This window comes from Pelophylax lessonae, assembly GCF_965119305.1.
Source record: "Pelophylax lessonae genome assembly, chromosome: 7".
NCBI classification, from domain to species: domain Eukaryota; kingdom Metazoa; phylum Chordata; class Amphibia; order Anura; family Ranidae; genus Pelophylax; species Pelophylax lessonae.
In genome coordinates this window covers 276,995,655-277,284,012 of record NC_138774.1, presented here as the reverse complement: position 1 = coordinate 277,284,012, position 288,358 = coordinate 276,995,655, and the positions used below count along the sequence as shown (strand labels likewise).

The 288,358-nt window shown below is 45.7% G+C and overlaps 2 protein-coding genes across 2 annotated transcripts in view; both read right to left on the bottom strand.

Annotated features, from left to right (window-relative positions):
• The window catches only part of HMCN2 (hemicentin 2), a 377,259-nt gene extending 348,403 nt beyond the window's left edge, over positions 1 to 28,856 (bottom strand). The window contains exon 1 of the mRNA XM_082263033.1: positions 28,527 to 28,856. Coding sequence (XP_082119159.1) covers positions 28,527 to 28,761 — 235 coding nt within the window. The 5' untranslated portion in view covers positions 28,762 to 28,856. The remainder of the gene's footprint in view (positions 1 to 28,526) is intronic.
• An 86,777-nt stretch (positions 28,857 to 115,633) lies between these two features.
• NCS1 (neuronal calcium sensor 1) lies at positions 115,634 to 283,212 on the bottom strand. The gene is made up of 8 exons (XM_082263105.1): positions 282,918 to 283,212; positions 209,406 to 209,430; positions 155,072 to 155,210; positions 151,579 to 151,657; positions 142,143 to 142,231; positions 138,256 to 138,333; positions 135,427 to 135,547; positions 115,634 to 116,326 (listed from the first exon to the last, which is right to left on the bottom strand). Exons 1-7 carry the CDS (start codon positions 282,979 to 282,981, stop codon positions 135,449 to 135,451), a joined length of 573 nt encoding a protein of 190 aa, XP_082119231.1. The 5' UTR covers positions 282,982 to 283,212; the 3' UTR covers positions 115,634 to 116,326; positions 135,427 to 135,448.
• Positions 283,213 to 288,358: the final 5,146 nt, after the last annotated feature.

The following is a 288,358-nucleotide window of genomic DNA, read 5'->3' as shown; positions in this document are numbered from 1 at the left end:
TTGCTGTCTAGGGGCCTGTTCTGTGAGAGCCATCCCTTCAAACTAGTGAAGTCAGGGGATGGGTGCCAGCTAAAGAGGATACTGGTTAGTTTCCTGAAGAGTCAGTGGTTCATTGAGTCTTCTGCCAGAGCAAGGAAAGGACTTTTCCTTCCATACAAATGCTGTAGGGTTCAGCAGAGGGTCTGCTGTTTAGTTCAACCAAGAGAGGCCAAGTGAGAGTTGTCCTCCTCTGTGCATAGTTAAAGTTGAAGTATCCCACTAATCCCTTCCCCTATCCAAGTTCTACCAATAAATACAAAAATCTTAAACTGGTCATTGGATAATGAGCGGAAGAGTGTGCGGGTGGTCATGTGAAAATACCCAAGTGTCTGACTGCAGGATAATCAGAGGGAGGCCCAGAGAAGATTATATTCAGCAGCCCCCTACGGGGCCGGGCAACATACAGAAAGCCTAATGTTAAAAAAAAAAAATGGCAGTACTAAGAAATTTCCCATATCCACCAATTACATTCATACTTGTCTTGAAAGTCTGAATATGATTTGCATGAGAGGAAACAGAGAAAGTTCTACAGCAAAAACTATGGGAAGTATATTCCCAGCAACCATGTGAGGTTCTTCCTGAATCCTGGCTACAGTGAATTAAAGAACTTTTATGTAGGTTATTGTAGGTCATGAGTTATTCTGACATAACCATAGTTAACTAGAAAAAAAAATTGTAGCTCATTTCTTGCTTTTACTTGTGGCGTGTAATGGCTTTTTACAGTTATGTTCACGCAGGTACCGGAAGCAGAAGCACATCCAGGACCTGTTACTTCTGTGGGGGTTCCACTCAGCTTTCAGGTTCTAATCAGTGGGCCCTGTGGATAAAGCTAGACTAATCAACTGACTGTGGAAACTTCACACTAGACCTCATGCAACTTGGATTCTGTGCCTCTGCACTCTTCCTCCAACCTCTGTGGACTTCATTTCCAAAAGAAATGCAATGTTTTCCACAGTCAGTGATGATTTGGAGGACCTGTGTCATCTGCTGGTGTTGGTCCACTGTATTTTATCAAGTCCATAGCCAGCACAGCCGAGCCCTCTACCAGGAAACTCTAGAGCACTTCATGTTCCCTCTGCTGACCAGCTTTATGGAGATGCTGATTTCATTTTCCAGCAGGACTTGGCACCGCCCACACTGCCAAAACTACCAATACCTGGTCACATGATCATGGTACCACTGTGCTTGATTGGCCAGCAAACTCGCCTGACCTAAACACCATAGAGAATCTGTGGGGTGTTGTCAAGAGAAAGATGAGAGACACCAGACCCAACAATGCAGATGAGCTAAAGGCCAAAACTACCAATATCTGGTCACATGATCATGGTACCACTGTGCTTGATTGGCCAGCAAACTTGCCTGACCTAAACCCCATAGAGAATCTGTGGGATATTGTCAAGAGGAAGATGAGAGACACCAAACCCAACAATGCAGATGAGCTAAAGGCCAAAACTACCAATATCTGGTCACATGATCATGGGATCACTGTACTTGATTGGCCAGCAAACTTGCCTGACCTAAACCCCACCAGAGCCAACAATGCAGATGAGCTGAAGGGCGCTATCAAAGCAACCTGGGCTTCCATAACACCTCAGCAGTGCCACAGGCTGATCGCCTCCGTGCCACGCTGCATTGATGCAGTAATTCATGCAAAAGGAGCCCCGACTGAGTATTGAGTGCTTCCTATACTGTGCATGGACATACAGTAAAACCTTGGCTTGAGAGTAACCTGGTCTGAGAGCGTTTTGCAAGACAAGCAATATTTATTAATACATTTTCACTTGATAAACAAGCGATGTCTTGATATTCAAGTAGCATCATGTCACAACTGAGTATACTGTAAAAGAGAAGAGAGGCGCCTCTAAGTGTAGCAATATGGTTACATTTAATGAAGGTTCAATATTTAGCAACTCACATGGTTGATAATTAAAACAGGCACATCTAAGTATGCAGGCATCCAGGGTAAAGCTGTCCACATCGACTATCCTCTCTTCCACGCTGCACTCCACAAGCGAGTCAACCCTCACTTTCAGATCTCTCTACTGCAGGGTAGTCTTCCTGGTCACGACTGACAGCAATGAGAGCCGGCTGTGCGGAGGACGGTCTATGTGGACAGCTTACTCCGGATGCCTGAATACTTAGCTGTGCCTCTTTTAATCATCAACCATGTGAGTTGCTAAATGTTGAACCTTCATTAAATGGAACCATATTGCTACACTTAGAGGCACCTCTCTTCTCTTTTATACTCTGTAGCTCCTGCTGGATTTTGCTTCTAATCCCCTTGTGGAGGCGCTATTTGTGGATGGACATTTTATGGTTACACAACCTATCACATTGCTATAATCTTTTTATATGGACTATAAACTGAAGGATTTATGAATAAATGGTTGTGGAACGAATCATCTGAGTTTCCATTATTTCTTATGGGGAAATTTGCTTTGATATACGAGTGCTTTGGATTACAAGCATGTTTCCAGAACGAATTAGGCTCGCAATCCAAGGTTTTACTGTACTTTTCAGTAAGCCAACATTTCTGTATTAAAAATCTTTTTTTTTTTTTTAATGGTCCTATGTAATATTCTAATTTTCTGAGATACTGAATTTTCACTAGCTGTAAGCCATAATCATCAAAATTCAAAGAAAGAAATGCTTGAAATATATCACTCTGTGTGTAACATACAGGGGAGGACTGGGCAGGGGGACAATTGCCCCCTGGGCTGCTCTGATACCCTGTAAAAAAGCTGCACTGCTTCTGCCACAGACATGCCTAAATGATTCCTGGTGAAGAGAAGTAAAAAGTCCCCACTGCTGACCTACTGAGTGCAGGATGAAGACAAGGACAGAGCGCAGCCCCCCAAGAATAAATGGTGTAAACTGTGTCTGAGCAGAAGCCGGTTCCATGCCCTATTGGAGACTCTCCTCCGGCCAGCCCCAACCGAGCTGTCCCAGCTCCCCCCAACTGCCCCCTGCTGGCCAGGTTGGGAACCCGCATTTGCAAAAAACAACCAAATGACCAGGCGCTCCTGGGGTGCCTGTTAAGTAAAGGATGGGAAACGGCCAGTAAGCCACCAGGGAAGTCGCTATGCTGCCAGCCCATGTAGCATGGGATAAATGCTGGAGCAGGGAAAAACACATATGATGGCAGCGCATAGGGACAACCCAAGTGAAGACAAGAGAGATGTCCAATACAAAATGGTTCAGTTTATTGATATAAAAACAGGAGGGCGTAATCACCAATGTGCATACATCACCCTGGGTCAGGAGTCAGGCGTGGGCACCGTCAACATGGATGACTGGATGGCCAAACGCCAAATGCCACTGTGTGCTGTGATGGAGATCCTACCCGGAAACCAGCCGGCGCGAGGATGAGCCGTCTCCGCTCTGCTACAATGCAATGACGATAACCGGAAAGACGTCACTCGCCTAGCAGGAACCAGGGTGGAACGCAATCTTGCAGTGACTACGCGTTTTCACGCGCATGCGCTTTGTCAAGAAACCCAAATTCGGCCTGTGGGTAGAGAGTACCTGGAGCGGAGCTTCAGCCTGGAATGGGAGTCAGAAGGAGGCTGGGAAGAGGGAGAGTGGGGTCGAGTCGCTGCACCATGGGTCTCTTGATTGTACTTGCCCCCTGGGCCGAAAGTTGCCTCTCAGCCCCTGGTAACATATCTATATAAAATATATTCCACTATTTGAATTGAATTACGGGAATAAATAAACTTTTTGAGGATATTCTAATTTTATGACTTGCACCTGTATAAGATAGGGGTGGACTTAGCACTAAAGATGATCGAACTTTTGAAAAGTTTGGTTCGACCAGAACACCAGAACTTCCCGAAAGTTCGGCCCGGATTTAAGAACCCCATTGAAATCAATGGGACCTGAACTTCGGTAATCAAAAAACACCATTTTGAAGCCCTAAAACCCAATAAATGTCCCTAAAAAGTGCCTAGGGTAATGGGTCATGCCCCAGGGACTATTAATCACACATAAAAAAGTTCTTAAAAATTGTCATTTTTGATAGAGAGCCAATTATTGAAAAAATTATTGAAAAAAAAAATAAGAGATTTCTTTGGATTTAGTGTCTGGGGGGTCTAAAAAGTGTACCTGTGAAGTTTCAGCTCTGTAGCATGTCCAGAACCAGAAAAAAAAAGAATTGCAGTAGAGCAGGATAGTGGCTTCGCTATTTTCACACTCGGCTTTTTGTTGCAGGCGTTTATAGGGCTTTTTTGTGGACTTGTTTGGAGGCAGGCATGACATCTGAACTTCTGTGTAGGGGTATATATACACACACACATGTATGTATATATACACATACACATATATAGGTGTGAAAGTAGCAGAACCCTATGCCAGCGCTAATGAAATTATTAGCAGGCATAGGACTTCGCTCCTATTACTTCACTTATTTAATAAAAAATAAAAAAAATTACTTTTGAGTGGATTGACCCTTTAAGAAACCTTGTACAACCCTTGACAACAAAAAGAATGATTCTTCGTATCAGGACATAGCTATAGCTAAAGAACAGAGAATCTCAGGAAACCACCAGGCTGGTTTAGGATTATACAGGAGCCCCACGGCCTCCCTGTACATTCACTGTCTTTCTTCCGGCCTACTATTTGGTCTGTGTCGTTTTTCATGTTTTAAACATATGGTTCAATTATTCCCAACATTGAGAATGGATTAATGTAATTATATTCCCAGCTGGATGGAGACATATACAGCTGCCATCAGCATGTTTCACTTTCATGGAAAAGAATTACAATGGGCTGTCTTAGAAGAGCGAAGGCGCACACACGGGACCTTGTTGTGTAACAGTAGTCCTGTACGCGGTCACACAGTGAAACATGGACTTCAGTCGCCCCCCCACTAAATGGTGATACCAAATGAAAGTGTTCATTCACTCCTTCACAGGGGGCAAATGTTCTGCTAAGGAATTCATCAATAAAAATGAGAGGAAATGTGGGGAAATAATAAACGACAGAATGGGAGGTGGATCCATGAAAGTCTCGTAGAACAAGTCATAGAAACTAAAGTTACAAAAAAAATCTTATATTGTAGGAAATCCCCGGCAGCTATTTACTTTTATGAGGCAATTGACCAGACCAGCACATCACAGATACACTATATTACCAAAAGTATTGGGACGCCTGCCTTTACACACACATGAACTTTAATGGCATCTCAGTCTTAAGCTGGATACACACTATACAACTTTTGTTGGTAGATTTCCATTAGATTTCCCTTCAACTATATAGTGCAAGGGCCTGCCTGATTGCATACAAATTGAAAGTGTTTAGGTCTGACCTCATATTATATGGTTTTGGTAAATCTAAAGGAAAAAATCTAAAGAAAATTGTATAGTGTGTATCCAGCCTTAGTCGTAGGGTTCAATATTGAGTTGGCCCAACCTTTGCAGCTATAACAGCTTTAACTCTTCGGGGAAAGCTGTCCACAAGGTTTAGGAGTGTGTCTATGGGAATGTTTGACCATTCTTGTGAGGTCAGACACTGATTTTGGACGAGAAGGTCTGGCTCGCAGTCTCCACGCTAATTCATCCCAAAGGTGTTCTATCAGGTTGAGGTCAGGCCAGTCAAGTTCCTCCACACCAAACTCGCTCATCCATGTCTTTATGGACCTTGCTTTGTGCACTGGTGCACAGTCATGTTGGAACAGGAAGGGGCCATCCCCAAACTGTTCCTACAAAGTTGGGAGAATAAAATGGTCCAAAATGTCTTGGAATGCTGACACCTTAGGAGTGTTTGTAGTGTGTGTGTGTATATATATATATATATATATATATATATATATATATATATATATATATATATATACACATAGTTACATTGTTAGTGAGGTTGAAAAAAGACATCAGTCCATCCAGTTCAACCTATGATGTGTGTGTGTGTTTGCTGTTAACCGTACATTGTATACCCCTGTATGTTGTACATTGTATACCCCTGTATGTTGTACATTGTATACCCCTGTATGTTGTGGTCTTTAAGGTGCCCATCTAATAGTTTTTTGAAACTATCGATGCTCCCTGCTGATACCACTGCTTGTGGTAGAGAATTCCACATCCTTACTGTTCTTACAGTGAAGAACCCCCTACGTATTTTAAGGTTAAACCGCCTTTCCTCTAGTTTTAGTGAGTGGCCACGTGTCTTATTGTATTCCCTTTCTCTGAATAGTTTGTTCCTTATTGTGAGGTCAAGAACAGACAGGAAGTTCTATGTAGAATGATAAAGCGAGGAGACAGCAGAGGAGTGCCTGAAGGAGTTTCTTTGGGGAACCCAATCTGGTCGCCAGTGGGAGGAAGTGTTTGGATGTGATCGGTCCTTCCCTGCCACAGACTTCACTTTACTTTGGGTGTGTTTTGACCCTGTGGGGTCTATCAAGTCGGTAAGAGTACCTTATTATACTGTTCGGTGGTGGACTTTCCTGTTTGCACCCCTCCATATCTACGGTTTATGTGGACTCCGTCATTGCACTTGGGACTTGTTTTTTCCTTTTTATCAGCATTATTTGTGTATTTGGATTAGCGCGACACCATCTCATACCATATATAGTTAGATAGTAGTTGAGGTTGAATAAAGACAATAGTCCATCCAGTTCAACCTGTGTAGGTGTGTGTGACCGTAATCATCTCTCATACCCCTGAATGTACTGATCCTTGAGATGTACGTCCAAGAGTCTTTTGAAAGCAACCATACTTCCCGCAGAAACCACCTCTTGTGGTAGAGAATTGCACAATCTTGTAGCCCTAACAGTAAAGAACCCCCCACGTTGCCTGAGGTTAAAACGCTTCTCCTCTAATCGCATTGTATGCCCTTGAGTCCTCATGCAATCCTTTCGACTGAATAGCTTTTTTTCTATGCTGAGATCACCATTGAGGTATTTATAAATTGCTATCATGTCCCCTCTAAGGCGTCTCTTCTCCAGGGAGAATAAATCAAGCTATTGCAGACGCTCTTCATAATTAAGGTCCTCCAATCCCCTAATCAGTTTAGTTGCCCTTCTCTGGGCTCTCTCCAGCTCCAACACATCCCTCCTGAGGACTGGTGACCAGAACTGGACAGAATACTCCAGATGTGGTCGGACCAGAGTTTTATAAAGTGGAAGGATTATAGTCTTATCTCTGGAATACATCCCTTTCTTTATGCATGCTAATATTCTGCCGGCTTTGGCAGCTGCAGCTTGACATTGCATGCTATATAGAATGATTATATCCTTGTATGGCTACCTACCCTCTCTCTTTTTTAGAGTGAATTGCCATATATATCTTCTGGACAATCTGTAGCATTCTATAGAAGGACCTGTACCATACCTAGACCACCCGCTGCTATTTGCATATTCTTTGTAAAACAACCACCCTCCTACTGACACCGTGCTGAGAATAAAAGATAAACTTTTTCTTTCTTCCTTCATTATCATGGGAAATTATCACTGTGGGACTTTATTTACATATGTATACCCTCTTTAAACATATAGGTTGAAAGACCAGATTTACCTTACATATCCCCCCCACCTCCATATGGCTTGGGCTATGAACACATGCTGACCCGCCGCTGTATTAAAACATCCTGTTGAGGATTATCTTTGTTGTCCTACAATAAATGTCTCACCATTGGCAAGAACGATTTTTCATGAATCCATGCTGATTACTACTAACAATACCGTTTTCATTACTAAAGTCTTGTATATGGTCTCTTAACCACTTTACGACCGCCCACATTGACACTACTGCGGCACAGTGGCACGATCCCGTCCAGCGACGTAGACCTACGTCGCTGGACTCCTCCCGCTGTAGGGGGCGCTCGCGCGCCGCCGGAGGCGCACTCCCGCTGTTTTCAGTCACAGCGGGAGTCAGGCCAGGGGAGGAGCGGCGGCGATCGCCGCTGCTCTTCCCCGATCGTCTGGGAATCGAGTTTGGAGATCCGCCCGCCTGTGTAAACAGAGCGGGCGGATCTCCTAAGTGACAGGCAGGGTCAGATTGCAGGGTTCAGCATAGCTGAAGATGCGATCTGTCCCTGTGTCACTCAGTCACCTCCCCCCACACACGTCAGTAAGCACCAGGCATACATTAACCCCTCCCTCTCCAATAAAATTAACCCCTTCCCTGCCAGTGTCATTTTTACAGTAACAGTGCATATTTATAGCACTGATTACTGTACCCCCAAAAATGTCAGTCAAGGGTCCGATCTGTCCGCCGCAATGTCGTAGTCCCGCAAAAAAATCGCAGATCGCCGCCATTACTCGTTAAAAAAAAACACCAAAAATGACATAAATCTTTCCCTTAGTTAGTAAACGCAATAACTTTTGTGTAAACCGATGAAAATACGCTTATTGTGATTTTTGTTTACCAAACATAGGTAGTAGAAAACAAATTGGCAAAAAATTTAAAAAAATTTAGATTTTTACATTTTTTTGGGGGGAATTTCATATAAAAAAATGTTAAAAATATTGTTATTTTTTCAAAATAAACGCTCTTTTTTTGTTTATAGCGCAAAAAGTAAAAATCGCACAGGTGATCAAATACCACCAAAAGAAAGCTCTTTGTTTGCACGACCGCGCAATTGTCAGTTAAAGTCACACAGCGCCGAATCGCAAAAAGTGGCCTGGACGTAAGACAGCAAAATCCTCCGGTAGTAAAGTGGTTAACATCTCCTCCAAAATCTTGCAGACTACTGATGTTAGGCTGACCGGCCTATAGTTACCCAGGATATATCTCTGCCCTTTTTTAAATATTGGTACCACGTTGGCTTTTTTCCAATCAGCTGGCACCACACCGACCATGTTTATAGCACAAAAAACAAAAATTGCACAGGTGATCAAATACCACCACAAGAAAGCTCTATTTGTGGGGAAAAAAGGACATCAATTTTATTTGGGTACTGCGTCTCATGACCGCGCAATTGTCCGTTAAAGTAACGCAGTGCCGAATCGCAAAAAATGGCCTGGTCATTAAGGGGGCAAAACCTTCCGGTCCAGAAGTGGTTAAAGACTCTTCCATTTCCCCCACGTTACAGAGTTTGGGTCGGTTGATTGGCTGCCTAGCCATTTACGATGCATTTCGAAATGGAGAAAGTCACATTCTTTCCATACCCTTAAGCTCCAGACATTTCATCTCTCAGGTGAGTGAATGGAGTAGCGGTGCTGCAAATAGTGAGGGTGCCAAACCAACCATATGGAGACCGGCAGTTAATGGAACCTTTACCCTTGAACCTTTACCCTGCATGAGCTAAGCGCAGGTTCACTTTGATGGTACATAAAACCCTGGGATCGGAGTTCACTTTCTAATGCACTGGTCTACATTTGGGTTTCGGCGTGCTTCACACACATTCCCTGTGTGCCATGGGTGTCATACCTGACATTCATACCTTGCTGTATTCACGACTGTTGGAACATGTAGGGTCCTGTAAATCATCTTAATGCTAATAACCCTGCAGTCCATTGATAGAAAATATTGTGTCCAAAACTTTACCACTGTGTGTCAGTCTGTGACATGTTCAGTGCATCCGGAAAGTATTCTCTGCACTTCACTTTTTCCACACTTTGTTATGTTACAGTATTATTCCAAAACGGATTAAAATCATTCTTTTCCTCAAAATTCTACAAACAATACCCCATCATGAAATCTTGAAAGAAGTTGGTTTAAAATCTTTGCAAATTTTCTAAAAATAATAAAAGGAAAAAATCCCATGTACATAAGTATTCACAGCCTTTGCCATGACACTTAAAATTGAGCTCAGGTGCATCCTGTTTCCACCGATCATCCTTGAGAAGTGTCTACAACCTGATTGGAGTCCACCTGTGGTAAATTCATTTGATTGGACAGGATTTGGAAAGTCACACACAAACCTGTCTATATTTGTTACAGTTAACAGTGCATGTCAGAGCACAAACCACGCCATGAAGTCCAAGGAATTGTCTGTAGAGGCACAGATCTAGGGAAGGCTACAGAAAATTTTCTGCAGCATTGGAGGTTTCAATCAGCACAGTGGCCTCCATCATACGTAAATGGAAGAAGTTAGGAACCACCAGGACTCTTCCTAGACTGGGCCGCCAGCCAAACTCCCAATCAGCACGGTGGCCTCCATCATCCGTAAATGGAAGAAGTTTGGAACCACCAGGACTCTTCCTAGAATGGGCCGCCAGCCAAACTCCCAATCAGCACAGTGGCCTCCATCATCCGTAAATGGAAGAAGTTTGGAAGCTTCAGGACTCTTCCTAGAGCAGGCCGCCAGCCAAACTCCCAATCAGCATAGTGGCCTCCATCATCCGTAAATGGAAGAAGTTTGGATGCTTCAGGACTCTTCCTAGAGCGGGCCGCCCGGCCAAACTGAGCAATCAAGGGAGAAGGCCCTTAGTCAGAGAGGTGACCAAGAACCCGATGGTTAATCTGACAGAGCTCCAGCATTTCTCTGTGGAGAGAGGAAAACCTTCCGGAAGAACAACCATCTCTGCAGCACTTCACCAATCAGGCCTGTATGGTATTGTGGCCAGACAGAAGCCACTCCTCAGTAAAAGGCACATGACAGCTAACCTGGAGTTTGCCAAAAGGCACCTGAAGGACTCTCAAATCATGAGAAACAAAATTCTCTGGTCTGATGAAACAAAGATTGAATTAATTGGCCTGAATGGCAAGCGTCATATCTGGGGGAAGCCAGGCACCTCTTATCACCTGGCCAATACCATCCCAACAGTGAAGCATGGTGGTGGCAGCATCATGCTGTGGGGATGCTTTTCAGAGGCAGGAACTGGGAGACTAGACAGGATCGAAGGAAAGATGAATGCAGCAATGTACAGAGACATCCTTGATGAAAACCTGCTCCAGAGCACTCTGGACCTCAGACTGGGGTGAAGGTTCATCTTCGACAGGACAACGACCCTAAGCACACAGCCAAGATAACAAAGCAGTGGCTACCAGACAACTCCGTGAATGTTCTTGAGTGGCCCAGCCAGAGCCCAGTCTTGAACCTATTTGAACATCTCTGGGGAGATCTAAAAATGGCTGAGCACCGACGTTCCCCATCCAGCCTGATGGAGCTTGAGAGGTCCTGCAAAGAAGAATGGGAGAAACTGCCCACAAATAGGTGTGCCAAGCTTGTAGCATCATACTCAAAAAGACTTGAGGCTGTAATTGGTGCCAAAGGTGCTTCAAAAAAGGATTGGGCAAAGACTGTAAATACTTATGAACATGTGCAAGCGCTGTAAATATTTTCCGGATGCACTGTATGGACGGATTACCGTGGGTTCAAAATCTTGCCAACTGAATTCACCTAGACATAACTCTAGGACACAGTATGGCCATCTCTTCATGACAAGTCAACTAAATGGCTAAAATGTCTCCATATGAACCCTGTGACCCCAAAACGAAGAAGGACCTTCGTAGTAAAGCCTTGCTTCACCTTGGTATTTTCCAAACACTATCAGCTATGCACAAGAGGAATTTCTTATCGCCTGGGTCTGGTTTTTAAAAACTGAATTTATAGCCTAGTGCTTCAGCAGTAAATGTAAAAAGCTGGAGGTCAGGAGACCTTGCTATCTCAGCTGTTCCTGGAAAAACTCCTACAACACAGGCCAGGTGTTAAATTATAATGATAGCATCTACAGCTTGCATACTGCCAGGTTTACGGCGTGCTCAGGCCTCCATATGCTGTAGAGTGACATTTCTATTCCAAATACGGCCAGCATTTGCCACGAAAACCCTGTAGTCATTGTGATGGCGTCTTCATATTCCAATTACTTTTTTACTCCTGTATTTTTATGAGTAGTTACATTTTTAAACTTATACTGGGGTTTGATTACAATGACTTCACAAAAGGAAATTTCTTATTACCATGGACCAAACCATTTTAAGATACAGCATATGGCCCGAAGGTCACTGAGTTGGGATCCTGCCACATTTCTACAAGATATGAAGGGGATTTTGAATGATTGAGTTAGTTTCTACCATATTCAATATGGTACCCTGCAGGAGTCCTACCTTCCGTGGCCTGTAAAACAAGCACAACTACGACCAGGGGCAGACTGGCAACTTTCGGCCCAGGGGGCAAGTACAAACCAGAGGCCCATGGTGCAGCAACTCGGCCCTCCTCCCACTTTCCCTCTTCCCGTTGTCCTCCTGACCCCCATTCCAGGCTAAAGTCCTGCTCCAGGTACTCTCTACTCACCGGCTGAATCCGAGTTCCCAACCTGGCCAGCAGGGGGCGGTTGGTGGGGGGGGGGAGCTAGGACAGCTCAGTTGGGGCTGGGAGGAGAGTCTCCAGTGGGGCATGGAACCGGCCTCTGCTCAGACCCAGTTTACACCATCCATGCTGGTGGGAGGGAGGTCTGCGCTCTGTCCTTGTCTTCAACCCGCACTCAGTAGGTCAGTGGTGGGGACTTTTTACTCCTCTCCACCAGGGATCCTTTAGGCATGTCTGTGGCAGAAGCAGTGCAGCCTTTTTAAAGGACATCAGAGCGGCCCAGGGGGAAACTGGCCCCCTGCCCCCTGGCCCAGTCTTCACCCTAACCACTTAAGCCCCGGAAGATTTTACCCCCTTCCTGACCAGGCCCTATTTTGCGATTCGGCACTGCATTAATTTAACGGACAATTGCGCGGTCGTGCGACGCTGTACCCAAATGAAATTGACATCCTTTTTCCCCACAAATAGAGCTTTCTTTTGGTGGTATTTGATCACCTGTGCGATTTTTACTTTTTGCGCTACAAACAAAAAAAGAGCGTAAATTTTGAAAAATACCAATATTTTTCAAATTTTTTTATATGAAATTCCCCCAAAAAAATGTAAAAATCAAAATTTAACATTTTAGGCCAATTTGTTTTCTGCTACCTATGTTCGGTAAAAATAAATCGCAATAAGCGTATTTTGATTGGTTTGCGCAAAAGTTATTGCATTTACTAACTAAGGGAAAGATTTTTGTCATTTTTATTGTTTTTTTTTCAACGAGTAATGGCGGCGATCTGCGATTTTTTTTGCGGGACTGCGACATTGCGGCAGACAGATCGGACCCTTGACTGACATTTTTGACACTTTTGGGGGTACCAGTGACATTACTACAGTAATCAGTGCTATACATATGCACTGTTACTGTAAGAATGACACTGGCAGGGAAGGGGTTAACTTTATTGGTGATGCAGGGGTTAAGTGTGTCCCTAGGGGCGTGCTTCTTACTGTAAAGGGGTGTGGCTAGTGATGTAACCACAGAGACATACGATCCTACATAGCAGGATCGTATGATCTCTGCAGTTAGATCAGGGAGAATGACAGACGGCTTTGTTTACATCAGCCGCCTGCCTTTCTCCCTCTCCACGGGGAGATCGCGAGTGACCGGCGGACATCGGGTCTGCCGGTCACACGCGCGAACTTGTTAGGGAACTAGCAGGGGCGGGAGCTCGCCCCCTACAGGCTCACAGGCTGTAGTCCTACATCACTTTGCCTGTACGGGGCTGACCGCCGCCGTAAATAGTCGTGCGGCGGTCGGCAAGCGGTTAACAGTAAAGCTGCATTGTCGAGCACAGATAAAGATGCATTCATGGGCACAGGTGAAGTTGCATTTTCGAGCACAGATAAAGCTGCATTCATGGGCACAGGTGAAGCTGCATTGTCGAGCACAGATGAAGCTGCATTCATGGGCACGGGCGAAGCTGCATTCATGGGCACATGTGAAGCTGCATTGTCGAGCACAGATAAAGCTGCATTCATGGGCACAGGTGAAGCTGCATTCATGGGCACAGGTGAAGCTGCATTGTCGGGCACAGGTGAAGCTGCATTCATGGGCACAGGTGAAGCTGCATTAACAGGCTCAGGTAAAGCTACATTGTCGGGCACAGATAAAGCTGCATTGATGGGCACAGGTGAAGCTGCATTGATGGGCACAGGGGAACCTGCATTAACAGGCTCAGGTAAAGCTGCATTGAGGGGCACAGGTGAAGCTGCATTGACGGGCACAGGTGAAGCTGCATTGACGGGCACAGGTAAAGCTGCATTGACGGGCACAGGTAAAGCTGCATTGACGGGCACAGGTGAAGAAGCATTGACGGGCACAGGTGAAGCAGCATTGACGGCCATGGGTGAAACTGCACTGAGGGGTACGGGTGAGGTTGCATTGACGTGCACGGGTAAGGTTGCATTGACGTGCACGGGTGAGGCTGCATTGATGGGCATGGGTGAGACTGCATTGATGGGCACTGGTGATGGTACATTGATGGGCACAGGGGAGGCTGTATTGATGGGCACAGGGGAGGCTGTATTGATGGGCACTGGTGATGGTACATTGATGGGCACAGGGGAGGCTGCATTGATGGGCACAGGGGAGGCTGTATTGATGGGCACTGTTGAGGTTTCACTGATGGGCACTGTTGAGGCCGCACTGATAAGCTTTATTAATGATGCTGCACTGATGGTCACTGATAGGTTGCATTGATGGGCACTGATGAGGCTGCACTAATGGGCACTGAAAACGTTGCTATTAATATTTATTTTTGTAACTTCTACATTAATGCAAAAACATTTAACAGTGTAATTGTATGAGATAATTTATGAGGGTTTGTTGAGGGTTTGTTTAGGGGCGGAATTAGGGGCGGGGCAGGGTAGGAGTTGGGTGGGGCAACTGGTGGGGAGTAACCCTTAAGGCCTGGCTAATAGCTCAGGACTTTCAATTTTGAGCCCTGTTATAGTGCAGCCCTCCCCAGGAATCAGAGTAGGTCTTATTTTCAGGGTAGGTCTTATTTTTGGAGAAACACAGTAGTTTCCACTGGAAGCACGTGTGGCAAGGTGACCTCACAGGATAATACTTGAAGGACAGGGACAAAGTGCTGTCTCTCCCTTACCATGGGGGGACTGGGCCAGGGGGGCAGGGAGGTGATTGCCCTCCAGGCCGCTCTGATGCCTCGTAAAAAAGGCCACTTGCTCCTCACAGCTTGCACCACTGCAGACAGGCATGACACCCGCCGGCCACCGCTACTCTGTGTTGTACTTGCAGAGCTGCAGCAGAGCGGTGCAAGTATGCTGTGTGAGCTTCTGCACCTGGCACAGTGATCTCCGCCCGACAGGAGCTTCCTCGTCCCGGCGTGACGTCATTCAGAGGCCGGGAGGCTGGAAGAAAGAACAGAGTGCTGCTGCTGCGACCTGCGAGGAACCAGTGAAGCCCTGTGCAACAATGCAAATGAAGTTGCAGAGGGTAATAACCTGTCCTTACCCAAGGCACTGTTGTGTCAGTGTCTTAGCTGTGTGAACTGGCTCCAGGGATTAACCCTTTGGGGAGGGAGGGGTTAATATACAATGCTTTTTTGTAATATGCATCATGGCGGGGGTTAATGTACTGCCGCTGATGCAATAGTGACCAGTGGCAGTTAAGTAACCCCTTTGTGCTGCATCAGTGGCATCATCAGTGTTAATTAACCCCTTTGTGCTTCATTAGTGGCAGTGGCACCAGTGGCAGTGTTAATAAACCCCTTTATAGTGCAGCATGAAATGGTTTCTAAACAATGACACTGGTGCCACTAATGCAGCACAAAGGGGGTTAATAACTGCCACTGGTCACTAATGCCTAAGTGGCCAGTGGTGTATTTTATTTTTGTGCTGTCCTAGGCAAGACTAAAATCAAGCATCCCCCCATCTAAATTTGTCCCATCCCAGCCGCAGTATACTGTTCTTGTCTCAGGGTCTGAAGAGGAAGCCACAGCTGTTCACAGAGAACGGCTGCACCTTCCTCATCAGACCCTGAGACATGAGGGGAGACGATGGGGTCAGTGGGACATAGGATGGAGTCAGCAGGGCAGAGGATGTGGCGGCACTGATGAGGCTGCATTGATGGGCACTAATCAGGCTGAGCTGATGGGCACTGGTGAGGCTGCATTGATGGGCACTGATAAGGCTGCATTGATGGGCACTGGTGAGGCTGAATTGATGGGCACTGGTGAGGCTGCATTGATGGGCACTGGTGAGGCTGCATTGATGGGCACTGGTGAGGCTGCATTGATGGGCACTGATCAGGCTGCATTGATGGGCACTGTTTTGGCTGCACTGGTGAGGACTGGTGAGGCTGCATTGACGGGCACTGGTGAGGCTACATTGATGAGTGAGACTGAATCGATAGGCACTGATCAGGCTGCATTGATGGGCACTGAACAGGTTGCATTGATGGGCACTGATCAGGATGCATTGATGGGCACTGATCAGGCTGCATTAATGGGCACCGGTGAGACTGAATTGATGGGCACTGATCAGGTTGCATTGATGGGCACTGGGTAAGGCTGCATTGACGGGCACTGGTGAGGCTGCATTGATGCATTATTTTCATTAAACCTCCTTTGTTGCTATTAACATTAAATTATATTACCACATTGTATCATATTTGTCTTGATTCACAACATCAATATCCATTATAAAACCAGGTGGGCATGGATAGTGAACTGATTCGGTGGTTCAATGGGCCACTTGACTGGACTTGCCCCCCCCCCCCCCCCCCCCAGGCCTAAGGCTGCCAGCCCACCCCTGCCAGGGTCACCAGGTATTACACAAATAAAAGCTGTAGATTTAAGAAGGTTGAAAATATCTTTGAAACGAGCCAATGGGCTGGGGCAGTCAATAGGCTGGGGCAGTCATTGGGCTGGGGCAGTCAATGGGATGGGGCAGTCAATGGGCTGGGGGCAGTCAATGGGCTGGGGGCAGTCATTGGGCTGGGGGCAGTCATTGGGCTGGGGGCAGTCATTGGGCTGGGGGCAGTCAATGGGCTGGGGGCAGTCATTGGGCTGCGGGCAGTCAATGGGCTGGGGCAGTCACTGGGCTGGGGGCAGTCATTGGGCTGGGGCAGTCATTGGGCTGGGGGCAGTCATTGGGCTGGGGCAGTCATTGGGCTGGGGCAGTCATTGGGCTGGGGGCGGACATTGGGCTGGGGCAGTCAATGGGCTGGGGGCAGTCAATGGGCTGGGGGCAGTCAATGGGCTAAAGCAGTCAATGGGCTAAAGCAGTCAATGGGCTGGGGCAGTCAATGGGCTGAGGCAGTCAATGGACTGGGACAGTCAAAGGACTGGGGCAGTCAATGGGTACCAGCCAGTGATGTGTATTCCAATGAATGATCTAGAGTCAATATTGTGTCCTCTCAGCTGTGACACTTAGATGCAGGCATTGTTCAAACACCAGCATCATCCAGATCACACAGATAAAGAGCCTGACCCACAGCTTATTCAAAGAATAGGTGTCAAAGGAACAAACACTGGGTGACAAAGCACACACACAATGAATGGGACGCTTTTGATCTCTACAAAGTGGATCACACTGAGATGATAGAAGCCGGAAAAGAGCCTCGTGTTCCTCCATTTGTGAACACAGATCTGGCCGTGTTACTCATTACCTATGGGGGAAGACATGTGTGTCTTTGTAATAATTCGTGATGATTGGTCTAATTGCGTTTAAAGCAGATCGGCATCTTTATAGAGAACAAGGCAGTAAAACAATCATGTTTGTAAATAGGAAGGCTTATCTATTTTCTTTATTTTTGATTGTTGAGCATCCTAAGCTGCCAGCTGGCCATACATGTCTATTTCCCTTGCACAATCTTCCTTAGATTTATGTTAAAACTAATAGTGCAAGGGCCCACCTGATTGGATACAATTGAAAGTTGTTTAGTTTGTTTGACCTCGTATTAAGTCCCGGGTCACATTATAGCGATGTCAGACATTGCATGTGGTTTGGAGTGGGGATCAACCGATTATCGGCAAAGGGGTGATATATCGGAATTGGCCCCGGAGGTTACCGATATTTCGGAAAAGTGCTGTACCGGAGTGATGCCTGCAGCTAGAGGCATCACCCCGGTGCCGGCGTCCATAGCCGACGGTCGGCTGTCTTGTAATGACAACCGATGCGGCTGAGAAGCCGCTCAGCTGTCATTACAAGGAGCGGGAGGGGACGTCGTCCCATCCCCCCCCCCCCCCCCCCGCCGCCGCCGCTGCTTTCCGCCCACCGGGACGGAATTTCTAATCCCCTTGTGGGGGCGCCGTTTGTGGATGGACATTTTATGGTTACACATCCTATCCCATTGCTATAATCTTTTTATACGGACTATAAACTGAAGAATTTATTAATTCTTTGTTGTGGAACGAATCATCAGAGTTTCCATGATTTCTTATGGGGAAATTTGCTTTGATATAAGAATGCTTTGGATTACAAGCATGTTTCCGGAACAAATTATGCTCGCAATCCAAGGTTTTACTGCATATGGTTTTTGGTATATCTTAATCGCTTGTCGACCGTTTACATTGCTGCTACTGCAGCAGAGCAGCTAGGCTGGGTCTAGCAACGTAGACCTGGACTCCTCCCTCCCTCAGTGGCGCGCGCGCGCAGCCGGAGGCTCACTCCCGCTGTATTCAGACACAGTGGGAGTCGGGCCAGGGGAGGAGATGCGGTGATCACCGCCGCTCTTCCCCGATCGTCGGGGAAAGACTGAGGAAATTCGCCCGCTTGTGTAAACAAAGCAGGCGGATCTCCTATTACATATAGTAGGTGAGGTTGAATAAAGACAATAGTCCATCCAGTTCAACCTGTGTAGGTGTGTGTGACCGTAATCATCTCTCATACCCCTGAATGTTCGGATCCTTGAGATGTACGTCTAAGAGTCTTTTGAAAGCCTCCATACTTCCCGCAGAAACCACCTCTTGTGGTAGAGAATTCCACAATCTTGTAGCCCTAACAGTAAAGAATCCCCCTCGTTGCCTGAGGTTAAAACGCTTCTCCTCTAATCAGACAGTCACAGATTACAGGATTCAGCATAGCTAAACCTGCAATCTGTGTCTGTGTCACACAAACCCCTCCCCCCACACAAGTCAGTAAGCATGAGATACACATTTAACGCCATGATCACCAACAGTGTTAACCCCTTCCCTGCCAGTGTTATTAGTACAGTAACAGTGCATATTTACAGCAATGATTGCTGTAGTAATGTCACTGGTCCCCCCAAAAGTGTCAAAAATGTCAGTTAGGGGTCCGATCTGTCCGCAGTCCCACAAAAAAAAAAAAAATCGCAGATCGCCGCCATTACTAGTAAAAAAATAAAAATAAACAATAAAAATGACAAATCTTTCCCGTAGTTAGTAAACGCGATAACTTTTGCGCAAACCAATCAAAATACGCTTAGTGATTTTTTTTTTACCAAAAATATGTAGCAGAAAACAAATTGGCCTGAAATGTTAAAAAATGTTGATTTGTAATTTTTTTTTTTTTTGGGGGGGGGGGGGGGTGTTATATATCAGAATGTGAAAAATATTGTTTTTTTTTTTTTTTTCAAAATTGTCGCTCTTTTTTTTCAAAAATGAAAAATTGCACAGGTGATCAAATACCACCAAAAGAAAGCTCTATTTGTGGGGGAAAAAAAGGATGGAAATTTAATTTGGATACAGCGTCGCACGACCGCGCAATTGTCCGTTAAATTAATGCAGTGCCGAATCGCAAAATATAGCCTGGTCAGGAATGGGGGTAAAAACTTCCGGTCTTAAAGTGGTTAAAAATACGCTCATTGAAAATTTTTTTTTTTTTGTCAAAGACATGTAGCTAAATACATTTTGGCCTAAATATATGACAAAAATTTAATATATTGGATATTTTTTAACTGTCGAAAAAGTAGAAAAATGTAAATTTTTTTCGCAAAATTTTTGCTCTTTTTTTATTATTATCGCAAAAAATGAAAAGTGCAGAGGTGATCAAATACATAGAAACATAGAAACATAGAATGTGTCGGCAGATAAGAACCATTTGGCCCATCTAGTCGGCCCAATATATCTGAATCCTATGAATAGTCCCTGGCCCTATCTTATATGAAGGATAGCCTTATGCCTATCCCATGCATGCTTAAACTCCTTCACTGTATTTGCAGCTACCACTTCTGCAGGAAGGTTATTCCATGCATCCACTACTCTCAGTAAAGTAATACTTCCTCATATTACTTTTAAACCTTTGCCCCTCTAATTTAAAACGGTGTCCTCTTGTGGTAGTTTTTCTTCTTTTAAATATGCTCTCCTCCTTTACCGAGTTGATTCCCTTTATGTATTTAAAAGTTTCTATCATATCCCCTCTGTCTCTTCTTTCTTCCAAGCTATACATGTTAAGGTCCTTTAACCTTTCCTGGTAAGTTTTTTCCTGCAATCCATGTACTAGTTTAGTAGCTCTTCTCTGAACTCTCTCTAGAGTATCTATATCCTTCTGGAGATATGGCCTCCAGTACTGCGCACAATACTCCAAGTGAGGTCTCACCAGTGTTCTGTACAGCGGCATAAGCACTTCTCTCTTTCTACTGCTTATACCTCTCCCTATACATCCAAGCATTCTGCTGGCATTTCGTGCTGCTCCATTACATTGTCTTCCCACCTTTAAGTCTTCTGAAATAATTACTCCTAAATCCCTTTCCTCAGATACTGAGGTCAGGACTGTGTCAAATATTCTATATTCTGCCCTTGGGTTTTTACGCCCCAGGTGCATTATCTTGCACTTATCCACATTAAATTTCAGTTGCCAGAGTTCTGACCATTCTTCTAGTTTTCCTAAATCCTTTTCCATTTGGCGTTTCCCTCCAGGAACATCAACCCTGTTACATATCTTTGTGTCATCAGCAAAAAGACAAACCTTACCATCGAGGCCTTTTGCAATATCACTTATGAAGATATTAAACAAAATTGGTCCCAGTACAGATCCGAGGTACCCCACTGGTAACATGAACTTGTTCTGAATGTTCTCCATTGACTACAACCCTCTGTTGTCTGTCATCCGCCACTGCCTAATCCACTCAACAATATGGGAGTCCATGCTCAATGACTGCAGTTTATTGATAAGTCTTCTATGTGGGACAGTGTCAAAAGCCTTACTAAAATCTAGATATGCAATGTCTACTGCACCTCCACCGTCTATTATTTTAGTCACCCAGTCGAAAAAATCTATAAGATTTGTTTGACATGATCTCCCTGAAGTAAACCCATGTTGTTTTTCATCTTGCAATCCATGGGATTTAAGATGTTCCACAATCCTATCCTTTAATAGGGTTTCCATTAATTTGCCTACTATTGATGTCAGACTCACTGGTCTATAGTTGCTCGATTCCTCCCTACTACCCTTCTTGTGAATGGGCAAATACCACCAAAAGAAAGCTCTGTTTGTGGGAAAAAAAGGACGTAAATTTCGTTTGGGTACGGCGATGCATGACCGCGCAATTGTCAGTTAAAGTTGCGCAGTGCCAAGTTAAAAAAAAGTGGCCTGGACGTTAAGCAGGAAAATCCTCCGGGGTTAAAGTGGTTAATGAAAAGTGAACATGTATGGCCATCCCTAAAGTATCTCCGCACTCAGCAGGAAATCCTGACACTTTTTTTTGTTGTCATGCAGACAGCTGTGGACGCACCCTCATTGCAGCAGCAAAAGCTGAGCCTTTATGGGTACTTCAAAGGCCTGTGCAAGCCAAACATAACACAATACACAATGACAGCTGTGTGCAGAACTGATCTTCATCTTCAATGTAAAGAGGGGTTCATTGAGGCCTTTGTTCAGACCAGCAGCCAGCCCAATGAAAAGCGATCGGCGGTGGATTGCTTTTCAGAGGTAAGTTGAGAAGCAGCCTCAGAAGGTGATATGTTGCCACCGCACCTGTCTGTTTTAACCCTGAGATATTATTATTATACAGGATTTTTATAGCCCCAACAGTTTACACAGCACTTTACAATATAAAAGGGGAGACAATACAATAAAATACAAAAGGGTTGCAAGAGGGAAGAGCAGCGCCGGGACAACGCCATACATTGAAACACTGGCAGCTAGATGTGGATTAAGAAGAATTTTAAGCATGTATACACGCATGCACTTTTATGGTCCTGTACACAGCATAGCTCCCAACTGTCCCTGATTTTGAGGGACTGTCCTGGATTTTGGGGGACTGTCCCAGATTTTGAGTGACTGTAACAGATTTTGGGGGACTGTCCCAGTTTTGAGGGACTGTCCCGGATTTTGGGGGACTGACCTGGATTTTGGGGGACTGTCCCGGATTTTGGGGGACTGTCCCGGTTTTGAGGGACTGTCCCGGATTTTGGGGGACTGTCCCAGATTTTGAGGGACTGTCCCGGATTCTGGGGGACTGTCCCGGTTTTGAGGGACTGTCCTGGATTTTGGGGGACTGTCCTGGATTTTGGGGGACTGTTCTGGATCTTGGGGGACTGTCCCTGATTTGGAGCTCTGTCCCACTTTCCTCCTCATTTGTCCCTCATTTTGGTCTGATCTATATAGTTGTATATAAAATGCACTTTTTATCTTTCAAAAAGTGTTTCCCAGCGCTAAACCTTTTATCCAATTTCTATATTGCTGCATTTGTAAATGTCAAAAGCCAATAAAAAGAATAATAGTGGTTAAAAAAAAAAGCATTTAACAAATTTTTTAAAATATAGTTCTCCTTTAGGAGGGCGTGGCCGGGGGTGTGTCCAATGCCTACATACTTTTGCTAATTGGTGTCCCTCGTTCCCATCCCAAAAAGTTGGGAGGTATGCGTATATGGAACATAAATTGCGCTTCAGGATCTTCCAGCAAGGTCCTCCAAATATACATCAGTAATTAGGCAGCCATATTTTGATCATGCATTATGTAAAATGCGAGGAAAACATTCAGAATAGGGACTTTCCAAGGGACCAAAAGCATCAACCACATAGAAGTACATTACACTTAAGGACCAGGCCTATTTCTGACACTTGTTTAAAAGTTAAAAATCAGTATTTTTTGCTACGAGATTACTTAGAACCCCTAAACATTATATATATATATTTTTTTAGCAAAGATCCCAGAGAATAAAATGGAGATGGATTCAATACTTTATGTCACACCGTATTTGCGCAGCCGTCTTACAAACGCAATTTGTTTGAAAAAAATACACTTTTTGAATTAAAAAATAACTTTGTAAAGTTAGCCAATTTTTTTCTATAATGTGAAAGATAATGTTACGCCGAGTGAATAGATACCCAACATGTCATGCTTCCAAACTGTGCACGCTCGTGGAATGGCGACAAACACTGGTACTTAAAAATCCCCATATGCGACACTTTAAAAGATTCTACAGATTACCAGTTTAGAGTTACAGAGTATGTCTGGGGCTCAAATTATTGCTCTCGCTCTAAGGATCGCGGCGATACCTCACATGTGTGGTTTTGAACACCGTTTTCATAGGGTTTCAGCCAGTCACCCACCACAAGGTGCCAGGCAGCCAGTCACAGACAGGGTGCCAGACAGCCAGCCACAGGCACTGTACCAGCCAGCCGCCAACAGGCCCTGTATCAGCCAGCCACCCACAGCCCCTGTGCCAGCCAGCCACCCACCACAGGGTGACAGACAGCCAGCCACCCACAGACAGGGTGCCAGAAAGCCATCCAGAGGCACTGTACCAGCCGCTCACAGGCCCTGTATCAGCCAGCCACCCACCACAGGGTGCTAGACAGTCAGCCACCTACCACAGGGTGCCAGCCAGCCACCTACCACAGGGTGCCAGACAGCCACCACAGGGTGCCAGACAGCCAGCCACCTATCACAGGGTGCCAGACAGCCAGCCACCTATCACAGGGTGCCAGACAGCCAGCCACCTACCACAGGGTGCCAGCCAGCCAGCACAGGGTGCCAGCCAGCCAGCCAGCCAGCCACCACAGGGTGCCAGACAGCCAGCCACCTACCACAGGGTGCCAGACAGCCAGCCACCTACCACAGGGTGCCAGACAGCCAGCCACCTACCACAGGGTGCCAGCCAGCACAGGGTGCCAGCCAGCCAGCCACCACAGGGTGCCAGACAGCCAGCCACCTACCACAGGGTGCCAGCCAGCCAGCCACCTACCACAGGGTGCCAGCCAGCCAGCCACCACAGGGTGCCAGACAGCAAGCCACCTATTACAGGGTGCCAGCCAGCCAGCCACCTACCACAGGGTGCCAGCCAGCCACCACAGGGTGCCAGACAGCCAGCCACCTACCACAGGGTGCCAGCCAGCCACTTTATCACTTTTTTTGTACCAGCATTAGGAATGCAAATGTGCCTTTTATTTTTTTATTTTTTTTGTCTTTTAAAAGTTATTTATTTATTTTTTTAGCTTTTTTATGTGGTTCTTGATTAAATAATATACAGATGTGTAAAGTGTGCAAGAATGTATATATGCCTATAACAGGCTCCCCTGATAGCACTTCACTGCCGGAGATTAGTGGGGGGGGGGGGTGATAACATCAATTAGTTCTACTTGCATTGGTATCTTTTTTTTTTTTTTGTTTTTTTTTTTTTGGAAATATATATTTCAAGTTCTGTTTATTTTTTTTTTTTTTTTTGTACTAGCATTGGGAATGCAAATGTGCCTTTTTTTTGTCTTTTAAAAGTCTTTTATTTTTTTAGCTTTTTTATGTGGTTCTTGATTAAATAATATACAGATGTGTAGTCACGTGTGCAAGAATGTATATATGCCTATAACCGGCTCCCCTGATAGCACTTCACTGCTGGAGATTAGTGGGGGGGGGGGGGGTGGCATTTTTTGGCAACAAATATCCCTTTATTCGGCCATAAAAAAAACACATTAGCGAATTAACCCTTTGACAGCCATCGCCAACCCCCAACCACAAAGATTGGCTAAGCGATCGAAAAAAAAAAAAAAAAAAAAGTTAAATAAACTTTAAAAAACTGCCGTAGATTTGTGAGGGGGGGGGGGGCGTATTTAATGGCAACAAATATCCCTTTATTCGGCCAAATAAAACCACATTAGCGAATTAACCCTTTGACAGCCATCGCCGAACCCCAACCACAAAGATGGGCTGAGCAATCCAAAAAGACAAAAAAAAAAGTTGAATAAACTTTATAAAACTACCGTGGGGGGGGGGGGGGTGGCATTTTATGGCAACAAATATCCCTTTATTCAGCCAAATAAAACCACATCAGCTAATTAACTCTTTGACAGCCATCGCCAACCCCCAACCACAAAAATGGGCTGAGCGATCCAAAAGAAAAAAAAAAAGTTGAATAAACTTTATAAAACTGCCGTAGATTAGGGAGATTAGGGGGGGGGGGTGGCATTTTTTGGCAACAAATATCCCTTTATTCGGCCAAATAAAACCACAATAGCGAATTAACTCTTTGACTGCCATCGTCGACCCCCAACCACAAAGATTGGCTGAACGATCCAAAAGGAAAAAAAAAAAGTTGAATAAACTTTATAAAACTGACATAGATTAGTGGGGGGGGGGTGGGGGTGGCATTTTATGGCAACAAATATCCCTTTATTGGGCCAAATAAAACCACATTAACGAATTAACTCTTTGACAGCCATCTCCGACCCCCCCAACCACAAAGATGGGATGAGCGATCCAAAAAAAAAAAGTTGCATAAACTTTAGAAAGTTTGAAAAACACTAAATGACAATATTTTCAGTACCAATTTTTAGGAAGAGATGTTTGTCACTGGAATGTAAATAGAATGCGAGTTCATAGGTCCAAGGACTTTAGCCCTTTGTTAAAGCTGAATACACACTATACAATTTTCTTTAGATTTTTTCCTTTAGACTTACCAAAAACCATATAATATGAGGTCACACCTAAAACACTTTCAATTTGTATTCAATCAGACAGACCCTTGCAGTGCCAGGACAAGGTCATCCAGCAAAGATGCCAAACTGCGCCCCTCTCCTTCCCTTAGGGTTAGGGTCAGAGCGTCCACATCCCTGCAATAAACTATTGCGCCCCCCTCCTGCCCACCCCTTGTCCCGGCCCTGGGCCCTTGCACTACATAATTAAAGGTAAATCTAAAGGAAATCCAACAACAAAAGTTGTATAGTGTGTATTCAGCTTTAATGAGGGGGAAGTCTGGGCTTAAAGGACATGACTATGGATGTGACGCTCACAGGTTGTAAATCAGGCGACACACGAAAAAAATAAGCTTTTCATTGGAATAGTATTAGCTAACCCAAGAGCTTGCAATCTAATGCTAGCCGGGCACTCTGGGACTTGTAGTTCCACAACTGTCTTTTTTCTCAAGCCTGGTCTATAAATAAATAAATAAATAAGATTTTCATTGGAATAGTATTTGCTAACCCAAGAGCTTGCAATCTAAAAAAAAGCAAAGCTTTTCATTGGAATAGTATTAGCTAACCCAAGAGCTTGCAATCTAATGCTAGCCGGGGACTCTGGGACTTGTAGTTCCACAACTGTCTTTTTTCCCCAAGCCTGGTCTATAAATAAATAAAAAAGCTTTTCATTGGAATAGTACTAGCTAACCCAAGAGCTTGCAATCTAATGCTAGCCGGGCACTCTGGGACTTGTAGTTCCACAACTGTCTTTTTTCTCAAGCCTGGTCTATAAATAAATGAAAAAAAAAGCTTTTTATTGGAATAGTATTAGCTAACCCAAGAGCTTGCAATCTAATGCTAGCTGGGCACTCTGGGACTTGTAGTTCCACAACTGTCTTTTTTCTCAAGCCTGGTCTATAAATAAATAAATAAAAAAGCTTTTCATTGGAATTGTATTAGCTAACCCAAGAGCTTGCAATCTAATGCTACCTGGGCACTCTGGGACTTGTAGTTCCACAACTGTCTTTTTTGCCAAGCCTGGTCTATAAATAAATAAAAAAAGCTTTTCATTGGAATAGTATTAGCTAACCCAAGGGCTTGCAATCAAAAAAAAAAAAAAAAAAATGCTTTTCATTGGAATAGTATTAGCTAACCCAAGAGCTTGCAATCGAATGCTAGCCGGGCACTCTGGGACTTGTAGTTCCACAACTGTCTTTTTTCTCAAGCCTGGTCTATAAATAAATAAATAAAAAAGCTTTTCATTGGAATTGTATTAGCTAACCCAAGAGCTTGCAATCTAATGCTACCTGGGCACTCTGGGACTTGTAGTTCCACAACTGTCTTTTTTGCCAAGCCTGGTCTATAAATAAATAAAAAAGCTTTTCATTGGAATAGTATTAGCTAACCCAAGAGCTTGCAATCGAATGCTAGCCGGGCACTCTGGGACTTGTAGTCCCACAACTGTCTTTTTTCCCCAAGCCTGGTCTATAAATAAATAAAAAAGCTTTTCATTGGAATTGTATTAGCTAACCCAAGAGCTTGCAATCTAAGAAAAAAAAAGCTTTTCATTGGAATAGTATTAGCTAACCCAAGAGCTTGCAATCGAATGCTAGCTGGGCACTCTGGGACTTGTAGTCTCACAACTGTATTTTTTCTAAAGCCTGGTCTATAAATAAATAAAAAAGCTTTTCATTGGAATATTTTTAGCTAACCCAAGAGCTTGCAATCTAATGCTAGCCGGGCACTCTGGGACTTGTAGTTCCCCAACTGTCTTTTTTCTAAAGCCTGGTCTATAAATAAATAAATAAAAAAGCTTTTCATTGGACTAGTATTAGCTAACCCAAGAGCTTGCAATCTAATGCTAGCTGGGCACTCTGGGACTTGTAGTCCCACAACTGTCTTTTTTCTCAAGCCTGGTCTATAAATAAATGAATAAAAAAGCTTTTCATTGGAATAGTATTAGCTAACCCAAGAGCTTGCAATCTAAGAAAAAAAAAAAAGCTTTTCATTGGAATAGTATTTGCTAACCCAAGAGCTTGCAATCTAATGCTAGCCGGGCACTCTGGGACTTGTAGTTCCACAACTGTCTTTTTTCTAAAGCCTGGTCTATAAATAAATAAAAAAGCTTTTCTTTGGAATAGTATTAGCTAACCCAAGAGCTTGCAATCTAAGAAAAAAAAAAAGCTTTTCATTGGAATAGTATTAGCTAACTCAAGAGCTTGCAATCTAAAAAAAAAAAGCTTTTCATTGGAATAGTATTAGCTAACCCAAGAGCTTGCAATCTAATGCTAGCCGGGCACTCTGGGACTTGTAGTTCCACAACTGTCTTTTTTTTCTCAAGCCTGGTCTACAAGCCCCTCTTTCTTACCGCCCTTGCACTACATAGTTGAAGGTAAATCTAAAGGAAATCTAACAACAAAAGTTGTATAGTGTGTATCCAGCCTTAATGAGGGGGAAGTCTGGGCTTAAAGGATATGACCTATATGTATGTGACTGCTCACAGGTCGTAAATCAGGCAACACACGGTAAAAAAAAACAAAAACTTTTCATTGGAATAGTATTCACTAACCCAAGAGCTTGCAATCTAAAAAAAAAAGTTTTTTTCATTAGAATAGTATTTGCTAACCCAAGAGCTTGCAACCTAAGAAAAAAAAAAAGCTTTTCATTGAAATAGTATTATCTAACCCAAGAGCTTGCAATCCAATGCTAGCCGGGCACTCTGGGACTTGTAGTTCCACAATGGTCACTTTCTCAAGCCTGGTCTACAAGCCCCTCTTTCCTATCGGCAGCGCCGGGACAAGGTCATCCAGCGCCCAGGGCAAAGATGCCAAACTGCACCCCCCCCCCCCCTCCTTCCCTGAGGGTTAGGGTCAGAGCGCCCCACATCCCTGCAATAAACCATTGCGCCCCCTCCTGCCCACCCCTTGTCCCGGCCCTGCTTACCTGGATCGTGAAAAGGGACCAGAACATAGCTGCTGATGGCTTTGGTCCTTCGGGTCAAGGTGCGCTCCAGGATGCGGTTGGCGCCTTCGATCACCTGTCTGAGGTCATCGTACATGGAGCCAGTGACGTCAAACACGAAGGCGAGGGACGGGGCGTCAATATCCTGGGCTTCGCTGTAGCCCACCTGGGCCAGCAGAAGAGGAAGCAGTAAAAGGCTCAGGTCCTTTGTAGCCATTCCCAAAAAAAAAAGAAGTGATGGGCAGAGGTGGTGGAGGAGACAAGGTGGGGGGCTCTCAGCAGCCTGCTCTCCTTATCTGTACTCAGGATGGGCTATTGCTGAGGCTGCAGCATACATGTCCCCTGTGCTCCTGCCTGTCCAATGCTTCCACTTGCAGCCTCGGCTAAGGCTTTATAGCAGAAACCTGCCCCCACTCCTTCTCACAAAGTTTTGGGAGGAGAAGGCTCTGCCCCTCACAGCAAACAAAGAGAGCCCTCCCTGCCTCCTGCACAGCACTGGCCCAGGATAAGCCAAGTCTCTGGATACCTGAGAGGGGAGGAAAGGAGAGAGGGGGGTGCCTATCTGAACAGGGAACCCTCCCCATCCGAAAGGAGCATCCCTCAGCCAAAGCTTATACACATTATCCAATAAGGCAAAGACCGGCGATGATCTACAAAGCCCATGAACCCACAACCAAGGCTTGCCAACTCTCCAGATGGCCATACAGCACTAGACCAGGATAAGCCCAGTCTCTGGATACCTGAGAGGGGAGGAAAGGGGGGGGGGGCGACCCCCTCCCCATCTGAATAGGGAACCCTCCCCATCCGAAAGGAGCATCCCTCAGCCAAAGCTCATACACATTATCCAATAAGGCAGGGGTGGGGAACCTACGTCCCGGGGGCCATATGCGGCCCTCGAAGTCATTTGGTCCAGCCCCCCATGCAGCGGAGTCTGTGTCTCTCAGCTGATCTGTCAGAATGGAGCCAATGCTTCCTGTATAGTTCCGGTGTAACGTGAGAATTACCTACCCCGTGAGAAAAACCTACCCCTCGTCACTTCCTCCCAGGAACAGCTGAGCAGCGCAGCAGTGCGCATGCTCACAGCCCCGGATACCTAATGGAAGAGCTGAGGATCAGACTAGTGCGCATGCGCACTAGTCTGAAACGATCTCGGTGTCCGTTAAAAAAACCTACCGACGCGGCGGTGACATAAAATAGCTGTGCTGCACTATGAGTCATCTCCGTTCCTGTCCCGGTCACTTCCCTGATCTTGGCTAGTAAATATAAAAGCGGCTGGCGGCTCCGTGATTTATCTTTTCATACACCCGCCGCCGCTTTTATATTTAGTAGCCGAGAGCAGGGAAGTGACCGGGACAGGAGCGGAGATGACTCATAGTGCAGCACAGCTGTTTTAATGTAACTGCTCGCGTTACACAGACTGCCGTGAACCGGAAGTGACGGGGGTAGGTTTTTCTCACGGGTAGGTAATTCTCACGGAACACCGGCTCCGTTCTGACAGTCTGAGTGAGTCACAGGCGGAGTGATATCAAATGCACTCCGCCTGTGACCAATACAGGAAACATCGCCTCTTCCTCCAGTGCAGCGCCGCTGCTAGCCAGCATTTACCACCAGCAGCACACACAGCAGTACCAGCCAGAACCAGCAGTACTAGACAGAGCCAGCAGTACCAGCCAGAGCCAGCAGTACTCACAGCAGTACCAGCCAGAGCCAGCAGTACTCACAGCAGTACCAGCCAGAGCCAGCAGTACTCACAGCAGTATAAGCCAGAGCCAGCAGTACCCACAGTAGTACCAGCCAGTGCCAGTAGTACCCACAGCAGTACCAGCCAGCAGTACCCACAACAGTACCAGCCAGCAGTACCTACAGCAATACCAGCCAGCAGTACCAGCCTGAGCCAGCAGTACCAGCCAGCAGTACCCACAGCACAGTACCAGCCAGCAGTACCCAAGGCAGTACCTACAGCACAGTACCAGCCTGAATCAGCAATACCCACAGCAGTACCAGCCTGAGCCAGCAGTACCAGCCAGCAGTACCCACAGCACAGTACAAGCCAGCAGTACCAGCCAGCTGTACCCACCAGCAGTACCAGCCAGCTATACCCACCAGCATTACCCGCCAGCGGTTCTTTTCAAAGCTTACCACCATAAAGTCGACTGCGCTCCAGATTGACCGACGCAAACCTGGAAAACCAGTTGCGAGTAGCAACATCATCAATACCAGCTAACATCACACACCTCACCAAAGAGAAGTAGTTGCAGCCATCACATTAGGGGGTGAGTTAATAACATTTTTGACCAAATATAACAGGCACATTTTTAAGTTGATCATTTTGTACGGCCCCCGAATGATTTTATAAATACCCAAATGGCCCTTGGCAGAAAAAAGGTTCCCCACCCCTGCAATAAGGCAAAGACCGGCGATGATCTACAAAGCCCATGAACCCACAGCCAAGGCTTGCCAACTCTCCAGAAGGCCATATGGCACTAGCCCAGGATAAGCCAAGTTTCTGGATACCTGAGAGGGGAGGAAAGGGGGGGCGACCCCCTCCCCATCTGAACAGGGAACCCTCCCCATCCGAATGGAGCATCCCTCAGCCAAAGCTCATACACATTATCCAATAAGGCAAAGACCGGCGATGATCTACAAAGTCCATGAACCCACAACCAAGGCTTGCCAACTCTCCAGATGGCCATACAGCACTAGACCAGGATAAGCCCAGTCTCTGGATACCTGAGAGGAGAGGAAAGGGGGGGGGCGACCCCCTCCCCATCTGAATAGGGAACCCTCCCCATCCGAATAGAGCATCCCTCAGCCAAAGCTCATACACATTATCCAATAAGGCAAAGACCGGTGATGATCTACAAAGCCCATGAACCCACAACCAAGTCTTGCCAACTCTCCAGATGGCCATACACAGTACAATCTGATTGTACAGTCTACTAAGTTCAGGTTAAAGCGTACTAAAGTATATATAATGCATGATACATACACTATATTACCAAAAGTATTGGGACGCCTGCCTTTACACGGACATGAAATTTAATGGAATCCCAGTCTTAGTTCGTAGGGTTCAATGTTGAGTTGGCCCACCCTTTGCAGCTATAACAACTTCAACTCTTCTGGGAAGGCTGTCCACAAGGTTTAGGAGTGTATCTATGGGAATGTTTGACCTTTCTTCCAGAAGTGCATTTGTGAGGTCAGGCACTGATGTTGGATAAGAAGGCCTGGCTTGCAGTCTCCGCTCTAAGTCATCTCACAGGTGTTCTATCGGGTTGAGGTCAGGACTCTGTGCAGGCCAGTCAAGTGCCTCCACCTCAAACTCACTCATCTATTTCTTTATGGACCTTGATTTGTGCACTGGTTCGCAGTTGAGGTCAGGACTCTGTGGAGGTCAGGACGTGGAGGTTAGGACTCTGAGGAGGTCAGGACTCTGGGGAGGTCAGGACATGGAGGTTAGGACTCTGTGGAGGTCAGGACTCTGTGGATGCCAGGACTCTGTGGATGCCAGGACTCTGTGGATGCCAGGACTCTGTGGATGCCAGGACTCTGTGGAGGTCAGGACTCTGTGGAGGTCAGGACTCTGTGGAGGTCAGGACTCTGTGGAGGTCAGGACTCTGTGGAGGTCAGGACTAATAAACAACAGAATGGGAGGTAGATCCATGGAAGTCTCGTAGAACAAGTCATAGAAATGAAAGTGACAAATAAATCTTATATAGTAGGAAATCCCCGGCAGCACTTACGAGAACTATTTTCTTTTATGAGGCAATTGACCAGACCAGCACATCACAGATACACTATATTACCAAAAGTATTGGGACGCCTGCCTTAACACACACATGAACTTTAATGGCATCCCAGTCTTAGTCCGTAGGGTTCAACATGGAGTTGGCCCACCCTTTGCAGCTATAACAGCTTCGACTCTTCTGGGAAGGCCGTCCACAAGGTTTAGGAGTGTGTCTATGGGAATGTTTGACCATTCTTTGATAAGCGCATTTCTGAGGTCAGGCACTGATGTGGACAAGAAGGCCTGGCTCACAGTCTCTGCTCTAATTCATCCCAAAGGTGTTCTATCGGGTCGAGGTCAGGACTCTGTGCCGGCCAGTCAAGTTCCTCCACCCCAAACTCGCTCATCCATGACTTTATGGACCTTGCTTTGTGCACTGGTCCAAATAATTTGGTGGAGGGGGGATTATGGTGTGGGGGGTGTTTTTCAGGGGTTGGGCTTGGCCCCTTAGTTCCAGTGAAGGGAACTCTTAAGGCATCAGCATACCAAGAAATTTTGGACAATTTCATGCTCCCAACTTTGTGGGAAGAGTTTGGGGATGGCCCCCTCCTGTTCCAACATGACTGTGCACCAGTGTACAAAGCAAGGTCCATAAAGACATGGATGAGCGAGTTTGGGGTGGAGGAACTTGACTGGCCTGCACAGAGTCCCGACCTCAACCAAATAGAACACCTTTGGGATGAATTAGAGTGGAGACTGCGAGTTTGGGGTGGAGGAACTTGACTGGCCTGCACATCTGAAAATGTAAAGAGTAATGCCCCGTACACACGCGTCGAAAATCGGCAGAGAATTTTCGTCCGAAGACCGATCTGCCGATTTTCGGCTTGTTAGTATGATGCTTCCGACAACCGACTCCGACTTTTCGGCCAAAAAAAATCTGGTGTGCTGGCTATGGTGTGGGGAAAAATCTTATGAGCAAGACTGGGCATGCTCAGACAAGAAAGAACACAAAGAAAGCAAACCAACACATGACATCACTTCTGTTGGGCGAGAAAATTCGTGTGCAGTCTAGGCACATTCCAACCAACAAAACACCACTCTGGACAAAAGATGGATGATCGGTTGGCCGATAATCGTTGTGTGTGTACTAGGCTTAAGGCACAACTGCAACCTACCATGACATGGCCGGGCAAGGAGCGAATTAATCAGAGAAGCAGCAAGAGATGAGTGAGCTTGGGGTGGAGAAACTTGACTGGCCTGCACAAAGTCCTGACCGCAACGCCATTGAACACCTTTGGGATGAATTAGAGTGCAGACTACGAGCCAGGCCTTCTCGTCCACAATAGTGCCTGACCTCACAAATGCACTTCTGAAACAATGGTCAAACATTCCCATAGACACACTCCTAAACCTTGTGGACAGCCTTCCCAGAAGAGTTGAAGCTGCTATAGCTGCAAAGGGTGGGCCAACTCAATATTGAACCCTACAGATTAAGACTGGGATGCCATTAAAGTCCATAAGCATCTAAAGGCAGGCGTCCCAATACTTTTGGTAATATGGTGTATATTTTCCTTGATTGTAGTGAAGCATGATGAGATGGATGGTGGCTTACAGAACATACATTTTACAGACCTACAAAACACTATTAAAAACCACACTGATGTGCGTGTAAAGGCAGACGTCCCAGTGCTTTTGGTAATAATGTGTAGTTAGGTTGAAAAAAAGATACAAGTCCATCTAGTTCTACCAATAAAATAAGAAAAATTAAAAAAAAATCATACAATCCCATATACAGTGCATCCGGAAAGTATTCACAGCGCTTCACTTTTTCCACATTTTGTTATGTCTTGTTATGTTTGTTATGTTAGTTATGTTCATGTTTGTTATGTTAGTTATGTTCATGTTTGTAATGCTATGCCTTATTCCAAAATGGATTAAAGCGGTAGTATACCGCTTTTTGACACTTTTAACTACAGGTAAGCCTATAATAGGGCTTACCTGTAGGTACAATTAATATCTCCTAAATCGGCATGGTTTAGGAGATATTTGCACTGCATGCAGCCGCGCATGCGCTCTGAAGGTCCAGCGGACCTATAGCTTTCCATGCCGGGAGCTTGCCTGAAAATTACTCCCGCGCGCATGCGCGGGAGTGAAGTCATTGCGGCTCTGGCCAATCACAGCGCCGGAGCCGCTGAACCCGGAAGAGACGCCGAGGGATCATGTCAGCTCCCACAGCGGTGTCCGGGGGTCCGTGTCTGGGCTTCGTTCTAAGGTAAGTAATACATAATCAGCTAGTATGCGATGCATACTAGCTCATTATGCCTTTGTCTTGCAGGTTTTTTTTTTCAGGTTTACAACCGCTTTAAATTCATTATTTTCCTCGAAATTCTACAAACAATACAGCATAATGACAAGGTGAAAGAAGTTTGTTTGAAATCTTTGCAAATTTATTTAATAAATTGTAAACCTCAAGAACAAAAAAACCCGTAAGGCCTCTTGCACACGATACATTTCAGCATCTCCTTTTCAGCCTTAATTTTTGTCTTATTGAAAAGCGCGCATTTGTGAGTATTTTTGCGCATTTTCGCGCATATGCATTCCTGTAAATTCGTGCCTCTGAATATGCAAATTTTTTTTCAGATCAACAGTATTATCGTGTGCGTTCATTTGATCGAATTTGCGCGCAAATGCGCGCATTAGGCGTAAATTACTGTCCAAAAATGCAGATTTTTCTATTTTGTTCTTACTGAAGAATACGCGTCTGTGTGCATAGGCACATTAGAATGAATGGGCTCTATTTTAGCTCATAACAAAAAAAAAAAGCTGTACTGAGCATTTTTAAGCTGCAGTGTGCAAGGGGCCTAAGACAAAGGTATAATGAGCATGTATCGCATACTAAGTAAAAAATATATGAGGACTGCTTTGTCTTTTGGGGTATACCTCAACATAAATATTGAAATATTCAAGTGAAACAATGTTTCTAAAACGTGTCAATATATCACCCAATGAAACAATAAATACAAAACAAACACAAAATCTCTATACACCATTCTGAAAATGTGTGAAATACTTATTAGGCTGCATTCACATGTCAGCGTGTGATCGCGGGCAGAACCGCCGCGGTTCCGCCCGCGATTCGGAGATTTATTGCAAATCGCGGGACGCCTAGCGTTGCCCGTTGATTTGCAATAGCCCCCCAAATGCCGAGCGATGTTGCCGCGATTTACGCCCGCCGAATCGCGGCAACATCGCGCAAACAAAATCGCGGGAAGCAATACGCTCCAAAAAAGTACAAGAGCTTCTTTGGAGCGTATTGCGTCCCGCGATTTTGTTTGCGCGATGTTGCCGCGATTCGGCGGGCGTAAATCGCGGCAACATCGCTCGGCGTTTGGGGGGCTATTGCAAATCAACGGGCAACGCTAGGCGTCCCGCGATTTGCAATAAATCTCCGAATCGCGGGCGGAACCGCGGCGGTTCTGCCCGCGATCATACGCTGACATGTGAATGCAGCCTTAGTGATAAAACCTAATTAAAGGTTAACCACTTCTGGACTGGAAGGATTTGCCCCCTTAATGACCAGGGCATTTTTTGCGATACGGCACTACGTTACTTTAACTGACAATTGCGCGGCCGTGCGATGCTGTACCCAAATACAATTGATGACCTTTTTTTCCTCACAAATAGAGCTTTCTTATGGTGGTATTTGATCACCAGTGCGATTTTTTTTTTTTTTTTTGCGATATAAACAAAAAAAGAGCGACAATTCTAAAAAAAAAAAAAAAAACAATATATTTTTCACTTTCTGCTATATAACATTCCCAATAAAAAATCCAATTTTTTCATCCAATTTGTATTCTGATACATATTTTTGGTAAAAAAAAAACAAAAAAACAATAAGTGTATTTTGATGGGTTTATTGCGTCTACAAACTAGGGGAAAGATTTATGTCATTTTTATTTATTTATATTTTTTTTACTAGTAATGGTGGCGATCTGCGATTTTTAGCAGGACAGATCGGACCCCTGACTGACATTTTTGACACTTTTGGGGGTACCAGTGACATTACTACAGTAATCAGTAATCAGTGCTAAAATTATGCACTGTTTCTGTAATAATGACACTAGCAGGGAAGGGGTTAACCTAGTGGGTGATCAAGGGGTTAAATGTAAGCCTAGGGGGGTGTTTTTTAAATGTGGGGGGATGGGCTTGTCACATAAACATAGAGACCTGTGATCCTATATAGAAGGATCACGGGCGCTCTGTGATCATTTCAGAGAGAAGAATGGTCGGTTGTGTTTACAACAGTTGACCGATGTTCTCTCTCAGCGGGGAGCGATTGCAGGTGGTCGCTGGCCCCGTGCATCGGCATCTCGTTGCCTAGTGGGGTGGGAGCGGGCGCTTGCCCCCTAGCGCCACGCGCACTACTGATGTAGTGTATCTGATGTAAAATCTGCACATACACTATTAGATTTTATTAGTTTTGCGGACTGGACAGAAAAAAAAAAGAATATATATCGAACAGATTCCTCCATCCATGTTATTGTATTCCTACTGCCTGCTCCGTGCTTTGACATTTCTTATATAGGCAAGCGGGGGCACCTGGTTATATCACCTGCTGGCACCGCCCCCTTCTGACGTCACGTGACCATTCGCCCATCCCTACTAGTAAGGCTTATTGTACCCAAGTTGATCCATCAATTGACTTGGGTACAACCACCCTGTCAGATTTTTTTACATTTGATTACAGTTATAGCCGCCAGCAGTTATCATTGTGTTGTGCTAGCCGGGAGCACTCTCCATGCCCCCCCCCATCGGCAGAACACAATAGTGCTGTGGGAGGCATTCCCCTATCAACACTGACAGGGTTGATGGGCATAGGCGTGCGCAGTGGGTGTGCGGGGTGTGCTTGGGCACACCCTAATAACCCTGTGAAGCGCAGATTCCCCCTGCTGATATTTCATCAAAGCCCCCCAACGGGGCTTCTAAAAAAAAAATGGACGAAAATAAAAATCTACTAACACTTTCCACTACCCTACTGATGCCAACCTCTGCCCTACTGACAAGTCCACTGCCCTACTGATGCCAACCTCTGCCCTACTGACAAGTCCACTGCCCTACTGACACAAACCTCTGCCCTACTGACAAGTCCACTGCCCTACTGATGCCAACCTCTGCCCTTCTGACAAGTCCACTGCCCTGCTGACACCAACCTCTGCCCTACTGACACCAACCTCTGCCCTACTGACAAGTCCACTGCCCTACTGATGCCAACTTCTGCCCTACTGACATCAACCTCTGCCCTACTGACAAGTCCACTGCCCTACTGATGCCAACATCTGCCCTACTGACAAGTCCACTGCCCTACTGATGCCAACATCTGCCCTACTGACACCAACCTCTGCTCTACTGACAAGTCCACTGCCCTACTGATGCCAACCTCTGCCCTACTGACAAGTCCACTGCCCTACTGATGCCAACCTCTGCCCTACTGACAAGTCCACTGCCCTACTGATGCCAACCTCTGCCCTACTGACAAGTCCACTGCCCTACTGATGCCAGCCAACCTCTGCCCTACTGACAAGTCCACTGCCCTACTGAGACCAACCTCTGCCCTACTGACAAGTCCACTGCCCTGCTGACACCAACCTCTGCCCTACTGACAAGTCCACTGCCCTACTGATGCCAACCTCTGCCCTACTGACACCAACCTCTGCCCTACTGACAAGTCTACTGCTCTACTGACACCAACCTCTGCCCTACTGACAAGTCCACTGCTCTACTGACACCATCCACTGCCCTGCTAACACCATCCATGTTTAATATATTTGGGGTGCACACCCTAATGCAATAGGCTGCGCACACCTATGTTGATGGGGGAATCAAGTGATTTTCTTTCCTCCCACCCGTGGTAGAAGAAGAGAAAATCATCTATGGGCTGCTTTAGTGTGTCTATCAATTACTGAACAGCAGGGGGAATGGTAAAGTTTGCCTTTTTCAGTAAATAGCCATTTCTACCTCCCTTTTGGTGCCTGGTCATGTGACCACGTTCAGCCGCACGCACAGCAGGGAAGGTAAGCATATGCTTTCTTCTTTACATGTCAGGGACTTTTTTGTGTTAATTAAGGGTAGCTTTAAAGTGATTGCGAACCCTCACTGTGTAAAATAACTCATTCAGTTTAAAATAGAAATGAAAGCCATAACATTTGTGTATAGATATTAAAAAAAAAGAAACATAACTTTTTTCTTGTAAGTGATCACATTCCCTCTGTTCTCCGCTGCATAAGAGCTAGGGGAGGAGAAACGGCAGCACACTGAGCTTCCCAGTGAAAATCTGTGCAGGGAAGGGAGTGTCAGGACAAGTCTGATCGTTGGGAGCAGAGCAGGGGTGTCAAACTCAACTTCATCAAGGGCCACATCAGCATTATGTTTGCCCTCTAATACTAGATGTCCACAGTACCCCGACCCCTTTACATCAGATGTCAAGAGCCCCCCCCCCCCCAACCTTCCTTACATCACAGTGCACCCCCTTACCTTGTGTTGCTGCTGGGAAGAAGCTGGGGGCAGAGCTGGGAAGCAGAAAGTTCAGGGTCTGGAGGAGGCCCACAAGAGGGCTGGAGCTCTACTGCAGCTCTAGAAAAGATGCGAGGGCCACATGAATTTGCATGGAGGGCCAGATTCAGCCCACGGGCCTTCTGTTTGACACATGTGGATTAGAGCATACTAAATTCCCAGGCCAGCTAGAGAACGGACCACGCTGTGCTCTCCTCCTTAGTGTGGTCAGTTTTTAAAGCAGAGGGACTGGCAGGTACACCAGGAATTTCACACTCAGGAAGTAATACAAAGAGAAGAGGATATAGCGCTCACTTGCTGGATTTTCATTTAACTTTATATTATGGAGGAGCTGGAACACACAAAGGAGGGCAAGAACACCCCAAAATTCCAGGTGAGCAGGGAAATTGAGGTTGGGAATTATGGAAGGGAGCATCCAGGAGCTCATTAAATCAGTGAGCTGAACCCAAGGGGCAATCATCTGCAGGCGTGGCTTTCCCTACCCCAAGGCCACACGTACACCGATCAGCTATAACATTAGGACCAATGACAGGTAAAGGGACTATCTCGTAAAAAAGGCATCTGGAAATTGGTGGGATATATTAGGCAGCAAGTGAACATGTTGTCCATGAAGTTGATGTTGGGAAAGCAGACAAAAATAGGCATCGCAGTTTGTTGTGTATGGGGCTGTGAAGCCCATGGTGACCCGTGTCCACAGCCTAAAGCTTCTACAATGGTCACATGAACATCAGAACTGGTCTACGGAGCAATGGAAGAAGGGGGCCTTGTGTGATGAATCGCGTTTTCTTTTATATCATGTGGATGGCCAGGTGCGTGTGCGTCACTTACCTGGGGAATAGATGGCACCAGGATGCGGTATAAGAAGGAAAGTCGGCAGAGGCAGTGTGATGTTTTGGGCAATGTTCTGCTGGTAAACCTTGGGTCCTGCCATTCATGTGGATGTTACTTTGGTGGTCCATGCCTCAATGGGCCAGGGCTGTTTTAGCAAAAGGGGGTCATACTCAAAATTAGGTGGGCGGTCATAATGGTATGGCTTATCGGTGTATATACACGCCCCTGAGGAGCAGGGAATGCCCCAGCCGCTGATGACTGGCCCATCAGGGGGCAGCCCCCTGATGGGCTCACACGCGGTGGTTTAAGTTCTAGTGCAAACACGCCTAAGCTCATCACTAGTTTTTTATTTAACCTTCAAATTTTTACATTGTTCCATAAGCCCATCAGGCCCACCCATAGCTAAAATATTACTTTAGGACCGCCTTTCTCAACCTTTTCAACACATAAGAACCCTAGAAATAAATTTCTGGTCTCAGGGAACCCCTGCTAAATATTAAAAATCTACAACTCATGATACATTAGGGTGACAGTCAGTGGGAAGAATGCTCATTATTCTTGTCATCATTGGGAAGAATTATCCTCTTACAGATAGCTAAAAAGATGAATGGTGTCAGTGGGAACTTATCTGAGAGGCAGAAATTGGTCATTGCTCAAGCAACCCCTGGCAACCTCTGAAGGAACCCTGGTTAATAAACCCTGCTATAAAGTATTGCTTTTCTGGTATAGAACTCTAGAGGTTACACATAGTTACATAGTAGTTGAGATTGAATAAAGACAATAGTCTATCCAGTTCAGCCTGTGTAGGTGTGTGTGGATGTAATCCTCTCTCATACCCCTGAATGTTCTGATCCTTGAGATGTACGTCTAAGAGTCTTTTGAAAGCTACCATACTTCCCGCAGAAACCACCTCTTGTGGTAGAGAATTCCACAATCTTGTAGCCCTAACAGTAAAGAACCCCCTGCGTTGCCTGAGGTTAAAACCCTTCTCCTCTAATCGCATTGTATGTCCTCGAGTCCTCATGCAATCCTTGTGACTGAATAGCTTTTTTTCTATGCTGAGATCACCATTGAGGTATTTATAAATTGCTATCATGTCCCCTCTAAGGCGTCTCTTCTCCAGGGAGAATAAATCAAGCAATTACAGACGCTCTTCATAATTAAGGTCCTCCAATCCCCTAATTAGTTTAGTTGCCCTTCTCTGGACTCTCTCCAGCTCCAACACATCTCTCCTGAGGACTGGCGACCAGAACTGGACAGAATACTCCAGATGTGGTCGGACCAGAGTTTTATAAAGTGGAAGGATTATAGACTTATCTCTGGAATACATCCCTTTCTTTATGCATGCTAATATTCTGCCGGCTTTGGCAGCTGCCGCTTGACATCGCATGCTATTGCATAATCTATCATCAACCAAGACTCCCAGATCTTTCTCCATTTTTGATTCCCCCAAAGGTTCCCCTCCTAAAGTGTATTGTGCTTTTATGTTTTTAGTCCCCAAGTGCAAAACCTTACACTTCTCCACGTTAAACCTCATTTGCCATGTCGTTGCCCACTCCGTTATTTTGTCCAGGTCATTCTGTAGGATATCTGCCTCATGCTGTGCATTTATTGCCCTGCCCAATTTTGTCTCATCTGCAAAAACTGATATAGAACTACCGTATATACTCGAGTATAAGCCAAGATTTTCAGCATGTCTTTTCATGCTGAAAATGTCCACCTCGGCTTATACACGAGTCACTGTCTTTTTAAAAATGGCGCTGCCCGGCGCCGACGTGTCACCGCACGTGTACGGGCTTTCCCGAGCATCGGCGGCGCATTCGCGGTGACGTATTGGCGCCAGGCGGTGCGATTTTTAAATCAAAGGCGCCTCACCAAAAGGTAAGTGAGACTCCTCCGCAGCCCCTGCATTTCCTCATACAGTGCTGTGGGCATGGTACAGGACATTCTCCTGTACCATGCCCGCAGCAATGCATCTCCTGTGCCATGCCTGTACATACTGTGCCATGCCTATACCTACTGTGTCATGCCTGTACCTACTGTGCCATGCCTGTACATACTGTGCCATGTCGTTACCTACTGTGCCATGCCTATACCTACTGTGCCATGCCTATACCTACTGTGCCATGCCTGTACCTACTGTGCCATGCCTATACCATCACCTGTTCTATGCCTATACCATCTCCTGTACCATGACCTGTGCCATGCCTGTACCATGACCTGTGCCATGCCTATACCATCACCTGTGCCATGCCTGTACCATGACCTGTGCCATGCCCATACCATCACCTGTTCTATGCCTATACCATCTCCTGTACCATGACCTGTGCCATGCCTGTACCATGACCTGTGCCATGCCTATACCATCACCTGTGCCATGCCTGTACCATGACCTGTGCCATGCCTATACCATCACCTGTGCCATGCCTATACCATCACCTGTGCCATGCCTGTACCATCACCTGTGCCATGCCTGTACCATCACCTGTGCCATGCCTATACCATCACCTGTGCCATGCCTGTACCATCACCTGTGCCATGCCTGTACCATCACCTGTGCCATGCCTGTATCATCACCTGTGCCATGACCCGTGCCATGCCTTACCATGACCTGTGCAATGCCTATACCATGACCTGTGCCATCTCCTGTACCATGCCCGCAGCCCCTGTTTTGTGTCTCGTGGTGGTCCAGTTGGGTCCAGTAGTTGCTGCATTTCCCACCCTAGGCTTATACTCGAGTCAATCAGTTTTCCCACTTTTTTGTGGTAAAATTAGGGGCCTCGGCTTATATTCGGGTCGACTTATACTTGAGTATATACGGTACTGATCCCGTCCTCAATGTAAATTGAACAAGGTGGTCCCAGGACTGAGCCTTGGGGGACCGCACAGGTTCTTCACAGGTATAGCCCTCAGGAGGAACCCTGGTTGAGAAAACCTGCTTTAGGGTATTTTTTCACAATTATTTTTCCACATGGTCTATTTATACCAGCATTTAAATATATGCAGCAAGTTCACTTAAAATTTAAAATATCATGAACAATTTTTTTAGTGTTTGAAATAAATTATACCAGTCTATATCTTTCGTAAATGAGGGGTAGCTGTAGAGGAAAGAGGAGAAGAGGAATTGGGTGGGCAATCCCTCTAAAAGACAACAACTCTTTCCTGCCGGAGACTCGCTATTTCATTTTTCCAACAAAAGCCCACATACAGCACAGGATAAATAAAAATTCCACCCAGCACAAATCGCCTTTCTGGGGAATTACTCGTGACACGTAAAAGATAGGTAGATTAGGCCTTGAAATGTGTGGTTTAGTGCACGGTTACTGGGCATATGCCAGCCTGTAATCTGGAGATGAAAGCCATAAACCACTAAGCTTTGATGTGGAGTGTCTGCATTATAGACACGGCAGCTCTTAAATGTGATGAGATTTACGTATGTACACATATGATGTCCTGTACTACAAGCTTTACCAGAGGGAAACCTGACATATGGTTATGAATCAGTGTGGTTTTTAATAGTGTTTTGTAGGTCTGTAAAATGTATGTTCTGTAAGCCACCATCCATCTCATCATGCTTCACTACAATCAAGGAAAACATACACTATATTAACCACTTAAGCCCCGGAGGATTTGGCTGCTCAAAGACCAGGGCCTATTTTGCGATTCGGCACTGCGTGATTTTAACGGACAATTGCGCGGTCGTGCGACGCTGTACCCAAATTAAATTGACGTCCTTTTTTCCCCACAAACAGAGCTTTCTTTTGGTGGTATTTGATCACCTGTGTGATTTTTACTTTTTGCTCTATAAACAAAAAAAGAGCAACAATTTTGCAAAAATAACAATATTTTTCACATTTTTTTTATATGAAATTCCCCAAAATAAAATGTAAAAATCAAAATTTTTTAACATTTTAGGCCAATTTATTTTTCGCTACATATTTTTGGTGAAAAAAATTGCAAAAAGCGTATTTTGATTGATTTGCGCAAAAGTTATTGCGTTTACTAACTACGGGAAAGATTTTTGTCATTTTTATTGTTTTTTTTTTAACTAATAATGGCGGCGATCTGCAATTTTTTTTGCGGGAATGTGACTTTGCGGCGGACAGATCGGACCCTTGACTGACATTTTTGACACTTTTGGGGGTACCAGTGACATTACTACAGTAATCAGTGCTATACATATGCACTGTTACTGTAAAAATGACACTGGCAGGGAAGTGGTTAACTTTATTAGAGAGCAAGGGGTTAAGTGTGTCCCTAGGGGCGTGCTTCTAACTGTAAAGGGGCGTGGGTTTTGATGTAACTACAGAGACATACGATCCTACATAGCAGGATCATATGATCTCTGCAGTTACACCAGGGAGAATGACAGGCGGCTTTGTTTACATTAGCCGCCTGTCTTTCTCCGTCTCCAGCGGGAGATCGCGAGGGACCGGCGGTCATCGGGGATGGCCGTGAACGAGCGGGGGTGGGAGCGCGCCTCCGGCGGCGCGCGCTCGCTATCTATTGGCTCGCAGGCGAGTGACGTACCCGTACATCACTTTGCCTGCACTGGGCTGACCGCCGCAGTATATGTACTTGCGGCGGTCAGCAATTGGTTAGCAAAAGTTTTGGGGCGCCTGCCTTTAGACGCTTATGAACTCTAATGGCGTTTTAGTCCGTAGGGTTCAATACTGAGTTGGCCCACCCTTTGCAGCTATAACAGCTTCAACTCTTCTGGGAAGGCTGTCCACAAGGTTTAGGAGTGTCTCTATGGCAATGTTTGACCATTCTTACAGAAGTGCATTGGTGAGGTCAGGCAATGATGTTGGACGAGAAGGCCTGGCTCACAGTCTGCACTCTAAATCCATATCAACAGTATCCCATACTGACTGTTTTGCCATGGTCCTAAAGAAAGCATGACAACATTTGAAATGCATTTACCTTTTTATAGTGCAAATAGTGCCCCAATGTAGAAAGTATTGTATTTGATGGTTATGTAACAATAAATTGTGATATACAACATATATACCAAACAATTCCATTTTAGTTATATGTGAAATATCACATAATTGTTGTATTAATATAGAATAGAATATAATATGAATTATATATTTTCAATTTTGGTTGGCTTTATGAGTTTCCTACTGCTTTATTTTTAAGCCCCATGTACAGTCAGGTCCATAAATATTGGGACATTGACACAATTGTAATCTTTTTGGCTCTATACACCACCACAATGGATTTGAAATGAAACAAACATGATGTGCTTTAACTGCAGACTTTCAGCTTTAAATTTGAGGGTATTTACATCCAAATCAGGTGAACGGTGTAGGAATTACAACAGTTTGTATTTGTGCCTCCCACTTTTTAAGGGACCAAAAGTAATGGGACAATTGGCTGCTCAGCTGTTCCATGACCAGGTGTGTGTTATTCCCTCATTATCCCATTTACAAGAAGCAGATAAAGGTCCAGAGTTCATTTCAAGTGTGCTATTTGCATTTGGAATCTGTTGCTGTCAACTCTCAATATGAGATCCAAAGAGCTGTCACTATCAGTGAAGCAAACTATCATTAGGCTGAAAAAAACAAAACAAACCCATCAGAGAGATAGCAAAAACATTAGGTGTGGCCAAATCAACTGTTTGGAACATCCTTAAAAAGAAAGAACGCACCGGTGAGCTCAGCAACACCAAAAGACCCGGAAGACCACGGAAAACAACTGTGGTGGATGACCGAAGAATTCTTTCCCTGGTGAAGAAAACACCCTTCACAACAGTTGGCCAGATCAGGAACACTCTCCAGGAGGTAGTTGTATGTGTGTCAGATCAGGAACACTCTCCAGGAGGTAGGTGTATGTGTGTCAGATCAAGAACACTCTCCAGGAGGTAGGTGTATGTGTGTCAAAGTCAACAATCAAGAGAAGACTTCACCAGAGTGAATACAGAGGGTTCACCACAAGATGTAAACCATTGGTGAGCCTCAAAAACAGGAAGGCCAGATTAGAGTTTGCCAAACAACATCTAAAAAAGCCTTCACAGTTCTGGAACAACATCCTATGGACAGATGAGACCAAGATCAACTTGTACCAGAGTGATGGGAAGAGAAGAGTATGGAGAAGGAAAGGAGCTGCTCATGATCCAAAGCATACCACCTCATCAGTGAAACATGGTGGTGGTAGTGTCATGGCGTGGGCATGTATGGCTGCCAATGGAACTGGTTCTCTTGTATTTATTGATGATATGACTGCTGACAAAAGCGGCAGGATGAATTCTGAAGTGTTTCGGGCAATATTATCTGCTCATATTCAGCCAAATGCTTCAGAACTCATTGGACAGCGCTTCACAGCGCAGATGGACAATGACCCGAAGCATACTGCGAAAGCAACCAAAGAGTTTTTTGAGGGAAAGAAGTGGAATGTTATGCAATGGCCAAGTCAATCACCTGACCTGAATCCGATTGAGCATGCATTTCACTTGCTGAAGACAAAACTGAAGGGAAATGCCCCAAGAACAAGCAGGAACTGAAGACAGTTGCAGTAGAGGCCAGGCAGAGCATCACCAGGGATGAAACCCAGCGTCTGGTGATGTCTATGCGTCCCAGACTTCAGGCTGTAATTGACTGCAAAGGATTTGCAACCAAGTATTAAAAAGTGAAAGTTTGATTTATGATTGTTAATCTGTTCCATTACTTTTGGTCCCTTAAAAAGTGGGAGGCACATATACAAACTGTTGTAATTCCTACACCGTTCACCTGATTTGGATGTAAATACCCTCAAATTAAAGCTGAAAGTCTGCAGTTAAAGCACATCTTGTTTGCTTCATTTCAAATCCATTGTGGTGGTGTATAGAGCCAAAAAGATTAGAATTGTGTCGATGTCCCAATATTTATGGACATGACTGTATAACTGGAATAACATCATTTGTTACTTGGGATGCACACATTAAGGAATGGTAAATACTGTATATCAATACCTCCAGTATTTGAATGTTCCTGGCCAAATATTGTATGTTCTGTGCTACTATCACACAATCGTTATAGCTACAGTGCACAAAATGAGTTTAATAAACATTTACTGTATCTGCAACTGTTACACAGCTGTGAAAAAATAGTGTTTTTTTGGTGTTGCGGTGCCCAAAAACCGTAATTCCCAAAGAAAAAAAAGATTCTGCAGTGAACAGGATGGACTGTTTTAAACAAAATTGACAGCATTTGCAACTGTGAATCTGCTGAAAAACTTGTGCCACATTAAAATATGTTTTGCAAAAAATAGCAGCTATTGCACTATTGTGGACAGTAAAGACATGCCCGGAGCTTGAAGGAAATGATAAGCATAGGGCATACATGACAGGGTGGATGGAAAACCAGGCAGTAGGGGTTAAATTAATTGTTGGGATGTGAGAGGTCAAGACTCTTATCTTATTGCCAGAGCAGACCAGGTGATAGGAAGGAGCAGGAGAGAGAGTATTTGGAGGGGAGGAGTTGGAGGGGCTTCACTTGCAGACTGGAGATCATAGGAGAATAGTCCCTCCCACCCACCTTGGTGATGCCATTTTCTGTCGCTCTGCTAAAGAGGTTGGACGTTGGTGGTTGGAGTCCTTGACATGGTGTCGAACGATAAAATGGTGGGACCCGTCTCAGGTATGGAGTCCTATGGTTAGTCTGGTTCAGTCTAGACAAGGGGTCTTCAAACTATGGCCCTCCAATTGTTCAGGAACTACAATTCCCATCATGCCTAGTCATGTCTGTGAATGTCAGAGTTTTACAATGCCTCATGGGATGTGTAGTTCCGCAACAGCTGGAGGGCCGTATTTTGAGGATCCCTGGTCTAGACCGACCTGGTAGTGTAAAGTGGTAGGGGCCTGTGGTCTGTTAGGATAGTCCTCGAGGCAGTGTTTTGCGGCTGGGGACAGAACCTAACTTAATAGTACCACAGACTCCGAAGTTGGGGGAGATGATATCGTCAAGGATCTGCAACCATTCTTTGATCTGGATTGGTTTGACTGTTTTATGTTTTTCTGTTATTTATGGTTTTGTTTAATAAAAGGTCGAACTGGCCATTTAATCCCAATGCTGAGTTAGTGTTGTCATTTAAAAGGTAAAGGGCGGTGGTGTTAGGTACTGATCCAGGTACTGATCCAGGTAATATGGTTAAACAAGGGAGATCTGAACTACCCTAGTCATGTAGGGTAATGTAGTAGGCCTAGAACTTTGGCAGGAGTTTCTAACAGTGGCAAATATTGGGATATACTAATGGTGGCTGGGTGTGTTTATAGTAACCAGACATGACAATGGTGGCAGCATGTGAAATATTTTTATGGCCTGCAAGGGAAAAAAGGTGCAGCTTTGGATGCAGCAAAAAATAAATAAAAAAAATTGGAGGGCGGCAAGATCCCCCCAAATATTTAATCTGCTGCATCTGTAGCAGGCAATTGGTAGCTGCTGTTGATCAAAGACTGATTCAATTTCACAAACGTCAGCTGGTCAACGGTGTCCGTGGACCAAAGCACTCTTTTGTCCATCGCAAAGCCCAGCAGCATACTAGGCAAGCTCTGGCCAGTGGTCTATCCTCGTGACCCAGTAGTCTAGGGGGTCATCTATTCAGAGGGTCTCTAATTCTACTCTTCATCTGTGATGCAGCTGCTGCTGATAGGATTGGGCACTGAGGACTGAAACACATTTTTTTTTTTTGCATCGCTCAAGCAGCCACCTTCACCTTTGTAACATGGATCAAGGAGGGTTGCCAAATGGTAATGGTCCCATTCCACACCACAAATCCTAGGGTCCTTTTGCAGGCTCTGGGGCATGATATAATTCATATGTCACAAATTACAGGAGGTGAAGGAACCCAAGTCCTTGTGGTTGCTGAGGAGGATGCCTACCTTCCCCCAACCATGTACAGGGTTTGGGAGGCATGAAACCCACCCCTAGAAGATTTCCCAAAGTGATCTTCAGCCTAATGTCCTCATGGCAATCATCCTTCTCCTCTTGTGCCTGCTGTGGCCTCATAGGGACAGTGTCTGGATAGAGCAGGCTCTGAGATGCAAGAAGTCCTCTTCTTCCACCTGCTGCTCTTAATTGAGTGCCCTGTCCATGACGCCATGCAGTGTGTGCTCCAGCAGTAACACAACTGGTATCGCTGATGCTTGCATCATCACAGCCCATCATTCTTGTTGTCTCCTCAAATGGTGATGATACAATGCATGCATTCTTTATTAGCATACAGTGCTGTGGGGAAAAAAACCCAGCTCCCCTGAGACTGTTCTCGTACTAAAATCTCACAGGTACTCATTGATGGCCCTCTGCTGCATGTGCAGCCAATGCTGCATGGCCAAAGAGGAGTTTCACCTGGTGGGAAGATCACAGATCAGGCGGTTTGTGGACAGATGGAATTCCTGCTGAACTTCTCCCAGCCTAACACTGGCTAGGTAGGACCACCTGAAATTGCTACTACTATCTCTTCTGGTCTTCCTCAGAAGATCTTGTAACCTTGGGTACCTATCCAGCACTGCTGCACCACCAGATTGAAGACATGTGCCAGGCAAGGCACTCTTTCAAATTCCCCTGACAGGGGTCAGACAGCAGGTTAGTGCAGTTATCAGTCACCACCTTTCCTGGCACAAGTTGACCTGGGTTAACCACTTCTGGTCCTGCAGAGCTGAAAAGAACATCTGCCCCAGTGTGGCACCTGCCCCCTAGGTTTACCAGCTTCAGCACTGCATGGCATCTTTTAGCCTGACCTGTAGACTAGCCTCATTAAACACCTAAGGGGGACTGGTGGACCAGAGGATGACTCAGCAGAAGAGGGCATTGAGGAGGATGAGGAGGTGGAGGGAACAGTTCTGGCACCATCACCACCAGCTGTAAGGACACAAGGCAGCTTTACAAGCTCAAGTGGTGTGCCCTGTTCTACACTCTTCCCGGCTACCAGCACCCAATGGGCCAGGAATATTATATAGCTCCCCTGCCCATACTTTCTGGATCACGTGGCTCTTTCTGATGACCATGCGGTTAAGCAACATGAAATCATTGCCATTCATGTGAACAGGAGGGATGGCCTTACAAAGAAATGGCGGCTGGGAACCTGCCACTGCGGTAGAGCTCAGCCTGCAAATTCCGAAAAAGGGGCAGAATCTAAAGCCAGGAATTTAAGGAACTAGGCATGGGGATATTTTTCTTTTATTTTTTGCTCAAGCAGCTGGAGCTAGCGAAACTTGCCTACTAAGTGCTACAGCTGTCACCCTTGACACGATGGAGGCAGAGATTTCAAATAACAATGGTAAGGTCTTCTGCACATTCGCTGAAAAAAGTCCATGCAGGTGAGCCATGAGAAGCAGGGAACAATAGTGCCCTACATCCCAGAAGCTCTGCCATCTGGTTGAACGGGATGGCTTCTCCCTGCCTCCCTGGGGTTGTATGTCTCCTTCACATTCCTTCTCTGCACTATTGGGCACTCGTATGGTCAGATACCTAATCCCCCCTCCTTATCGCTGGAACCAACTTGGCATCATGCTGTGGCTGTGGGAACGTGACTAGGGTACAAAAGATGCTTTGCCCAGACTGCTTGACCACCACTCTACTGACCACTATAATAGATTAACCAGACATGACACGAACTGGAGTTTTAATGGCCATTTCAGCCTTTTATTAACCAAATATAAATAAACATATTAAACATATCAACATATGAACATACAAAGAGTATTCAAGGGGCTCCAAGGTCCTTGTGGGCATGCACTTTAAGTACCTGCATATATCACCATTTTAGGCCTCCAGGCGCAGAAACACCGACTTGAAGACCAACCAATATCGCAGGTACCCCCAGCTAGAATAATGGGAGCCATACCCAAGACGGGTCCCAACAAATGTACCTTTTTGCCTCTAATCATAACACATCCAGGTGACTCGCGCCCCCGCCAGCTTCTATGACAAATGTACCCAGAACCTGTAACCCACAAAATAAACAAAAGACCAAAACAATATTAAAAAAGACCTTAACTAAGGGAGGTAGGGTGGTAAGATATCCCTTTAGGGCCCTCCTCCGACTGAACCCCTCCCAAATCCTTTCCAGGTTCCCAACTCCTAAAGCCCCACCTGCTTCATCTTTTCTACCAATCCAGGGAGTATCCCCTCTCAATTACTTTTGTTCTCACCATGACTCCTCCTATGCCCAAACCCCTTTTAGCCCAGTCATGTAGGTCCTGCGTCTAGGCTTCTTTCTTCTACTCCGGGCCTAACTTCACTACCAATTGTTTCTCCCAGCATGGTGTCCCTTCAGCAGTCTCCTCTGACAGTTGACAGGGCAATGGCAAGAGTAGCTGTGGATAAAGCAGAAGAGGGTGCTTTGGCAGCTGCAGTGGACTGTGAGTTAGTCTGGACGTGAGTGACAGGGGAGAATAATGATGGCTTGGTTTGTCACTCATCTACCTCCTCAGCATGCCCTGGCTCTATAGCACACATGCCCAGCACAAAAAAAAGGCAAATGTGCCCTGTCTGCAGATGATGCACCACTTCCACAACAATAGCTCCCAACTGTCCCTGATTTTGAGGGACTGTCCCTGATTTAGGACAAAGTCCCTCTGTCCCTCCTCATTTGTCCCTCATTTTGGTCTGATCTATATAGTTGTATATAAAAATGCACTATTTATTTTTCAAAAAGTTTTTTTCCAGTGGTAAACCTTTCATTCAGTTTCTAAATTGCTGCATTTTTAAAATTCAAAAGCCAGTATAAAGGAAAAGTAGTGGTAAAGGGAAATAAAATCACTTGTTGGTTTAACTAAGCATTTTTGTTGGTATAATTCTCCTTTATGGGCATAAGGCAGGGTGTGTGTCCTATGCCTAAATACTTTTGTTAATAGGTGTCCCTTGTTCCCATCTCAAAAAGTTTGGAGGTCTGCCCCAACCACCGCTCCGGCTGCCCTCTTATAGATGCACCGAAAGCCTTTGCCTCTAGGCCTGCCAGACATAATGGTGATAATGGGTGGGGGGGGGGGGGTGGCACTTGGGTTCATGGTAGACTATGGTGGGGGAGTGATGCTTGGATGCACTGTAGACTGTGGTGGGGGAGTGGTGCCCGGGTGCACTGTAGACAGGTGGGGGAGTGGTGCTTGGGTGCACTGTAGACTGTGGTGGGGGAGTGGTGCCCGGGTGCACTGTAGGTGCTAATAGGTGTCCCTTGATCCCATCTCAAAAAGTTTGGAGGTCTGCCACAACCACCGCTCCGGCTGCCCTCTTATAGATGCACAGAAAGCCTCTCCCTCTAGGCCTGCCATACATAATGGTAATAATGGGGGGGGGGGGGTGGCACTTGGGTGCACTGTAGACTGTGGTGGGGGAGTGGTGCCCGGGTGCACTGTAGACTGTGGTGGGGGAGTGGTGCCCAGGTGCACTGTAGACTGTGGTGGAGTGGTGCCTGGGTGCACTGTAGACTGTGGTGGAGGAGTGGTACCCGGGTACACTGTAGACTGTGGTGGTGGAGTGGTGCCCGGGTGCACTGTAGACTGTGGTGGGGGAGTGGTGTCCGGGTGCACTGTAGACTGTGGTGGGGGAGTGGTGCCCGGGTGCACTGTAGACTGTGGTGGGGGAGTGGTGTCTGGGTGCACTGTAGACTGTGGTGGGGGAGTGGTGCCCGGGTGCACTGTAGACTGTGGTGGGGGAGTGGTGTCTGGGTGCACTGTAGACTGTGGTTGGGGAGTGGTGCCCGGGTGCACTGTAGACTGTGGTTGGGGAGTGGTGCCCGGGTGCACTGTAGACTGTGGTTGGGGAGTGGTGCCCGGGTGCACTGTAGACTGTGGTGGGAGAGTGGTGCCTGGGTGCAATGTAGACTGGTGGGGGAGTGGTGCCCGGGTGCACTGTAGACAGTGGTGGGGGAGTGGTGCCGGGTGCACTGTAGACTGTGGTGGGGGAATGGTGCCCGGGTGCACTGTAGACAGTGGTGGGGGAATGGTGCCTGGGTGCACTGTAGACTGTGGTGGGGGAGTGGTGCCCGGGTGCACTGTAGACTGTGGTGGGGGAGTGGTGCCCGGGTGCACTGTAGACTGTGGTGGGGGAATGGTGCCTGGGTGCACTGTAGACTGTGGTGGAGGAGTGGTGCCTGGGTGCACTGTAGACTGTGGTCGGGGAGTGGTGCCTAGGTGCACTGTAGACTATGGTGGGGGAGTGGTGCTTGGATGCACTGTAGACTGGTGGGGAAGTGGTGCCCGGGTGCACTGTAGACTGTGGTGGGGGAGTGGTGCCCAGGTGCACTGTAGACTGTGGTGGGGGAGTGGTGCCCGGGTGCACTGTAGACTGTGGTGGAGGAGTGTTGCCCGGGTGCACTGTAGACTGTGGTGGGGGAATGGTGCCCGGGTGCACTGTAGACAGTGGTGGGGGAATGGTGCCTGGGTGCACTGTAGACTGTGGTGGGGGAGTGGTGCCCGGGTGCACTGTAGACTGTGGTGGGGGAGTGGTGCCCGGGTGCACTGTAGACTGTGGTGGGGGAATGGTGCCTGGGTGCACTGTAGACTGTGGTGGGGGAGTGGTGCCCGGGTGCACTGTAGACTGTGGTGGGGGAGTGGTGCCCGGGTGCACTGTAGACTGTGGTGGGGGAATGGTGCCTGGGTGCACTGTAGACTGTGGTGGAGGAGTGGTGCCTGGGTGCACTGTAGACTGTGGTCGGGGAGTGGTGCCTAGGTGCACTGTAGACTATGGTGGGGGAGTGGTGCTTGGATGCACTGTAGACTGGTGGGGAAGTGGTGCCCGGGTGCACTGTAGACTGTGGTGGGGGAGTGGTGCCCAGGTGCACTGTAGACTGTGGTGGGGGAGTGGTGCCCGGGTGCACTGTAGACTGTGGTGGAGGAGTGTTGCCCGGGTGCACTGTAGACTGTGGTAGGGGAGTGGTGCCTGGGTGCACTGTAGACTGGTGGGGGAGTGGTGCCCGGTGCACTGTAGACTGTGGTGATTTGATGAACTAAACAGCACTTCAATAATCTGCAGATCTCTGCAAAAACAACCACCTGTTGTGGTGACTGCGTCCGATTCAAGCCAAGTCATCTAAGTCTGCTGGTACATCTCATACTACCCTCTTCATAAATTGACAGACAATGCTGCTGTCCAAAAGGGGTTTCCATTTCTCCTCCATCTAGGAGGAGACATTCCAAGACAGGAAGTGTATTACTAGCTGGTCACTAGGTGATAATAAATGGAGGAAGAACCTAATAAAAAAGTATGTATCCCCCACATTAACGGATTGATAAAGTGACACTTTAGGGGATTGGAGGACCTTAATTATGAAGAGCGTCTGCAATCTCTTGATTTATTCTCCCTGGAGAAGAGACGCCTGAGAGGGGATATGATAGCAATTTATAAATATCTCAATGGTGGTCTCAGCACAGAAAAAAAGCTATTCAGTCGAAAGGATTGCATGAGGACTAGAGGACATACGATGCGATTAGAGGAGAAGCGTTTTAACCTCAGGCAACGCAGGGGGTTCTTTACTGTTAGGGCTGCAGGATTGTGGAATTCTCTACCACAAGAGGTGGTTTCTGCGGGAAGTATGGTGGCTTTAAAAAGACTCTTAGATGTACATCTCAAGGATCAGAACATTCAGGGGTATGAGAGATGATTACAGCCACACACACCTACACAGGCTGAACTGGATGGACTATTGTCTTTATTCAACCTCACCTACTATGTAACCTACTATGACACTAAACTCTAGTTGAAAAAAATGTATGTTTTTAAAATCTATATTCTTATGCCTTCTATTGCTCTTAGGTTCCTCTAAGGCCCCTTTCACACAAACGTTCTGCTTGGGTCCGCCTGTCTGTTTTTCAGGTGGACCCGATTGGACCATCCATTGCTCTCTATGGAGTAGCAGATATGTATTCACTGTATACATCAGGCCAAAATGAAGAAGAGAAAGAAAAAAAAAAATTTTTTAGCAAAGACTCTGGAGAATAAAATGGCGGTCATTGCAATATTTTTTGTAACGCGGTATTTGTGCAGCGGTCTTTCAAACGCCATTTTTTTTGTTGAAAAATTACGAAAAATCACATTTCACTGCATTTGAAAAAAAAAAAACTAAACAGTAAAGCTAGCCCTTTTTTTTTTGTACATTGTGAAAGATGATTTCACGCTGAGTAAATAGATACCCAACATGTTACGGTTTAAAATTGCGCACACCCGTGGAATGGCGACAAACTACGGTCAATAAAAATCTCCATAAGCGACGTTTTAAATTTTTTTAACAGTTACCAGTTTAGAGTTGTAGTGTAGTTTTTTTTTCTTTAATTATTGCTCACGCTCTGGCGATCGCGGCGATACCTCACATGTGTGGTTTGAACAGCGATTTCATTCGCGCCGCGACTTTCATATACGTTTTCTTTCGTGCGCGAGCTCACGGTGACAGCTAAAATTTTTACTTTTTTTTCCTGTTTATTTTATTTATTTTTTTTAACACAGGTTTTTTACCTTACGTATGCGTTTTCTTTTGTGCACTCAATTTTTTTCCCTATTTTATTTTTAGTACGGTTTTAAAAAAAAAAATCTGATCACTTTTATTGCGGTCACAAGCAATGTAAACATCCCTTGTGACAGCAATATGCAGTGACAGGTACTCTTTATGGAGGGATCGGGGGTCTTAAAGACCTCAAACCCCTCCACTACACTTCCACGTATTCAAAACGCCGAAAACGGCATTTTTGAATACATTCACTTTTTGGAACTGCCGCCTTTAGCAGCCGAGTAACCCGGATGTGACATAATGGACGCCGCCTCCGGGTTACGTCATCGGAGACCCAATCAAAGCCACATCTGGCTCAGATCGGGACTCCATCCAGCAGGCGGACGTGCCGGCTGGTTGCTTGGGTCTCCCGGTGGGACAGGAGACCTGGGTAGAGGTAAAAAAAGTAAAGTGCAAACAACCTCCCACCAAAGAAAAGCAGCACAGCAAACGATCCTGCCACTGGAACACAAAAAAGTAGTCCTAAAGAGGACTGTTGGAAATCACAGTGAATGCAGATGGGCTCATTAACAAATAGCCACACAACCTGCAATCCACTGAGAGGTATCAAATATAAAGCATAGAATATTATGCTAAAAACTAGTATAAAATTTCCCTAACCAACAGCAGCTCCTTAAACACTCCACCATCTATCCCTCCCTAAACTCCCAACACAATGACAAGGGGCTGCTGGGAAAGCAGCCTTTTATAACGTGTGGGTTGGTCAATGCCATCATTGGCTAACCTATAGCACCTGATCACCGCTGGATGGCCAGCTTTGGTCTATAGACATCCTTAAGCTGGATACACACTATACAATGGTCTTTAGATTTACCAAAACCATATAATATGAAGTCAAACCTAAACACTTTTCTATTTGTATACAATCTGGCAGGCCCTTGAACTACATAGAAAAGGTAAATCTAAAGGAAATTGAACAAGAAAATTGTATAATATTTGCTTAACACAGACAAATATATATTTCCAGTCTGGAAATCAATATAAAGATAGGAGCTGTTCTTATTGGTAAAACATCGGAGCCCCCCATGATTATTTCCTCTACATCGGAGCCCCCCATGATTATTTCCTCTACATCGGAGCACCCCATGATTATTTCCTCTACATCGGAGCCCCCCATGATTATTTCCTCTACATCGGAGCCCACCATGATTACTTCCTCTACATCGGAGCCCCCCATGATTATTTCCTCTACATCGGAGCCCCCCATGATTATTTCCTCTACATCGGAGCCCCCCATGATTATTTCCTCTACATCGGAGCCCACCATGATTACTTCCTCTACATCGGAGCCCCCCATGATTATTTCCTCTACATCGGAGCCCCCCATAATTATTTCCTCTACATCGGAGCCCCCATGATTACTTCCTCTACATCGGAGCCCCCCATGATTATTTTCTCTACATCGGAGCCCCCCATGATTACTTCCTCTACATCAGAGCCCCCCATGATTATTTCCTCTACATCGGAGCCCCCCATGATTATTTCCTCTATATCGGAGCGCCCCATGATTATTTCCTCTACATCGGAGCCCCCCATGATTACTTCCTCTACATCGGAGCCCCCCATGATTACTTCCTCTACATCGGAGCCCCCCATGATTACTTCCTCTACATCGGAGCCCCCCATGATTATTTTCTCTACATCGGAGCCCCCCATGATTACTTCCTCTACATCAGAGCCCCCCATGATTATTTCCTCTACATCGGAGCCCCCCATAATTATTTCCTTTACATTGGAGCCCCCCATGATTACTTCCTCTACATCGGAGCCCCCCATGATTACTTCCTCTACATCGGAGCCCCCCATGATTATTTCCTCTACATCGGAGCCCCCCATGATTACTTCCTCTACATCGGAGCCCCCCATGATTACTTCCTCTACATCGGAGCCCCCCATGATTACTTCCTCTACATCAGGGCCCCCCATGATTACTTCCTCTACATCGGAGCCCCCCATGATTATTTCCTCTATATCGGAGCCCCCCATGATTACTTCCTCTACATCGGAGCCCCTCATGATTACTTCCTCTACATCGGAGCCCCCCATGATTATTTCCTCTACATCGGAGCCCCCCATGATTATTTCCTCTACATCGGAGCCCCCCATGATTATTTCCTCTATATCGGAGCCCCCCATGATTACTTCCTCTACATCGGAGCCCCCCATGATTACTTCCTCTACATCGGAGCCCCCCATGATTATTTCCTCTACATCGGAGCCCCCCATGATTACTTCCTCTACATCGGAGCCCCCCATGATTATTTCCTCTACATCGGAGCCCCCCGTGATTACTTCCTCTACATCAGCAGACACACAGATGTGAAACATGCTCTTTGTAGAGAAAATTTGGGTTTTTAACATTGAGTCCCAGTTCACACTTCTGCGATCTGGGAACGCTGCGAATATGCAGCGTGTTCCCGCATCGCATCCGCACCCCTGGCAGTTCACACTGCAATATGCGATACATAGGGGGTGTCAATTGAAAGTTAACGACACCCCCAGTTGAGATTGCACATCGCAGTGCGATCTGCAAGTTCGCACAGAATCGGATCGCGCTAGTGTGAGCCACCATGCGATCTGATTCTGCTGCGGATAAAAAAAAGGGTCATGTGCGTGTTGGGTGCGATTGCGGTGCGAATTCAGCCATACAAACTATATGGCTGAATTTGCACAGACATCGCATGTAATTTAGGAGCAGTGTGCTCTGAATTACATGCGCTCTCTGTGATCGCACTAACGTGAACCGGCCCTTAGGGCTCTTTCACACAACCCGTCTGTCGGACGGACTCCGTTTATCTCAGCGGGGGATCGATCCGCCGATCCCCCGCTGAGCAGGAGGATGACCGCTGTGTCTCCGCACTGTGTGTGGAGACAAAGCTGTCAGTTCCCCATGCATCTCTATGGGGAGGAAATCGGATGGGAACGGACCATCGGTCCGTTCTCATCCGATCCGATCCGCTGGACGGATGGAAAATAGCGTTTTCATCCATCCAGATTTGACGGATCGGATGTCAGCGGACATGTCTCCGCTGACATCCGATGCCCCATAGGGATGCATGGGGGGACCGTTTAGATCCCCCAAAAAAACAGACAGGCGGATCTGAACGGTCCACCTGTGTGAAAGAGCCCTTAGGCCCCTTTCACCCACTCCATCCGTCGGACAGACAAATCTGAACGGTCCGCTTGTGTGAAAGAGCCCTTAGGCCCCTTTCACACACTCCGTCCGTCCATTTTTCTTAGCGGGGGATCAATCCGCCGATCCCCCGCTGAGCAGGAGGATGACAGCTGTTCTCTGCGCTGTGTGAGGAGACACAGCTGTCAGTTCCCCATACATCTCTATGGGGGAATCGGATGGGAACGGACCATCCGTCCGTTGTCATCCGATCCCATCCGATGCACTGGATGGATGGAAAATAGGGTTTCCATCCATCCAGATTTGACGGATCGGATCGGATGTCAGCCAGACATGTCTCCGCTGACATCCACTGCCCTATAGGAATGCATGGGGGGACCGTTCAGATCTCAAAAAAACGGACAGGCGGATCTGAACGGTCCGCCTTTGTGAAAGGGCCCTTAGGCCCCTTTCACACACTCCGTCCGTCAGACAGACTCTGTTTATCTCAGCGGGGGATCGATCCGCCGATCCCCCGCTGAGCAGGAGAATGACAGCTGTGTCTCTGCGCTGTGTGACACAACTGTCAGAGCCCCATACATCTCTATGGGGGAATCGGATGGGAATGGACCGTCGGTCTGTTCTCATCCGATCCCATCCTATCCGCTGGACAGATGAAAAATAGGATTTCCATCCGTCCAGGTTTGATGGATCGGATGTCAGTGGACATGTCTCCCCTGACATCCGATCCCCCATAGAGATGCATGGGGGGACCTTTCAGATCCGCCAAAAAAACGGACAGGCGGATCTGAACGGTCCGCCTGTGTGAAAGGGGCCTTAGGAAAATCTTTAATTGCAATAATGAGTCCTGGTCCTTACAGGTGCTTGTAATTAGTCATTAACCCCTACATGATTATTGCAGCTGATGCTAGAGTTGGTAACATCGTCTGCACTTGGAGTCTTTGCTATTCACAAAATTGTCTGAATACTCAATGTATTTATGGGTCTTTTCACACGAACGATCCAATCAGATCCGCTTTTCAGTTTTTTAGGCGGACCTGATTGGATCCTCCATGCATCCCTATGGGGCAGCGGATGTCAGTGGTGACATGTCTGCTGACACCCGCTGCCATCCGATCCGATCCTGTCCGTGAAATCTGGATGCATGGAAACCCTATTTTCCATCCGTCTGGAGGATCGGATGAGAATGGACAGGCGGTCCGCTCTCATCCGATTCCACCATAGAGGACAGCGGAGATCTGACACCTCCCTCTCCGCACAGTGAGCGGGAGATGGAGCTGTCATCCGCCTGCTCAGCGGGGATCGGCGGATCGATCCCTGCTGAGCAGAGAACGGACCGCACCGGACAGCGGACCGTGTGAAAGGACCCTGAGTCCCCGTTCACACTGGGGCGATCTGTGAGGCGACCTGGTCGCCTCACAGGTTGCCGTAGGTCGCCTTCCATAGGGAAGCTGCGGACCCGTTCTAATAGGAGCGACACAAGTCGCTCCGACTTAGAAAAAGGGTCCGGAGCTTCTTTGGGGCGACCGCTCTGAGGTCGCGGCGCGCTGCTCGCACCGCGACCTCGGAGGTCGCCCCCCCAAGTCGGATCGCCCCTATGTGAACGGGGACTAAAGGTTTCTGTTTACTCTGTTACGGACTGCCCAACGCAGATATACTGGGGCAGGGCGGCCCTCCTGCGCTAAATCACGTACCGTTGCACCCCCCAAGTTTTAGGTTACGCAAAATGCAGGGTGCAAATCCATGCAGTTCCATTTGGCTGCGTTTTTTTTTTTTTTTAACCAGTTCTGGACTGGAAGGATTTGTCCCCTTAATGACCAGACCATTTTTTGCGATTCGGCACTGCGTTATTTTAACGGAAAATTGCGCGGTGGTGGGACGCTGTACCCAAATACAATTGATGTCCTTTTTTTCCCACAAACAGAGCTTTCTTTTGGTGGTATTTGATCACCTGTGCGAATTTTATTTCTTGCGCTATAAACAAAAAAAGAACGACAATTCTGAAAAAACAAAAAAAAACAATATTTTTCACATTCAGCTATATAACATTCCCAAAAAAAAAAAAAAATTAAAAATCAAAATTGTTTTCATCCTTTTAGGCCAATTTGTATTCTGCTAAATATTTTTGGTAAAAAAAAAATCCCCAATAATCATATTTTGATTGGTTTGCGCAAAAGTTATCGCGTCTACTAACTAGGGGAAATAATTTATGTCATTTTTATTTTATTTATTGTTTGCTAGTAATTAATCTGCGATTTTTAGCGGGACTGCGACATTGCGGCGGACAGATCGGACCCCTGATTGACATTTTTACACTTTTGGGGGGACCAGTGACATTACTACAGTAATCAGTGCTAAAACTATGCACTGTTACTGTACAAATGACACTGGCAGGGAAGGGGTTAACCTAACGGGTGATCAAGGGGTTAAATGTAAGCCTATGGGGTGTTTTCTAACTGTGGGGGGATGGGCTTGTGAAATGATCATAGAGACCTGTGATCCTATATAGAAGGATCACAGGGCACTCTGTGATCATTTCAGAGAGAAGAACGGTCGGCTGTGTTTACAACAGCTGACCGTCTTTCTCTGTCAGCTGGGAGCGATCGTGGGTGCCCGGCGGCAATTGTGCCCGCCGGCCCCATTCATCGGCATCCCCGCTGCCTAGCAGGAAAGGAGCGCGCCGCTGGTGGCACACTCTCGCCCCCCCCCCCCCCCCCCCAGCACCATGCGCGCGACCGAGGTAGAGAGGCTGCCTGCCGCAGTAAATCTGAGGTGGGCGGTCTTAATGTGGTTAAATGAGGTTGGGGAACTTTCTCCCCACGCTTTGCACAGGTACTGCAGCCTGTTCAAATAAAAGGGCTGCTATGCCCCCACAAGCACATCTGGATGGACCACCAACAGTGTGAACCAGAGGCATAACTAGAACCTTCAGGGCCCCGGTGCAAGAAACCATGAAGGGCCCCCCAGATCCCTAGTCTGGGGCCCTTCCCTTCAAGCCTGGGGCTCTTCCCACTGATCCTAGGGCCCTATACTCTTGTTGAGGGGCCCTTTATTATGGTCCTGCAGTGGGCCCCCTTCCTGCCATCTTGGGGCCTCCCCACAGTGGTGGAATGCCAGGGCTCTGTCACAAGTGTGACATTTGCGATCCTGGAAGTTCACCCACTGGTGTCAGTAGTTTTTATTTTTTGGTATTTTAATTCTATTATTTTTTTATCATTTTAATTCATTTTTTTTTACAATGTCACTGACTATGACTCTGTCCATTCAGAAAAGTAAGGAGCTGGTAAATTACATATTTACCGACCCCTTCCTGGTTCTCTATTGTGACACATCCCCTGCAGCAGCTGGCAGGAGAGGGGAGGGAGCACAGTGGGGGGGGGGGGGGCAGGAAAGCACCTTGCTTGCATCTGTCTCCTGCAACTTTGCTGCAAGCAGGGGCAGTCTGGCAATTACTGGAACCAATCCCCAGTATTGGTCTCACAGCATGCAGGGGATTGGTTCCAGTAATTGCCTCCCTGTGCACACCCACACCTGCCTGTGTCTCCCCCCCCCCCCCCCACAGTGCTGCTGGCTTCACTGCTTTCCTTCCCAGTGGCAGTTGCTTGCACACAATAACAGTGGCGGCTGGTGCTCCATATGCCGGGGGGGCGGCAGACAGACCACACCATACCCCCCCCCCGGACCACACCAGCTCCAGCCCGCACACCTAATCCCCCCCCCCCCCCCCGGTCGCCGGCTCACTCACCCAGAGTAGGCAGCGGCGGCTTTCCCCTCAGTAGTCTCCTCCGTGGGCTTCCCCTGCTTCTCCTCCCTCCTCCTCCTTAGCCAATAGCATGGCTTCTCCTTTCGGCCAATCGGGAAACGGATCTCAGGACCCGCTTCCTGATTGGCCAGGAGAATCAGTGTGGCAATAGCGAATATTCATTCGCTATTGTCACACAACTGGGTTGGCTCAGGGCCCCGAGCCCACCCTTTTTTGAAGCCTATTAGAGCCTCTGGCTCTAATCACGTGCTTCAAAAAAAAAAAAAAAAACCCATTGGAATCCATGCGTCCGGCGCCCTGCATGTAGATGACGCATAAATGGACGGGCAGCCACTGCACAATAGGATCCTTCAGGATGGAGAACAGGGAAAGGGTCCAGTAAATGTCACAATTACCAGCCCCATCTTTTTCTGAATGAACACAATGAGTGATCTGTACTGATCGCTCAATGTGTTCATTCATAACTGAAGCATAGTAAACTGTTTTTTTTTTGGGGGGGGGGGTGGTCTGTCGAGTTGGCTGTATGGGGCCCCGTGGTTTCCAACAGCAACCCAGACTAGTTTGAACCATTTGTCTCCATTCAGTACATCCAGCAGCTTATCCCTTCCATAGACTTTATTTTTTTCTATACCACTCATACGGCCGCATACTGTTCTACCATTCATCCTGCACATGTGTAATGCATGTTCCTGGTTAGTGAGCCTTTCTACCAGCTTGTATTTATTACACACTGGAATTATGTGGAGGAATTGCAGTAAATAGATGTTTTTGCTCCCTATTTGTCCCATTATGTGAAATTAGCACTTTTATTAGTACTGTCAGCTAAACCCTTTTAAAAAATAAATGGCATTCCACGGATTTCCTAAAAAGCTGAACTCCAGGCAAACAGCCAAATACACGGATAAAACACATATAAAGGAACTGATTTACCTGCAATAGGATTGGTATTTTTACCCCTTCAGCCCTGGAAGATTTACCCCCCCCCCCCCTTTCTCGACCAGGCCATTGTTTTGCAATACGGCACTGCATTGCTTTACCTGACAATTGCGCAGTCGTGCAACACTGGACCCAAACAAAATTGATGTCCTTTTTTTTTTTTCTCCACAAATAAAGCTTTCTTTTGGTGGTATTTGATCACCTCTGCGGTTTTGATTTTTTTTGCGCTATAAACAAAACCAACAATTTTGCAAAAAAAAAACAATGTTTTTTAATTTCTGACATAAAACATTCCCCCCCCAAAAAAAATGTAAAAAAATCGAATTTCTTTATCAATTTAGGTATTCTGCTACATGTTTTTGGTAAAAAAAAAAAAAAAAAAAACAAACAATCCCAACAAGCGCATATTGAGTGACAATTCTGAAAAATAAAAAATATTTTTCAATTTCTGCTATATAACATGTCCAATAAAAAAATGTAAAAATCTATTTTTTTTTTCATCAATTTAGGCCATTATGTATTCTGCTACATGTTTTTGGTAAAAAAAAAAAACATCCCAATAAGCGCATATTAAGCGACAATTCGGAAAAATAAAAATAAAAAATATTTTTCAATTTCTGCTATATAACATGTCCAATAAAAAAAATGTAAAAATCTAATTTTTTTTCATCAATTTAGGCCATTATGTATTTTGCTACATGTTTTTGGTAAAAAAAAAAAAAAAAAAAAACAATTCCAATAAGCGCATATTGAGCGACAATTCTGAAAAAAAAAAAAAAATACTTTTCAATTTCTGCTATATAACATTTCCAATAAAAAAAAAAAAATGTAAAAATCAAATTATTTCATCAATTTAGGCCATTATGTATTCTGCTACATATTTTTAGTAAAAAAAACAATCCCAATAAGCGTCTACAAACTATGGGATAAATTTATGGACATTATTTTTTAATTTTCTACATGTTTTTGGTAAAAAAAATCAATCCCAATAAGCGCATATTAAGCGACAATTCGGAAAAATAAAAAATATTTTTCACTTTCTGCTATATAACATTTCCAATAAAGAAAATGTAAAAATATAATTTTTTCATCATTTTAGGCCTATTTGTATTCTGCTACATGTTTTTGGTAAAAAAAGAAAAAAAAAATCCCAACAAGCGAATATTGAGCGACAATTCTGAAAAATAAAAAATATTTTTCAATTTCTGCTATATAACATGTCCAATAAAAATAAAATATAAAAATCTAATTTTTTCATCAATTTAGGCCATTATGTATTCTGCTACATGTTTTTGGTAAAAAAAAAAAAAGGCAATCCCAATAAGCGCATATTGAGCGACAATTCTGAAAAATAAAACATATTTTTCAATTTCTGCTATATAACATGTCCAATAAAAAAATGTAAAAATCTATTTTTTTCATCATTTTAGGCCATTATGTATTCTGTTACATGTTCTTGGTTAAAAAAAAAAAAAAAAATCCTAATAAGCGCATATTGAGCGACAATTCTGAAAAAAAATATATATATATATAATTCACTTTCTGCTATATAACATGTCCAATAGAAAAAAAATTAAAAATCTAACTTTTTCATCATTTTAGGCCAATTTGTATTCTGCTACATGTTTTTGGTAAAAAAAGAAATAAAAAATTCCCAACAAGCGCATATTGAGCGACAATTCTGAAAAATAAAAAATATTTTTCAATTTCTGCTATATAACATGTCCAATAAAAAAATGTAAAAATCATTTTTTTTCATCATTTTAGGCCATTATGTATTTTGTTAATATTGAGCGACAAATCTGAAAAAAAAAAAAAAAAAAAAATATATATATATATATATATATATATATATATATTTCATTTTCTGCTATATAACATTTCCAATAAAAAAAAGAAAAATGTAAAAATCTAATTTTTTCATCAATTTAGGCCATTATGTATTCTGTTACATGTTCTTGGTTAAAAAAAAAAAAAATCCTAATAAGCGCATATTGAGCGACAATTCTGAAAAAAAATATATATATATATATATTTCACTTTCTGCTATATAACATGTCCAATAAAAAAAAAAAATGTAAAAATCTATTTTTTTCATCATTTTAGGCCATTATGTATTCTGCTACATGTTTTTGGTAAAAAAAAAAAAGGCAATCCCAATAAGCCCATATTGAGCGACAATTCTGAAAAATAAAAAATATATTTCACTTTCTGCTATATAACATGTCCAATAAAAAAAAAAAATGTAAAAATCTAATTTTTTCATCAATTTAGGCCATTATGTATTCTGTTACATGTTCTTGGTTAAAAAAAAAAAAAAAAATCCTAATAAGCGCATATTGAGCGACAATTCTGAAAAAAAAAATATATATATATATTTCACTTTCTGCTATATAACATGTCCAATAAAAATAAAATATAAAAATCAAATTTTTTCATCAATTTAGGCCATTATGTATTCTGCTACATGTTTTTGGTAAAAAAAAAAAAAAAAAAAGGCAATCCCAATAAGCCCATATTGAGCGACAATTCTGAAAAATAAAAAATATTTTTCAATTTCTGCTATATAACATGTCCAATAAAAAAATGTAAAAATCAATTTTTTTCATCATTTTAGGCCATTATGTATTTTGTTACATGTTTTTGGTAAAAAAAAAGTCCTAATAAGCGCATATTGAGCGACAAATCTGAAAAAAAAAAAAAAAATATATATATATATATATATATATATATATATATATATATATATATATATATATATATATATATATTTCACTTTCTGCTATATAACATTTCCAATAAAAAAAAGAAAAATGTAAAAATCTAATTTTTTCATCAATTTAGGCCATTATGTATTCTGTTACATGTTCTTGGTTAAAAAAAAAAAAAAAAACCTAATAAGCGCATATTGAGCGACAATTCTGAAAAAAAATATATATATATATATTTTTCACTTTCTGCTATATAACATGTCCAATAAAAAAAAAAATTAAAAATCTAACTTTTTCATCATTTTAGGCCAATTTGTATTCTGCTATATGTTTTTAGTAAAAAAAAAAAATCCCAATAAGTGTATATTGATTGGTTTGCGCAAAAGTTATCGCGCCTACAAACAATGGGATAGATACATGGACTTTATTTTTTTCTTTTTTTACTAGTATTGGCGGCGATCAGCGATTTTTAGCGGGACTGTGACATTGCAGCAGACAAATCTGACCTTGAGTGACACTTTTTGGGGATCAGTGACACCAATACAGTGATCAGTGCTAAAAAAAAAACAAATGCACTGTCACTGTACTAATGACACTAGCAGGGAAGGGGTTAACATCAGGGGCGATCAAAGAGCTAAATGTGCTCTTAGGGAGTGCTTTCTAAGGGTCCTTTCACACAGGCGGACCGTTCAGATTTTTTGGCGGATCTGAACGGTCACCCCATGCATGTCTATGGGGCATCAGATGTCAGCGGAGACATGTCCGCTGACATCCGATCCATCAAATATGGATGGATGGAAACCCTATTTTCCATCCGTCCAGCGGATCGGATGGGATTGGATGAGAACGGATAGGCGGTCCGTTCCCATCCGATTCCCCCATAGAGATGCATAGGGACCTGACAGCTCCTTCTCCGCACACAGCACTGGGAACAGCTGTCACCCTCCTGCATGGACCTGTCAGAGTCCTATGGGACTTCTATGGGAGGAGTCACTGTACTAATGACACTAATGAGGGGTTAACAGCAGGGGTGATCAAAGCGTTAGATGTGTTCCCTGGGAGTGCTTGCTAACTGTGTGTGTGGGGGGGGGGGTGATTTGACTGGGGGAAGACAGAGATCCGTGTTCCTTCTTAGTAGAAACACAAGATTCCTCTGAAAGAACGGCGGTCTGCCTTGTTTACATAGGCAGACCGCCGTTCTGCCAGCCTTGGGGACGATCGCAGGGTGTCGGCGGACATCGGGCCTGCCGGACCTGCTGATTGGCATCTGCTGTGTCCAATCACAGCGAGAGTGGGTCGCCAGCGGCGCGTGTACGGGTCGCCAATGGCACGTATATATGCGCTGCAGACCTGCAGGTAAAGATCACATACAGGTACGTGATTTTGCACTTAAGAGCCGCCCTGCTGCAGTATATGTACGTGGGGTGGTCCTTAGGTGGTTAAAAGGTAATTCCACTTTTGTGGGGAAAAAAATAGCAAATAAAGAAAAAATTAATACAATGTATACAATTGTGACACAAGTCATATTGTAATTGAATGTTATTAAAAATTTCCTTTCCTTTTCAATCTGCAGCCACTGTAATTTTCTGAAAATGCAATGCAATATGGCCGCCTGGAGGTGTTCTGTGATCTGTTCTTAGTGATCGACCGATATCGGTTTTTCGTTGCCGATACCGATATTTTGGGCAATCCATATCGGTATTGGCTGATATGCGCCGATATTTTTGTACATTTAAAAAAAAAAAATGTATTTTATTTTTTTTTCTTGACAGGTACTCTTGTGGAGGGATCTGGGGGTCTAAAATACCCCAAACCCCTCCTCTGCACTTAAAAGCATTCAAAATGCCAAGTTTGGCTGAATGCTGTAATTTTTTTTAATCTGGCGCCGAGTACCTGGAAGTTGTGCTGAGAGGGTTCTAAGAGTGGTGGTTTAGGGGGATTTGTGTAGGGAGGGGGGAGAAGATTTGTGCTAGAAGGGTAAATTTGAAGGGGGGCTAAGAGTGGTGGTTTAGGGGAGTTTGTGTAGGGGGGGGGGGAGATTTGAGATAGGAGGAAGGGATTTGTGCTTGGAGGGAGTAATTTTTAAGTGAGGGGGAGAAGATGTGCACTAGAAGGGGACATTTTAGGGGTAGAGGATAAAGTAAGGGTGAATTTTTTTTTTTTGGTGGGTGGAGCATTTGAGTTTGGGGGATGGGGGGCAAAGGTTTGTGCTGAAAGGGGGGATTTCAGAAGGGGGGCATATTTGTACTGGGAGGAGAGGGAATTTATGCTTAGGGGTAAGCATGCAGATTAATGCTCAGTGTTTTTTGGGTGGGGGGGGGGGGGGATTTTTGCTGACATATAATGCACAGTTTGGCATGTTCCCCCTGGGCTCTAGATGGCCTTATCCCGGTATTGGGTGTAGGGGGGAGGGTGTTGGGTTGCACACTATGACCTTGTCCTGGTATTGGGTGTAGGGGGTATGGGGGGTATTGGGTTGCACACTATGACCTTGTCCCGGTATTGGGTGTTCGGGTGGGGGGGGTGTTGGGTCGCACACTATGACCTTGTCCCAGTATTGGGTGTGGGGGGGATGTTGGGTTGCACACTATGACCTTGTCCCGGTATTGGGTGTGGGGGGGGGGGGGGATGTTGGGTTGCACACTATGACCTTGTCCCGGTATTGGGTGTAGGAGGGGGGGGGGTGTTGGGTTGCACACTATTACCTTGTCCCGCTATTGGGAGTAAGGGGGGGGGGGGTGTTGGGTTGCACACTATGACCTTGTCCCGGTATTGGGTGTGGGGGGGGGGGGATGTTGGGTTGCACACTATGACCTTGTCTCGGTATTGGGTATAGGGGGGGTGTTGGGTTGCACACTATTACCTTGTCCCGCTATTGGGTGTAAGGGGGGGGGGGGTGTTGGGTTGCACACTATGACCTTGTCCCGGTATTGGGTGTAGGGGGGGGGATGTTGGGTTGCACACTATGACCTTGTCTCGGTATTGGGTGTAGGGGGGGGGGATGTTGGGTTGCACACTATGACCTTGTCTCGGTATTGGGTATAGGGGGGGTGTTGGGTTGCACACTATTACCTTGTCCCGCTATTGGGTGTAAGGGGGGGGGGTGTTGGGTTGCACACTATGACCTTGTCCCGGTATTGGGTGTAGGGGGGGGGGATGTTGGGTTGCACACTATGACCTTGTCTCGGTATTGGGTGTAGGGGGGGGGGGGATGTTGGGTTGCACACTATGACCTTGTCCCGGTATTGGGTGTGGGGGGGTGTTGGGTTGCACACTATGACCTTGTCCAGGTATTGGGTGTAGGGGGGGGGGTGTTGGGTTGCACACTATGACCTTGTCCCGGTATTGGGTGTGGGTGTGGGGGTGTTGGGTTGCACACTATGACCTTGTCCCGGTATTGGGTGTAGGGGGGGTATTGGGTTGCACACTAAGACCTTGTCCAAGTATTGAGTGTACAGGGGGGGGGGGGGGTGTTGGGTTGCACACTATGACCATGTCCCGGTATTGGGTGTAGGGGGGGTATTGGGTTGCACACTAAGACCTTGTCCCAGTATTGAGTGTACGGGGGGGTGTTGGGTTGCACACTATGACCTTGTCCCGGTATTGTGTGTAGGGGGTAGGGGGGGTATTGGATTGCGAACTATGACCTTGTCCCGGTATTGGGTGTACAGGTGGGGGGGGGGGGAGTGTTGGGTTGCACACTGAGCATAATGCACCCCTAAACCCTGCCCTCTGTACCTAATATAATGCACTCCTTAACTCTGCATGTAGTGCACTCCTGAACTCAGCACTCTGTATGTATGGTAGTGCACCCCAGATACAACTGGCCCTTTGAGGGTAATCATACTGCTTATGTGGCCCCCTGATTTTGACACCCCCTGATCTATGGCCTTGGAAGTTCCTACATACAGATGACCTCCAACAACCCACCTTTCCATATCTGTAAGGAGACTTTACAAGTTGACTTCATACGTATGGTATGGAGGAAGTATGGCAGCCTCCATTGGGTGACGTCAGGCTGCTGATTGTCCATACTGGCTCAATGTTACACATGGAAGGGATTCATCATGAAAATTCCTAAAATAGTAAGATTAATAAAAATAAACTTCCACTTTATCTTGTTATTCTTGCCCTGTAAGACTTTCCAGCAGATATTTGGCAGCTTGGTCTCTGGTTCCCCCCGTGCGATATCCAAACATAAAGCACACACAGTGCTAGGCAGACAAAACATGAAGATATTTCATTTATCGCAGTCCTGGAGAGCACCGAGACACCAAAAACTGCTTTAACCTTTCAGCCCCGTTTAGTCCGGTGCGACTTCTCATGCAGTTTGACGGTTTCACCACTTCTGGACCGGAAGGATTTTCCCCCTTAATGACCAGGCCATTTTTTGCGATTCCGTACTGCGTTACTTTAACTGGCAACTGCGTGGACATACGACGCTGTACCCAAATAAAATTGATGTCCTTTTTCCCCCACAAATAGATCTTTCTTTTGGTGGAATTTGATCACCTGTGAGATTTTTATTTTTTGCGCTATAAACAAAAAAAAAGAGCGACAATTCTGGAAAAAAATTTTTTTATAATTTTAGGCCAATTTGTATTCTGCTACATTTGTTTGGTAAAAAAAAATCTCAATAAGTGTATATTGATTGGTTTGCGCAAAAGTTATCGCGTCTACAAATTCCCTCCCCTCAATCCCCTTGTGGTGCCCCCCCCCCCCCCCTTCCCATCACCTCTCATGATACCACAGTGCCCACCCCTCTCATGATACCTGCCCACCCCTTGTCCGGGCCCTGCCTACCAGAGTATCTTTGGAGGAAACCAGAGTACCCTCAACACACCTAGCGAGAGAACATGCAAACTCCAAGTAGTGCTGTAGTTGGGATTCGAACCAATGACCCTAGTGCTGTGAGCTGGAAGTACTAATCACTAAGGCCTAGTTCACACCTACAGTAACTCACAAAAGTGAGTACACCCCTCACATTTCTGTAAATATTTTATTCTATCTTTCCATGTGACAACACTGAAGAAATGACACTTTGCTACAATGTAAAGTAGTGAGTGTACAGCTTGTATAACAGTGTACATTTACTGTCCCCTCAAAATAACTCAACACACAGCCATTAATGTCTAAACCGCTGGCAGCAAAAGTGTGCACACCCCTAAGTGACAATTGGGCCAAAAGTGTCAATATTTTGTGTGGGCACCATTATTTTCCAGCACTGCCTTAACCCTCTTGGGCATGGAGTTCACCAGAGCTTCACAGGTTGCCACTGGAGTCCTCTTCCACTCCTCCATGATGACATCACAGAGCTGGTGGATGTTAGAGACCTTGCGCTCCTCCACCTTCTGTTTGAGGATACCCCACAAATGTTCAATAGGGTTTAGGTCTGGAGACATGCTTGGCCAGTCCATCACCTTTACCCTCAGCTTATTTAGCAAGGCAGTGGTCGTCTTGGGGTCATTATCATGTTGGAATACTGCCCTGCAGCCCAGTCTCCAAAGAGAGGGGATCATGCTCTGCTTCAGTATATCACAGTACATGTTGGCATTCATGGTTCCCTCAATGAACTGTAGCTCCCCAGCGCCGGCAGCACTCATGTAGCCCCAGATCATGACACTCCCACCACCCTGCTTGACTGTAGGCAAGACACACTTGTCTTTGTACTCCTCACCTGGTCATGGGCGTAGGAACCGGGGGGGACGGGGGGGGGGACACATCCCCCCCAGGAAATAATGCGGGGGGGGACGGATATGGTGAAATCCCCCCCAGTTTAGCAGTGGCGCGTCCGAGCGCAGTACAATTGAATGTCCCGCGCTCGGACCGCGCAGCCGCAGACGTGGCGGCCAGGGAGCAGCAGTGCGCCCCGACCCGCCCATTCTGTGACAATAGCGAATGAGAATTCGCTATTGTCACACGGATCCTCCTCCCGGCCAATCAGGGAGCGGGTCCTCCCGCTTCCTGATTGGCCGAAAGGCAAACATGGTGCCATTGGACGAGGAGGAGGCGCCGCGGGAGGACTGAAGACTCGGAGGCGCGGGGAGCCGGGGACTGAAGAGAAGCTGCGAGAGAGGTAAGTGCGGGGGATCGCTGGCACTCTGCAATCATTGGGGGCAATGTGTGGCTGGCACTCTGCAATCATTGGGGGCAATGTGTGGCTGGCACTCTGCAATCATTGGGGGCAATGCTGTGGCTGGCACTCTGCAATCATTGGGGGCAATGTGTGGCTGGCACTCTGCAATCATTGGGGGCAATGTGTGGCTGGCACTCTGCAATCATTGGGGGCAATGCTGTGGCTGGCACTCTGCAATCATTGGGGGCAATGCTGTGGCTGGCACTCTGCAATCATTGGGGGCAATGTGTGGCTGGCACTCTGCAATCATTGGGGGCAATGCTGTGGCTGGCACTCTGCAATCATTGGGGGCAATGTGTGGCTGGCACTCTGCAATCATTGGGGGCAATGTGTGGCTGGCACTCTGCAATCATTGGGGGCAATGTGTGGCTGGCACTCTGCAATCATTGGGGGCAATGCTGTGGCTGGCACTCTGCAATCATTGGGGGCAATTCTGTGGCTGGCACTCTGCAATCATTGGTGGCAATGCTGTGGCTGGCACTCTGCAATCATTGGGGGCAATGCTGTGGCTGGCACTCTGCAATCATTGGGGGCAATGCTGTGGCTGGCACTCTGCAATCATTAGGGGCAATGCTGTGGCTGGCACTCTGCAATCATTGGGGGTAATGCTGTGGCTGGCACTCTGCAATCATTGGGGGCAATGCTGTGGCTGGCACTCTGCAATAATTAGGGGCAATTCTGTGGCTGGCACTCTGCAATCATTAGGGGCAATGCTGTGGCTGGCACTCTGCAATCATTAGGGGCAATGCTGTGGCTGGCACTCTGCAATCATTGAGGGCAATGCTGTGGCTGGCACTCTGCAATCATTAGGGGCAATGCTGTGGCTGGCACTCTGCAATCATTAGGGGCAATGCTGTGGCTGGCACTCTGCAATCATTAGGGGCAATGCTGTGGCTGGCACTCTGCAATCATTAGGGGCAATGTGTGGCTGGCTCTATTGCGGCCGTGTGTGCCGTGAAACGCGTTAACCTTGGATTACCTGTTCCCTGCACTGTGTCTGTCTACCCATGATTTTGAAGAATAAAGGGATCTTATTGCTTTCATTCACCTGAGTGCGGTTCCACTACTTCTCTTGCATCAATCCGGATGACGGGTCTTACCAGCACCAGGCTGGACTGATACACCTGAGCGGCTTTCCCTTTCTCAAATTACGCTGGCACTCTGCAATCATTGGGGGCAATGCTGTGGCTGGCACTCTGCAATCATTAGGGGCAATGCTGTGGCTGGCACTCTGCAATCATTGGGGGTCCTGTCCTGTCCTTGGGGGTCCTTTCCTGTTCCTTGGGGGGTCCTGTCCTGTCCTTGGGGGTCCTGTTCCTTTGGGGGGTCCTGTCTTATCCTGAGGGGTCCTTTCCTGTCTTTGGGGGGTCCTGTCTTGCCCTGGGGGGTCCTGTTCTGTCCTACAAACACAGGCTGGCAGGCGGGTGGAGGGGGGCATGCACAGCGGAGTGGCATCATGCACGACGTCTCACCAGCATAGGGAGAGTGCGCGGCGCGCACCAAGCACCCAGCCTAGGCGGCCAGGCCTAAAGCGCATGCGGGAGTGGCGTCACATGGACAGTACTGACTGACTACCTAGCAGTCTGTCCACTGTGTGTCGGGGACCGGGACCGGACAGTGAGGAGGTTCCGGCGGCAGCGCAAGGCAAGGCACTGGCAGCAAGCATATGCCAGCCCAGCTTGCTGGCCAAGCAGCAGCACCAGCACTAAATTTTATTAATGCCATGGGATTAATTTGGGGGTTCATTTTTATTAATGCCAGGTGGGTTAATTTTTATTAATGCTATGTGGGTTAATTTTTATTAATGCTATGTGGGTTATGTGGGATATAATAAACAAATTCGATGAATTAATTGTATTGCACGCACACACACACACACACACTCTCTCTCTCGCAGTTTACTGAAAAAGCATATACCTGGCGAGTAAAAATGCTGTCCCCCCCAGATTTGTGTGGATTCCTACACCCTTGCACCTGGTTGCCGTCTACACACGCTTGACACCATCTGAAGCAAATAAGTTTATCTTGGTCTCATCAGACCACAGTACATGGTTCCAGTAATCCATGTCCTTAGTCTGCTTGTCTTCAGCAAACTGTTTGCGGGCTTTCTTGTGCATTATCTTTAGAAGAGGTTTCCTTCTGGGATGACAGCCATGCAGACCATTTTGATGCAGTGTGCGGCGTATGGTCTGAGCACTGACAGGCTGACCCCCCACCCTTTCAAACTCCACAGAAATGCTGGCAGCACTCATACATTTATTTCCCAAAGACAACCTCTGGATATGACGCTGAGCACGTGCACTCAACTTCTTTGGTCGAGCATGGTGAGGCCTGTTCTGAGGGGAACCTGTCCTGTTAAACCGCTGTATGGTCTTGGCCACCGTGCTGCAGCTCAGTTTCAGGGTCTTGGCAATATTCTTACAGCCTAGGCCATCTTTATGTAGAGCAGGGGTAGCAAACTCAATTTAATCGAGGGCCAAATCAGCAATACAATTGCCCTCAAAAGGGCCGGTTGTATCTGTAGGACTAGATGTTCAGAGCATCCCATACCCTTACATAATACGTCAGGAGTCTCCCCACCATCAGATGTTGAGTCCCCCACCCTCCCTTACATTACAGTGCACCCCCCTTATCTTGTGCTGCTGCTGGGAAGAAGCTCGAGGCATTACTGGAAAGCAGAAAGCTCAGGGTCTGGAGGAGGGCTGGAGCTCTCCTGCAGGTGCAGGAGAGGTGCAAGGGCCATTTGAAATGGCCCGGATTCGGCCCGCGGGCCTTGTGTTTGACACATGTGATGTAGAGCAACAATTCTTTTTCACATCCTTAGAGAGTTCTTTGTCATGAGGTGCCATGTTGAACTTCCAGTGACCAGTATGAGAGAGTGAGAGCGATAACACCAAATTTAACACACCTGCTCCCCATTCACACCTGAGACCTTGTAACACTAATGAGTCACGTGACACCGGGGAGGGAAAATGGCTAATTGGGCCCAATTTGGACATTTTAACATAGGGGTGTACTCACTTTTGTTGCATTAGTGACTGTGTGTTGAGTTCCAGGACAAGGTCATCCAGCGCCCAGGGCAAGGATGCCAAACTGCGCCCCCCATTCCCTTGGGGTTAGGGTCAAGGCACCCCCCCCTCATCCCTGCAATAAACCATTGCGCCTAGGGCAACCGCTCCTCCTGCCCAGCGCCCAGGGCAACCGCTCCTCCTGCCCACCCCTTGTCCCGGTACTCACGTGAGATACTGTATATTAATATTGTACAGGACACTGGGAATGTGTCCTGGATGGCAGCTACATTTCCCTGACATGAGTTGTGGTCCCTTTAATGGGGTCAGTTGCAGGGCTTTTGTGGTACTCAGGGGTTAAGTCCCAGGTGAGGGAGGCTTGAAAGGCAGCAGAGGGAAATCAGCACCTGAGTCAAGGAAGTGAGTGGGAGAGAGACAGAGACTCACAAGCTGTGTATTGAGTGGAAGCTCTCAGACAAGCTGAGCCATGGGCTGCTAACATTCCCCCTGTGTGGCCTGCCTGGCACCCTGACTTTGGAGGAGCCTGACCCCTGTATGGGACCAAAGACTAGCGGTGAGCCTGCTGCTTTATTTCCAATACCAGCATTTGGACTGTTTATTTACTTTGGCTGAAGTAAGCTGCCTTTTGTTTTGCTGGGAATCAAATCAATGAACTGTTTTGCTTTTACCAAACTGGCTGGCGGTCATTCCAGATCTACCCCAGGCAGGGCCGCCATCAGGGGGGTACAGCCCTTACAGATGTAGGGGGCCTGGGTGTCCTGAAGGGCCCAGTCCTGAGGGATGCCCAGGCTCCAAGTTGACACCTCCCCTTTTTTCCTTTCCTCCCCTACACTGGTAACTAGTCCCGCCTCTTGCTGGTGCCACCCACTGCATTGGCTCCTGACTCCCAGCCTCCCGCTAGCCGCCACTGTCAAAATTATTGGTTGCTAGGATCGCCTGGCATCCTAGCATTCAATCATGAGCATTAACAGGCCCAGGCAAAGAAAAAGGATGTAACTTGGTGGTCAGGCCCAGGGGGCCCAGGCCTAAAGCTGTGTAAGGGGCCCCTACATTTCTGATGGCTGCCCTGACCCCAGGTTACAATATATATGTGTGGCACAATTCCCAGCCGTTTTGCTGGATATGGGTCCCCCTGGGTTACCCCTAGTAACAACAGCACATTTAAGCATGTTCTCCAAGTGTGATCACTGAGACATTGACCAGTCCAGTATCTTTGGGTTTTTTTGTATTTATTTGGTAACTTGGATGGGAGAAGGGATGAGTGGGATACTCCTGGAACTAAACTAGGCACACTAGGAGGAGACACTTGAATATTGCGGTTTGGTGCTGGCTGAATGCACATCAACGCTGACTTGACACTGGTTAACGCTGGCCAGATGCCTTTTAACCACTTGCTGACTGCCGCACGACTATATAGTGCGGCGGTCAGCCTCTCCTGGGCAAAGTGAGGTATGGGTACGTCACTGGCCCACGGGCCTCTAGGGGGCGAGCGCTCACCGCCGGGGGCGCGCTCCCGCCCCCGCTCGTTCCCTGACATCCCCGCACGTGTGACCGGCGGCTCCGATGTCCCCCGGCCACTCGCGATCTCCTGCTGGAGAGGGAGAAAGACAGACGGCTGATCTAAACACAGCCGCCTGTCATTCTCCCTTAGATCATCACTGAGGCTATGCGATCCTGCTATGTAGGATCGTATGTCTCTGTGAGGATCTAACAAGCCACGCCCCCTGACAGTTAGAATCACGCGCCTAGGGACACACTTAACCCCTTGATCACCAATAAAGTTAACCCCCTTCCCTGCCAGTGTCCTTTTTACAGTAACAGTGCATATGTATAGCACTGATTACTGTAGTAATGTCACTGGTACCCCCAAAAAAGTGTCAAAAATGTCAGTCAGGGGTTACTATTTGTCCGCCGCAATGTCGCAGTCCCACAAAAAAAAAAATCGCAGATTGCCGCCATTACTAGTTAAAAAAAAAACAATAAAAATGACATAAATCTTTCCCGTAGTTAGTAAACGCAATAACTTTTGGGCAAACCAATCAAAATAGGCTTATTGTGATGTTTTTTTTTTTTTTACCAAAAATATGTAGCAGAAAACAAATTGGCCTAAAATTTTAAATTTTGATTTTTACATTTTTTTTTTTTTGAGAATTTCATATAAAAAAATGTGAAAAATATTGTTATTTTTTCAAAATTGTCGCTCTTTTTTTGTTTATAGCGCAAAAAGTAAAAATCGCACAGGTGATCAAATACCACCAAAAGAAAGCTCTGTTTGTGGGAAAAAAAGGACGTCAATTTCATTTGGGTACAGCATCGCACGACAGCGCAATTGTCCGTTACAGTCACGCAGTGCCGAATCTCAAAATAGGGTCTGGTCTTTGAGCAGCCAAATCCTCCGGGGCTAAAGTGGTTAACGCTGACTGCTTTTCCGACTAAGAGTCCTCTTTAAGCTCCCCTAAGAACTCCTGCTAAGGTAGCTACTTGAATACACTGCTGCACTGCTGAACACTTCAGGGCCCGCACCGGCGCCCTCTTTCTCTCTCTAATCTTCAGGGCTTAGACACTGGCACCCCCTTTCTAAGCCACCACTACTGGCTAGCTGGCTCCCGAATCCCTTTGACCTTCTGGAGTGGCCCCCTCTCTCAGGCAGACCCCTGGGCAGTTTCGAGTACTCACAATTTTTCCAGGAAACTTCTGCCCAGCAGCTCCACTCGTTCAAAAGCACTCTGGATCCTTCCTGTAGCCCAGCTCAGCCTCTGGTCCTCTAGAGCAGTGGTCCTCAACTCCGGTCCTCGGGGCCCACTAACAGGCCAGGTTTGCAAGAGAACTAAATTACATCACATTTGCTGCTCAGTGATTGCAGTATTTTAGTCTGCATCTCCCCAAGGTAATACTTAAAATATGGCCTGTTAGTGGCCCCCCCGAGGACCGAGTTGAGGACAACTGCTCTAGACCCGACTGCACAGGACACCCTCACTTGCTCCGACAGGAGGAGAGACAGCCGTCAGCCTTCTCCTGGGACTCTGCTTCCAGCCAAAGACCCGTTGTCGCATGCTCCCCTCAGGCTTATACCCAGTCCCAGGTGCATTGCGGCAAACTCCGCCCACTGAGGCAGATATAAGCCCCGGTGTGCTTTTGGCCAGGTTTCCTCCACTGTCCAACAAGAGCCCTCATTGGATACAGTGGGGAGACTCCCCAGACCACACAACAGCCTAACTGACTGATCAGGCCCCCCCTGATAGACAGACAGGGCCACATATATGTTTTTTACCTAGCACCTACCTAGGAGGGTGCTACATATGTAAGCACCAAGTGTCAGAAATAGGCTTAAACCTTAAGTGGTTAATTGCCCACAGTGGGTTCACTGCAATCAAAAAGCAAACACAAGGGCGCACAGGCCTATCGTATTATTCTCCATAAAAGGCTTTATTAAATACAGAAATAAAAATACTCCCAAATGAGTTCTTGGGAAGTGCAAATCACAATACTGAGTTGCCGTCAGCGTCAGAAACGGAAGATGTACCGTCCTCAGTGGCTTGAAATGGGTTACGTGTTTCGAGGCTTAGCCTCTTCCTCAGAGCATCTTCCGTTTCTGACGCTGACGGCAATTCAGTATTGTGATATGCATTTATCAAGAACTCGTTTGTGAGTATTTTTGTTTCTGTATTTAATAAAGCCTTTTATGTATGGAGGATAATGCGCTAGGCCTTGTGTTTGTTTTATGATTGCAGTGATCTCAGGTCAACCTGGTCTTGAAGGGGCTACAAGGCTGAAGCATTTAGGAGAAGCCAAGTGTACAGTCGCTGGTAGCCTCATGTGTGTGGCTGAAGCTGGTCAGAAGGTCACTTCCCTCATCGTTGTTTCCCTCTGGTATCGGATAAATGCTGGCGTTGTAATGATGCCACGGGGATGATGTTTCATATTTTCTAGGAATGCCCGCTGGTCAAACCATTTTAGCAAGCGGTGGCCGGCGTCATCAAACAGCTTACTAACGTGGACATGGCGGATGATCCTGCGGCGTGTCTGCTGCACCTCACCCAATGGCTCGTTAAAGAATACAAGTCCTCTCTGACTATCCAGCTCTTAAAGTGGAGTTCCGGGCCTCAAAATCAAAAAAATCGATTTTGGGCCATCCGCTTGCTAAGGGCCATCTGAAAAAGAAATGGATGCTCCCAATTTTTTTTTTTTTTTTTGGTCACTTACCTTGATATTGAAAAAAATATACTCACCTTCCTTCCACTTCCTCCCTCGGCAGCCGCGGCCCGCGCCGTCACTTCCGGCTTGCGATGACTCTCCCAGGAGCCTCCCAGGAGTCAATGCGCCTGCACCGGCCCCACTCGTCACTTCCGGTGCAAGCGCAGCATTCCCTGCTAAACAGCTTCTGGGCATGCCCAGAAGTTGTGCAAAGATGCCACGCCTGCACCAGAAGTGACGAGAGGGGCCGGTGCAGTGCATTGTGGGACTCCGACACGCTGGCTTCAGCTGCCCACACCTGAGATGGCAGCGCTGGAGAAGACCTAAGTATTTCTTCCTACAAGTGCGACCCGGGACAGTTCAGAGTATCCATTGTGGAATGTACTAGCCCTGACTGTCCCGGGGGTATTTTTATCTAAATTTGACCCTCGAGGCCGGAACTCCACTTTAAATGCTGCCAAGGCCTGCATACCCCTCTGCTGGAGATCACCTGATGAGCCCACGAGATGCGTACCCATACGTCACTTTGCCTGGCCAGGGCTGACCGCCGCAGTATATGCACTTGCGGCGGTCGGCAACCTGTTAATAACATTCAATTACAATATGATTTGTGTCACAATTGTATACGCTATATTGTTTTTTCTTTATTTGCTGATTTTTTTTCCCTACGAAAGTGGAGTTAGTCCCAGTTCCCACTGGGGCAACTTGTCAAGCGACTTAGCCGCCTGACAAGTCACGCTCCATTCAGTCCATTGGAACCGTTCTAATCGTAGCAACTCAAGTCGCTCAGACTTAGAAAAAGGTTCCTGCACTACTTGGGGGCGACTTGCATTGACTTCTATTAGAGAAGTAGTTTGCAAGCCACGCTGAGGTCCCGCTACACGGGGTGGCTTCAGAGTCGGGCAACTTTGAAGCCCCCCCCCCCCGTGTGAACCCAGCCTAACCCTTTAAATCCCCTTTCTTCCCCATTCTTTTGACTTCAGCAAGTCTTCTTCGCCACATCTAGATGCCTAAATGCATTGAGTTGCTGCCATGTGATTGGCTGATTATCAATTTGTGTTACCAAGCAATTGAACGGGTGTTACCTAATAAAGTGGCCGGTAAGTGCATTTTATTACTTTTTAACAAAATTGGGCACAAAAAAATTACAGAGTCACTTATGTAAAAATATTTTCTGCCTGGTAGAAAATCAAAACAGAAATCAAACCTAAAATGTGGTTTGTTGGCTCCTTGAAGCTTCAAACATTTGTCTGCGACTTTGTATGATATTTGGCTTTGGTCATGTTTCAGTCAGTCATTTTGTCAGTACACATCTGTTTGTGTTAATTGCCTTGTCCCTCCCATATTCTTTGCTCTGTCATTATTCAATGATTGCTTTTTCGCTTTTTGGCGCACTGTTTTAGAATAAATTATAACGCAGCAGAAGAAGTAGGACATGTAGTAGAAAGCACAGCCTTTGTTCAACAGTGTCCTTCATCTACAGCAGGGCTGGGGAACCTTTTTTGTGCCAAGGTACATTTGGGTATTTATAAAATCATTCAGGGCCGTAAATTATCAACCTAAAAATTAGCCTGTTATATTTGGTCAAACATTTAATTAATGCAACTGCTTCTATTTGGTGAGGTGTGTGATGTTAGCTTGCTACTCGCAACTGGTTTTCCAGATTTGCATCAGTCAGTCTGGAGCGCAGTCAAATTTTTGTGGTGGTAAGTTTTGAAAAGAACTGCTGGCGGGTACTGCTGGTGGGTACAGCTGGCTGGTACTGCTGGCGGGTACTGCTGGCTCTGGCTGGTACTGCTGTGGGTACTGCTGGCTCTGGCTGGTACTGTTGTGAGTACTGCTGGCTCTGGCTGGTACCGCTGGTTCTGACTGGTACTGCTGTGGGTACTGCTGGCTCTGGCTGGTACTGCTGTGGGTACTGCTGGCTCTGGCTGGTACTGTTGTGGGTACTGCTGGCTCTGCCTTGTACTGTTGTGGGTACTGCTGGCTCTGGCTGGTACTGTTGTGAGTACTGCTGGCTCTGGCTGGTACCGCTGTGGGTACTGCTGGTTCTGGCTGGTACTGCTGGCTCTGGCTGGTATACTGCTTTGAGTACTGCTGGCTCTGACTGGTACTGCTGGTTCTGCTATGAGTACTGCTGGTTCTTGCTGGTACTGCTGTGAGTAATGCTGGTACTGCTGTGAGTACTGCCGGCTCTGACTGGTACTGCTGCGAGTACTGCTGTCTCTAGCTGGTACTGCTGGTTCTGGCTGGTACTGCTGTGAGTACTGCTGGAGGGAAATGCTGGCTAGGAGAAGTGTAGCAGCGCCACGCTGGAGGAAGAGGTGATGTTTCTTGTATTGGTCACAGGCAGAGTGCATTTGATATCACTCCGTCTGTGACTCACTCAGACTGTCATAACGGAGCAGGAACTATACAGGAAGCATCGGCTCCGTTCTGACAGATCAGCTGAGAGAGACACAGACTCCGCTGCATGGGGGGCCGGACCAAATTACTTTGCGAGCCGCATACGGCCCCCGAACCATAGGTTCCCCACCTCTGATTTATAGGGTATTACACACCCGGCAAATGCACTTAGCAGTGAAATGTCTCCCATTAACAAGAACTAGCAAATAGTTGAAGTACTTTCATCGGGGCTCTAAGGAATTGAAATTTAATTATTAATTATTATAATTATTAATTTAATTGAAAAGGGGGGATAGATACTAAAGGGATAACTAATTCAGAGAGAAATTCCTCTTATGGCCTGTACGCACGATCCAAAAATCCATCCAATGTGAAAATTGGAAAAATTGGAAAATTGGAAAATCATCCATTTTTCTTTGCATGCTAATCGCATATCGAAAATGAAGAGTTTACTAAAGTTACTAAAATTCTCGTACGAATGGATAAAAATTCAGAAGTAACGTAATCCGTTGTAGTGTATTTGTTTTCGAAGGACAACTATACTGATGAACCTGTTTCGGACCGCCCGCCGCAGATATACTGCGGCAGGCAGCCCCTCCTGCCCTACGTCTGTTGCGCGCCTGCTGCTAGGGGGCAAGCGTGCGCCGCCACCGTTCTCCTGCCTCCACTCGGAGGATTAACCTTTTCCAGGACCGCCCGCCGCAGATATACTGTGGCAGGCAGCCCCTCCTGCCCTACGTCTGTTGTGTGCCTGCTGCTAGGGGGCAAGCGTGCGCCGCCGCCGTGCTCCTGCCTCCACTCGGAGGATTAACCTGTTGCGGACCGCCCGCCGCAGATATACTGAGGCAGGCAGCCCCTCCTGCCCTACGTCTGTTGCGCGCCTGCTGCTAGGGGGCAAGCGTGCGCCGCCACCGTTCTCCTGCCTCCACTCGGAGGATTAACCTTTTCCAGGACCGCCCGCTGCAGATATACTGCGGCAGGCAGCCCCTCCTGCCCTACATCTGTTGCGCGCCTGCTGCGGCCGTGCTGCTGCCTCCACTTAGCAGTGGGGACTCCGATGCACCCACGATCGCTACCCGCTGAGAGAGAAGGACAGTCAGCTGTTGTAAACCCAGCTGACCGTCCTTCTCCCTGGAATGATCACAGAGCGCCTGTGATCCTTCTATATAGGATCACAGGTCTCTATGATCATTTCAAAAGCCCATCCCCCATACAGTTAGAAACACTCCCCTAGGCCAACATTTAACCCCTTGCCTGCTAGTGTCATTATTACAGTAACAGTTCATATTATTTTTAGCACTGATTACTGTAGTAATGTCACTGGTCACCCCAAAAGTGTCAAAAATGTCAGTCAGGGGTCCGATCTGTCCGGCGCAATGTCACGGTCCCGCAAAAAAATCGCAGATCGCCGCCATTATTAGAAAAAAAGAAAAACAATAAAAATGACAGAATAACTTTTGCGCAAGCCAATCAACATAAGCTTATTGCGTTTTTTTTTTTTTTTTACCAAAAATATGTAGCAGAAAACAAATTGGCCTAAAATGTTGAAGAAAAAAATTTGATTTTTTATTTTTTTTTGGGGGGGGGGGGGGAATGTTATATAGCAGAATGTGAAAAATATTGTTTTTTTTTTTTTCTATCAAGTTCTGGCCGAAAAAAGGCAGCAAATATGGAGCATAGATTTACAGTATATATATATATATATATATACACCCTTGTGCATGAGACCTTAATAAGTATCTGTAAATTCCTGCTTTTCTCAATTGAATCAGAGGACTAAAATTGGCTAACGCAGAACAGATCTGACAATTATTAATAATCTAACAATAATTAATTCTGTTCAGTCCTGGCCATGGGTTCACCTAGATGCCTCGAGTGTGAGTAATGCAATTATCTCATTGTCTTAGGATGAGAACATCATTTAGCGGTGACGGAGAATCCTTTCCTAAATCAAAGGCTTGTAGGCTCCTGCCCCTGGGCTCTTTAAATAAAACCGCTCTCCTGCCATGAGGAATTAGTCACACAATCTAAGGTGGGTTCAAAAGATGATCTCCTGAAACACTCCAGTTTTCTAGAGTCCCTCCTTTCCTCTGCAAGTAGCTGAACTCAAACATCAAACGGTATGTTGCAAACAGCAGCAGTAACACGGCTCTGTAGGATGTCAGACAGTCCTTCGGAAACCACAGAACAAATTAATCCCATGTACTGTACATGTGGTAAAGCTGAACTGCTAATGTAAACCAGGACATGTTACCATTTCCAGTTTTGGATAGAGCAAGGAAAGGTTAAATCCCCTGCCAGGTTTATTTCCTTGACATGTCCCCACTGGGGAGATTTCCTCTTAATTCCTGTGCAGAAACACAACAGGAAGTGAGATAAAATCTTTCCAAAGTAGAGGAATTACCCCCCCCCCCATTAGATGGTGGTCACTGAAACGGCATCCTAAAATTTCCCCCTCCTGTTTTGGAGATGTAGCAATACCCCCGTAAGGACTGCTGGATATGGACTCTGTGGCCTCCCCTGGTTACCAACACACGGTTATGGTCATGTAGTAGTGGTCGACCGATATCGGTTTTTCGTTGCCGATACCGATATTTTGGCCATTGCATATCGGTATCGGCCGATATTTTTGTACATTTAAATTTTTTTTTTTTTTTATCACTTGACAGGTACTCTTGTGGAGGGATCTGGGGGTCTAAAAGACCCCAGACCCCTCCTCTGCAAATTTGGCTGTTTTGAATGCTGTGATTTTTTTTAATCTGGCGCCAAGTACCTGGAAGTGGTGTCATGACATCACTTCCGGGTTTTTACATGGAGACCCGATCAGAGCCGAATGAGGCTTTGATCAGGTCTTCGGTGGCCATGCAGGCTGGTTGCCCGGGTCTCCCGGTGGGACAGGAGATCCGGGCGAGCTACAGAAGGTGGCAGGAGGGGGGGCGTCCCCTCCCGCTCCTTGTAATGACAGCTGTGCAGGCTGGTTGCCCTGGTCTCCCGGTGGGACGGGAGACCCAGGCGAGCCGCGGAAGGTGGAAGGAGGGGGGGCGTCCACTCCCGCTCCTTGTAATGACAGCCGATCGGCTTCTCAACCGCATCAGTTGTCATTACAAGACAGCCGACCGTCGGCTATGGATGCCGGTACCGGGGTGATGCCTCTAGCTACCCCTAGCTTTACCGAAATATCAGCAATATCGGCTACCTTGGTGGCCAATTCCGATATATCAGGGAAAGCGCAGATCGGCCCTCGATATATCGGCTTTGCCGATAATCGCTCAATCACTATTATGTAGCCCTGCCCCCTAGGGAGCAGCTGAGATTGGATTCCCCTGGGTTACCCATAGCAATAGTCTGTTAAACGTATAACTTTAAGTCCTTGGCTCAGTCAATGAACAGTCCAGGGGATTTGGTTTTTTGTGCTTTATTAGGAACTGGGATGGGAGAAGGGATGAGTGGGATACTCCACTATGCACAAATCCTGAGGACAACTAGCTGTTGTGTGTGCGGCAAGGCTGCTGCTTCACCTTGCCCCTGAAGTGAAGATAAAGAATGTGAACTCGGTTTTAGGTTATTCTTCAGGGTCTAACTTGGCACCCCCTTTCTCACTTGCTGTGTGTGCTAGCTCCTGTCTCTCACCGAAGTGGTCCCCTTCCTGGGCAGACCCCTGGCAAGCTCCCTGGTACTCACGGACACTGTTTTTCCTCAGGTTGCTCTGCTACTTCCCCCACCGTCAGTATCCTCTGGACCTCCTGGCTCAGCACCACAATTCTGGTCCACTAGGCCGACCGCATGTGACCACTTTCCACATTGACAGTAGGAGAGACAGACGTCACCGTCCTTCTGGGACCTGGCTTCCCGCCCAAAGACACCCTGTCACATGTGCCCTTGGCTTTTATGACCTATCCCAAGATGTACCACTCTTGTGCCAACCAACTTGGCTAACCACAAAAGCCTGTGTGTCACTGGCTGGGTTTCCTCCACTGTCCAACAGGCTCCCCTATTTGGATACAGTGGGGAAACAAATCACCCACTGGACATATGCAACAGGCATAACTACAGATCAGACTCTCCTGATAAGCAGACAGAGCAAAACTATGCATTTCCTAGCACCTATCTAGGAGGGTGCTACAGTTAAATAAAGCTCTTGGATCCCTCCTTGCTCCTGTTGGCTCTTGACAGAAATAAACAGACTAGGAGTGTTGGTTTTTTGTGGTTTATTGGTATTTGGGACAGGAGAAGGGAATAGTGGGATACTCCAATTTAACTATTCACAACATTTGAGGACTTCGATCTTCAAATCTCTGTTGATAGACATGGAACAGCCAGGCTGTTCACCCTGCCACTGGGATGAATGGGGTTCAGTCTCTTGTTTAATTTACTCTCTCAACAAGGAGACTTGATGGACGATCACCAACAAGGAGACTTGATGGACGATCACCAACAAGGAGACTTGATGGACGATCACCAACAAGGAGACTTGATGGACGATCACCAACAAGGAGACTTGATGGACGATCACCAACAAGGAGACTTGATGGACGATCACCAACAAGGAGACTTGATGGACGATCACCTATCTTCAGGACACTCTCTCTAGCACCCTCTTCCTGCTGACACCCGTCCACGGACTCTCCTATGAGCCGGGTTGGCCCCCCTCAGGTCAGGCCCCTTGACACGTACGTTCTGTAATCACTGTACTGCAGAAACAGGACCTCCAGTGTCAACCCTCTCAGTCCCCTTCCCTGGACCTCTGGGTTTAGCTCCTATCGACCACTCCTCCGGTCCCCAGGGCTACCTCCGTAGACCGCATGGCACCTCTACAGAGGAGGAGGCAGCCGCCCCCTCCCTCCGGGACTCCGCTCTCCAATGAAAGATCCCAAGCACATGTGCTCCTGGCTTTTATACAGTATCCCAACATGCACTGGGACAGCCTGCCTTCTGCCAATCATCAGGACTGCATCAAAAGCCTACGCATTTGTCAGGTTTCCTCCCACTGTCCAACATGGACCAGTGTCAAACACTCTCTAGACTGAATGAATCTCATACTGAGCACCATGAGCAGACCTCACTAACAGATCCTGCTCTCTGGTAGGCAGAGAACAATATAGATTTTCCTGCAGCCCCTCTGGTAAGCAGACAGAGCTCAAAACTATACTTTCTCACTAGCACCTACCTAGGAGGGTGCTACACTGTATACCATATACCATATTCCAGGAGGGTGCTACATTGTATACCATATTCCAGGAGGGTGCTACATTGTATACCATATACCATATTCCATATACCATAGTAACATCTGACAAAATGATCTAAAAGCACTGAAGCAGCAGAAATTGTGAAAATTAATGTTTGTGTCATTCTCAAAACCTTTGGCCCATGGCTGTAATATGAGATCACTTACACAGCGGAAAATTTAAAACGGTTTACTGAGGCCAAAGATTTGACTTTTTAAACTTCTCTACTTCTGACTAATCTGGCCTGCAGGTACAATGCATCCACTTCAAACTGCGTAGGCCAATTTAGGAAACACCTAATGGACCGTTTCCTCACACCTGATAAGCCTGCCTTCCAGCTCTGCTGCTGCTTCTCTCCTATTACAAAGATTTGCAGAGATCCCAGCTATTCCTAGTTTTTAGGGACAGGATTTGGTGGAAAATCCCTGATTTATTTGAACATTAGGCAACTTTATATAAATTAATTTTGTTCTTAGGATATAAAGCTGGCCATACGCATCGTGTGAGGTTTGGGCTACTCAGTATTCCCCGGGATCACGTCAGAGATTGGGTTCGGTCCAATCCCATTACCTATTTTTAACTTATCCCTCGGTTGAATAGGGGGTAGGTGGTGGTTGGCTTTGACTTGGAAGGTCTGCTACACAGCTATGATTAATGCTTCACTGGCCGAAACGCGTCGGTAAGATTTTAGTCGTTATAAAAAATATATACTGTGTGTATGTGTGTAATAAATAAATGGTATCCAAATGCTTTTTCATGGTATTATGTGTGGCTGAACTCAGACGGTAGTGACGGACAATATATAAAATGTCCTTAAAGCGGAGTTCCGCCCCCCCCCCCCTCCAAAAATTAAAAGTCAGCAGCTACACATACTGTACACATACTGTAGCTGCTGACTTTTAATATTAGGACACTTACCTGTCCTGGAGTCCAGCGATGTCGGCAACAAAGCCGATGTTTCCATCAGCTGTCGGGTGCTGCCGCCGCCATTGCTGGTAAGGGAACCCGGCAGTGAAGCCTTTGCGGCTTTGCGGCAAATCTTTTTTTTTTTTTTTTTTTTTAGTTTTGAATGGAGTGGAGAGGGACTAGAACACCTGTCAGTTTTTATTGCTGTCTGTGCCCCCCCGTTCAGGATACCCATCCCCCCCAAAAAAAGAAAAATTGTCCTATTTACTATCATCAATCATCATTGAAAGTAAAGGTAAAATAAATTTCAAAATTCCTCAGAAAAATAATAAGAGGGGAAATCTTCCAATGTTGACACTAGTTCAGGTGACCTGGGGGTCCCAAAATAATTCCCTTCATTTGCAGAGATTTCCTCTCACTTCCTGTTTGGCTATGAGACAGGAAGTGAAGGGAAATCTCCACAATGGGACACAGATGCACTAGACATAGATGGCAAAAACAATCATCTGACAGCGGTTATAACCCCCTTTTGCTCTATCCAAATGAAGCAAAAAGTTTTGCCTATAGTTCGAATTTAATAGTCCAGGCCTAAATAATCCAACTCCTTTTAACGACCAAATCCCGCCCCCTTCAGCAAGGCTAAAAAATGTAACACAAAGGATATATAGATCAATGTAATATGTGATCTTATTTTAGAAATAAATACAATAATTCTCACTGAAAAAAAAATTTCTATACAATTTTATGACAAAAAAATTGAATTCCTGAGTTAAACTGTAACTCCACTTTTGTTGAGAAAAAAAACATTCCCCTCTGGGTGATCAATGTACATTGCAAGGATTTTACCAAACTTTGTTGCAGATTCCTAACTTTTGTTATTCTGAAGAAATCATTGTTTGTTCCTCTGTGCTGAGTGGGTCTAATGGGAGTGGTTTCATAATTATCAATCAGCTGTGGCAGCTGCGGGGCTCTAATGAGGGAAGCTGCTGGGCCTGCATCCCTTTAGATGTGTTCCTATTGGGAGTATCTCACCAAAAATGAAATTTTTGTTGCAGGGGATGCCAGAAATCTGACTTGTATCTTAGGCAGACTTCTGGGAAAATCAGTGAGCCAATCACACAAGCAGGAAATGATGTTTCTGGGGGTGTGGTCAGTATACATTCTGTGTACAGAACACCTCCAGGCGGCCATATTGCATTACATTTTTAGGGTGCCTTGAGGTTTCTTCAGGGGTGCCTCAGCAAAATTGCTGCAAAATTATATACAAGCCAGCGTGTGGATGAAACCTGCCTTTTATTGCACAAAGCCACAGGTTTTCATTCTACACCATTACTTCCTTCTAGCTGCCAGCGACCAATGGCATCAACAGTTGCTAAGGAGGATGTCAGTCGCCTGCATAGCATCCTTGTTTGGCCCTCCCTTGTCTCTCTCCATATGTTTTGGGATCCCATTAGCTGAGTGATGAAGAAAAACTGAGGAAGAAGAGGAACATTGGAATACTAGTCAGTACTAGTTTGCACCTCAAACAAGTGGATTTGGGGGGGCAGCAAAACCCACACCCCCCGTGGGACGGCCAGCCGGCATACAAATCCACCCCCCCTAGGACAGACGGGATTCTCCTCCAGCCGGCCGTGCGTCTCCTCCCTCTTCCTGGCCAATGGCCAGTAAAATCACTTCTCTTTTCAGCCAATCGGAAAAAGGGTCTCACGACCTGAGTGGCTTCCTGAGTGGCTGGGAGGAGAATCAGTGTGATAATAGCAAATATTCATTTGCTATTGTCATACAACTGGGTGGGCTCAGGGTGCAGTGCTCTGTGCCCTGAGCCCACCCTTTTTTGAAGCCTATTAATCACGTGCTTCAAAAAAAAAACCCATTGGAATCCATGTGTCCGGCACCCTGCATGTAGATTAGGGGGCCGGATGCATGGATGGGGGGGGGGGGCGCCTGCGCCCCCAATGGACGGGCCGCCACTGCCTCCAACGTTGGGTATCCTACGTGTGGGGATGTTGCTGCATTATGTAAAACTATTAGAGTAGTTTTTACATTTTAGAATGGGGTGCCTCAAGAATGTCCATCGTTTTAAAGGATGCTTCGAGACTGTACCCAATTTTGGAGGGTGCCTCAAGATTGTCAATAATTTTACAGGGTGCCTTGACTGAAAAAAGGTTGAGAAACACTGGTATAGAGCCATTATGACAAAGGGACAGTGGACTTGAACCCTGTAGAGCACATATGTCAGACACAAGGCCCACGGGCCGAATCTGGCCCTCCAGGCCATTTCATGTGGCCCTTGCACCTCTCCAGCCCTTCTTTGGGCCTCCTCCAGACCCTGAACTTTCTGCTTCCCAGCTCTGCCCCCAGCTTCTTCCCAGCAGCAACATAAGTTAAAGGGGTGCACTTTGATGTAAGGGAGGGTGGAGGGGCACTCTTGACATCTGAGGGGGTTGGGATACTCTGGATGTCTAGTATTACAGATACAACCGGCCCTTGAGGGCAATCATAACGCTTATGCGACCCTCGATGAAGTTGAGTTTGACACCCCTGCTGTAGAGGAAGAGTGACATCCTGTGGTTAATCCTGAAATAGGTCAGAATGACAGGCTGCAAAAAGTTAAATTAGAACTCCAGAAAGTGCACAAAAGTTATTTCTAGTAATAGGAACTGTTTGTACTTCTTTTGAAAGAAATGTCCGCAGACCAACTTTTGGAGTTTGGGCAACAAAAGCCTCCGAGTGGCACTGATATGGGAGTTGCTTTTCCTGACTCGATCGGCTCCAGGGTTAGTCTATAGGGCTAGAATGGAACCACAACACTGCCTTGGTTTTTAACCACTTAAGCCCCGGAAGGTTTTACCCCCTTCCTGACCAGGCCCTATTTTGCGATTCGGCACTGCGTGATTTTAACGGACAATTGCACGGTCGTGCGACGCTGTACCCAAATGAAATTGACGTCCTTTTTTTTCCCCACAAACAGAGATTTCTTTTGGTGGTATTTGATCACCTGTGCGATTTTTACTTTTTGCGCTATAAACAAAAAAAGAGCGTAAATTTTGAAAAAATAACAATATTTTTCACTTTTTTTATATGAAATTCCCCCTCCCCAAAAAAAAGTAAAAATCAAAATTTTTTAACATTTTAGGCCAATTTGTTTTCTGCTACATATGTTTGGTAAAAAAAAATCGCAATAAGCGTATTTTGATTGGTTTGCGCATAAGTTATTGCGTCTACTAACTAAGGGAAAGATTTTTGTCATTTTAATTGTTTTTTTTTTTAACAAGTAATGGCGGCGATCTGCGATTTTTTTTTTTTTTTTTTTTTTGCGGGACTGCGACATTGCAGCAGACAGATCAGACCCCTAACTGACATTTTTGACACTTTTGGGGGTACCAGTGACATTACTACAGTAATCAGTGCTATAAATATGCACTGTTACTGTAAAAATGACACTGGCAGGGAAGGGGTTAACTTTATTGGTGATGCAGGGGTTAAGTGTGTCCCTAGGGGCGTGCCTCTAACTGTAAAGGGGTGTGGCTAGTGATGTAACCACAGAGATCATACGATCCTACATAGCAGGATCGTATGATCTCTGCAGTTACATCAGGGAGAATGACAGGCGGCTTTGTCTACATTAGCCGCCTGCCTTTCTCCCTCTCCACGGGGAGATCGCGAGTGACTGGTGGACATCGAGTCAACCGGTCACATGCGCGGACTTGTTAGGGAACGAGCTGGGGCAGGAGCGTGCCTCCGGCGGCGCGCGCTTGCTCCCTACAGGCTCACAGGCTAGCGACGTAGTCCTACGTCACTTTGTCTGTACGGGGCTGACTGCCGCCGCAAATAGTCGTGCGGCGGTTGGCAAGTGGTTAATCAGCCCATATTTGTCTCTCCGACAGCAACAAAAGCCTCTTGGAGACATCAACAGCTATATGGGAGCTGCCACTGCCAGGGCAGGGTTTCAGTCACTGGAGCCTGTAGGCCAGGGATCCTCAAACTACGACCCTCCAGCTTTTGCAGAACTACACATTCCACGAGGCATTGTAAACTCTGACATTCACAGACATGACTAGGCATGATGGGAATTGTAGTTCCTGAACAACTGGAGGGCCGTCGTTTGAAGACCCCTGCTGTAGGCACTCAAATTAAAAGGACAACTGTACTTTACCCCTAAACTCCCCTAATCCAGCCTCGCATCTTAGCTGACCTTCAGTGACACCCTTCACCCCAACTTGTTGCTTACCTCTGCCCTTGCTTTCTTTGGTGCCTTCACATTGAGCCCTCCTAGACTTGTATGGGACCATCCTTGAAAGCAGCTCCAGAGTCCAGAACGGCCCTAGGTACATATAAGGGGGCTCGTTGTGCCAACTTGCCAGTGTAGAAGAGGAATTTTTTGCCAAAGGCAAGGTAAACCTTGCAAGGACACAGCTCAGGTAAGAATCTGGGGTGGGGGGTGTAGGTACATGTTAGTTCAGGATAGGTTGGAGGTGGATTAGGGGTGTTTAGTATTAAATGGCCCCCCTTTCTAGCCCTGTTATCTAAGCGGAGCTGACTTCCCCCTGCAGGTTCTTGCCTACCTCCTTTGACAGCAGCACTCTCCTCTGTTGTCTACTGCTGGCCTGCAGAAGCTTGCATACTAATGTCCCATGGACTTGAATAGGGTTGCTCCTGCAGGGATTCGTTTCCAGCCAACATCTGCTACTAGATGTTCTTCCTTAAGCCTCGTACACACGCAACGAATTTCCGCCGACCGGTCGTCCTTCTTTTGTCCAGAGTGGTGTCTGTTGGATGGAATGTGCTCTAGACTGCACACAAATTTTCCCGCACGACAGAATTCTACTTCAGAAGTGATGTCATGTGTTGGATTGCTTTCTTTGTGTTCTTTCATCTCTGAGCATGCCCAGTCTTGCTCATAAGATTTTTCCCCATCCAAATCTGTACTAATGAGACGAAAATCGGACGTGTTTTGATGGTCGACAAAAATTTTATAGCCTGCACACCAGGATTTCTTCGGCCGAAAAGTCGGAGTCGGTTATCGGAAGCATCATACTAACAAGCCGAAAATCGGCAGATCGGTCGTCGGACGAAAATTCGCGGCCGAATTTCCACTTGTGTGTACGAGGCTTTATTCAATTCCTGGGAGAAGACTGTCCAGGCCAACATCAGGGGCATCTATTTGTACAAGAAATTGACTGAAATTGGGGGTCGTGAACACCGGTTCCTTAAAGATGAACTTTATCTGTAACAATTTGATAACAATTGGTTCTAAAGGCCGAAGGTTTTATACATTTATGCTTTCTGTGAGAATCTGTGAGGATCCACACCATATTGACAAAAGTATTGGGCCACCCCTCCAAATCATTTGATGGAGGGGGGATATGGTGTGGGGTTGTTTTTCTGGGGTTGGGCTTGGCCCCTTAGTTCCAGTGAAGGGAGTAAAGGAGTGTGTCTATGAGAATGTTTGACCGTTCTTCCAGAAGCGCATTTGTGAGGTCAGGCAGTAAATGTTGAATGAGAAGGTCTGGGTTGCACTCTCCACTCAAATTCATCCAAAAGGTGTTCTATCTGGTTGAGGTCAGGACTCGACTCCTCTGGGAAGGCTGTCCACAAGGTTTAGGAGTGTGTCTATGGGAATGTTTCACCGTTCTTCCAGAAGTACATTTGTGAGGCCAGGCACTGATGTTTCACAGTCTGTGCTCTAATTCATCCCAAAGGTGTTCTATCGGGTTGAGGTCAGGACTCTGTGCAGGCCAGTCAAGTTCCTCCACCCCAAACTCTCTCATCCATGTCTTTATGGACCTTGCTTTGTGCACTGGTCCAAATCATTTGGTGGAGGGGGGATAAGGGTGTGGGGTTGCTTTTCAGGGATTAGATTTGGTCCCTTATTTCCAGTGAAAGGAACTCTTAAGGCATCAGCATACCAAGACATTTTGGACAATTTCATGCTCCCAACTTTGTGGGAACAGTTCGGGGATGGTCCCTTCCTGTTCCAACATGACTGTGCACCAGTGCTCAAAGCAAGGTCCATAAAGACATGGATGAGCGAGTTTGGGGGGGAGGAGCTTGTCTGGCCTCCAGAGTCCTGACCTCAACCCGATAGAACAGTGCTCCCCAACCTTTTTTATTGCCGCGGACCGGTCAGCGTTTGATAATTTTTCCGTGGCCCGCTGAGGGGGCGTCAATGCAGAGTGCCACAGCGTGCCCCCAATCAGTGCAGAGTGCCACAGCGTGCCCCCAATCAGTGCAGAGTGCCACAGCGTGCCCCCAATCAGTTCAGAGTGCCACAGCGTGCCCCCAATCAATGCAGGGTGCCACAGCGTGCCCCCAATCAGTGCAGAGTGCCACAGCATGCCCCCAATCAGTGCAGAGTGCCACAGCGTGCCCCCAATCAATGCACAGTGCCACAGCGTGCCCCCAATCAGTGCAGAGTGCCACAGCGTGCCCCCAATCAATGCAGAGTGCCACAGCGTGCCCCCAATCAATGCAGAGTGCCACAGCGTGCCCCCAATCAATGCACAGTGTCCAGCGTGCCCCCAATCAATGCACAGTGTCCAGCGTGCCCCCAATCAATGCACAGTGACCAGTCCTCCTTCTCCTCCTTGGCCAATGGCATGGGTTCGCCTTTTTGGCCAATCAGGAAACGGGTCTCGGACCTGCTTCCTGATTGGCCAGGAGGAGGATCCGTGTGACAATAGCGAATATTCATTCGCTATTGTCACACAAATGGGTGGGCTCAGGGCGCACTGCTCTGCGCCCCCGGGTCCACCCTTTTCTGAATTTTTTTTCTAAAATGCAAATATTGTAATGTTCTTTGGGCAGACCGGTACCATTTGATCCACGGACCGATACCGGTCCGCGGCCCGAGGGTTGGAGATCACTACGATAGAACACCATTGGGATGAATTAGATGGAGACTGTGAAGCCAGACCTTCTCATTCAACATCAGTGCCTGACCTCACAAATGTGCTTCTGGAAGAATGGTCAAACATTCCCATAGACACACTCAAACTTTGTGGACAGCCTTCCCAGAAGAGTTGAAGCTGTTATAGCCAATATTGCACCCTACGGGCTAAGACTGGGATGCCATTAAAGTTAATGTGTGTGTAAAGGCAGGCGTCCCAATACTTTTGGCAGAATAGTGTATATTGATTTACCTTTAGCTGCCACAGATGGGATCGCTATGTTAAAAAGAATATTCTGCATTCCTAAAGTTAAAGGGGTAAAATAATATATAGCCACATTTTTTTTTAACAGAATTTCTTTTATATTTAATAAAAATGCAAATTCACAGCAGGAAGACCTCAGGTCGATACATCAAAGAGATTTTTTGCATGCTTATCCCGTACTCCTATGCATTACCTCGGAAGTGACACGGAGTTCACGCCGCTGTGCGTACGGTACGCACAGTAGGTATAAATACACGCACCTAGCGGGCATAGATTGGGCTTTGTTTGTAAAAACTGTAAGAAATTAAAACTTAGGGCTTGTCTATCGCTAACCAGTTCAGAAAGATAACTAGGGGTAGTGCTAGGCTTTTCCAGGCTTCTACTTTAATATGAGGCCTAAAATTTTTACTGTCTTGGCTACAGTAGAGTAAAGTAGAAAATGTCAAATTTTCGCAAAATTTTTGCTCTTTTTTTATTAATATCGCCAAAAATAAAAAGCGCAGAGGTGATCAAATACCACCAAAAGAAAGCTCTGTTTGTGAGAAAAAAAGGACGTAAATTTAGTTTGGGTACGGCGTCGCATGACTGCGCAATTGTCAGTTAAAGTCACGCAGTGCGAAGTTGAAAAAAGTGGCCTGGTCATTGAGCAGCCAAATCTTCCGGGGGTTAAAGTGGTTAATGCTACTGTGCCTGACCTCACGGTACCGACGTAAATACACGGTGGGCGGTCCGTAAGTGGTTAACCCCTTCACTCAAAATATGCTCCTGTATTGGATTGTACTGTAACAGTATTGTAAAGTGCTGCGCAAACTGTTGGCGCTATATAAATCCTGTATAATAATTATATGCAGCCTTTGCTTCAAGGGGTCGTACCGGGGTGATGCCTGCAGCTCTTTCCTTGAGATCCCCGGGCGAGTGACTGGCGGCTCTGATGTCCACCGGCCACTCGCGATCTCCCGCTGGAGAGGGAGAAAGGCGGGCGGCTGATGTAAACACAGCCGCCTGTCATTCTCCCTGGTGTAACTGCAGAGATCATACGGTCCTGCTATGTAGGATCGTATGTCTCTGCGGTTACATCACAAGCCACGCCCCCCACAGTTAGAATCACGCCCCTAGGGATATATTTAACCCACTGATCACCAATAAAGTTAACCCCTTCCCTGCCAGTGTAATTTTTACAGTAACAGTGCATATGTATAGCACTGATTACTGCAGTAATGTCACTGGTACCCCCAAAAGTGTCAAAAATGTCAATCAGGGGTCCGATCTCTCCTCCGCAATGTCGCAGTCCCGCAAAAAAAAAAAAAAAGCAGATCACCGCCATTACTTGTAAAAAAAAAAAAAAAATAAACAATAAAAATGACAAATCTTTCCCGTAGTCAGTAAACGCAATATCTTTTGCGCAAACCAATCAAAATACGCTTATTGTGATTTTTTTTTTTTTGTACCAAAAATATGTAGCAGAAAACAAATTGGCCTAAAATGTTAAAAAATTTTTGATTTTTACATTTTTTTGGGGAATTTCATATAAAAAAAAATGTGAAAAATATTGTTGTTTTTGCAAAATTGTCGCTCTTTTTTTGTTTATAGCGCATGATCAAAAAATCGCACAGGTGATCAAATACCCCCAAAAGAAAGCTCTGTTTGTGGGGAAAAAAAGGACGTCAAATTCGTTTGAGTACAGCGTCGCACGACCGCGCAATTGTCCGTTAAAGTCACGCAGCGCCGAATCACAAAATAGGCCCTGGTCAGGAAGGGGGTAAAATCTTCCGGGGCTTAAGTGGTTAAAGAGGACCTGTCCTGCTTATTTATATTACAAGGGGTGTTTATATTTTTTCAAAAAAAGTGTTTGATTAAAAATATTGCAACGATCTCCATTTTATTCTCTAGGGGTCTCTGCTAAAAAAAAAAAAATGTTTGGGTATTCTAAGCAATTTTCTAGCAAAAAAAAAAACAAAACAGATTTTAACTTGTAAACAACAAGTGTCAGAAAAAGGCCCGGTCCAGAAGTAGTTATGAAGGCTCTCAAAGGGAAACATTGGCATGTCATGCGACTTGCGTCGGATCCCATGTCACACCAGTGTGAACTGGGCCTGAGGTGTTAAGCTGGATACACACTATACAATTTTCCTTTAGATTTACCAAAACCATACAATATGAGGTCACACCTTAACACTTTCAATTTGTATGCAATCAGGCAGGCCCTTGCACTACATAGTTGAAGGTAAATCTAAAGGAAATCTACCAACAAAAGTTGTATAGTGTGTGTACAGCCCTAGACTTGATACTACACCATGGTTTCCTCACCTGTGTTTCCCTCAGTATAGCATCCAATGGCGCTCACCTGTGACTATCCACTTCAGCGAGGAGCAACCATCTTTACTTCTCTGACCTCGGGCCTTAGTCCAGCACATTACAGGAAGCCAAGCAAAACACACACTGAGGCAGAAGCATCATTACCCTTGGCGGCCATTTTGAATGTTGAAATGCGAACGATATTTACATTGTCGACCAGCCAAGGGTTAAAGTTGGCTCAGTCTTCATACAAGGCCTTCTATCATTGTGAGATAGCGCGTCTGACGTACCATTCGCATAGTTATCTGCAGGAAACGATGCCGTACATTCACCTCCCACCATAACATCTGACAGGACTGCAGTCATGTAACCTGGACATTAGATTCTGAGTGTCTTATTTATTCTCCACAGAAAAAGAAAAATGGTGGGTTTAGTTTTGGCAGCGCTCCACTAGGAAACGTTTACGGCTTCTACAAGATACTCCTAATGACTCCTCCGCCTCACATACTTGCTGCTGGGGTAACTCCCGTAAGGCTTGCAGGCGGCTGCTGGGCCTGGAGGATTACAATTTACCATAAATCCCAAATCTAGACAAGAGTCGTTCCATCCAGACGAATTCTGTTTTATATACAGTACATTGGTGTAAAAACACAGCCCTTTCTGTAGGCCCCAGTCACTATAGTTACATAGTTAGTCATGGCTCTTTCTGTAGGCCCCAGTCACTATAGTTACATAGTTAGTCATGGCCCTTTCTGTAGGCCCCAGTCACTATAGTTACGTAGTTAGTCATGGCCCTTTCTGTAGGCCCCAGTCACTATAGTTACATAGTTAGTCATGGCCCTTTCTGTAGGCCCCAGTCACTATAGTTACATAGTTAGTCATAGTTACATAATTGGTCATAGTTAGTCATGGCCCTTTCTGTAGGCCCCAGTCACTATAGTTACATAGTTACTCATGGCTCTTTCTGTAGGCCCCAGTCACTATAGTTACTCATGGCTCTTTCTGTAGGCCCCAGTCACTATAGTTACATAGTTAGTCATAGCCCTTTCTGTAGGCCCCAGTCACTATAGTTACATAGTTAGTCATAGCCCTTTCTGAAGGCCCTAGTTACATAGTTAGTCATGGCCCTTTCTGTAGGCCCTAGTTACATAAATAGTCATGGCCCTTTCTTTAGGCCCTAGTTACATAGTTAGTCATGGCCCTTTCTGTAGGCCCCAGTCACTATAGTTACATAGTTAGTCATAGCCCTTTCTGTAGGCCCCAGTCACTATAGTTACATAGTTGGTCATGGCCCTTTCTGTAGGCCCCAGTCACTATAGTTACATAGTTAGTCATAGCCTTTTCTGTAGGTCCCAGTCACTATAGTTACATAGTTAGTCATAGCCCTTTCTGTAGGCCCCAGTCACTATAGTTACATAGTTAATCATAGTTACATAGTTATATAGTTACTCAGGTTGAAAAAAAACAAATCCGTCTGGCTCAACTAATAAAAAGCAAAAAACAGTAAAGAAAACCCAACCAAACAATCCCATATACACAATCCTATTCCCGCAGTTGATCCAGAGGAAGGCGAAAAAAATGTATGGCCCCCCTAAGGCCCCATTCACACTTGAGTGACTTGTCATACGACTTTGGACCCCAACAGCACATGACAAGTTGCACCCCATGTTTTCCATTGAGTACCGTTCATATCTGTGTGAGTTGAAGCCGCAGTGACTTAATTAGTGCTCAGTGTTTTTGTAGGGGGATTTTTGCTGAATATAATGCTCATACATCTTGGGGGGGGGGTCACAGTTTGGCATGTTCGCCCTGGGCTCTAGATGACAACGCCCCCCGCGGCCCTCATGAATCACGGCCCGTGGTTGCGAGCCCCCCGCGGCCCTGAGGGTGCCTTGCTGGCAGCGGCCCCCGGGGGACAGTGGAGATGGGAACAGCTGAACGAGTAAAGCCCCGTACACACGTACCGATCGTCGGCCGACCGATCGGCCGTCTTTTGTCCCCGGGCTGTCGTGTCCGCTAAAAAGTGCAAAAGACTGCACACGAATTTTGGCCGCCGACTGCAGAAGTGATGTCATGTGATGGTTAACTTTCCCTGTGTTTTTTCTTTTCTGAGCATGCCCAGTCTTGCAAATCTGTCTGTCGGCCGAATTCTGTACTGACTGGCGAACAATCGGCCGTTCTGGCGTCGGCATACAAAAATTTTAATGCTTGCACGACAGATTCTGTTCGGCCGAAAGTGCGCTGTCGGCTGTAACAAGCCGAAAATCGGCCGATCGGTCGTCGACCGAATCTTTTCGGCTGACAATCTGCACGTGTGTACGGGCCTTTAGGCTGCTGATATGGATGGAGATGGGATACGTTTGGCGGATTTGGCTAAGTGCGACGTATACGTGTGTTTTGAAGGCCCCCTTGGTGCGCACCTCAAGCCGGAAGTTCACCATTTCTGGACCGGAAGATTTTCCCCCTTAATGACCAGGCCATTTTTTTTTTTGCGATTCGGCACTGCATTATTTTAATGGACAATTGCACATTAGTGTGACGCTGTACTCAAATAAAATTGACATCCTTCTTTTCCCCACAAACAGAGCTTTCTTTTGGTGGCATTTGATCACCTCTGGCATTTTTTTTTTTTGTTTTTTTTGCGCTATAAGCAAAACAAGGGCGACAATTCTGAATAAAAAACAATATTTTTTACATTCTGCTATATAACATTCCCAATAAAAAAAAAAAAATTATAAATCAAATTTTTTCATCATTTTAGGCAAATATGTATTCTGCCACATATTTTAAGTAAAAAAAATTGTGATAAGCCTATTTTGATTGGTTTGCGCAAAAGTTATTGCGTCTACAACCTAGGGGAAAAATTTATGTCATTTTTATTTATTTTATTTTTTACTAGTAATGGCGGCGATCAGTGATTTTTAGCCGGACTGCGACATTGCGGCGGACAGATCGGACACCTAACTGACATTTTTGACACTTTTGGGGGGACCAGTGACATTACTACAGTAATCAGTGCTAAAAACATGCACTGTTACTGTAATAATGACACTGGCAGGATAGGGGTTAACCTAGGGCAGTGATGGTGAACCTTGGCACCCCAGATGTTTTGGAACTACATTTCCCATGATGCTCATGCACTCTGCAGTGTAGTTGAGCAACGGGGAAATGTAGTTCTAAAACATCTGGGGTGCCAAGGTTCTCCGTCACTGACCTAGGGGGTGATCAAAGGGTTAAGTGTGAGCCTCGGGGAGTGTTTTCTAACTGTATGGGGGCGGGGCTTGTGAAATGATCATAGAGACCTGTGATCCTATACAGAAGGATCACAGGCGCTCTGTGATCACTCCAGAGAGAAGAACGTTTACAACAGCTGACCATTCTCTCTCAGCGGGGAACGAACGTGGGTGCCCGGCGGCAATTGCGGCCGCTGGCCCCGTGCATCGACACTCCGCTGCCTTGTGGTGGCGGGAGCGCACCGCCTGCGACGCGCGCTCGCCCCCCCCCCCCCCCAGCACCACGCACGCGACCGATGTAGTACTATGTCATTTTGCGCAGCCGAGCCAGCCTGCCGCAGTATAACTGCGGCGGGCGGTCGGCAAGTGGTTAATGCACCAGCACTTTATTTAGCACTCTTTATGTATTATTTACTAGATTCAGCCCATAGAATTGAAGTCGCATCCAAGTCGGGTCAGCATCTTAACCGATTCGACTTGTGACACATGACTTGTGCTCAGAGGTAAAGTTAGCAGTGCAAAATGTATTGAAAAAAATAGCGTTTGATTCTTCCACCAAATCTATACCAGACCCTTCAGGTCTGGGATGGATTTTGAGGGGAAACCCCATGCCAAAAATGAAAAAAAAAAAAAAAAAAAAGAGTTCCCCCCCCCCCCCCAAAATCCACATCAGACTCTTATCCGAGCATGCAGCCGGGCAGGCAGGGAAAGGGGGGGGGGTGTCGGATGAGCGGGCGACCCCCCTCTTCTCCTGAAGCATACCAGGCCACATGCCCTCAACATAGGGGGAGGTGCTTGGGGGGCTTTCTTTCTTTAACCACTTTAGCCCCGGAGGATTTGGCTGCTCGATGACCAGGCCCTATTTTGCGACACAGGTGATTAAACATCAATAAAAGAAAGCTCTATTTGTGGGGAAAAAGGACATCAATTGTATTTGGGTACAGCGTCACATGACCGCGCAATTTTCCGTTAAAGCAACACAGTGCCGAATTGCAAAAAATAGCCTGGTCCATGTAGGGGGTAAAACCTTCCGGTGGCAGAAGTGGTTAAGCACAGTTTACTGTGCTTTAGTGATGAATGGACACAGAAATGATTGGTACCGATCGCTCACTGTGTTCATTCAGGAAAGCAAGGGGCCAGAAAATGACATTTATCGGCCTCTTGCCCGTCTCTTTATCAGTGGAGGCTGGTGCTCACTTTTCTTGGGGGGGGGGGTGGCCCACGGCCTCCTCAGCCAGCCAACCACATAACCCCCCCCTCCCCATCGCTCAATCGATCGCCCCCAGGCCCCCCACCAACCCTCAATCGATCACCCATCAGGCCCCCCCGCCAGCCCTCCATCGATCACCCGTCAGGCCCCCCACCAGCCGTCAATCGATCACCCATCAGGCCCCCCACCAGCCCTCAATTGATCACCCGTCAGGCCTCTAGCCAGCCCTCAATCGATCGCCCGTCAGGCCCCTAGCCAGCCCTCAATCGATCGTCCGTCAGGCCCCCTGCCAGCCCTCAATCAATCACCCGTCAGGCCCCTTGCCAGCCCTCAATCGATCACCCGTCAGGCCCCCTGCCAGCCCTCAATCTATCACCCATCAGGCCCTCTGCCAGCCCCTGCACTTACCCCATGCAGGTGGCGGCTTTTCCACCTGCGTATCCTCCCGAGTTTCGGCGGTCGCTTCTCCTCCTGGCCAATCAGGTCTTCGGACTCCCAGCCAATCGGGACTCAGGACCTGCTTCCTGATTGGCCGTGGGGAGAAACAGGAAGACGTTAGCGAATATTAATTTGCTAATGTCACACAACTGGGTGGGCTTGGGGCGCAGTGCTCTGATCTAATCATGTGCGTCTTAAAAAAAAAAAAAAAACACCCCATTGGAATCCATGCGTGTAGATTGCAGGCCAGGTGCATGGATTATGGGGGCAGCGCCCCCTAATGGACGGGCCGCCACTGTTCTCTATCCTGAAACATCCCCGTGTGCCCACAGCAGCTGCCGCCAGGAGGAGGGAAGCCGGAAGCGCTGCAGGGGGGGGGGGAGGGGCACACGGGGGGGGGGGCAGCAGGTTACAAGTGGCTGCAGATTGAAAAGGAAAGGTAATTCTCAATAACATTAAATTCCAATATGATTTGTGTCGCTATTGTTATTTTCTTTTTTTCTTTATTTGCAATTTTTTTCCCCCCACGAAAGTGAAGTTACCCTTTCAAGCACACCCCGCTAATTCGATTGAAGCAGGAACTCATTCTACAGCACAGTGTATAGTCAGATCAGACAGTAGAAGTAGCAGCATGTCACTTGTCACAAATAATAATGCATGGCAATCAGTGGGAGATGGATTTGCTGTGCAGTGACCACCGACATCTGTCCCCTTTCATGTGATGAATGCAGCTCATGTCAACAAGCAACCATGGTGGGCCTTGTGCTTTCATCCATACAACTTCACAATAAATAACTGGATATAGTGGTGGCTTTGTAGCAGTAAACTATAGGGGTCCTCTTATATGGATGCACTGCCATAGCGTGAAAAAACGCTTTTATTCTGAAAAGTTCCCCCAACACACAGGTACAGAGCCCCGTACAGCCTGAAGACACATTCATCTTTTTCTACCAGAACTAAGCTGTATGTAGGTGGCCTAAATACCCTAAAATACCAAAAATATTGGGACGCCTGCCTTTACACGCACATGAATTGTAAACCGCTTCTGACACTTGTTGTTTACAAGTTAGGCTTCTTTCACATGGTCTGCCTCCATAGGGCGGATTCCTGCTGCTCAGTGGGGGATCGATACACAGATCCCCCCCGCTGAGCAGGAAGGTGACAGATCCCTCTCCACTCTGTGTGCGGAGAGGGAGATGTCCGAGCCCCATGCATCTCTATGGCGGACTCGGATGAGAGCGGACCGCCTTGTCTAACAGCAGAGATCATATGGTCCTGCTATGTAGGACCGTTGATCTCTGCTGTTACATGAACAGCCACATCCCTTTACAGTTAGAAGCACGCCCCTAGGGACACATTTAACCCCTCCTTCTTCAATAAAGTTAACCCCTTACCTGCCAGTGTCATTTTTACAGTAACAGTGCATATGTCACTGGTACCCCCAAAAGTGTCAAATGTCAATCAAGGGTCCGATCTGTCCGCCGCAATGTCGCAGTCCCGCAAAAAAAAAAAAAAAAAACGCAGATCGCCGCCATTACTAGTTAAAAAAAAAAAAATAATAAAAATGACATAAATCTTTCCCATAGTTAGTAAATGCAATAACTTTTGTGCAAACCAATCAAAATACGCTTATTGCGATTTTTTTTTTTTTTACCAAACATATGTAGCAGAAAACAAATTGGCCAAAAATGTTAAATTTTGATCGGGTCTTCTCTTCGGCGGCAGTGCAGGCTGGTTGCCCGGGTCTCCTTTTGGGACGGGAGACCCGGGCGAGCTGCGGAAGGGGTCGTCCCCTCCCGCTCCCTGTAATGACAGCCGAGCGGCTTCTCAGCCACATTGGTTGTCAGTACAAGATAGCCGACTGTCGGCTATGGACGCCGGTACCGGGGTGATGCCTCTAGCTGCAGACATCACTCCGGTACAAGAACTTTCCGAAATATCGGCAATATTGGTAACCTCAGGGGACGATTCAGATATACCAGGGAAAGTGCATATCGGCCCCACCCTAATATATATATATATATATTTATATTTAACTGTGTGTGTGCGTGCATGTGTATGTTTTATGCTGTGTGTACATAAAAAAAAAAAAATATATACAGTGGGTACGGAAAGTATTCAGACCCCCTTAAATTTTTCACTCTTTGTTATATTGCAGCCATTTGCTAAAATCATTTAGGTTCATTCTTCTTCCTCATGAATGTACACATAGCACCCCATACTGACAGAAAAACACAGAATTGTTGACATTGTTGCAGATTTATTAAGAAACAAAAACTGAAATATCACATGGTCCTAAGTATTCAGACCCTTTGCTGTGACACTCATATATTTAAACTCAGGTGCTTTCCATTTCTTCTGATCATCCTTGAGATGGTTCTACACCTTCATTTGAGTCCAGCTGTGTTTGATTATACTGATTGGACTTGATTAGGAAAGCCACACACCTGTCTATATAAGACCTTCCAGATCACAATGCATGTCAGAGCAAATGAGAATCATGAGGTCAAAGGAACTGCCTGAAGAGCTCAGAGACAGAATTGTGGCAAGGCACAGATCTGGCCAAGGTTACAAAAAGATTTCTGCTGCACTTAAGGTTCCTAAGAGCACAGTGGCCTCCATAATCCTCAAATGGAAGACGTTTGGGACGACCAGAACCCTTCCTAGAGCTGGCCGTCCGGCCAAACTGAGCTATCGGGGGAGAAGAGCCTTGGTGAGAGAGGTAAAGAAGAACCCAAAGATCACTGTGGCTGAGCTCCAGAGATGCAGTCAGGAGTTGGGAGAAAGTTGTAGAAAGTCAACCATCACTGCAGCCCTCCACCAGTCGGGGCTTTATGGCAGAGTGGCCCGACGGAAGCCTCTCCTCAGTGTAAGACACATGAAAGCCCGCATGGAGTTTGCTAAAAAACACCTGAAGGACTCCAAGATGGTGCGAAATAAGATTCTCTGGTCTGATGAGACCAAAATAGAACTTTTTGGCCTTAATTCTAAGCGGTATGTGTGGAGAAAACCAGGCACTGCTCATTACCTGTCCAATACAGTCCCAACAGTGAAGCATGGTGGTGGCAGCATCATGCTGTGGGGGTGTTTTTCAGCTGCAGGGACAGGACGACTGGGAAAGATGAATGCGGCCAAGTACAGGGATATCCTGGACAAAAACCTTCTCCAGAGTGCTCTGGACCTCAGACTGGGCCGAAGGTTTACCTTCCAACAAGACAATGACCCTAAGCACACAGCTAAAATAACGAAGGAGTGGCTTCACAACAACTCCGTGACTGTTCTTGAATGGCCCAGCCAGAGCCCTGACTTAAACCCAATTGAGCATCTCTGGAGAGACCTAAAAATGGCTGTCCACCAACGTTTACCATCCAACCTGACAGAACTGGGGAGGATCTGCAAGGAGGAATGGCAGAGGATCCCCAAATCCAGGTGTGAAAGACTTGTTGCATCTTTCCCAAAAAGACTCCTGGCTGTATTAGATCAAAAGGGGGCTTCTACTAAATACTGAGCAAAGGGTCTGAATACTTAGGACCATGTGATATTTCAGTTTTTCTTTTTTAATAAATCTGCAACAATGTCAACAATTCTGTGTTTTTCTGTCAGTATGGGGTGCTATGTGTACATTCATGAGGAAGAAGAATGAACTTAAATGATTTTAGCAAATGGCTGCAATATAACAAAGAGTGAAAAATTTAAGGGGGTCTGAATACTTTCCGTACCCACTGTATATATATATATATATTTTTTTTTTTTTTATAACTGAGCAGTTATTTTTTCTGTTACAGGTATTTATATACAGCCAACAATTAACGCAGCCCTTTACATATTGACATTTACATCAGACCGCCGTGTGACAGTTGGATCGCGCTGTTCAGTGAATCCATTTACTTCATTGCACAATTAAGCCAGCAATAAGGAAGAGCCACAACATATATATTCAAAGACGTGCTGAGTTTATTTTAAAGCTTGCCTGTAATATTGAAATGTAGTTAAGATCTTGTATTTTTTTTATCTCAAATCAGGGCACAAGAAGTAAAGCACATATGTACGTACACGTGGATGCGGAGAGTGCATTCGCTAGGCGCTGTATTTGGCATTAGGTGCACCATAACCGCATGTAATCCCTATAGAGACCGCATGATCAGCATACATGTATATCAGGGGTGTCAAACTCAATTTCATTGCGGGCCACAAAAGCATTAATGATCGCCCTCAAAGGGCCAGTTGTATCTGCAAGACTAGATGTCCACCCCCCTTACATCAGTTGTCACCCCCCCCACCTAAAAGTCAAGAGTCCCCCATCCTCCCTTTTTATCACGGTGCACCCCCTTTACCTTGTGCTGCTGCCAGGAAGAAACTGGGGGCAGAGCTGGGAAGCAGAAAGTGCAGGTTCTGGAGAAGGATCAGAGGAGGGCTGAAGTCAGCTGTTGGAGACTGCTAAATACTAAAACTGGGGGAGGGGGATGCAAGAGATAAGGGGGAACTGCAGCTGCACAGAGAAGCACAGGATCTGTAGAAGGAGTTCTGTCCTCCTCTCTGTTGCCGACTGCTAAGACAGGGGATAAAGATGAGCTTCTCTGTGGCTACATAAAGAAGCACAGGATCTGAAGGAGGAGGTATGTCCTCCTCTCTGCTGCTGAATGCTGAGACAAGGTGGGGGTGGAGACGAGGGGAGTGCCGCAGCTGCAGGAGAGGAGCAAGGGCCACATAAAATGGCATGGGGGGCCACATAGATTGGCCTGGGGGGCCACATAGATTGGCCTGGAGGGCCACATACATTGGCCTGGGGGGCCACATAAAATGACCGGGGAGCCACACACATTGGCCTGGGGGGCCACATACAATGACCTGGGGGGCCACATACAATGACCTGGGGAGCCACATACATTGGCCTGGGGGGGCCACATAAAATGGCCTGGGGAGCCACATACAATGGCCTGGGGGGCCACATACAATGGCCTGGAGAGCCACATTCGGCCCGCGGGCCTTGTGTTTGACACGTGATGTATATGATCAGCAACACACAAAGCGCCTAAGGGGAACCAGATTTATTAATACATGTGTGGTGAGTTGTGTATTATCAACCCTTATATGTGTATGCTAATGATGCGGTCACAACAGAGATTCAAAGAGAAATCCAGGCACAACAAAAAGACAGCCATCACACACAATGCAGAAATGCCAACAAAGAACCTGAATACCATGTACATTAACTGGAAAGTTTGGCCCTGATTGTTGTTCTCAAACCAGCAAAGATATATCAGCTCAGCATAGACATTACCAGTAGCACCCACCTGCTTCTTATAGCGGTCTGACACCCCCAGCTCTGCCCCCCCCCCCCATTATTATTCTTCCTCCCCCGTTGGACTATTCTTAGGAACAAATGGCGGATGTAGCAGCGAATGCAATCAGAGCAGCGGCAGCCTTGGTGGGAGGCAAATTCAAGCAAGCAGATAGCGCCACTACACACCTACAGCCATTTGCCTTCCTATGGGAGGACTGGCCCTTTAAGCCAAAAGCTGATATTTGCTTGCACAGCTGTGCCCACCTTCCTGTTCAAAGTTTTCATTACAGGAAAAATCAAATTTAATTTTTTATTTATTAAATAATTAAAGCTTTACATTTTTTTTTCTAATACTGGCAATGACCCCCCCCCCCCTCTTTTTTTTTTTTCCTGCATAGTGCTTGCTATTCAGCTTCAGGTGTTCAGAATTTTAGGCGGCGCACATCTAAAGGAAGGAAAGGGTTACCATTAATACAGGCACACCCTTCCACCTAGCACTCTTTTTGGCCCTCCAGCTGTTCAGGAACTACAATTCCCATCATGCCTAGTTTTTAGGGATTGACAGATATCGTTTTTTCATTGCCGATACCGATATTTTGGTCATCGCGTGTCGGTATCTGCTGATATTTTCGTACATTTAAAAAAAAATGTTTGTTTTTTACTTGACAGGTACTGTTGTGGAGGGACCTGGGGTCTAAAAGACCCCAAACCCCTCCTCTGCACTTAAAAGCATTCAAAACGCCAAGTTTAGCGGTTTTGAATGCTGCCATTTTTTTGAATTTGGCGCCGAGTACCCAGAAGTGATGACATGACATCGCTTCCGGGTTTTTACATGGAGACCCAATCAGAGCCGAATGCGGCTTTGGTCGGGTCTTAGGCGGCCGTGCAGGCTGGTCCCGGTGGGATGGGAGACCCGGGCGAGCCACGGAAGGCAGCGGGGGGGGGGGGGGGGGGGACGCCCCCTCCCGCTCCTTGTAATGTCAGCCGAGTGGCAGCTATGGATGCCAGTACCGGGGTGATGGCTCTAGCTGCAGGCATCACTCCGGTTCAACACTTTCCGAATTATCGGTAACCTCAGGGGCTGATTCGGACATATCGGGGAAAGTGCACATCGGCCTTGCCGATAATCGGTCGATCCCTACTAGTTATATCTGTGAATATCAGAGATTTACAATGCCTCATGGGAATTGTAGTTCCTGAACAGCTGGAGGGCCGTAGTTTGGACACCCCTACAGAAGCAAGTTAGAAACGCCAAGAAAAAATCTTGACAATGTATGTAGATGATTGCAATTTTTTCCCCCAAATCACTGAATTGTTACTGGAGAAGAAAAGTTATTCATTTTTTTCTTTTTTGCTGTAACAACAGGAGTGAGACTTTACAGCTGCAGATAGGCAGAGCTGGGATCTCCTGGTGACAAAGACGTGGTAAGTCAGGGATCATCTATCCCATCCCGAATTATCAGCCTGATCCAATAAAGTAGAACTTTAATCAGAAAATTAAGTCCTGCTTGATCCCTTCAGGCTGCTCCATTTTGCAGATATAGATATATAAAACATTAACAATAAGCGCCTATACCAGTGAGACTGGTAGTGATGGTGAACCTTGGCACCCCAGATGTTTTGGAACTACATTTCCCATGATGCTCATGCACTCTGCAGGGTAGTTGAGCATCATGGGAAATGTAGTTCCAAAACATCTGGGGTGCCAAGGTTCACCATCACTGTCCAGTAATACACGGCCTCACCCTGCTCTGCACGTGCTCAGTTGCTCTCCATTTTTAGGCACTGTGCCGAGTTTGTTGAGGCCGATCTGCTAACAGCCTTAAAGCAGAATTAAACCCTCCTATCCTTTATAGCAGGGATCTTCAAACTACGACCCTCCAGCTGTTTCAGAACTTCAAGTCCCATGAGGCATTGTAAAACTCTGACATTCACAGATACGGCTAGGCCTGATGGGAATTGTAGTTCTTGAACAACTGGAGGGCCATAGTTTGAAGACCTCCTGCTTTAAAACCAAGGAAGCTGCTTCTGTTTGATCTGCAACTGCCATGGTGCTGCACATGTGATCAGTTATGAAACCAGCCCTATGATGGTTTGAAAGTTGGGTTTGAGGACACAAGCAAATGTGACAGCAATCCCAGCATTCCAGGAATGTAACTGTTTTATTTTTAAACTGTTAAAGCGTAACTCCACTTTTGTTAAGAAAAAAACATTCCCCTCTGGGTGATCTCTGTACATTGCAAGGATTATAACAAACTTTGTTGCAGAATCCTAACTTTTGTTATTCTAAAGGAATCCCTGTGTATTTCTCTGTGCCCATGTGGGAAAATAAGTCTAATGGGAATGGTTTAAAAATTAACAATCAGCTGTGCACCTGCAGAGCTTTAATGAGGAAATCTGCTGGGCCTGCATTCCTTTAGCCATGATTTAATTGAAAATCATTGTTTGTTCCTCTGTGGTGAATGGGTCAAGTGGGAGTGGTTTCATAATTATCTATCAGCTGTGCAGCTGCTGGGCTCTAATGAGGATATCTGCTGGGCCTGCATCCCTTTAGATGTAATCCTATTGGGAGTATCTCACCAAAAATGACATTTATGTTGCAGGAGATGCCAGAAATCTGACTTGTATCTTAGTGCAGACTTCTGGGAAAATTGGTGAGCCAATCACACAAGCAGGAAATGATGTTTCTGGGGGTGTGGTCAGTATACATTCTGTGTACAGAACAGCTCCAGATAAGCCATATTGCATTTTCAGAAAAGTACAGTGGCTGCAGATTGAAAAGGGTCATTCAATTACAGTATGACTTGTGTTGCAATTGTATATGCTATCTTATTTTTTCTTTATTTGCTATCCCCCCCCCCCCCCACGAAAGTGGAGTTACCCTTTAAATCGATGGGTTTAGTTCTGCTTTATGATTTACTGCTGCTCAGGGGCTTTGACTAAAGCAAAATGGAAGCCTTCAGCAAGAAGAAAGAATGCTGGAGGCAATTTACAGCACACACTTATTCTGGTAGAACAATTATTAATGTGGAGTGTACAGTGGGGAAAATAATTATTGGATCCTCTGCAGATTTTGTAAGTTTACCCACCTCCAAAGAAATGAAGGGTCTATAATTTTTATCATAGGTGTATTTTAAATGATAAAGACAGAATATCAACCAAAAATCCAGAAAAAACACATGATACAAATGGTATAGGATGAGTTGCAGTTCAGTGAGTAAAATAAGTATTTGATCCCCTACTGTCAAGGTCTTACCTTGCCTTCCTGTTGGCGGCCATCTTGGACATGTGCAACTACTGTCAAGGTCTACCTTGCCTTCCTGTTGGCAGCCATCTTGGACATGTGCAGACTGCTGTCTCTTATAAACTCTGTTTACACATGACCAAGATGGCTGCCAACAGGAAGGCAAGGTAAGACCTTGACACCTACCAACCAACAATAATTCTGGCTCCAATAGACTGGCTCCAATATGTGCTAATGTGGTACACAGATTAGTGCTGTCAATTTAAGAAGGTGCTCCTAATGACAACTCGTTATGTGTACCTGTCAAACGATGCAAGGGGGGAGGAGCCTGAACAAGCCCGTCAAGAGCTCAGGCTAGGAGCTCCGTGAGAGCCCACCCAGATAAGCGTGATTTATTAGCCGTCCCTGCTGCTGATGAGCCCTGACACCAATATTGTTGCCTGAAAGATCGAGGGGTCGCTCTACCTGTGGCTCTAACCTGCTGCCTCTCTGGGAGCCTCAGGGGAACCTGCAGAGGCCACTGCGGCTTGCGAAGGGAGGAGGGCCTGCTTGTGCTGCAGAGGTCCCTGGCTCAGTATAGCGGAACTACCCAATCCCTGGCGGCTAAGGAGGAGGGAGGAAACAGACACCTGAGAAGCCGAAGCAGGGACCTGTCAGACTAGGAGGGGAGCCGAGGAAACCCGAAGGAGTACCAGAGACCTGGACATGGGTGGCAAGACAGAGGAGACTAACTGGACCTGTCGGAGCGAGGCTGGTCTCGGAGGAAACAAGTGTGGAAGCAGGAGAGAGGTCTTAGCTCGCTGCTGCCGAATTTAAGGCCCCGAGGAGGTCAGTGTGGAGTGGACTTGGTCTTGGTGTCTTGGAGTTAACATTTGATTGTTCGGGAAAGAATACGCGGGCCAGTCCCCCTACAGAGATCAGAAAAGCCACACACGGAAACCAGGAGAACCCCATTCGCTGGCAAAAGGTCTCAAAGCATACAAATAAGAGCCCCCTACACCACTAGAGTGGTGAGTGATTTATGAGTTTTTACAGTGGACACCATGAACTAATGAACTATTATAAGTGTGTTTACTGCATATGAGAAGGGGATAAGGAGGTGGCGCGCTACTGCCATAAAGAAAATAGACATGTATCAAAAAAATAACAGGAGGGCCAACATTAAACATTTAAAGCAGTGGTCCTCAACCCTGGTCCTCAGGGCCCACTAACAGGCCAGGTTTGCAAGATAACTGAAATACATCACAGGTGATCTCATTTGCTGCTCAGTGATTGCAGTACTCTAGTCTGCATCTCCCCCAAGGTAATACTTAAAATCTGGCCTGTTAGTGGGCCCTGAGGACCGGAATTGAGGATCACTGATTTAAAGGACCGAAGTAAGGGGGTCTGGGAGTGTGAGACTAAGAAGAGGAATAAAGAAAATTAACTACTTAAACACATAAAGCAAAGCTTAAAATGACTGACACCCAATTGGATATAATAGCTAAAAGTAGAAAGTAGGAACATTTAAGGAGGAAGAAGAGATATATGGTATGGCAACAATAAGAGGGAAACCAGCTAAAGGAATTCAGTGTCAAAGTGCCCCAAAGTAAGTGCAAGCCCAGGGACAATTAAAAAATACATGACTCAAGAAGGGGGTCAGGACAACCACCAACAGAAAAACAACCAGGAAAAAGAGGGAGACAAGGAACAGGGAACAACAAAAGCCCAAAAGGGAACATTTCGATGAGCATGACTAGTCAGTCAAGAGTAGAAATGGAAAATGAATGTGAAATAGGAAATATAGAAGAATTAGAAATTGGAAATTGCGGACATGTTTGCAAAGCTAGAAGAGTCCTTAAAGAGAGACATGGCACTATTACATAAGGACATGGGTCAGTTGTTATCAAGAGTGGAAGAGACAGAGAATAAACTGGACAAGCATAGGGAATAAACTGGACAAGCATACAAAAGTAATAAAAGAGCTCAAAAAAGAAATGAAAGCCTTACAGATAGAACAAAGGAATATGGCGTATATAAACTGAAAGACCAGGAAAACCAAAATAGAAGGAAAAATCTGAAGATACGCAGCCTTCCAGAGTCATCACAGAGAGAAGATTGATTGTAAACATTGAGAATATTATTTAATCCATTGCTAAGTAGAACAACCTCCGATCCTTTAAAAATAGAAAGGGTACATAGGATTAGAAGAGCACAAGGGTCCCAATGGAAACCCCAAGGGACATAATAGTGAGGTTTCAGTACTATGAGGATAAAGCCCAAATATGGAGTTGCTTACGGGGCACCGCTCCGCTGAAGCATGAAGGAGTACATCTTCAGATCTTTGCAGATCTATCTCAAGAGACATTAAAGAGAAGGAAACTTCTTAAACTCCTCTTGGAGCAAATGCGGAAACAGGAAATCCAGTACAATTGGGGTTTTCCGGCATGCCTGGTAGGCCATAAGGAGGGGCGGATAGTAAGGCTGAAATTCCCAGAGGAGCTTCAAGAGTTTTGTAAAAAACTAGACTTACTCATGCTATTTATTATTGGCTGGTCAGATATGTGGGCAGAGGAAGAACAACTGAAAGATGACCAATGGCAACTATTCCCTAAGAAGAACGGGGAAAAAAAGGGATAACAAGGACACATGAAACATAAAAAAGATGATAGAAAGGGATGGTGTCGGTGGGGAGGTTGGTAAGGAGAGGGGTAGGGGAAATTCAAGTTGAGAAGATGGGTTATCGGGGAGACTGGGCGAGCTCTGGATCTTCATCCCTGGGGACAGGGAGGTGGGCCCAGAAGGCGCGAGAGCATCACCCCAAGTAGAGGGAGTAGACGGCTAGGTGGTGGATAGGGAGAAGGTAGAAGTCTACTCAAAGAGCAAAGTTGGGTCCAAAACTCTAACATGTAAGATCTTTGGTATTAGAGGAGGGGTGAGAAGGTGGGATGGGGAGACGGGGACGTAGGCGAGGGAAGTGGGTGGGAAGAGGGAGGAGTCAAGGTAGAACAAACTAACAAACAAATGCTAGAGGCTTAAAGTCTTTTGTGACATTTCTCTCCCTCGTCTTGGGTTCGACCCCTGTGGGATAGGGGTAGGATAATTTGTTGAAAATAAATTATGTATCTTTTTCTGTGAATTTATTAGATTTATATTGTGAAATTAAATAAATAATAGAAAAAAAAAAAAAGACACCTGTCCACAGAATCTTTCTTTCATTCAAACCCACCATCATGGGCATGACCAAGACCAAAGAGCTGTGAAAGGATGTCAGGGACAAGATTGTAGACCTGCACAAGGCTGGAATGGGCTACAAGACCATCACCAAGCAGCTTGGTGAGAAGGAGACAACTGTTGGCGCAATTATTCGCAAATGGAAGAAATACAAAATAACCATCAATTGCCCTTGGTCTGGAGCAAGATTTCACCTCATGGATTACCGATTATCATGAGAAAAGTGTGGGATCAGCCCAGAACTACACGAGAGGAGCTTGTGAATGATCTCAAGGCAGTTGGGACCACAGTCACCAAACAAACCATTGGTAACCCAATACACCGCCATGGAGTGAAATCCTGCAGCTCCCGCAAGGTCCCCATCCTCAAGAAGGCACATGTACAGGCCCACCTGAAGTTTGCCAATGAACATCTAAATGATTCAGAGAAGTAATGGGAGAAAGTGCTGTGGTCAGATGAGACCAAAATCTAGCTTTTTGGCATTAACTCGACTGGCCGTGTTTGGAGGAAGAAAGATGCTGACTATGGCCCTAAGAACACCATCCCTACAGTCAAGCACGGAGTTGGAAACATTATGCTTTGGGGCTGTTTCTCTGCTAAAGGTACAGGCCGACTTTGCCGCATTGAGGGGCCAATGGACGGGCCCATGTATTGTAAAATCTCAGATGAAAACCTTCTTTCCTCAGCCAGAACACTAAAGATGGGTCATGGATGTGTCTTCTAGCATGACAATGGCCCAAAACATACTGCCAAGGCAACAAAGGAGTGGCTCAAGAAGAAACACATTAAGGTCATGAAGTCTCCAGACCTTAATCCTATAAAAAATTTATGGAGGGAGCTGAAACTTCAAGTTGCCAAGCGACCGCTAAGAAACCTTAAGGACTTAAAGAAGATCTGTGAAGAGTGAACCAAAATCTCTCCTGAGATGTGTGCAAACCTGGTCACCAACCACAAGAAACATCTTACCTCTGTGCTTGCCAACAAGGGTTTCCCCACCAAGTACGAAGAGAGACGGAGATGAAATCTTAAGGATTTAGAGAAGATCTTTAAAGAAGAGTGGACCAAAATCCCTTCTGAGATGTGTGCAAACCTGGTAACCAACTACAAGAAACATCTTACCTCTGTGCTTGCCAACAAGGGTTTCCCCACCAAGTACGAAGAGAGACGGAGACAAAATCTTTATGATTTTAGGAAGATCTTGTAAAGAAGAGTGGACCAAAATCTCTCCTCAAATGTGTGCATACCTGGTCACCAACTACAAGAAACGTCTTACCTCTGTGCTTGCCAACAAGGGTTTCCCCACCAAGTACTAAGAGAGACTGAAGAAATCTTAAGGATTTAGAGAAGATCTGTAAAGAAGAGTGAACCAAAATCTCTCCTGAGATGTGTGCAAACCTGGTCACCAACTACAAGAAACGTCTTACCTCTGTGCTTGCCAACAAGGGTTTCTCCACCAAGTACGAAGTCATGTTTTGCTTGGGGATCAAATAATTATTTTACCTAATTTATACATTTGTATCTTGTTTTTTCTGGATTTTTGGTTAATATTCTGTCTCTATCATTTAAAATACACCTATGATAAAAATGATAGACCCTTCATTTCTTTGTAAGTGGGAAAACTTACAAAATCTTTAGGGTATCAAACAATTATTTTCCCCACTGTATGTTCCTTGCTAACGAACATTATTATTTATCGAGTTGTTATGGGTAAAAGTTCCACTTAAAGGAATTGCCGCTATAATGCGGTGGCTGCATGACAAAGGCAGCTCAGGCTGAACGCACTTACCGCATGTACGTACAAGTATCCATAAACCGAATCCTTCGGAGCCGTTAATCCTTACGAACCCTTTTGCTGCATAAAGAAGAGGTGTGTTTTACGTACCATGAAAGCTTAGAACAGAGAGGTGAATCAAAGCCAATATACACTTTTCCTGACCCATCTGATAAAAGCATGTGACATGACAACTACAATAAAAAATAAATAAAAAGATATGCTATATATTATATGTATAAAAAAATCACTTATTCACAAAAAAAAGCACAATTCAGCATCATGTAAATTGACCCAAATCCATGGAGTGCCGTGCGTCGAAAGGGTCCAAATACACACACACACACAGAACCGGTCGTGTCCTATCATAGCATTCTTCTGCCGTGACCCCAAAGAAAAAAAAAAGTCCTTTTTCCTTAAATACTGCAAGACTGGGAAAGCCTCGTGGAACAGTCTCTCACAACCCTCTTCTGTCTCCCTCTTCTGGTACCCAGGAGGCCACTGTCTGCCATTGTGGACGGAATATACAGTCTGCAGAGGCGTGAACTCCCAGATGGTGGTGCGTTGGTGCCCCCAAGTCCTGGAGCGAGAGGGAAAAGGCTGGGTCTTCTTTGTAAGCAATTCTCCTCCGAGTGCGAGGAAACACAAGAAGCAGCAGGAGGGCAATGGGATGTTGTAAAGATTGAAGCATGTTTGGTACCGTACCGGGAGCGGAGGATGGAGTTCCTGCTCTCTCCAGAGACTGCCAGTGCCCTAGTGAAGGTGATCTGGAGACAAAAGGGTGGCTGGGATGGGCGTCCTCCTCCTTGCGCCATACTGGAGTGATTAAAGAGAGGGAGAGAAGCTGCTGACATGGTCTGGTGGCACAGGAAGGATAGTATTATCCAGGGCATCTAGAAAAGAGAGGTGACAATACCATTAACCACTTAAGGACAGGGCCTATTTCTTACACTTGGTGTTTACAAGCTAAAATCGTTTTTTTTTTTTTTTTGCTAGAAAACTACTTAGAACCCCCAAACATGATATATATTTTTTTTAGCAGAGACCCTAGAGAATAAAAAGAAACCCCCCAGAGCAGTGATGGCGAACCTTGGCACCCCAGATGTTTTCGAACTTCATTTCCCATGATGCTTATGCACTCTACAGGGTAGTTGAGCATCATGGGAAATGTAGTTCCAAAACATCCAAGGTTCGCCACCACTGCCCTAGAGAATAAAATGGAGATCGTTGCAGTATTTTTTATCACACCGTATTTGCGCAGTGGTCTTCCAAAAACAATTTTGTTTGGAAAGATTTAACTTTTTTTTATTAAAAAATAAGAAAACAGTTTTTTTTCATAAAGTGAAAGATAATGTTACGCCGAGTAAATAGATACCCAACATGTCATGCTTCAAAATTGCGCACGCTCGCGGAATGGCGACAAACATTGGTACTTAATCTCCATAGGCGACACTTTAAAAATTTCTACAGGTTACCAGCTAAGAGTTACAGAGGAGCTCAAATTATTGCTCTCGTTCGAACGATTGCGGCGATATCTCACATGTGTGGTTTGAACACTGTTTACATATGTGGGCGGGACTTGCGTATGCGTTCGCTTCTGCGCGCGAGCTAACGGGGACAGGGCTGTTTTTTCATATTGGCTGTTTTTTCATATTTACTTTATTTATTTTAACAGTTTTTTTTTAAAATGTTTGATCATTTTTATTCCTATTACAAGGAATGTAAAGACCCCTTGTAATAAAAATAAGCATGACAGGACCTCTTTACTGTGAGATCTGGGGTCAAAAAGGCTTAAAAAGAAAAAAAAAAAAATGCTGAAAAAGAAAATTGGCCCTTTAAACCGGTTGCTAGGAGTAGACGTTTGACGTCGCTCAGGTCCTCCAAGACCATAGAGTTGAGTGGGGGCCATCTTGCCCTCACTTGACTTCCTGTTTGTGAGGAGCGGGACCAGATCGTTTTCCCCAGTGCTGCCGGGGTTCGGTAAGGAAAACTATCGGGATGCAGCAGGGGGGGGCACCTCTTCCACCGCACTATAAGGGTAATCCTGCGGCGAATGCGCCGCTGGGACCACCCTTATCTGAAAGAGGACCGCCCGCCGTTTAAAAAAATACCGGGGTTAAGGCAGCTATCTGCGGCGTCAAAGGACCGACGTAATTTGACGGCGGGTGGTCGGTAAGTGGTTAAATTGACACTAATATGGGTTCTAGGGCTTATGTCGTCCTGCGTTTGATATGGGTTCAGAACGTGCGGCAAACGCAGGTCATGAAAATCTCATTGACTTTCCAGCAGATCTTCACTGCATCTGAGCTAGGGATTGACCGATTATCAGTGGGGCCGATTATCGGAAGCCAATATTCACATTTTTTTAAACTATCGGCCACAAATTTACCGATATGGCTTCAAGTGGTTGTACCAGAGTGATGCCTGCAGCTACAGGCATCACCCTGGTATAATTTTTTTAGAGCCGACGGTCAGTTTTTTTGTAATAGGTCATGAAAATCTCATTGACTTTCCAGCAGATCTTCACTGCGTCTGAGCAAGGGATTGACTGATTATCGGTGGGGCCGATTATCGGAGGCCAATATTCACTTTTTTTTTTAAGTATCGGCTACAAACTTGCTGATATAGCCTCAATTGGTTGTACCAGACTGATGCCTGCAGCTACAGCACCCTAGTACCGTTTTTTTTTTAGAGCCGAAGGTCCGCTTTCTTGTAATACTAACCCATGCGGCTAATAAGCCGCTCGGCTGTTATTATAAGCAGCTGGAGGGGACCCCTTCCGCCGCTCCGCCCAGGTCTCCTGTCCCACCGGAAGACCTGAGCCACCAGCCGGCATATCCACCAGCCTCCCGACTTTTGACAGCATTCAAAACAGCCAAACTTGGCATTTTGAATGCTTTTAAGTGCAGAGGAGGGGTTTGGGGTCTTACAGACCCCCGATCCCTCCATAAAGAGTACCTGTCATTGCCTATTTACATTCCTTGTGACAGCAATAAAAGTGATAAAAAAAACCCAATAAATTAAAAGGACAGTGTAAAAATAAAAACTTTAAAAGTGCAGAATATCGGCACCTAATATCGGCCATCGGCCTGAAGGTGGAAGGAAAATCAGTATCGGCCCTGAAAAAACGATATCGGTCGATCCCTAATCTCAGCACCACAAACAATATTTAATTCATTTTTAATATTCAAAGCAAAGTAAAATCCCAATAAAATACATTTATGTGACAAAATGTGGAAAATTTCAAGGGGTATGAATACTTTTTCAAGGCACTGTAACTGGGCCCTAAAGGAAACCTGTGATGAGAGGTGCTTGGAGTCGGCCCATGCTGCCTGACCTTGTCTGAAAAAGCCAGCAATAGGATTGAGCATTAGCACTACAAAGAAAGTGCATGTAAACATGCTCAGGACTGCAGCACCCCCTAGTGGTGATGGAACTGTATGAAAGAAATGGCAAGCTAAATGAAGCCTGTACTAAACTGAAAATGCTAGTTGCCTGGTTATTTTGGTTTTTATTACTTTCTATGTCTGATTTAGAAAAACCATACAGGAAAGAAAGATAAAGTCAAGTCACAACTCCTGATTTGCAGAACTTTTCAAGGTCCATGACTCAGAAGGTATTTAACCACTTCAGCTCCGGAAGGATTTGCCCCCTTAACGACCAGGCCATTTTCTTGCGATTCGGCACTGCGCTCTTTGACAATTGCGCGCTCGTGCGACGCTGTACCCAAATACAATTGATGTAGCTTTTTTCCCACAAATAGAGCTTTCTTTTGGTGGTATTTTATCACCTGTGCGATTTTTAGATTTTGCGCTATAACCAAAAAAAAAAAAAAACGCCAATTTTTTACTTTCTGCTATAAAACATTCCCAATAAAAAAAAAAAGGAAAAAATCTAATTTTTTTTAGCAGTTCAGGCCAATTTGTATTCTGCTACATATTTTTGGTAAAAAAAATAAATCCCAAAAAGCGTATTTTAATTGGTTTGCGCAAAAGTTATAGCGTTTACAAACTACGGGATAGATTTATGGACCTTTTTATTTAATTTATTTTTTTATTAGTAATGGCGGCGATCAGTGATTTTTATCGGGATTGCGGCGGACAGATCGGACCCCTAACTGACATTTTTGGGGGGACCAGTGACATTACTACAGTAATCGGTGCTAAAAATATGCACTGTTACTGTAATAATGACACTGGCAAGGAAGGGGTTAACACTGTGGGTGATCAAGGGGTTAAATGTGAGCCTAGGGGAGTGGTTCTAACTGTGGGGGGGGCGTGGCTTCTGAAATGATCATAGAGACCTGTGATCCCATATAGAAGGATCACAGGCGCTCTATGATCATTCCAGGGAGACGAACAGTCAGCTGTGTTCAGTGCTAAATATTATGCACTGTTACTGTAATAATGGCACTGGCAAGGAAGGGGTTAACACTGTGGGTGATCAAGGGGTTAAATGTGAGCCTAGGGGAGTGGTTCTAACTGTAGGGGGGGCGTGGCTTCTGAAATGATCATAGAGACCTGTACAGGTTCCCATATAGAAGGATCACAGGCGCTCTATGATCATTCCAGGGAGAAGAACAGTCAGCAGTGCTAAATAATATGCACTGTTACTGTATAAATGACACTGGCAGGGAAGGGGTTAACACTGGGGGGGGGGTTGATCAAGGGGTTAAATGTGTTCCCTTTTGTGCTTACTGAAAGTGTGGGGGGGATGGGTAGGACAGAGGCAGAAAGGGAGATCTGTGATTCAGCTTAGCTTCCCTGCCTCTCTGACAGAAGAGCCATCTGCTTTGTTTACATAGGCAGGCGGCTCTTCTGTCATTCTATCCGAAGATTGTGGGAGGCCGGCGGCGATCTAACCCACTCCTCCTGTAGTCTGGCTCCCGTTGTGTCTAATCACAGCGGGAGCGCAGCTCCGGCGGCGCGCGTGCGCCGCCAAAACCGCGTGCACATGATCACGTAGATCTACGCCCCAGTAAATCTGCGTGGGGTGGTCGGCAAGTGGTTAAAGACAACCATACAATAATGAGCAACTGCCATAATGTGATTCTCTGCTTTTGAATTGTTATAAAAGTGCGGTCTTAGTTCTCACTCGGATTTAATCTCTCCCTGTCAGGCTATCCTTTCTTCTGGCTAAGCTTGATGCTGATAAAAACACATACAAAGTTAACAAAGATGTTGTCAGCATTGGATGATGAAAAGCTAGGAAGGTAAAATGTTACTAAACCCGGAACCTGCATTCACTATAACTACTCTCCCCCAGTACACAGAACATGGAGTTCACCACTTGCCTACAGGGCACTTTTCACCCCCTTCCTGCCCAAACCAATTCTCTGCTTTCAGAGCTGTCGCACTTTGATTGACAATTGCACGGTCATGCTACAACTGTACCCATATGACATTTTTATCATTTTTTTTTTCAAACTAATAGAGCTTTCTTTTGGTGGTATTTAAAGAGGCTGTAAACCCTCTCTTATAACTTGTACCTATAGGTAGGACTTTAATAAGTTTTACCTATAGGTACTGTAAATATCTCCTAAAGTTGCACCGTTTAGGAGATATTTACTTTTAATGCAGCCAGTGACGTCATCGGCGCATGCGCTCTGAAGGAACGGCCACCCGTGATCGGGGGTACCGTGCTTTCCAGGCTCCTGCAGGAACAATAGATGCACCTTTTTTTTTTTTTCCAGCAAGAAAAAGCACAAGGGTTCAATGAAGTCATCTTAGTTGTTTAATTATATATATATATATATATATATATATATATATATATATATATATATATATAAAATAAAATAAATATTATATAAATATAAACACATTTATACATTTTATTATATTATTATATATATGTGTGTGTGTATAATATATAAATATATGTAAAATATAATATCCAATATATATATATATAAAATATCCAATATTATATCCACTCCAATATTAATATTATTAATACAAAAAAATATATATATTATATATATATATATATATATAAATTATATATATATATATATATATATATATATATATTTATAATAACATATATAAAATATAAATATATATATACTGTATATCCAATCCAATATTATTAATATAAAATATATATATATATATATATATATATATATATATATATATATATATATATATATATATATATATATATATATATATATATATCTCCAATCAAATATATTTAAAAATATCCAATATTATATCCAATCCAATATTATATATATTATAATATATATATATATATTATTTCCAATCATATATATATATATATATATATATATATATATATATAAATAAAATATCCAATATTATATCCAATTCAATATTAATATTATTAATACAAAAAAAAAAATATATATATATATATATATTTATAATAACATATATAAAATATAAATATATATATACTGTATATCCAATCCAATATTATTAATATAAAATATATATATATATATCTCCAATCAAATATATTTAAAAATATCCAATATTATATCCAATCCAATATTATATATATTATAATATATATATTTATTATTTCCAATCCAATATATATATAAAATATCCAATATTATATCCAATCCAATATTAATATTATTAATACAAAAAAAAAAAATATATATATATATTTATAATGACATATATAAAATATATATATACTGTATATCCAATCCAATATTATTAATATAAAATATATATATATATATATATATATATATATATATATATATCCAATCAAATATATTTAAAAATATCCAATATTATATCCAATCCAATATTATATATATTATAATATATATATATATATATATATATATATATATATATATTTATTATTTCCAATCCAATATATATATATATATAAAATATCCAATATTATATCCAATCCAATATATATTAATATTATTAATACAAAAAAAAAAAAAAAAAATATATATATATATATATATATATATATATATATATATATATATATTTATAATAACATATATAAAATATAAATATATATATATATACTGTATATCCAATCCAATATTATTAATATAAAATATATATATATATATATATCCAATCAAATATATTTAAAAATATCCAATATTGTATGCAATCCAATATTATAATATATATATATATATATATATATATATATATATATAATTATAAAAAGGTAGGGGTATTGGGTGTTCCTCTTGCGAAGTGTATATTTTTATTCCAGAGTGTTGCTTTACCTGCTAAGATTCACACAATGACATCAGTGTAATCATTTCCTCTGGAGTTCACACAAAAGTCTTTAAGCTGGTGTTATATAGGGCAATTCAAGCTGTGACACCAAGCTGTAAACATCTGGAGGCTGGGAGGATGGGGGTGGGGTACCTCCTCCCAGGGATGTTCCTGTGGGTGTTTGGTACATTCTAGTCAAAAGGAGACCCCTATACTGAGGGAGGCTTCCACATCCGCTGCCGAGAGGTCCAACTACTACTAGTGGGACATCAGGTCTGCACTTGCCATGTGGAGAGGTGAGCACCCTCTAGAGGTTATAACAAGGAAGAGCTTGCCCTCTCTTACTGGGAGCTTAGCTGCCTCCTTTTAGTCTAGGTTCACATCTATGCGGCTGCGCTTAAAGCGTTTTTCCGGCGTGTTTTGAGGTGCATTTTTAAACCTGCATTTTTGCATGCAGTTTTCGTGCATTTTTAAACACTTGCCGCAGATATACGGCGGCAGTTCGTCAGTTTACCGTGAATCGCCTTACCCGCACAGGGCTTCTCAGGAGCAATCGTGGGGGCACGTGCCCCATTCGCAGGGGAAGCTGATCTGTGGGGCCACCGGCTTCTCCGCTTCCCCCGCGAATAGGGGGGCACGCCCCCACGATTGCTCCTGCGAAGCGCCGTGCTGGTATGGCGCTTCACGGAAAACTGTCGCTGTATATCTGCGGTTGGTCGGCAAGTGGTTAAAAATGCATGAAAACTGCATGCAAAAATGAAGGTTTAAAAACGCACCTCAAAGCGCGCTGGAAAAACGCTTTAAGCGCAGCCGCATAGATGTGAACCTAGACTAAAAGGAGGCAGCTAAGCTCCCAGTGGAGGGACTGTTGTTCTGTCAGCAATCAAAACAGGGCTCCTGTGTTCCTCCTATTTAGGAACACATGTCTCTGTGTTGATTCCATAAGCCCATCCCTCACACAGTTAGAAAGCACCCCCTAGGCTCACATTTAACCCTTTGATCGCCCTGGGTGTTAACCTCTTTAGCACTGATCACTGTAGTAATGTCACTGGTCCCACCAAAAGTGTCAAAAATGTCAGTTAGGTGTCCGATCTGTCCGCCGCAATGTCGCAGTCCCGCTAAAAATTGCTGATCGCCGCCATTGCTAGTAAAAAATAAAAAAAAATGACAAATCTTTCCCCTAGTTTTCCCCTAGTTTGTAGACGCAATAACTTTTGCGCAAACCAATCAAACTACGCTTATTGCATTTTTTTTTTTTTTTTCAGAATTGTTGCTCTTTTTTTTGTTTATAGCGCAAAAAATAAAAATTGCAGAGGTGATCAAATACCACCAAAAGAAAGCTCTATTTGTGGGGAAAAAAGGATATCAATTTTATTTTGGTACAGCGTCGCACGACCGCGCAATTTTCAGTTAAATAAACGCAGTGGCGATCGCAGAAAATGGCCTGGTCATTAAGGGGGAAAATCTTCTGGTCTCAGAAGTGTTTAACTGGTTGCTAAGGAGAGGGCCAGGAAGCCGGCCGCGGCATCCCTAACAACTGATGAGTCATCAGCTGTCCGCAAAAAAATATTGCTGAAAAAAAAAAAAAAACCCCTGAAAAAACGGCATTCAACCCCCGCCAAGTCCCAAATGGCCTAGTATAGATTTGGAGAACTCCATGCCAAACATGTTCAAAAATTGGCATGGGGTCTCCCTCAAAATCCATACCAGACCCTTATCCGAGCATCCAGCTGGACAGGTCAGGAAAGGGAGGGAAAGAGGTAGTGCCCCCCTCCTCCAGAACCATATCAGGCCACATGCCCTCAACATGGGGGCATTTAACAAGAAAAAAAAAAATGGCATTGACCCCCCCCCAATTCTATACCAGACCTTTATCCGAGCATGCAGCCCAGCAGGTCAGGAGAAAGAGGGGAAGAGCGAAAGCCCTCCCCCCCTCCCTCCTGAACCATACCAGGCCACATGCCCTCAACATGGGGGGGGGTGCATTAAGGCAAGGGGGGGCTCTGCCAGCGTGGGTGGGAGCAGCCAGCTCAGACTCTCAGTGGCTTGCTGAGAGGCTGAGCCGGGTGCCAGTACAGGCATGTAGGCGGAGCAAGCAGGACCAAATGTGATCACCCTACCACGGCTCCCCTGTCATCTGGTCCGCTGATGCTACAGCCTACAGACATCAGCAGGTAACACAGAAGCGGCCATCCTCCTCCTCCGGTTTGCGGGCACTGGTCCTCCCCTCCACACATGCCATTGACGTGCTGCCCATAAGCCACAGGATTGGTCTCCAGTTTGACTCCATCCATCGACCTGGGCATGTGGCTTTCATCTCAGGGTCAGCCAGGTGGCCTTTCGTGGTAATGTACCCATGTTTACCATCATTCTCCAGTGGCTCCCACCATCTTGTATTCTTTGTTACTATTAAATAGATTTTATTTGAAGTTCATACCAATTCCAGGGAACTTATTAATTACAGCCCAAAGCGCCTTGTGAGAGTGACTGTGTGCAACTATTTCCAGCATCCTTGTTCCCTAGGGTGACTCTCTTTTGCAGCTATGGGCAAATTGTTATTTAAACCAGTCACCAATCCTCCTTGGCGCCTAGTCGTAATAGTGGTGTATCTGGTGAGATAGAATCCAGCTCGCTTTGTAATTAAATCGGGTCCCACCAATTGTTGGTCTTGAGGTGGTTCTAGTGACCTTCGAACTCAATGAGATTAATGGTACCCATAGTGAAGTACAGTAAAAAAAACTTTTATTGCGCAGAATACAAAATCACTTACAAGATTTGCAGATAACACAAGCGTAAAACAATGCTCGAGGCTCTTCCGGGTTCGCGCTGATGGACAGGAAGTAAAGTCGTTGGTTGGACAAAAACCGGAAATGCGCCAACACGTTTTGCCCCTCCCCAGGGCGTCATCAAGGACATCAGCGACCGAACCCGGAAGAGCTTCAAGCATTGTTTTATGCCTGTGTTATCTGCAAATCTTGTAAGTGATTTTTTTTTATTCTGCGAAATAAATATTTTTTTTACTGTACTTCACTATGGGTAAGCATTTATCTCATTGAGTTTGAAGGACATTAAAACCACCTCAAGACCAACAATTAATTGCTAAGCAAGCTGGATTCCATCTCACCAGATACAAGCTTGGTTGACCCTCAAACTGCAAAGCTGTGGGTCCATTATTTCTGGTGAGTGGGGATAGAAGAGGGGAGTGAAGCCCACCTCACGGCATGGTTACATGAAGCACTTCAACACTTTGTTTTTTTGGAGTTTGGAGCACTTGAGCACTTTACAAGACAATATTGAAAGACTTTGTAGTAGTGATCGACCAATATCTTTTTTTCATTGCCGATACTGATATTTTGGCCAATGCATATCGGTATCGGCCGATATATGCCGATATTTTTGTACATTTAAAAAAAAATGTTTTTATTTTTTTTTCTTTGACAGGTAATCTTGTGGAGGGATCTGGGGGTCTAAAAGTCCCCAAACCCCTCCCTCTGCACTTAAAAGCATTCAAAACACCAAGTTTGGCTGTTTTGAGTGCTGTCATTTTTTAAAATTTGGCGCCAGGTACCCGGAAGTGATGTCATGACATCACTTCCGGGTTTTTGCATGGAGACCCGATCAGAGTCGAATGCGGCTTTGATCGGGCCTTCTGCGGCCGTGCAGGCTGGTTGCCTGGGTCTACCTGTGGGACGGGAGACCTGGGCGAGCCACGGAAGGCTTCTCAGCCGCATCGGTTGTCATTTCAAGACAGCCGACCGTCGACTATGGACGTCGGTACCGGAGTGATGCCTCTAGCTGCAGGCATCACTCCGGTACAGCACTTTCTGAAATATCGGGGCCGATTCCGATATATATCGGGGAAAGTGCATGTCGGCCCTCGATATATATCGGCTTTGCCGATAATCAGTCGATCCCTACTTTGTAGTATTTTCACTGATTCTATAATATGACATTCAATTCATGATTTTTGAGCAAGCGCTGTAATAATTTGATTGTAATCTGGTGGTTTAATCTACCTGAACACATGGCCCGTGGTCACCTGGCCTCAGTGCCTGTTTGAATTCATAGCTCCCAATTGCCCCTGATTTCGAGGGACTGTCCCTGATTTGGCACAAAGCCCCTCTTTCCTCCTCATTTGTCCTTCATTTTGATCTGATCTATATATTTTTATATAAAACGCATGATCACTATTTTAAATAGTGTTTCCCAGTGCTAAACCTTTCATCCAAATTATAAAGTGCTGCATTTGTCAATTGTAAGCGCCAGTATAAAGCAAAAGTAGTGGTAAAAAAAAGCACTTACGGGTTTGACTAATAATTTTTTCTAGAATTCTCCTTTAAGGGGCGTGGCAGCGGGCGTGTCCTATGCCTACAAGACTAAGGCCTTATAGGCTGAAACGCGTCAACTGATCTTATCAGCAGTTGTATTCTGTGCTTCCTGAATATAGATGAAGATTTTTTTAAGAGCAACTACCGGTGAGCGGATCATCTTTCTACTTGTGTCCTATGCCTACATACTTTTGGCAATAGGTGTCCCTCATTCCCATCTCAAAAAGTTGGGAGGTTTGTAAATGAGGTAAAGTGAAAATGCGTGTGCAGCCTAACAATAACAAGGCTTACAATCACTTTAACCACTTGTAGCAGTTTTACTGCTACAGGGCGGCAGCTGTGTGCTGGATCACATATATATATATATATATATTTATTTATACATACACTTGATCCCTCACTTCCAGGAAGGGGGCGCAAATGCGCGCCGCCGGTGGCTCGCCCCCGCTGTGATGGGTACGGCAGACTCTATGTCCGCTGGCGCCTGCCGATTGTCAGCCAGAGAGACAGAACTGCAATTTGCCTATGTAAATATTGGGGAAGAGATTTAATTTGTGTCCCTGCAAAGCAGGGAATAAATTCCATCTCTTCCTCTAGTAAAAGCACCTCACACAGTATAAAAAAAACACTGGCTAGGCATACAGTTAACCTTTTGATGTTTAACCCCTTCCCAGCCAGTGTCATTAGTACAGTGACAGTACATATTTTTAGCACTGAACCCCGTATTAGTGTCACTGGTTCCTGCAAACTGTCAGTTAGTGTCAGAATGTCCACTGCAATATCGCAGTCCCACTAAAAGTCACTGATCGCTGCCATTACTAGTAAAAATAATAAATAAAAATATCCCATAGTTTGTAGGCGCTATAACTTTTGTGCAAACCAATCAATAAACGCTTTTTTGGACTTTTTTGGTTACCAAAAATATGTAGCAGAATACATATTTGCCTAAATCGATGAAGAAATTAGATTTTTTACATTTTTTTATCGGATATGTTTGGTAGCAGAAAGTTGTTTTTTTTTTTTGTTCAAAATTTTAGCTTTTTTGTTTTTCGAGGAAAAAAAAAAAATGCAGAAGTGATCAAATACCGCCAAAAGAAAGCTCTATTTGTGGGGAAAAAAGGTCATAAATTCTATTTGGGTACCGTGTTCCATGACTGCGCAATGGTCAGTTAGAATAACGCAGTGCCGTTTCACAAAATGTGGCCTGGTCATGAAGGGGGATAAATATTTCGGTGGGAGGAATAGTGCCCCATGGTGGGTATCAGTAGGAGGAATAGTGTCTCATGGTTGTTATCAGTGGGAGGAATAGTGTCTCATAGTTGGGCTCAGTGGGAGGAATAGTGTCTCATAGTTGGGCTCAGTGGGAGGAATTGTGCCCCATGGTTGGGCTCAGTGGGAGGAATAGTGCCCCATGGTTGGGCTCAGTGGGAGGAATAGTGTCCCATCATTGGTATCAGTGGGAGGAATAGTGTCTCATAGTTGGGCTCAGTGGGAGGAATAGTGTCTCATAGTTGGGCTCAGTGGGAGGAATTGTGCCCCATGGTTGGTATCAGTGGGAGGAATAGTGCCCCATCATTGGTATCAGTGGGAGGAATAGTGTCTCATAGTTGGGCTCAGTGGGAGGAATAGTGTCTCATAGTTGGGCTCAGTGGGAGGAATTGTGCCCCATGGTTGGGCTCAGTGGGAGGAATTGTGCCCCATGGTTGGGCTCAGTGGGAGGAATAGTGCCCCATGGTTGGTATCAGTGGGAGGAATAGTGCCCCATCATTGGTATCAGTGGGAGGAATAGTGCCTCATCATTGGTATCAGTGGGAGGAATAGTGTCTCATAGTTGGGCTCATTGGGAGGAATAGTGCCCCATGGTTGGGATCAGTGGGAGGAATAGTGCCCTATGGTTGGGATTGGTGGGAGAAATAGTGTCCCATGGTTGGCATCAATGGGAGGAATTGTGTCCCATGGTTGGTGTCAGTGGGAAGAATAGTGCCCCATTGCTGGGATCAGTGGGAGGAATAGTCCCTTATGGTTGGGATCATTGGGAGGAATAGTGTCCCATCCTTGGTATCAGTGAGAGGAATAGTGCCCCATTGCTGGGATCAGTGGGAGGAATAGTCCCTTATGGTTGGTATCAGTGAGAGGAATAGTGCCCCATGGTTGGTATCAGTGGGAGGAATAGTGCCCCATTGCTGGGATCAGTGGGAGGAATAGTCCCTTATGGTTGGGATCAGTGGGAGGAATAGTGCCCCATGGTTTGGATCAGCGGGAGGAATAGTGTCCCATGGTTGGGATCAGTGGGAGGAAAAGTGCCCCATCAATGGTGTCAGTGGAAGGAATTGGGTCCCATGGTTGGTGTCAGTGGAAGGAATTGTGTCCCATGGTTGGTATCAGTTGGAGGAATAGTGCTCCATTAATAGTGTCAGTGGTAGGAATAGTGCCTCATCATTGGTGTTAGTTGGAGAAATGGTGCCTCATCATTGGTGTCAGTTGGAGAAATAGTGTCCCATGGGCTGAAGAAGTAAGCCAAAAGCCGCATCTGGCCCCTGGGCCGCAGTTTGGAGACCACTGCTGTAGCCTATAGAGGTCTCCAGCAGCATGGTCTGATTTGGTGTTTGCACTCATTCTGCAGTTCCTGGCTGGCTAAAGGCGATCTTTGAAGACTAAAGACGTGCTTTGCATGGAGCTGAATAAGGAATCTGGCTCCACAGAGAACAGCGCATGTACTCATGGAGGCTGCGGCAACATTGCCGGAAACAAACTTTCTCTTCAAATAAGGAAACCCATCATATTGCCAATTCTTATAGGCTGCTGGGACAAAGACAAATAAAATATATTTATTGAAAGTACAGTAGTACTTTCAAGCAAAACTCCAGACACAGCTATTTTTATGTTGTTTCCCATCTTTAATACTCACATTAACACTATCAATTTGTTCTTACTTCAGGACAGGGCTTTTTTCAGTGGGAATGCACAGGAACACAGTTCCGGCACCTCCAGCACTAAATGTAAATAAATGTATTTTATGGCAAGGAGTGCTGGAGGGTCTATTTGATTTGGCTGCTGGGGGATAGAATATCGCTGGGAGATCTATTTTTGTGTGGGGGTCTATTGTTGCTGGGTAGATCTATTGTTCCTGGTGGGGGGATTTGGGATATGGACTCTTTTTCTTCTTTCTCTTAGATACACCCATGTATGTTATTGGCCCTCTGAGAACTGTCACAGGGCATAGCAGTCCACCTATCTGCTTTATGTATAAGACCCTGCTCCCATGTCCCAATCATTAGAATTGCAGTCTTTATACTCCTTTCAGCTATACTTATTGATTTAATTTGCACTACTTTCTGCTCTGGGAAGCGGTCTTCCTTTGAACATTAGCAAAAAGTTTTGGGTACTGCTATCTCCTAACAGGGATCCTTGCTGTTGCATGGGCTTCAGTCGCATACACTGTCTTGGGCCATAGAATACAAGCCTCTCCTAGCTGTCACCCCTAGGAGACTACCAGAAATCAATGGTTTAAGCCCTTTGATGTGACCCAGACCTGACAAGCAGGATTTGAGACGGCTGTTTTTATTGATGAGCAAACATAATCTGATCAATGACACAGACAATGTACGTTTTTCGATTATGGATGATTTGTAATTTACTGTTATACTCTGTAATATGTATATTAATTACTGTATTGCTCTGTTTTAGAAATGCCATGCAGCAAAAACATATATACCCCTGAAGAAGAAGAAGCATACAAAAGCGTTGAAACGCGTTGGGTACTGTAATGCTGCAATAGATTTTCACTCTCTGTGTATTGATATTTCCATGATCAATTGTTTGCTATTTTTTATATATATGTGTGTTATGATTTTCTACTATGTGTCAATAAAATATATGATTTTTTTATTATTGGACATTTTCAGTGCCTTTAAAGTCCCAAACCCTTAGGGGAAACGCTCTCTTCTATGTTGCTGGTGGGGGGGGGGGGGTCTCTTTTTGCTGGGAGGGTCAATTGTTGCTGGGCGAGATCTATTTTTGAGGGAGAGGTTGATTGTTGCTGGCTGCTGAAGGGTCTCTTGATGCTGGCCACTGGGAGATCTATTCTTGCTGGGTTTGTATTTTTTTTACTGGGGGGGGGGGGGTCTATTGGTGTGTGGGGGATCTATTGTTGCTGGGAGGTCTATTGTTGTGTGGTGGATCTATTGTTGCTGGGGTGGGGTTTATTGGTATTAGTGGGGTCTACTGTTGCTGGGGTGGGGTCTATCAGGTTCCATACAAATTACTTAGCAGCACAAAATGATACTTGGTTCTGTATTTCCTAAAAGGGGCTGTACTGGGAGGTGGGTAGGAGGTGGAACCAAGGGATGGTGCTCAGAAGGTGGGTAGGAGGTGGAACCAAAGGATGGTGCTCAGAGGTGGAACCAAGGGATGGTGCTCAGAGGTGGGTAGGAGGTGGAACCAAGGGATGGTGCTCAGAAGGTGGGTAGGAGGTGGAACCAAAGGATGGTGCTCAGAGGTGGGTAGGAGGTGGAACCAAGGGATGGTGCTCAGAGGTGGAACCAAGGGATGGTGCTCAGAGGTGGGTAGGAGGTGGAACCAAGGGATGGTGCTCAGAGGTGGGTAAAAGGTGGAACCAAGGGAAGGTGCTCAGAGGTGGGTAAGAGGTGGAACCAAGGGACAATGCTCTAAGGTAGGTAGGAGGTGGAACCAAGGGACGGTGCTCAGAGGTGGAACCAAGGGACGGTGCTCAGAGGTGGGTAGGTGGTGGAACCAAGGGATGGTGCTCAGTGGTGGGTAGGGGGCGGAGATGAAGGGTGCATCAGAAGGGGGGGGGGTTCCTGCACCTATTTTTGGATAAAACCTGCTTAAGGAGCTCTATAAGCTATGCTAAGTGCTGCCGATACGTACAGCGGTGGCACTTACAGCGGGTTCAATGATGGGCATCAGTTCGAGCGAGGATCCTCTGCCCCTCTCACTTACAAAGAACAACATAGTGATGATGTTTGTCCTTTACTTTACATACAGTAGAGTGAGGGGGTCTGAGACACAACATTGGAACTGGTGTCATTTATAGACCTTGTTCTGATGCAGCGGAGAACCAAAAGTGCGGCTCCCGCTGTACATATTTGCCGCACTCAGCGCATAGAGCTTAGAGTGCTCCTGAAATATTGACAGTGTTAATGAATTAAAGATTAAAACAACATAAAAATAGATGTGCCTGGGGCCAGGCTTTAAATCACCTAGCAGTTTCTTAGACCTCAGTGGCTACATACTTACATGGTTAGTCTGGTTGAAATAAGACACAAGTCCATCTAGTTCAACCAATAAAAGGGTAAAAAAAAAAAAAAAAAATTTTTTACAATCCTACATACACAAATGGCCACGTGCAATTAGTTTCGAAATTTGGACAAATATTTAGTTATTGGGAAATTCAGATGTATGCGAATTTCCGAATTACAATTGTAAGGACTTTTTGGACAAAATTAAAATTCGAATCGTGTTCACCATCTGTAAGGGCGGCATTCTTCCCACCGACCATCAATGTAAAGAGCATTTTCCCAATGACCCTCAATTATTTTAACAGGAGCTCCCTGAGAGCTGAAAATTATTTTCAAGGTTCCTTTGGGGTTCAAAGGTGGAGACCGGCTGGTCTATGGTATCAATGTAAAGAAGCGAAAAAAAAAAAGGGGAAGGGATAACCCCCAGAAGTGATAGGACTTTTAAGGTATCCACTAATTAATCTCCTAAAGAAATGTACAATCCTTAATGTGTAAATACATACAAAATGTATTATAATAAAAATTCTAAATACATAAAAACCATCACATAGATAAATGAGCACAACAGTGCCGAGCAACATTCTCCTGAGCCAAAAGAACCTGTAAGTAGTCCGACATGTAGCAGGGTCTGTGTCTGAAGACCATCAAGATGGCCGACCTCTATGCCCGGGTCAAAAGAGTTCTAATGTACAAATCTACAAATGGATCGCTACGCGTTTCACTATGCAGCTTCTTCAGGGGATCCCATTAGCATGGTAAGTATACATTATATAGTATACAAAGTTGCTCATAAAGACCAAAATTCATTATATGGTTAATTTAAAAAAACCCAATTTTACCAAATCCTCAATTTTTGTCTCCCTGCTGGAGGGGCTATCCCACCTTGATCGAATCGGCATCTACACAAGCTGTTGGTCCTTTACAGGAAGGTTCACTTTGGACATCCCTTATGCAGTGCCGGGACAAGGACATCCAGCACCCAGGGCAAGGATGCCAAACTGCGCCCCCCCCCTTCCCTTACGGTTAGGGTCAAGGCGCTCCCCCATCCCTGCAATAAACCATTGAGCCCAGGGCAACCGTCCCTCCTGCCCATCTCTTGTCTTTCTCCTGTTATTTACACATTTAAGGATATATACGCACATTGGTTAGTTCCAGTTGGAACAATTCTACCACCATTATTACTCTACTGCCTCCATCCTACCACCATTATTACTCTACTGCCTCCATCCTACCACCATTATTACTCTACTGCCTCCATCCTACCACCATTATTACTCTACTGCCTCCATCCTACCACCATTATTACTCTACTGCCTCCATCCTACCACCATTATTATTCTACTGCCTCCATCCTACCACCATTATTACTCTACTGCCTCCATCCAAGAGATTATTGGGTACCCTCTGTCCTATATTATAAGTACGTTTTTCTATCTACTCTTTGGCTTTTTAGTCCATATATATATATATATATATATATATATATATATATATATATATATATATTGATATATACTAAATTGAGACGGTTATTAACTTCCTGTATTTTTAAGGACTATGTGCAATAGATATGTTTATAGCCAACCTCCTCACACCAGTCTGTGGGTGGATACGTGCTGGGAGAGATATTTTATAGGTTTTTATATTAACTATATGGCTCCTCCATCAATCTCCCTTTATATGGCTGTTTCCCTGGCTTCATGGGTGTACCATCAGTGGTGGCTGGTGCTCCATGGGCCGGAGGGGGGCGGCAGACGGACCAAACCATACACTCCCCCCCCCCCCCCGCTGACCACACCAGCCCACACACCATACCCGCTTCCTGATAGGCCAGGAGGAGAATCTGTGTGACAATAGCGAATATTCATTCCCTATTGTCACACAACTGGGTGGGCTCCGAGCGCAGTGCTCTGCGCCCCGAGCCCACCCTTTTTTGAAGCCTATTAGAGCCTCTGGCTCTAATCACATGCTTCAAAAGAAAACAAAAAAACCCCTATTGGAATCCATGCGTCCGGCGCCCTGCATGTAGATTAGGGGGCCGGATGCATGGATAGGGGGGCGGTGCCCCTGCGCCCCCAATGCACGGGCCGCCACTGTGTCTCTCCCCCTCAAACCCAGGGATAGAATATATACCGATGACTAAAAGAAATTAAAATTGAAAATATATTATGTACAATCTTTGTTTGGGATTTTGTTTGAATTAACCATGTAATGAATTTTGTTCTTTATGCCTATCAACTCCTATCACTTCTGGGGGTTATACCTTCCCCTTTTTTTCGCTTCTTTACATATGTATTGGATCTGGCACCACTATATCTAGGATCATGTCTCAATTTTTGCATACTATGGTATCAATGTAACCAGAGAAGAAAGCAACTGGAAAACCAACATTTTACAGATGTCACCAGAATAGGAACTCTTCCAATGGAAACACACTTCTTCCGGTGACAGCCGTCAGGTAAATTTCACCTAATTTTGGAGAGATTTCTACCTTTTTCAGACAGGGACTCAGACAGCAATGAAATCCTGCAAATATTTTAACAATCCCCAGTCCAAAACGGAAAAGTGTTGTCAGGATTTAACCATGAATTAATATTATTTAACACTCAAACTCTAATGGCGCAGGTGGAGGGGCCTTCAGAAAAAGCCAAGAACGATGGTGCTAACACATCTCCACACAAGTCTTTGCAAAATATCAATTTTGGTGGACCAATCCTGCTGATTATGTAGAATTTTATAAATGAATCCTCGTATGGTACGGTTCGGTACGCAATTTTTGCCGTTTCCATTGTGGATGGTACCCTAATTCCAAACCGTACCGTACCACTTTTTTGGGAGCCTTTCGTTGGGGTACCAAGCAAATCAGTACCGTACCAACAGGGTGGAGCTACACTCTGTAGAACTTTGATTGGTTGACAGAGAATCGTCCATCACAGCTTTCCGGCTACACCACGCCTATCATGAAAGGGTACTATAGGCAGTGGAAACGCAAGGTGTACAGTTCCGAACCGTACCGCACCGTACCACTCAGTGGAAACGAGGCACAATTGTATTTTTTGCATATATTGTATATAGTTTCCAGGAATTATTAAGCCAAGGTTCGCACAGACAGCTCAGATCCCAGATGCGGGTTATATAGCGAGTTTGAAAGTCTACCTTAGCTACTTACATACAGCTGTGGTAGGTGATCCCTATACCAATCCATCATATAGAGATAGTGCCTGCACAATCGAGGGGTCTGCCTTTGATCCTTCTTGAAATTCCTGCAGAGTCAGTTTACCATCGGAGTTCTGTAAGAAAAAATAATAGTAAGTAACAATTAAATTCAACTGATCACATATGTAAACAAAAAGTGCAGTGCTAAAAAGTCTAAAATGATAAATGAGTGTCCAAATCAGTGCTATAAACGAAATATAAATAAACGAGACCAATCAAATATACGAGACATATCAAACTATAAAGAGGCTAGTCCATCTGCTAAAGATCCAGTCAAAAGAAATAGTAAGTCCTTGAAGAAGCGTGTCATTCAAACGCTATCGTGAATATGGGGAGAAGATCTTCTTGTTTTATAGGTTAAATGAAAAGCCACCAGTGCACTTCTTAGATATAAAGTCAACTCAAATAGTGATCCCCTCCACCGTGCCAATGCACTCACCAGATGTCTGGTCCCCTCCACCGTGCCTATGCACTCACCAGATGTCTGGTCCCCTCCTCCGTACCTATGCACTCACCAGATGTCTGGTCCCCTCCACCGTGCCTATGCACTCACCAGATGTCTGGTCCCCTCCACCGTGCCTATGCACTCACCAGATGTCTGGTCCCCTCCACCGTGCCTATGCACTCACCAGATGTCTGGTCCCCTCCACCGTGCCTATGCACTCACCAGATGTCTGGTCCCCCTCCACCGTGCCTATGCACTCACCAGATGTCTGGTCCCCTCCACCGTGCCTATGCACTCACCAGATGTCCGGTCCCCTCCACCGTGCCTACGCACTCACCAGATGTCCGGTCCCCTCCACCGTGCCTATGCACTCACCAGATGTCCGGTCCCCTCCACCGTGCCTACGCACTCACCAGATGTCTGGTCCCCTCCACCGTGCCTATGCACTCACCAGATGTCCGGTCCCCTCCACTGTGCCTATGCACTCACCATATGTCTGGTGTATATATACTTTGAGTCCTATTCAACAGGAACTGTAGTTATTGCACCCGGGATCGTTCCCACAGTCAGAACCTGGTGTCCTTAACCCTCTCGCATCCACTGCTATTAAGGGTGAACAGGATAGCTGGCGGATCCACTCAAATCGTACCCAGAGTTCAAAACAGGCTGCCTCTTCCCCATCAGAAGTTGAGTCCCCCACCTCCCTTACATCACAGCGCACCTCCTTACCTTGTGCTGCTGCTGGGATGAAGCTGGAGGCATTTCTGGAAAGCGGAAAGTACAGGGTCTGGAGGAGGACCAGAGGAGGGCAGGAGCTCTCCTGCAGCGTCAGGAGAGGTGCGAGGGCCACATAAAATGGCCTGGAGTGCCAGATTCGGCCTGCAGGCCTTGTGTTTGACAGATGTGCCCTAGGGGGTGCTTGCTAACTGTGTGGATGAGGTGCTCTGACTGGGTGAAGACAGAGATCCGTGTTCCTGTTAAGCAGAAATACAAGATCTCTATCTTCTCCCCTGACAGAATGGCGATCTGCCTTGTTTACATAGGCAGATCGCTATTCTGTCTGTCTTGGGAACGATTGCGGGTGGCTGGTGGACATCGGGTCCACTGGACCCGTTGATTGACTCCTCCTGCAGCCGCGCCCCCTAGAGCTCCTACACGAAATGATGTACAGGTACGTGATTTCGCGTAGGAGAGCCGACTTGCCGCAGTAAATGTACGTTAGGCGTTCGGCAAGTGGTTAACCAGCTACGGACCGCCCGCTGCAGTTATACTGCGACAGGCAGCCCCTCCTGTGTGAACTGACGTAGGGGTATGTCGGTCACGCACCTGGTGCCCGGTGCACCCGCGATCGCTGCCCGCTGAGAGAGAAGGGCGGGCAGCTGTTGTAAACACAGCTGACCATTCTTCTCTCTGAAATGTTTACAGACCAACTGTGATCCTTCTTTATAGGATCACAGGCCTCTGTGATCATTTCAAAAGCTCATCCCCCCACAGATAGTAAACACTCCCCTAGGCTCATATTTAACCCTTTGATCACCCACTAGGTCAACCCCTTCCCTGCCAGTGTCATTATTACAGCAACAGTGCATATTTTTAGCACTGATTACTGTAGTACTGTCACTGGTCCCCCCAAAACTGTCAAAAGTGCAAGTTAGGGGTCCGATCTGTCCGCCGCAATGTCGCAGTCCCGCAAAAAATGGCAGATCGCCGCCATTACTAGTAAAAAATAAATAAATAAAAATGAAATCTTCCCCTAGTTTGTAGATGTGATAGCTTTTGCGCAAATCAATCAAAATACGCTTATTGGGATCTTTTTTTTTACCAGAAATATGTAGCAGAAAACAAATTGGCCTAAAATGATGAAAACATTTTATATAATTTTTTTTTTTGGGAATGTTATATAGCAGAATGTGAAAAATATTGTTTTTTTTTTTTCAGAATTGTCGCTCTTTTTTTGTTTATAGCGCTAAAAATAAAAATCGCACAGGTGATCAAATACCACCAAAAGAAAGCTCTGTTTGTGGGGGAAAAAAAGGACATCAATTTTATTTGGGTACAGCGTCGCATGACTACGCAATTTTCAGTTAAAGTAACGCAGTGTCGAATCACAAAAAATGGCCTGGTCATTAAGGGGACAAATCCTTCCGGTCCAGAACTGGTTAAAAAAGGCGCTGGAAAAACAGCCAATTCTGGGATGATCCAGTTTATTTAGCATAAATACAGGTTGATGATATAGGACAGCATTTTATATGTTTGTGGCCCTTTATGAAGAGCACCCTACAGAGTGCCCAATAACTACAACCCTTGTGCTGCAATTATCTTATAACTTCCGCTCACCTTGTCCATCATTGCAAAAATCCGGTCCACCCTCTTCTCTGGAGTGTTTTCCTCCTCTGGAAGCTCCACTGTGTTACCCTGCAAAAAGAAAACCAAAAAAAGCACACACATAAATCAAATACACTCCAAATGTATTCCCAGCAATAGGCTGCATTCTGTAAGCGCCATTACATTGTCCAATAGCTGGACATTTGGTTTTGTTCAATGATGGGGCACTATTCCTCCCACTGACACCAATGATGGGGCACTATTCCTCCCACCGACATCAATGATGGGGCACTATTCCTCCCACTGATACCAATGATGGGGCACTATCCCTCCCACTGATACCAATGATGGGGCACTATTCCTCCCACTGACACCAATGATGGGGCACTATTCCTCCCACTGACATCAATGATGGGGCACTATCCCTCCCACTGATACCAATGATGGGGCACTATCCCTCCCACTGACACCAATGATGGGACACTATTCCACCCACTGATACCAATGATGGGGCACTATCCCTCCCACTGACACCAATGATGGGACACTATTCCTCCCACTGACACCAATGATGGGGCACTATTCCTCCCACTGACACCAATGATGGGGCACTATTCCTCCCACTGACATCAATGATGGAACACTATTCCTCCCACTGACACCAATGATGGGGCACTATTCCTCCCACTGATACCAATGATGGAATACTATTCCTCCCACTGACACCAATGATGGGGCACTATTCCTCCCACTGACACCAATGATGGGGCACTATTCCTCCCACTGAAACCAATGATGGAACACTATTCCTCCCACTGACACCAATGATGGGGCACTATTCCTCCCACTGATACCAATGATGGAACACTATTCCTCCCACTAACACCAATGATGGGACACTATTCCTCCCACTGACACCAATGATGGCACTATTCCTCCCACTGACACCAATGATGGGGCACTATTCATCCCACTGACATCAATGATGGAACACTATTCCTCCCACTGACACCAATGATGGGGCACTATTCCTCCCACTGATACCAATGATGGAATACTATTCCTCCCACTGACACCAATGATGGGGCACTATTCCTCCCACTGACACCAATGATGGGGCACTATTCCTCCCACTGATACCAATGATGGAACACTATTCCTCCCACTGACACCAATGATGGGGCACTATTCCTCCCACTGATACCAATGATGGAACACTATTCCTCCCACTAACACCAATGATGGGACACTATTCCTCCCACTGACACCAATGATGGCACTATTCCTCCCACTGACACCAATGATGGGGCACTATTCCTCCCACTGACACCAATGATGGGGCACTATTCCACCCACTGATACCAATGATGGAACACTATTCCTCCCACTGACACTAATGATGGGGCACTATTCCTCCCACTGACACCAATGATGGGGCACTATTCCTCCCACTGACATCAATGATGGGGCACTATCCCTCCCACTGATACCAATGACGGGACACTATTCCTCCCACTGACACCAATGATGGGACACTATTCCTCCCACTGACACCAATGATGGAACACTATTCCTTCCACTGATGCCAATGATGGGGCACTATTCCTCCCACTGACATCAATGATGGGGCACTATTCCTCCCCACTGACACCAATGATGGGGCACTATTCCTCCCACTGATACTAATGATGGGGCACTATTCCTCCCACTGATACCAATGATGGGGCACTATTCCTCCCACTGATACCAATGATGGGACACTATTCCTCCCACTGATACCAATGATGGGACACTATTCCTCCCACTGATACCAATGATGGGACACTATTCCTCCCACTGATACCAATGATGGGACACTATTCCTCCCACTGATACCACTGATGGGACACTATTCCTCCCACTGATACCAATGATGGGACACTATTCCTCCCACTGATACCAATGATGGGACACTATTCCTTCCACTGATACGACACTATTCGTCCAACTATTATTATTATTATTAAAAATAAAAAATGAAAAAAATCCCATGTACATAATGGTGGTGGAAGAATTATGCAGTGGGGATATTTTTCAGTGGCAGGAACTGGGAAACTAGTCAGGATTGAGAGAAAGATGAATGCAGCAATGTACAGAGATACTGTATCCTTGATGAAAACCTGCTCCAGAGTCCTCTGGACCTCAGACTGGGGCGAAGGTTCATCTTCCAACAGGACAACGACCCTAAGCACACAGCCAAGATAACAAAGGAGTGGCTACGGAACAGCTCTGTGAATGTCCTTGAGTGGCCCAACCAGAACACAGACTTGAACCCGATTGAATATCTCTGGAGAGATCTGAAAATGGCTGTGCACCAACTCTCCCCACCCAACCTGATGGAGCTTGAGAGGTCCTGCAAAGAAGAATGGGAGAAACTACCCAAAAATAGGTGTGCCAAGCTTGTAGCATCATACTCAAAAGACTTGAGGCTGTAATTGGGGCCAAAGGTGCTTCACCAAAGTATTGAGCAAAGGCTGTGAATAGTACATGGGATTTCTTTACATTTTTATTTTTAATAAATTAGCAAAGATTTCAAACAAATGTCTTTCACGTCATTATGGGGGATTGTTTGTAGAATTTTGAGGAAAATAATGAATTTAAAGCATTTTGGAATAAGGCTGTAACATAAAATGTGGAAAAAGTGAAGCGCTGTGAATACTTTTCGGATGCACTGTATGAATGTGAAACAGGACAGGGAGGTGTGAGGAATAGGTGGAGTTCTGTAGTCCAGTAGGGAGGAATTTCAGTGCAGCACAGGCACTGTTGTCAGCCCAAACTGTAAGTTAGGAGCACACTGGATTTTTGACAGAGTTTTTAAAGGGATTAATCAAGGAGAAATGTGCATGCATTGGACAGATATAATTTTTTGGCCCCGACTTATACTTTAACTGCACTGGCTGTGCTATTTGGCAGAGCTGGCTGATCTCAAGACTGGCTGAACAGAATTTCAGTTCTTTTAGTATATATAGTTACATAGTAGGTGAGGTTGAATAAAGACAATAGTTCAACCTGTGTAGGTGTGTGTGGCCGTAATCATCTCTCATACCCCTGAATGTTCTGATCCTTGAGATGGACGTCTAAGAGTCTTTAGAAAGCCACCATACTTCCCGCAGAAACCACCTCTTGTGGTAGAGAATTCCACAATCTTGTAGCCCTAACAGTAAAGAACCCCCTGCATAGCCTGAGGGTAAAACGCTTCTCCTCTAATCGCATTGTATGTCCTCGAGTCCTCATGCAATCCCTTCGACTGAATAGCTGTTTTTCTATGCTGAGATCACCATTGAGATATTTATAAATTGCTATCATGTCCCATCTCAGGCGTCTCTTCTCCAGGGAGAATAAATGAAGCGATTGCAGACGCTCTTCATAATTAAGGTCCTCCAATCCCCTAATTAGTTTAGTTTAGTAGGTGAAAGTGTTTGTATATGTATTTCAAATTTGTATTTAGCCATATGCCGAAGTTAAACTTTTATTTTTTTTGGATAAATGAGAAATTTTAAAAAGGCCCTGTTCACACCTGAGCGTATTTCAGCTCGTAAAACGCTCATCTCTGAAGTCTCAAAACGCCAAACAAGCAAATTCCCATTCATTTCAATGGCCCCTGTTCACATATGAGTGTTTTGTCACCTGAAGCAAAACGCCTGAAGCTCAAAAAAGTACATGAGCTTCTTTTTTTGGCAAATTACAAGCGTTTTTGTTCGATTTCAATACCTGCCTCCAAGCACCTGCAAAAAACGCCTGAAAAACGCCCAAAAAAACGCCTGAAAACGATACGCTCAGGTGTGAATGGAGCCAAAATAATTTGATTTTTGGCATTTGGATTACTGATTTTTTTTCGCATACATTCAATCCAAACTTACCACCATCTGGTAAATTGCATCCACGATATCCAGCATCTCGTTTCGTGTGATGTAGCCATCATTATCCAGGTCATACAATTTAAATGCCCCTAAATAAAGAAGACGAAAGTCATTGTCAGACATAAACCTCTTTTGTAGAATTATATACACTCGCCGACCATTTTATTAGGTACACCTTGCTAATACCGGGTTGGACCCCCTTTTGCCTTTAGAACTGCCTATATTCTTCATGTCATAGATCCAACAAGGTTTTGGAAACGTTCCTCAGAGATTTTGGTCCATAGGGACATGATAGCATCACGCAGTTGCTGCAGATTTGCCGGCTGCACATCCTTGATGCCAATCGTCACATCCCAAAGGTGCTGGTGACTGTGGAGGCCATTGGAGTACAGTGACCTGATCTGGTGAGTGTGGAGGCCATTGGAGTACAGTGACCTGATCTGGTGAGTGTGGAGGCCATTGGAGTACAGTGACCTAATCTGGTGAGTGTGGAGGCCATTGGAGTACAGTGACCTGATCTGGTGATTGTGGAGGCCATTGGAGTACAGTGACCTGATCTGGTGAGTGTGGAGGCCATTGAAGTACAGTGACCTGATCTGGTGAGTGTGGAGGCCATTGGAGTACAGTGACCTGATCTGGTGAGTGTGGAGGCCATTGAAGTACAGTGACCTGATCTGGTGAGTGTGGAGGCCATTGGAGTACAGTGACCTGATCTGGTGAGTGTGGAGGCCATTGGAGTACAGTGACCTGATCTGGTGAGTGTGGAGGCCATTGGAGTACAGAGACCTGATCTGGTGAGTGTGGGGGCCATTGGAGTACAGTGACCTGATCTGGTGACTGTAGAGGCCATTGGAGTACAGAGACCTGATCTGGTGAGTGTGGAGTCCATTGGAGTACAGTGACCTGATCTGGTGAGTGTGGAGGCCATTGGAGTACAGTGACCTGATCTGGTGACTGTAGAGGCCATTGGAGTACAGTGACCCAGATCTGGTGACTGTGGAGTCCATTGGAGTACAGTGACCTGATCTGGTGACTGTAGAGGCCATTGGAGTACAGTGACCTGATCTGGTGAGTGTGGAGGCCATTGGAGTACAGTGACCTGATCTGGTGAGTGTGGAGGCCATTGGAGTACAGTGACCCAGATCTGGTGACTGTGGAGGCCATTGGAGTACAGTGACCTGATCTGGTGAGTGTGGAGGCCATTGGAGTACAGTGACCCAGATCTGGTGACTGTGGAGGCCATTGGAGTACAGTGACCCAGATCTGGTGACTGTGGAGGCCATTGGAGTACAGTGACCGGATCTGGTGACTGTGGAGGCCATTGGAGTACAGTGACCTGATCTGGTGACTGTGGAGGCCATTGGAGTACAGTGACCTGATCTGGTGACTGTAGAGTCCATTGGAGTACAGTGACCTGATCTGGTGAGTGTGGAGGCCATTGGAGTACAGTGACCTGATCTGGTGACTGTAGAGGCCATTGGAGTACAGTGACCTGATCTGGTGAGTGTGGAGGCCATTGGAGTACAGTGACCTGATCTGGTGAGTGTGGAGGACATTGGAGTACAGTGACCCGATCTGGTGACTGTGGAGGTCATTGGAGTACAGTGACCTCATTGTCATGTTGAAGAAACCAGTGGTGAGATGATTGGAGCTTTGTGACATGGTGCATTATCCTGCTGGAAGGAGCCATCAGAAGAATGGTACACTGTAGTCATAAAAAGATGGACATGGTCAGCAACAATACTCAGGTAGGCCGTGGTTTCTAAACGATGCTCAACTGGTACTAAGGGGCCCAAAGTGTGCCAAGAAAATATCCCACACACCACCACCACCACCACCAGCCTGAACCATTAATACAAGGTAGGATGGATCCGTGCTTTCATGTTACACCAAATTCTGACCCAACCATCTGAATGTTGCAGCTGAAATTGAGACTCATCAGACCAGGGAACATTTTACCAATCTTCTGTTGACCAATTTTGGTGATCCTGTGTGAATCGTAGCCTCAGTTTCCTGTTCTTAGCTGACAGGAGTGGCACCCGGTGTGGTCTTCTGCTGGTGTAGCCCACCTGCTTGCCCTCACTCGACTTCCTGCCTGTGAGGAGCACAGACCGGATAATTTTCTCCGCTGCCGGCGGGTCCGGTAAGCAGCAGGGAGGGGGGGGGGGTATCTTCTCCCGCCGCACCGTAAGTGTGATCCCGTGGGGAATCTGCTGCTGGGACCTCCCTTATGTGAAAGAGGACCGCCCGCAGATTCAAAAAATTCCAGGTTTATGGCAGCTATCTGCTACCATAACCCTGGTATTTAACATCAAAGTGCTGATGTATATCGGCAGTGGGCGGTCTGGAAGTGGTTAAGGGGGTAAAACCTTCCGAGGGCTGAAGTAGTTAAAGTGGAGTTCCACCCATTTTTAATAACTTGGGTTACATAGATGTATGTAATCCCCTTTAAAACTACTTTTACCAATGGAAACTTTTTTTTTTTTTTTGCCAGGAAATACCTTATTTTCTTCTTTATTCATCCTCTCCTCACTTCCGGGTCCGGCCGCCGATCGGCGATTACGTCATTCGGCGATTCGCAGGGGGTGCTGGGATGTATCTCATTGGATGAAATCTCGCATTATTACACAGGTGACCTGAGCTGTACTGTATGCATTGTATTGAGGCCGTGCTCTGCCCCGCCTCCGCCCCACCTCCTCTCAGTGAGCGTGGACTGAAAGCATTATATCCTCACTGAGAGGAGGCGGGGCGGAGGCGGGGCAGAGCACGGGCTGAATACAATGCATACAGTACAACTCACTGAGAGGAGGCGGGGCAGAGCACGGGCTGAATACAATGCATACAGTACAACTCACTGAGAGGAGGCGGGGCGGAGGCGGGGCAGAGCACGGGCTGAATACAATGCATACAGTACAACTCACTGAGAGGAGGCGGGGCGGAGGCGGGGCAGAGCACGGGCTGAATACAATGCATACAGTACAACTCACTGAGAGGAGGCGGGGCGGAGGCGGGGCAGAGCACAGCCTCAATACAATGCATACAGTACAACTCACTGAGAGGAGGCGGGGCAGAGGCGGGGCAGAGCACGGCCTCAATACAATGCATACAGTACAACTCACTGAGAGGAGGCGGGGCGGAGGCGGGGCAGAGCACGGGCTGAAAACAATGCATACAGTACAACTCACTGAGAGGAGGCGGAGCGGAGGCGGGGCAGAGCACGGCCTCAATACAATGCATACAGTACAGCTCAGGACACCTGTGTAATAATGCGAGATTTCATCCCATGAGATACATCCCAGCAGCCCTTGCGAATCGCCGAATGACGTAATCGCCGATCGGCGGCCGGACCGGGAAGTGAGGAGAGGATGAATAAAGAAGAAAATAAGGTATTTCCTAGCAAAAAAAAAAAAAAAAGTTTCCATTGGTAAAAGTAGTTTTAAAGGGGATTACATACATCTAAAGTTACTAAAATGGGTGGAACTCCACTTTAAGATAAAAAAAAAATCTTCTGACTTCAAAATTCCTTTAAATCCCCTTTTCTTCCCAAAAATGATGGTCAGTTGGAACTTCAGCAAGTCATCTCCACCACGTCTAGATGCCTAAATGCATTGAGTTGCTGCCATGTGATTGGCTGATTAGCAATTTGTGTTACCAAGCAATTGAACAGGTGTACCTAATAGAGTGGCCGGTGAGTGTAGAATACCATAGATAATAGGACTGTTAAAGATCTTTTATTTGTCAGATTTACACATAACAATGAACATTTATAAATGATGCTTCAGCGATCTCTGGAGACGCAGCCAAGAACAATGGAGAATCAGCGAAACATTTCTCACGTAGTCTTTGTTAAAATAAGCCAATAAATGATAGCAGACTGGAAAATCAGACTGGAAAATCTCCCGTGTGTGATAACAAGCAAATCGAACTGTCAGAGGATCTCGTGATTTCCCCAGAGGAGGTAAAAGAAACCTCAACTAAAATAAATGCAATACAATTTTTGTGACTATAATAATATAACTTAGTTTATAATCTATTACTGCAAAGACTCTTGAAGAAAAGAAATAGAAACTGATTATACTGCTATCTGTGACCCCATTGGAGAGATTTTCCTTCATTTTCTGTCCAGGTGACACCCAAACAAGAATGAGCGCCTGTGGTGTCACTAGGTCAGAAAGGTACAATAAAAAAAAAATCTGAGAGTTTCTAATGTTTCTCTACTGCAATAAAACATTTTTCTGCTGCTGTGAGATAATCCCATTATTTTAGGACACCGTGTTACGGGGACAGGAAGTAAAAGGAAATCTCTCCAGTGGGGACACACCTTTTTGCTTTCACTCTTTGCCTATAAAAATCTTTTTAAAGAGACCCCAAAAATTGAAAGTTAAAGGTTCAGAAATATCAAATATTTTACCGTATATACTCGAGTATAATCGGACTTTTTCAGCACGTTTTTTTTATGCTGAAAAAGCCCCCCTTGGCTTATACTCGAGTGAGGGTCCACACTTACATTTCTCCGGTGCAGTGCGCATGTGCCGCTGCCGCTCGGGAAAGCCCGTACATGTTCAGCTATTCCCGGGCAGACGGCGCATGCGCAGTGATGTGTTGGCGTCTGCATTTTTAAACGTAAGGCGCCTCACCGAAAGTTAAGTGAGAATCCTCCGCAGCCCCTGCATCTTCTCAGGAGATGCAGGGCTGCGGGCATGGTACAGGAGATTCTCCTGTATTATGCCCGCAGCACTGCATCTCCTCTACTATGACCGCATCCCTGCATCTCCTGTACCATGCCTGTACCATCTCCTGTACCATGCATGTACAATCTCCTGTACCATACCTGTACCATCTCCTGTACCATACCTGTACCATCTCCTGTATCATACCTGTACCATCTCCTGTGCTATGCCTGTGCCATCTAATGTACCATCTCCTGTACCATGCCTGTGCCATCTAATGTACCATCTCCTGTACCATGCCTGTGCCATCTAATGTACCATCTCCTGACCTGTACCATGCCTGTACCATCTAATGTACCATGCCCACAGCCCTGCATCTCCTGTACCATGCCTGAACCATCTCCTGTACCATGCCTGTACCATCTCCTGTGCTATGCCTGTACCATCTAATGTACCATCTCCTGTACCATCTCCTGTACCATGCCTTTACCATCTCCTGTGCTATGCCTGTACCATCTAATGTACCATCTCCTGTACCATGCCTGTACCATGCCTTTACCATCTCCTGTGCTATGCCTGTACCATCTAATGTACCATCTAATGTACCATCTCCTGTACCATGCCTGTACCATCTCCTGTACCATGCCTTTACCATCTCCTGTACCATGCCTTTACCATCTCCTGTACCATGCCTGTACCATCTAATGTACCATCTCCTGTACCATGCCTGTACATCTCCTGACCTGTACCATCTAATGTACCATGCCCACAGCCCTGCATCTCCTGTACCATGCCTGAACCATCTCCTGTACCATCTCCTGTGCTATGCCTGTGCCATCTAATGTACAATCTCCTGTACCATGCATGTACAATCTCCTGTACCATCTCCTGTACCATCTCCTGTACCATGCCTTTACCATCTCCTGGTCTATGCCTGTGCCATCTAATGTACCATCTCCTGTACCATGCCTGTACCATCTCCTGACCTGTACCACGCCTGTACCATCTAATGTACCATGCCCACAGCCCTGCATCTCCTGTACCATGCCTGAACCATCTCCTGTACCATGCTTGAACCATCTCCTGTACCATGCTTGAACCATCTCCTGTACCATGCCTGTACCATCTCCTGTACCATGCCTGTACCATCTCCTGCACCATGCCTGTACCATCTCTTGTACCATGCCTGTACCATCTCCTGTACCATGCCTGTACCATCTCCTGTACCATGCCTTTACCATCTCCTGTGCTATGACTGTACCATCTAATGTACCATCTCCTGTACCATGCCTGTACCATCTCCTGACCTGTACCATCTAATGTACCATGCCCACAGCCCTGCATCTCCTGTACCATGCCTGAACCATCTCCTGTACCATGCCTGTACCATCTCCTGTACCATGCCTGTACCATCTCCTGCACCATGCCTGTACCATCTCCTGTACCATGCCTGTACCATCTCCTGTACCATGCCTGTACCATCTCCTGTACCATGCATGTACAATCTCCTGTACCATACCTGTACCATCTCCTGTACCATGCATGTACAATCTCCTGTACCATGCATGTACAATCTCCTGTACCATACCTGTACCATCTCCTGTACCATACCTGTACCATCTCCTGTACCATCTCCTGTACCATGCCTTTACCATCTCCTGTGCTATGCCTGTGCCATCTAATGTACCATCTCCTGTACCATGCCTGTGCCATCTAATGTACCATCTCCTGTACCATCTCCTGACCTGTACCATGCCTGTACCATCTAATGTACCATGCCCACAGCCCTGCATCTCCTGTACCATGCCTGTACCATCTCCTGTACCATGCCTGTACCATCTCCTGTACCATGCCTTTACCATCTCCTGTGCTATGCCTGTACCATCTAATGTACCATCTCCTGTACCATGCCTGTACCATGCCTTTACCATCTCCTGTACCATGCCTGTACCATCTAATGTACCATCTCCTGTACCATGCCTGTACCATCTCCTGACCTGTACCATCTAATGTACCATGCCCACAGCCCTGCATCTCCTGTACCATTCCTGTACCATCTCCTGTACCATCTCCTGTACCATCTCCTGTACCATCTCCTGTACCATCTCCTGTACCATCTCCTGTACCATCTCCTGTACCATCTCCTGTACCATCTCCTGTGCTATGCCTGTGCCATCTAATGTACAATCTCCTGTACCATGCATGTACAATCTCCTGTACCATCTCCTGTACCATCTCCTGTACAATGCCTTTACCATCTCCTGGTCTATGCCTGTGCCATCTAATGTACCATCTCCTGTACCATGCCTGTACCATCTCCTGACCTGTACCATGCCTGTACCATCTAATGTACCATGCCCACAGCCCTGCATCTCCTGTACCATGCCTGTACCATCTCCTGTACCATGCCTGTACCATCTCCTGTACCATGCCTGTACCATCTCCTGCACCATCTCCTGTACCATGCCTGTACCATCTCCTGTACCATGCCTGTACCATCTCCTGTACCATGCCTTTACCATCTCCTGTGCTATGACTGTACCATCTAATGTACCATCTCCTGTACCATGCCTGTACCATCTCCTGACCTGTACCATCTAATGTACCATGCCCACAGCCTTGCATCTCCTGTACCATGCCTGAACCATCTCCTGTACCATGCCTGTACCATCTCCTGTACCATCTCCTGCACCATGCCTGTACCATCTCCTGCACCATGCCTGTACCATCTCCTGCACCATGCCTGTACCATGCCTGAACCATCTCCTGTACCATGCCTGAACCATCTCCTGTACCATGCCTGTATCATCTCCTGTACCATGCCTTTACCATCTCCTGTGCTATGCCTGTACCATCTAATGTACCATCTCTTGTACCATGCCTGTACCATCTCCTGACCTGTACCATGCCTGTACCATCTAATGTACCATGCCCACAGCCCTGCATCTCCTGTATCATCTCCTGTACCATGTCCACAGCCCTGCATCTCCCGTACCATGCCCGCAGCCGCTGTTTTGGGTCTCATGGTGGTCCAGTTGGGTCCAGCAGCTGCTGCATTTCCCACCCTAGGCTTATACTCGAGTCAATAGGTTTCCCAGTTTTTTGTGGTAAAATTAGGTGCCTCTGCTTATATTCGGATCGTCCTATACTCGATTATATACAGTAAATATTTACTTACAATTTTTTTTAGGTTTCCATAAATGATTTTTTAAATCACTTGCAATGTGCCTCTGAACTTGCCAGCAAGTCTGTATGCTTTAGAAGAGTCAGTTTCTTAGCACAGCCTCCTCGCCCTCTCTGAGGATATCATTTCTCTCTGTGCTGGCCAAGCTCCTCTGTCCCACCCATCAACTCCCTATATAACTTTTTATGTAGTTGATGGGGAAGGAGAGAAGAGGAATACTAGAGAGTGTCACTTGAGTGACAGCACTGAGTCTGCTGGGGGTGCTGACATCACATCCAAGATGGCATCACCCAGCAACAGTCTCTGGATTTTTGGATGTCTACACAAAGGAGGGTTTCACGGGTAAAGAAAAGGCATAAAGTATGATAAAAACACATACACTGATCAGCCAAACCTTTATGACCACTGACAGATAAAGTGAATAACATGGATTATCTTGTTACAATGACATCTGAAAGTCGTTGGGATATTTTAGGCAGCAAGTGAACATGTTCTCCCTGAACTTGATGTGTTGAAAGCAAAAACAACGGGTCATCACAGTGGAATAGATAATCAAGAATTCTGCACTATGATAATGAGTGTGAATTCTCGTGTACTGTCCCTTTAAAAACCAAATGTGAACATGCAATCGAATCGAAAAAGTAATTGAATCAAAAATAGGTCATATGAATAAGTTTACTAGCGCCGTGAATATACAAATCTCTCTCTCTCTCTCTCTCTCTCTATATATATATATATATATATATATATATATATATATATATATATATATATATATATATATATAATCTCAAATATCTATATATATATATATATATATATATATATCTGTAAACAATCCTAAAATCCGAATCTATATCTTTAATTAAACAATCAGTGCAAAATGCAATTTTGTCAGTTTATGGATGATCAGCGGGTGCTGGTGGACATCCATTGGCTGGCACCCGCTGATCGGCTTCTGCTGCGACTAAGGGTTAACTGTGTGCCTAGCTAATGTTTCAGTTTAGTGAGGGAGGTGCTTTTACTAGGGGAAGGCATGGATTGGTGTTCCTGCTTTACAGAAACACAGGCTCAATGCCTTCCGTACTGACAGAACAACAATCTGCCTTGTTTACATTGGCATTCTGTCAGTTTACTAAACGATCAGCGGGTTTCGGCGAATATTGGGTCCGCAGGACCCACTGTGTAAGATGGCCACCGGTGGCGCGCTCTTGTGCCCAAAACCCGGAAGTGCAGAATCACATACATATAAATGATTTTGCACAGTGCGGCCACCCTGTTGCAGTAACTGTGCTATGGGGTGGTCGGCGACTGGTTAAAGGATCTGCTACTGGTGGCTTGGTGCCAGATACCACAGCGTACCTTCAGAGGTCTAGTGGAGTCCATGCCTGGACGGGTCAGCACTGTTTTGGCAGCCAAAGGAGACCTACTCAATATTAGGTGGGTGGTCCTAAGTTATGGCTGATGGGGGTATAATATTATGGTGAGATTTTTGATGAATTGCATGGTCTTGTGGTAGGACCTCTTTAAATAGATCCATTTGGCAATATATTGTATGTACTGTGCAAGCTAGGTGACTTACATCTCAGCTTCTCATCCAGAGTCCCGCGTGAAGTGACAGATAAAGCCTGGATAAATTCTGCAAACTCGATCCGTCCATCCTGCAAAAAGATAGGAAGGTAGTAAATCACGCTTCTGTCTGAGCAGATTTATTTGCTACATAGTTAGTGAGCTTTACAAAAGACACCAGTCCATCCAGTTCAACCTATGATGTGTGTGTTTGCTGGTAACCATACATTGTATAATTCAGAGAAGGATTGGGGGAAACTATTGTGGTCAGACGAGACCAAAATTGGGCTCTTTGGCATTAACTCGACTCGTCATGTTTGGAGGAAGAAAAGTGCTGACTATGACCCTAAGAATATCATCCCTACAGTCAAGCACAGAGGTAGAAACATGCTTTGGGGCTGTTTCTCTGCTAAGGGTACAGGCTGACTTTGCCATATTGGAGGTGCCAATGGACAGGGCCATGTATTGCAAATTTTTGGGTGAGAACCTTCTTCCCTATTTGTCGGCTAGTCTTGTATGATCCGCTATAATATCTGATTCCTATGTCCAGACTGGAAGAAGCTGTATACTGACAGAAGCACACAAACTGGGTGCTGGACGGTTCAGTCACAGACATAGCACATGTAACCAGCACAACGCCGACTCTCTCAAGATCAGCTTCCTTTGTATACATGCATCTGGGACTGTACTACCCCCCCCCCCTACATAATAATATCTATTGTACAGTATTTCATATTCAGGGTTGTAGGTGTTGGGTAGTCTGGCCACCTAGGCTCCCATTGTATGCCTCCTAGGGTACAGTCCCATTGTTAATTGTGTTAATTAAGACCTCTATTGTTTCTGGCAGTCTGCTCATCTCTTGAAGAGGTAATTAATATTGTGACCACTTTAACTTGTTATGGAACTATTGTGAGATGTTATGTGTTATGCTAATGTCTATTGTACAGTATTTCGTATTCAGAGTTGTAGGTGGCGGGCAGTCTGGTCACCTAGGCTGGTTTAAGTAACTATTTAATTAGCTAATACGAATTATATCACTGTCAGCTAGTTAGTTACTAGAGGTGAATTAGCATAGTTTATGTTGGCTGTTCCAAAACTATGTTAATTATATTTCTCTATACAATTTCCTTTGCATACGATAATGTGATCAGGCTCATCTGACCTGGTGTACTATAAATTCTGTGAGTTTTCAACAAACAGTTCCAGTTCTCATACAAGCTATTTGTCGACTAGTCTTGTATGGTCCGCTATAATATCTGATTCCTATGTCCAGACTGTCAGTATACAGCTTCCTCCAGAAGCAGACAAACTGGGTGCTGGACGGTTCAGTCAGACATAGCACATGTAACCAGCAAAATGTTGACTTTCTTAGGATCAGCTTCCTTTGTATACATGCATCTGGGACTTCACTACCCCCCCCCCCCATTCCAGGCAAAAGGAGGAGCACAGAGACTACCCTAAAGTATAAAGAAATAACTGGTTCTCTTTATTCTTTACACCATCCTAAGCATTCAGATCCGTGGCTTTTCTTGAGAAAATCGCATGATTCGCTTTGAACATACCATCATGATCACTGTACAGAAACGGCAAATTAAAACACAAAGCTTGTAATCATTGCACCTACACACAACAAGCAAAGTAAATCTGTGCTGTCTGTGCCATGAGTAAATAAACCAGTTATACTTAAATTAATAAGGATAAATGAATCATAATGCGTGCCGCATACTTGTTCTTGCCGTAACTACCACAGCAATATATAATGTAATAAATTAGGAATTAAAAGTGTAATTGGCTGAAGGGCTCTGGAAAGTCCTGGGTGCAGCAGAAGACATTAAGTATAATTGTAAGATTTTCTACGCATTCTCCCAGGAATTTAGTCATAATAAGTGAAAATACAGTAACGTACTTGCTGTAAAGAGATACAACTCTGGGGACAGCGCCTGAGCACAAAGGTCAGGAGAAACGTGATATTATCAGATATCAGATGTTCAGCTATGGTAAAACTGCGCCATTAAAGTGGTTGTAAACCTCAGACATGCAATATGAACAAAGCCTATATCCCTCTATAGCACAGGTGTCAAACACCTGAATGCGGCCCTCCAGGCCATTTCATGTGGCCCTTGCACCTCTCCTGCAGCTGCGGCACACCCCTTGCCTCTGACCCCACCTTGTTTTTGTAGTCGGCAGCAGAGAGGACAGAACTCCTTTGCCAGATCCTGCACTCCTCTCTGCAGCTGCAGAAAGGCTCGTCCTTGCCCACCCCCCCTTCTCAGTCCACAGCAGAAAGGGGGCAGAACTCCTCCTACAGATCCTGCACCTCTCTGTGCAGCCGCAACACCACCTTGTCTTTGCCTCCCCTGGTCTCAGCATTCAGCAGACTCTGGAAGCTGACTATAGCCCTCCTCTGGTTCTCCTCCAGACCCTTCACTTCTTCCCAGATCCACCCGCATCTTCTTCCTGGCAGGGGGAGGAGGAGGATTTGGGCCGATCTTCTGGCTGAGTCTGCCAGAGTGAACTTAGCCGGAAGTGGGAACGGTACCTGTCAAAACCAGGTACCCGTTCCCCCCTCCCTCCCAAAAGGTGCCAAATGTGGGGGGGGGGGGAGGTGGCAGATAAGCAAAGCTTCCTCTGTTGGGTGGAGCTACGCGGTTTTTTTTTTCCTTTTTTTTTGGGCCCCTTTACACTTGTACAACTTGTCCTGTGACTTAGGACTGCAAAGTCACATGACAAGTCGTACCCCATGATTTCCAATGAGTACCAATCATATCTGTGCGACTTCAAGTCGCAGCAACTTCAAAGTAGTCCCTGCACTACTTTGGTCCAACTTTGATGAGACTTGAGGTCCATAGACCTCACGATTACACAGGCATTGCTTTAAGTCGCGTCAAAGTTGCGCGACTTTCAGGTCGTACAAGTGTGAAAGGGGCCTTAAAAAAAAACGATATACCCTATATATTACATAGAACAGTGCTTCTCAACCTATTTTCAGTCAAGGCACCCTTTAAAATTATGGACAATCTCAAGGCACCCTCCAACACTATAGACAGTCTTGAGGTGCCCTATTCTAAAATGTAAAAACTATTCTGATAGTTTTACATAATGAAGAATGAAGGTGATTTACTCTTCCAAAGCAAATACACTTTTGCAAACTGGTACTGACTAGTATTCTAATGTTTCTCTTCTCCCTCAGCTTTTTTCCATCACTCAGCTATTGAGACCCTAAAACTTTTGGAGAGAGGCAAGGGAGGGTCTAACAAGGATGATATATAGGCAACTGACATCCTTATTATCAACTGGTGATGCCATTGGTCGTTAAGAGATTGGCAGCTAGAAGGTCATAATGGTGTACAATGAAAACCTGTGGCTTTGTTTAACTAAGGTAGACTTCATCCACCCGCTTGTATACAATTTTGGGGCAATTTGTAGGCATTTTGCCAAGGCAACCCTGAAGAAACCTCAAAGCACCTTGGTTGAAAAAGGCTGACATAGAGCATACATTTACTTACTTTGTTCTCATCAAAAACATTGAAGACAAATGTGGCAAATTTAGTTGGGTCTCCAAAGGGGAAGAACTGTTTGTAGATCTTCTGGAAACCGGCAGCATCCAACTGGCCACTGGGACAATCTTTGATAAAGCCTTTATACCTGAAGAAAAAAAAGACGGGTCCATTAGAGGAGATCATAAAAAGACATTCGGGAAAGTTTTTCCCAAAAGACCTATCACATATGGCCAGAAGACAACATAAACTGGTGTTATAATCAGGACAAACTGGGTGGTAAATAAAGGCCTACAGGGCAAAAGCATTCACGATCAAGGTCAATGAAAAAAGTTAAAGTATGCTTTCAAGCTGGAACAATCTTGAAATTTTTATATATAGACAGGGCTTTTTTTTCAGCTGGAACTTGGTGGAACTTCCACCGCCTCTGGCTCAGGCCCTCAGCTCCCTGCTCACCACCATCACTTGTAAATACAGGGTCATGGTTGAGTTCCTGCACCTTTTTTCGGAGAAAAAAAGTCCTGTATATAGATTAGATTTTTATTTATTTTTTATTGTGGTTTCTGGAGAACATTGTAAAGGCCGCATTGTATAGCCACGCGAATCGCAAGTTCTTATGAAGGAAGTGGAGGACAGCGTCCGTGGTCTGTCAACCAGCGTGGAGGTGGAAAGGACCACTGGGGTGCTCCACTTCCAATTGTGGATCTATCAATTTGCTGTTTTATGCTTTTTATGCAAGTGCAATGGGAGAAGGATTAGTTTAATAAATCTGTTGATTTAAAATGGTATCACACAAGGTGAGTTTTTTTCTTTCTTCCATATTATTTAATGGGAATCGTTCACAAGAGGTCCCTCTGAGCTCATTCTAACGTAACCGGGAGAGAATTACCGATACTTCCATAGTTACATAGTAGGTGAGGTTGAATAAAGACAATAGTCCATCCAGTTCAGCCTGTGTAGGTGTGTGTGGCCGTAATCATCTCACATAGCCCTGAATGTTCTGATCCTTGAGATGTACGTCCAAGAGTCTTTTCAAAGTAGCCATACTTCCCGCAGTTACTACCAATTATGATAGAGAATTCCACAGTCTTGTAGCCCTAACAGTAAGTCCCCGTTCACATTAGGTCGCTCCGACTTAGGTGGCGACCTGTTAAGTCGCGTGCAGCGCGACTTCCGCGCGTCTTGCACAGACTTCACATAATGGAAGTCAATGCAAGTCGCCTCCAGGTCGCCCCGAAGTAGTACAGGACCCTTTTTCTAAGTCGGAGCAACTTGTGTCGCTCCTATTAGAACGGCTCCTGTACTACACAGTGGGAGCGACGGTGCACGACTTGTCAGGCTGACCAAGTCGCCTGACAAGTCGTACCAGTGTGAATGAACACTAAAGAACCCCCCATGTTGCCTGAGGTTAAAATGCTTCTCCTCTAATCGTATTGTATGGCCTCGTGTCCTCATGCAATCCTTGCGACTGAATGATACTGTTATTCCCAAAGTGCTTTTGCCCATACCATGAGAATGGGGGGCCACTGTCTCTGGTAAAGAACCATCCAATGGGAGTTGGTGTGCACATTGGTGGTGGTTTTTTAAGGGGATTGTTGTTTGATTCACAGGAGCCACACCTGGAGAGTCCAATTAGGATTTCAAAGACTGAAAGGACCATCGTTCTAGGATTATTGGCCACTAGCAGGAGCACTTGTTATTTATTTAATCATTTTGGAACTTTGATTACACTATATAGCGACTCTGCCTAAGTTTAGGCAGTGTGGTCCCTCTGAGCACATTATGGGGCTTTAATGTTATGTTCACAGTGTGTGTTCATTATTTTGAATATGTGAATTTTGCACAGCTAGATTATTAATTTTAGATGATTCACTGATTTTTCACATATTTTTACATCTATCAATAATTTTGCACAAGTTGGTGTATATTATTTGATTTATTGCACTAATTTGGAGAATTTATTATATTATAAGTTGCAGCAGTTCTAAGAAGATTGTCACATATTAGCACTTCACTAATTTTATTAGCGCGAGAGACCAACACTATTAATTCATCCAACATTACATATAGTTACATATATATATATATAGTTACATATAGTAGGTGAGGTTGAATAAAGACAATAGTCCATCCAGTTCAACCTGTGTAGGTGTGTGTGGCTGTAATCATCTCTCATAGCCCTGAATGTTCTGATCCTTGAGATGTACGTCTAAGAGTCTTTTGAAAGCCACCATACTTCCCGCAGAAACCACCTCTTGTGGTAGAGAATTCCACAATCTTGTAGCCCTAACAGTAAAGAACCCCCCACGTTGCCAGAGGTTAAAACGCTTCTCCTCTAATCGCATTGTATGCCCTCGAGTCCTCATGCAATCCCTTCGACTGAATAGCTGTTTTTCTATGCCGAGATCCCCATTGAGATATTTATAAATTGCTATCATGTCCCCCCTCAGGCGTCTCTTCTCCAGGGAGAATAAATCAAGCGATTGCAGACTCTCTTCATAATTAAGGTCCTCCAATCCCCTAATCAGTTTAGTTGCCCTTCTCTGGACTCTCTCCAGCTCCAACACATCCCTCCTGAGGACTGGCGACCAGAACTGGACAGAATACTCCAGATACGGTCGGACCAGAGTTTTATAAAGTGGAAGGATTATAGTCTTATCTCTGGAATACATCCCTTTCTTTATGCATGCTAATATTCTGCTGGCTTTGGCAGCTGCCGCTTCACATTGCATGCTATTGCCTAATCTATCATCAACCAACACTCCCAGATCTTTCTCCATTTTTGATTCCCCCAACGGTTCCCCCCCTAACGTGTATTGTGTTTTTATGTTTTTAGTCCCCAAGTGCAAAACCTTACACTTCTCCACATTAAACCTCATTTGCCATGTCGTTGCTCACTCTGTTATTTTATCCAGGTCATTCATTATTGCCTGACATCACAAATGCGCTTCTGGAAGAACGGTCAAACATTCCCATAGACACACTCCTAAACCTTGTGGACAGCCTTCCCAGAAGAGTTGAAGCTGTTATAGCTGCAATGGGTGGGCCAACTCAATATTGAACCCTACGGACTAAGACTGGGATGCCATTAAAGTGTAAAAAGGGGCCTTAGAGTCCTGTGTCGTGACCGGCGGCTCCCGCTGCAGTAGCACAGCCGCACCCCGCGAACGCAAAAGGAAGACGGGGGAAGATGATGTGGCCTCCAGCAGGGACGACAAGGGCTTCCTTAGGAGGTGTCACATAATGTGCTAGTATGCGATTCATACTAGCACCATATGCCTTTACTTTGTAGATAACAAAAAACAGACTTTACTTCCCCTTGAAAGTTTATGTGCATGTAAAGGCAGGTGTCCCAATACTTTTGACAATATAGTGTAGCAGAGCCCAACTTGCCTCTATAGTCATGGTATACGGCAGGGATTCCCAAACTACGGCCCTGCAGCTGTTGTAGAACTACACATCCCATGAGGCATTGTAAAACTCTGACATTCCCATACATGACTAGGCATGATGAGAATTGTAGTTCCCCAACAACTGGAGGGTCGTAGTTTGGGAATTCCTGGTATAGGGGATTGCAGGAAGCTAAAACCAAGCCAAATCAGGTACATACACTAGATTCAGATTGCATTGAATAATACATGACATTTTTTTACTGAATACATAACTGGATGGTTTTGTATCTTGTAAATGCTTTAAGCATTATGGAGTTAAATGACCTCAGCTGCCCTCAGCACAGTCGCAGCGTTTCATGGTTGATAAATGCAGTTCAGTGATTCATTCTTGTATAGCCAAAAACCACCGTTAATTACGCCGGCACAGCAGCAATTAAGAAGGAGATTTTTTTTTTTAATGTGACCCCCATCAATCATATGAGCTTTCATTGCAAAGGTGCACTTGAACAGAGATCTCTGGATTTCAGATGGCTGCTATGGTCCACATCTCCTCTGCAGATATTAGAAATCATAACCAGAAACAGGTTTATTGCACCTCCTAGTGAAAATTCTTACCACCATCCCCATTTTATGATGGTATTAACCACAAGTCATAGTGTCATCCTCTAGCCCTTTCGTTACTGGTAAAATGTTAATTGCCGGTGTTCTGCCGAAAACTCCAACTCACCAAAATCTCCAACCATGACATTTCTGGTGATTCTCCAGCAGCAATAATTGTGTCATGTACCCACCCGCTCCTGGGTGCCCACGGCGTCCTCGCGTTGGAGTCACGGTACTCACCACTCTCAGACACCCCTCTCCTGGGTCTGCAGTGGTTCCCTCTTTCCTTCTCGCCGCCAAGGTCCATGGCGAGCACGCCGTTACTGTAAGATGGCAGCCGCCACACGGACATGGCGTTCTTCACAGGGGTGAGGAGGAGAACTGCAGATCTGGTAGGGGAGGGAAGGTCAGGGACTATAGTGCAAATCAAGATAGCGCCAGGTTCCTGACTACCCTTTATAGCTCCTGTGTGCCCCACCTACTGGTGGGAGGTGGCCGGTCATGTGATCCCGACTCCCTATTTAAACCAAGCACGCCTTCCAGTCAGTACTTGGTTATTTTCCTTGCTCTTGTATACCTGCCTTTTGCCCTGATTCTCAGCTTGTGTTCCTGACCCTTGATCTTCTGATTGATTCTCCTTGCCTGCTGCCTGACCTGACTCCGGATTGATCGACTACTCTTGCCTGCTGCCTGACCTGACTTCAGATTGATTGACTTTGCTTCCTGCTTCTTCCCATTAAAGGCCTCCGTGCCACCACAGACCCTTTGGGACCCTGTCCCCACTTCCAGGTGCTCCTGAGGGTCGTAATTGTAAGGGAGTGCTGTTCCGCTGCAACTGGGTTCCGTCCCCACTGCAAAACCCCAGGTGGGTGTGATAAATTGGAGATTTTGACCAGTTGGTGTTTTCACAGAACAGCAGCAGCGTATACACCAGTGTTTCTCAACTCCGGTCCTCAGGGCACACTAACAGGCCAGGTTTGCAAGAAAACTGAAATACTTCACAGGTCATCTAATTTCCTGCTCAGTGATTGAAGTATTCTAGTCTGCATCTCCCCAAGGTAATACTTAAAATCTGGCCTGTTAGTGTGCCCTGAGGACCAGAATTGAGAAACACTGGTATACACTACGATACACGCTATAATGAGTGGACATTGTTAGTCTGCCCACTAGTAACCAACAACATAGCCACCTCCAAGGCGGTGACAACTTTTTTCTAACCTTACCGGATGTTCTCTCAAAACAGGCAACTGGTCGTGTACCGTAGTGTAAATGCTGCCGGTGTTCTGTGAAAACACCAATGGGTCGAAATCTCCAATTATTGCTGTGGCAAACACAGCCACTGTATATTGTCCTTTGTGTATGCATTATGTGTGTATTGTATGTGTAAATGTAACCCGTGCAGTACCTGTAGGATTTTGTATTGTGTTAGCTGCTGGCTCATGAATGTGTATTGGAAACCCCTGCTGCCCCTCTGTGGAGACCCCGTATAAGTATCTTGTTTTAAATACAAGTCCTGTGAATAAAAGAGTTAGTTGACCTTCAAGCCATGTGTCGTCTGGTTATTGGAGGGTTGGGAATATTATACGCTACCAGGATTATTGTATGCTGTGCCTGACTACCAGTGGAGATATCGTGGATCATACTGCTACTCCGCTACAATTGCTGCTGGAGAGTCACCGGAAGTAACGTGGTTGAAGGTATTGCCGAGTTGGAGTTTTTGGCAGAACACAGGTGTTTTGCCAAAAACTCAAACTTGCCGAGAACTCCAACCACATTACTTCCGATGACTGTACACCAGGAATACTTGCAGATTTCAACCACTTTGTGCTTTCACAGAACACCGGCAGCCTTTACACTCCGGTACATGCAATGATGAGTGGACAATGTTAGTTTGCCAGCTAGTTGTCGCCGCCTTGGAAACAACCATGTTTTTGGTTACTAGCGGGCGGACTAAAAATGTCCACTCATTATAGCATGCAACCGTAGTGTATACGGTGCCACCTATTCTGTAAAAAAAAACGTGGTCGAAATCTCCAATTATTCCTGGTGTATAGTCACCAGAAGTGACGCGATTGGAGTTCTTGGCAAGTTGGAGTTTTTGGCAGAACACTGGCCACAGAGGTGAGGCCACTGCCTCCCAATGCCCCAAAGTCCTGGTAAGATTATTACTTAGCTTCTTCCTCCATTCAAACTTGGCTTTCCAAGTCTTGCCTTTCTCCTTCCAAATGCTAATTAAATGTGAATCTGGATCACTCCCAATTTCACCCCAATTAACACAAAAGCTTGTGTACGCTTTCCAAGAGAAAGCGAAAAATACACACAAGGTCTGCCAGAGCTTTGAGAACGCTCTCTATGTGGGCGTACAGCAGTCTGTCCGTCTGTGGCTTTGTTTGGATCAGCCTGTACAGTTCCTGTAAGAGTATACCTTATATACCATATACTATGTATATAATAATCACATTGTGTTTGTAAATGGATGGGATGCCTCTGAAGCATAAACTAGCCTGCAGATTGTCTGTATCTGTACTGTTGTCTGTATCTGTACTGGCCTTCATACTTGTAGTAGATACAAAGACTGCGGACGCACACAGAACCAGTAATATTGTATACATGGACAGTAATGTTTAAAGGAACTGTAACTTAAAGGATTTCAGTTTAACCATAGACTTTGTTTATTATAAATATACAAAGTTAAGCATCTAAATATTTTTCCTAGACTTAAATTTTCCATAAATTTGTTAGGTTACACGCATTTTCACTTTGTCCTATTCGCACTGGTGGTGGGGCCTGCTGACTGGGAATGGGCCATTTCTTTAGGCTGCTTGAGCCACCAGGTGTTGCGTTCAGGCAGCCCATGTGAGTGCATGAGGATGCAATGGCTGCACAAGCCACTCATCCTAAATTAACAGGTGCCCAGGTGCACACTGTCTGCGTTTGGGGCCACTCACCACACCCATGCACCTGTTAAATTAGGAGAACAGGTATCTGTGCAACCACTGCATCCCCATACTCTTGGGCCTGGTGCAAACTGGTGCAACATGAAAGATTTGCAGTTGTCGATCTGACTTTGCCCTGCAACTTCGGTCTGACATCAATCCAACTTCTAATGCCCCGTACACACGCACCGATTGTTGGCCGTGAATTTTCAGCCAAGGTCTGATCGGCCGATTGTCGGCTTGTTAGTATGATGCTTCCGACAACCGACTCCGACTTTCCGGCCGAACAAAATCTGGTGTGCAGGCTATAAAATTTTTGTTGGCCGTCACCAGAACACCCGATTGTTCGTCAGTCAGTACAGATTTCGGCAGACAAAAATCAGATGAGCAAGACTGGGCATGCTCAGAGAAGAAAAAACACACGGAAAGTTAACCAGCACATGACATCACTTCTGAAGTTGGTTTCTGTCGGCCAACAAAAGTCCAGTGCAAGTCTAGAGCACATTTCAACCAACACAACAACACTGGACAAAAGACGGCCGATCGGTAGGCCAACAATCGGTGCGTGTGTACAAGGCTTTAGTAACTTTAATTAATGGGATCTGGTTTTGACTTGACTTTGAGAACAAAAAAAAATACCGGCGTGGGGATCTCCCCCCAAAAAAAAATCTATAACAGCTCCTTATCTAAGCATGCAGCCTGGCAGGTCAAGAAAAGTCAGGGGGCTTATCGGCATCTGGAAACCCTCTTTAAGAAAGGGGACCCTGGATCCCACCCCCCCCCTATGTGGGTGAATGGGTAGGGATACTATGTCTCCCCGCCCCAAAGCACCTCCCTTTATTTTGAGGGCATGTGGCCTGGTATGGTTCAGGAGGGAGGAGGGCTGCTCATTCCCCCCTTTCCTGGCCTGCTTGGCTGCATGCTCAGAAAAGTGTCTGGTATGGATTTGGGGGAGGGGGGAAAACGCTGTTTTTTTTAATTTTGGCATGGGGTTTCCCCTTAAAATCCATACCAGACTTGGGTCTAGTATGGATTTGTGGGGGGGGCCCTATGCTGTTTTTTTTCTCAATACATTTTGCATTGCTAACATTGCCTCTGAGCACAATTCGCATGTCACAAGTCGGATCACTTAAAATGCTGATCCGACTTGGATACAACTTCCTTTGAATTCTATGGGCTGCTTGGACCAATGTAGCTGTGCATATAACATACCTGTGCAATCTGGAAGCTGGAAATCACTGTAGTAGACACCACTACTCCAATGACCTCCACTTGCTTTTGGGTCCTGTTCAGTGCAGTTACCTTGCTGCTTACTGAACAAAGGTGGTCAGCCGCTTGGCATGGGTGCCATCCAGAGATTGCTTTGTATTCTCTCTGATTGGAAGAGGTGGAGAGGTGGGGCAGTGGTGTTACACTCTCCACCTTGTCCAATCGGAGAATGCTTTGCATTCATTGAGAAAATGTCCAGTAGCCAAAATGGTCCAGAAGCCAATCTCCTGTATTCACCATACAGCAGACACCCACTTGGCTTGGGACCCAAAAACTAGTGGAGATCGCTGCAGTTGTGGTGTTTACTTCAGTGATTTCCAGCTTCTAGAGGGATCCCACAGGTATGGTATACAGGCGGTCCCCGGGTTACAAACATTCAACTTACAAACGACTCCTACTTACAAAGGGAGGGAGACAACAGAAAAATCTCTCCCTAGGAAGGGAAATTCACTCCTGTAAGAGTTCTCATGGGAAAAAGGAGTCTCCACTGACGCTTAATCACCAATCCTTGTTTCCACAACAACCCAAATTTTTCAAAATGCGATTGTCATAGGGACAGAAAGTGAGGTGAAATCTTCTGGACAGGGGCACAGACAGCAAAATAAACTACAGGGCTGGTAACCCTTCCCTATGCTATCCAAAAAACTTAAAAATCATTTTTTTTAGCTGGTGCCACGCCTAAAAAATGTACCTATTCTGACTTAGTCCCAGTTCACACTGGGGCAACTTGTCAAGCGAATTAGCCGCCTGACAAGTAGCGCTCCATTCAGTGCAATGGAACCGTTCTAATCGGAGCAACTAAAGTCGCTCTGACTTAGAAAAGGGTTCCTGCACTACTTTGGGGACGACTTGCATTGACTTCTATTAGAGAAGTCGTTTGCAGGTCCCAATGAAATTGCGCTGCACGGGACGGATTCAGAGTCGGGCGACTTTGAAGCTGCCCCAGTGTGAACCCAGCCTTACAAACAGATTCAACTTAAAGCAGTGTTCCAGCCTCCCCCTCCAAAAATGAAAAGTCAGCAGCTACACATACTGTACACATACTGTAGCTGCTGACTTTTAATATTAGGACACTTACCTGTCCTGGAGTCCAGCGATGTCGACACCACAGCTGATGTTTCCATCGGCTGTCGGGTGCTGCCACCGCCATTGCCGGTGAGAGAACCCAGCAGTGAAGCCTTACGGCTTCACGGTCGGGTCCCTAATGCGCATTCAGATTGGCTCGGCAGCAGGGGAAGGAGGAGGGGCCAAACATCCGAGGGACTGCACTGCGGCGCCGTCTCCCGGAAGTGGGGAAGGGTACCTGACAAAAACAGGTACCTGTTCCCCCCTCCCCCCTGAAAGGTGCCAAATGTGGCACCGGAGGGGGGGGGGAGAAAGCAAACTTTTGGGTGGAACTCCGCTTTAAGAACAAACCTTCAAACCCTATCTTGTTTGTAACCCGGGGACCGCCTGTATACACAGTCACATTGGTCCAAGCTTGACCAATGTTACTATGTATAAAACCATACCTGGATTTAACCCCTTTCTGCCCCGGTTATTCCAAACTCAGTAGTACTATGCAATCTGGTTGCTCTGCATTTCTTAACCTCCTCCCGTCCGGCCTATTGTAATACAATGGGCGATCGGGGGCTCCGGCGTAAGCTGTCACCCGCTGTGTCTAAGTGTTTTAACCCGCTATAAGTGGTCAATCTACTCATTTTTGGGACTTATTTGACCACTGGGACTTACTTGGCCATGTTGTCTGTATTCTATAGCATTCCTTATGTATGTCTTGTGACTGTGTTCACCATCACTGGGAGTGAGGGACAGATAGAGAGACAGATACTTGGGAGACGCTGAGAGAATGGTTTAGATGGCTTCAGATGGGAGAGTGATATTTGTCAACGGTATCTCTCAAGAAGTGTGGAGATTTGATCCCACTGCTGCCACCAATGTAACGGATCAACTGGCACACTGACTGGACACCTCCGTTAACAGATGCTTCTAGTGCTTCCGGAGGGCTTCACAAGACACCATAACCAATGTTCCGGAACTGCTGACCCACACTGTACTTGTGGTCTTCCGTCAGTATACGGCTTCCTTGCAGTCATGAACAGATATCCCAGATTTTCCTAACCGCCCTCATACAAAGCTAGCCAACAACTTAGATCGTAAAAGTTTGGGAACCTTCTCCTTTGTTGAACAGGTTCACACTCAATTTATACACACATGAGCACATCCCCCTCCTGATCAAATTACTACACACAGGTCAGGGGTTGCCTGATTACATTATCCTATGCAGATGAAATTGTATACAGAAACAGAATTAACCTGAACTAATTATCTGGCCATCTGGACAGAACAACGTGAGGTCATTAACATTTAACAATGGGACAGGCAGACTTAACACAATTCACATTCCATCTCAATAGATAGACAACAGGACAAGACTGCCAATTACAGTTTGTCCATCTACATTGAAACACATGGAATACACATCTAGGTGTCACAGACTCCATGGCAACAGGCCACAGATCTCACAGTGCAAAGTGGGATCAAATCTCCACATTTCTTGAGAGACATCTTTGACAAATATCACTCTCCCATCTGAAGCCATCTAAACCATTCTCTCAGCATCCCCCAAGTATATGTCCTTCCCTCCCAGTGACGGTGAACACCATCACGTCTCTTTTTCAAAAATGATATATATATCCTTTAGGGCAGGGATCCTCAAACTACGGCCCTCCAGCTGTTGTGGAACTACACATCCCATGAGGCATTGTAAAACTCTGACATTCGCAGACATGACTAGGCATGATGGGAATTGTAGTTCCCTGAACATCTGGAGGGCCACAGTTTGAAGATCCCTGCTTTAGGGCCTGTTCCCGATTGAGTCCGAAGCAAGGATTTTTTCTTTAGGTTTCTTCGCCTTTAAATGTGACGGAGGGTGAGTAAAACAGGATGCAGTGAGTGGTTTGCACGAGTCATGCTGAATACACGATTTGTGTATATTGTAGCATGGTTGCGTATAATGTATGTATAAAGCCAGCAGCGGCGATGGGGAGGGGGGTTCTGGGAGGAGGCAGAGATCACATGCTATCAGTAAACACAGCTGGGATCCCACAGTCTCCGAGAGACGAGAAATTATCTCTTCAAAGAGGCTTCATTAGAACTTTCTAATGAGATTCCCTTCTCAATTAGCAGAAATTCAGTATGTGGCATTTGCATTATGCCAGAAACTGCACCAACAGTGTTTCTATAAGCGGAAATTCTGTCTGGGCACAAGCCACTGTCCTTAAAGAGAACCAGAATGGGCTCATGCAAGAATCCAGCTATTCAAAGTCAAGATTTACTTACAGTGCCTTGAAAAAGTATTCACACCCCTAGAAATTTTCCACATTTTGTCATGTTACAACCAAAACGTAAATGTATTTTATTATTATTATACAGGATTTATATAGCGCCAACAGTTTGCCCAGCGCTTTACATTATGAATGAAGGAAGACAGTACAGTTACAATACAATTCAATACAGGAGGAATTAGAGAGCCCTGCTCATTAGAGCTTACAATCTAGATCCATCGGTGGGTCGCGAGCTGTGTTTGAGTGGGTCGCGCTGAGCCGAAAATCACTGAGAGTGGGCACGCTTAAATTGTGCTGTGCGAGCCCGCGCAAATTACAGAGAGCCAGAGCAGTCAAATTGCGATGGATTCAGGACCCCGCCCACGCAGTTTAAGGAGGCTGGTCTGCATTTTCCACGAGGAGGGTACTTGCATCAGTGAGTACGTATGTGGGCTGTTATGTAGGATATGTTCATAGGGTACAGAGCCAGCTCATCAGTCCTGCTGGCGGCAGTGGTGGTGGCTAGACTGGCGGCAGGATTCTATCAGCTATAGCGGGCAGAGATGGCAGCCTCGGTGTTATAGGAGGAGGCGGCGGGATTCTATAAGCTATAGCGGGCAGAGACGGCAGCCTCGGTGTTATAGGAGGAGGCGGCGGGATTCTATCAGCTATAGCGGGCAGAGACAGCAGCCTCGGTGTTATAGGAGGAGGCGGCGGGATTCTATCAGCTATAGCGGGCAGAGATGGCAGCCTCGGTGTTATAGGAGGCGGCGGGATTCTATCAGCTATAGCGGGCAGAGAAGGCAGCCTCGGTGTTCTAGGAGGAGGCGGCAGGATTCTATAAGCTATAGCGGGCAGAGACGGCAGCCTCGGTGTTCTAGGAGGAGGCGGCGGGATTCGATCAGCTATGGCGGGCAGAGACGGCAGTCTCAGTGTTCTAGGAGGAGGCGGCGGGATTCGATCAGCTATAGCGGGCAGAGACGGCAGCCTCCGTGTTCTAGGAGGACCAGGTGGCCCGGCGGTGTCAGGAGTTCATGGCAGCTTCTGTGACCCACGTAGAGGATCCAAAAGAGAAGAGACAGGACACCAAGACCAGCATAGAGCTCCTCATCATGGAGACTCTGGGTGAGGTGTGCTGGGCCCTGGAGAGGCTAAACAGGGACTTAGTCTTCACTGTGGACCGCTGGGAGAGGAAGGAGGGTGAGTGAGTGCCATATAGTCTACTGATCACTGTCCTGGGGTGGTTGATTTCTGTCCTCTGCCTGTCTTATACTGTCTATGAGGGTGCTGATTACTTACAACTCTGCTTATATGCCACAGGTTTCTGACCCCTCACTTAGAACATCTGGCAAGTGTATTCAATAATAAATTGAAAAGTAGTAAATTGATATTTTTAATTTAACATCCCCCTCCCTTTAAAATATGCATTATTATTTGCATTTATATAGTGCCAACAAATTCCGTAGCGCTTTATAATATTCAATTACAAGCAAGTGGGTCCCGAAAAATAACTGTATTCAGAAGTGGGTCTCGGCCCAAAAAAGTTTGGAAGCCCTCATCTAGAGTTTATGTGATAGACCAACACAAAGTGGCACATAATTGTGAAGTGGAAGGAAAATGATAAATGGTTTTCACATTTTCTTACAAATAAATATCTGAAAAGTGTGGCGTGCATTTGTATTCACCCCCCTTTACTCTGATACCCCTAACTAAAATCTAGCAGAACCAATTGCCTTCAGAAGTCACCTAACTATTAAAAAGAGTCCACCTCTGCCTTGAATTTTTTTTTTTTACATTTTAGAAGTGCAATGTGTTTATTCTCAAGAAAATTTTGATGACATCCTAATATAACTCTGCGCACCGTTGGATGAGGGATGTTTCCTCGCTACTTCCTGTGACATGAAGGATGCACATAGTAAGCAGATGGCCAGCAGCATGAATGAAATTCACTTTCCATTCAGTTAACAGCAGGGGGCTGTGACCAATCTGTTCACTGGAAAAAAAGGACTTGATATAAAAAGCCAGCAAAACACGGGGCAGCCTCGGAGCCAGAGAGCAAAATGACTTCACTGCTACTTAGGTAGGACAGGGTTAGGTTCAGTGGAATTTTAAAGTGACTTTGGTTGAGCCGGGTGGAAAATCGCGGTCACATGTGGTCACTGCAGGGCCATCTTACTGAATGGGCACGCTGGGCAGTTGCCCAGGGGCCCCACCTGCCCAGCGACCCAGCCCCAGCCAAGCATTAGTCCCGATTGCCGTGTGCATCCCGCTCCCGAACTTAGCAGGTGGCAATGCCTGTCGGCCCTGTGCTGCTGTCAGGCCACTTGGGCCATGGATGGGGAGACCACAACTGCAGGAATACCTGTCCGCCCCCACGGGAACAGGCGCACTCAGGACAGTCGAGTCTTGACTCCCGTCCGTGTGTGTGTTCACCGGACCCAGCCGCCGAACTTGGAAGCTGTCATTAGCCTGGCACTGCTGTACCAATAAATATCCAGGGGCCCCACTTGCTGGGAGGGCCCCACCTGCCCAGCGACCCAGCCCCAGCCAAGCATTAGTCCCGATTCCCATGTGCATTCCGCTGCCAAACTTAGCAGGTTGCAAGCGCCTGTCGGCCCCGTGCTGCTGTCAGGCCACTTGGGCCATGGAGGGGGAGACCACAACTGCAGGAATGCCTGTCCACCTCCACAGGAACAGGTGCACACAGGACAGTCAAGTCTGACTCCCGTCCGTGTGTGTGTGTGTTCACCGGACCCAGCCGCCGAACTTGGAAGCTGTCATTAGCCTGGCACTGCTGTACCAATAAATATCGCCTTATCGATAATTCGCATTTCTATACTCGTGGGTGATTGTGTAGGCAGAGCCCCAGTGCACTGCAATGCCCGGTGCCCTTTAATACTCTTAAGATGGCACTGGGTCACTGTTCAGTTATTCAGGGTAATGACAACAGCCAGACAAGGAGATTCCTCCATCCACTAGTCAATGGGAGAATCGACCAATTTTCACCCAACCAATTTCCAGTGGGCTGAACAAGAGAGAATGAAATGTGAAGGACTAGTCTAGTGGCGTTTTTTTTACTCATTTCATACATTGATCATTAATATTTTCAGTTTCTTTGGCGCTGGCCACACAAGGCCAGAATTTAATGTGCTGTGGTGCTGGAGAAAACAGTCCATTTTCTAGTCCACCTGTCCATTGCCTCAAGTTGGTCCATCAATAAGATGGGCAGCCTCACAAACGGATGGAATGGACCATAGTGAAGTTTTTAAAAGCTCCCGGGCCAGTTCTACAACAAACCCAAGGCTGCTTGTGGACACCTTGAGGCCCTGTTCACATCTGAGCGTTTTTCAGCTCGTAAAACGCTCATCTCTGAAGTCTCAAAACGCCAAACAAGCAAAACTCTAATCATTTCAATGGCCCTCGTTCACATATGAGCATTTTGTCGCCTGAAGCAAAACGCCCCGAAGCTCAAAAAAGTACACAAGCTTCTTTTTTGGCTGATTACAAGCGTTTTTGTTAGATATCAATGCCTGCCACCAAACACCTGCAAAAAACGCCTTATAAATGCCCAAAAAAACACCTGAAAACAATACGCTCAGGTGCGAATGGAGCCTGAGGGGCTGACTTTGTTACTCAAGTAGCAAATAATTTATTTTACAATAACTATGGCAGTGGTTCTTAACCTTGTTGGAGGTACTGAACCCCACCAGTTTCATATGCGCATTCACCGAACCCTTCTTAATTGGAAAAATAAAATATGATTTTTTCAAATTCAAAACATAGGTATATATTTAGGTATATATTTATACATAGGTGCACAAAATGAACAAAACCATTAAAGAACAAGGCAGACTAGCCTTTTCATCTAATCTGGCTCTCCTCACCTTGAATTCAGCGAGCGTTGTGTTCTTGTATTTTCCATCTCCTTGCAGCTTAAGGAAGTGTTCTCTTAGTTTTGCCGGTGCTAGACTAGAATTGCTCAACTTGGCATTGCAAATCATGCAGTTAGGACGCTGACTCCCATCACGTTCCATTATACATGTGAATCCATATTGTTCATATTCGTCCGACCACTTTCTTTTTTTGATGGACATAGTTAGTATGAAGGGATTAATATTAAGAAAGAAATCACACGACGTACCATCACACATTGGGTGTGTGTCTTGACCTCAACCGAACCCGCGAGACTGACTCACCGAACCCCTGGGGTTCGATCGAACCCAGGTTAAGAACCACTGAACTATGGCTTTGCATAAGACAAAAGACATTTAGCCCCGGCTCACACTGCCGTGAGTTCAAAGTCGCATGACTAGTCAAGCCCCATTAACGGCAATGGAACCAGTGTAATCAGTGCTACTCAAGTTGGTTTGACTTAGAAAAAGTTCCCTGCACTATCGTGTTGGTGCAACTTCAGCACGACTTGCATTGACTTCTGTTAACCACTTGCCCACTGGGCACTTTCACCCCCCCTCCCCCGCCCCTTCCTCACCAGGCCAATTTTCAGCTTTCAGCGCTTCGCACTTTGAATGACAAGTACTCAATTATTTGAGTGACAATTATAAATAATTAGTTATGCAACTGTAGCACTGTCCCCTAGAGGGCTGCTGAAGATTACACTTTCAGGATTCCCCTGGGTTACCCGTAGCAACTGCAAGCAAAGATCTTGGTACTTTAAGGTCTTGGCTTAGTCAAAGATCAGTCTATGGGTTGTTGTTTTTGTGGTTTTATTGTAATTGGGATGGGAGAAGGGATGAGTGGGATACTCCAATTGTTAACTATTCACAATGCTAAGGACTCTAAACTTGAGAATGCAGCAAGGCCGCTGCTTCATCTTGCCACTTGAATGAAGGTAAGGTAAGTGTTTCCATTACATTTCTCTTCAGGGCACTTCCCTAGTACCCCCTTTCTCACTGGGCTAGCTGACACCCATCCACTGACTCTACACTCCTGAGTGGTCCCCTTCCTGGGCAGACCCCTGGGCAAGCTCCTCTGTACTCACGGACACTATTTTTCCAGATTCTGCTGTGTCCCAACTCCATTTTTATCATTTTTTTTTTCACAAAAATAGAGCTTTCTTTTGGTTTTTAATTTATTTTAATTTAACCTAATTTTAATTTAATTAAAATATTTTTTTAACCTCCCTAGCAGTATTCCCGAGTGTGGCTCAGGGTTAATACAGTGTACCAAAAGCGGTAACCCCGAGCCACACTCGGGAATACCCCAGAATCACACTCGACTTCCCCGCGATCCCCCGCCATCCTCCGACTCTCTCCCCGCTCTGTGCTCGGCGGATGCCGGCACCTGTCTTCCGGTTCCCTTCCCTGCGAGCATACGTGGGGGGGGGGGGGGTGTAACCGGCAGCAAATTCAAAAAGTAAATAAGATAAATGACTTGATACAAAGTTGTTTTCCTAACGGATTACACTGTATCAAGTCATTTACCTCAGAATTTCACCTGGTGACTTTCCAGTGCCCTGCCTGTGCTTTTCCAGTTCTTTGTGCCTGGAAAATTTAGAACGACCATGGCGTCCAAAAAGCGCAAAAACGCTTTTAGACGAACTGGAAAACAGCGACAGCGAAATGGAGTTACTTGAAGAGCTGAGTGATAGCGATTTGTGGGAAAATTTGTCATCAGGTACAGGAAGTGACGACGACAGCAACGATTCTGCGAATGAGCTCAGCGATGTGCGGACTTGGTGCTCTACTGACTGCGGTAAGGATCAGGCAGCGCCTCCAAGATTCCCATTTACAGGAGCACCTGGTATGAAAGTTGATGCCGACCATGACAACCCCTTGGATTACCTCTAATTATTTTTGACCGATGAGGTTATTGAAAAAATTGTTACCAAGACCAACCAGTACGAAGAGCAACAATTGGCTACGCATCGGAGGTTTGCAAGATGCAGAAAGTGGGAGCCAGTGACCAAAGATGACATTTGGAAATTTCTGGGCCTAATAATTCTTCAGGGAGTGGTGGGGAAACCCCTGCAGAAGTGGTATTGGACAACCAATACATTACTTGCCACTCCATTCTTTGGCACGGTCATGTCAGAGTACAGATTCTCCCTCATAATGAAATATCTCCACTTTGAAAATAAGAATTTAATGAAACTACCCATCCTGCACCAAAATTAAAAAAAACTTGGGAAGTATATCAAATGATTCTTCAGAATTTCCAACGGAGCGATGTGCCAGAAAGAGACATCAGCACAGAAAGTCTAATGGCCTACAAGGGAAGGCTCAGCTGGGTGCAATACATAGCATCAAAGAGGGCGAGATTTGGCGTAAAATCCTACATGCTGTGCGAATCATCAACTGGCTACATTTGGAATTCAGTGATATACACTGGAAAAGGAACATAATTTGATGAAAAATACAGTAATTATGGAGTTGCAACATCTGTTCTTTCACTGATTGAGCCATTGCTAAATCAGTGTGTTCTAGTGAGGCGCTACTACCCTTAATACAAAATTCAAATATAAATAAATGTATAAACCATATATTACACACAGTGCCTTGCGAAAGTATTCCGCCCCCCTGAACTTTTCGAACTTTTGCCACATTTCAGGCTTCAAACAAAGATATAAAACTGTATTTTTTTGTGAAGAATCAACAACAAGTGGGACACAATCATGAAGTGGAACGAAATTTATTGCATATTTCAAACTTTTTTAACAAATAAAAAACTGAAAAATTGGGTGTGCAAAATTATTCAGCCCCCTTAAGTTAATACTTTGTAGCGCCACCTTTTGCTGCGATTACAGCTGTAAGTCACTTGGGGTATGTCTCTATCAGTTTTGCACATCGAGAGACTGAAATTTTTGCCCATTCCTAATTGAAAAACAGCTCGAGTTCAGTGAGGTTGGATGGAGAGCGTTTGTGAACAGCAGTTTTCAGTTCTTTCCACAGATTCTCGATTGGATTCAGGTCTGGACTTTGACTTGGCCATTCTAACACCTGGATATGTTTATTTGTTAACCATTCCATTGTAGATTTTGCTTTATGTTTTGGATCATTGTCTTGTTGGAAGACAAATCTCCGTCCCAGTCTCAGGTCTTTTGCAGACTCCATCAGGTTTTCTTCCAGAATGGTCCTGTATTTGGCTCCATCCATCTTCCCATCAATTTTAACCATCTTCCCTGTCCCTGCTGAAAAAAAGCAGGCCCAAACCATGATGCTGCCACCGCCATGTTACGATGTTTGACAGTGGGGATGGTGTGTTAAGGGTGATGAGCTGTGTTGCTTTTAAGCCAAACATAACGTTTTGCATTGTTGCCAAAATGTTCGATTTTGGTTTCATCTGACCAGAGCACCTTCTTCCACATGTTTGGTGTCTCCCCCAGGTGGCTTGTGGCAAACTTTAAACGACACTTTTTATGGATATCTTTAAGAAATGGCTTTCTTCTTGCCACTCTTCCATAAAGACCAGATTTGTGCAGTATACGACTGATTGTTGTCCTATGGACAGAGTCTCCCACCTCAGCTGTAGAGCTCGGCAGTTCATCCAGAATGATCATGGGCCTCTTGACTGCATCTCTGATCAGTCTTCTCCTTGTATGAGCTGAAAGTTTAGAGGGACGGCCAGGTCTTCGTAGATTTGCAGTGGTCTGATACTCCTTCCATTTCAATATTATCTCTTGCACAGTGCTCCTTGGGATGTTTAAAGTTTGGGAAATCTTTTTGTATCAAAATCCGGCTTTAAACTTCTCTACAACAGTATCTCGGACCTGCCTGGTGTGTTCCTTGTTCTTCGTGATGCTCTCTGCGCTTTAAACGGACCTCTGAGACTATCACAGTGCAGGTGCATTTATACGGAGACTTGATTACACACAGGTGGATTCTATTTATCATCATTAGTCATTTAGGTCAACATTGGATCATTCAGAGATCCTCACTGAACTTCTGGAGAGAGTTTGCTGCACTGAAAGTAAAGGGGTTGAATAATTTTGCACGCCCAATTTTTCAGTTTTTTATTTGTTAACAAAGTTTGAAATATCCAATAAATTTCGTTCTCTCTCAGCGGGGAACGATCGTGGGTATCAGGCGGCAATCAGAGCCGCCTGACACAGGCATCAGCTTCCCCGCTGATGAGCGGGGGCGGGAGCGCGCAACAATTTGTCAACAATATTGCCTCTTTTGCTGCGTTAACTCTGCTACACACAGTGCCAAACTTATTGGCCAATTTTTTGTACAACTGGTGTGATAGACCAGTGGCCCCCCAATACCACATACTGAAGTGGGGTGTTGTCTGAGTATGCTTTTATAAGTGTATTTGTGTCCTGCAACAATATTGCCTCTTTTGCTGCGTTAACGCTGCTACACACAGTGCCAAACTTACTGGCCAATTTTTTGTACAACTGGTGTGATAGACCAGTGGCCCCCCAATACCACATACAAGTGTATACTTGTATAAGTGTATATGTGTCCTGCCCTTAGACTCCCGAGACCGAGCGCTGTACATGTACGGCGATTTGCCTGGGAGCTGCTGCCTGCCGCAGTATATCTGCGGCGGGCGGTCATAAAGTGGTTAAACGTTATTCCAAATGCAAATAAAATGAATCCACTCACATTCTTCCGGTAGCACTAACTAGGAAACTCCTGTGTATTGCAGTTCGGAAACGCCGCTCTCGTAGCGTGCGTTCCACCCCGCCCGGAAGTGACGTAAATCGGAAGTGATGCTGCTGGAGTTAACTCAATGCATTTCACCAGATATGGCTACTTCAGGAAGTTCCAGAGAAAGTTCCAGAGGACACTGCAAACACAGAGCGTGCCTCCCAGAACTGGACGACCTCGCTGTATGTGTGAAACGCGTCAACTGCTACTGTCCTTGTGGATTTATGTTGGATTTCTGTTGGGATGTTGCAATAAAAGGACTTTGTCATGGAGTGCAGCCACTTCCTTTTCATACATGTATTCCACTAAGACCCCGTTCCCACCTATGCGATGCCAGACATCTCATGTGATTCATAGAAACATAGAATGTGTCGGCAGATAAGAACTATTTGGCCCATCTAGTCTGCCCAATATATCTGAATCCTATGAATAGACCCTGGCCCTATCTTATATGAAGGATAGCCTTATGCCTATCCCATGCATGCTTAAACTCCTTCACTGTATTTGCAGCTACCACTTCTGCAGGAAGGTTATTCCATGCATCCACTACTCTCTCAGTAAAGTAATACTTCCTCATATTACTTTTAAACCTTTGCCCCTCTAATTTAAAACTGTGTCCTCTTGTGGTAGTTTTTCTTCTTTTAAATATGCTCTCCTCCTTTACCGAGTTGATTCCCTTTATGTATTTAAAAGTTTCCATCATATCCCCTCTGTCTCTTCTTTCTTCCAAGCTATACATGTTAAGGTCCTTTAACCTTTCCTGGTAAGTTTTTTCCTGCAATCCATGTACTAGTTTAGTAGCTTTTCTCTGAACTCTCTCTAGAGTATCTATATCCTTCTGGAGATATGGCCTCCAGTACTGCGCACAATACTCCAAGTGAGGTCTCACCAGTGTTCTGTACAGTGGCATAAGCACTTCTCTCTTTCTACTGCTTATACCTCTCCCTATACATCCAAGCATTCTGCTGGCATTTCATGGTGCTCTATTACATTGTCTTCCCACCTTTAAGTCTTCTGAAATAATTACTCCTAAATCCCTTTCCTCAGATACTGAGGTCAGGACTGTGTCAAATATTCTATATTCTGCCCTTGGGTTTTTACGCCCCAGGTGCATTATCTTGCACTTATCCACATAAAATTTCAGTTGCCAGAGTTCTGACCATTCTTCTAGTTTTCCTAAATCCTTTTCCATTTGGCGTTTCCCTCCAGGAACATCAACCCTGTTACATATCTTTGTGTCATCAGCAAAAAGACAAACCTTACCATCGAGGCCTTTTGCAATATCACTTATGAAGATATTAAACAAAATTGGTCCCAGTACAGATCCCTAAGGTACCCCACTGGTAACATGACCTTGTTCTGAATGTTCTCCATTGACTACAACCCTCTGTTGTCTGTCACTCAGCCACTGCCTAATCCACTCAACAATATGGGAGTCCATGCTCAATGACTGCAGTTTATTGATAAGTCTTCTATGTGGGACAGTGTCAAAAGCCTTACTAAAATCTAGATATGCAATGTCTACTGCACCTCCACCGTCTATTATTTTAGTCACCCAGTCAAAAAAATCTATAAGATTTGTTTGACATGATCTCCCTTTAGTAAACCCATGTTGTTTTTCATCTTGCAATCCATGGGATTTAAGATGTTCCACAATCCTATCCTTTAATAGGGTTTCCATTAATTTGCCTACTATTGATGTCAGACTCACTGGTCTATAGTTGCTCGATTCCTCCCTACTACCTTTCTTGTGAATGGGCACGACATTTGCCAATTTCCAATCTTCCGGGACGACTCCTGTTACTAAAGATTGGTTAAATAAATCTGTTAATGGTTTTGCCAGCTCACCACTAAGCTCTTTTAATAATTTTGGGTGTATCTCATCAGGACCCTGTGACTTATTTGTCTTCACTTTAGACAGCAATCTTAGAACGTCTTCCTCTGTAAAGACACATGCATCAAATGATTCATTAGTCATCCTTTCAAGTGGAGGTCCTTCTTCTTTTTCTTCTGTAAAAACTGAACAGAAGTATTCATTAAGGCAGTCGGCTAGCCCTTTATTCTCTTCTACATACCTTCCGTCCTTTGTTTTTAATTTAGTTATTCCTTGTTTTAATTTCCTTTTTTCATTTATATATCTGAAGAATGTCTTATCCCCCTTTTTCATAGACTGAGCTAGTTTTTCTTCTGCCTGTGCTTTAGAAGTTCTTATAACTTGCTTGGCCTCTTTCTGCCTAATCTTGTAGATTTCCTTATCTTCATTGCTCTGGGTTTTTTTTATGATTACAAAATGCTAGCTTTTTATTTTTAATGATTTGGGCCACTTCTGCTGAGTACCACAGTGGTCTCTTCCTTTTTTTGCTTTTACTGACAAGTCTAATGCAAATTTTCTGTTGCCTTCAATAATGCACCTTTTAAGTAGTCCCATTTCTCCTGGACTCCATGTAATCCGTTCCAGTCTGATAAGGACTCATTTATGATTAATTTCATTTTTGAAAAGTCGGTTTTTCTAAAATCTAAAACTTTTTTTTTTGTGTGGTGTGACTCTTTCACAGTTCTTATATTAAACCACACTGAATGGTGATCACTAGATCCCAAGGTTTCGCCTACAATGACATCATATACCGAATCCCCATTTGTGAATACCAAATCCAAAAATGGCCTCCCTCCGGGTTGGCTCCTCAACCACTTGTTGCAGAGACAACCCCAGTAGGGAATTTAGAATATCTGTACTCCTGGTAGAACTTGCGATTTTGGTTTTCCAGTTTATATCTGGAAGATTGAAATCTCCCATAATGATAACTTCTCCTTTCATTGTCATTTTAGCTATTTCTTCAACTAGTAGATAATCTAGTTCTTTAACTTGACCAGGTGGTCTATATATCACACCTACACGAGTTACTGCATGATTAGCAAACTGCAACGTAACCCAAACTGACTCTATGTTGGCCTCACCAACTTGTATTAGGTTAGATTTAATGCTATCTTTCACATACAGGGCCACTCCTCCTCCTTTCTTGCCTTCTCTGTCTTTTCTATATAAAGAGTACCCTGGTATGGTTATGTCCCAGTCATTTCTTTCATTAAACCATGTCTCCGTAACAGCCACTAAATCTACATTCTCAGATGCCATTATTGACCCAAGTTCATTGATTTTTTTACCTAAACTGCGAGCATTTGTAAACAGGACTCTGAGCTTATCATTTCTTAACCTCTGTGCTTCTGACCTGTTCTGGCATTGTTTCGGGGGGCAATTGGACTCTTGTATTTCCACTCTTTTGCCCCCCCTTCCTAGTTTAAATACTCTTTCACAAATTCTTGGAGTTGTTCACTAAGTACATTTGTTCCTTTGAGAGAAAGATGCAAACCATCTTTTTTGTACAGTTCCTTTCTATTCCAAGTAGAGCTATCATGAGAAACAAAGCCAAATCCTTGCTCTTGACACCATTTACTAAGCCATATGTTGAACTCCTTTATGCGCCTCTGCCTATCATTCTGAACATTATGCACAGGTAGAACTTCAGAAAATGAAATGGTGGATGCATCGCAGCGCACCGTTCTGCAAATCGCATGCGATGTCTGTGCGATGCAAATTCAGCCATACAGATTGTATGGCTGCATTACCATCGCATTAAGACCAAAGTTGCACAGGACCCTTTTTTTGGTCAGCACCAGAATCGGATCACATGGGTGTTCACACCTATGCGATCCGATTCCTGTTCAAACTGACAGTTCGCACTGCAATATGTAAACTGATCTGGGGGTGTCGTTATTTTATATTGACACCCCCAGCGATTCGCATATGGCAGTGTGAACTGCCTGCGAGTTGAATGCGATGCGGGAACCCATAGAGGATTTGCAGGGTTGACACATCGCATATGTGTGAACCGGCACTGAAGCAAGACAGGGCTAGCACCCGCGCGCGTGGAATCCAATCACCGTAACGATCTCACCTGAAGCGAACCATCTCTTGTATTACATTAATTCAACCCACACAAAAAAGAAAGTTCCATTAAAGTGTTCACCCTCCTAGGTAGGTGCTAGGCAAAGCATTTCTGTGACCCTGTTCTGCTTATCAGGAGGGTCAGATCTGTTAGTTAGCCTTTCACGTGCTTCCAGGTGTGACCTGTTGAGTCTGGGGAGTCTCCCCACTGTATCCAATGAGGGACCTTGTTGGACAGTGGAGGAAACCTAGCCAATAGCACACCAGGGTTTATGACTGTCTCAGTGGGTGGGCATTGCTGCAATGCATCCTGGGATTGGGAATAAATCTGGAGGGAGCATGTGACAGGGGGTCTTTGGGCGGGAAGCCAGGTCCCAGGAGGAGGGTGACAGCTGCCTATCCTCCTGTTGCTGAGGAAGGTGGTCCAGGCAGTCGACCTAGAGACCAGGGGTTGAGCTGTGCTGCAGAAGGATCCAGTGTGCTGACCAAGTGGATCTGCTGGGGAGAAAACAGTGTCGTGAATACTCAAGATCTCCCCAGGGGTCTGCCTAAGAGACGGGACCACTCCAGAGAGGTCAAGGGGATCTAGGAGCCAGCTAACTCAGAGTGATATTGTAAAGGGGGTGCCAAGTTGTAAAGCCCTGAAGATTAAGGGTTAACCACTTAAGCCCCGGAGGATTTGGCTGCTCAAAGACCAGGGCCTATTTTGCGATTCGGCACTGCGTGATTTTAACGGTCAATTGCACGGTCGTGTGACGCTGTACCCAAATGAAATTGACGTCCGTTTTTTCCCACAAACAGAGCTTTCTTTTGGTGGTATTTGATCACCTGTGCGATTTTTATTTTTTGCGCTATAAACAAAAAAAGAACGACAATTTTGAAAAAATAATATTTTTCACATTTTTTTATATGAAATTCCCCCAAAAAATTTAAAAATCAAAATTTTTTAACATTTTTGGCCAATTTGTTTTCTGCTACATATGTTTGGTAAAAAAAATCGCAATAAGCGTATTTTGATTGGTTTGTGCAAAAGTTATTGGGTTTACTAACTACGGGAAAGATTTATGTCATTTTTATTTAATGGGTTGGTGAAATTCTCGCGCTGTCACTCTTTATGAACTCCTTATCTCCTTTAATGCTGCAGGTACTGTTATTGGTAACCACCTTTTGAATTTTATAATTTTAAAAAAAGCACTATTATACAACTTTATCACTGGCACTTTATTAATAATTTTTATAACATTTTTTATATAAGGATTGCGGATTATATTAAGCACTAATTGTTACATCACCTAGAAGATAACATTTATGTATTGAAGAGAAAATTAATTTATTAATTTATATTTACATCACTTATTAGATATATTTATGCACTGAGATAATTTATTCATCTATTAGTCAACAGTATTTTATTCAAGCACATAGGGATTTATATGATTAATATATTTGGAAGCACTGAAAGCAATTTTATCTATATGAATAATATGCACTAATTTATTTTCACTAAGCACCTTTAAAGCGCGGTACTCCCCCCCCCCCCCTGCTATGTCATTTTTATTGTTTTTTTTAACTAGTAATGGCGGCGATCTGCGATTTTTTTGCGGGACTGCGACATTGCAGCGGACAGATCGGACCCCTGACTGATATTTTTGACACTTTTGGGGGTACCAGTGACATTAATCAGTGCTATAAATATACAATGTTACTGTAAAAATGGCACTGGCAGGGCAGGGGTTAGCTTTATTGGTGATCAAGGAGTTAAGTGTGTCCCTAGGGGCGTGATTTTAACTGTTAGGGGGCGTGGCTAGTGAAGTAATCACAGAGACATACGATCCTACATAGCAGGATCACATAGCCTCTGTGATTACTTCAGGGGAAATGACAGATGGCTGTGTTTACATCAGCCGTCTGTCTTTCTCCCTCTCCTGTGGGAGATCGCGAGTGGCCGGCGGACATCGGAGCCGCCGGTCACACGTGCTGGCTAGGCAGGGAACGAGAGGGAGCCGAAGTGCGCCACCGGCGGCGCGAGCTCGCCCCCTACAGGTTCGTGGGCGAGCGACGTAGTACTACGTCACTTTGCCCAGGAGAGGCTGACTGCTGTGGTAAATAGTCGTGCGGCAGTCGGCAAGTGGTTAAAGGGGGTGCCAGGAAGGGCCCAGAAGTTGCTCAGTAGTGCAGTCTGCTATTAAAGTCAGCTACCTCAGGAAAGGCGTGCCTTAGGAAGCTAATAGGACTCTTCCACTGTCAAAGGTGAATTACAGTACGCGGCCTAGCCGTGACTGCGTCAGTCAGCGTTAACCAGCGTCAGTCAGCATTTTTTATACAGTCGCTGCGTTTTTGTGCATAGTTCAGTTATTGGAGTATCCCACTCATCCCTTCTCCTATCCAAGTTACACATAAAAACACAAAAACCAAAGAAACTGGACTGGTCCTTGTTTGAGGTAAAAACACTTGGGGACATGTCAGAATGCTCTTCTGTTGCTAATGGTAACCCAGAGGGACCCACACTCAGCAGCTCCCATGGGAGTAGTGCTACAAAAGTGACAGGTGCTCTTTGATTTTAACGGCCATTGCAAAGAACAGCGGGAAGCTGAAACTGAAATAGAAAGCAAGGAATCGCACATTATTCTAATAAGAAAAATAGGTTTCAAACAGGGAGACTATAGCTGCCATCGTGGCAGACATTCAAACAGCGTCTTTCATACACAGGCGTCAGGAGATTTGGCGATAGGTCATACAGACAGGCCTGGTGTGCCCGGTCGCCATGGTAACGCAGGAGCATCCCCGCCATTAGCTGTCTGGCCCGTTTGGTTCGCAGTCAGCCTTTCACGCAGTGCTGTTAGCGAACATGTGCGCACGGTCTGCTGAGTCGTCCACCCTCAAGGACAGAATTCTTCTCAAAGCCTGGAGACTTTCCAAAACACAACATTTACATTTATTTAGGGGAGAATTTCAGACAGTAATAGTCGAGAAAAATAAATAGTGGGAGCCAATCAGAATGCTTTAAAAAAAGGTGAATGGCATCTGGGTTGCTTGATTTGTCCTATGAAAATATGCAGCTATTTATACCGTATCTAAGAAAACAAAGCCCTCCGGGCCTGTGCGATGGGGAAGTCAAGGGGGGCACTTGGTCCTCCTTGACATCTGTGGTAGAAGAAGTAGACGAACATACGTTCGCTAATGATGAAACATTTATTTTTAACCACTTCTGGACCAGAAGGATTTGCACCCTTAACCACTTAAGCCCCGGAAGATTTTACCCCTTCCTGACAAGGCCCTATTTTGCGATTCGGCACTGCGTGAATTTAACGGACAATTGCGCGGTCGTGCGACGCTGTACCTAAACTAATTTGACGTCCTTTTTTTCCCACAAACAGAGCTTTCTTTTGGTGGTATTTGATCACCTGTGCGATTTTTTGATCATGCGCTATAAACAAAAAAAGAGCGACAATTTTGCAAAAATAACAATATTTTTCACATATTTTTATATGAAATTCCCCAAAAAAATGTAAAAATCTAAATTTTTTAACATTTTAGGCCAATTTGTTTTCTGCTACATATGTTTGGTAAAAAGAAAATCGCAATAAGCGTATTTTGATTGGTTTGCGCAAAAGTTATTGCATTTACTAACTAAGGGAAAGATTTTTGGCATTTTTATTGTTTTCTTTTTTAACGAGTAATGGCGGTGATCTGCGATTTTTTTTTGCGGGACTGCGACATTGCGGTGGACAGATCGGACCCTTGACTGACATTTTTGTCACGTTTGGGGGTACCAGTGACATTACTACAGTAATCAGTGCTATACATATGCACTGTTACTGTAAAAATGACACTGGCAGGGAAGGGGTTAACTTTATTGGAGAAGGAGGGGTTAAATGTGTCCCTAGGGGCGTACTTCTAACTGTTATGGGATGTGGCTTGTTGTGTAACTACAGAGATATACGATCCTGCATAGCAGGACCGTATGATCTCTGCACTTACACAGGGGAGAATGACAGGTGGCTTTGTTTACATTAGCCGCCTGCCTTTTTCCCTCTGTAACGGACGATCGCGAGTCACGCATTGGGGATCACAGTGAACGAGCGGGGGCGGGAGCGCGCTTCCGGCGGGGTGCGCTCGCCACCTATTGGCTCGCAGGCGAGTGACGTACCCATACGTCACTTTGCCTGCACGGGGCTGACTGCCGCAGTATATCTACTTGCGGCGGTCGGCAAGTGGTTAATGACCAAGCCATTTTTTGTGATTCGGCAGCACTGCGTTACCTTAATGGAAAATTGCGCTGTACCCAAATAAAATTGATGCCTTTTTTTCCCCAAAAATAGAGCTTACTTTTAGTAGTATTTGATCACCTCTGCAATTTTTATTTTTTGCGCTATAAACTTAAAAACCGTAACAATTCAGAAAAACATTTTTTTTTCACATTCTGCTATAGAACATTCCCAAAAAAAAATTTAAAAAAATCAAAATTTTTCATCCTTTTAGGCCAATTTGTATTCTGCTACATATTTTTGGTAAAAAAAAAAAAAAATCACAATAAGTGTATTTTGATTGGTTTGCGCAAAACGGAATTTTTGTAAAATCTTACCTGTAAAATTCCTTTCTCTGAGTCCTCCGACAGTCGCCGCCTCTTCATATTCGTCACATATGGGGTATTAGACTTTGCTCCGAAGGAGTAGCTAGGCAACAGAATATGTTAACAATAAGGCTTTTAACATATCCCACCCTCAAGGGGTGGTCCCCTCAGTCAATACCCTCCTACTTCCTCCAACCATATCTCAGTTTTAGTGGAATAGCAGTAGAGTATACAATCAAACCCCAAAAGAGGGGCGGGGGCGGCGACTGTCGGAGGACTCAGAGAAAGGAATTTTACAGGTAAGATTTTACAAAAATTCAGTTTTCTCTTACGTCCTCCGACAGTCGCCGCCTCTTCATATTCGTCACATATGGGGACGTCCCAAAGCAGTGCAAACATGAGGGGTGGGAAACGCATCCGCGCCGAAAGGCAACGCAGTCTCCGCATCAAAGAAAGGAACCTAACCAAAGGAAGGAAACCAGCTGGGCAACAGCAAAAAACAAGTGCTCAACAGGAGCAACAACCCAGGAAAAGACAAAAAACCAGGGGATACAAAACTTATCCCAACAGCCAGGAGTCCCCAACAAGGGACCCTAGGGAACAGCCGCACTAAGAACCTTGCGGCCAAAGGAAGCATCCGCCGATGCCTGAACATCTACTTTGTAGAATTTTGTGAAAGTGTGCACGGTCGACCAAGTCGCCGCCTTACACACCTGGGCTACAGAAGCCCCATGACGACAGGCCCAAGACGTACTCAGAGATCTAGTAGAGTGCGCCTTCACAGGCACAGGGGGAACCTTCCCCTGCAAAGCATAGGCCTGTTCAATGGTCTGCCTGATCCATTTGGCGATGGTAGAGGCCGAAGCCGCCATGCCCTTCCGAGGACCCTCTGGAAGAACAAACAAGGAGTCCGTCTTTCGAAAAGACTCAGTCGATTTAAGGTAAACACTTATCGCCCGAACAACATCCAGAGAATGCAATCTCACCTCCTTTGGATGTTTAGGCTTCGCGCACAACGAAGGCAAGACAATATCCTCATTAAGATGGAATTCCGAAACTCGTTTCGGAAGGAACAAAGGATTAGGTCGCAAGACCACCTTATCCAAATGAATAACCAGGTACGGAGACTTGCAGGACAAAGCCGCCAGCTCCGACACTCTGCGAGCCGAAGTGATCGCCACCAAAAAGGCGACCTTTTTGGACAACATAGACAACGAGATCTCCCTGATCTGTTCAAAAGGAGCACGTTGTAACACAGATAGAACGAGATTCAAGTCCCAAGGGGGCAGAGGATCCCGCCTAGGGGGGACCAGATGCCGCACACCCTGAACAAAGGTGCCAACCAAGGAATTGGAAGCCACGGGACGTTGAAACAGAACGGCCAGTGCAGACACCTGACCCTTTATAGTAGCCAGCGCCAAACGCTGATCAACACCTGTTTGAAGGAAAGACAGCACACGGGAAACCGAGTACGTGCGGGGTGAGAACCCCCTGGACTCACACCAGGCAAAATAGGCCTTCCAAGTACGGTAATAAACCTTCCCTGAGGAAGACTTCCTCGCATTGATCAAAGTATGAACGACCTCTGGAGAGAGACCCCTCTCCTTCAGGACCTCGGTCTCAACAGCCAGGCCGTCAAAGCCAGCGACTGTAAAGCAGGATGGTATATCGGTCCTTGAGACAGTAGATCGTCTCGAAGAGGCAGACGCCACGGGGCGTCGACCGCCAGATTCACGAGGTCTGCGTACCAGGACCGGCGAGGCCAGTCCGGTGCCACAAGAATCACCGTGTTGCGTTCCGAGTGTAACCTGCGAAGGAACCTGGACAGCAACTGAATCGGTGGAAACGCGTACATCAGCCTGTACTGATGCCACGGGGCCACTAACGCGTCTGCCCGAGGGTCGCGCGTCTTTGCCACGAACCTCCTCACCTTGTAGTTGAGATGAGACGCGAACAGGTCCACATCTGGAAGACCCCACTTCGCGCACAACATCTGAAAGACAGCCGGGTGGAGAGACCATTCCCCCTGATCCAGGGTCTGGCGACTCAGATAGTCCGCCTGCCAGTTCTCCACCCCCGGAATGTGAACTGCCGTTATCGCCGGGACATGAGTCTCGGCCCAAGACAGAATGTCGGCCACTTCTCGAGCCGCTCGGGCACTCCTGGTGCCCCCTTGGTGGTTGATGTAGGCCACCGCCGTGGCATTGTCCGTCTGCACCCGAACCGGGCAGCCCTGCAGCCGGTCCGTCCAGCGATGAAGACAGAGACTTATCGCACGCAATTCCAGAATGTTGATCGGAAGGGAAGACTCCCCCTCCGACCAAGTCCCCTGGGCGGACAGAACGCCCAGAACTCCACCCCAGCCCGACAGGCTGGCATCCGTGGTGATTACCGTCCACGAGATCGGACGAAACAACTTGCCCCCGGACACCAACGGGGACTGGAGCCACCACAGAAGGTTTCCTCTGGTGCGATGACTCAACGAGATTTGAAGATCCAGAGATTGAGGTCGCCCGTCCCACCTGGACAGGATCTCCGCTTGGAGACCCCGCGTGTGAAACTGGGCGAATGGAATCGCCTCGAAGGCCGAGACCATCAATCCCAGACATCTCATACACGTCCGCAGAGACGAGTGCGGAACGTCCCTGAGGGACCTGACTTCCTCCTGGAGAGTCCTGAGTTTGTCTTCCGGCAGGAAGACTTTCGCCTGCACAGAGTCCAGAATCATTCCCAGATAGGGAAGACGAACAGACGGACTCAGTGTCGACTTTGGAAAATTTATCGTCCAACCAAACTCCTGCAGAGTTTGCATCGTGACAGACAGGTCCTTCTCCAGACCCTGGCTGGTCGCAGACCGAACCAGAATGTCGTCCAGATAGCCCAGGACAGAAACGCCCTGGGCCCTCAATAATGCCAGAACCGGTGCAAGCACCTTGGTGAAGACCCGCGGAGCCGAGGCGAGACCAAAGGGCAACGCCACGAACTGGTAATGATCCTCCGCAATGGCAAATCGAAGGTATCTCTGGTGACCCTCGAAAATGGGGATGTGAAGATACGCATCCTTCAAATCGATGGAGGCCATGAATTCCCCCGGAACCAGGGCAGCCACCACCGACCGCAGGGATTCCATGCGGAACTTGCGAACCCGCACAGAGCGGTTCAGAGCTTTCAAGTCCAGAATTGGACGAACCTTGCCCTCCTTTCTGGGCACGGTGAACAGATTGGAATAAAACCCCCGAAACCTGTCCCGATGAGGCACCGGAACCACCACTCCCTGAGCCCTCAGGTCCCGCACCGCCAGGTGCAGGTCCCGCAAACGCTCTGGAGACAGCTGAAGATTTGAGGGAAAAAATCTGCTCTCCGGCCGAGAGAGAAACTCGATCTTGTAACCAGATCGAACGATTTCCTGAACCCACCTGTCCCGCACACGGGCCAACCAGGGCTGAAGAAAACCGAGCAAGCGTCCCCCCACCCCAAAACTGGGTGAGGGCGCCCCTTCAGGCCGAACTGTTATGGGCTGCAGATCCGGATTGGCCGGACTTCTGTTTACCAGACCAGGGCTTCTTCTGAGAGCCTTGACCTTTGAACGGTTTGCCCTTGTAGTGCGGCCGAAAGGCACGAAAGGACCCCTGAGGGGGCCGAAAATTAGCATGCTTCTTCCCAGAAGCCCCCTTAGCCTTGGGGAAATGGGGCAAGAGAGTGCTCTTACCCCCGGTGATCCCCTTAATCAACACATCCAGGGACTCCCCAAAAAGGCAAGACCCATCATAAGGTAGATTGGCTAAGGTCTTACGTGAAGATTGGTCCACCGACCAACATTTTAACCAAACCAGGCGGCGAGACAACACCGCCACGCTGTGCACACGTGCAGCCAACGGAACCAGGTCCAGGTCCACATCACACAGATACATGACACCCTGGTGAATTTGATCCACCATATCCAGGGTCGCCGGCGAGGCCGAGTCGGCCACTAGGACGCGCCTAAGCATCTGCGTCCAATTTGCGATCGCCTGGGCCGCCATGAGAGAAGCAAACAGAGCCTTAAGCATAGAACCCGTAACAGAATAAGTATGACGGGCAAGAGACTCCAGTCTCCTATCCGTGGCATCACGGAACACAGGGGAATCCTCTGCAGGAATCGCAGTGGCTTTGTTCAAAACCGCAATTGCGTGATCCACTGGGGGAGGCACACACCACCTTTCATCAGTGGAAGGCGAAAAAGGATAACGCAGCTTGAATCTACTTGGTACCGCAAAAGGTTTGCGCAGATTGCGCCATTGATCCTTAACAGCGCGCTGAAAATCATCATCGCAGGGAAAAACCTGCGGCGTCCTGCGTTTTCTCTGCGTCCCATAAGCCGCCAAGGCAGCGGGGGGACACACTTCGTCCTGCAAACGCAGCGTTTGCTTAATGGAAGCAATCAACTCATCCATGATTGCAAGCTCTTCAGGCGAGCCAGGGGGAGAATTATCAACCCCCTCAACTTCAGCCTCCACCTCAGACCCCACTAGATCAAGAGAGGAGCGGGACCCCGATAAGGAGGCCCCCGCCATAACAGCCCCATCACCTTCACCCTCAGAATCAGAGGAAAGAGCAACTCTGGGCCTTTTAGTAGATTGAGCAGCCACCAGCATCTGCACCTGAGCAGCAAGGCCAGCCACAATAGTGGCTAAGTCCCCCCCTGGGGGGGAAACAGCGGTCCCCTGGCTTTCCACCAAAGCTGTAGGAAATTTGCCCTCCTGAGAATCCATTGCCCCTGTAATGCCAGACAACAAAGGGTTAACTGTCCCTTTTAAGCAAGCGCGGCAAGCGCAGCCCACCGCACCACACTCGAGCACAATAAGACCCCCACAGGGAATATGCAAACTGAACACAGGCAATGGATAGCAAGAAACAGAAGGATAAAACCTGAGGAGACCCTCGCCGCTGCTGCTGCCTCGATCGGTGTTCCTGGAAAGAGGAAGTGATGCTGCCAGGGCGCTCCATGTAAGCCTATGGAGGCTACAAGAAAATGGCCGCCATGCATGTAAAACATGCGGCCGGAGCGAGTGTAGGCAAAATGGCGTCGTTTGGCGCCGAAACCGCCGCTCCACAGTGCATTAAAACACACATTATATTCCAAAATCAGAATACATGTCAGATCGCCGCAGCGATCGCTGTATATGCCCAAACATGCCAAAAAAACATGCCCCACAGCACACAGCTTCTCACACTGACCAGTCTGACACACACACAGTGTCATACAGCTCCCCCCCCCCCCTTGCAGCCCACAGCATGCAGCCGAGAGATAGGGAGACAAGCAGTGAGAATAGAGGCAGGTTACACAGTCCCAGACTGACACCCCCCCAGACAGACAGGTCCCCACATAAATACACTTACCTCACATGGCGTGGGGGACCCGCACAGGCGAACAAACCGCTGCACATGAGGCAGGGAGAGTCGCATTCAAGACGCACACAACGGGGGTTAAGAAACCGCACAGCGTCCAGTGAGGTAGCCACCTCACCAATCATCCCTGCACCGAACAGGGATGGGTCGTTCACTGTGCCAGGAGCGTTACCTGGCTGAACGCTCGATGGCAGACTGGGAAGCCACTGACCCACGACCTGCGACCAGGGGGATCAGCCCGAGACCCAGTCCGCATGATCCTCTTCATCCGAAGAACTAACTAATGCTGACAAAATAACAGCTAAGTAAAGGTAGAGAGAAAACTCAAACAAAATTTTAAAAAGAAGAAAGAGTCTGGGACAGAAAGTCCCAGCACAGAGAGAGCCAGCCACTCCTGACAAGCTAGACATTAAAACTGAGATATGGTTGCAGGAAGTAGGAGGGTATTGACTGAGGGGACCACCCCTTGAGGGTGGGATATGTTAAAAGCCTTATTGTTAACATATTCTGTTGCCTAGCTACTCCTTCGGAGCAAAGTCTAATACCCCATATGTGACGAATATGAAGAGGCGGCGACTGTCGGAGGACGTAAGAGAAAAGTTATCGTGAGTGCAAACTCACGGAAAAGATTTATGTCATTTGTATTTTTTTTTTTATTTATTTATCAATATTTTAATTGTTACAAATTTCAATAAAAAAACCTCAGTCTAATAATACACAATCCATAATTCTGTATAATACAAAGAAAAAAAAAGGTACAACTAATTTACCAAAACTTTATTTCCTCCCCTCCCTTTTGTATTTATTTATTTAATTTTTTTTTGCTAGTAATGGCGGCAAGGCAATCTGCGATTTTTAGCGGGACTGCGACATTGCAGTGGACAGATAAGACCCCTAACTGACATTTTTGACACTTTTGGGCGGACCACTGACATTACTACAGTAATAATATACACTGTTACTGTATTAATGACACTGGCAGGGAAGGGGTTATCACTGGGGGTGATCAAAGGGGTTAATGTATGCCTAACTGTGCTATACTAATGACACTGACAGGGAAGGGGTTAACCTAGGGATGATCAAATGGTTAATTGTGAGCCTAGGGGGTGTTTTCTAACTGTGTGGGGGGAGGGACTTGTGAAATGATCATAGAGACCTGTGATCCTATATAGAAAGATCACAGGCGCTCTGTGATCATTTCAGAGAGAACAACGGTCTGCTGTGTTTTCAACAGCTGACCATCCTTCTCTCTCAGCAGGAAGCGATCACGGGTGCCCGGCGGCAATTCTGGCCGCCAGACCCGTTGATCGGCATCTCCACTGCCTAGTGGGGGCAGGAGCACGCCGGCAGCGGCGCACACTCGCCCCCCAGCAACATTACAGCAAATGATGTACCCCTACGTCGGTTTGCGCAGCTGAGCCAGCCTGTCGCAGTAAAACTGTGGCGGGCGGTCGGCAAGTGGTTATACAGTGCATCTGCAAAGTACTCACAGCGGTTCATTTTTTCCACATTTTGATATGTTACAACCTTTTTCCAAAATGGATTAAATTATTTATTTTCCTCAAAATTCCACAAACAATACCCCTAAGGCTCCTTTCACACTAGTGCGACTTGTCCCGCGATTTTGGACCGCAAAATCGAATGACAAGTCGTTTTCCATTATTTTCAATGAGCCCCATTCATATCAGTGCGTTTTGAGGTCGCACCGACTTCAAAGTAGTTCCTGCACTACTTTGGCACGATTTTAATGCGTTTTGAGCTATATAGCCCTGAGCCATTGCTCAAAAATCGTGTCAAAATCGCGTCAAAATCGCGTCGTAAAATAGAGTCGCATAAGTGTGAAAGGGGCCATAAAGAGAACATGAAAGAAGTTTGTTTGAAATCTTTGCAACTTTATTAAAAATAAAAAACAAAATAAATCCCATGTTTCAAGTGGTATACCGGGGTGATGCCTGCAGCTACAGGCATCATCCAGGTATAGTTTTTTTCAGGAGGCGATCGGCTTTTTTGTAAATGCTATCCAAGCGTCATCCAAGTGGAACTGAAGGCGGTGGTTTCGTCGGCTAATCACAGAGCCCATGGAGGACTGGAAGGTCTTCAATGAGCTCTAAGGTATAAGGATCTGAAAGTGATGAGTACTGTATGGTTTCGGTAAACAGCGCCATTTTTAAACTGGGATGCCATTAAAGTTCATGTGCATGTAGAGGCAGGCATCCCAATACTTTTAAAAATTATAGTGTAGCTGTTGGCAGATCCATTGTACATGGAAAGCAGACTGCAGCATCAGCACTGATGCAGTCAATGGTGAAGTTCCTGGTCTTAGACCAGGTTTCCATCATCATTGCTACACCCGGGGCTGCCATCAGGGGGGGGACAGCCAATACACTTGTAAGGGGCCCAAACGTCCCAAGGGGCCCAGCCGGCTGGGCCCAGGGCCGGCTTGACCCCCCCTACAGCAGCAGAGTTAAATAAAACTTTTAGCCGGCAACCGCTGGCCTACACACTGCCCACAACTAAGAAGCACTACCTACAGGCTGTAGCACTGGACACAAGCCAGGGCACTGATTCCTCCTCCCCATGTCCCAGGCGGATACAGTGGGAAGGCCTGTGGGCAGGCCCTAGGAAATGTTGGCGGTCAGGCCCCAGGGGGCCCAGGCCTAAAGATGTGTAAGGGGCCCCAAAATTTCTGAAGGCTGCCCTGGCTACACCACTCTGTCCTGAAGTGGACCTCCACCATCACTTTATTGGGGGTAACCAAATGGATGTGCCGAGTGCCTATCGAAAAGCCTCATAAGGCTGGGACAGAGTACGCCAATGCTTCCCCATGTGTTCCCTGTACTTGGTCATCATCTGATGTCCCATGGTCAAGTGCAAAGGACATAGGATGAAGTGGAGCTGTTGGCCAGATCCAAAGGACATTGTACAATCAGATTGTAACGTGGGTCATTTACACTCTGTACAAGGACTACACGAGGCAGATACCAGGCCAAATTCTGGTACTTACACAGCATTTAGAAAAATACATTAAATGATGCATGTGTGTGTGCTTTTTTATCTGCTTAGACTTCAACTTTAATGCTGCTGATCCATGGGGGTTCCAAGCAAGATCACCCCTTTGATCAGTAGCAGCAAGCAAATGTAGAGCTTTTCTGTTTATATAAATTTTTCCTTTTCTGGGTGTCATCTTGAAAGAGCTAAAGAAGTTGAATTCAATTCACATAAGCAATAGGCAACCGATTAGCCTTTTTATCTGTCTCGGAGAATGCAGACACTACCTAGGCTTCATAAAAAATGCATATTGCACTGCCTTGAGTCATTTGAATGCAGTCAAGCAGATTTAATTTTTCATAAGTGTGATGCATCAATCCTGTTCAGATTTTTTTCTGTATAACAAATATAAAAGAAAAAAGCATTTGTAACATGGGCTAAAAGCCTCCTACCGTGTTTGGGCGCCCAGACTGACAATATCTGAGACAAACAGGCTTATCGGATAAGACAGGTCTCAGGTACGGGGAGTGTTTTAGAAGATAAGTGTCCAATTGTAACCCAATCAGTTGTTTTTTTTTTTTTTTTTAGTTACCCTTGCACACAGCGCGTCTAGCCCAGCCTTTTTCAACCAGGGTGCCCAGGCCTTAAGGTTTCTTCAGGGGTGCCTCAACATAATGCCCCAAAAAATTCCCAAAACTTGTATACAAGGCAGCAGGTTAAAGAAGCCTGCCTTCCCCTTTGGAGACCCAACTAAATTTGCCACATTTGTCTTCAATGTTTTTGATGAGAACAAAGTAAGTAATGGCACTTTTCCACTGCACGTACCGGCTCGGCTCTACTCGGCCCTGCTTGGCCCGGTTTGCTTTTCCACTGCTGGTACCACATGGTACGGTGTTGGAACGGTTCGGTACGGTACGGTACAGGTTTGCTTTTCCACTAAAGTAGTACTCAAGTTAAGTGGGTGGGATAACAACAGGGTGGGTGGGATTCTCTGACCAATCAGTGGCTAGAAGTGACTGCATGCAAAGGATTGTGGGATATGGTACCAGTTATGGTACCTGTTGGAACCACAATCGAGTAGGTACTGTTTTTTCAGAGCCGTATCGTACCGTACCGTTCGGTTCCATGCAGTGGAAAAGCGCCGCCATACTGTACCGAACCGTTCCGACACTATACCATGCGGTACCAGCAGTGGAAAAGCACAAAAGCGCGCCGAACCGTTCCATGCAGTGGAAAAGCACCATAAATGTATGCTCTATGTCAGCCCTTTTCAACCAGGGTGCTTTGAGGTTTCTTCAGGGGTGCCTAAAAATTGCACCAAAATTGTATACAAGCCAGCGGGTGGATGAAGCCTGCCTTTTACGTTACACAAAGTCACAGGTTTTCATTGTGCACCGTTACGACCCTCTAGCTGCCAACCTGCAAACGACCAATGACATCATCAGTTGATAAGGAGGATGTCAGTCGCCTGCATAGCATGCTTGTTTGACTCTCCCCTGCCTCTCTCCATAAGTTTTGGGGTCATATTAGTTAAGTGATGGAGAAAACTGAGGAAAAAGAGAAACACTGGAAAACTAGTCAGTACCAACTTGTACCTCTAACGTTGGGTGTCCTACGTGTGTGGATGTTGCTGCATTATGTAAAACTATTAGAATAGTTTTTACATTTTAGGATGGCGTGCCTCAAGACTGTCCATAATTTTAAAGGGTGCCTCAAGACTGTCCATCATTTTAAAGGGTGCCTCAAGACTGTCCATCATTTTAAAGGGTGCCTCAAGACTGTCCATCATTTTAAAGGGTGCCTCAAGACTGTCCATCATTTTAAAGGGTGCCTGACAGCGGCGGCCGGTCTATTGAGGGCGCAGGGGCGCCACCCCCCCTTCCATGCATCCGGCCCCCTAATCTGCATGCAGGGCGCCGGACGCATGGATCTCAATGGGTTTTTAGGCTCTAATAGGGTGATGCAAAGGGTGGTCCCGGGGCGCAGAGCAGTGCGCCCAGAGCCCACCCATTGTGTGACAATAGCGAATGAAAATTCGCTATTGTCACACCGATCCTCCTCCTGGCCAATCAGAAAGCCGGTCTAATAACGGCTTCCTGATTGGCCGCATGGCAAACCCCATGCCATTGGCCGAGGAGGAGGCGGGAGCAGGAGGAGGATTCGAGAAGACCGCCACTGGAGTGAGAAGAAGCCGCCCGCCGAAGCCGTCGCCGAGTGAGAAGAAGCCGCCCGCCGGGACAGAAGAAAGAAGCCGTCACGAATGAGAAGAAGCCGCTCGCCGGGACAGAAGACAGAAGCCGTCGCCGAGTGTGGAGAAGCCGCCCGCCGGCTGTGATCTCAAAGTCATGCAATTTTTTGCCGCGTTTTTTGCCGAAAAGCAATGCCTATTCGATTTTTTCTGTTTGCGCCCCCCCAAAAATTTTGAGCACCAGCCGCCACTGGTGCCTGAAGACTGTCCATAATTTTAAAGGGTGCCTCAAGACTGTCCATAATTTTAAAGGCTGCCTCAAGACTGTCCATAATTTTAAAGGGTGCCTCAAGACTGTCCATCATCTCTGGGGTGTGCCTCGACTAAAAAAAGTTGAGAAACATTGGAGTAGCCCATGTGCCTCCAATGCCTGCGTCTTAGTGCGTCCGGGAGGCACCGATGCAGCAACCATCCCTCGTGTCTGCAGCCTGTCAAAGTCAATGACAGGCTGAAAAATGACCTAAATGAGATTGGATGTGGCAGTACTTGCCTTTATGGTCCAATATATTCAAGGATGAATGTCCAGAACGCAGAATACTTGTGTTGTGGGCATTTGTACCTGAACACAAAAGTTCCTAATTTTCAAAAGAAAATTTGATGAAGCGAGATGTAAAATGTTTCTCAAATTTACTAAATTCTAATTCTGAATACAGTTTTTGTTCAGGAAATTTTAAAGTGTTACTAAACCCACAACAGTAAAATCAGTCAGTATAACTGGAGCTCACCTAGAAACAACATACCAATGACAATCGGGTGGGCGCCACTCTGGACAGACTACCTCTCCACTCAGGGTGGGGGTGCTGATGGCCAAGGGGCACGCTGCGACTCAGGCTGAACCAGGTCGTGTGCATCCCGGTGAGGTGTTTCACCCGCGGGCCAGCCCCCGTCCATTGGGGCTCTGTCGTGGTGAGGCCGAGCGCAGGGCTATAACCTGTACACGCTTGCTGGCTGGACTGGGAGACCCTCAGGATCTACGATATCCAGTCGGAAAACCAGTCCAGCTGTTAATTGCAGTTCTCTCAGGAACATAACTAGCTAAAAAATGTAAAATTTAACAAAGGTTCCCTTTAAAATAAAAAAAAAAACAAGCTAAGACCGAAGTCCCATCTGGGAACTAGGTCCTACTCCTAAACAAGGCAGAAACAAACTGAATGCCTATAGCAGAGTGAGTGGGTGTATGCCTTTAGGGACTGCCCCATAGGGGTGGTAAAGTTTTTTCCTGCCTAGTGTCCTACTCCTGTAGGGGGCAGCATAACCCAATGGTTAAGAAGAATATGGAGCTGCGTCTGTCAATGAACGATAGAGTCATCCTTGTATGTATTCTTGTTTTCGGGTCAGTAATGAAGAAAAAGGGTCAGCATGAGAGCCAGGAACCAGACATCAGTAACCTCCATTTTTTATTTCACGAATGATTCCCTTTAAATAATTCCGATATTACACGAATTGTAACGCGCATCTTGTGGTTCAGGCCTCTGTCTTCCAGCAGTCTCAGGTAAATCCATTCATGGCTTGATTCTTACCCAGCCAGGACACTGTGTTCAATTACTAAGCTCAGTTATCCGCTTGACTGCCAGCTGTAGGCTCAGCTCTTTCTAAGACTGTCTGGAGCTCAGAAATCCCCAAAAGACATCGCCCTTTGAGACAGCCGGGGACTGGCGCTCCAGAAAGGAGGGGGAGGTTTGGGGGATCTGCTATACATACAACTCTAAACGAGCACAGCTCTGCCTCCGGCCTGCATAGGATCTCACCAATACTCCTCTATATATGCCAACAGAATTAAATGGATGTGGTCAATAAAAAAAAAAAAATCCCTATCAATCTCTACGCAAACTACAACAGTTTTTCAGTCTGAGGTTAGACGGGCAGACTGGCAACTTTCAGCCCAGGGGGCAAGTAAATCCAGAGGCCCATGGTGCAGCGACTCGGCCCCCCTCCCACTTTCCTTCACCCATCCTTCTCCTGACCCCCATTCCAAGCCGAAGCCCTGCTCCAGATACTCTCTACTTACCGCCTGAATCCAGGTACCTGACCTGGCCAGCCAGGGGAGGTGGGACAGCTAGTTTGGGGCTGGCTGGGGAAGAAGAGTCTCCAGTGGGGCATGGAACCGGCCTCTTCTCAGACACAGTTTACACCATCCATGCTGGGGGAGGCCTGTGCTTTGTCCTTGTCTTCAACTCGCACTCAGTAGGTCAGCGGCGGGGACTTTTTACTTCTCTTCACCAGGAATCCTTTAGGCATGTCTGTGGCAATACGGGGCATCAGAGAGGCCCAGGGGGCAAATGCCCCCCTGCCCCAGCCCTCCCCTGGGTTAGATTATATTCATCTGTATATTTTCTGCAATATTTCCACTAAAATTCCTTTTTATTTTTCAAACTCGTGTTGAAAATCAGATTCCATTTTTCAAAACTTTACTGGCGCCAGTTTTCATCCCAGCTTAGTTCCGTGCTAACCCCAAGGCTTTAAATTCTGTTACTGCTGCAAAAGATAGCTCTCCAAAATATTAGATTCTCGGGATTAAATGCTTATGCAATCAGCATATTTCAGTATTTTAACTTCCGGGATGTTTGCAATATAAAACAAGGTCAAAATAAAAAATAATGATTTTTAGTGCTTTGAACTAAAACTATTACAGAGAACATCCCCAGGCAAAAATGAACCCCCTCCCAACCCCCTTACCAATTTAGACTTTTTTTTTTTACCTGCCTTCTGCAGCACGAATATATGGGCCTAAGTCTCTCCTCCGGGTACTCAGCAGTGTCATTTTTGGGTGTATGGAAGAGGGGGAAGGGGAGTTGCATGCAGAAGTCAGAGCTGAAGAGGGGTGAAAGTGAGATGTGGATAAGGCGAAGTGCACCCCTGAACTCTGCACTCTGTATGAAGAGCACCCCTGAACTCTGCACTCTGTATGCAGAGCACCCCTGAACTCTGCACTCGTTCTGTATGAAGAGCACCCCTGAACTCTGCACTCTGTATGAAGAGCACCCCTGAACTCTGCACTCTGCATGCAGAGCACCCCTGAACTCTGCACTCTGTATGAAGAGCACCCCTGAACTCTGCACTCTGTATGAAGAGCACCCCTGAACTCTGCGCTCGTTCTGTATGCAGAGCACCCCTGAACTCTGCGCTCGTTCTGTATGAAGAGCACCCCTGAACTCTGCGCTCGTTCTGTATGAAGAGCACCCCTGAACTCTGCGCTCGTTCTGTATGAAGAGCACCCCTGAACTCTGCACTCTGTATGAAGAGCACCCCTGAACTCTGCACTCTGCATGCAGAGCACCCCTGAACTCTGCACTCTGCATGCAGAGCACCCCTGAACTCTGCACAATGTACGTAGCACCACACAACGAACTCTGCACTACACCCCCCACCGCCAACTCAGAACTCTTTGACTATACCATTTAATGCAGTTTGGGGGGGGGGGGGAGTTTTGAAGGGTCGTGATGGAGTTCCTGCGCCTATTTTCTGAGAAAAAAGCCCTGTATATATATCTATATATATATATATAAATATATATAGATATATATATATATATATATATATATATATATGTATTGGAGGTTGTCTCATTGTTGCCCATCTAGTGCCCATGTTGTTAATTTCATTAACCCCAAAGCATCTGCAACTGATTAAAAACCCCCTCTGCTACTCAACTGACCAGATCAATATCCCAGGAGTTTAACCACTTGCCGACCGCCGCACGATTTATGGCGGCGGTCAGCCCCTGCTGGGCAAAGCGACGTAGTACTACGTCGCTCGCCCACGAGCCTCTAGGGGGCAAGCGAGCGCCGCAGGAGGCGCTCTCCTGCCCCCACTCGGTCACTAACATCCCCGCGCGAGTCCGCCGGCCACTCCCGATCTCCCGCTGGAGAGGGAGAAAGGCAGGCGGCTAATGTAAACAAAAAAGGACGTCAAATTAATTTGGGTACAGCGTCGCACGACCGCGCAATTGTCCATTAAAGTCACGCAGTGCCGAATCGCAAAATAGGCCCTGGTCTTTGAGCAGCTAAATCCTCCGGGGCTTAAGTGGTTAATGGACTTGATGTCATACTCTGATTAAAAAGTGTTCCTTTAATTTTTTTGAGCAGTGTGTGTGTGTGTGTATGTATATATATATATATATATATATATATATATATATATACACACACACACACAGTGTTTTCCATGACAATTATGTTTAGTACCTCTTGGAATTTCTTCAACAGAAGGCAGAAGGAAAGAGGGAAAGAAAAGTTGCTTTCACCAAGTTGTCAGAATTATGGTCCTCTGTCAGCGTGACTCACCCATTTAATGATTCACCTATTCTCATTAATATGGACGTTTAGATACGAGGTCTCAAAATACATTCACCAGTGCTGTGTGCTTTAGAGGTGAATCATAACTAAACTGGTAGCAAAGCAACTGTAAAGCAGCATTATTGTGCATGCTAGATTCTGAACTAATTGAGTTGTGAATTGGACAGCAGAACTAAAGTTTGGGGTGCAAAACGTTATAGAAATTTGGTAAGACAATAAACAAAATACTAATTAGTGCCGTTATGTAAATGTATTTTCATTGCAGCTATGAGCAGCCATTTTTGTGCCTCCTTTATTTGCACAATGGGAGAGAAAAGTGAACAGGGGGATGACTTATAAGTGTTCCGCTGCTCTTTCATTGTCTAATTACAGACTTGGGGGGCGAGGGATGTTCTCAAACAAGCAGTGCTGCTGATACAGTGGAGACCCAGTACCTGGCTGGGCTAAACGGCATGGGTTCTTAGATCACAAGACTGGCTGAACAAGATTACCAATATTCTTGCAGGTATTACAATTCCTATATGTATTTTGAGTGTATGTTTATGTTTGACTGCTGGTCTAGAGGTTGGCCTTAAAGCGGAGTTACGGCCTCAAATACCTTTTTTAACTAAAAATACCCCTATAATACTAATCCATCACCCTTTACAGAACCGCTATTCTCATACTTACAAGGTGTACAGTATTGGATTTTAGTCAAAATCTTACATTTAAAAACGCTGTCTGAGAGTGGCCATCTTGGATGTGGGCATCTGATGCCGCAGTGTAATCTGCTGTGTCCTCCTTCCTGATTCCAGGGAGTGTTCTGGGAGTTCTTCCTGATTCCAGGGAGTGTTCTGGGAGTTCTTCCTAATTCCAGGGAGTGTTCTGGGAGTTCTTCCTGATTCCAGGGGAGTGTTCTGGGAGTTCTTCCTGATTCCAGGGAGTGTTCTGGGAGTTCTTCCTGATTCCAGGGAGTGTTCTGGGAGTTCTTCCTGATTCCAGGGAGTGTTCTGGGAGTTCTTCCTGATTCCAGAGAGAGTTCTGTGAGTTCTTCCTGATTCCAGGGGAGTGTTCTGGGAGTTCCTCCTGATTCCAGGGGAGTGTTCTGGGAGTTCTTCCTGATTCCAGGGGAGTGTTCTGGGAGTTCTTCCTGATTCCAGGGGAGTGTTCTGGGAGTTCTTCCTGATTCCAGGGGAGTGTTCTGGGAGTTCTTCCTGATTCCAGGGAGTGTTCTGGGAGTTCTTCCTGATTCCAGGGGAGTGTTCTGGGAGTTCTTCCTGATTCCAGGGAGTGTTCTGGGAGTTCTTCCTGATTCCAGGGAGTGTTCTGGGAGTTCTTCCTGATTCCAGGGAGTGTTCTGGGAGTTCTTCCTGATTCCAGGGAGTGTTCTGGGAGTTCTTCCTGATTCCAGGGGAGTGTTCTGGGAGTTCTTCCTGATTTCAGGGGAGTGTTCTGGGAGTTCTTCCTGATTCCAGGGGAGTGTTCTGGGAGTTCTTCCTGATTCCAGGGAGTGTTCTGGGAGTTCTTCCTGATTCCAGGGAGTGTTCTGGGAGTTCTTCTTGATTCCAGCCTCCTGGGAGTGATGACAAACAGCTCCCAGGATGCAATGCAAAGGCGGAAGTGATGTCGGTGGCCGCGGCCACAGAGGGGGGAGAAGGAGGAAGTACAATAAAAAATGCCCTGAAAATAAGGTAAGGGACCCCCGAAAAAAATTGAAAATGCCCAATTGTTGATCAGAATAGCGAGCACTCCAGGAATCACTAAAGTTGCAAAATAGGCCGGAACTCCACTTTAACACATGGCCACTATGGTGCCTAGGGTAAGGTGTGCCTAAGCTCTCCCTATCACCAACACAAGCATTTCTGTAACTCTCTTAGGGCCGGTTCTGCATAGCACAACATATTAGGTCAGCTATCCTCTCTTTCCTCTTATTAGTATGTTTCCAGTCAAAAAAAAAAGTTAAAAGAAAAAAAATTATATATATATATATATATATATATATACATATACACACACACACACATACAGTATCTCACGAAAGTGAGTACACCCTTCATATTTTTGTAAATATTTTATTCTATCTTTTCATGTGACAACACTGAAGAAATGACACTTTGCTACAATGTAAAGTAGTGAGTGTACAGCTTGTATAACAGTGTAAATTTGCTGTCCCTTCAAAATAACTCAACACACAGCCATTAATGTCTAAACCGCTGGCAACAAAAGTGAGTACACCCCTAAGTTAAAATGTCCAAATTGGGCCCAATTAGCAATTTTCCCTTCCCTGTGTCATGTGACTCGTTAGTGTTACAAGGTCTCAGGTGTGAATGAGGAGCAGGTGTGTTAAATTTGGTGTTATCGCTCTCACTCTCTCATACTGTTCACTGGAAGTTCAACATGGCACCTCATGGCAAAGAACTCTCTGAGGATCTGAAAAAAAGAATTGTTGCTCTACATAAAGATGGTCTAGGCCAGTGATGGTGAACCTTGGCACCCCAGATGTTTTGAAACTACATTTCCCATGAAGCTCATGCACTCTGCAGTGTAGTTGAGCATCATGGGAAATGTAGTTCCAAAACATCTGGGGTGCCAAGGTTTGCCATCACTGGCCTAGGCTATAAGAAGATTGCCAAGACCCTGAAACTGAGCTGCAGCACGGTGGCCAAGACCATACAGCGGTTTAACAGGACAGGTTCCACTCAGAACAGGCCTTGCCATGGTCAACCAAAGAAGATGAGTGCACATGCTCAGCGTCATATCCAGAGGTTGTCTTTGGGAAATAGACGTATGAGTGCTGCCAGCATTGCTGCAGAGGTTAAGGATTGGGGGGTCAGCCTGTCAGTGCTCAGACCATACACTGCACACTGCATCAAATTGGTCTGCATGGCTGTCGTCCCACAAGGAAGCCTCTTCTAAAGATGATGCACAAGAAAGCCTGCAAACAGTTTGCTGAAGACAAGCAGACTAAGGACATGGATTACTGGAACCATGTCCTGTGGTCTGATGAGACCAAGATAAACCTATTTGGTTCAGATGGTGTCAAGCGTGTGTGGCGGCAACCAGATGAGGAGTACAAAGACAAGTGTGTCTTGCCTACAGTTAAGCATGGTGGTGGGAGTGTCATGGTCTGGGGCTTCATTAGTGTTGCCGGCACTGGGGAGCTACAGTTCATTGAGGGAACCATGAATGCCAACATGTACGGATACTGAAGCAGAGCATGATCCCCTCCCTTCAGGGACTGGGACATAGGGCAGAATTTCAACATGTTAACGACCCCAAACACACCTCCAAGATGACCACTGCCTTGCTATAGAAGCTGATGATAAAGGTGATGGACTGGCCAAGCTCTCTCTCTGTCTGCAGACCTAAACCCTATTGAGCATCTGTGGGACATCCTCAAACAGAAGGTGGAGGAGCGTAAGGTCTCTAACATCCACCAGCTCCGTGATGTCAAGTGAAAGAGGACTCCAGTGACAACCTGTGAAGCTCTGGTGAACTCCATGCCCAAGAGGGTTAAGGCAGTGCTGGAAAATAATGGTGGCCACACAAAATATTGACACTTTGGGCCCAATTTGGACATTTTAACTTATGGGTGTACTCACTTTTGCTGCCAGCAGTTTATACATTAATGGCTGTGTGTCGAGTTATTTTGAGTGGACAGCAAATTTACACTGTTATACAAGCTGTACACTCACTACTTTACATTGTAGCAAAGTGTCATTTCTTCAGTGTTGTCACATGGAAAGATAGAATAAAATATTTACAAAAATGTAAGGGGTGTACTCACTTTTGTGAGATTATGTGTATATATTTATACACACACAAATATATTTATATATATATTTAATTATCTATATATAGCTATATATCTATCTATGTATATATATATATATCTATATATATCTAGATCAATCTATGTATATATCTATATCTATCTATATCTATCTATCTATCTCTCTATATCCATCTCTCTATATCTATCTTTCAATATCTTTCTATGTCTCTCTATATCTCTCTCTGTCTGTCTGTCTGTCTATCTATCTCTATCTCTCTATATCGATCTCTCTATATATCTCTATATCTATCTCTCTCTCTCTATATATCTCTATATCTCTCTCTCTATATATATCTCTATATCTCTCTCTCTATATATATCTCTATATCTATCTCTCTATATATCTCTATATCTATCTCTCTATATATGTCTATATCTATCTCTCTATATATCTCTATATCTATTTCTCTATATATGTCTATATCTATCTCTCTATATATGTCTATATCTATCTCTCTATATATGTCTATATCTATCTCTCTATATATGTCTATATCTATCTCTCTATATATGTCTATATATGTCTATATCTATCTCTCCATCTCTCTATATATCTCTATATCTATCTCTCTATATATGTCTATATCTATCTCTCTATATCTCTCTCTCTATATATATCTCTATATCTATCTCTCTATATATCTCTATATCTATCTCTCTATATATGTCTATATCTATCTCTCTATATATCTCTATATCTATCTCTCTATATATGTCTATATCTATCTCTCTATATATGTCTATATCTATCTCTCTATATATGTCTATATCTATCTCTCTATATATGTCTATATCGATCTCTCTATATATGTCTATATCTATCTCTCTATATATGTCTATATATGTCTATATCTATCTCTCTATCTCTCTATATATCTCTATATCTATCTCTCTATATATGTCTATATCTATCTCTCTATATCTCTCTCTCTATATATATCTCTATATCTCTCTCTCTCTATATATCTCTATATCTATCTCTCTATATATGTCTATATCTATCTCTCTATATATGTCTATATCTATCTCTCTATATATCTCTATATCTATCTCTCTATATATCTCTATATCTATCTCTCTATATATCTCTATATCTATCTCTCTATATATCTCTATATCTATCTCTCTATATATCTCTATATCTATCTCTCTATATATCTCTATATCTATCTCTCTATATATCTATATATATATCTCTATATCTATCTCTCTATCTCTATATCTATCTCTCTATATCTCTCTCTCTATATCTCTCTCTCTATATCTCTCTCTCTATATCTCTCTCTCTATATCTCTATATATCCATCTCTCTATATCTGTCTCTCTATATATCCATCTCTCTATATCTGTCTCTCTATATCTGTCTCTCAATATCTTTCTATGTCTCTCTATATCTATCTCTCTATATCTGTCTCTCTATATCTATCTCTCAATATCTTTCTATGTCTCTCTATATCTATCTATCTCTCTATATCTATCTCTCTATATCTATCTCTCTATATCTCTCTATATCTATCTCTCTATATCTATCTCTCTATATCTATCTTTCTATATCTATCTCTCTATATCTCTCTATATCTTTCTATATCTCTCTCTATCTGTCTCTCTCTATCTGTCTCTCTCTATCTGTCTCTCTCTATCTGTCTCTCTCTATCTGTCTCTCTCTATCTGTCTCTCTCTATCTATCTCTCTCTATCTATCTCTCTATATCTATCCCTCTATATCTATCTCTCTGTCTATATCTCTCTGTCTATATCTCTCTGTCTATATCTCTCTGTCTATATCTCTCTGTCTATATCTCTCTGTCTATATCTCTCTCTCTATATCTCTCTCTCTATCTCTCTCTCTCTATCTCTCTCTCTCTATCTCTCTCTCTCTCTCTATATCTATCTCTCTGTCTATATCTCTCTGTCTATATCTCTCTGTCTATATCTCTCTGTCTATATCTCTCTGTCTATATCTCTCTGTCTATATCTCTCTCTCTATATCTCTCTCTCTATATCTCTCTCTCTATATGTCTCTCTCTATATCTCTCTCTCTATATCTCTCTCTCTCTCTATATCTCTCTATATCCATCTCTTTATATCTATCGATAGATAGATAGATAGATAGATAGATAGATAGATAGATAGATAGATAGATAGATAGATAGATAGATAGATAGATAGATAGATAGATAGATAGATAGATAGATAGATAGATTTTATATTTTAATAATAAATAAGAATAAGAATAATACATTTAATTTAAAATGTATGTTTAATCCGTTTAAATATGTAAATATATAAAATAGGATTGACCATTCCCTTCAATGAAAGCTTTACAGTAATATGTGGAAATTTGTGCCCAGTGGAAATGGTTTCCCTTTAAGAGCATGCTAGGATTGAAAGCTGTTTATTTTCCAATTAATGCAGCCTGCGCAGCATGTGATTTTCTCCGCAGCTCACTGCATGAGAGCAGGAGAGGAATATGAAAAGACAAAGGTTTTTTTCCATGTTGCTGATTCCTGGTTTCATGCATTCCTCAAAATACTCAGCGTGTCAATTATCCTCATCTGCTGAGCACAAATCAGCACGCCCCGACTGCTCCCCTAGACTCTCAGAGACTTATAAGGCAGATTCCCTGCTGTTCTACAGGGAGAAACAGACTACCTTCACAATAAAGAATCCAGGAATCCAAGGACAATGTACACAGCGACAGTACTGAGGAACTAGCACATCTTTATAAAAGGTGCAAAAATGTGTTCTTAGGCCAGCTGGGGCGCTGCTGGCTGTACAGGTAATAAAAAATATCATAGCTTGGATCTGGGATGCCTAAAGTGGTTCTAAAGGCAGAGGGTTTTTTTGTCTTAACACATTCTATGCATTAAGGCTCCATTCAAAAACTGGCGTATCGGATCACGGGCAGAATCGCGGCGGTTTTGCAGATTGCACATCGCAGGACGCCCGTTCGATTCCCATGACCCCAAACGATTTTTTTTGCGATTGTTGCACAACGAATTGCAGTAAAATCGCGCAAACAGAATCGCGGGACGCCTGTCGCCCAAAAGAAGTTCTTGTACTTTTTTGGGGCGACAGGCATCCTGCAATTTTGTTTGCACGATTTTACTGCGATTTGTCGGGCGACAATCATGGCAAAACCGCGTTGCGTTTGGGGTGCCATTGCAAGTCACGGGAATGGCACGGGCGTCGCGCGATTTGCAATGGTTCGGGATCGCAGGCATAATGATCCGATATGCCAGTATGTGGACGGAGCCTAAAATAAAAAACCTTTTGTGTGCAGCTGCCCCCCCTCCCCCCAATACTTACGGAAGCCCCCAGCTGGATCCAGCAATGGTGCACAAGGGACTCGGCTGTCTGGGACTCCCTCCTGATTGGCTGAGACACTCAGCCATTGGCTCCTGCTGCTGTTAAGCAAAGTCAGTGAGCCAATGAGGAGAGGGGGGCGGGGCTGAGCCACATGTCTGAATGTACACGCAGTGCTGCGGCTTGGCTCGGGTGGCCCCCCCATAGCAAGCTGCTTGCTGTGGGGGCATTCTGCAGGATGGAGAGGCCAGGAGCACCGGCGAGGGACCCGAAAAGAGGATCCGGGCTGCTCTGTGCAAAACCAACTGCATAGAGCAGGCTAGTATAGCATGTTTGTTATTTTTTCTTTTAATTACTTTATCACTTTAACATTTTTGGGGGGCAAAGTATCTTAGTGGTTAACACCCATGCCTTACAGCACTGGGGTCCTTGGTTTGAATCTCAGTCAGGACACTACCTGTATAGAGCTCCAATGTTCTCTCTGTGTTGGCGTGGGTTTCATCTAGGTACACTGGTTTGCTCCCACACCACAAAGACATGCTGGCCGGTTAATTGTCTCCTGCATACATTGGCCCTAGTATGTGTACAACGTGGCTATGCACATGTATTATCACATTCTGCATTCCAGTCTCAAGCCAAGTAATTTAGAGGGTTGAGGAAAGATCTGGTGACCTTTAAATTATTACAGACCCCCTTTCACAAGACCAGTGATGGGGAACCTTGGCACCCTAGATGTTTTGGAACTACATTTCCCCTTTCACCAGACCAGTGATGGTGAACCTTGGCACCCTAGATGTTTTGGAACTACATTTCCCCTTTTCACCAGACCAGTGATGGTGAACCTTGGCACCCTAGATGTTTTGGAACTACATTTCCCCTTTTCACCAGACCAGCGATGGCGATCCTTGGCACCCTAGATGTTTTGGAACTACATTTCCCCTCTCACCAGACCAGTGATGGTGAACCTTGGCACCCTAGAGGTTTTGGAACTACATTTCCCCTCTCACCAGGCCAGTGATGGTGAACCTTGGCACCCTAGATGTTTTGGAACTACATTTCCCCTTTCACCAGACCAGTGATGGCGAAACTTGGCACCCTAGATGTTTTGGAAGTACATTTCCCCTTTCACCAGACCAGTGATGGCGAAACTTGGCACCCTAGATGTTTTGGAAGTACATTTCCCCTTTCACCAGACAAGCGATGGCAAACCTTGGCACCCTAGATGTTTTGGAACTACATTTCCCCTTTCACCAGACCAGTGATGGTGAACCTTGGCACCCTAGATGTTTTGGAACTACATTTCCCCTTTCAACAGACCAGCAATGGCGAACCTTGGCACCCTAGATGTTTTGGAACTACATTTCCCCTTTCACCAGACAAGCGATGGCGAACCTTAGCACCGTAGATGTTTTGGAACTACATTTCCCCTTTTCACCAGACCAGTGATGGTGAACCTTGCACCCTAGATGTTTTGGAACTACATTTCCCCTTTCAACAGACCAGCGATGGCGATCCTTGGCATCCTAGATGTTTTGGAACTACATTTCCCCTTTCACCAGACCAGCGATGGCGATCCTTGGCACCCTAGATGTTTTGAGACTACATTTCCCCTCTCACCAAACCAGCGATGGCGATCCTTGGCACCCTAGATGTTTTGAAACTACATTTCCCCTCTCACCAGACCAGCGATGGCGATCCTTGGCACCCTAGATGTTTTGGGACTACATTTCCCCTCTCACCAGACCAGCGATGGCGAACCTTGGCACCCTAGATGTTTTGGGACTACATTTCCCCTCTCACTAGACCAGCGATGGCGATCCTTGGCACCCTAGATGTTTTGGAACTACATTTCCCCTCTCACCAGACCAGTGATGGTGAACCTTGGCACCCTAGATGTTTTGGAACTACATTTCCCCTTTCACCAGACCAGTGATGGCGAAACTTGGCACCCTAGATGTTTTGGGACTACATTTCCCCTCTCACCAGACCAGTGATGGCGAAACTTGGCACCCTAGATGTTTTGGAACTACATTTCCCCTTTCACCAGACCAGTGATGGCGAAACTTGGCACCCTAGATGTTTTGGAAGTACATTTCCCCTTTCACCAGACAAGCGATGGCAAACCTTGGCACCCTAGATGTTTTGGAACTACATTTCCCCTTTCACCAGACAAGCGATGGCAAACCTTGGCACCCTTGATGTTTTGGAACTACATTTCCCCTTTTCACCAGACAAGCGATGGCAAACCTTGGCACCCTAGATGTTTTGGAACTACATTTCCCATGTGGCTCATGCACTCTGCAGTGTAGCTAAGCATCATGGGAAATGTAGTTCCAAAACATCTGGGGTGCCAAGGTTCGCCATCACTGCACCAGATTGTCAACTTCATGACTAGAATGACTTCAAGAGATGTGAATAGCTTGGTTTTACTTTACATACGGATAGCCAGAAACAGAACAACTACAAGAAAAACATTTTTTGTAGGATTTTATCATATTTACATAAAAATTGCAAATCAAATACACAAGTTAGATACAACTAGTGAAATTTTTGCGGTCTTTGTGCCATCACAACATGAGACTGAGGTTCGTGTTACTCAACATTTCAGATTCAGAATACTTTATAAACCCCAAAGGGAAACTATTAAGATACAGTTACATTCAACAAGGACAACACAAGATCACAATAACGAATGGAACAAGACACAATAAAATTACCAATAACAGCAATTAGTACCAAGTAAAACAAATAAAACTATACTCCATACTATTAAAATACAACCTAGTACCCACATAATAACAAAAACAGGATCGTGAAAGCTTCAAGTGAATCTGGTCGAAGCTTACACAAGGATAATGATTCTATTCACCCCTAGATGGCAACTCTCTGGCCTGGCAACTGGCTTACCCCTTTTTGTCTCACTGCATATAAGGCACTATAGTAGCTGTGGAAAACCTCTGCTATTTCAGTTGTCGAGTAAACTATCTCCCCTTTTCCTCTTTATTTTCCCAATGAAATCTATCGATTTTTTTTTAGTATTCTTGCTAGGTGTTTTCCCGGCTTATTTTCCCATTTGTATCTTTCTTTGGCCATTCTATTAAATTCTTGTTTCGTGTTCCGTTAGGTCTTTTAGTTCTTCCCTTTTTAACCACTTGCCGACCGGTCACGTTGACCGTACTGCGGCAAAGTGGCTCGATATCGTGCACGTTAATTTTTTTGAGAGGGAGGGGTTAGGTGTGTCCCTAGGGGCGTGCTTCTAACTGTGATTGGCTGTGGCTTGAGGTGTAGGAACAGTGATCAACGGTCCTACATAGTAGAACCGTATGATCACTATTCCTACACAGGAGACTGACAGGCGGCTTGTTTACATTAGCCGCCTGCCTTTCTCCCTCTGCACCGACGATCGCCGAGTGACCGGCGGACATCGGGTCCGCCGGTCACACGCGCGGGGGGGGGTCCGGGGGCGCGCGCTAGCTCCCTAGACCCTCACAGGCTAGCGACGTAGTCCTACGTCGCTTTGCCTGTGAGGGGCTGACCGCCACAGTAAATAGTCATGCGGCGGTTGGCAAGCGGTTAAGTCTCAAACCATGCAAGAGAACTCTAGATATAACAGCAAACACAACACGGCTTAGAGTTAAGAATAATCCAGTGACTCACCATTGCTGCACCTCCTTCTCGGTAACTGCAAGACAAACAAAGGAGAATTTAGATTATTAGACTGCACATTTGCGTATTCCACCCCAGAATATCAGCCCGTGTAAAGATTCCAACAAATAAGACCGCCCAGGGAGCGTCGTCCAACGACAGCTCTATTTTAGGATTATTCACCAACATCGAATTAAACTTCTATAAATGAATCACACTCCGTGCTACAAAACTATTAAAGAAATATGGATCATCTTTTCCAAACTCACATGAAAGAAAAGAGAAACTTCAAGCAGTAGTACAGACTAAATATAAACATTCAAAGATGAAGTTCGATTTTATTTTTCCTAGTTAAGCCAAAATTCCAGGCATTTTTATATATATATATATATATAGCAATACTTTATTTAAAGGATATTTAAAGGTAAACTCCATTTGGTTAAATAAATGTCATCTATACAGGTGCATCTCATAAAATTAGAATATCATCAAAAAGTTATGAAGTCAGTGATGATTTGGGGAGCCATGTAATCTGGTGGTGTTGGTCCACTGTGTTTTATCAAGTCCAAAGTCAGTGCAGCCCTCTACTAAGTAATTCTAGAGCACTTCATGCTCCCCTCTGCTGACCAGCTTTATGGAGATGCTAATTTCATTTTCCATCAGGACTTGGTACCTGCCAGCACTGCCAAATGTACCAATACCTGGTTGTATGATCACGGGATTATTGTGCTTGACTGGCCAGCAAACTCGCCTGACCTAAACCCCAAAGAGAACCTGTAGGGTATTGTCAAGATGAAGATGAGAGACACCAGACCCAACAATGAAGAAGGCCACTATCAAAGCAACCTGGGCTTCCATAACACCTCAGCAGTGCCACAGGCTGATCGCCTCCATGCCACGCCGCATTGATGCAGTAATTCATGCAAAAGAAGTCCCGACCAAGTATTAAGTGCATACTATACTGTACATGGACATAACTTTTCAGTAAACCAACTTTCTGTATTAAACATCCTTTTTTTTTTTGGTCTTATGTAATATTTAAATATTCTGAAATACTAAATTTTGAGTTTTCACTAGCTGTATGCCAAAATCATCAAAATTAAAAGAAAGAAACACTTGAAATATATCACTCTGTGTGTAAAACATCTACAATACATAAAATATAGGAGTTTAACTTTTTGAATTGAATTACTGAAAAAAATGATTGAAATGTAATGTTAATGTTTTCGTTCTTTAAATTTATTTTTTTGGATAGAGTTGGGAAATACTGGAACATGTGTCCAGGGAGCAGTAAAGTGGCGGCATAAATGATCCTCTGCACAGGGTCCCAATCATTTTAGCTCAACCAGCTGTCCACCAGCCAATTGTGGGTTTGCATTAGAAAAACTGAATCCGAAGATTCTTTGATTGTAATATCAGAGCCTTCTAAATAACAACATAAAGCAGTCATTCTTACATAGTTTGTGAGGTTGATAAAAGACATCAGTCCATCCAGTTCAACCTATGATGTGTGTGTGTTTGCTGTTAACCGTACATTGTATACCCCTGTATGTTGTACATTGTATACTCCTGTATGTTGTACATTGTATACCCCTGTATGCTGTACATTGTATACCCCTGTATGCTGTACACTGTATACCCCTGTATGTTGTACATTGTATACCCCTGTATGTTGTACATGGTATACCCCTGCATGTTGTACATTGTATACCCCTGTATGTTGTACATTGTATACCCCTGTATGTTGTACATTGTATACCCCTGTATGTTGTACATGGTATACCCCTGTATGTTGTACATTGTATACCCCTGTATGTTGTACATTGTATACCCCTGTATGTTGTGGTCTTTAAGGTGCCCATCTAATAGTTTTTTGAAACTATCGATTCTCCCTGCTGATACGACTGCTTGTGGAAGAGAATTCCACATCCTTACTGCTCTGACAGTGAAGAACCCCTTACGTATTTTAAGGTTAAACTGTTTTTCCTCTAGTTTTAGGGTTGCTGGGAACTCAAGGGTTCCTCCAGAGGTTGCAAGGGGTTCCTTGAACTATTGCTGATTGACCACCCATCTGATGGTACCTTCATAGCTCCAGGGCCAAGGCCACTTGGCAGAGCCAGCAACATAATACCAATAATCTTTTTAGCTGTCTGTAAGGGAATGATTCTGACCACCGCTGTAAGAGGGGCATTTTTCCCCACTGACCCCCAATGAATTGATTTAAGCAGGGGTTCCTCAACATCTGAAAATTATTTAAAGTGTTAAAAAGAGACTGACCTAGCAGGAGATTGAACTGCCAGGGACCTTGATAAAACCTTTCCAAAGGATGGAAGGAACAAGTTTATATTTGCAAATTTGCTTATTTATTTCCATATATTAAAAGAAGCTAAGATGTTGTAAAGGTTGCCTTTATCATTAAATTGACACTAAACTCTGGTTTAAAAAAATAATTCAATTAAGTATTCTTGAAAGAAGAAGTAGGGCCAAAGCTCCTTTGGCCTTACTTCTCCTGGGGATCACAGAAGAGAACTTCACTCTGCACTCCTTTGACCTATTTTCAGCAGATAAGTGGCTAAAGTCTGCTGCTGGCTGGTGTCACAGAGCCGGTACAGGCTTTAGAGAGATCCCAACTTTAAAGTCAAGATCCACCCAGATGCATGAACTGGCAGATGGCTCAGTCTCTCAATGAGTTGCTGAGAGCCTGAGCCAGCTTCTCCTTCCCCCTCCACAGTCCAGTGCTCCAGTGAGCACTGGAGGGGCAGAGCAGAGAGTGACTGACAGTCCCGCCTCTCTGCTCACTGAAGACAGACAAACTAAGCGATCAGTGGTCTTTGATCGCTGAATTCTTGGTGTAGAGGCAGCAGGGGAAAGATGCAGCATCGGTTTGATGCTGCATCCATTAGGTGTGTAGGTGAGGTGCGCTTAAGGTGAGGTTTGTCATTAGGTGAGGTTTGTTTTTTGCTAATCCCATACTTCACTGGTCATTTTAAAATGTCTCTTCTATTGCTCTCAACCTCCTCCAAATCTCCAAATCCCTTTTATTTATTTAATTATTTTTGTTGCGTATGCTGGGATCCTATTCCTGTTAAAGAGTGACTATGTTCATTCTCCATGGTCCAACTGAATGAAGGAACATAGCCACCCTCTCTTTTGATCGCTCCATAAATGGAATAGGGACTAATGCCTCGTACACACGCATCGATTATTGGCCGGGAATTTTCGGCCAACGTCCGATCGGCCGATTTTCGGCTTCTTAGTATGATGCTTTCGACAACCGACTCCGACTTTTTCGGCCGGAAAAAATCTGGTGTGCATGCTATAAAATTTTTGTTGGCCGTCAACACAACGGCCGATTTTCCGTCAGTCAGTACAGATTTCGGCAGACAAAAATCTGATGAGCAAGACTGGGCATGCTCAGAGAAGGAAAAACACACGAAAGTAAACCAGCACATGACATCACTTCTGAAGTTGGTTTTTGTTGGCCGAGAAAATTCGTGTGCAGTCTAGGCACATTCCAACCAACAAAACACCACTCTGGACAAAAGACGAACGATCGGTCGGCCGATAATTGTTGCGTGTGTACGAGGCATAAGTGACTTGTAGTGTTCTTGGGGTGGTTCAGAAGCTTACCAGGGCGCAGATAAACATAGTAAAAAAAATAATTTTAAGGAAAAAAAAAAGATGTACAGGGCCTTCTTTACGTAATGTGTATAGATTATTTTTGGAAAATAAGGATATCCTTTAGTGTCAACTTTAATGTCCATTTCTAATGCAAATGAAAACGTGAGCACAATGTGCACAGATGGAGCCTCCATGGTTGTGGATGCCGACCATCAGAGCTTACATAGCCATAAGGCCAAGCTAGAGGTAGGTGTCTTTACATGCTTGATATAGCATGCCAGACATATATGGTTATGGCATGTACCAGATGTAGGTCTGTTTATATTCTGCTGACACAACAAGGGTAAGAAAGGGCAAAACTATTAAGGAGGTCATTATAGCGCTTGTATAGAAGAAACAGCTGACGCCTTTTAGCCATCTTCTGTAAAGGTGACTTTCAGCAAGTATCGTCTCGGGGTACATGAAGCATATGTGCCTGGGAGAATTGCCAGAGGGAAGGAATAATTTACTGACACCATATGCCTTTATGAAACCTTTATGTGGAAATAGATGGTTGGAGGACATTCAAGAACCCCGGGAAATAACGTAAAAATACATTCTTTAAAGATGATCTCCAGGCAAACAGCTAATTACACAGCTAAAGAACAGAAATGTGGCCACAGCCTTCGACAGCGTAGAGCGGCCGTACCTAAAGACTCAGGAACCGCTTTATTAAATGGGTTCAGCTGTTATATTCAGCTCCCACTGCAAGGCTGCGCATAAACGGGGACCTGTCTGACTCTTTTCAGCAGCTCCGACCTGAGCTGTGATGAACTAAAAAAAATTAGTAATGTGCACCAGGCTTTACTCACATTCATACATACACATACTAGGGCCAATTTAGACAGAATCCACTTAACCACTTGCCGACCGCCCGCGGCAGGCTGGCTCGACTGCGCAAAACTACGTAGCCCTATGTCGGGCACGCACGTGGTGCTGGGGGGCGAGCGCACGCTTCCGCCCCCCCAGGCAGTGGGGATGCCGATTCACGGGACCAGCAGCGGCGATTGCCACCGGGCACCCGCAATCGCTCCCCACTGAGAGAGGACGGTCAGCTGTTGTAAACACAGCTGACCGTTCTTGTCTCTGGAATGATCACAGAGCGCATATGATCCTTCTATATAGGATCACAGGTCTTTATGATCATTTCAAAAGCCACACCCAAAACAGTTAGTAAACACTCCCCTAGGCTCACACTTAACCCTTTGATCACCCCTAGGTTAACCCCTTCCCTGCCAGTGTCATTATTACAGTAACAGTGCATATTTACATAGTTTCCAGTTCAACCTATGATGTGTGTGTGTGTTTGCTGTTAACCGTACATTGTATACCCCTGTATTTTGTACATTGTATACCCCTGTATGTTGTACATTGTATACCCCTGTATGCTGTACATTGTATACCCCTGTATGCTGTACATTGTATACCCCTGTATGCTGTACATTGTATACCACTGTATGTTGTACATTGTATACCCCTGTATGTTGTACATTGTATACCCCTGTATGTTGTACATTGTATACCCCTGTATGTTGTACATTGTATACCCTTGTGTGTTGTACATTGTATACCCCTGTGTGTTGTACATTGTATACCCCTGTATGTTGTACATTGTATACCACTGTATGTTGTACATTGTATACCCCTGTATGCTGTACATTGTATACCCCTGTATGCTGTACATTGTATACCCCTGTATGTTGTACATTGTATACTCCTGTATGTTGTACATAGTATACCCCTGTATGTTGTACATTGTATACCCCTGTATGTTGTACATTGTATACCCCTGTATGTTGTACATTGTATACCCCTGTATGTTGTGGTCTTTAAGGTGCCCATCTAATAGTCTTTTGAAACTATCAATGCTCCCCGCTGATACCACTGCCTGTGGAAGAGAATTCCCCCAAATATTTGTAGCACTGATTACTGTAGTAATGTCACTGTTCCCCCCAAAAGTGTCAGTTAGGGATCCGATCTGTCCACCACAATATCGCAGTCCCGCTAAAAATCGCAGATCGCCGCCATTACTAGTAATAAATAAATAAATAAAAATTACATAAACCTTTCCCCTAGGCGCGATAACTTTTGCGCAAACTAATCAAAATACGCTTATTGTAGATTTTTTTTACCAAAAATATGTAGCAGAATGCAAATTGGCCTTAAAGGATAAAAAATTTAGATTTTTTAAATTTTTTTGGGGGGAATGTTAGCAGAACGTGAAAAAATTTGTTTATTTTTCCCAGAATTGTCGCTCTTTTTTTGTTTATAGCGCAAAAAATAAAAATCACAGAGGTGATCAAATACCACCAAAAGAAAGCTCTATTTGTGGGGAAAAAAGGACATCAATTTTATTTTGGTACAGTATCGCACGACCACGCAATATTCCGTTAAAGTAACGCAGTGCCTAATCGCAAAAGATTGTCTGGTCTTAAAGGGGGCAAATCCTTCTGGTCCAGAACTGGTTAACCTACCAGCATATCTTTGGAGTGTGGGAGGAAACTGGAGTACCAAGAGAAAACCCCCACAGACACAGGGAGAACATGGAGACTCCAGGCTGGTAGCGCCATGGTTGGGATTCGAATTGGTGACCCTAGTGCTGCTAGGCAGAAGTGCATTTATAATACGATATGAAGTGTGTGGGTCTTCAATTAACTGTTTATTTCTTTTTCACTTTTAGGGCTTGTTCACACTAGGTGCTGTATGAGAGCGTGCATGAAATTGCACGCTTTGCCGCACCGCACTAAACCACGCTGCCTTCTAATTCTTAATAGCATCCCCACGCAACTTGCAAATGTGCATTCATTTGTGGCCGCCAAAACACATGGCACCACAGTACTATGTGGTTTGATGTGGCCCAATTTTTTAAAATCATGCCTGCACTAATATTTGCGCATTTCACACGTGTAAGGCAGCCAAATTAAATAAACGGGTTGCGCAGGTCCTTACTCCTGACCAGGCAGATTAAAATGGACATCCTATACAGGAAATGAGAGGGTGTACCCTCTGGGACTGCCCATAGGCGTAGCCAGAACTTTTTTTCTGCCTAGTGTCCTACTCCTGTAGGGGGCAGTATAACCCTACTGATATGGATCAGAGAACTGCGTCCGTCAGTGAACGATAGAGAAACGGGGGCGCTTGCATGAACCTTATGGTGCTAATGAGCCCTTCTAGTTTCTGTTATTTTCTCTTTTTTTAATTATATTTCTTCCTGTTCTGCCTTTTTTCACCTCTTAAAATTAAATAAATAAGAACAGGAGAGAATGCCAAGTAAATTGACAGCATGCTCATATAAAAAGATAATACCAGTGAGTACACTGCCATAGACCAACATGTGGTGTTGGCACATTGTGTTTTTTTTCTGCATTGGCAACTTCAGTGCTTCAAAACAGCCCAGAAAACTGATGATGGCAATGCGTGTGTCTTGGATCGGATCTGGATGCACCAAGTCACCTATGTTATAATGCTGCTGTACAAAACATACAAGACAAATATTATCAATGAACCTAAACCTCGACCTGATGGCCGTATGAGGCCCTCTGCTACGTTTTGTGTGGCCTGTAGATAGTGTATTCCCTGCGTAGATTTCTACTCTGGGCCAGTAAAGAAAAATGCTTATTAGACTGACTTAGTTTGATTTATCTTTCCCATTTGTTCATCTTTTATGAGCTTGTGGCCTGTAGAATGGGGAATATCAGACTTGGTTACAGTAATTTTTAAGGGCCTATTGAGAGCACAAATGTGGAAGCATTGATTTGTAAAGTGATTGTAAAGGCTGTGATCATCTGTCAGTCTCATGAAACATGTATACAGTCTCCGTACATTCCTGTAGCATAACCCAAGTCTCCAATTATCTCCTGTAGCACACGTTCAGTCTTATGCCATCACTTTGAGCATGAGCATAGTCACCACAATCTTTAACCATTTTATGAAGAATGGCCACAGACCCTAACCATCTCCTGAAGAATGGCCACAGACCCTAACCATCTCCTGAAGAATGGCCACAGACCCTAAACATCTCATGGAGAATGGCCACAGACCCTAACCATCTTCTGAAGAATGGCCACAGACCCTAACCATCTTCTAAAGAATGGCCACAGACCCTAACTATCTCTTGAAGAATGGCCACAGACCCTAACCATCTTCTAAAGAATGGCCACAGACCCTAACCATCTTCTAAAGAATGGCCACAGACCCTAACCATCACCTGAAGAATGGCCACAGACCCTAACTATCTTCTGAAGAATGGCCACAGACCCTAATCATCTCCTGAAGAATGGCCACAGACCCTAACCATCTTCTGAAGAATGGCCACAGACAGACCCTAACCATCTTCTAAAGAATGGCCAGAGACCCTAACCGTCTCCTGAAGAATGGCCACAGACCCTAACTCTCTCCTGAAGAATGGCCGCAGACCCTAACGATCTTCTGAAGAATGGCCACAGACCCTAACCATCACCTGAAGAATGACCACAGACCCTAACTATCTGCTGAAGAATGGCCACAGACCCTAATCATCTCCTGAAGAATGGCCACAGACCCTAACCATCTTCTGAAGAATGGCCACAGACAGACCCTAACCATCTTCTAAAGAATGGCCACAGACCCTAACCGTCTCCTGAAGAATGGCCACAGACCCTAACCGTCTCCTGAAGAATGGCCACAGACCCTAACCGTCTCTTGAAGAATGGCCACAGACCCTAACCATCTCTTGAAGAATGGCCACAGACCCTAACCGTCTCCTGAAGAATGGCCAAAAACCCTAACTGTCTCCTGAAGAATGGCCACATACCCTAAACATCTCATGGAGAATGGCCACAGACCCTAACCGTCTCCTGAAGAATGGCCACAGACCCTAAACATCTCATGGAGAATGGCCACAAACCCTAACCGTCTCCTGAAGAATGGCCACAGACCCTAACTCTCTCCTGAAGAATGGCCACAGACCCTAACCGTCTCCTGAAGAACGGCCACAGACCCTAACTCTCTCCTGAAGAATGGCCACAGACCCTAAACATCTCATGGAGAATGGCCACAGACCCTAACCGTCTCCTGAAGAATGGCCACAGACCCTAACCGTCTCCTGAAGAATGGCCACAGACCCTAAACGTCTCCTGAAGAATGGCCACAGACCCTAAACATCTCATGGAGAATGGCCACAAACCCTAACCGTCTCCTGAAGAATGGCCACAGACCCTAACTCTCTCCTGAAGAATGGCCGCAGACCCTAACGATCTTCTGAAGAATGGCCACAGACCCTAACCATCTCCTGAAGAATGGCCACAGACCATAGCTGTCTCCTGAAGAATGGCCACAGACCATAGCTGTCTCCTGAAGAATGGCCACAGACCCTAGCCGTCTCCTGAAGAATGGCCACAGACCCTAACCATCTCCTGAAGAATGGCCACAGACCATAGCTGTCTCCTGAAGAATGGCCACAGACCCTAACCATCACCTGAAGAATGGCCACAGACCCTAACCGTCTCCTGAATAATGGCCACAGACCCTAACCATCTCCTGAAGAATGGCCACAGACCCTAACCGTCTCCTGAAGAATGGCCACAGACCATAGCTGTCTCCTGAAGAATGGCCACAGACCCTAGCCGTCTCCTGAAGAATGGCCACAGATCCTAGCCGTCTCCTGAAGAATGGCTACAGACCCTAACCGTCTCCTGAAGAATGGCCACAGACCATAGCTGTCTCCTGAAGAATGGCCACAGACCCTAGCCGTCTCCTGAAGAATGGCCACAGATCCTAGCCGTCTCCTGAAGAATGGCTACAGACCCTAACCATCACCTGAAGAATGGCCACAGACCCTAACCGTCTCCTGAAGAATGGCCACAGACCCTAACCATCACCTGAAGAACGGCCACAGACCCTAACCGTCTCCTGAATAATGGCCACAGACCCTAACCATCTCCTGAAGAACGGCCACAGACCCTAACCTTCTCCTGGAGAATGGCCACAGACCCTAAACGTCTCCTGAAGAATGGCCACAGACCCTAACTGCCTCCTGAAGAATGGCCACAGACCCTAACCGTCTCCTGAAGAATGCCCACAGACCCTGACCATCTCCTGGAGCATGGCCACTATCACCTACAATCTCCTGGAGCATAGACACAGTCTCTTATCACCTTTAGAATGCTTGCTGTCTCTAATCAAGTCATGTAGCGTACCCAAAATTATTAAACATCTCCTGCAGCTTGCCCACTATCTGTAACCATCTCTTGAGGCATTACACAGTTTCAAACCATTTCCACAGTCTCTAACCATCTCTCTTGGTGTTTGCCCACATACTCCATCCAGCTACTGTCCCTAATCATCTTTTGGAGTATGCCCACAGTCTCTAACCATCTTCTGTAGTACATGCACCCCAAAGCTCAAACACACATGCGTGAGTGTGTTTGTGTATATATAGATATATCTATATATATATACACAGTTGTGCTCATAAGTTTACATACCCTGGCAGAATTTATGATTTCTTGGCCATTTTTCCGAGAATATGAATGACAACACAAAACTTTTTCTTTCACTCAAAAAGCAAGATTATTCGCTGCATGTAGTGAATTGGTTACTTTAGTTTACCAAAGTGTCCTATAGTAACAATGAAGCTGAGTAAACCTAGTTCATGGTGCAATCCACCTAACAATGGGATCCACCTATACTGTCTTTGCTGACAGTTGATCACAATAAGCAAACCAGGAGGGGTTCAAGCCAATAAAAAGACCTATAATTGTCTAAGCCCTTGATAGGGATTCTTTCCGCAAGTATGCGTTCAGTTTGGGTATCCCCTTTTACTGCACATAACCCAACTACTGTGCCCCACGCAACTGACAATGTGGCTCTCCTCTACGGCATCTTTTTGACCCTCTTGTGCCCCTCTCCCTCAGCACTGGGGTCGCTTTAGCTGACTGATGGAGAGCAATTGAGGGAAAAGAAAAACATTGGAATACTAGTCAGTATCAGTTTGCTTTGAAAGAATAACTCGCCTCTAATGTTGGGTGTCCTACGTGTGGATGTTGCTACATTATGTAAAACTATTGGAATCGTTTTTACCGGTGCCAGGGCAAGATCACCTAGAGCCCAGGGTGAACATACCAAACTGCACCCCCCTTCAAGATGTAGGAGCGTTATATGTCAGCAAAAATCCCCCCACAAAATCACTAAGAATTGAGCATGCTCATCCCCCAAGCATGAATCCGCCCTCCTCCCAGTACAAATCCACCCCTTACTGAAATCCTCAGCGCAAATCATTGCCCCCCCCCCCAATCCCCCCAGCTCAAATGCCCCTCCCAAAAAAAATGTCACCCCTCTTAGCACAAATCCTTCACCCCTAAAATTTCCCCTATTAGTACATATCCGCCGCCCCCCCCCGCCTTAAAATCTTCCTCAGCACGAATTCCCCTAAATCCCCCCACCTAGCACAGATCTCCTTCCCCCCCCCATCCCTCTCCCAACAAACATTCCCCTACATCTTCACCTTTAGCACCCCCCCCCCGAAATGTCCCCTTCTAGAACAATACTTACCCCTTGCAGCCCGCCCATATTTCCCCTTTCAACACAACCCCCCCAAATCCCTGTGTGGCACCCCCCCTAACCCCACATGATACCACAGTGCCCAGAAAAGGGCCCCCTTCTGCCCCTCCCCTTGTCCCGGCCCTGGTTTTTACATTTTAGAATGGGGTGCCTTGAGACTGTCCATCATTTTAAAGGATGCCCTTGAAAAAAGGTTGAGAAACACTGAGCTAGACATGGAGGGTTATTATAAGCACAATAGAATGTGATCCTGCCTGAAGGGTTCTTGTTCAGGCACTTCCTGTTTTGGGGTGACACCTGTTTCCTATATAGGTTTCTGTGTTGTTGCGGTGTCATGCATGCCCTTCAATCCAGACTACAATTGGCCTTGTTGACACATTAGTCCAGGGCTTGACAAATTTGCTTTGAAATCTAAGAGCCAACTAAAAAAGTTAGAAGCCAGTTTTAACGAACAAATCTTACGAGTGGAACATGTAATCTTTTCACAGCCAGACCCGTTTTTGCGTTTTCTGCACACGTTCAAAAAATTATTTTAGGCCTGAAGATTATATAAAACCCCCAAACATTAAATATTTTCTGAAAGCAGACACCCCAAATCATGGGTGTCCAACATTTTGGCTTCTCTGGGCCACATTGAGTGTAAAGAAATTTTCTCGGACCGCATATAAAATATATACTATAGTTAAGGTATACAAGTAATAAAAACGCTGCCGCGCCCTTCCTGCACTGACGCCCCCCCAGCACTAATTTAACACAACTAGAGGATGATCCCTTCCGAGTCAGCCTCTGCCTACAGTTAGTTGGAAACCGCTGTGGCCGTGCCCCCGACCCAACTTCCTTCCTCCCAGGCAAAAAATAAAATTGTCAGGGGGTAGTGGGCCGCATTCCCTGCGGTTCTGGGCAGCATGCGGCCCCCGGGCCGCAGGTTGGACATGCCTGCCCTAAAGCAACCTTTTCAACACACAGGAACCCTTAAAATAACTTTCAGGTCTCAGGGAACCCCTGCTAAAATGACTATGTCTACAACATGATAGATTAGTGTGATGGTCAGTCGGATGAATGCTCCTTACACTTGTGGACATTGTGGACATTGGGAAGAATTACCTTCTTCCAGATAGCTAAAAAGATCAATGGCGTCATTGGGAACTTATCTGAGAGGCAGAAATTTCTCATTGCCTAAGGAACCCCTAGCAACCTCTGGAGGAACCTTAGGGTTCCACAGAACCCTGGTTAAGAAACTCTACCCTAGAGAATAAATAGTGGTAGTTCCAATTTGTTATGTCACACGATATTACCACTAAGGTCTAGGAAACAAAATTAGAAGTAAAAAAACACATTAAAAGGTAATTTTAGGGGGAAAAACCCAATAAATTACCCAATCTTTTGGTAAAATATAAAAGCTGAGGTTGCACCGAGTAAATAGATACCCAACATCTCAAACCTTAAACATGTCAGAACCCTATACTTTCCATAGTGGATGCTTTAAAAAACCCCTATAGGTCATCAGTTTAGTGTTACAAAGGAGGTCTGGTGCTAGAATTAAGGCTCTCATTTGGGCGTGTGCGGCGATATGCAATATGTGTACAGCAATTAACATTTTTAGGCGTAGGCACCCCGCCTCCTGCGTTTACGTTTGTAGGTGCGTATATGTAGGGGTGTCTCATTGTTTGGGGGGGAATTTTATGTGCTTGGGTGTAACTTTATTTTTTTTTTCCATCAAATGGGGACAAAAAGTCCCCCATGTGATGATTTTTTTTTCTGGTGACAGGTTCTCTTTAATGAGATATCCAAGACCTAAAAGACCCCCAATGTCTCCCCTGTGCTCCCCTGAATGGAATGCAATGCACTTCGCACTGCATTAAACTCTTTCCCAGCCTCAATAGCCGGGGAAACTGTGAGTGGGGACCCAGACGTGACGTCACACACAAGCTCCGGATCCACAACTGGAAGGGGAGGATGGCGGACATGCATCCGCTCTCCTCCCACCCCTCTACCAGACGGTACCCACTATGCTGGTCCTGGGCCCGCAGATAGGGCAAGCAAGGGGGGGGGGGCATGCACGGGGTGTAGGGAGCATTCGGGTGGCAGCCCAGGTGCCAGGTCACCATGACAAGAAGTTTTGTCCTGGTGCCTGGGCTGCCTCTGGAATGCTCCCTACACCCCGTGCACGTATTACATTCTTACCCGGCCCCTATGGCCGGGGAAACTGTAAAGGGGGACCCGGGCATGACGTCACACATCACCTTTGGGTCAACAACTAGAAGGGGAGGAAAGCATGTGTCCGCTCTCCTGCCTCCGTGGCACCCACTATGCTGGTCCAGGGCCAGCAGATGGGCAAGTGGGGGGGGGGGGCATGCACAGGGTTTAGGGAGCATTCGGGCGGCAGCCCAGGTGCCAGGTCACTATGACAGGAAGTTTTGTCCTGGTGCCTGGGCAGCCTCCTGAATTCTCCTTACACCCCGTGCATGCATTACATTCTTACCCGGCCTCTATGGCTGGGAAAACTGTAAAGGGGGACCCGTGCATGACGTCACATGTCACCTTTGGGTCAACAACTAGAAGGGGAGGAAAGCATGTGTCCGCTCTCCTGCCTCCGTGGCACCCACTATGCTGGTCCAGGGCCCGCAGATGGGCAAGTTGGGGGGGGGGGGGCGCGCAGAGAGCATTCAGGCGGCAGCCCAGGTGTCAGGTCACCATGGTGACAAGAAGTTTTGTCCTGGCGCCTGGGCTGCTTCCCGAATGCTCCCTACACCTTGTGCATGCAGTTAATTCTTTCCCTCGATGGCTGGGGAAACTGTGAATGGGGACCCTGGCATGACATCACACATCACATCCGGGTCCACAACTAGAAGGGGAAGAGAGCGTGTCTGCTCTCCTGCCTCCGTGACACCCACTATGCTGGTCCTGGGCCTGCAGATGGGCAAGCGGGGGGGGGGGGCATGCACGGAGTGTAAGGAGCATTCAGGCGGTAGCCCAGGCGCCAGGTCACCTTGGCGACAAGAAGTTTCGTCCTGACACCTTGGCTGCCTCCCGTATGCTCCCTACACCTCGTGCATGCATTAGATTCTTTCCCGGCCTCGATGGCCGGGGAAACTGTTAATGGGGACCCGGGCATGACATCACACGTCACCTCCGGGTCAACTAGAAGGGGAGGAAAGCGTGTGTCCGCTCGCCCGCCTCCACGGTACCCACTATGCTGGTCCTGGGCCCACAGATGGGCAAGTGGGGGGGGGGACGTGCATGGGGTGTAGGGAGCATTCGGGCCCTCCGAATCAACAACTAGAAGGGGAGGATGGCAGACATGCGTCCGCTCTCCTCCCTCCCCTCTACCTGGCGGTACCCGCTATGCTGGTCCCAGGCCCGCAGATGAGCAAGCGGGGGGGGGCATGCACGGGGTGTAGGGAGCATTCGGGCAGTAGCCCAGGCGCCAGGTCACCTTGGCAACAAGAAGTTTCGTCCTGCCCGCTTGCTCCCTACACCCAGTGCACACCCCCCCCCGCTTGCCCTTCTGAGGGCCCAGGACCAGCATAGAGGGTGCCGCCAGGTAGAGGAGAGGGAGGAGAGCAGACACACGTCCGATCTCCTCCCCTTTTAGTTGCTGACCCAGAGGGGGTGTGTGACGCCACGTCCTGAGGTTTGTCGAGCCCTGCATTGGTCCGCTATCAGGAAATCTGTACTGAGCAATAAAGGCACTGGAGTGCATAAAGATACGACGTGTCTGAAAAAGGCTGGAGGAAATCAGCAGCACTGAGATACTGAATTTAAAAAGAAAATGTTAACGGCATTATATAAGAAAAAAAAATGGCAATGGTTTATGATACACTGCGCCTTAGCAAACTAAATGTCACCCAGTTAGGGTCAGGATCTTGAAATGTATACACATAGCTCCTAACATCCATGCAGGATCTATGGCAGAATAAAGCCGCTGTGTGACGTCAACCATGGAAAACAAAGTTCAATCACACTTTTCTTTTTTTTTTTTGTACCATGATCAAAATCTTATTTCACTAAGAAGGAGCGGGGAGCTTTAAAAACCCCCCGCTGGTTGTTCTTCCGTATAAGAATCCTATTCTAGTCCATACAGTAGTACTTTCTAATCCTTGCTGTGCTGGGTCTGTTCAATGTAACATTTAGAGAGTTAGTGAGAAATAACTGTTCAAATTAACCACTTCTGGACCGGAAGGATTTTCCCCCTTAATGACCAGGCCATATTTTGCGATTCGGCACTGCGTTATTTTAACGGACAATTGCGCGGTCGTGCGACGCTGTACCCAAATAAAATTAATGTCCTTTTTTCCCCACAAATAGAGCTTTCTTTTGGTGGTATTTGATCACCTCTGCGATTTTTATTTTTTGCGCTATAAACAAAAAGAAGAGTGACAATTCTGAAAAAAAAAAAAAACAATATTTTCCCATTCTGCTATATAACATTCCCAAAAAAAAAAAAATTAAAAATCAAAATGTTTTAACATTTTAGGCCAATTTGTTTTCTGCTACATATTTTTGGTAAAAAAAAATCCTCCCAATAAGCGTATTTTGATTGGTTTGCGCAAAAGTTATCGCGTCTACAAACTACGGGAGAGATTTAGGTCATTTTTTTTTTTTTTTTACCAGCAATGGTGGCGATCTGCGATTTTTAGCGGGACTGCGACATTGCAGCGGACAGATCGGACCCCTAACTGACATTTTTGACACTTTTGGGGGGACCAGTGACATTACTACAGTAATCAGTGCTAAAAATATGCACTGTTACTGTAATAATGACACTGGCAGGGAAGGGGTTAACACTAGGGGTGATCAAGGGGTTAGATGAGAGCCTAGGGGAGTGATTCTAACTGTATGGGGGGGGGGGCTTGTGAAATGATCACAGAGACCTGTGATCCTATTTAGAAGGATCACAGGCGCTCTGTGATTATTCCAGAGAGAAGAACGGTCAGCTGTGTTTACAACAGCTGACCGTTCTCTCTCAGTAGGGAGCGATTGCGGGTGTCAGGCGGCAATTGGAGCCGCCTGACCCGTGCATCAGCTTCCCCCGCTAACGAGTGGGGGCGGGAGCGTGTCACCGGCGGCGCATGCTCGCCCCCTAGCTGCAGGCGCGCGACCGACGAATACCTATGTCGGTTCGCGCAGTATAACTGCGGCGGGCGGTCGGGGAACGGTTAAAGTAACACTGAGCTCACACTACTGCGAACACAGACATCGCATGTGAATTGCACCGCATTGCTGTGCAGATCACATGCAATGTCTGTGCAATGCAAATTCAGCCATAGAGTTGTATTGCTGAACTCGCATTGCATTCGCACGAAAAAGCTGCAGCACTGGATTTGGATCGCATGGGTGTGAACACCGATTCCTGTTCAGAGTTGGCACTGCGATCTGGGAACTGATCTGGGGTAGTCATTAACTCTGTATTGACACCCGCAGTGATTCGCAGAGGGCAGAGTGAACTGCCTGCGGGGGAGATGCGATGCGGGAGCCCGCGCTAAAATCGCGCTGGTTTTTCGCATCGCAGTAGTGTGAACCCAGGCTAAATCTAAAACAGCGGCCTAATAAAAAAAATTTTCCCATTGCAAAAATATACAGCAATTGTCTTTGTAAAGGATATTTTTGACTTTTAGTCCCGGTTCACACTTCAGCGATGTCAGACATTGCATGTGATTCGGGGCGCACTGCTCTGCAAATCACATGCGATGCATAGCATTTGGACTAAAGTCACACAGGACCCATTTTTTGGTCTGCACCAAAATCGGATTGCATGGGTGTTCACACCTATGCGATCCGAATCATGTCCAAACTGACAGTTCGCACTGCGATATGCGCACTGATCTGGGGGCGTCATTAATTTTGTATTGACACCCCCAGCAATTCGCATATGGCAGTGTAAGCTGCCTGCGAGTTGAATGTAGTGCGGGAACCCGCAGTGGATTCGCAGGGTTCCCGCATCGCATATGCGTGAACCAGCACAAAGCCTGGGTTCAGACATATGTGATGCAGAACCCAGCAGGATCCTAGTGTGGGCTCCCGCATCGTATCTCTCCCGCAGGCAGTTCACACTGCCCTCTGCGAACCGCTACATGTGTCAAAACAAAGTTAATACCACCCCCAGATCAGTTAGCAGATCGCAGTGCGAACTGTAAATTCAGACAGTAATCGGATTGCATTGGTGTGAACACCCATGCGATTTGATTCCAGTGTGGGAAAAAAAAGGTTCCTGCACCTTTTTCGTGCAAATCCAATGTGAGTTCTGCCATACAACTGTATGGCTGAATGCGCATTGCACAGACATCACATGTGATCTGCACAGCAATGTGGTGCAAATTACATGCGATGTCTGACATCGCAGCAGTGTGAACCCAGGCTTAGGGTCTGTGTTGATGGGCTTCAAGTGTAACTCCACTTTTGTTGAAAAAAAAAACATTCCCCTCTGGGTGATCTCTGTACATTACAAGGATTATAACAAACTTTGTTGCAGATTCCTTCCTTTTGTTATTCTGAAGAAATCATTGTTTGTTGCTCTGTGCTGAGTGGGTCTAATGTAAGCGGTTTCATAATTATCTACCACCTGTGGCAGCTGCAGGGCTCTAATGAGGAAGTCTGCTGGGCCTGCATCCCTTTAGACGTGTTCCTATTGCAAGTATCTCGCCAAAATTTTCCTTTTTGTTGCAGGGGATGCCAGAAATCGGACTTGTATCTTAGGCAGACTTCTGGGAAATTTGGTGAGCCAATTACACAAGCAGGAAATTATGTTTCTGGGGGTTGGTTAGTAAATATTTCCACTGATCATCCTGGAGATGTTTCTACAGCTTGATTGGAGTCCACCTGTGGAAAATTTAGTTGATTGGACATGATTTGGAAAAGCACACACCTGTCTATATAAGGTCCTACAGTTAACAGTGCATGTCAGAACACAAACCAAGCCATGAAGTCAAAGGAATTGTCTGTAGACCTCCGAGACAGGATTGTATCGAGGCACAGATCTGGGGAAGGGTACAGAAAAATGTCTGCAGCATTGAAGATCCCAATGAGCACAGTGGCCTCCAATATCCATAAATGGAAGAAGTTTGGAACCACCAGGACTTTTCCTAGAGCGGGCCGCCGAGCCAAACTGAGCGATCGGGGGAGAAGAGCCTTAGTCAGGGAGGTGACCAAAAACCCGATGGTCACTATGACAGAGCTACAGCATTTCTCTGCAGAGAGAGGAGAACCTTCCAGAAGAACAACCATCTCTGCAGCACTCCACCAATCAGGCCTGTATGGTAGAGTGGCCAGACAGAAGCCACTCCTAAGTAAAAGGTACATGACAGCACGCCTGGAGTTTGCCAAAAGGCACCTGAAGGACTCTCAGACCATGAGAAACAAAATTCTCTAGTCTGATGAAACAAAGATTGAACTCTTTAGCCCGAATGGCAAGTATCATGTCTGGAGGAAAACAGGCCTTGCTCATCACCTGGCCAATACCATCCCTACAGTGAAGCATGATGGTGGCAGCATCATACTATGGGGATGTTTTTCAGCGACAGGAACTGGGAGACTAGTCAGAGTCAAAGGAAAGATGAGAGCAGCAATGTACAGAGACATCTTTGATGAAAATTTGCTCCAAAGCCCTCTGGACCTCAGACTGGGGCAAAGGTTCATCTTCCAACAGGACAACGACCCTAAGCACACAGCCAAGATAACAAAGGGGTGGCTACGAGACAACTCTGTGAAGGTCTTTGAGTGGCCCAGCCAGAGTCCAGACTTAAACCCGATTGAACATCTCTGAAGAGATCTGAAAATGGCTGTGCACCGACGTTCCCCATCCAGCCTGATAGAGCTTGAGAGGTCCTGCAAAGAAGAATGGGAGAAACTGTCCAAAAATAGGTGTTCTCCTTGTAGGACGCCTATTTTATATTATGGAAGATGCATAAAAACGAGACTCAAGGAAAAGTTTCAGGAGGTGGCACAATGACCGTTCTTCCATTATCTTGTTAAAAGGCATATTTTTTATAAGATGAAACTAAGATTGAACTCTTTGTCCTGAATGGCAAGCGTCATTTCTGGAGGAAACCAGGCACCGCTCATCAGCTGGCCAATACCATCCCTACAGTGAAGCATGGTGGTGGCAGCATCATACTGTGGGGATGTTTTTCAGCGGCAGGAGCTAGGAGACTAGTCAAGGTCAAGGGAAAGATGTAAGCAGTAATGTACAGAGACATCCTTGATGAAAACTTGCTCCAAATCCCTCTGGACCTCAGACTGGGGTGAAGGTTCCAACAGGACAACGACCCTGTAGGTTTCTTCAACAGTCAAAATGTTACTAAAACCCATGAGTTTTGGGGTTTCCCCTACAATCCTAAGCACACAGCCAAGTTAACAAAGGACAACGGCACAACTCTGTAAATGTCTTTGAGTGGCCCAGCCAGAGATGAGACTTGAACCAGATTGAACATCTCTGGAGAGATCTGAAAATGGCTGTGCCCCGACGCTCCCCATCCAACCTGATGGAGCTTGAGAGGTCCTGCAAAGAAGAATGGGAGAAACTGCCCAAAAATAGGTGTGCCAAGCTTGTAGCATCATACTCAAAAAGACTTCTCTGTGGAGAGAAGAGAACCTTCCAAAAGAACAACCATCTCTGCATCACTCCACCATTCAGGCCGGTATGGTAGAGTGGCCAAATATAAGCCACTCCTCAGTTAAAAGGCACATAACAGCCCACCTGGAGTTTGCCAAAAGGCACCAGAAGGACTCATAGACCATGAGAAACAAAATTCTCTGGTTTGATGAAACAAAGATTGAACTTTTTTGGCTTGAATGGCAAGCGTCATGTCTGGAGGAAACTAGGCACCACTTATCACCTGGCCAATACCATCCCTACAGTGAAGCACTGGTGGCAGCATCATGCTGTGGGGATGTTTTTCAGTGGCAGGAGCCGGGAGACTAGTCAGGATCGAGAGAAATATGAATGCAGCAATGTACAGAGACATCCTTAATGAAAACCTGCTCCAGAGCCCTCTGGACCTCCGACTGGGGCAAAGGTTCTTGTTCTAACAGGACAAACAGCAAAGATAACAAAGGACTAGCTATAGGACAACTCTGAATGTCCATGAGTGTCCCAGCCAGAGCCCAGACTTGAACATCTCCGGAGAGATCTGAAAATGGCTGTGCACCGACGCTCCCCATCCAACCTGATGGAGCTGGAGAGGTCCTGCAAAGAAGAATGGGAGAAACTTCCCAAAAATAGGTGTGCCAAGCTTGTAGCATCATACTCAAAAAGACTTGAGGCTGTAATTGGTGCCAAAGGTGCTTCAACAAAGTATTGAGCAAAGGCTGTGATACTTCTGTACATGGGATTTTTTTTTCGTTTTTTATTTTTAATAAACTAGCAAAGATTTCAAACAAACTTCTTTCACGTTGTCATTATGGGGGATTGTTTGTAGAATTTTGATGAAAATAATGAATTTATACCATTTTGGAATAAGGCTGTAACATAACAAAATGTGGAAAAAGCGAAGTGCTGTAAATACTTTCCGGATGCACTGTATATTATAGATCCCTTGATAAAGTCACGCTACGCTGTGACGCAACGCGTCAGGGGAAGCCGTCTGACGTCATTTCCAGTCCACGCCCGAGACCGGAAGTCGCTGTATTGAAGCGCCATACCGCTTGCCACGCTACTGTTTACATGCTGTTTTATCATGAAGAAAAATGTGAGTTGATCACCGTATGTTTTACAAATAAATTGCTTGATTTTTAACTTACTACACCATGAAGTCCTTCCCTTTATTTGGTGTTTGAGCCTGATACCCACATAGGATACCTTTTCCTTTGATGTCTGATGCTGGTTACCCATAAGGATCATTACAGCCTACGTTAAAGTGACCATTACAGGACCGTTCACCACCCTACTGGAGACCCTGCTACCTATTGGTACAAAACACTCTTAACCACTTAAGCCCTGGAAGATTTTACCCTCTTCCTGACCAGGGGGTATTTTGCGATTCGGCACTGCGTGACTTTAACGGACAATTGCGCGTTCGTGCAACGCTGTACCTAAATGAAATTGACGTCCTTTTTTTCCCACAAACAGAGCTTTCTTTTGGTATTTGATCACCTGTGCGATTTTTTGATCATGCGCTATAAACAAAAAAAGAGCGTCAATTTTGCAAAAATAGCAATATTTTTCACATTTTTTTATATGAAATCCCCCCCCCAAAAAAAAGGAAAAATCAAAATTTAACATTTTCAGCCAATTTGTTTTATGTTACATATGTTTGGTAAAAAAAAAAAAAAAAATCGCAAAAAGCGTATTTTGATTGGTTTGCGCAAAAGTTATCGCGTTTACTAACAAAGGGAAAGATTTTTGTCATTTTTGTTGTTGTTTTTATTTAACGAGTAATGGCGGCGATCTGCGATTTTTTGCGTTACTGCGACATTGGGGCGGACAGATCGGACCCTTGACTGACATTTTTGACACTTTTGGGGTTACCAGTGACATTTCTACAGTAATCAGTGCTATACATATGCACTGTTACTGTAAAATGACACTGGCAGTGAAGGGGTTAACTTTTTTGGAGAGGGAGGGGTTATGTGTGTCCCTAGGGGCGTGATTCTAACTGTGATTGGCTGTGGCTTGAGGTGTAGAAACAGTGATCAACGGTCCTACATCTTTTATTGATGTGTATATTTTAAGTTCTCTTATCAAGTATTATTGGGGATCAATTGAGCGACGATTTTATTGCCTTTTATTTACTGTATACTGTGAAGTAATCATTGATCAGAATTTGGAACATTACAGGGGACAAGCATTTGTGGGTATTGCTTCATAAATAATCCCGTATGAGGAAAAGTAAAACTTGGACAGGCATTATTCATTTTCCGGATGTCATCAATCTGTACTGGAGTGTACTGGGAGGATTTGTTCTTATAAACAGGAATGTGTCCCACAAACCCGCTGCCTCCTCTGTGTGTAGGTGATCAGTCACTCCCACAGGAATCGCAACTGAAAATGTCACTTTCATCTATTTACTTCTCTTCGGAACGCTAATCCTGCAGTTATCCAGAATTCAGCAATCAAGAAGAAGGCAGAAAACCCGTATAAAGTGCGGTCCAACTTTCCCATCTGGGCGGCCCGACAGTGGAATAAAATGTTGGCTTATGATAAAAAGATTTCCATTACAATGTATGCTTTGAAAAAGTAAACCACTTCTGGACTGGAAGGTTTTACCCCCTTAATTACCAGGCCATTTTTTTTTTATTCGGCACTGTGTTACTTTAACCAGTTGCCGACCGCCGCACGACTTTACGGCGGCGGTCAGCCCCTCACAGGCAAAGCGACGTAGGTCTACGTCGCTAGCCTGTGAGGGTCTAGGGAGCGAGCGTGCGCGCCGCCGGAGGCGCGCTCCCGCTCGGTCACGGACCCCCACCGCGCATGTGCCCGGCGGACCCGATGTCCACCGGGCACTCGCGATCGTCCGTTACAACGGGAGAAAGGCAGGCGGCTAATGTAAACACAGCCGCCTGTCATTCTCCCCTGTGTAAGAATGGAGATCATACGGTTCTACTATGTAGGACCGTTGATCTCTGTTCTTACACCTCAAGCCACATCCAATCACAGTTAGAAACACGCCCCTAGGGACACACATAACCCCTCCCTCTCAAATAAAGTTAACCCCTTCACTGCCAGTGTCATTTTTACAGTAACAGTGCATATGTATAGCACTGATTACTGTAGTAATGTCACTGGTAACCCCAAAAGTGTCAAAAATGTCAGTCAAGGGTCCGATCTGCGCAGTCCCGCAAAAAAAAATCAAAAAAAATCGCAGATCGCCGCCATTACCCGTTAAAAATAAAAACAACAAAAATTACAAAAACCATTCCCTTAGTTAGTAAACGCGATAACTTTTGCGCAAACCAATCAAAATACGCTTTTTGCGATTTTTTTTACCAAACATATGTAGCATAAAACAAATTGGCCTAAAATGTTAAAAAATTTAGATTTTTACATTTTTTGGGGGGGGGGGGAATTTCATATAAAAAAATGTGAAAAATATTGTTATTTTTGCAAAATTGACGCTCTTTTTTTGTTTATAGTGCATGATCAAAAAATCTCACAGGTGATCAAATACCACCAAAAGAAAGCTCTGTTTGTGGGGAAAAAAGGACGTGAAATTCGTTTAGGTACAGCGTCGCACGACCGCGCAATTGTCCATTAAAGTCCCGAAGTGCCGAATCGCAAAATAGGCCCTGGTCAGGAAGGGGGTAAAATCTTCCGGGGCTTAAGTGGTTAACTGACAATTGTGCGGTCGTGCGACGCTGTACCCAAATAAAATTGATGTCCTTTTTTGTGAAATGATCATAGAGACATGCGATCCTATATAGAAGGATGACAGGCGCTCTGTGATCATTTCAGAGAGAAGAACGGTCGGCTGTGTTTACAACAGCTGCCCGTCCTTCTCTCACAGCGGGGAGCGATCGCGGGTGGCCAGCGGCAATTGCGGCTGCCGGCCCTGTGCATCGGCATCATCGCTGCCTAATGGGGGCGGAAGCGCGCCTCCGGTGGTGCTCGCCCCCCCCCCAGCACCACACGCACGACTTTTGGCTCCACAAATAGAACTTTTGGTGGTTCTTGATCACCTGTGCGATTTTTATTTATTGCGCTGTAAACAAAAAAAAGAGCGACAATTCTGAAAAAAAAATTATAATATTTTTCACTTTTTGCTATAAAACATTCCAAAAAATCTTTTGCTATTTTAGGCCAATTTGTTTTCTGCTACATATTTTTGGTAAAAAAAAATCCCAATAAGCGTAGTTTGATTGGTTTGCACAAAAGTTATCGCGTCTACAAACTAGGGGAAAGATTTAGGTCATTTTTATTTTTTACTAGTAATGGCGGCAATCTGCGATTTTTAGCGGGACTGCGACATTGCTGCGGACAGATCGGACCCCTAACTGACATTTTTGACACTTTTGGGGAGACCAGTGACATTACTACAGTAATCAGTGCTAAAAATATGCACTGTTACTGTAATAATGACACTGGCAGGGAAGGGGGTTAACCCAGGGGCGATCAAAGGGTTAAGTGTGAGCCTAGGGGAGTGTTTTCTAACTGTCAGGGGGAGGGGCTTGTGGAATCAACACAGAGACCTGTGATCTTAAATAGGAGGATCACAGGCGCTCTGTGTTCATTCCAGAGAGAAGAACGGTCTGCTGTGTTTACAACAGCAGACCGTAGTTCTATCTACATGGGGAGCAATCGCGGCTGCTGGTCCCATGGATCAGCATCCCCGCTGCCTAGTGGGGGCAGGAGCGCACCCGCTCGCCCCCCCAGCACCATGCGCGCCAGTGATGGCGCCTGCCGGCCTTGTGGGTCGGCTTCCCCGCTAGGGGTGGGCGCGCGCCTCCAGCGAACCGCCATACAGGTACAGTAAAGTGCGCCATACAGGTACAGTAAAGTGCGCCATACAGGTACAGTAAAGTGCGCCATACAGGTACAGTAAAGTACAGGAAGCTGGTTCATAGGTAAAACAGATACATATCACTGCAATCTAATGGGGCTCTCCAAAACTGTATGGATCGCATGTGTCACCAAGGAGCGCTAAACCCTGTCCCAGACACCTCCTACGTGATTACCCTTGTTACAGGAGTGATATTTAGTGCTCATCGGTGACACATGCGATCCATACAGTTTTGGAGAGCCCCATTAGATTTCAGTGATATGTATCTGTTTTACCTATGAACCAGCTACCTGTACGGCGTACTTTACAGTTCCTGTACGGCAGTTCGCTGGAGGCACGCGCCTGCCCCCATTAGGCAGTGGGAAGCCGATCCACGGGGCCGGCAGCTGCGATTACCACCCGGCACCCGCGATTACTGCAGATTGCAGTGATATGGATCTGTTTTACCTATGAACCAGCTACCTGTACTTTCCCTAGTTCAGCCTTTTTTCAGCCAGGGTGCCTAGGGGTGCTTTGAGGTTTTGAGGTTTCATCAGCGGTCAGAACTGGGGTCACATTAGCTAAATGCTGAGAAAACTGCGAGAGAAGAGAAACATTGGAATACTAGTCAGTACCAGTATGCAAAAGTGAATTGGATTTGGAAGAATGATTTACCTCTAACATTGAGTGTCCTACATGTGGTTGTTGATGTATTGTGTAAAGCTAATAGAATGGGGTGCCTCGAGACTGTCCATAATTTCAGAGGGTGCCTTGAGTTTGGCCATCATATTAAAGGGTGCCCTGACTGAAGAAAGGTTGAGAAACACCGCCCTAGTTGAACCTTGGTAAATTCTGTTATTTACAGTCGCACTACGCTAATAAATACTTATCCAATGGCTACTCCCAGCATGATTGTATTGGTAAAGTTCTAGATGGCTAAGTAAGCTTTCCGTACTGATCTAGCTGTTCGAGCTATACCTCATGTGGTATCGCCACCATTGAGTAAGTGTTGCCCACATCCATTACTATTAACCACTTACCGCAAAGTGACGTAGGACTACGTTGGCAAACTTTGCGATAGTATACCGGGATGATGCTTCTAGCTAGAGGCACCATCCCGGTACCGTGGTTTACAGCCAACGGTCGGCTTTCCGTAAGTAACGACCGATGCGGCTCGGGAGCCGCTCGATCGTTACCCGGGTGAGCGGGAGGGGACGCCCCCCCCCTCCCGCCGCCTTTCGTGACTTTGCTCAGGGCTCCCGTCCCACTGGCACGTCCGCTGGCTGGATGGAGTCCCGATCAAAGCCGGAAACGGCTTCGATCTGGTCTCCGATGACGTAACACAGAGGTGGCGTCCATGACGTCACTTCCGGGTTACTGTGCTGCAAAAGGGGGCAAATTTAAAAATAGGGCTGTATGCAAAAATGCAGTTTTCGTCGTTTTGCATACATGGAAGTGCAGTGGAGGGGTTTGGGGTCTTATAGACCCTCGATTCCTCCATAAAGAGTACCTGTCACTGCATATTGGTGTCACAAGGGATGTTTACATTGCTTGTGACAGCAAAAAATTTATCAGATTATTATTTTTTTTAAAAAAACCTGTAATAAAGTTAAAAAAATAAAAATAAAATAAATAGGAAAAAAAAAAAAAATGTTTAGCAGCCCCCGTCACCGTTAGCTCCTGCACAAAAAAAACTTATACGGAAGTCGAGCCGCGAATGAAATCGCTGTTCAAACCACACATGTGAGGTATCGCCGCGATCGCCAGAGCGTGAGCAATAATTTTAAAAAAAGAGCTACACTCTAACTCTAAACTGGTAACCGTTAAAAAAATTTAAAGTGTCGCCTATTGAGATCTCTATTGACCGTAGTTTGTCGCCATCCCGTGGGGGGGGCGCAATTTTAAAACGTAACATGTTGGGTATCCATTTACTTGGCGTGACATCATCTTTCACAATATAAAAAAAAAAATGGGCTAACTTTACTGTTTAGTATTTGAACAATACAATAAAACATATACAAAAGCATAAAAAGGTTAGGCTTAAGGAAACCTAACCTGATAGGGGAGAGAAATCACCCCTATTAATATGTGTACCCTCAACTAGAAACCGATGGCGGCTGGCACAGGAGAGGAATGGGCATCTCAGGGGCCTCTATTACCATACCTTCAGTCCTGAATTGAGTCTATTTGACTATTTTTCCACCTCAGGCTCTTGCGGCTTTTCCCCCATGTGGTGGAGACTGCTATCCTTGGTTTCTTGGCGGGGCTTTATTTAGAGAGATAATTATCAAGGTGTGTAAAATTCAGGCTATATAAAAGTAAAAAATGTTCTGCAAGTTAATCTTGCCTATTTGATCATACAGACGTCTCCCAATCCCCTCTTTAATTATGGGGCAATTTTGACGCCTACTCACAGTTGCTTGTGACAAATATATTTATGGATACCTTTTGTTGAATATTGGTTGTCTACAAACTTCCCTGTCTCCACACAGCTGTCCCGGGTGGGCGCACTTGAGCCCCTATGTCTGCCCCCCAGACTGTATATATCAGGGACATGATAAACACTGCAATATAAATGTGTTTGTACTCTCACAATCAAATGGTCCTGAAGAAGCTATTGTGTAGCGAAACGCGTTGACTGCTGTTAAGACAAGAGCACCTGGATGATATGTATGAGTACTTGGTGTTATGACTATTACTCTTGAAAAGAAAAAGGAAAGAGGTATGGTGGCGCTGCCTAAAGATAAATTGTCATATGTGCAAAAGAAGCACATTTATAAAAAATGTATAATGACCTAACATATAAATAAGGTGTCAAATGTTCCTATACAAAAAATACATAGATATAAATAAAGGGCCAATCAATATATTAAAGCCTAATAATAATAAATATATATAAAACTAGAAATCACAAAGCCAATCATAGATCAATATCATCATCCAAAAATAAATGATATAATCCAACAGTCCCAATAGTGCAAAGTGCAAAAAGTCTGTGCAAAAAATTGTTCATTAATTCTGAAAATCACTCCGTGCAGATAGGTGCAATGGTGCTCCCCCAATTGGAACGCGCTCACCAGATGGAGTTACCCCTGCAGGGGTCAGAGGTATGTAGCCAATAAACAAGGTCAGACTCCCCCAACCGCAATGGCACTGATCAGCCCAGATAGTATTGCAGCCCACGCATATAAAAGGGTAGTTCCTATCCAGCAATATTATGGGATAGTCCTCATGGACATACAGGAAGAGAGCCTTTCATAGTGTAAATCCAATAAAATAAACAGGTTTATTGAATAGCAGTGCAATTACATCAAAAACAGAGTATAGTCAGCAGTAAAACCGTGTTCAACAGCGTTGATCCAATGTTACGAGTGCCGAAACGCAATGCGTTCCAAAAGCCGGAAATGACAGGGCGGAAGTGACGCAGTGACGCTCTACATCAGGCATGTCCAACCTGCGGCCCGGAACCGCAGGCAATGCGGCCCACTGCCCCCTGACAATTTTTTTTTTTTGCTGGGGAGGAAGGAAGTCAAGTCGGGGGCACGGCCACAGAGGCAGCCTTGGAGGGGATCATTCACTAGTTGTGTTAAATTAGTGCTGGGGGGGGGGCGCGGCGGCGTTTTATTACTTATATACCTTAACTATAGTATATATTTTAAAAGTGGCCCGAGAAAATTTCTCTACACTCAATGTGGCCCAGAGAAGCCAAAAGGTTTGACACCCATGCTCTACATGTTTCGTCAGAGTGACGTCATCAGGCTGCTCCTGATGACGTCACTGACGAAACCTGTATGCGGGTATTTGAGGTAGGCGGCAGCTTTTACATTCCTTGGATATCCTAGCGTGGAATTTATATAAACCATGACTATTACTCTTGTCCAGTTTCTAGTTAAGGGTACACATATTAATAGGGGTGATTAATACAGTTGTTCGGGAATATTACCTAAGCTCCTGAAGAAGCGAAGTATCGAGCTTGTATATGTTTTAATGTATTGTTCAAATAAATTTTATTTTTATATAACTTATTATGGATATGTCTCACGTGCCAGAAAGGTCCACCTATGCTCACAGGAGATATCCATGTGATATATTTTTTTCTTTATACTAATTAGGATGTTTGAAAGCTCTAGAACAGTGTTTCTCAACCTTTTTTCAGTCAAGGCACCCTTTACAATTCCGCACAATCTCGAAGCACCCCATTCTGAAATTTAAAAAACTAAAATTAATAATTTTACATAATGCAGGACACCCATAGGTGTAGGACGCCCAACATTAGTAGGGATTTATTCTTCAAACACTTTTGCACACTGGTACTGACTAGTATTCCAGTGTTTCTCTTCTCCCTCATTTTCTCTTTCTCACTCAGCTAATGTTACCCCAGCACTGATGGACAGGGGCAGGAGAATGGCAAATAAGAGTATTGTGGAGGTGCCCAACGTCCTCATCAACTGATAATAGGACACTGGCGACTAGAAGGTTGTAATGGTGCACAATGAAAACCTGTGGCTTTGTGTAATGAATAGGTAGGCTTGATCCACCCGCCTACTTGTATACATGTTTCTGGGCAGTTTCTAGGCATTTTGCCAAGGCACCCCTGAAGACATCTGAAAGCACACCAGTGTGCCTAGGCACCCTGGTTGAAAAAGGCTCCTCTAGAAAGCAAATTTCTTCCACAATTAAGTAATCTCCTGAAGAAGCGAAGTATGGTGAAACATGTCAAGCTCCAATCATTTATGCTGACTAATTCCAATTCTGCCAGGGATCGATTTAGGGTTCTGGCTCACCAGCTGGCCCTCGGCCGGTGACAAGATTTGGTTTGGTCAGACATTTAATCACAGCAGTCGGATTTTTATGTGTTTTTATGCTAGATTTGTAAATCTTGTTATGAAAAAACGTTGTCGATATTACAATTGATGCCTAAAAAGTCCACATCAAGAAAAACTGTCTGCATAGCTCTGTTATATAATTCGAGAACAGGTCCATTGCAATCAGCTGATCTCTGCGAAAAAGACTTTGGCGACAGATGGTGAGGGGGAGTTGGCCAATCAGTGACTCTGCCTATTCCGCTGCAGGAGACACCACCTGGCCCTTGCCTGGAGGATTCCCTGAAGTTTTTCAGAAGTTCCGGTGTAAGTTAGTAATGCAACGCAGCAGGTCTAATGACATTTTCATTGGTGGTCTTCTTTAAAACGTTCCTGCACAGATCCCATAGCACATGGTATATGTACGTAAGCCTCCGACGGGCCCCATGCCTCCCAAGTGTACGTTACGGAAGCGAGGCGACGGAAGGCTCAGACTAAGCATTAGACATCTCAGAGCAATTACCAGTTACTGCACTGCAGGTGTGGGTCAGACGCGCAATGACTTACAGAAATAAGACGGAGGCAGAGAAAAACTGGAGGGAGCAGAGAAAGACAGCGAAACACAGGGGAGTCTGCCAGGAAGAAGAATTACAGGGAAATTACCAGGAAACCAAGCAAATAAGACTGCGAGATGCCAAGGAGGAGGGGGAGGGGGACATCGGAAAAAAAAAAATTTAATAATTAGTTACCTGCATAGATACTCAGACTCCCCAGAGTGCCCGAAAATACAATATCCATTTTGTCTGTACATGATGGATTCATCAAAGTTCACCATGACCACCAAGATTCACCGACTGTATTATTATAAAGGGTAGGCGCCTTTAATTATATTATTTTGATGGCCACCAAGATATCTCATACGTTAACCACTTAAGCCCCAGAAGATTTTACCCCCTTACTGACCAGGGCCTATTTTACGATTCGGCACTGCGTGACTTTAACGGACAATTGCGCGGTCGTGTGACGCTGTACCTAAAGTAATTTGGCGTCCTTTTTTTTCCCATAAACAGAGCTTTCTTTTGGTGGTATTTGATCACCTGTGCGATTTTTTGATCATGCGCTATAAACAAAAAAAGAGCGTCAATTTTGAAAAAAATTATATTTTTCACATTTTTTATATGAAATTCCCCCCAAAAAAATGTAAAAATCAAAATTTTTTAACATTTAAGGCCAATTTGTTTTATGCTACATATGTTTGGTAAAAAAAAAAAATCGCAACAAGCATATTTTGATTGGTTTGCGCAAAAGTTATTGCGTTTACTAACTAAGGGAACGATTTTAGTCATTTTTGTTGTTTTTTTTTTTAACGCGTAATGGCGGCGATCTGCGATTTTTTTTGCGGGACTGTGACATTGCGGCGGACAGATCGGACCCTTGACTGACTTTTTTGACACTTTTGGGGTTACCAGTGACATTACTACAGTAATCAGTGCTATACATATGCACTGTTACTGTAAAATGACACTGGCAGTGAAGGAGTTAACTTTTTTTGAGAGGGAGGGGTTAAGTGTGTCCCTAGGGGTGTGCTTCTAACTGTGATTGTATGTGGCTTGAGGTGTAAGAACAGAGATCAACGGTCCTACATAGCAGAACCGTATGATCTCCATTCTTACACAGGGGAGAATGACAGGCGGCTTTGTTTACATTAGCCGCCTGCCTTTCTCCCGCTGTAACGGACAATCGCGAGACCCGATGTCCGCCGGGCACCCGCGCGGGGGGGGGGGGTCCGTGAGCGAGGGGGAGCGTGCCTCCGGCGGCGTGCGCTCGCTCCCTAGAGCCTCACAGACTAGCGACGTAGACCTACGTCGCTTTGCCTGTGAGAGGCTGACCGCCGACGTAAATCGTCGTTAGGCAGTCGGCAAGTGGTTAAGGAGACCCGTCATACTGTAACAGACTATAGGTTTCTAGAGATTTCAGATGGATAGTCGGAAGATGCAAAATAAAATTCATCTAGTATATGTTACATAGTTAGTCAGGTTAAAAAGTTCAACCAATAAAAAGGGAGAAAAAAAATCCTACAATCCCATATACATAAAAAAAAAAACACAAGTCCATCTAGCTCAACCAATAAAAAAACAAAAAAGAAAAAACACAAATATACAATCCCATATACACAATCCTATACCCGCAGTTGATCCAGAGGAAGGCAAAAAAAACAGCAAAGCATCATCCAATTTGCTACAGCAGTGGAAAAAAAATTCTTCCTCATCACCCGAGAGGCAATCGGATATTCCCTGGATCAACTTTACCTATAAATATTAGTATACATTTATATTATGTACACCTAGGAAAGAATTCAGGACTTTTTTAAAGCAATCTACTGAGTTGGCCAGAACCTCCTCTGGAGAGAGTCTATTCCACATTTTCACAGCTCTTAGGGCACTTTCACACAGGGGAGTCCGTTGGCTGAGTTCGCTTTTCTCAGCAGGGGATTGATCCGCCGTTCCCCCGCTGAGCAGGTGGATGGCAGCTCTGTCTCCGCACTGTGTGTGGAGACAGAGCTGTCAGGTCCCCATTCTTCTCTATGGTTGAATCGGATGAGAACGGACCGTCGTCTACCCATTCTCATCCGATCGCATCTGATTCACTGGACGGATGGAAAATAGGGTTTACATCCGTCCACATTTGACGGATCGGATCGGATGTCAGCGGACATGTCTCCGCTGACATCCGATGCCCCATAGAGATGCATGGGGCATCCGTTCAAATCCGCCAAAAAAACGGACAGGCGGATCTGAAAGGTCCGCCTGCGTGAAAGGGGCCTTACTGTGAGGAAACCGTTCTGTATTTGGAGATTAAATCTCTTTTCCTCAAAAGAAAAAGAGTGCCCCCTTGTCCTCTGTGATGACCTTAAAGTTAATAACTCAAAACCAAGTTCACTATATGGACCCCTGATGTATTTATACATGGTGATCATATCCCCACTTATCTCCTCTTCTCAAGAGAGAATAAATTCAGTTCCTCCAATCTTTCCTCATAGCTGAGCTCCTCCATGCCTCTTATCAGTTTGGTTGCCCTTCTCTGCACTTTCTCCAGTTCCCCGATATCCTTTTTGTGAACTGGTGGCCTAAACTGAATTGCATATTCCAGATGAGGTCTTACTAATGATTTGTACAGGGGCAAAATTATCTCTCTCTCTCTCTCTCTGGAGTCCATGCCTCTCCTAATACAAAAAACAACAGACAAAGACAAGTGCGGACCGGCCTAGTGCATTATCCTTTAAGCAGGTTTATTAAAAGAAATAGATTAAAAATACTCACAAACGAGTTCTTGATAAAAGCACATCAAACAAAGTATAAAATCCTCAGCATCGAGATCGGGATTGGATCGTCCCCCGAAGCTGTATAGGCTTACGCTTTTCGAGGCAGCGCCTCTTCCTCAGAGCCTCTCCTAATACAAGAAAGGACTTTGCTTGCTTTGGAAACTGCAGCTTAGCATTGCATGCTATTATTAGGCTTATGACCAGAACACCCAGATCCTTCTCCACCATTGATTCCCCCAGATCCTTCTCCACCATTGATTCCCCCAGATCCTTCTCCACCATGGATTCCCCCAGATCCTTCTCCACCATGGATTCCCCCAGATCCTTCTCCACCATGGATTCCCCCAGTTGTACTCCGCCTAGTATGTATGATGCATGCATATTCTTAGCCCCCAAGTGCAAAACTTTACATTTATCAACAATAAACCTCGTATGCAGTTTAAACTTTCAGTCTTGCCTTAAATCAGACACCACAAGATGTCTACTAATGCCAGGATTAGCCAGAATGCCTCTTCTGTGCTCCTCTCTGATTTAGCTTTACTGAGATCTTAATACTGCTATTTTTTACGTTGGGTGTGTCCATGCGTGAGAAACAGCAAAGAGGCTGTCCCAGCACTACAAACAGGCGCTTTCCAGGACCACCAAAAAAAGAGGTGTGGGTTGGACTGGTGCAATATTGAAAATATCTAATCCACTACAGTAGTGGTCTTCAAACTATGGCCCTCCAGTTGTTCAAGAACTACAATTCCCATCATGCCTAGTCCTGTCTATGAATGTCAGAGTTTTACAATGCCTCATGGGATGTGTAGTTCCGCAACAGCGGGAGGGCCGTAGTTTGAGGATCCCTGCACTACAGTAATCTCTTGATAAAAGACTGAAGCCCTCAACAGCTTTGACTGGAGGCTATCTTTGTCAAGAATATCTTTTTGCACCTCTGTAGTGCCTTTCAACTGTTTGGCCAGTGGGTAAACTTCAAAGCTTTCATCAAACTGGACAGATATCAACCAGAATATATACAGCATTTTTCCGACATTCAGCGTGAAAAACAAAACTGTAGGTAGATGAAGAGATGTGGAAGTGTAGATAGGAGAAATCAGCTCGGGGAACGGACCGCAGATTCTATCATCCTGGACAGAAATTAAACAGCAGAGGGATGACGGGGTATCGGATGGAGGGAGGGGTGTGCAGACCCAAGGGAAGACAAAGAAGCAATTTCACAGAAGCAATTTACAAGAAACTCCTCTAATTCCCCATTGTATACAAGGACAGCGGCAATGAGATTAGCTGAGTGCTTTCCAATCTTCACCAGCATGATGCGTGTGCCAAGCTTGGACGTCGTGATGGAGTATTTAGATACCCAGCTACTGATCACCCTCTGTAAAAACGCAAGGGGGAATTTATAAAAGCTTGGCTGAAATTCTGTGCTATAATAAATATACAAAAGAGGTTGCCTAATTATTAAAACACTCAATAAAATCACCTTTTGAATGTCCACGGAGTATTATTGCCAATGGGAAATCAGAGAGCTCTACAGTAAAGCTTGCCATATATTAATCATATTTTTTGGTCAACGAAAAAATATAATGATCCAATTTCCCCATCCACACACCCAACATGGACAGGAGGAATCACTTCCACTGAGCTATTGTGTTCTGATGGTGGGGGGGGACTTCCCCACAATTAGAATTGTGGGGAAGTCCCCCCCACCATCAGAACACAATAGCTCAGTAGAAGGGATTGCTTGGCTATAGCCAGCATCACTGATCATTAAGGAAAAACCCGACAGGTTGGCTTTACAGAAGTAGATTGGTAGATTGATATGTGTGGCCACCTTAAGCCTCGTACACACTAGTATTTTTTTTTTGGCTGTGCCAGTGTGGCTGGCTATAGCCAGCACCACTGATCATTAGGGAAAAACCCAACAGGTTGGCTCCACAGAAGTAGATCGGTAGATTGATATGTGTGGCCACCTTTAAGCCCCGTACACACGCAACGATTATCGGCCGACGATCGTCCGTCTTTTGTCCAGAGTGGTGTTTTGTTGGTTGGAATGTGCCTAGACTGCACACGAATTTTCTCGCCCAACAAAATTCTACTTCAGAAGTGATGTCATGTGTTGGTTTGCTTTCTTTGTGTTCTTTCTTCACTGAGCATGCCCAGACTTGCTCATTCGATTTTTCCCTGTCGAAATCTGTACTGACTGCACGAAAATCGGGCGTTATGTTGACGGCCAACAAAAATGTTATAGTCTGCACACCAGATTTTTTTCGGCTGAAAAGTCGGAGTTGGTTGTCGGAAGCATCATACTAACAAGCCGAAAATCGGCAGATCGGTCGTCGGATGAAATTCCCTGCCAATTTTCGACGCCTGTGTACAGGGCTTAAAGCGGTTGTATCCCGCTTTTTGACACTTTTACCTACAGGTAAGCCTATAATAAGGCTTACCTGTAGGTACAAATAATATCTCCTAAAACGGCACGGTTTAGGAGATATTTACAGTGCATGCAGCCGCTCGCGCGAGCGGCGCATGCGCTCTGAAGGTCCGGGGGGACCTTCAATTAACTTGCCGGGAGCTTGCCGGAAAAATCACTCCCGCGCGCATGCGCGGGAGTGACGTCATCGCGGCTCCGGCCAATCAGCGCGCTGGAGCCGTCTCTTCCGGCCAATCAGCGCGCCGGAGCCGCCGAACCCGGAAGAGACGACGAGGGATCATGGCAGCGCCCGCATCGATGTCCGGGGGTCCGTGTCGGGGCTTCGTTTTAAGGTAAGTTAAACATAATGTGCTAGTATGCGATGCATACTAGCTCATTATGCCTTTGTCTTGCAGGTTTTTTTTTTTTTATAGGGTTTACAACCGCTTTAAGCCTCGTACACACTAGTAGGTTTGAACCAGAGCTGAACGAAAAAAAAAAACAAAAAAACGGACAGCTCAGGTCGGAGCCGATGGACTAACTGTTCAATGTTAGTACAACAATCTCCCCTGCTGTTCTATTGTATTCTAACAAGGGGATGGTCCTCCCCTGCGCAACACTCCCATCAGTGCTCCACCAGATCCGCCAATTGGCAGACCTTTTTCGATCATGCTCCTTCGACAGAAGCTGGCTGTTGGACCGACTGCAGTACACACGGGCCAAATGTTGGAGGGTTTCTTTTGAACCAGCTGATGCCGCCCAACATTCAAGGCCTGTGTGTACTAGGCTTTAAAGCTCCTTTTTGACCCACAATGAATATCTAATTATTTTGCTTTAGAAAACGCAGAAAGACCCTTTTCACAAGGGCTTTCCTATTGGGTCCGCCTGTCAGTTTTTTTTAGATGGACCTCATTGGACCCTCCAATCACCCCTATGGAGCAGCGGATGTCAAGTGGTGACACCCGCAGCGATCTGATCCACCAAATCCAGACAGATGGTAACCCTATTTTCCAACCATCTGAAGGATCGGATCAGATAAGATCAGTTGAAAACGGGCAGGTGGTCCATTTTCATCTGATCTCCCCATAGAGGAGAGCGGGACTCTGACAGGTCCATCTCTGCACAGTGAGCGGAGACAGATCTGTCATCCAACTGCTCAGCGGGGATCAGCCGATCGATCCCCCGCCAAGCAAGCGGATTCCATCCAACAGAGGCGCCCCGTGTGAAAGGGCCCACTGGAAATTCGTTGGGGTTAAAGATTCACAAAGACTTCATAAAAGAGACATAAAGACACAAAAAGAGTGCATTCATGCTACACTGCACTGCTGTAACAAATACGCCACAACAAACTTTGTCGTGAGTCATGGAACCGTGCGTTACCCACAGCCCATTTATTTTTAATGATTCCAAATACAGCACAACAGACACATTTTTTTTTCCACTGCAGTGCTGCATAACCCACATTATGTATTGTGGTGCATTGTGTTGCGCTGTAACGCAGATATGCAGTGTATGTTTATTGGGGGCTATTCAAAATTATAGGCAATGCACATAAACCTCGCATTGCACTGCATGTGCTTATGCAGCATAGTGCAAGACCAGAAACCAGCTTGAAGATGTCGGTTCCAACAAAGGAACTCACTGACGTGGCAATACTGGGGTGAGTATAGTTCCACTTTAACCTACCTATAGAGGTTAGCCATTGGTCTGAAGAAAAGAGTAATTTAGTGCTGAACGTTGATTCACCTAAGCAGTGGAGATCGACCAATTATTGGCAAAGCCGATATATCGAGGGCCGATATGCACCTTCCCCGATATATTGGTGAACCGATATTACCGATATTTCGGGAAGTGCTTGAACCGGAGTGATGCCTGCAGCTAGAGGCATCACCCCAGTACCGGCGTCCATAGCCGACGGTCGGCTGTCCTGTAATGACAACCAATGCGGCTGAGAAGCCACTCGGCTGTTATTACAAGGAGCGGGGATGCCCCCCCTCCCGCAGCTCGCCCGGGTCTCCCTAGCCCACCAGGAGACCCGGGCAACCAGCCTGCACAGCCACCGAAGATCCAATCAAAGCCACATTCGGCTCTGATCGGGTCTCCATCCAAAAACCCGGAAGTGATGTCATGACATCACTTCCGGGTACTCGGCGCCAGATTATAAAATATGAAAGCATTCAAAACAGTCAAACTTGGCGTTTTGAATGCTTTTAAGTGCAGAGGAGAGGTTTGGGGTCTTTTAGACCCCCAGATCCCTCCACAAGAGTACCTGTCAAATAAAAAAAAAATAAAACATTTTTAAATGTTCGAAAATATCAGCCCATATCGGCCAATAACGATACGAGATGACCAAAATATCGGTATCTTTATCGGCAATAAAAAAAACGTTATCTGTCCATCCCTACTATGCAGGATCATAGAAAATCCCTTGTACAGTGAGGGGAAAAAAGTATTTGATCCCCTGCTGATTTTGTACGCTTGTCCACTGACAAAGAAGTGATCGGTCTATAATTTTAGTGGCAGGTTTATTTTAGCAGTGAGAGACAGAATAACAACAAAAATATCCAGAAAAACGCATTTAAAAAAATTATACATTTATTTGCATTTTAATTAGTGAAATAAGTATTTGACCCCTTTGGAAGTCATGATTTAGTACTTGGTGGTAAAGCCCTTGATGGCAATCACAGAGGTCAGACTTTCTTGTAGTTGGCCACCAGGTTTGCACACATCTCAGGAGGGATTTTGCCCCACTCCTCTTCACAGATCCTCTCCAAGTCATTAAGGTTTCGAGGCTGACATTTGGTAACTCGAACCTTCAGCTCCCTCCACATATTTTCTATTGGACTAAAGTCTAGAGACTGGCTAGGCCACTCCAGGATCTTAATGTGCTTCTTCTTGAGTCACTCCTTTGTTGCCTTGGTCATGTGCTTTGGGTCACTGTCATGCTGGAAAACCCATCCATGACCCATTTTCAATGCCCTGGCTGAGGGAAGTTCTCACCCAAGATTTGACGGTACATGGCCCGTTCATCGTCACTTTGATACGGTAAAGTCGTCCTGTGCCCTTAGCAGAAAAATACCCCCAAAGCATAATGTTTCTACCTTCATGTTTGACAGTGGAGATGGTGATCTTGGGGTCATAGGCAACATTGCCCCTCCCCCAAACACGGCTAGTTGAGTTGATGCCGAAGAGCTTAATTTTGGTCTCATCTGACCACAACACTTTCACCCAGTTCTCTTCTGAATCATTTAGATGTTCATTAGCAAACTTCAGAAGGGCCTGTACATGTACTTGAGCAGGGTGGACCTTGTGGATGCTGCAGGATTTCAGTCCTTCACGACGTAGTGTGTTACCAATTGTTTTCTTGGTGACTATGGTCCCAGCTGCCTTGAGATCATTGACAAAATTCTCCAGTGAAGTTCTGGGCTGATTCCTGACGGGTTCTCATGATCATTGAAACTCCACAAGGTGAGATCTTGCATGGAGCCCCAGACCGAGGGAGATTGACAGTTATTTTGTGTTTCTTCCATTTGCGAATAATTGCACCAATTGTTGTCACACTCTCACCAAGCTGCTTGGCGATGGTCTTGTAGCCCATTCTAGCCTTGTGTAGGTCTACAATCTTGTCCCTGATGTCCTTGGACAGCTCTTTGGTCTAGGCCAGCGATCCTCAAACTACGGCCCTCCAGCTGTTGCAGAACTACATATCCCATGAGGCATTGTAAAACTCTAACATTCACACACATGACTGGGCATGATGGGAATTGTAGTTCCTGAACAACTGGAGGGCAATAGTTTGAAGACCCCTGGTCTAGGCCATGGTGGAGAGATTGGAATCTGATTGATTGTTTCTGTGGACAGGTAACTTTTATACAGTTAACAAGCTGAGATTAAAGTGGGGTACACACTATAAGAAATCGTCTGATGTCTCACAGCAAATCGGAACCGATGAACAAAAATTAGTCCCAAAATTCACGTACGACAAAGCCTTTTTTTTTGTTGTTTCTGATCATGCGCAGTCTCTCTTTTCAGATTTTTCTTGTACAAAAATCGTATGAAAACAGTACACTTTAAATTAAAATCATTCATTTTTTCCGATACGAGCAAAATTTTGGAGTTTGTCCCTTCGACAACTTTCGTACGAAAATTTGGAATCAGCTGTCCAAAGTTGTGTACCCACTATATGAAAATCGTACAAAAATTCTTTGGACGAAAATGTTCTCCCGATTTTCTCATAGTGTGTACTAGCCTTTAGGCTCCTTTCACACTTTCCGTCCGTCGGACGGATTCCGTTTTTCTCAGCGGGGGATCGAGCCGCTGATAACCCGCTGAGCAGGAGGATGACAGCTGTTCTCTGCGCTGTGTGCGGAGACACAGCTGTCAGTTCCCCATGCATCTCTATGGGGGAAATCGGATGGGAACGGACCGTCGGTAGGGTTTCCATCCGTCCAGATTTGACCGTTCGGATTGGATCGGATGTCAGCGGACATGTCTCCGCTGACATCCGATCCCCCATAGAGATGCATGGGGGGACCGTTCAGATCCGCCAAAAAAACGGACAGGCGGATCTAAACGGTCGCCTGTGTGAAAGGGGCCTTAGAGAGTGCTCCTAATCTCAGCTCGTTACCTGTATAGAAGACACCTGGGAGCAAGAAATCCTGCTGATTGTTAGGGGATCAAATAATTATTTCCCTCACTAAAATGCTAATCATTTTATAACTTTCTTGAAATGCATTTTTCTGGATATTTTGGTTGTTATTCTGTCTCTCACTGTTAAAATAAACCTACCATTAAAATTATAGACTGATAATTTATTTGTCAGTGGGCAAACTTACAAAATCAGCAGGGGATCAAATACTTTTTTCCCCACTGTATTTGAGATTCTAAGCAAAGCAGCTGGACAAACAACTTTTTCACACATCTGTTTATCCTTCCTAAGCTGACCAAACACCTATACACATTCGCAGTTCCGGTATCCAGAAGCGTCATTTAGATATTATCCCGCACCCTTGTGCCCTCATACCCTTCATTGGCGGTCATCAAATGATTTGTCATAGCTCATGTTTGTCCAAATGAGTAATGCTTGGTAGACCAATCACTAAAGCATGAAATTGATTCACATTATAATTGTATTCATTGACATTTCATTTCATTACTTGTCCTGCATATTGTTCCACTAGGTGCTCTCACACTACGAAACAGCCAGTCTGGTTGCTGGAAAAGCTTGCTTGGCGCGTAGCGGAGCTCAGCTGGTTTCAGGTAGGGTCCAAGTTGTATGCATGGTCTGCTGACTTAAGCTGGCCAAAAAAATAGTTGAATTTTGATAGAAAATTTTTCATGTTTAGAACTTTTGATTTCCAAACCGTTAGCGGGGTCAAATCAATGCTCATTTTTCGTGAGGAGAAAATTCAGGGTGGAAACTTTTTGTCAAACAAATTGATGTATGTGGTTTTAGTTTAATTAACTCCATTAATTCCAATATCGAATGTTAAAAGCAAACTCAATTTCGAAGTGCTTTCCAAAGAAACTGGTCAAGAGCTCCTACTTAGGAGATGCTGAAAATTATTTGTTGCAGTAAACAGAGCAAATAATGCTTAATTACACTGGCAGGGAAGGGGTTAATACTGTGGGTAATAAAGGGGTTAAATGTGAGCCTAGGGGAGTGAGTCTAACTGTATGGGGGGGGGGCTTGTGAAATGACCACAGAGACCCGTGATCCTACATAGAAGGATCCCAGGCACTCTGTGATCATTCCAGAGAGGAGAACGGTCAGATGTGTTTACAACAGCTGACCGTTCTTCTCTCTCAGCGGGGAGCGAGTGCAGGTGTCAGTCGGCAATTGGAGCCGCCTACCCCATGCATCGGAGTCCCCGCTGCCGAGTGGGGGCGGGAGCGTGCCCCCTGGCTGCAGGCGCGCCACCGACGTATACCTATGTGGGTCCATGCAGGAGGGGCTGCCCGCCGCAGTATAACTGCGGCGGGCGGTCGGTCCTTAAGTGGTTAAAAGCTGCAGTTTACTACCGCTTTAAGAAACATTATCAGCAAGGTAACCCTATGGTCCAGCGCTATCTTTCCATTTTCTTCAACTGTGTTGATATACAAATAGGAAGCAGACCAGCTCACTCTTTTAGGTTTTTCATCCTAGCATTTCTGTACTGATCCAGTCTGTCCCTTTCCCATTTGTACCTTTCCTCCCTCCCTTCTACCAGGCAGAGACCACTATGCCGGCCTCGGGCCCGCAGATGGGCAAGTGGAGCCCGGGACTTGTAGCTGGAAGTGCGCGGGGGGCACTTTACCCGCGTGTGTGGAAGCAAACGGGTGGCATCCCTATAGAGCTGCCCAAATTATTCCACCTGACAAGTGAGTGACAAGTGTGGTTATGAGTAAGCGATCCTCTGTATCGTGAAACGCGTCAACCTATTGCATGTCTGTATGGATGTAATTATGAGGAATAAACGACAGTTCTGATTTCATCTACTCCTGAGTGCGGTCCATTTTTCTTGGTTTTGAGACAAGTGAGCCCTGCTGCTTGCCCGCAGTAGAGCTAAATGTAGAAAACAAAAACGACCTGCCTGGCGCCCGGAACTGTATGTCCCAGGCGTCGGGTGATACAAATGGTGCATACCTAGAACAGTAAATGGGCTGACAAAAGCCCAGGCGCTAGGAAAAACCTTCTGGTCACCATGGGGACCTGGCGCCTGGAATTTGCCGAGCCTTGCCCCCATTTGAGATTTCTCCCTCTCTTCCTATCGCCAAAACAATAACAGTGGCACAGGAAGTGGGGAGAAATATTCCCATTCAGGTCTTGACTTCATTTTCAGAGAATAAAAGCTAAAACCTAAATGGTCACTATGGACAACAACTCCATATCTGTTCCTGTTTTCCCCGGTCATCCAAGAAGTAACAGGGCGAATCAGACTGGCGGCACGGTGGAGAAGACGGCAAGCTTCCGGAGTTCGAATAAGGTAAAAGCTGAGAGGGAGGGGTGTAAATATATGCGCTTCTTCTGAGCTGAAAATGGCAAGTTATTAAACACTCTTGAATTATGAAACAGCCAAGGAGGCAGCACACACATTATGTGTTTTCATCTCGGTGAAAGCCACGGATCTGCCATTAAGTGGGACTGCACCTTTCCCAGCAGAAGAGGTGATAATGAGGTGGAAGTGCTTTCTAAAAGTGATTCTTCTTGGCTGGTGCAGCAAGTCACCTCTGCACGTCACGTCAGAAACAAACAGACCGTGGAACGAGGCAGAGAGAGAAGGGCAGGGAAGACCCTTCTGCAGCAGACCGTGAAATTGCTCACTAACCTCTCCAGGGGCTTGACCTAGTGAAAACGCCCGAAGCTGAGGAAGAGGCAGATGTCACCTTTAACTTTAGGGCCACGTCAGACAGGGAAATTCTGTCCTTGGAAACATTTCATCATCAGCTGAATCGTTATAATTCAGGTTTCTTCATTACTGCTGGAAGTCACTCCATGTTTGCCCAAAACGCTAAACTACAAACCTCAATGGCAAGCAAGGGCACAGCCATCGAGTGCCATATTTCTGGTTCACATGCATTTTTTTAATCAGTATGTTCATTTAACCACTTGCCGACTATTTACTGCGGCAGTCAGCCCCGTACAGGCAAAGTGACGTAGGGCTGCGTCACTCGCCTACGAGCCTCTAGGTAGTGAGCGCGCGCCGCCGGAGGCGCGCTCCCACCCCTGCTCGTTCCCCAACATGTCCGCGCGAGTGACCGGCGGCTTCGATGTCCGCCGGTCACCCGTGATCTTCCGGTGGAGAGGGAGAAAGGCAGGCGGCTGATGTAAACAAAGCCGCCTGTCATTCTCCCTGATCTAACTGCAGAGATCATACGGTCCTGCTATGTAGGATCGTATGTCTCTGTGGTTACATCACAAGCCACGCCCCTTTACAGTTAGAATCACGCCCCTAGGGACACACTTAACCCCTTGATCACTAATAAAGTTAACCCCTTCCCTGCCAGTGTCATTTTTACAGTAACAGTGCATATGTATAGCACTGATTACTGTAGTAATGTCACTGGTACCCCCAAAAGTGTCAGTCAAGGGTCCGATCTGTCCGCCGCAATGTCGCAGTCCCGCAAATTAATAGTAAAAAAAAAAAAAAACAATAACGAATACATAAATCTTTCCCGTAGTTAGTAGAAGCAATAACTTTTGCGCAAACCATTCAAAATACGCTTATTGCGATTTCTTTTACCAAACATATGTAGCAGAAAACAAATTGGCTTTAAATGTTAAAAAATTTTGATTTTGACATTTTTTTGGGGGGGGGGAATTTCATGTAAAAAAAATTTGAAAAATATTATTTTTTCAAAATTGTCGCTCTTTTTTTTGTTTATAGCGCAAAAAGTAAAAAACGCACAGGTGATCAAATACCACCAAAAGAAAGCTCTGTTTGTGGAAAAAAAAAGGACGTCAATTTCATTTAGGTACAGCGTCGCACGACCGTGCAATTGTCTGTTAAATTCACGCGGTGCCGAATCGCAAAATAGGCCCTGGTCTTTGAGCAGGAAAATCCTCCGGGGCTTAAGTGGTTAATATTACAGCCGTGGCCAAAAGTTTTGAGAATGACACAAAGATGAATTAATTTTCACACAAGGTCTGCTGCCTCGGTTTTTATGATGGCAATTTGCATCTACTCCAGAATGTTATAAAGACCGGATCAGATGAATTGCAACTAATTGAAAATGAACTTAATCCCATAAAAAAGATTTCCAATGCATTTGTGAAGAAGGCTTTAGAGCACCCAAGAAAGTCCAGCAAGCGCCAGGACCTACAGTTGATTTGGGTGCGGGATCGGGGCACCACCAGTGCAGCGCTTGCTCAGTAATGGCAGCAGGCAGGTGTGAGGACATCTGCATGCACAGTGAGGAGAAGACTTTTGGAGGATGGCCTGGTGTCAAGAAGGGAAGCAAAGAAGCCACTTCTCTCCAGGAAAAACATCAGGGACAGACTAATGTTCTGCAAAAGGTCCAGGGATTGGACTGCTAAGGTAAAGTCATTTTCTCTGATGAATCCCCTTTCCGATTGCTTGGGGCATCCGGAACAAATCTTGTCCGGAGAAGAAAAGGTGAGCGCTATCATCAGTCCTGTGTCATGCCAACAGTAAAGCATCCTGAGACCATTCATGTGTGGGGTTCCTTCTCAGCCAAGGGAGTGGGCTCACTCACAATTTTGCAGCCATGAATAAAGAATGGTACAAAAACATCCATCAAGAGCAACTTCTCCCAACCATCCAAGAACAGTTTGGTGACGAATAATGCCATTTCCAGCATGATGGAGCACCTTACCATAAGGCAAAAGTGATAACGAAGTGGCTTGGGGAACATTGACATTCTAAAAAACATTGACATTTTGGGTCCATGGCCAGGAAACTCCCCAGACCTTCATCCCATTGAGAACTTGTGGTGAAGAGGCGGGTAAACAAAAAAAAAAAAAAACCCACAAATTCGGACAAACTCCAAGCATTGATTATGCAAGAATGGGCTTCCATCAGTCAGGATGTGGATCAGAAGTTGATTGACAGCACGCCAGGGCAAACTGCAGAGGTCTTGAAAAAGAAGGGTCAACACCGCAAATATTGACTCTTTGCATAAACTTCATGTAATTGTCAGTAAAAGCCTAAAGGCGCTTTTCCACTGCATGGAACCGAACGGTTCGGCTCGCTTTTGCGCTTTTCCACTGCATGGTACCACATGGTACGATGTTGGAGCGGTTCGGTACGGTGGCGCTTTTCCACTACATGGAACCGAACGGTGCGGCTCGCTTTTGCGCTTTTCCACGTCATGGTACGGTGTTGGAACGGTTCGGTACGATACAGTAGCGCTTTTCCACTACATGGAACCGAACGGTACGGCTCGCTTAAAGAGTACCACCTCGGTTGTGGTTCCAAGAGGGCCGTACCGGTACCATATCCCACAATCCTTTGCATGCAGCCTTGACTGTTTGTCACTACTAGCCACCGATTGGTCAGAGAATCGTTGTTATCCCACCCACTTACTACTTTAGTGGAAAAGCAAACCATACCGAACCGTTCAAACACCGTACCATGCGGTACCATGCAGTGGAAAACCAAACCGAGCCAAGCAGGGCCGAGTGGAGCCGAGCCGGTACTTGCAGTGGAAAAGTGCCATAAGCGAGCCGTACCGTTCTGTTCCATGCAGTGGAAAAGCGCCGCCGTACCGTACCGTACCGAACCGTTCCTACACCGTACCATGCGGTACCACCAGTGGAAAAGCACAAAAGTGAACCAAACGGTTTGGTTCCATGCAGTGGAAAAGCGCCACCGTACCGAACCGCTCCAACATCGTACCATGCGGTACCATGCAGTGGAAAAGCGCAAAAGCGAGCCGAACCGTTCGGTTTCATGCAGTGGAAAAGCGCAATTATGCAATGCTTGTAATTATACTTCCGTATACCATAGTAACATCTGACCAGTGCTGGGACAAGGTCACCTAGAGCCCAGGGCAAATGTGAGAAACTGTGCCCCCCCCCCCAAAAAAGAATTGGGCACTAATCTTCATTATTACCCCCAAGTATAAATTCTCCCTCCTCCTAGTACAAATCCACCACCCACTGAAATCCCCCCTCCCAGCACAAATCTCTGCCCCCTCCATCCCCCTACAGCACAAATGCCTCCCCCCAAAAAAAATCACCCCTCCTAGCACAAATCTTCCACCCCTCAAATTTCCCCTCTGAGTATACATTCTTCGCCCTTCCCCCCTACTAGCACATTCTGCCCCATTCCCCTCCTAGCACAGACACCTCCCAATCATCCCTACAAGCACAAATCCCCCCCAAAAGAAAAATTCTCCTCCTAGCACAAATCCCCTCCCCTCTCTACCATATCGCCTATTCTAGCACAAACCCCCCAATCACCACTCCTACCACATCCACCCTAAAATCCCCCCCCCCAAGAGCAATTCTTACCCCCCGCTGCCCTCCAAATTCCTCCTCCCAAAAAAAAAAAAATCCTCTCCCCTCTCAATCTCCATGTGTCTTTCCACAAATGGGCACAGTTTAGCTAATATATCATTTTCTAGCATATGTTCTCTTATTAGCACGTGTGTTTGCTTTATTCGATGGCTTGCTAGACTATTTTCACTTTTTTTAATGATGGAAATATTCCAACACTTGTAGAAGCAAACCTGTGATAGGAGAAGTACGGAGGCAGCTGGGCTCCTTCTAACATCTCTGGCTGTCTGCCAGTAAAACCCTAAAGCTGAGCTCCAATTTTGGTGGGGTGTCCCCATTAGACAGATTTACCATCACTTCTTGTTAGGAAGTAGGAAATAACATCCCAAAATAGGCACCCGGGCATCAATTCACTAAGCTTTACCGCATGAGATAAGGGTATCATGCAAACATTTTCGTATGCCATAAATTAAGTCCAATTCACAAAAAATGATTAATTACGATTATACAGTAAACATTTCACACACCCCTGTTAAATAGGTCCGGTTTCTGTGATATAAAAAAAAATGAGACAAAAATAGATCATTTCAAAACTTTTCCCACCTTTAACCACTTCAATACCGGGCACTTTCACCCCCTTCCTGCCCAGGGCAATTTTTAGCTTTTAGCTCTGGTGCATTTTGAATGACAATTGCGCGGTCATGCAACACTGTACCTAAACCAAATCAAAGACCAGGCCCTATTTTGCGATTCGGCACTGCGTGACTTTAAGGGACTATTGCGCGGTCATGCAATGCCGTACCCAAACGAAATGGACGCCATTTTTGTTCCCACAAATAGAGCTTTCTTTTGGTGGTTTTTGATCACCTCTGCGATTTTTATTTTTGCTATACAAATAAAAAAAATAAATAAAAAAAAACGGAAAAGTTTGAAAAAAAAAAAAGTTTTTTGTTTATGTTATAAAATTTTGTAAATAGATACATTTTTTCCTTGCACTGATGAGGCCGCACTGACAGGCACTGATGAGGAGGCACTCAAGGGATGGCACTGATGGGGTGGCACTAATATGCAGCACTGATGGCCACTGATATGTGGAACTGATAGGTAGCACTGATATGCAGAATTGGTGGGCACTGATAGGCGGCACTGATGATCACTGATAGGTGGCACTGATGGGCGGCACTGGTGGGCGATAATGGGCACTGGTGGGCGGCACTGATAGATGGCAATCATGGGCACTGGTGGGTGGCACTGATAGATGGCAATCATGGGCCCTGGTGGGTGGCACTGATAGATGGCAATCATGGGCACTGGTGGGTGGCACTGATAGATGGCAATCATGGGCACTGGTGGGTGGCACTGATAGATGGCAATCATGGGCCCTGGTGGGTGGCACTGATAGATGGCAATCATGGGCACTGGTGGGTGGCACTGATAGATGGCAATCATGGGCCCTGGTGGGTGGCACTGATAGATGGCAATCATGAGCCCTGGTGGGTGGCACTGATAGATGGCAATCATGGGCACTGGTGGGTGGCACTGATAGATGGCAATCTGATGGGGAGGGCACTGAAAGGGTCCCCGAGCCCTGATTTCCATCACTGGTTGCCATGGGTGGGCAATCCCTGGTGGCTCTAGTTGCACCCCCCCCCCCCCAAGGGTCTGCACTAGTAGTCAATGCTCTGATACCAGCACAGACCCCCCCCCCCCCCCCTGTCAGGAGAGCCGCTGATCAGCTCTCCTCTACTCGTGCCTGTCAGGCACAAACTGAGGAAAGCCGATCAACGGCACTTCCTATTTACTATGTGACCAGCCGTAATTGGACACAGCTAGTCACATGGTAAAAAGCCTATGTCAGGAGATGCGGTAAGTCAGAGTGACACACCGCATCACCGAGCGCCACTCTGTGCGCCCCCCGTCATATGACGGCCAGTCAGGATAGTACAACCACTTTCCCGCTGTCAATTTGTTATAGGGTGGGCGGCAAGTGGTTAATGTGACCTATAGGGTTAGGTTGCCTGTTTCTGATCCCCCCTCCCTGTGTGCCCCCCCCCCCCTGCGCAGCAGGCTTCCCTGTCCTGTAAAAAAATGATACATTGTTAAAAAAAAATTATATATATATAAATAATTAAGTGTATTTTTAGTGGAAATATTGTCTTAATATATTTTGGGGAGCGGGGACCCTACCAGGTAGGCTGTACGGGGCCCCGTGATTTCTAACAGCAGCCCTGGCCTTATGTTTAGTCTATGTACATGTTGAGTTCTACTTTGTCAACTGAAATTTCTCAATAAAAGCCATTGGAAACTAAAAGTTATCAGTCAGGAGAAGGGTACAAAAGAATTTCCAGGGCATTAGATATACCATGGAACACAGGGAAGACAGTCATCATCAAGTGGAGAAAATACGGCACAACAGTGACATCACCAAGAACTGGACGTCCCTCCAAAATTGATGAAAAGACGAGAAGGAACCTGGTCAGGGAGGCTGCCAAGAGGCCTACAGCAACATTAATGGAGCTGCAGGAATATCTGGCAAGTACTGGCTGTGTGGTACATATGAAGAATACGGGAGATTGTTGTCACATGTCTGGGCTATGGGCAGGGGCGTACCTAGAGCATTTGGCGCCCGGGGCGGATCCTATATCTGGCACCCCCCACCACAGGCGTGCAGACGACAAACCGCTCATTGACGTGTCACGTGTAGCGCCTCCACGCACTGCAGCAAAATGTAGGAAGGCCCCCTTTACATTACACAGCCCCCAGACCCCTTCACATTACACAGCCCCCAGACCCCTTCACATTACACAGCCCCCAGACCCCTGGACCCCTTCACATTACACAGCCCCCTTCACATTACACAGCCCCCGGACCCCTTCACATTACACAGCCCCCAGACCCCTTCACATTAAACAGCCCCCAGACCCCTTTACATTACACAGCCCCCAGACCCCTTTACATTACACAGCCCCCGTACCCCTGGACCCCTTCACATTACACAGCCCCCAGACCCCTGGACCCCTTTACATCACACAACCCCCGTACCTCTGGACCCCCCCAATAGAACCCCTTTACAATACAACCCCCCCCAATAGAACCCCTTTACAATACAAACCCACCCAATAGAACCCCTTTACAATACAAAGCCCCCGCCAATAGAACCCCTTTACAATACAAAGCCCTCCCATAGAACCCCTTTACAATACATCCCCCCCAATAGAACCCCCTTACAATACATCCCCCCCTCCCCAATAGAACCCCCTTACAATGCAAGTGCCCCCCCCCCAATAGAACCCCTTTACAATACATCCCCCCCTACCCAATAGAACCCCCTTACAATGCAAGCACGCCCTCATAGAACCCCTTTACAATACATGCCCCCCAATAGAACCCCCTTACAATGCAAGCGCCCCCCCCCCCCCAATAGAACCCCTTCACAGTACATATCCCCCAATAGAACCCCCTTACAATGCGAGCGCCCACCCCCCCCAATAGAACCCCTTCACAATACATCCCCCCCAATAGAACCCCCTCACAATGCAAGCGCCCCCCCAATAGAACCCCCTTACAATGCAAGCGCCCCCCAAAAGAACCCCTTCACAAAACATCCCCCCCAATAGAACCCCCTTACAATGCAAATGCCCCCCCCCAATAAAACCCCATCACAATACACCCCCCCCAATAGAACCCCCTTACAATGCAAGCACCCCCCCTCCCCTTAGAGCAGAGGAGGAACTGTTGAAAGCAGAGAATGGGAGAGAGACTCACCATCACTCACGAGCCCTGAATACACAGCGGTCAGCGGGACAGCGGGAACTGCCGAAGTTAACTGTGCTAGTTAATGAGCAGGTGATTGGTTGATAGGTTGATAGACGGTCCTAGCAACCAATCGCCTTCTCATTAACTAGCACAGTTAACTCCGGCAGCGCCCGCTGTATATTCAGGGCTCCGTGAGTGACGGTAATCTCTCTCTCATTCTCTGAACAGTTCCTCTTCCTCCGCGCTCCTGTGTCAGCGAGCGGCGGGGGCAGTCCGGCTGCCAGCACCGGGTGTCACCCTGGTGCTCCCTGACACCCCCCTAATCTGTGTCACCCAGGGCGGTGCGCCCCCCCTGTTGGTACGCCACTGGCTATGGGGTAGAGTGGCAAAACGGAAGGCTTTTCTTACAAAGAAAAACATCCAAGCCCGGCTAAAGTTTGCAAAAACACATCTGAAGTCCCCCAAAATTGTGTGGGAAAATGGGTTATGGTCTGATGAAACCAAGGTTGAACTTTTTGGCCATAATTCCAAAAACAACACCGCACATCACCAAAAGAACACCGTACCCACAGTGAAGCATGGTGGTGGAAGCATCATGCTTTGAGGCTGTCTTCAGCTGGAAGACGGGCCTTAGTCAAGGTAGAGGGAATTATGAAAACAGAAGGAGGAGTGCTACTACCCATACAGCTCACCAATAAATGAGCTTCCGGGTGCCTGATCCACAGCCGTTTTACTGAGTACATAAGTAGAAAGATGATCCGCACACCAGTAGTTGCTCTTAAAAAATCTTCATCTTTATTCAAGAACCACAGAACACAACTGCTGATAAGATCAGTTGACGGGTTTCAACCTATAAGGCCTGTTATGACTAAGGCTTTATAGGCTGAAACACGTCAACTGATCTTCTCAGCAGTTGTTTTCTGTGGTTCCTGACTAAAGAGGACAATTTTTTAAAGAGCAACTACCGGTGTACGGATCATCTTTCTACAGAGGAAATTATAAAGAGGTCCAAATACCAGTCAATATTGGCACCAAACCCTCAGGATTCTGCTAGAAAGCTGAACATGAAGAGGAACTTCATCTTTCAGCATGACAACGACCCAAAGCATACATCCAAATCAACAAAGGAATGGCTTCACCAGAAGAAGATTAACGTTTTGGAATAGCCCAGCCAGAGCCCAGACCAGAATCCAATTGAAAATCTGTGGGGTGATGTGAAGAGGGCACAGGAGATGCCCTCACAATCTGACAGATTTTGAGAGTTTTTGCAAAGAAGAGTGGGCAAATATTGCCAAATCAGGATGTGCCATGCTGATAGACTCATACCCAAAAAGACTGAGTGCTGTAATAAAATCAAAAGGTTCAACAAATTATTAGTTTAACCACTTCAGCTCCGGAAGGTTTTACCCCATTAAATGACCAGGCCATTTTTTGCGATTCGGCACTGCGTTACTTTAACAATTGCGCGGTCGTGCGACGCTGTACTCAAATACAATTGATGTCCTTTTTTCCCCCACAAATAGAACTTTCTTTGGTTGTATTTGATCAACTCTGCGAATTTTAGAATTTTGCACTATAAACAAAAAAAGAGCGACAATTTTGAAAAAAAAAAAAAAAAAACACAATATTTTTTTACTTTCTGCTATAAAACATTCCCAATAAAAAAATTATTAAAAAAATCAAATTTTTTTTCTCAGTTTAGGCCAATATTTGTATTCTGCTACATATTTATGGTAAAAAAAGAAAATTCCCAAAAAGCGTATTTTAATTGGTATAGCGTTTACAAACTATGGGATAGATTTTTTTTTACTTTTTATTTTATTTTTTTTTGTTTCTATTAGCAATAGCGGCGACCAATGGGTTGGTGGTAGTGAGCCCTTATAGATCCCCAGCTCAGGATTCGCCAGGGTGCGGAGTCTAAGCCCCTTCAACAGGGCCCCTGATGGTGGGGATGGACTTGCAGCAGGCTGGAACCAGGTCGCGACCCCCAGGTAGGCCCAGCTGAAGATGTAGAGATCGCTGGCGCATGCAGAGTAAGCAGCAGACTTAACCACATAACGACTGCCCACCACAGATATACTGCGGCAGGCAGCCACTGCTGGGCAAAGTGACGTAGGGGTACGTCACTCGCTCAGCCGCCTGTGGGGGGCGAGCGCGCGCCGGCGGCGGCGTGCTCCCGCTCATTTCCTGGGGAGCTAGCGTGGGTGACCGGTGGCTCCGATGTCCGCCGGTCACTCGCGATCTCCCGCTGCAGAGGGAGAAAGGCAGGCGGCTGATGTAAACAAAGCCGTCTGTCATTCTCCCTTAGATCATCACTGAGGCTATGCGATCCTGCTATGTAGGATCGTATGTCTCTGTGATGATCTAACAAGCCACTCCCCCTGACAGTTAGAATCACGCCCCTAGGGACACACTTAACCCCTTGATCACCAATAAAGTTAAAGGAAAGATGGTGTTAGGCACCACCAAAACCGCGCAAATGGAAAAATTAGGAAAAAAATATATAAATAAATAAATAGCTTAAATTATAATTTTTAAAGTGTAGGAAAGGGACTCCTCTATGGGGTCGCAACAAACCGTGTAAAAACGTGAAGTGATAAAAAGGTATATATATATATATATATATATATATTGCTAAATATAAAGTTGCGCTCAACCAAATTCCACTAAATAAATAATATGTTGAATAAAGGATATAAAGTGCATAAGTGAATAAATAAATAAAATTGCAAATAAGGTGCAAAAAGATATATATAAGTATATAAATATGTGACTTATGCTGAATATGTGATCCACAATAAAGGTATATAATATAGAGATAAAATTTGCAATCAAATTATATAATATAGAGATAATATAGATATAAAAAGGTATATGATATATTTTGATATAATTTGATTGCAAATTTTATCTCTATATTATATACCTTTATTGTGGATCACATATTCAGCATAAGTCACATATTTATATACTTATATATATCTTTTTGCACCTTATTTGCAATTTTATTTATTTATTTATTCACTTATGCACTTTATATCCTTTATTCAACATATTATTTATTTAGTGGAATTTGGTTGAGTGCAACTTTATATTTAGCAATATATATATACCTTTTTATCACCAATAAAGTTAACCCTTTCCCTGCAGTGCCATTTTGACAATAACAGTGCATATTTATAGCACTGATTACTGTAGTAATGTCACTGGTACCCCTAAAAGCATCAAAAGTGTCAGTCAGGGGTCCGATCTGTCCACCGCAATTTTGCAGTCCCACAAAAAAAAAAAAAAAAAAAAAATCGCAGATCGCCGCCATTACTAGTAAAAAAACAAAAAAACAATATAAATGACACAAATCTTTCCCGTAGTTAGTAAACGCAATAACTTTTGCGCAAACCAATCAAAATACGCTTATTTCGTTTTTTTTTTTACCAAAAATATGTAGCAGAAAACAAATTGGCCTAAAATGTTAAAAAAAATTAGATTTTTACATTTTTTTTTGAGAATTTCATATAAAAAAAAAAGAATTTGAAAAATAGTATTTTTTCAAAATTGTCACTCTTTTTTTCTTTATAGCGCAAAAAAAAAAAAAAAAAACATCGCACAGGTGATCAAATACCACCAATTTCGTTTGGGTACAGCGTCGCACAACCAGGCAATTGTCCCTTAAATTCACGCAGTGCCGAATCGCAAAATAGGGCCTGGTCTTTGAGCAGCCAAACCTTCCGGGGCTAAAGTGGTTAAGGATATCCAAGAGACAAGCTGAGGTCAGGACAGGCAGCAAAGGAACACAGACGGAGGAACAAAGCCGGGTCGGTACACAGGAAATCAGCTAGAATAGCCAAGTGCATTGATGGTGAACCTTGGCACCCCAAATGTTTTGGAACTACATTTCCCATGATGCTCAGCCACACCACAGAGTGCATGAGCATCATGGGACATGTAGTTCCAAACCAACCCAGGGTACCAAGGTTTGCCATCACTGGCCTAGGGGTAGCCAGCTGGGCGCAAGAGAACAGTGACGTTGCTCAAGCAAGGAGCAGTGCACTGAGCATGTGTATATATAGGGAAGCAAACAGGGAGGTGACCTAGGAAGTAATAGACAGGAAAAGGATATAACCCAGGGTGGAGCAGACGACGCCCATAGGAGAACAGAGAAGACAAACACCGCATGTGAAAGGAAGCAAGATTGAAGCATGCAGCTAGGAGGTAAGGGCATACAAACAAAATGACAGGCTAACTTGTGACATTGCAGCAGACAAATCTGACACTAAGTGACCCTTTTTGGGGGGACCAGTGACACCAATACAGTAATCAGTGCTAAATAATATGCACTGTTACTGTATAAATGACACTGGCAAGGAAGGGGTTAATACTGGGGGTGATCAAGGGGTTAATTGTGCTCCTAAATTGTGCTTGCTAACAGTGGAGTGGGAGGACTCTGTGACAGGCTTAGCTGAGACACACGATCTCACTGTGCCTGTCTGACAGGAGTGCCACCTGCTTTGTTTACATAGGCAGGCGGCTCTCCTGTCAGTTTCCCCAAAGATCGCGGGAGGCCGGCGACAATGGAGCCCGCTCCTCCCACTGTCTGACTGTTATTAGACACAGCGGGAGCGCGGCTCCAGCGGCGCGGAGACCGCGTGGACATAATCACATAGATCTACGTGCTTATGGGCAGCCGAGCTGCCCTGCAGCAGTAAATCTGCGTGGGGCGGTTGGCAAGTGGTTAAGGGTGTGCGCACTTATGCAACCGAATTATTTAAGGGCTACGTTCACATGTGGGCATGCCGAATTGCGGTAACATCGCGCAAACAGAATCACAGGACGCATGACGCCCAAAAGAAGCTCTTGTACCTCCCCAGAGCTCGCTGGGGTAACGATAGAGTGGCTCCTGAGTCGCATTGGTCGTTACAGCCGAGTAACCCGGATGTGACGTCATGGACGCCGCCTCCGGGTTACGTCATCGGAGACCCAATTGAAGCCGCATCCGGCTTTGATCGGGACTCCAACCAGACGGCGGACGCGCCAGCTGGTTGTTTGGTTCTCCAGGTGGGACGGGAGACCCGGGCAGAGCCGTGGGAGGGGGGGGGGGCGCGCGTCCCCTCCAGCTCACTGGGGTAATGATCAAGCGGCTCCCGAGTCGCATTGGTCGTTACCGCCTGAAAGCCGACCGCCGCCCCAAAAAATGGTACCGGGATCACCCCAGGATACCGGAAGGCATCACCCCGATGCAGCTGACGTATAGCTATGGCGATTTGCGGTAAGTGGTACAGGGGTGTGTAGACTTTTTATATCCACTGTATAATAAAGGGTAAAGTCACTTCCTTCAATCATGTGGATAAGATGCCCATTATTGCTGGCAATTAAACAGATCGGTAAAAAAGAAAAAAAAAAAACTTTTAATGGGCTTATAATGGAGAGTTCTCCTTTAAAGAACAACTCGGATGCGATTAGGCAGGATGTATTCAAACGAGGAGAATAAACCGAACCAATTAACACTTTCACCTCATTTCCTGGCAATGGCAGAGCGGCCAATTTCCAGCTCAGCATCTAACAGCTTTGATAGCGATGTGTGTTCCATCTCGACCTCCCGCCGTCACACACCCCGTCCACACCTACGGGTCACACTGACCTTCACACCACACACACACACACGCCTTTGTGCATACAAGCCCCAACAATGGTCAACAGCAAGGGAAAAGATACCCCGGCCTGCATGAGTGTGTGGAAGGACAGTTTTTCTAACACTGCGTACACAGTATCTCACAAAAGTGAGTACACCCCTCACATTCTTGTAAATTTTTTATTCTATCTAACTTCAGCAAGTCGTCTTCACCACGTCTAGATGCCTAAATGCATTGAGTTGCTGCCATGTGATTGGCTGATTAGCAATTTGTATTACCAGGAAATTGAACAGGTGTACCTAATAAAGTGGCCGGTGAGTGTACAGCATCTCACAAAAGTGAGTACACCCCTCACATTTTTGTAAATATTTTATTCTATCTTTTCATGTGACAACACTGAAGAAATGACACTTTGCTACAATGTAAAGTAGTGAGTGTACAGCTTGTATAACAGTGTAAATTTGCTGTCCCCTCAAAATAACTCAACACACAGCCATTAATGTCTAAGCCGCTGGCAACAAAAGTGAGTACACCCCTAAGTGAAAATGTCCAAATTGGCCCCAATTAGCCATTTCCCCTCCCCGGTGTCATGTGACTCGTTAGTGTTACAAGGTCTCAGGTGTGAATGGGGAGCAGGTGTGTTACATTTGGTGTTATCGCTCTCACTTCCTCATACTGGTCACTGGAAGTTCAACATGGCACCTCATGGCAAAGAACTCTCTGAGGATCTGAAAAAAAGAATTGTTGCTCTACATAAAGATGGCCTAGGCTAGAAGATTGCCAAGACCCTGAAACTGAGCTGCAGCACCGTGGCCAAGACCATACAGCAATTTACCAGGACAGGTTCCACTCAGAACAGGCCTCACCATGGTCAACCAAAAAAGTTGAGTGCACATGCTCAGCATCATATCCAAAGGTTGTCTTTGGGAAATAGACCTATGAGTGCTGCCAGCATTGCTGCAGAGGTTGAAGGGGTGGGGGGTCAGACTGTCAGTGCTCAGACCATACGCCGCACACTGCATCAAATTGGTCTGCATGGCTGTTGTCCCAGAAGGAAGCCTCTTCTAAAGATGATGCACAAGAAAGCCTGCAAACAGTTTGCTGAAGACAAGCAGACTAAGGACATGGATTACTGGAACCATGTCCTGTGATCTGATGAGACCAAGATAAACTTATTTGGTTCAGATGGTGACAAGCGTGTGTGGCGGCAACCAGATGAGGAGTACAAAGACAAGTGTGTGTTACCTACAGTCAAGCATGGTGGTGGGAGTGTCATGGTCTGGGGCTGCATGAGTGCTGCCGGCACTGGGGAGCTACAGCTCATTGAGGGAAACCATGAATGTCAACATGTACTGTGACATACTGAAGCAGAGCATGATTCCCTCCCTTCAGAGACTGGGCCGCAGGGCAGTATTCCAACATAACGACCCCAAACACATCTCCAAGACTACCACTGCCTTTCTAAAGAAACTGAGGGTAAAGGTGATGGACTGGCCAAGCGTGTCTCCAGACCTAAACCCTATTGAGCATCTGTGGGGGATCCTCAAACGGAAGGTGGAGGAGCGCAAGGTCTCTAACATCCACCAGCTCCGTGATGTCATCATGGAGGAGTAGAAGAGGACTCCAGTGGCAACCTGTGAAGCTCTGGTGAACTCCATGCCCAAGAGGGTTAAGGCAGTGCTGGAAAATAATGGTGACCACACAAAATATTGACACTCTTCAGTGTTGTCACATGAAAAGATATCAATTCGAAAACAGAGAAAAGCTGCGCTTACATCAATTGGTTCACTCCAACATATTCAAATAGGACATATAAATTAATATTAAGATTAATATTAAAATTTCAGCTACTGCACATATGTCAGAACAAACATAAACAAGATACACCACGTTGGGCGGGTACTGGGACGTGTGACGTCATCGCGCCAGAGGACATGTCGGCCATCTTTATGGTTTGAAACAGAGTACACACACGCTCAAGCCATTCTGAGACATTGTAAGTGCAATTCTTTTATGCTCAATAAATTAATTTTGTGATCAGCATTACTGCACTATGAGTGTTTCTATTTTCCTTGGGGCCATATAATAACCCTTTCCATCTATGAGAAACTCATGTACCTGGTCCAGCCCAAGCGAGGTCTATAGAACATCTGGATCCTTGGATGAGCCTGCAGTCGGCTTACATGCTTTGCACAGTTGTTATAGCCTGATGGTAAGAGACAGTGCGTTTGGTGCTAATCGGTGGTGGTGACACTTGTTGGCCTGATCATCTGGACTCCTGACTCTTACTCAGAGGTGGTGGCTATTACTTGCATGACTAGCCCAATTTCTTAAAGACTTTTGTGATTAATTTTATCTCCGCCATTTAGCGCTGCACCTCCCTGTTTTTACATGAAAAGATAAAATAAAATAATAAATAATAAAATAATAATAAATAATTAAAAAAATAAATAAAATATTTTACAAAAATAATAAATAAATAAAATATTTTACAAAAATAATAATAAATAAAATATTTTACAAAAATAATAATAAATAAAATATTTTACAAAAATAATAATAAATAAAATATTTTACAAAAATAATAAATAAAATATTTTACAAAAATAATAATAGATAAAATATTTTACAAAAATAATAATAGATAAAATATTTTACAAAAATAATAATAGATAAAATATTTTACAAAAATAATAAATAGATAAAATATTTTACAAAAATATTTTATTTTACAAAAATGTATGTGAGATACTGTACATGGGATTTTTTTTTTTTTTTAATTTTTAAAATATATTTGCAAAGATTTCAAACAAACTTCCTTCAAGTTTTCATTATGGGGGGTTGTTTGTAGAATTTTGAGGAAAATTAATGAATGAAATCCATTTTGGAATAAGGCTGTAACATAACAGAATGTGGGAAAAGTGAATACTTTCCGGATGTACTGTAGATAGTTTCTCTTCCCAATGGTCTTCCTCTTCCAGGGAATAAAATGAGACATTTGAGGAGATCCCAGCCCCCCCCCCCCCCAATGCCCACGCACTCGTGAACGCACATGTATCTGAAGGAGGGGATCTATTGCACTGCCGCCTATACGCATCTTCCCAACAATGGGCAGCAGATGCCACATATCATCAATGCCCCAAAATATAATCCTGCCTAATTAAAGCATTAACCCCCCCCCCCCCCCAGGAGCAGAGACATGGGGGGGGGTCAGTGACATGGAATGCAAGCTATTCTCTTATCTGCCACTTTGCTGGTAAAAAAGAGCATCTCGGATTTCCTCTTGCACGCAGCACAACGCGTTCTGTAATGTGAAGCAAAACTGAAATTATTTTTTTTTTTTTGATTTTGCCGTTTAATGCTCAGGCGTGGTGCTGGTTCCCATGGCAACCCCTTTGTTTCATAGCGCCCTATCATTACCGCAAAACACAGTGACGTTATTTAGTGTAATGGGCAGACGGCAGAACAGAAGAAAAATTCTAAATGTTTGCCTGGCAATCTCCATCCCGCTGAGCGCGGATTTTCACCAATTTCGCTTAAAGGGATTTTTCTTGTACAGAGAACATCATTGTAGCGAATACACAGATTTATATATTCAGTTCCTGCTTGCGGTCTGTATTTCAATGCAAGCACTTTAACCACTTCAGCTCCCGAAGGTTTTACCCCCCCCCCCTTATTGACGAGGTCATTTTTTGCGATACTGCACTACGTCGATTTAACGGACAATTGTGCAGTTGTGCAACACTGTACCTAAATACAATTGATGTCCTTTTTTTCCCCCACAAATAGAGATTTCTTTTAGTGGTATTTGATCACCTCTGAGGTTTTAATTTTTTGCGCTATAGACAAAAAAATATATATATATTTGTTATATTTTTCTAATATAAAACACAGCCAATAAAAAAAATATGTAAAAAACATATCGTTATAAACAAAAACACAATTTAAAAAAAAAAAAAATATATATATATATATAAAGACAAATGATATCGTTATAAACAAAAAGAAAACACAATTTAAAAAAAAAAAAAAAAAAACAATATTTTTTTACTTTGTTATAAAACACAGCCAATAAAAAAATGTAAAATCAAATTTTTTCATTGATTTGGGCCAATATGTATTCCGCTACATATTTTTGGTTGTTTTAACTGACAATTGTGCGGGTCATGTGAAGCTGTAACCAAATAAAGTTTATGTACTTTTTTTCCCCACAAATAGAGCTTTCTTTTAGTGGTATTTGATCACCTCTGCGGTTTTACTTTTTTGCGCTATAGACAAAAATTTTTTTTTTATATTTTTCTAATATAAAACACAGCCAATAAAAATATATATATATATATATATATATATATATATATAAAAAACAAATGATATCGTTATAAACAAAAAAAAAACACAATTTAAAAAAAAAAACAATATTTTTTTACTTTCAGTTATAAAACAGCCAATAAAAAAAATGTAAAATCAAATTTTTTCATTGATTTGGGTCAATATGTATTCCGCTACATATTTTTGGTTGCTTTAACTGAAAACGCTGTACCCAAATAAAATTGATGTCCTTTCCCACAAATAGAGCTTTCTTTTGGTGGTATTTGATCACCTCTGTGGTTTTACTTTTTTGTGCTATAAACAACAACAAAAAAAACACAATTTTGAAAAAATAAAAAAAAACATTTTTTAGTTTGTGCTATAAAACACAGCCAATAAAAAATGTTTAAAAATCAAATTTTTTTCATCAATTTAGGCCAATATGTATTCCACTGCATATATTTGGTTGTTTTAACTGACAAGTGCGCAGTCATGCCACACTGTACTGGAAAAAAAAGTGTGTCCTTTTTTTTCCCCCACAAATAAAGCTTTGCTTTGGTGGTATTTGATCACCTATGCGGTTTTTATTTTTTTGCGCTATAAACAAAAAATATAAACACAATTTTGAAAAAAAAAAAAACTGCATTAACCCTCTTGGGCATGGAGTTCACCAGAGCTTCACAGGTTGCCACTGGAGTCCTCTTCCATGACGACATCACGGAGCTGGTGGATGTTAGAGACCTTGCGCTCCTCCACCTTCCATTTGAGGATGCCCCACAGATGCCCAATAGGGTTTAGGTCTGGAGACATGCTTGGCCAGTCCATCACCTTTACCCTCAGCTTCTTTAGCAAGGCAGTGGTCGTCTTGGGGTCGTTATCATGTTGGAATACTGCCCTGCAGCCCAGTCCCTAAAGGGAGTGGATCATGCTCTGCTTCAGTATGTCACAGTACATGTTGGCATTCTTGGTTCCCTCAATGAACTGTAGCTCCCCAGTGCCGGCAGCACTCGTGCAGCCCCAGACCATGACACTCCCACCACCATGCCTGACTGTAGGCAAGACACACTTGTCTTTGTACTCCTCACCTGGTTGCCGCCACACACGCCTGACACCATCTGAACCAAATAATTTTATCTTGGTCTCATCAGACCACAGGAGATGGTTCCAGTAATCTATGTCCTTAGTCTGCTTGTCTTCAGCAAACTGTTTGCCGGCTTTTTTGTGCATCATCTTTAGAAGAGGCTTCCTTCTGGGACGACAGCCATGCAGACCAATTTGATGCAGTGTGCGGCGTATGGTCTGAGCACTGACAGGCTGACCCCCCACCCCTTCAACCTCTGCAGCAATGCTGGCAGCACTCATAGGTCTATTTCCCAAAGACAACCTCTGGATATGATGCTGGGCACGTGCACTCAACTTCTTTGGTCGACCATGGTGAGGCCTGTTCTGAGTGGAACCTGTCTTGTTAAACCCCTGTATGGTCTTGGCCACCGTGCTGCAGCTCAGTTTCAGGGTCTTGGCAATCTTCTTATAGCCTAGGCCATCTTTATGTAGAGCAACAATTCTTTTTTTCAGATCCTCAGAGAGTTCTTTGCCATGAGGTGCCATGTTGAACTTCCAGTGACCAGTATGAGAGAGTGAGAGCGATAACCCCAAATGTAACACACCTGCTCCCCATTCACACCTGAGACCTTGTAACACTAAACGAGTCACATGACACCGGGGAGGGAAAATGGCTAACTGGGCCCAACTTGGACAATGTCACTTAGGGGTGTACTCACTTTTGTTGCCAGCGGTTTAGACATTAATGGCTGTGTGTTGAGTTATTTTGAGGGGACAGCAAATTTACACTGTTATACAAGCTGTACACTAACTACTTTTACATTGTAGCAAAGTGTCATTTCTTCAGTGTTGTCACATGAAAAGATAGAATATTTATTTACAAAAATGTGAGGGGTGTACTCACTTTTGTGAGATACTGTATATACTGTACACAGACTCCATACATTTTCCTGTGTGCAGACTTGCACGGTATCAGTCCCCCTCACACACCAGGCCTCATACATGCTGAATACAGGACAGCTGCACAGCCAGGCATCCGTGTGCGCTCCCTGGAAAGGGGGCGGCTCGCTTTGGGAAGTGTATACGTTCTCGTGTCTTGCTGCGCTCTATCTATGAAATAGCACTCTGTGCCCAGGATGCAGCAGAATGAGCTGCAGAAGAGGGGGCTCACCAATGCAAGGCATTGATGGATGTGCCCAGGAAGAGACAAAGCATGTGCCAGCATGAAGTGCCATCGGGTGCAGCATGAGACCAGGAAGCTCGGCTCTGCCGCATGTCCCGGCCAGCCAGGAGAAATGTACATACTCTGCCAGCAACAGCTCATGAAAGTGCTCAGTACAGAGTGCAATAAGGAGCAGAAGAAAACGCTGCAAGATCTGCACCATCTACCAGCTGAGGGGGACTACAAGTGCTATCACATACAAAGGGAGGGGTGCAATCAGATTCACTGTATGTAGATCATGGGGTGCAATAATCTTCAACATATACTCAGTAAGGAGTACAATGAGCTACAGCACATACAAAGCAAGAAATGCAATAAGCATCCATGTACCCAAAGCAAATGGAGCAATAATGTTATATAATGTGCAGCATATATAAAGCACGGGATGCAATAAGCTGCAGCATATATAACAAGGGGTGCAATAAGCTGCAGCATATATATATATATATATATATATATATATATATATATATATATAAATAAAGCACGGGGTGCAATAAGATGCAGCAAATATATAACAAGAGGTGAAAAAAGCTGCAGCATATATATATATATATATATATATATATATATATATAACAAGGGGTGCAATAAGCTGCAGCATATACAAAAGGAGTGCAATAAGCTGCAGCATATATATATAACAAGGGGTGCAATAAGCTGCAGCATATATAAAGCAGTGTGCAATAAGATGTAGCATATACAAAGCACAGGGTACAATAAGCAGCAGCATTTACAAAGCACAGTGTGCAATAAGCTGCAGCATATACAAAGCACAAGGAACAATAACCTGCAGCATATACAAAGTACAGGGTGCAATAAGGTGCAGCATATACAAAGCACAGTGTACAATAAGCTGCAGCATTTACAAAGCACAAGGTACAATAAGCTGCAGCATAAATAAAGCACAAGGTACAATAAGCTGCAGCATAAATAAAGCACAAGGTACAATAAGGAGTAGCTTTTACAAAGCACGGGGTGCGATAAGCTTCAGCATATACAAAGCACAGGGTGCAATAGGGTGTAGCGCAAAAAAGCAAGAGGTGCATTTTCAGAGTTCAGTAAGCTGCACCATAAGCAAACCAAAAAGTTAAAGAGAAAGTAAAAGGGTGTGACGTATAGAAGAGATCAGAGTTCTGGAAAGTATTTTATAAGGAAGACTGTGAATGTATGAAAGGCCTTGTCTCTGTGCAGAGTCTGGGATACTCTTGGTCTCTGTGCAGAGTCTGGGATACTCTTGGTCTCTGTGCAGAGTCTGGGATACTCTTGGTCTCTGTGCAGAGTCTGGGATACTCTTGGTCTCTGTGCAGAGTCTGGGATACTCTTGGTCTCTGTGCAGAGTCTGGGATACTCTTGGTCTCTGTGCAGAGTCTGGGATACTCTTGGTCTCTGTGCAGAGTCTGGGATACTCTTGGTTTCTTTGCAGAGTCTGGGATACTCTTGGTCTCTGTGCAGAGTCTGGGATACTCTTGGTCTCTGTGCAGAGTCTGGGATACTCTTGGTCTCTGTGCAGAGTCTGGGATACTCTTGGTCTCTGTGCAGAGTCTGGGATACTCTTGGTCTCTGTGCAGAGTCTGGGATACTCTTGGTCTCTGTGCAGAGTCTGGGATACTCTTGGTCTCTGTGCAGAGTCTGGGATACTCTTGGTCTCTGTGCAGAGTCTGGGATACTCTTGGTCTCTGTGCAGAGTCTGGGATACTCTTGGTCTCTGTGCAGAGTCTGGGATACTCTTGGTCTCTGTGCAGAGTCTGGGATACTCTTGGTCTCTGTGCAGAGTCTGGGATACTCTTGGTCTCTGTGCAGAGTCTGGGATACTCTTGGTCTCTGTGCAGAGTCTGGGATACTCTTGGTCTCTGTGCAGAGTCTGGGATACTCTTGGTCTCTGTGCAGAGTCTGGGATACTCTTGGTCTCTGTGCAGAGTCTGGGATACTCTTGGTCTCTGTGCAGAGTCTGGGATACTCTTGGTCTCTGTGCAGAGTCTGGGATACTCTTGGTCTCTGTGCAGAGTCTGGGATACTCTTGGTCTCTGTGCAGAGTCTGGGATACTCTTGGTCTCTATGTCAGAGTCTACGCTTTGTACATGTATACAGCCATATACTGTATGCTCACTACATATGCAGGCTGTACTTCCTTTCTGCCTTGCTGGACTTCTTATCTCACTCTGTGTCAGCAAGCGACTCTGCAGTCTCTAAATGACATCAAACATCTACAATGCTCCTGGTAACCAGAGAGCATCTGACCCAAGCTGCCTTCTGTATGAGCCCTGTATACACAGCACAGACTGCAGCATCTTCCCAGCAGATAATGGCAGTAAGTACAGCAGTAAATCGCACACACTATACACCATACATATACAACGCATGCTCAGTGGGTGATCAACAAAGCTTACAATCTATCTATAGTCCACAGCGACCATATGCTTGGTCCTAAAGTCATTACCACTCCAGCTTTTCTTCTGGATCATTCCCCCCCCCCCCCCCAAGTCCTGGTCCCATAGTACAAACCAACCCCCCAGCCATGGTATGGTTAGTGCCGGGGATACTGCTGAGTTTAGACGTAGAAACACAATCCAGATGAGTTCCAGATGCGTTTCTGCATGTGCGTTTTTTTATGCATTCCAATGTGGTTTTTATGAATTTTTAGTGCATTTATGAGCCTCTTGGTTTTTTTTTTCCCACCCAAAGTTTTATTTTTTATTTTTGTAATGCTCTACTGCTCTACTTTTGTTGGCTGTATTGAAACGCACTGCAATGGTGTGAACTTTGCCATTGGAATCCATGTAGCCTACTGTCCATGCGTTTTTTATGCAGAAAAAAACGAACTGGCCTGCGTGTGGAGGGACCTGGCCCATAGACCCTATTGTCAGAGGTTGGGGTACGTTCAGTGATAGAGGCGGTGTATGACAGGGAGAAAGAGGTTCATGTTGGATAGGGGTCAGGTATAGGGATCACATTCAGAGGTTAGTGGTAGCGGTCAGGTATAGGGATCACATTCAGAGGTTAGTGGTAAGGGTCAGGTATAGGGATCACATTCAGAGGTTAGTGGTAGCGGTCAGGTATAGGGATCACATTCAGAGGTTAGTGGTAGCGGTCAGGTATAGGGATCACATTCAGAGGTTAGTGGTAGCGGTCAGGTATAGGGATCACATTCAGAGGTTAGTGGTAAGGGTCAGGTTGGTATAGGGATCACATTCAGAGGTTAGTGGTAGCGGTCAGGTATAGGGATCACATTCAGAGGTTAGTGGTAGCGGTCAGGTATAGGGATCACATTCAGAGGTTAGTGGTAAGGGTCAGGTATAGGGATCACATTCAGAGGTTAGTGGTAGCGGTCAGGTATAGGGATCACATTCAGAGGTTAGTGGTAAGGGTCAGGTATAGGGATCACATTCAGAGGTTAGTGGTAGCGGTCAGGTATAGGGATCACATTCAGAGGTTAGTGGTAAGGGTCAGGTTGGTATAGGGATCACATTCAGAGGTTAGTGGTAGCGGTCAGGTATAGGGATCACATTCAGAGGTTAGTGGTAAGGGTCAGGTATAGGGATCACATTCAGAGGTTAGTGGTAGCGGTCAGGTATAGGGATCACATTCAGAGGTTAGTGGTAAGGGTCAGGTATAGGGATCACATTCAGAGGTTAGTGGTAGCGGTCAGGTATAGGGATCACATTCAGAGGTTAGTGGTAGCGGTCAGGTATAGGGATCACATATAGAGGTTAGTGGTAGTGGTCAGGTATAGGGATCACATATAGAGGTTAGTGGTAGTGGTCAGGTATAGGGATCACATATAGAGGTTAGGTTAGTGGTAGTGGTCAGGTATAGGAATCACATTCAGAGGTTAGTGGTAGCGGTCAGGTATAGGGATCACATATAGAGGTTAGTGGTAGTGGTCAGGTATAGGGATCACATTCAGAGGTTAGTGGTAGCGGTCAGGTATAGGGATCACATATAGAGGTTAGTGGTAGCGGTCAGGTATAGGGATCACATATAGAGGTTAGTGGTAGTGGTCAGGTATAGGGATCACATTCAGAGGATAGTGGTAGCAGTCAGGTATAGGAATCACATTCAGAGGATAGTGCTAAGGGTCAGGTATAGGGATCACATTCAGAGGTTAGGGGTAGCGGTCAGGTATAGGGATCACATTCAGAGGATAGTGGTAGCAGTCAGGTATAGGAATCACATTCAGAGCATTATACAGGATTTATATAGCGCCAACAGTCTGCGCAGCGCTTTACAATATGAGGGAAGACAATAGTTACTATACAATTCAGTACAGGAGGTAAGGATTAGTTGTAGGGGTTGGGTGTAGGAGGGATGTGTAGAGGTGTGTTAGGGTTAGATTCTGAGGATAGTGTTAGGGGGTTAGACATAGGGATCACATTCAGAGTTCAGTGGTAGGCGTCAGATATAGGAGCTAAGTTCAGAGGTCAATGGTAGGGGTCAGATATAGGAGCTAAGTTTAGAGGTCAGTGGTAGAGGTTAGGTGTAGGGGGGCACATTCAGACATTAGGGGTAAAGGAGAGATATGGGGTTCTAATCAGAAGTTAGTGGCCGGGATCAGATGTAAGGAATATCTTTAAAAAATGAAGGGTCGGGGGGGAGGGGATAGGGGTTACATTTATTCCCAGGGGTTACACCTAATCATAGGGGTCAGGTATAAAAGCCAAGTTCAGAGGTCAGTGGTAGGAGTTAGGTGTAGGAGTTATATTCAGACACTAGGGGGATAGTGAACATATGGGGGTTCCAATGAGGTTAGTGACCAGGTTCAAACATAAGGTTTACATTTAAAAGTTAATGGTTGGGGTAAGGTATAGGGGTTACACCTAATCATAGAGGTCAAGTATAAAAGCCAAGTTCAAAGGTCAGTGGTGGGGGTTAAGTGTAGGAGGGATGTGTAGAGATGTGTTGGGGTTAGATTTCGGGGATAGTGTTAGGGGGTTAGACATAAGGATCGCATTCAGAGTTCAGTGGTAGGGGTCAGATATAGAAGCTAAGTTCAGTGGTCAGTGGTAGGGGTCAGATATAGGAGCCAAGTTCGGAGGTCAGTGGTAGGGGTGAGATATAGGAGCTAAATTCAGAGGTCAGTGGTAGGGGTCAGATATAGGAGCTAAGTCCAGAGGTCAATGGTAGAGGGTCAGATAAAGGAGCCGAGTTTGGAGGTCAGTGGTAGGGGTCAGATATAGGAGCTAAGTTCAGAGGTCAATGGTAGGGGTCAGATATAGGAGCTAAGTTTAGAGGTCAGTGGTAGAGGTTAGGTGTAGGGGGGCACATTCAGACATTAGGAGTAAAGGAGAGATATGGGGGTTCTAATCAGAAGTTGGTGGCCGGGATCAGAACGAAGGAATATCTTTAAAAAATTAAGGGTGGGGAGGGGGGTCAGGCATAGGGGTTACATTTAATCCCAGGGGTTACAGCTAATTATAGTGATCAGGTATAGGGGTTACAGCTAATCATAAGGGTCAGATATAAGAGCCAAGTTCAGAGGTCAGTGGTAGGAGTTAGGTGTAGGAGTTATATTCAGACACTAGGGGAAGAGGTTACATATGGGGGTTCCAATGAGGTTTGTGGCCAGGTTCAAACATAAGGTTTACATTTAAAAGTTATTGGCTGGGGGGGGGGGGGGCAGGTATAGGGGTTACACCCAATCATAGGGGTCAGGTATAAGAGCCAAGTTCAGAGGTCAGTGTTGGGGTTAGGTGTAGGAGTCACATTCAGACATTAAGGGGAGAGATGAGATTATGGAGTGCTGATTAGAGATTAGTGGCTGGGTTCAGATATAAAGTTTACATTTAAAAGTTAATGGTCAGGTATAAGGGTTACACCCAATCACAGGGGTCAGGTATAGGGGTTACACCTAATCGCAGGGGTCAGGTATAGGGGTTACACCTAATCACAGGGGTCAGGTATAGGGGTTACACCTAATCACAGGGGTCAGGTATAGGGGTCCACCTAATCCTAGGAGGCAGGTATAGGGGGTTACACCGTATCCAAGGGGTCAGGTATAGGGGTTACAACGTATCCTAGGGGTCAGATATAGGGGTTACACCTAATCCTAGGGGTCAGATATAGGGGTCCACCTAATCCTAGGGGTCAGGTATAGGGGGTTACACCGTATCCTTGGGGTCAGGTATAGGGGTTACACCATATCCTAGGGGTCAGTTGTAGGGGTTACAACGTATCCTAGGGGTCAGGTATAGGGGTTACAACGTATCCTAGGGGTCAGGTATAGGGGTTACAACGTATCCTAGGGGTCAGGTATAGGGGTTACAACGTATCCTAGGGGTCAGGTATAGGGGTTACAACTTATCCTAGGGGTCGGGTATAGGTGTCACACCTTATTACAGGGGTCAGGTATAGGTGTTAAACTTTTCCTAGGGGTCAGGTATAAGGGTTACACCTTATCACAGGGGTCGGGTATAGGGGTTACACCTTATCCGAGGGGTCGGGTTTAGGGGTTACATCTTATGAGGGGTCGGGTATAGGGGATACACCCAATCTAGGGGTCAGGTATAGGGGTTACACCCAATCCTAGGGACCATGTATAGGGGTTATAGCTAATTCTAGGGGTCACACCTATACCTGGGGGTTAAGCCTAATCCTAGGGACCAGGTATAGGGGTTAAACCCAATCATGGGGGTCAGATATAGGGGTTACACCTAATCCTAGGGACCAGGTATAGGGGTTACATATAGAGTTCAGTGTCAGAGAGGGGTACATTTTGGGGGTCAGTGTTCCAGGTTTGTGAATGATGTCCCAAAATTATTGTGTGTCAGGAATTGTCCCTGATGGTCCCTACACCCATTTTTCAGAACCCCCCCTTTCAGAACCCCCCCCCCCCCCCCCCGCGAATGTCATCCTGACAGCCGGGGTCTCATCAATGTGAATGTCACAGTGGGGGCCCCTGAGGTCCCATCAAACTCAGTAATGTGTATGATGATAGTATACGGATGTGATGATATACGGATGAGACGATGGTATACGGATGTGATGATATACGGATGAGACGATGGTATACGGATGTGATGATATACGGATGAGACGATGGTATACGGATGTGATGATATACGGATGAGACGATGGTATACGGATGTGATGATATACGGATGAGACGATGGTATACGGATGTGATGATATACGGATGAGACGATGGTATACGGATGTGATGATATATGGATGAGACGATGGTATACGGATGTGATGACGGTATACAGATGTGATAATGGTATGTGATGATGGTATATGGATATGATGATGGTATATGTGATAATGGTATACAGATGTGATGATGGTACAGTATACAGATGTGATGATGGTACAGTATACAGATGTGATGATGGTACAGTATACAGATGTGATGATGGTACAGTATACAGATGTGATGATGGTACAGTATACAGATGTGATGATGGTACAGTATACAGATGTGATGATGGTACAGTATACAGATGTGATGATGGTACAGTATACAGATGTGATGATGGTACAGTATACAGATGTGATGATGGTACAGTATACAGATGTGATGATGGTACAGTATACAGATGTGATGATGGTACGGTATATAGATGTGATGATGGTACAGTATACAGATGTGATGATGGTATATGTAATGATGGTATACAGATGTGATGATGGTATATGTAATGATGGTATACAGATGTGATAATGGTATATAGATGTGATGATGGTATGGTATGTAGATGTGATGATGGTATATGTGATAATGGTATACAGATGGGATGATGGTATGGTATACAGATGTGATGATGGTACAGTATATAGATGTGATGATGGTATATAGATGTGATGATGGTATACAGATGTGATGATGGTATGGTATACAGATGTGATGATGGTACAGTATATAGATGTGATGATGGTACAGTATATAGATGTGATGATGGTATATAGATGTGATGATGGTATACAGATGTCATGATGGTATACAGATGTCATGATGGTACGGTATATAGATGTGATGATGGTAAAGTATATAGATGTAATGATGGTATACGGATGTGATGATGGTATACAGATCAGGGCTGCAGATCCCTCTCCTCCTGTCTACCTGTAGAGTGTAGGAAGCAGACAGGAGAGCACTATACAAGCAGATGGTGAGGATGCTGGGATCTGGGTGTAGGGGACACAGGGATCCCTCCATACAGGAGGACCCAGCACAGCATGCTGACACTTGTAGTCCACCTGTGTGATCCCCCCTTCTGTACACACACCCAGCTTAGTCAGTCCTATAGACCCCCCCAGCATATACAGACATTTGTAGTAGTCCCCCCCCCAGCATACTGACACTTGTAGCCCCCCCCCCAGTATGCTGACACTTGTAGCCCCCCCCCCCCAGGAGGCTGACACTTGTAGCCCCCCCCCAGTATGCTGACACTTGTAGCCCCCCCCCCCCCGTATGCTGACACTTGTAGTCCACCTGTGTGATCCCCCTCCTGTACACACACCCAGCTCAGTCAGTCCTATAGACCCCCCCCCCCAGTAAAATGACACTTGTAGTCCCCCCAGCATGCTGACACCTGTAGGCCCCCCCCCCCAGCAATCTGACACCTGTAGTCCCCCCAGCATGCTGACACTTGTAGTCCCCCTCCCCAGCATGCTGACACTTGTAGTCCCCCCCCCCCAGCAATCTGACACTTGTAATCCCCCCCCAGCAATCTGACACTTGTAGTCCCCCCAGCATGTTGACACTTGTAGTCCCCCCCCCCAGCAATCTGACACTTGTAGTCCCCCCAGCATGTTGACACTTGTAGTCCCCCCCAGCATGCTGACACTTGTAGTCCCCCCCCCAGCAATCTTACACTTGTAGTCCCCCCAGCATGCTGACACTTGTAGTCCCCCCCCCCAGCAATCTGACACTTGTAGTCCCCCCAGCATGTTGACACTTGTAGTCCCCCCCCCCCAGCAATCTGACACTTGTAGTCCCCCCCCCAGCAATCTGACACTTGTAGTCCCCCCCCCCCCCAGCAATCTGACACTTGTAGCCCCCCCCCAGCAATCTGACACTTGTAGTCCCCCAGCATGTTGACACTTGTAGTCCCCCCCCCCCCCCAGCATGCTGACACTTGTAGTCCCCCCAGCATGTTGACACTTGTAGTCCCCCCCCCAGCATGCTGACACTTGTAGTCCCCCCCAGCAATCTGACACTTGTAGTCCCCCCCCCCAGCAATCTGACACTTGTAGTCCCCCCAGCATGTTGACACTTGTAGTCCCCCCCCCAGCATGCTGACACTTGTAGTCCCCCCCCAGCAACCTGACACTTGTAGTCCACCCAGCATGTTGACACTTGTAGTCCCCCCCCCCAGCATGCTGACACTTGTAGTCCCCCCCCCCAGCATGTTGACACTTGTAGTCCCCCCCCCAGCATGCTGACACTTGTAGTCCCCCCCCCCCAGCATGCTGACACTTGTAGTCCCCCCCCCAGCATGTTGACACTTGTAGTCCCCCCCCCAGCATGCTGACACTTGTAGTCCCCCCCCCAGCAATCTGACACTTGTAGTCCTCCCCCCCCCAGCAATCTGACACTTGTAGTCCCCCAGCATGTTGACACTTGTAGTCCCCCCCCCAGCAATCTGACACTTGTAGTCCCCCCAGCATGTTGACACTTGTAGTCCCCCCCCCAGCAATCTGACACTTGTAGTCCCCCAGCATGTTGACACTTGTAGTCCCCCCCCCAGCAATCTGACACTTGTAGTCCCCCCAGCATGTTGACACTTGTAGTCCTCCCCCCCCAGCATGCTGACACTTGTAGTCCCCCCCAGCAATCTGACACTTGTAGTCCCCCCCCCAGCAATCTGACACTTGTAGTCCCCCCCCAGCAATCTGACACTTGTAGTCCCCCCAGCATGTTGACACTTGTAGTCCCCCCCCAGCATGCTGACACTTGTAGTCCCCCCCCCCAGCATGTTGACACTTGTAGTCCCCCCCCCCCCAGCATGCTGACACTTGTAGTCCCCCCCCAGCATGCTGACACTTGTAGTCCCCCCCCAGCAACCTGACACTTGTAGTCCACCCAGCATGCTGACACTTGTAGTCCCCCCCCCAGCAATCTGACACTTGTAGTCCCCCCAGCATGCTGACACTTGTAGTCCACCTGTGTGATCCCTTCTTCTGTACACACCCAGCTCAGTCAGTCCTATAGACCCCCCCCAGCATATACAGACACGTGTAGTCGTCCCCCCCCTCCAGCATGCTGACACTTGTAGTCCCCCCCCCCTCCAGCATGCTGACACTTGTAGTCCCCCCCCCCCTCCAGCATGCTGACACTTGTAGTCCCCCCCAGCAATCTGACACTTGTAGTCCCCCCCCCAGCAATCTGACACTTGTAGTCCCCCCCCAGCAATCTGACACTTGTAGTCCCCCCAGCATGTTGACACTTGTAGTCCCCCCCCAGCATGCTGACACTTGTAGTCCCCCCCCCCAGCATGTTGACACTTGTAGTCCCCCCCCCCCCCAGCATGCTGACACTTGTAGTCCCCCCCCAGCATGCTGACACTTGTAGTCCCCCCCCAGCAACCTGACACTTGTAGTCCACCCAGCATGCTGACACTTGTAGTCCCCCCCCCAGCAATCTGACACTTGTAGTCCCCCCAGCATGCTGACACTTGTAGTCCACCTGTGTGATCCCTTCTTCTGTACACACCCAGCTCAGTCAGTCCTATAGACCCCCCCCCCCCCCAGCATATACAGACACGTGTAGTCCCCCCCCCCCCTCCAGCATGCTGACACTTGTAGTCCCCCCCCCCTCCAGCATGCTGACACTTGTAGTCCCCCCCCCCCCCCTCCAGCATGCTGACACTTGTAGTCCCCCCCAGCAATCTGACACTTGTAGTCCCCCCCCCAGCAATCTGACACTTGTAGTCCCCCCCCAGCAATCTGACACTTGTAGTCCCCCCAGCATGTTGACACTTGTAGTCCCCCCCCAGCATGCTGACACTTGTAGTCCCCCCCCCCAGCATGTTGACACTTGTAGTCCCCCCCCCCCAGCATGCTGACACTTGTAGTCCCCCCCCAGCATGCTGACACTTGTAGTCCCCCCCAGCAACCTGACACTTGTAGTCCACCCAGCATGCTGACACTTGTAGTCCCCCCCCCAGCAATCTGACACTTGTAGTCCCCCCAGCATGCTGACACTTGTAGTCCACCTGTGTGATCCCTTCTTCTGTACACACCCAGCTCAGTCAGTCCTATAGACCCCCCCCCCCCCAGCATATACAGACACGTGTAGTCCCCCCCCCCCCCCTCCAGCATGCTGACACTTGTAGTCCCCCCCCCTCCAGCATGCTGACACTTGTAGTCCCCCCCCCCCCTCCAGCATGCTGACACTTGTAGTCCCCCCCCCCTCCAGCATGCTGACACTTGTAGTCCCCCCCCCCCTCCAGCATGCTGACACTTGTAGTCCCCCCCCCCCTCCAGCATGCTGACACTTGTAGTCCCCCCAGCATGGCACTCACAGTAAGTCTTCCTGGTCAGCTCCTCCACCACCTCCGGCTTGAGCTTGCTGTTGGATTTGCCCATCCTGATCGGCGATGATTAATTCATGAATGTCCGCCGCCTCCCTCCTCCACTTCCCCGGTGTGTACGGTCCGGAGATCCCCTCCTTTGTGCTCCGATCCCAGGCTGACAATGGAGGGAAGGATCGGCCGGCTGGCGGGGTGATGGCAGATCTGTGTGTGCTGCCCACTGGCGGTGTGCTTGTGTGGTTGCCCCTGGTTACCTGACACTGTCACACGTCCCTCCCTCCCCCGCCATTCACTGTCTGCTCTGCTCCTTCCTTCCAGCCTGATCTGCAGAGAACGCCTCCCCTCCCTCCTTCCCTTCTCACAATGGGCCTGACTCTGCTATTCCATCCACCTCCCTCCCAGTCTCATCACACACAGCCCACAGCTACACCAATCATACCAACACTGGGGGAGATTTCCCATCACTTCCTGTCTCTTACTACACAAGTAAGGGGTGCAGTTACCACAGCAACAGGAAGACACAGAGAGCAATACAAGAATACTGCAAGAACCCCCCCCCCCCCTCAACTCTACTGATATGTACTTGTGTTCATGTCTGTGTCCCCATTGGGGAGAATTCCCATCACTTCCTGTCTCTGTCATTCTACTACACAAGTAAGGGGTGCAGTTACCACAGCAACAGGAAGACACAGAGAGCAATACAAGAATACTGCAAGAACCCCCCCCCCCCCCTCAACTCTACTAATATGTACTTGTGTTCATGTCCCCATTGGGGAGATTTCCCATCACTTCCTGTCTCTGTCATTTTACTACACAAGTAAGGGGTGCAGTTATCACAGCAACAGGAAGACAAAAAAAAAACTGCAAGAACTTCCACCCCCCCAACTCTACTAATATGTACTTGTGTTCCTCTCTGTGTCCCCAATTGGGGATATTGTTTCCCACTCCTTGTGTGTCCCCACTGGGGAGATTTTTCCTCACTTCCTGTCTCTGTGATGCCACTACAAAAGTAAGGGGTGCAGTTGTCACAGTAACATGAAGACACAGAGAATAATAAAAACATTGCCAGAGATCCTAACCCTTCCACACACTGCAAATTTTTTTCTGACTCCCCATTGCAGAGATTTTTCCTTCCTTCCTGTCTGAGACCCCCACTAGGGAGATTTTTCCTCACTTCCTGTCTGAGACCCCCACTAGGGAGATTTCCTCAATACCTTTCTGTGCCCCCATGGAGAGATTTTTCCTCACTACCTTTCTGTGCCCCCACTAGGTAAATGTTTCCTCACTTCCTGTCTGTTCCCCCCCCCCCAGGGATGTTTTTCCTCACTTCCTGTCTGTGCCCCCCCCCCATGGAGATATTTTTCCTCACTTCCTGTCTGTGCCACTGGGGAGATTTTTGCTCACTTCCTGACTGTTCTCCCCACTAGGGAGAATTTTCCTCACTTCCTGTCTGTGCCCCCACTGGGGATGTTTTTCCTCACTTCCTGTCTGTGCCCCCACTGGGGATGTTTTTCTTCACTTCCTGTCTGTCCCCCCTGTTCACTGGGGATGTCTTTCCTCAGTTCCTGTCTGTGCTCCCCACTAGGGAGATTTTTCCTCACTTCCGGTCTGTACCCCCACGGAGAGATTTTTCCTCACTACCTTTCTGTGGCCCCAGTGGGGATGTTTTTCCCCACTTCCTGTCTGTGCCCCCACTGGGGAAATGTTTCCTCCCTTCCTGTCTTTTATCCCCCACTGGTGAGATTTTTTTTTTCCTCACTTCCTGTCTGTTCTTCCCACTGGGGATGTTTTTCCTCACTTCCTGTCTGTTCCCCCACTGGGGATGTTTTTCCTCACTTCCTGTCTGTGTGATGATAGTACATAATAAAGGGGGGGGCAGGAGGAGGTTGCCATGGATAATATAAAATAATGGGAGACGAATGTGCGTAGAACACAACGCGGCTCCTTTCCACACACTTCACTGATTATTGGATCTCACCAACAGAATCTATACGAATATTTATAATGACAGCTTCTTACTTTCTTCTGTATGGAAGGATGTAGACAGGAAGTTGTTTGTGTCCCCATTGGAGAGATTTCCCATCACTTCCTGTCTCTGTGACACTAACAACTAAGGGGTGCAGTTGTCACGGAGGGACAGGAAGAAGCAGAGAACTTCTACATCTACATTCACAGGTTTGTTTAACCCCCTTCCCACCACCTCCAGGAGGGGCAACACCGGGAGCCCATCCAATCACAGGCAGTGACCAGGAGCTGTCAGTGACAGTTCAGTGTGCAGCACCTCCGAGCCCCATGGATGGATGGATATGTGCAGCAGCCGGCAGGGATGTACAAACACTTCCCACACCAGGATCTCCTTCATTCAGGGCCGGATCACCCCACAACTTTACAATCCAGAGGCATTTCTGCCTGCACGGTCTCCGTGCATTTTTTTCGTGCGTTCCAGTGCGTATAATCAGTTGCTGACCACGCCTTTTCTGACACTTTTTGTTTATAAGTTTAAATCAGTATGGTGCAGGGGATGGTCAGAGGCTGCGGACATGGTGCAGGGGGTGGTTAGAGGCTGCGGACATGGTGCAGGGGGTGGTCAGAGGCTGCGGACATGGTGCAGGGGGTGGTCAGAGGCTGCGGACATGGTGCAGGGGGTGGTCAGAGGCTGCGGACATGGTGCAGGGGGTGGTTAGAGGCTGCGGACATGGTGCAGGGGGTGGTCAGAGGCTGCGGACATGGTGCAGGGGGTGGTCAGAGGCTGCGGACATGGTGCAGGGGGTGGTCTGGTTAGAGGCTGCGGACATGGTGCAGGGGGTAGTCAGAGGCTGCGGACATGGTGCAGGGGGTGGTCAGAGGCTGCGGACATGGTGCAGGGGGTGGTCAGAGGCTGCGGACATGGTGCAGGGGGTGGTCTGGTTAGAGGCTGAGGACATGGTGCAGGGGGTAGTCAGAGGCTGCGGACATGGTGCAGGGGGTAGTCAGAGGCTGCGGACATGGTGCAGGGGGTGGTCAGAGGCTGCGGACATGGACATGGTGCAGGGGGTAGTCAGAGGCTGCAGACATGGTGCAGGGGGTGGTCAGAGGCTGTGGACATGGTGCAGGGGGTGGTCGGAGGCTGCGGACATGGTGCAGGGGGTGGTCTGGTTAGAGGCTGCGGACATGGTGCAGGGGGTGGTCAGAGGCTGCGGACATGGTGCAGGGGGTGGTCGGAGGCTGTGGACATGGTGCAGGGGGTGGTCTGGTTAGAGGCTGCGGACATGGTGCAGGGGGTAGTCAGAGGCTGCGGACATGGTGCAGGGGGTAGTCAGAGGCTGCGGACATGGTGCAGGGGGTGGTCTGGTTAGAGGCTGCGGACATGGTGCAGGGGGTAGTCAGAGGCTGCGGACATGGTGCAGGGGGTGGTCGGAGGCTGCGGACATGGCGCAGGGGGTGGTCAGAGGCTGCGGACATGGTGCAGGGGGTGGTCAGAGGCTGCGGACATGGTGCAGGGGGTGGTCTGGTTAGAGGCTGCGGACATGGTGCAGGGGGTAGTCAGAGGCTGCGGACATGGTGCAGGGGGTGGTCAGAGGCTGCGGACATGGTGCAGGGGGTGGTCAGAGGCTGCGGACATGGTGCAGGGGGTGGTCGGAGGCTGCGGACATGGTGCAGGGGGTGGTCGGAGGCTGCGGGCATGGTGCAGGGGGTGGTCGGAGGCTGCGGACATGGTGCAGGGGGTAGTCAGAGGCTGCAGACATGGTGCAGGCGGTGGTCTGGTCAGAGGCTGCGGACATGGTACAGAGGGTGGTCAGAAGCTAAAGACATGGTGCAGGGGGTGGTCAGAGGCTGCGGACATGGTGCAGGGGGTGGTCAGAGGCTGCGGACATGGTGCAGGGGGTGGTAAGAGGCTGCGGACATGGTGCAGGCGGTGGTCTGGTCAGAGGCTGCGGACATGGTACAGGGGATGGTCAGAGACTGCGGACATGGTACAGGGGATGGTCAGAGACTGCGGACATGGTACAGGGGATGGTCAGAGACTGCGGACATGGTACAGGGGATGGTCAGAGACTGCGGACATGGTACAGGGGATGGTCAGAGGCTGCGGACATGGTACAGGGGATGGTCAGAGACTGCGGACATGGTACAGGGGATGGTCAGAGGCTGCGGACATGGTACAGGGGATGGTCAGAGGCTGCGGACATGGTGCAGGGGGAGGTCAGTGGCTGTGGAGTGGTCCGGGTTTGGACTTACCTGCTGGTCTTACCTGCTGATTTGACAATGCTTCACTTTCAAAAATGGTGCCAGGTGGCGCCATAACATCACTGCGCATCTCCCGAGCAGGTATGAGCTTTCCCGAGCCCGGCAGGCTTCAGAAATGGCGCATGAGCAGTTGCACTGTCGGCCCGCAGCCATACTGTTTATGGGCGCCGCTGCGCGGTGACGTCAGCACGTCGCTCAACCCAATACATACCTAACATGTTACAATTTAAAATTGTGCACGCTCGTGGAATGGCGAAAAACGTCAGTACTTAAAAATCTCCATAGGCAACGTTTTAAATGCCTCTACAGGTTACCTGTTTAGAGTTACAGAGGAGGTCTAGCGGTAGAATTATTTCTCTCACTCTAACATACCTCACATGTGTGGTGCGAACACAGTTTACATATGTGTGCGGGACTTTTGTTTCTGCACGCGAGCACGTAGGGATGGGGGCACTTTAATTTTTTTTTTTTTTTTACATGCTCCCTTTCATTTTTTTTCTTATTTAATTTTTTTTTTTATATTTATTTATTTTTTACATGCTCCCTTTCCTTTTTTTTTTTTTTCTTATTTAATTTTTTTTTTTTATTCTATTTATTTTTTACATGCTCCCTTTCATTTTTTTTTCTTATTTAATTTATTTTATTTTATTTATTTTTTTACATGCTCCCTTTCTTTTTTTTTTTTTCTTATTTAATTCTTTTTTATTTTATTTATTTTTTACATGCTCCCTTTCATTTTTTTTTTCTTATTTAATTCTTTTTTATTTTATTTATTTTTTACATGCTCCCTTTCATTTTTTTTTTCTTATTTAATTTTTTTTTTATTTATTTTTTACATGCTCCCTTTCATTTTTTTTTTCTTATTTAATTCTTTTTTATTTTATTTATTTTTTTACATGCTCCCTTTCATTTTTTTTTTCTTATTTAATTCTTTTTTATTTTATTTATTTTTTACATGCTCCCTTTCCTTTTTTTTTCTTTCTTATTTAATTTATTTTATTTTATTTATTTTTTTACATGCTCCCTTTCCTTTTTTTTTCTTATTTAATTCTTTTTTATTTTATTTATTTTTTACATGCTCCCTTTCATTTTTTTTTTTCTTTTTTTTTGTTTACAAAGTCTTGATCACCTCCCTAACTAAGGCTCTTCTTGCCCGGTCGCTCAGTTTGGCTGGGCGGCCCACTCTAGGAAGAGTCCTGGTGGTT

What these genes read in the sequence shown, in the direction of transcription:
- NCS1 (XM_082263105.1), bottom strand. Translation starts at nt 282,981, where the DNA reads ATGGGCAAATCCAACAGCAAGCTCAAGCCGGAGGTGGTGGAGGAGCTG. An exon ending in GAGAAGGAGGTGCAGCAATG is followed by an intron (nt 155,211 to 209,405) that starts GTGAGTCACTGG and finishes TTTTTTCTTCAG; the next exon opens with GTATAAAGGCTTTATCAAAG. An exon ending in TTTTTGCAATGATGGACAAG is followed by an intron (nt 135,548 to 138,255) that starts GTGAGCGGAAGT and finishes TTTTTCTTACAG; the next exon opens with AACTCCGATGGTAAACTGAC.